Here is a 214,120-nt window from a genome sequence, read left to right as displayed (position 1 = left end):
TAAAAAGATCCAATGAAATCTAGAGAAAACCACTTCCTCTGCTGCTTAGAAGTGTGTGTATGTCTACTGTACGTGTGTGTGTGTGTGTGTGTGTGTGTGTGTGTGTGAATGACTGAGTGAGCATGCCTGCCTGCTCGTCTACCCGCAGTGCACATGGTTAGTATTCAAAGCCCAATTCAATAGGAACCACACAGCGAGCTCAGTATGGGCAGAGATGAGAGATTGAGTTCACAGCTGAATTAAACTGAACAGAAACATATGGAGTAGAGGAGAGGGCTACAGCCGTGCACTTCCCATTCCTCTCATTCTCCCCACCTCTCTCTCTCTCTCCATATTTAAATAACCACATAATATATATCTATTTAAGCCAACATGACAAGAACTGCAAATCATTCTCATCTAATTCACCATACTATGCATGTGTAACAGGCAAATATAACTGACTGAAATCCAGTAAATCATTTTATGTTCATATTTTCTTCGTTTCAGCAAATCTTCTTTATTTTATGAGAGTTTTGTTGAGGTTTGACACCTCCACCATCCGCATTTCAGTTTAATGTGTGAGAAAGTGTGCTAATATTTTGTATGTAGGGTTCCTCTTCTTGTTAGCTTTAATCTGCTTTATTTAAAATGTGTTTATATTAAATGTCTTTTCCTGACAAGGGAAAGCAATAGCAGTGTGTAATGTTAAGTGTGTTAAAGTGTGCTGTAATAATAATTATATTATAGAGAGAGACTGAGCCACATTTCCTTTACTTATGCCAGTGTAACCAGTAAGTCTCCATGTAATAAATTCAATCTGAATACCTTATTTTAGGACTATAATTTACTGCTGCTTTCTTTGCTATGTATAATAAGTGTGGTTCAAATTGTAATTTTCAAGTTGTAATAATTTTAATTTATTATCCATGTTACATTCACTATGTCATTTATATTCCTGTAGTTTTGTGATTATAATTCCTGAGATTGCCTGAAAAAAAAAGCTTTTCCTAGCTGGTAAGTGGGGATCTAAGCGTCATCTCACACACACACACACACACTCACAGAGAGAGAGAGAGAGAGAGAGAGAGAGAGAGAGAGAGAGAGAGAGAGAGAGAGAGAGAGAGAGGGAGAGAGAGAGAGAGAGAGAGAGAGAGAGAGAGAGAGAGAGAGAGAGAGAGAGAGAGAGAGAGAGAGAGAGAGAGAGAGCTGATGATTAATGTGCTCTGTGAATATCTTAAGCAGAGTGTTAGTAAATGGACCATAGAATCAACTGTGCCACACCACAACACAACGCAAATCTACAGCGGATGTGTTTCACACCAGTTACACATGCTAAATATGATTAGTGCAGCACAAGATCAGACTCATCCTTCGTGAACAGGCAGTTGGCTACTGCTGCAGATTATCTTGGACAGAGAGCCAGAGCATATCTGGGGAGCAGTCCAACTATTTACTCTAAGCACGCTTAGTCTGTAAATCCATATGCAGGCCAACAGTGTTTTTGGGACATTTGTGATTTTGTGGGTCAAGTGTCTTGTACAAAACACATCCAGATGTACTGGACATGCACTGTGTATAATGCATATGTGCAAGTCTGATTGCGTGTCTGTGGCTAATCCAATTTTAGTACATTTGTTATTGTAATTTAAACTTCAAATTACTGCTTACAAGAACACTGGCTGCGTTTGCGTGTGTGTGTGTGTGTGTAAAATGAAAGTTCCCATGTTTAGATACAGGACCTGGTCATGCCCCTGTGTGGCAATATGTGACGTGGGCAGAACAGATGAGTGCTGACAGATGAGACAAGAGAGGCAGGCTGATGTGGGTAGAGAGGTTGAAGTTGGCATTAGGACGAGTCTAGGGATGCACAGACATCACACAGCACTAAAGTGAAGCAGGGTATCAAAGTTGTGCATGAATTTAATTTGTACTTTTCCCAAGCATCATACACCTACATCAGTTTGAGACCACTGATTATAATGATTATAATTAAAAAAGGCTGCTTTTTCAGGAATGGCCTTTAAATCTCTTCTTAAGACTCTTAACGGCCGGTATTCCTGTAACTACTTAACCTTTTATCTTAACCACAGGGGTTTAATAATTTGCTATTTGTCATTTGTTTCTACATTGCACATTGTAACTTCATTTTTTTTTATTGTACAGTACTTTTTTTTAAAAAAAAAGCGCTATACAAATAAAGTTATTATTTTAACTCTGGGCAAGCTATCAAGTACTGCCTACTGTGGCTTTGTTTTGACCAAAATGTGTATCGCTGATCTATATCAGTGCTAAGTATAGAGTATATTAGGCTGCAAGTGCTATGACCTCCTCAATGCCTGGTTTTATACCTTGCTTTCTACAGAATATCAGGACACATTGTCATTCATCATTGCCCACATACACTTACAAGCCCACATGGACATGGTGGCCCTTTATATATACAGATATATATAGTCAGAGGGTTCAGACCAACACACAGAGTTCCGGGCAAAACAGTCCAAAATCATGACCAGACCAATGTTTCTCAAAAGAGGTTGACCAAACAAACCAAACTTAGATTGGAAAGCAGGAAGTATCTGATTGAGGTTGAGTCAAATCCTTTGAAAGGAAACAACAAATAATCCAAAACTAGAACAGTAACATGGAGGCCAGACTAAAATTTACAACAATAGGATGGAACAGATGTAGCTATGACAGGCTGGGAGGAGACAATTCAAAAACGACACAATAAACACTTTTACGCCACTTAAGGTTTAAAATAGCCAGAACATTTGTATGAGTGCGTGTGCGTGTCTGTGTGTATGTGTGTGAGTATATAAATATTTGTACAGCCTTGCTGAGCTTGTACAGTATATTGACCCACTAACAATACACGCAAGTCAAAACCACACATATCCACACATGTATACTTTGTATCTACAAATAAAAGCTCAGTTCTGGCCGTCAGGACACACTATGTTTTGAATCAGCTAATAGATAACTCAGAGATGATTAAGTCTTCATTTTTCAAATAGAATTTTCACAACTGCAATTCCACATTACAACACACACAGTGCAATTGAATGATGAGGCAATTAGGCTGAACAACATTCAACAGAGAGTAAATTTTGTTCAGAGTGATTAACAAAAACAGAAAATAATAGCCAGCACATCTTGATTTCTTCAGATTTAGGGTGAACAGCTCTTGAATTTCTGTCTGATTCAAACTAAAATACACAAAGAAACCACTGCCGCTCTCATTTTAGTCCATCAGCCTCAGCGACGAAGTTCAAGGGTTTTTGGGCAGCAGGTCTGTGCACAGGATTTAGCTGGCACGTCCTAATCATTTCCCATTAACACCCATTCAGATTCAGTCAATTTGTGAATAATAGGCCAGGCTGTCAATTGCAAACGATTCTGTAAAATGTTCATCCCTGGATGACCCAATTGGAACACATCAGGTCAAAACACAAAATACTGACTGATTTTTCTGCATGTGTCTGCAATCATTCCTGCCACCTTCCTCCTGCTACCATGTAATATAACTCAAAACATGCATAAACAAATCTTAAAGATGACTTTCCATGTGTTCTTTCTCAGCACAACAACACAAATGCACCTTCTGCCAGTGCCACGAAATGCAAGTTTCTCTCACACAGATTACACCAAGAAGCCTTTCAATTTAGACTTTCCATGGAAAAGATCCACACACTTGCAAAGCATTTTAGTCCAAGAGAGATTAAGTTGTATAATCTCAGGCTGACGAACCAGGCACACATTCAGGATCACCTGTGCACATACATACCATCATACGGGGAGCTTAATAGCACCCTTCACCCCCCCCCCCCCCAAAATAAGTCACCCTAGGGAGAGTGACCTTAGTATTTTTAGTACATATGTCCTTGAGGCATTAGGGATGTGAACCCACAAGGTCATGGTAGCTAGCTGATGCCACAGATGAGCTTGAGTCTAATGGGATTTGATGCAGTGGAGCTTTGATGGAACACAACATTTTACTTAAAGTGGGCATGGTACACGATGTTCTTATATGTCTCCTTCACACTCACACATGCAAAAATAAGCTACACGCAAACACATGGCATTCTGCTACAGCAGCTCTCCTCTTGCAAAACAGTTCACAGAGTTCAGGAGCTTCCCTAAGCATCAAAATCATTGTATCACACTTTCAGCTGGAATTCCATTTGATGTTGGACAAACAGGATTAAACTCGATCCTTTTTGTAATCACTGACATGACTGACAAGACACAAAGATGTGTGAGCAATTAGCGAATCACATGCACACTTTCTGCTTTGGAAGGAAACTCCCACTTGGTTCCCCCGTGACTGTTAGGTACAATGAGACCTACCTGAGGTTTGACCAGGGCCATCCAGTTTGGATTCACATTTTGCAAGAGAGCAATCTAAAAAGAGACAGAGATATCGAAAATTAAGATAATGTGATCAATAGAGGGATTAAACAATGAAAGGACTGTCCAAACTGTGACCATCTGAAGCTATATCTCAGCCTTCACTATGTTTTAGTGTCAGAAGTCAGAGCTTTGTGATTATAGAGTTACAAATTAGAGAGTGAGCAATTGTGGAGCAGCTCTTTGATCTAAGTATCTGGATATTCCCTCCCTTTGAGAAAACACCATTAGACATGCTGCACACAGGGGACACATGTGCACACATACACACACACACACACACAAATATTGTACATGCACTAAAATGTATAAATGCACATGTAATGTATGCTGTTGTAGAACATGTGCAGCAGCTATACATTCAACATCAGAGTCAAAGTTCCAATAGATCCAAACTAAACAGCAGTTGTGCTTTTTTTACTCTATGCTTTAACACACTCTCTCTCTCACACACTCACACAGAAGGAAACTCATGCATGACTCTCCACACACAAGCTGATAAGGAAATTAAATATTTTAATATAGCAGGTACTGTATATTTGTATATCCAATGCCAGAGGAATCATCTTGGGGGAGATTAAATGTTAAAAATATTCAAGCAGCCTGCGTGGTGTTGTTTTTTGAAGCTTGTAATAGAAGTGGATTCTGCATGAACTTCACTGCTGGAATAAGTCTGGTCAGTTTGAGCATCACAATCGATTCAGGATAGATTAACAAGCTGCTCAGTTTTTTATCTTTTTTTAGATAGAAAAATGAACCTCTAATAAGTGAGTGTTTCCTTTGAATTAGAAGTATTCCAAATCTATGACATTAATCCTGGAAATGAATAATAACTACAGCTAGACTCCAAAGCCACACTTAATACTTTATTTGGACTAGCACGCATCTTGTATCTGGCCACAGACTGACAAACTCTCTTTCTGGGTCACTCATCAGTAGCACACTATAGTGGTACGAGATAACTGAGAGGGAAGGCAGGCAATGAGGGGCAGGAGCAGCTTAGTTCTTCTCCACTCTGGCTTCTCCTGGCTGCTTCTCTGAAAAGAACAGCCTGGCATATGCTGCTGCCTAGCGAGGATTACAGTAAGCACCTGTTCACACACTGTATGCTTCATTTTATACAGTGTTGTGTGTTTGGTCTGATGAAGAGTGCTCATCCTGTAACAGAATTTCTGAGGCCTTACATGCGTTTGAAATTCGTTTGCATGTAAGGTTGGTTTGAATTGAAGCAGGAGTATGTGGAAGAGGTGTTTAATCACCTTTGCAGTCAGTTTGGTGGAATCTACAGATCTTGTCTAGCAAAATCATGGTCAGCAAGTGTTGCCAGGGTGGGATTAGGTGGCAGCATGGCCACACAGTCAGGGGGGAAGTCAGTGAAGGAGAGAAGAAAGATGTAATCTTCTAATAAAAGGATGATATTTTTATGTGCAAACATTCAGCATTTTATTGGCAACCAGCTTTAGCCTGACCTGTATATGTGAATGCAACAATGACAAAATAAACAAGAGTGAGCTGTAAGAGTGGAACAAATTGGCAGTGTTTCTACTAGAACAGTACCAATTTAACAGTAAGTACTTCTGCAAGCCGATACAGTAGGATGGGATGTTAAGTTTGATCCTCAACCTATTTTATCCGAAGCCAGAGAAGCCAAGCAGCAGTTTAGCCTTCCTAAGCCAGAGGAGCACTGGGTTGGCACTGTTCACGCGACAGGGATCAGAGCCTGCTGCTGTCTTCAAAGCAAGAGGGAATGCTAAAGTGTGTGTGTGTGTGTGTTTGAGAGAAAGGGCGACTACACAGTTCCTGTTGGACAGACTGAGCACAGCTGTTGACAGAAGACAAGCATTGTCAGGCAGCACAAGCTCGCACATGTATTGTACACACACACACACACACACACACACACATACATACACATACACACACACACACGCACACACACAGCTTTGATTTTATGAAAAACTAAGCCCATGTTTCTGTTATACATATTTTCCTTTCATACTGGCTTAAATAAGACTGCAGCTTTTCTGCTAAAACAGTAAAACACACCATTAGTGCAGGGAAGTGCATTGATCTAGTGTCTGAAGTCACAGGTACTACTACTGTGTGTGAGAGATCATGAATTATTGAGAGAAAGTTGCTACACCAACAGTCTCATACAAAATTGAATAACAAATAACCCTGAAAGAAGAGAAGAAGACAAAAGTATGAAACTATAGTACAATGAACGCTGCTGACTCTCTCTGATGCACTCGAAATGAAGGAGAGGGAGTGGGCTCAACATACAAAAAAAGAAAAAAAAAAGAAAGAAAAAAACACGGGCCCATTCACTAACCGATTTTATGAATGAAAAATCGGCAGATCTTGACACTGAAGCGGGTGGACAGTGCGTCTCTCTGAGAGCTTCGCGTGTGTCTCTCTTTGGAACTCAAAGGGGACATGACCTTTTGAGCCTGTGGCTGCTGTCTAAGTGCTATTCTCCAGAAAAAATGGAAGGGAAAAAAAAGCAGCACAGAGCGTCGTGGGAGGCTTCTGACTTCAGATACCAGATCCAGATGCTTCCTTGGTTTAAGCTGTGGGGAATGGGCGAGGAGATATGGGAGGAGCTGGGAAAGTGTGGGCATTGAGGATTGAGATATCTTCTACAGGGGCATTAGGAGACAGGAAAGAAAGGATTAAAAGGAGTAGTAATGTGGATGGATGCTAAATCAACTTACTACAACAATAAAGATTGTTTTTTTTCCCTTATAGGTGTCACTTAACTATGTTACTTTCAAAAGTAGCAATCAAGATATTATAAAACATAATCAGTATTTCAATATGACAACCCTGAGCAGAGGCAAGGTATGAGGTAATGATGGAAGGCTGTGTGGGAGAAGAGTGGAGGAGGTGATGAAAGGAATGAAAAAGGATAGAATGGGTGGGAGTCTGCAGTTGACTGATAGAGGTTTCTCTCTTATCAGATGGGGGATTTGCAGGAGACACACAGACCAGCCCACAGCCTATTTTTATGACCCTCAATCCTCCTATGCCTCCATCCCTCGTTCATTCACTCCATCCCCCTCTTCCTTGCTTGGAGGGCCCCCGGGCGACATGGGTGGGATGTAGTGATTTATACCTCTGTGCATGTGTGTGCATCGTGTGAGTGTGTGATGTAATGAAGCTGTCCCATAGGCTACATTTAGGGATCCTACAAACACATTACCAACCTATTGGAATTCCTGACTATCGACATAAGGCTGCCAGCCTATATTTTTATGTATAAAGTGGAGAATTCAATTGATTTCAACTATAATGGCTGGAAAAAAGGTCATTCTCAGTAATGACCATTTTACTACTATAGTTTCATACATAGTTAAGGGACCCTCTGTTTTACATGTTCTGCATGACTGCATGTGCATCACTTTAAATAAATGGAAGAAAATGTGTCTTACTGTAGAATACATACAAGAATTGAATACTAAGGAATTAGTCTGCATATTACACCATGGAGCTCTTGACCAATTTTCCTAGTGAGGTTGAGCTCAGGTATGACTTGGGATTTACTTCAAACTGTCCAGATGCAAGACAAAGCAAAAATATTTGACCATCTTAATTCAAGAAAAAAGAAAAAGAAAAAAGAAGCAAAATCTGCCATTTTTCCATTTTTTGAAAAAAAAATAGACCTTCTTTGACATGATCGATAATTTGGTGAGGGTAACATGACTGTAAAGTGTATTATCACTCCAAAAAGGTTGAGAGTCTCTGATGAAATCGATCAGCATAGTCTGGCTGTAAAACAGGTAATTGCCTCTAGCAGTGCTACCTTCGTGATTGTCTTCTACATAAAACTCTCCAATAAACACTAAGAAAGGAACAGGCTATAACAAGCATCCCAACATCTGGTCCTTATTGGTAGCATACAGTAGGCTTTTTATATAAACTCAGGAGAGGGAGAGAAAACAGACTCTTCTCGCTCACATACACTGGCCTAGCCTTACTCAGTTTTGTTTTATGCCACTAACTGCTTATTAACCATGTGACCATTTGCATGATTTCATGATTCTAAGACTGACAATAGTTTCCTTTACCTAAATTGATTATGTTATGTAATTGCTTACAGGTGTATCAATCTTTGATTTTTAATATCACTGGTTTGGGTGAGAGTGAATTTAGCCATTTTACAGTAATCGTATACTATCCTAATATAGCATTCTATATTTTGCTGGACCCTGTATTTTGAAGTGAGCACTCTTTATTTTGAATGGAGCCACTCCCTGGCTCTCAGCTATAGACACACGCACGCATGCACGCATGCACGCACGCACGCACGCACGCACGCACGCACGCACGCACGCACGCACGCACGCAGCTTTAATTTTGTTAACATATAACTGGAATGTTGCAAATCCTGCAGGTAAACTGGAAATACTGGATAACAGGCACATCTAGTTTGACTTTACAATGCAGAAGTTGCAATGCTAGAGATCATTGGTTTATATCTACCAAGCTGGTTACATTTTATCATAAACCTTGTGATTATTTGTTTTATAATAACTATAAACATCTGCTCATCTGAGCTGAATGAACACAGCTTAAATAAGGATGTTGAAGATAATGAAGGTATGCATGTTTGCAAACTATTGCCTCTTGACTTGAATACATGACAGACTGTGCATGCAGGCCCTGGCAATTCAGCAGTGCAGGCAATGCCAATCTACGCTTATAGTCCTTAACCCTGACCAACTGCCAATTAGGCTGCCCCTGGATGTAACCGTAAGGTTTCAGCATCATGGAGAGCAGAGTAGCCTACATTTTGCAGGGTGTGCTCCACCCAAGCTTCAGCTCTATAATTTGATGAGTGGAAGCTTGTTTGTCCCTATAAGTATGTCATGTCCCCGCTTTCACTCTCTTTTGCCTCTATCCTATGTTTTCAAGCAAGATCTCTGCTTGGGTATGCAAGATAACATTAGATCATAATGCTTTCATCAACTACGAGTGTGCTAGATGAAAATGAAGAATCACTGCTCAGTGATTTGGCTCCCATTACAGTCTGCGCTTGCACAGGTCACTAGGTTCATTTTGGGCACAGTGGAAAATGGCTCACTGTCTTGTCAATACTGACACTGCAATTGTTGATGCTGACATCTCTGTTCTACCTTCAATGAAAATTGCTCTGACAGACGAGCCATTAAATATAGCATGCATTAAGAGCTGCAACAAATGTTATTAGTGTTGATTTAGTTGTCGGTTTCTTTTTTTAATCTTTCAGTCTAATTAGAGTACAAGCTGTCCATGCAATATGTTTATAATCATTCTAAACAGAACTACAATGAGACAATAGAGGTACTGTCTTATGCTCCTGACTATAAATGCTACTCTTGGAATATAAAAATCTATTATTCAGCACTGCCAAATTACTCACATACAGTTGTAAGCCTGTCTGCAATATTGAAAATTGACTGAAAAAGACGCCAGTTTCACCCAGTAAATATTACATCTGCAATGTCTCATAATATACAGCACATATGGGTGTTATGACTGATGACCAGTGTCTTATGGCCAGTGCACTTATGAGTGAATGGGGATACGGCTTGTTGTTACGAAAGTTATTTAATCCAATTGAAGCATGCATCTGGTTGCTTTTATGTCAATTGAGTTTCATAGTGCAGTTCTGTACAATAATGCTATTGCACAGGCCCAGTAATTTCATTACACATCACTCAAGAGACTATCAATTAAATAATACCTTTAAAAATAGGCTATTGCACAAATGTTATTTTTGGTTTTGCCTAGATGGCTCTCTGCACAGGGCTTCAACATACTTAACAGGGCTTAGTCTAAAGATTTAATACATCACTAGTGATGGATAATTTTAGTTGATGGTGAGCTAATTGTGGAGAATTATGAATAGAAAGACTCTACTGCAGCTCCGTATTGGGACAATTTAAAGTACATCAAGTAATGCATCCTAGTCCAGCATTTTTCTAACCAGTCTTTCAACCTCTAATGGACAACAAGCTTTAGGAAAATTATCAGCAAATCACTGAATGGAATGGGTTGATCTGGATTTGTTGGCCTTGAAAAGTGTTCTAGATTTAGATCATAGTCAAGTTCTGCTCCATTTGTTTTAAAAATGGAGTGTGTAATCCACATTGCTGGTGACGCTATCTTAAAGTCATCAGGCACGTCCAACAAAAAGTATGGAAATGTACCTTATTTTTGTTGCCATTAGAAGGTGTCAGCAAAAGCCAATACCCTTATATTTGTGGGTCAAGCATACAAACAGCATACAGATGTATAAATTATGCCAGATAAAAGATGAAGCCAGGTGACAAAATTAATGCAGACCATACTTGCCTTATTGCAGGCTAGTATGGTAACTGTGTCTTTTAAAATAATGAATAATAAACTGAGACAAAACTCTAAAAACAAAAACTGAGCACATTTTTATTCCCATCTGATATTTAAAAGGGATATTTAAGCAGTTAGCAATCCAGACAGGTATATTACTCTTTTAGTGGCTGCTTCCACTGCTGCACCAACAGCTGAAATATACTTGACAACAACACACCATCTGCATGGAGGACAAGACTTGTATGCTCAAAGGCATGTCCTGACTGTGTGCTGGTTGCTTCAGCAACTTGCCCCAATTATAAATTACCCAATATTTCAAGTTCAGATGTTGCAAATCTTTTCGTGGGCCTCTCAGCAATCATCATGTATGATATTTGGGTGCATTTTGAAGGAGGCCTGACTGAAATCCAAACCCCTAATTCAAACAGGAAACAAAGGAGTACTATTATCAACTGTATTAAAAACAGAATGCAGAAATATTTCTGGTCTAAGAGTGAACTGATTGTGGTATTTAGGGGTGGTAAACAACTAAATATAGCCATGAAGAGATGTATTGTATTAAATGCTTTAAAATGTTTCTGTTGCAGCTGCTTACAAATCTGGAGTTATGTGCGCCTGGAGAGATAAGTATGATTGGATTAAAAAGGAAAAGGCTAAACAACTTAGTTTCTGTCTTCAAAATGTTCAAGAAAGCAGATGAATATTTCTCATCTTTGACCAGCTGTAACAATTTCGGGATTGGACTTTAAGTCACGGCATGAGCAACCTGGGAGAGTGAGTCAGCGGCTGAGCTGTGATCCACAGCAACAGTGTGGGACTCAGAGATGGAGCTCCATCTGCTCACTGAAAATAATCAAGCAGAGAGGAACATCAAGTATTTTCAAGGGCTGATGATAGTATTATCCATTCAGGTGAAACAAATTACAAACCAGTGCAAGATTTTTATAAAATAGCAGTCTGAAACACTAAGTGTTCTGATGTTAAACTTGCAAGGCAGCTGGATTCATGAGATCACAACAAACCATCTGGCGCATCTCAAATCTCAGTTCAATCACACAGTCAGTTATCCTTGCTGCAAACTCAGTTGCTCAGTCATTCAGTTAGACAGCCAGCCAGTGAGTTAGCCTCTTGCTAAGTCAGCCTTTCAGCCAACGATCGAGCCACCGGAGCAGCCGGTCAGTCACTTTAGATCAACTTGTTTAGTAGTATTCTGCTACATCCTAGCCCTGACTGGCTAAGTACATTGCAGCCAGGGCCCCAGAAAAAGTAAAACACACAAACACATACACAGAGGCCCAGAAATAAAGTGTTTGGGATCAACGAGGATGAGCAGCTGTGTGCCAAGATTTCAACATGCAACAAGCTGGCAGCAATTAGGGAGCCTGCTGGAGAGGCGATGGGGGGGCGTGACGTCCATTACTACTGCTCTCGCACAGCGGAACTATACGAATGATGGGGGAATACATTATATGCATGAATGATGCATGTATGATGAATGTATGAATGAAGGAATGGTGACATTTTACACCACACCTGGACAGATTACAGATGTGCAGTTGTGATTGATAGTATTACTTAAGACTGGATCAAGAAATATTAAAGAGAAAGGATTGTATTGATTACTCAATCAAAATGGTAAATGAAATGAATAAATGTATAGTTGTTTTTCTGTGTGCCATATCTAAAATGTTAGATTTATAAACTGAGTGTTTTTTGATGAATGACGTAATGTGATAAATAAATAAAAACATTACCTCAAGGTATGAGGCTACAGAAGAGGGAAGATATAGTCCAATTAACAGCACCTTAAGGGCTGTGAATGATTAAATTCACTGACATGTCTTGAATTCTGTTCATCTTTGCAGTATGTCCATTGTTGTGTGCCAGTAGAGTGGCATGAAAGGATAACACATTAATTAAACAAGATGAATGGGAGCTTTTAAAAGAAAACACTTTGATTTTGGCTGCCCACACATTGCTATTAGACGTTCTTCACTCAGCATTTGGTGCTATTCTCTGATTTAACAACCCGCAAACTTTTTTCCCCCCATACTTGCTCTTCATAATAGTCTCTTATAAAAGTTTCCTGAGGCCATAACCTATTTCTGTCTCCATCATGAATACTGTATGAACTGCGTTTGCTGCTATATAAACATCCAAGCAGTCCAACTTCACTGAGAGCCAACTTTCCAGCCTGATACAACGCAGCTATAGGAAAATACATTGGCAGGCGTCCAACCAACCGTAAGAGAGACTGTAGCATTTGAATACAATCCATTTTGACAACATTCCTAACCATCTGAGTGGCAGAGGCAATTTCTGGGAGAAAGTAGGCAGTTTACAGACTTTTTTTTTAAAGAATGAAGTGTATGTGTCTGTAAGCTGCTGCAGTTATTGAATCATATGCACTTAGGTGGATGTGTGCGAATGCTGTGTGTGTATGTGTGTGTGTGTGTGTGTGTGTGTGTGTGTGTGTGTGTGTGTGTGTGTGTGTGTGTGTGTGTCTGCGTGTGTGGAGATGGTGAACAGCAGACCCCAAGGCACCAGGTGTCACAGTGAGAAACAGCTGAGAGACAGCGAGACAGCTGCTTCTTCTGGTGTGTGTCAGTGGTGGTCCGGCTCTTAATGATGGTGACGTCTTTCACCACACTGGACTTTTGCCTTAAAATGTACCTTTAAAGCTGCAACTATACTCCCAGTCCTCCTAATGCATGTGTCAGATGAGGTTAAAAATCTATTTAATGAGATTAGAACAAGCGAGGGCTTGATTGTGGTTGATATCCAGGAGGGTGCAAGCTCGAGAAAGAAAAACATCATCGCAACACATGTCGAAAACTCCCCACTGTAAAAGTTAACATACAGTGTTTCTACACTTTTGGAGGTGTCTTTGTTACAAAGTTGTCAAAAAAGCTTAAATAAGCACATACACATCTTATGATACAGTATATCTCAGAAAATATACCAATATCACAGCACAAACGTACCTTCCAATAAGAATGGTATATCTCACATTGTAAGTCAGTATGCGACTATTCCTTGAAAAGAAACGTCATCATTACATTACAACATGCACCTACAATTATAAGTTAAGATAATGGTGTTTCTCACAAGCACTACTACAATAAAGTCTGTGACAGAGGTCCCCATGTGTTATTTGGCTGATGTCAGGCACCAGTGCAGGCCCACAGGACCCATAAAAGGTGTTTACGTTTTGGATACAGAGTGATAAGGTAGGCAGGCCTATCCTTATTTGTTATGATGATGCCATCACATCAAACAGGCCCTGTGCATAGAGTGCAACCTATTGCCCATATGTGCGTTCATGGCCTAGCCTCCATCCGTACATCGGATCTGGAGGGCCAGAGATAAAAGTGATTCATGGTGTAGCGTTGGTTCAATCTACAGCGTCAACAGACAGATTTAAAAAATGTTCTGCCCACATCCAAAGGGTTCGTGATGGATACAAGCTGCAACGTCGAAATAGTCGTACAGCCCGAAGAAACTGTGATCGAGCTGTAATCATCCACACCTTGTAGCCTGCTTGTTCAAAACCAAAATTGGGTCACTGGCTAATAATCAAGAGCACATATGTCGCGAGGTGTCAATCATGCTGTTGTCATCAAATGCTGTGCAATGACAAGTCAGTGGACTAAAATGTGGTAAATAACTACAAGCTGTGCGCATCTGTCCAGCATGTCCGACGCACAGTAGACTATATCTCGCCCATGAAATCAGTCAGTGGTTTTTGGTCATCTATGGCAACAATGTGGCAGACCACCAGTGATCACTGCGACAGCTCCACTGTGGCTCTCCCGGAGCCAGACTCGCCCCTTCCCGACTTACCGGATTTGAAAAACGCCGCTATGTCTGCAGCGTCCTTCGCAGCCTCATCTAGCCCCTCTCCTGCGCTCATGGCTGTGGTCGCTTCTGTGGTAATCGCGATAGGAAAATCCTCAAAGGGTTTTATTATAGCAATGATTATTTATCAGCAAAAGCGGATCCTAACGCCTTTCATTGAAGCAGATCCGGTCATACAGGCTGTGCTCCCTTCATTAAGCGAAAGACCTCCTCCTCCATTTTGGCCGAGAAGGGAAAATCCTAGCGACCGATCGGCGGCGCTCCGGAGTTGGGACGTGAGGGAGAAGAGGAGGGAGGAGGGGGGTGGTGATAGTGGGAGAAGGCGGAGGTAAAGAAAAAAAAAAAGAGGGGAGGAGGTTTAAGGGAGGAGGGCTATTCCTTTTCGAGGGGTGGGTGGGGGGTGGGATATCCTGGTATTCCGTTTCGGGGGGTTTTGGTGCATTGTGCGCCACCCAAATTTAGTGTGCGCCACAGCACATCAGCAGCCCTTAACGTCACTCACTGCGGTGCTGATGCGGGCTGCGTGGGAGTCATTCGGTTTAATAGCTCAAGCCCAGATGTTATGGGAGATGTCAGGACACCAAAACATCATGCATATTCCTGCTGCTTTCTCATGCAGGGAGGTGTAGGTATAGCCTATAGTCCTCCTCAGTCTGCCGTGCAGGCCTGCAGAACTGAACCCCTAAAGCGAGCCTAATAATCCCATGAGGTCATTGAGTTGTGCTTTTGCATTATTCAGCGTCCTAACAGTTATGACCTACTACATGATTGCAAATTGTTCATAAGGGTAATATTTCTTCTGCCTTCAGTGACTAATCACGTTCTATGGCGGATGAGAGGGTGAAAATGACGATTAGAGATAGAAGAATTGTTCATTTCTCTCTTCATCTCCTTGTGATGAAGATGATGCTACAGTATGAGGTCATTTGCCCCACAAATCTAACCCAGTTCTCTTTGACAGCTGCAACTCAGTGCTTTCAGTTTAAGACGGTGCACTGCTGCCATCTATGGGTTATCTTTAATTGACTGGCAGTGAGAACATCATACATTGATCATTACATTATCACCCATAAATACTGATTGGTATGACGTAATTGACTTATTTATTCAATTTCTTAGGCCTAAAAAGAGATAGACATAACAAAAGCTCAGTCATACAACACCTGGACTAAGCCCAACTGGAATAGGCTATCTGAAGTACCACACACAAATAATAATAATAATGCTCTATAATATGTTTTTTCTCTTATCTAACAGCTAGGCCTGTGACGTAGTTCGATACAATTAGCAATTAGGTGCACCAGGCAAAGATAACTGTTTTTCTCCCTCAATAACATCCAACTACCTGCTCCTGACAATGATAAAACCAAAAGCCTGCAACAACATGCCTCCCACTTGAATTTGTATCCATGTATTCGGTTATTTGCATATTGTAGGGTGGATTAGGGTAATGTGGGCCAACTTTTTCTAATCAGTTATTTTAAAGCTAACCAGTGTGCAAACTGTGTACGTTATATTGTTTAACATTACACATGTGAACATACACAAGACTGAGCTCTTCCTAAGTAACCTAAGAGGCTTGCCCGAAACATCTGCATGGTCCACACAGATGGTGATCCTGGGGTCGTGATGATGGGGCCCTTGAATATTGTTGCCAAGGGTACAGAAGTGTTAATCTGGCCCTGCACACAGGTCCAGGAATCACCAGTTGAAGAACAATGCGCAATAGCCAGTTTCCTTCAGGACCAGCCCACTGTCCCTTTGCCCCTTTCTGAGCTGCCCCGTTACCTTGGAAACCACTAACAACACACATATGACCACATCTGAGTAAAATCGTAGGTACTGCGGCAGCCACATAAACAAGTTTGGAGAACGCTGAAACCTAAAAAGACGGTTGTCTTAAAGCGAATAAAGTTGCGAACTGAGAGTGTTGTCGCCTTTCACTTTCTGTGAAGGAATGCTTGAGCCATGTCCTTCAGCTCTCGCCTCGCCAAAGTGAGCTACAGGAACAGACCCACCCAGCCCTCTGTCCCAGCGGAGTCATTCAAGGAGATGCAGGTTTGAGTCCAAATACTTTTAATAGCCTATATCAGCAGGGCAACGTGATATTTCTTTAGGGCTCTGAAGGGAATCGGCCTATTTATCCATTTGAATCACTGTAATACCATTAGCATTCACATTACTTAATTGGAATGGAAAAAGGCACGTGTCTTGAACATCAGAGTTTTACATTTGATCTTTGCCTGCCTTAAAACAAGCCACACAACTGGTGATGCTAGAAATTATAGCCTAAATTACTGTCATATTTAAAAATCAAGTGGCTGTTCTAATGCCACTTTCTCTTCTAGTACTTCACTTCTCAAACTTTCAAATTAATTAATTATTTTTTTTGTTATTTGTTATTTAACATTGGTACAGAAAAAAAAACGGGTACCTATTTTATTTAGCACAGGGAGGTGTAACTAACTCAGTGCAAGGTGATATGAGTTGGGAGAGTAAGACCTCGCATCCGAATTCCCTACTCTCTTGAGTAAAAAAGGTAATAATTGAATTAATCTGCACTTCATTTTCAAGTCAAGAATTCCCTGAGCCAGTGGCCTCTCATCAGTGTTCAAAAATAGCTTGTAGCTGTAGCATGTCTTTTAACTATATACTGGTTGTACTACGAGCCCCTGTCCACTAGATGGCAGTGTGTTCATATTGCTATAATGTGGATCTTGGTTACAGTATGGCTGGGGAGCTGTTGATGAAGGTTGATGAGCAAGCATCTTGGGATTAATTGCGTTTTATACCTAGTGTGCTTTATTAATGTTGAATTATGTCATCTTCAGAATGGTCATTGTTATCAGAAATGTCTTAGAGGGTAATTTGGTGGATTTAAAACCAAGAAATTCAACTTTTCTGCTTGAACATGTTTAAAGTCACCCAGTCACTTCAGAGTCACCAATTCTTCCTTCATAAAAGGTCAGGATTAAATGGGCGTAATTCACATAGTATATGCGTAATGAGTGTTGTTTATTTTTTAGGCTCTGGTTTTATATGTGTGTTATGTAATGTGGTGATGTGGAGGCTACAATGACAATGATCTCATTTTAAAATAAATATCCACCTGCAAATTACCTTTAAGTGCTCACAGAGTGTTTTGCTAACCATACCCATACATTTTAAACAGAAAATGATTGGTCAAATGGCAGCAAACACAACATCTAGATCTGGACACACAATCATTGACTGGATTTGTGACTAAAAATGAGCGGTCAGTCAGCTGTCAGTGTGAAAACATCGACATCTCAAAAGCCTCTGCTTAAGACTGAAGTGTTTTTCAGTAACTGGTGTTACACAGTGTAGTGGGAACATTGTGCCATCTTCTCTGTTAAATATGTGCAGATCTTCTTTTGATGACAGGTTAGGTGACAAGAAAAGGCTCTGTGTGAACTGTCATCCACACGAGATGAGCCCAGTTAGCACAGCAAATCTTGCACTGTGTGACTGTGTGTCCAATTTATTTCAGCTTAGTTACAGACTGTAGAGAAAGTTATATTGCCTCAGACAATAGAGGCAATATAAAAGCACGGTAATTTATTGGATTAGATGTTTTAATTGTACCCAGGAGTGGTTAAAACCGCTGAGACTGCCATAAAAAGAGAGATGCAGATGAAGTCCTTAGAGCTGTTTCGGCTGCTGAGGCCATATTGTGCTACAATATGATTGGAGTTTTAAAACAGATTTATTTAAACGATCCGTGTCAGTGTGAGGATCTTCTGGGATAACACCGGACCTTTCTTTGTCTTTCTCCCTCTCTATGTCTTTCTCTCTTGGATCTCTCTAGCCCCTCATTTATAATTTACAGTCACTCTCCTGTTTCACGGCAGCTCACAACCAGACAGTTCAATATAGAAAATCAGTCATGGCATAGTGAAAAATTGATGACCTAACTGCTTTTGAATGCAAAGCGTCACGATCATTTCTTCAATATCAAACCATCAACGCATCTTATCTGCAGGACGCCACAGTAAAAGCTAATGGAATTTAATATCAATCAGTGGGGGAGGTGTGTTTGTGTGTGTGTGGGCGCTCGTGTTTGTTCAGTTGGTGAATGATTAGGGACTCCCACTGGGTCTGCAACTATTTTCATTATTAACTAAGCTATCAAATTATCTGTTAACTAATCATTTATCTATAAAATGTAAAAATAAAAATACAGCCCTAGGTGTCATTCTCAAATTGCTAGTAATCAGTGTGCAATGATAAAACAGAGAAAAGCAGCTAATTCTTTCATTTAAGAGAGTTGAGCCAGCAAATGTTCTGTGCATTTTTGTACACACTATATAATTTAAGTTGTTTTCTCATAATGTATAGTTCATGCCTGCAACCATTTCTGCAATAAAGTCTTCATTTATTCTTGCTTAACCATTTTTCACATTCAATGAATAACTCTCAATATAAAAGTGAGATGAAATAAAATCAACCACTGATGCAATTATGACTTGTAACACAATACTTAGACCGCATTAGATTAAACAGTCTATAAAAAGCACAATGCTATTAGTTTGCTTTTAAATTGTTAACATTGTATTCTTACTGTGTTGTTGTCTTATGTAGGTCACAGATTACTGCCGGCACTGCGTAACTAGTTTCAGTCAGTTAGCATACAGTGGTAGTGCATACAATATACTAAAAGGGTGTTAACTGTGGGAAATCTGGTGCCCTTTAAAAGGTTGCCAAAAGTCATCACTGTTAACTGATAATACACAGTAACTGATGTGGTATATTTTATTTCTTTGTGTTCATGTGTGCATTTGTATGTGTGTGTGTTTTTTAAGAGGTTATGTCTGAAACTGTTACCTGCCCACACCGTATTCCAATGTATCAACATTTCTACACCCACCTGCTTTCCATCCCATTGTTGTAATAGACTTGTAACATGAGAGCAGGAGGATGACAATTACCTTGCAGACAGGTGGTCATCCAACACCGCATTATCTAGTGAGCAGTCCCCCTTTTAGGATGCTGATAATTTCAAGGCAGCAACCTTTCTCACATGGCAAATAAGAAGGCTGATTGCTCACGAACTATAGCAAAGCCACTTGTTCTGTGTTCGGAGGCTGTAATTCTCTAATGTCATGAATAGCAAAGGCAATTAAGAGGGTGGAATGACTTGAAAAGAAGTGTCAGGGCGACGACGATGCTGCATTTTAAACCAGACTATCAAAACAAGGTAAGGTGACCCAAGAGTTCTGAAGTTACAGACAACTTGGCTTCTTGGCCTCTTTGGCCAAATGTAATTTATCATTAATGTGACAGGATTCAGTAAACAGCTCATGTGCTTGTATCAAAATGTAGCTGGTAGAAAAGTTCAAGAAGGCAAAAGGAGGGAGTCTTAGAAAAATATGTTTTTATGTATGAAAGCCAGTTTGAAAATGTTGTGCTCAGGTTATGCAGGCCAAGGAGTACACAAGGGGTAATAATGACAGGTTTTATCAGCCTCAGTCTTATATATTTATCAGAGAAAGATGCAACACCTAAAAAAGAAGTTGCAACAAACTATGAGAGAAATTGCTGAAATCCCCTTTTTATATAGATAATTAAAGTGCAAGTTTGTGGATAAAAATAAATGGCTATATTTTGTAGTTACCAAAGTTCTGAAAGTATGTCCATGTCTTATACATTTGGACTAAACCTTTATTTTATATCACTGAGTTAAATTTGAATTTGGACATCTCTGTTACCATCCAAAAATAATTTTAACACAAAACAATTGGCCGAGTGAATACAGTTGCTATTGACAATTGTAGATTGAATCAGAGGTTTGCCATGAAATAACACTTGTTGTAGTTTTTTTTCCAAAAGTTTTCTAAAACCACAACACAACACAGACTTTTGTTGTTTTGACTTTGAGGTCAGACAATCTTTTATTATATAAATTAGTTTTACCAGCTATACGGTGAATTTCACTGCAGTGTGACTTTTATAATGTTTGCCAAGTCATAACTACTAATGAAATACTGACTACTATAAAATAAATGTAATGTCCTGTGGCTATTTTTGCATGATGTATGTGATCGGGGGAGAACATAGGAAAAAAGCTATAAATTCAGGGGCTGAGGCTAAAGACTGCACAGTTCAAATATAAATAAAAGTCTGGGTATGTGGAGTTACAAAGACGTGAGGTTACTAGCCCCCCGTAGTCTGCGCTACATCTCTGCTTGAGGCTAGAGGCCCGAGGTTACATTAACCGCTTCTAGCATAATAATCTCTGTGAATGTGTGGAATATAAAAAGATCATGCCTCTGATTCTACTACATCGATTTGTATCCTTTTTTTAAGCTGTCCCTCATGAGTTCAACAATGTTACATGAGTGCTCAATCTGTGGACTACTCTAAAAAGGGGCACACAAATGGCACAGTCTTTTTAAATAGTTGGTCACATGCATATTTGTACTGAAGTTAAATGCTTTGTTCTGGCTGTTTGCCACCCTATAGTGATATCTTAGATGTGTCCACATTGTGTGTGTGCGTGTGTGCTCATCCTGTATGTTAGTTTATGAGCACATGGTCTCCCTACGTATGTGCTTGTGTTGTGTAAATGAGTATTCATTCACACATGAATGTATGATGTACTAGTTGCAAATTGCTTGTGTTTTTTGTTCATTTTGAATAGTTCATAAGGGATTATATCTATCCTGACCGGAGCTGGCTGTGAAAATGCATACACTGTTGACAGGAATGGCCATTAAACATAAAGCAGGTATAGCTTCAGTTCAGCTGGCTGAGTGGTCACTACTGACAACTTGATAGGGCTAATCCCTTTGAGGGTGTGAGTATACAACTCCTCTGTGTACATGTAGAGAAAGTGATAGCAGATTATAGAGAAGATATAGAAGGGTTTGAGCTGGAGAGGTGAGGAGCTGTCATGTCTCAGATGTTTCGGAAACAGCTCTGGAAACAGACTGTTTCCAGGCTCATTCGGGTAAGAGAAATCATGCAGTGTTATTGGTGTTTTTGTTTTGGTGTCATTTCAAGGTTCTCTGCCATTTTAGCTTACCCATCCATGTAATTCTCATGTAAGTACTGGCTCTGATGGCATCTTTCATTTACCACACTGTGATTAGGAACTTAAATGGACAAAAATAGCTGCAAAACTTTATGTAACCAGGGTTGATTTGGCAGTGTTTGATATTTCTATTACCTAGAAGATTTGGATTATGATTGAATCCTATTCTGTGTTTATTTGAAGTTTGTCAAGGACCTGAGAACATCTTTCATTGCTTTTTAAAATTGTAGATAAATGATCAAACTATAATTCAGGCAAATTTGACCTGCTTCACTATCTTTCGCAGTTTTTTTCTCATTGATTGGTTTGCTTATTATTGGGATTTTCCGTCTCGCCATAGTTTATCTCAGGATGGGGTTTTGTCTATGAAAGCTATTAATGTTAGCTGTTATTACATGAGGCTGCCAGTGCTGGTACCTGTGTCTGTATTATGGGAATAACTAATCACGGATGTGTGTGTTTGTGTGTGCCTGTTATTGTCATATCTCAAGCATGTTATTGTTGATTAGTGTATTTTGAGTGTTTGTGTATTGCATTTAGTGGTGGATACATTGTGTGTCTTTGGGCTGAGATGGATGTTTAGGCAATTTGGAATAAACGAGAGAAGGGGTGAAACAGTTGGTCGCCCAGCAACTGTTGGCTTGGCTTGCTTTTTTTTCATGGTCGACCTGTGATGTGTTTGTGTGTGTTTATCTCCAGAGACTTTGACAAGGCTGATGTGATTCATTGTCACAGTTCTGTGGTAGATTATTTGAATTTATTTTAATTATGTGTGCAAATGTCTCTATTTTGTAATGTAAGATTGGTTGTTTTATTGAACAATCATGTTTAAAAATACAAAAACAAATAAAAAATACTAACAATACTTTTCAACAACAGGGCTGGAAACAATACAACTACCTGAAGTACACCTCAAGTCATATAGTTCATAGTGTAAGCCTATGTTCATCATGGTCAGCTGCAACTGTTTTCAGTCTCTGGTTTCTTTCTGTTTTCAAGTTTGGCTGTCTTAAGATATACCTTACAGGAGTGAACTATAACTGAGCACTGATATTACAAAGTCTTACATTTAGTATACAGTATATTATTTTTAATTTCATATGCGAGTTGACTGACTGAACTGTATGTAGCGAGACCAAATTTGCAGTGCTTAGGAGCCACATCTCTGTCGTGGTGACCTGTGCAAGGCTTTTCTTGCAAGGAGTTTGTTTGTGCTTGGCAAATGTTGCCATACTTTTTGAGAAAGTTAATAATTCAACATATTTTGTGAGTGGTGCACCTATTTGAGATCTTTCTTTTTTTCTTTTTTCTTTTAAATCTGAAAGGACTCAGCTGCCAATGGGCTAATGTGTTACTGCTCCGGCTAACCCTGTTGACACACACATTTTGCATGTGTCCTGTCCAGACTCGCATGCTCCACCTCACTCTAGCTTGCATGACCAAACCCCCAGGCCCTAACAAACAAAAATCAATACCTTGACTCTTAACCATCCTGAGTTGCAGAATATATTGAATTATCTCTTATCTCTCCATGTTCAGGTCCTTGCTCCTTGCTGTCTTTTTTCATTCTCAGGTACTATTACTTTTCTTCCTACCTTCATTTCTTCTTCCGTTCATTTTTCACTTTTTCCCATTTTTCCTCCCTTTGTTTTCCTTTTCTAAATTTCTTCCGCTCTGTGCACAGCTGCCCATCCAATACTTCAATCTCCTTTCCTTCATTTTTAAAGAGAAATTGTTTTTCCTCTTTTTTCTCAGCTCCCTCCTCCCATTGTATCTGTGTTTTTGACCATGTGTTCAGCCCTCCCCACCCTCTCTTCCTCCCTCAATCATTTCATGTCTATCTAATTTATCTTTTGGACTTGGCATCTTTTTTCCTTTTCATCTTTATGGTCCTCATAGCACTTTATTCAGGGATATATATGAACTACCTCTCAAAACATCACATTCTCCCATTTCTCCCATCTGATTCAAACTACAATTCAAGGGACACACAAAGACAACTTACATGTATGCCCTGTTCTCGATTTGTATTCCATGCACCTTCGCCAGTAAAGCAAGACATATAAAGAAAAGGTCAAGGAATTATTAGTACATGATCCACACAGATTTCTACTTAAAATCAAAAGAAAGTTATAGGAGAGAAAGGGAGAGCTGGATGACAGAGAAACTTGAGGAATAAAACGGAAGTTGGTGATCAGTTAATGTGTCGTTCTCATTGTTAAAGTTTAATCCTGTTATTGAACAGTGTCTAAACAGACTGGTATATAAAAGGGTTGGCTTTCAAGTGTTCTATTTTTGGCCTGGCCAGTCATAGCAGGATGTTTCCTGCTTTGTTGCAGAAGTGAACCTTTTAAAAGATAGTCTCACCAAAATGACGTCAATGCAAAAAGTATTTAAAGCTAAAAAGAGCTTTTCCTGTCAACCCCTGTTTCAATTCCAAGACAAAAGAAAGGGTAAATAAGAGAATTTAAATGCACCCTGCAGCCGACGAACCATGCAACACCAGGTTTCATGTAATTTATTGGCAGACCTTGTCCCTGTGTTACTAAGCAGCAGAACCTGGCAACACATTGTGGCTGATTTTACTGTCACCATCCTAAACCAGCTGTGTTGCTGTTTAATCCATTCAAAGAAAGCTTGGATAGCTGCTAAGAGAGTCATAAGAGAGACATGGAAGCACTGCTTAAAAGTAGCGAGATGAAAATGAAGATGTACTTTTGAAATTCTTGAAGGAACAGTGACTCACGTTTTGGATATTTTTTGTCATCTTGTGTGGATACAAAGTATGGAAGGATATTATGCATTTTATAATTTTTGACAAATCCTACTTGGTCATTCATTCATTGAATGGACTGTTATTTAAATGATGTCTGAGCCGATGTGTAAGACCACAGGAGAGCTTCAATCATCTGTCATTACCAACAGCCGCATCACTCCATACAACGTATGTGAAATAATATAAAATGGCTTTGTGCTCAGTTTGGTCATGTCATGAGCTGGGCTGAATTTAAAAGTAACTTGGCTATCTGTCCTGATATTGAAATTGTCCTCATGTTTTGTTTAGCAAAAGTTGAAGGAAGAGCGAGAAGCTAAGCGTGCACAGCTGGATGGAAGACATGACTACGTGCTCAGCATTGTGGCTTCATGCCTGGGACTGGAGAAGGCTGATGTGGAAGATGCCATACTGGAGGGGAATCAGGTTCTCAAATTTTCACACAGCATGTTTTTATTGTAGAGAAGACCATACATTTTCAAAATACTGTAGGTGTAGCAGCAATCCAATGCTTTTGGTCATTAAAATGACCAAAAGCATTGGATTGCATTTAGGAGACTGTTTTGTCCGACTGTGCTGAAAGTTTTCTTTTCATATCTTTCTTAGATTGACCGCATGGAGCAGTTCTTTGTGACTGAGGGGCTTGCACACCTCATGTTTTACTATCAGGACATTGAGCCACTAGAAGGAGGTAAATGAAATGTGAAAATGTATGCTTATAAAGAAATACAAATCGGTAGGCTATATCGAATTTGCAATATGATTTTTAGGTTTTGTCTGTGTCACATGATCTCTCTTAGTCACAGCACAGCTGCATTGTAACTGATGAGCCCCCCAAAATCAATCATTACTCAGTTCAAAAGAAATATATCCTAGCATCAATATCACAGAGAGAAGTTGTGATGATACCTTGTGTTGTTTTCTCTATCCACTTCTGTGCTCAGCAGCATCAGCATCAGCAGCAGCAGCTTCTGCTCCCTCTCAGCTTGTTGCCCAGCAGCCTGGTCGCAGCAAGAAGTGTAAAGTGTTTGTGACAGACGGGAGGGATGTGGCACTGACCGGAGTTTGTGTCTTCTTCACCAGAGCCAACACTTCCAAGGCAATCACCTCTGAGAACATACACAGAGTGAGTCAGTTTGCACCGTTTTGGGAAATGTAAGTCATGACTTTCAGGGTGACGTTGGTTGATCAAGGATACAGAATAAAGTGAACCTACTCAGACAGACATCAACCGTTATTAACTTAATTTTTTTTCCAATCATACTGTGTCTACATGTTAGAATAATATGAAGCATATGTATTTGATTCCTTTTGGAAGTGATTTCTCTTTGAGCCCTTTTGTGTTTTCAAAGGTTTTCCTTAACTAAAGCCAGCTCCTTTTCATCCAGACCTAGTGAGTGAGGTTTGGCTTCATCCCTCTGATACTGTAGGCAGTCCTGGCTATTGATTTTTGCTGATCACCTGTTGTCAGCAGCAAAACTAATCACCGCCACTGATAATAGGGCATGCTTGTTACCAGGCATTCTCAGCAAGTGGGAGAGGAGGAAGACATGTGTTTGTGTGTGTGACAGAAAGAGCTTGTGTTTACAGCACCACTGCATTAAGATAGATAAATCATAGTAATCATGATAAAATAAATAAGGTTAAATTTGAAATTGAATGTTCATCATCACGTATTGCTCTACTCATTGGTGGATTCAGTATTGGAGCTGAAACCCTTGAAAATGCATGCTTTGTTTGTCCAGTGTTGTTTATAGGCTACATTAATGTTTAGTACAAAAAAGAGCATCAAAAATAGGGATAACTAAACCAAAATTGTTCAATCTGTTGTTAATATGAACAGTGTAAATGGTAGCTGGAAAAACAAACAAACAGAAAGATATTTTCCTCAAGAGATGGACCTATACAGAACTAAAACGAGAGTGAGTACTGGACTTATTTGTTTGTGTGGTGGCTCACTCTAATCCACCATGTCAAGCATTTAGACCTTGTTAAGTTCTTTAATGGAGTAATGGTGAAAAGAGGACCTTACCGGAGGAAAGATAAACATCTCTACGACTCACCAGGAGATAAAAGCTTAAATCAGGTTAGTGTAAATGACTGAAAACACAAGTGAAATAGACAGAGGGCCGACTATTTGTTTTAGACAACTTTTGTGACTTTCTCCTGGTAGCTGAGAAATTCACCTTCATTCCAGTGAGTGCACATTTTCCCCATCATCTCTTCAAATTATCACTGAATTACTGAATGACTTTGTTGTTGTTGGAGGCTAACAATCACTGCTGTACTATTTACTTTGATAAAATGATGAGGTGCCCTAACTGTACCATCTAGTACAGATGTAGATGCTTAGATTAGAGACAGAAATACAACATGAACTAGACACATCACTTGTTGGTATGTCACACGCATGGTAATATTCACCCAATTCACCCTGCTTACCTAAACATGTTGATCTCATTTGCAGTCAACCACACCCAAACAATTAACATTAAAACAATAAACATTTGATTTGGAAATAGTTTATTTACTTTTAGCCTTACATTGTTAAAGTGAAGTGCACACATACATAATTTTCTTTCTTTGCATTTGAGTTACCTGGTTGTAGGGGGAGATCTCTGTCTAGTTCAAGCAAAAGTTGTGGTTCTTCTCCTACTTCTTCTTCTTGGATGTTTAATGGCAGCTTGCATCCAATATGTTGCACTACTGCCATCTTCTGGAATTTAACTGTTCCTACCACACCCCAGCTTTCATATTCTTGCCATCAGCCCATTTTCTTCCCATTCCACTGCTTCCATACTCCAATATATCTTTTAAACATGCCCCTCTTAGCCCTGCTCTTTCCATTCTTTCCATCATGTCCTTCCTTTCTGACACATATTTCCTGCAATTGACAAGTGCATGTTCTGTGGTTTCTGGTGCCTAGCAATACTCACAAAATCCAATATCCCACTACCCAATCCCAATACCCACTCTGTATTGTATTGAATGTAGATGCCTTACTTACATCATTGACCTTTTTCCATGTAATACACTTCCCTGTGTGCAGGAATCCAATTGAATGTAACCAAAGTGCCTTTTCTAATCAGTTGTGAATACTTTTCCGTGATCCCATATATCAGGTCCTGATGATTATTGGATATACTGAGCTTTAGGCTGTACATAGCAGATGCTGAGTCACTGCAGATCAAAACTCTCTTTTGTTAGGTTTCTTCAGCCCACTCCAAAGCTAAATAACATATACCTCAACTGTATATACACTCAAAAAATTTGACATGCGTTTACTTATTTCTACTTTGGCACTGTTGAACCTGTTTTTTCTGTTACCAGATCTTTCGATCCATCCATAAACCACCTTCAGCGGTTCAAGTACCCACATGGGGTTGCAGGCACATCACTGTTGGACAAAACTCCTCTCAATACACTCCCAACTCTCTTACTGATGCATCTGCTGTCTAGCCAAAGTTTTTTTAATGTTCCCTCTCTTTCCCAGCAAGCTTGTAACACCATTTTAGTTGGATGGTTATCTCTGTGCCCTCTCAAATTCATTCACTAAGTCGTTTCCTGCACAAAAACAACGGCATCTCTCCTGTCCCAACTTATAATGCACACACAGGTGATGTTCTCGTTGCTCCTAATCACCATTACTTTCTTTCTTAAACTCCCAGTTAACTTTCTCAAAAATCCACCTTCCTCCCCTGTCCACTTCCGTCACAGATGCATTCATGTTTATTGTGAATAAGACTGGATAATGTTCACTACCTATGGTCCCATGTTGGTACACACTCCAGTCACATATGAGAGCAATATTATTTGAAACCAATGTAAAATCCAGTGTCGATTTCTTTCCTGTGTTAACATTTATCCTTGTTTTACTCACATCATTTCAGCAGACTAAGTTCTTCTCATCGAACAAGTCTTCTATTACCTGGCCATTACTATCTGTTTTCTCACTTCCCCACAGTGTATTATGTGCATTGAAGTTCCCAAACCACACAATGCTTGCTCTACTTTGCCCCTCTATTTCTTCAAGCTTGATCAATTCCATTCTTTTGCTAGTATTATAGTAATTCATAACCACTAACTCCTTCTTTCCCACCCATATTTCCACCACTACATACTTCAGTTATTTTCCAATACCCAGCACTGTATAAGGAATCTCTTCTCTGATAAATGTAACAGTAACTGTATCTGCCCTATCTCGCCTAACTGACACATTTCCATTCAGAACAAATCTAAATTGGGTTTCAGAAAACTCCCTTTGATTGTCTATATATTGTTTAAAGTGTTTCCCATTAGCTATGAAACTCCTTGCATTCCACTGGAATATATGATTACTATTATCAACCAATACATGGAGATTCTTGACTTTCTTGCACACTGAGATTATCTCTCACCTCTTCCAAGACCCTCATATCTAGATGATGCGCTGCTGCTTTAACAATTATTTGAATCCTTTCGATCTTAGACTTGACTTGAACTGTTGCATTTATCACTACTGCTATGAAAGTCACCAACTTCTTCTTCTCTTCCCACATCTTCCTTTTATCATCCTGTTCTCTATTCACCACCCTTTGCCTGTTATTGTAGCCATGCTCCTTATCCAGCCTTTCCTGTCCAGCCATCTTAACTGCCTCTGCATAAATCACCTTTTCCTTCACCCTTATCTGCTGGACCTCTACTTCTCTTCTCAACACCTCACAACCCCAATAAGCAACACTGTGATTCCCTCCACAATTACAGCACTTAGGTCTCACTCCCTCTCCACACTTACCATCGTCTTGTTCCCCACCACACCTAGCACATATTTTCTTTCCTTTGCACACCTTAGCCACATGTCTAAATCCCTGGCTGTCAAAACATCACATTGGCTTTGGTATAAACTCCCTCACTCTATATTTCATAAACCCAAAGTATAACTCTTCTGACATAACTTTTGATTCAAAATCCAAAACTACCAAAATTGTCTCAGTTTCTCTTTTCTTTGCTCCCCTTGCCATTGTTTTAGCACTTGTGATCATCTTATTTCGCACCCTCAGATGCTCCACCAGTTCCTTCATAGTGAATGTATGAGGTATTCCCGTGGTTATCCCCTTGCAACCACTGACCAACTTCTCCCCCACTCTTACTACTTTGGATATGGATTTTTCTTTGCCTTCTCCATCTGCTCATCAGTATTACATCCTATAAGCAAGTTTCCATCTCCTAAAACTCTTGCATACTTCACCTCTCCGACCTATCCTCAGATTATTTTAATTAGCTTCAATGGATTGACTTTCTTTACTCCCCCCTCTCCTTCAAATCTCACTACTATATTCAGCAACCTTTCCTTCAGGGCCTTGTCCACAACCTCTCTACTGTCACTCTCCATACTACCTGAGAAATCTTCTCTGTTTTTCTTCTCCCTCCCACCACTTCTTCCCATTCAATCTCCCTCTTATCATCTCACTAAATTCCATGCTGGTGCTGTCTCTCTTCCTGCCATCCTGTCAGAGTTTCCGAGGAACAGTGCAACCGTTTTACCGGGCCTATACAGGCCGTCAGCCGATATCTCTACAAACTACTCCCATGACCCTCTATCCTAAGGCTACCAAGTCCCAATGTCCACAATTCCAAAACTCCAGAATTCAAACCTTCCACCCCTTCACCTGTGCTCAAAAGTTGTGGTTATGGGCTGAGGTCTCTTAAATCCTGGAATAAGCTCATCAGGCTGAACCATGTGTCATGGGGTGGGGGTGGGGGGATGGGGTTGAGTTTAGTTTGTTTGTTTTGCTTTTAGCTGTAGTTGGCGTCCATTTTGTTTACCCCATGCATGTTATTTGGTTTAGCCAAGCCAGTATATGTTCCCTCATGTAATTATGCCTAGATGGTTTTGTTAAGTTAACATCTCAGTTTCTTTGTTGTTATATTGATTATAGTTTGTTTGTGTTGACATCTTTTATAGGCCTAGTTATTAGCTTATTGGTTTTGTAGATTTTTTTAATTTTTTGGGTAAATAGAAACCCTGTTTTCACTTTATACTCCTGTCTCCTCATTGCTTCACTGTTTGATCCCAGTTCATTTAGAGTATAATTTAGTTCAATGTCAAAAAAGTTGCATTGATTTCTGCAGAATGAGAATATGTGCGCACTGTTGTCTATTTCTAGGATGTAAATTTTAATATGCTGGACACAACAGAGGTGGGCCTGTTGAAAAGTGTGGAACAGCTGCTCTCAGAGATCTTCATCCCCACGTTGAGGAAGATGAACCATGGCTGGGGAGAACTGGCCAGTACCCAAGCCCAGGCTGTCAAACAGGACTTCATATCATCATTGGAAAGCTTTGTGTCTGTTTTGGCTGGAGCACAGGAGAGCCTGCAAGAAAAGGTCAGCAACACACAATAAAACATGACGGTTTGATTCTTAATTCTGATTGGATGAGTGAGTCAGACGTAAAATACTGTGACTTGACTGTAGTATTATTGTATTATTTAATCAGAAACTGATTTAAATATTTGTGTTCTAACCTGATTTTATACCCATGCCAGTACTTTGGAATCTATATGTTACTCTGAAAAACACATAATACATACATGATTTGGATTAGTATAGGGGAATAAAGACTGTCGTCTGTCAACATTTTTTCATTACAGCAGTGTTAACTGTTTCATTTATGTCAGCAATAAACATCAATGTTTTATAGAGGACTTGCAGTTATATGTGTACATGTAATAAACATCCACAGACATTTTAGCATAATACAGTTCTTTTCAAGAAATAAACAGTAAACAGTATCACAAACTATCATCTGGGATGTTCATAGGCCATCCAGTCAGACAGCCTCTTCTTTTTGGATGAATTCTATGAAGCATAGACTTGTGTGAGCACACAGAGGCACATCCACAAACAAATAAATTACACACACCGCAGCAAAAATAAACCATGTCATGACTTGCCTCCAGGTTACCTTAAAAGAGTGTGACACATTTGACCTGCGGGTGCTGAAAGGTCCATCAGACTACATGGCAGCAGCCAACAGCACAGAGACAACAGAAAAGATAGAGGCCTGCATGAAAGTCTGGATTAAACAGATAGAACAGGTAAGAGGTGACTGTGTACTTAAACATATTCAAATATGTTACTGCTGTAATATTATATTCCTCTTTGTTGTACATTGCAGATTGTGGACAGATTTCAAATCAGAATTTAGAAACAGATTCAAGTTTATACATATTTATATGTTTAATTAAATGCGGCTTTTGTCAGGTGGAGTTGAGCAGGAACAGTGTACAACAAATAGCTATTTGATCCGATATGTTTTTGAGATGATTTAATGAAGCTGGAGCAACAAATGCTTAAAATGCATTTTCATCCTGAAAGGCATCAACAGTATCTTGACAGAGCAGCTGCAAAGTATATATCAATTTAAGGGTGCCCATGGGTGTTTTTAAAAGAAATATGGCTGTATAAAGTATTTTGGCAGCTTGTTTCCTTACCTTAACTTATACCTTTAAAATTTCATGTTAGTAGTTGTTTCTCACAACTCATACATTCAATGATTCAAATAACAGTTGAAAAGGGATGCAAAATGGTCACATAAAAAAATAATCACATGGAATCTGTGACACTGAGGATACAATGGATAAACTGTAGAGATGATGCTTAAACAGTGAGGAGATGCAGTACATCTTTTTTCTAGGTTCTAGCTGAGAGTGACCAGCTGAGGAAAGAGGCAGATGACCTTGGCCCTCGGGCTGAGCTGGACCACTGGAAGAAACGAATGTCACGCTTCAACTACCTTCTAGACCAGCTTAAGAGCCCTGATGTCAAGGCTGTTCTGGGTGTGCTCTTGATGGCCAAATCGAAAATCATCAAGGTCAGACATTCATATTAGTCACTGCTTGATAGTAGTGACTATATACAGTGGCGCAAAAAGTGGGTATGCACTATATGCGGCGCATAGGGGCGCCACAATGGAGGGGGCGCCAAAGCGATGGGGGTAAAATTATTTCGAGTCTGCATTTTCTGTATATAACAGCGTTTGTGCATGTGTAGTAAATGATATGATCAATAATAGAGGCACGTCACTGATTAGGCGCCCCTCCGCCTACCTCCCCTGCCCCTCCGATAATCGCCTCACCTCCGGGGAGAGAGGTGAAAGCACCGGAGCGCCTCTCCACACTATGCGCGCCGGCGCGCGCCCCCTCGAGCACGCGCTAGAGCAGGAGTGTTTTCATTCGAATCGTGTTGTCATTTGATGACAGGGACCTAATGACATGGAGAGACAGAAAATAAAGCTCTCAGGGGCACAACACAGAAAACGGAAGAGGGAGAAAGAGAAAGATTTTGCAGGGATGAAAAAAAGCTTTTCAAAGTGGTTGAAAGACAGTAGGTAAGTTATGTCAGTGTATCAAGAGGAGGCTTATAAACATTCAGGTTAGCTAAAGCTACTACTAGTAAAACAACAGGTTACTGTTGTCTGATCAGTATTTACAATATAACAGATCATGACAAGAAAAATAAAGGAACTGGTTTGTGGTTATTTTGTTGTTCAGACAGTTATCTTTTTTTTTTTTAACTAGATGGTGAATCATAAAACAGATAAATTATAGAACTTGGGAGTGATACACTTGAGTTTAATGTCTTCACTCGGATATAACACTACAGTGCTGTTGTGATGTATCTGATAAGTCAGATCAGATGCAGCGTCCAATCAGTAAATGATATCCAATAAGGATATCATTTACAATTAAAATTTCATATTTTTATATGTGGTTTGACTGCTGTATTTTTGAAACCTCCTTAACACAAAGTTCATGTCATTCAGGTGTGAGGATGGAGAGAAAGAATCAGGACACACATCTGAGCTCGCGACGCTCACTAGGGGCACTATCGTAAATCTCATGACTGTCTTAAAACTGTCATAATGTGATGTCGTCTTAACCCTTAACCCCTTATTTCGCTCAAATCATACAAATAATACAAACACAAATAATACTAATACAATAACATAAAGTGACTGAAATTACAGCTGGGTTACATAACCACTAAAAAAAAATTCAGGCGGGGGTGCCGGGTGGGGGGGCGCCTGCAATGTATCTGCATACCCCTCAGAAAGTAGGTAGTTGCGCCCCTGACTATATATACCAAATATACACATTATATGATTTTACAGTCTCACAGTACACTATTTTCAGTCTACAGAAATCTGTTGGATCTATCATTTTATCATTTTATTGTTGTTGTTTTTCTTATATAAATGTAAATATTCTGCTGTTCACTGTGATGCAACCAAACATAAAGGTCAGTAACCGTCTGTTCTCTCTAGTCATGGCGGGAACTGGACACCAGGATCACTGATGCAGCCAATGAGGCCAAAGACAATGTCAAGTACCTTTACAGCCTGGAGAAATTCTGTGACCCTCTTTACAACAGTGACCCTGTAAGACAAATGATTTATTCACTTTGAAGATGACGTGTTCTGCTGTCTTACCTCAATTTGTGAGAATGGTTTATTATACAAGTACTGCTCAATGTTATAAAATGATTTTGAACAGATCTACGTGTGCAAATACGTGTAGTTACATAGGTAAGATGTACCAATGCATTTTTAACAATTATATCTGTTTCGAACCAGGTATCAATGGTGGATGCAATCCCAGGTCTTATCAATGCCATCAGGATGATTCACAGTATCTCTCGCTACTACAACACATCTGAAAAGATAACATCACTCTTTGTCAAGGTAGTTGTGGCTTCTACACTGCACAGTGCCAGAGGATTGTATAAGAATAGGTTATTTTCCTAAACACTTGATATTATCTTCATTTGGATTTAGAGAACTGTTTAATGTTTTTATGGGTAAATAAAAGGAACTGGTTAATGTCACTATGCCTAGTAAGGGCATAGTGACATTAACCCAGACTGATGAACAATAATATCAGTAATCATACAGGATCATACAGTTTCCATTTCTAATATCCCAGTGTACAAATTACTGGAATGTAGAAAGAATAGATGTGAATAAAATAGGAATCACCTGGGTTTTTACAGTAACTATAATACAGCAAACAAAATTGCCTCTGTGACCTTTTTGTTATACATGCTCATGATATCATGTGCACTCCCATTTAGCTCCCAAGGTTGTTCATTTCAAGTTGTCTGGGTCCACCAATAATTCAGATGTATATGTTTCTCCATGCTCATCAATATCTCCAGGTGACAAACCAGATGATCACAGCCTGCAAAGCTTATATCACTAATAATGGCTCTAATTCAATATGGGACCAGCCTCAGCAAGTTGTAGCTGACAAAATCAGAGCTGCCATCCACCTAAACCAGGTACTGGATAATAGATTTGTGTGCACCTTCATTTTTAATGTAAATCACTTGTAGTTATTATCAGATGTGTTTTATCATTTATTTGCATAGTTTGATACAAACAATGTGTTTGTTTGCTTTGTATGTATGTGTCTTTCACATACATTTTATGTTACAATACTGTATGTCAGTTAGTGTTAGTCAGACACACAAGTTGTTTCAGAGACTAAATGAGGAAACTGCTATTTCTATGAAATAATGAATATAAGGATGAAAAGCAAACTTACCGCACCTTACTATCTTGATATGATGGATTAATAGAAATAAAATTAACCCGATTTGTGTCAAACTATGTCTTCCAGGAGTATCAGCGGTATTTCCATAAGACTAAGGAAAAGCTGGAACAGACTCCCACAGAGAGACAGTTTGACTTCAGTGAGATGTACATTTTTGGGAAGTTTGACACATTCCAGCGACGGCTCAACAAGATCCTGGAAATGTTCAGCACCATTTCCACCTACTCTGCCTTACAGGACTCAAAGATAGAGGGACTGGAGACCATGGCCACTAGATTTCAAGTGGGTATATTATTAGATCAGATTAATGTAAAACATTTTTATATAACAGAGAGGCATTCCATTACCTGATTAAATGTCACTGATAGCTGACTGAGCCTTGATTTCTTCTGCTTTTCAGTGACGTTGAAATATGTGCATGTAATTACTGTAGATGACAAATGAAGAACACATTTGAAAATGTGTTTATCAAACTGAAAAACTCAGGAAAAACTGTTACTGAATGTGACAAAGAAACATTTGAACGTTTCATTCTTTAAGTGGAATGGTCTGACCTGATTAGGTCAAATCCAGAGTTTCCTCAATCAATTGCATTAATTGACTTTCACAAATGCATATAATAAATAGGAGGAAATAGTGGAGGTTAAAGCATTTTTAAAAGTTGACATATTTGAGACACTAAAATATGTTTTACAGTATTACTTAAAACATGTCTTACTTGTAGATTTGAGTAGTTTTATCGCATTAATAAGAAGTTTGAGGCTGCTCATTACCAATATGATGGCAGTGTTTTCCCCTTGGTTTCTTGTTGTCAAAATCAGAATCAGATTAAAGGGGTCACAGAAATAACATACTGGGTTTGAATTGCACCATATTGTCTATAACTGGTGAGTAGATGTTACCCTTAATAATAACGTGAGCTATCTGTTTGTCTCTGCTTCCTTGGACATGCAGACTGCAGACATGCAGGGAAAATGGGAGGTAATGTCTCACTGTGGTCGTCAACTTTTAGTAATGCATGGCTCATTGTCATACTTAATAGCATGCTTTAAAATTCATACTTGTGAGCTTGTACTGAGTATATCATTAATAACAATATGACAAAACTAACAGCATGGAACATGAAAAGAGAACCAGTTCCAAAATGTGTTGTGCATATGAGTTTTTTCATTGGATTGTGTAGTTCATGCATGCTGTCCAGTTCACCTTCTGTAATTTCACCAGTCCTTTCATGGCCCAAGTAACCAGACTGAAGTGGACAAAAATAGATTGCAGACTTCCTTTTGTAGAGGTTGACAGTTAGCTCTACAGCATATACATATTTAATTTTTGGTCTTACATTTCATTCTGCACTGTGTTTAGCCTTTGGCTATTTTAAAACCCTAATTATCTCTCAGGCTGAGATTATGTGCTGCCAACATTAGTGTGTTGTCACTTGGAAGCCCTGATAAACAGCTGTAGTCAAGAAAATGGGATTAAAGAGTAATTAAAGCTTGAATATTTACCAGCTCAGGTTTGCCTATAGTTGAACAAGTGTGCTGTGTGTTTTTATGTTTATCTGTGTGATAGGCTATTGTGCTGAACATGAAGAAAAAACATTACAGTTTCCTGGACCAGAGAAGAACTGACTTTGATGTAGACTATGAAGAATTCTGCAAAAGCACTGCTGAGCTCCATGTAAGTTGAATAGTACAGACACAACTGATATGTTTCCTTTTTATTGCACTTCACAGTTAATGGACCTGCAGCCCACAGGAGTTTTCAGTTATTATGGTTGATTAGACCTCTGCTAAAGTTGACATTGGGTGGAGTATTACTGGCATTTATATGAGGTCATTTTATTGTGCGTCTAAGAATGGGTGTGCCTAACTGGCCACTGGGAGCCAGATGTGTGTGGTTTCAATTTAAATTCAATTCAGCACATAAAATGGCACATACCGACTAATTGTAGGGCAGCCAGTGATACATTTGGATGTTGTCCTGTGCTAACAACAAAACTAGAGAGAGTCAAGGAGAATAAGTGAAAACACCTGTGGCTTAGCTTGTTATACTAAAGGTATGACTCAGTATTAGACTTTTGGGAGGATTGGAGGGTGGTATATGAAAGCCTCTTTTGTAAATACTTTTGTTGTTGGTTTTTGTGCTTCCAGAATCAACTAAAGAGTTTCATGGATAGCACCTTTGAGAAAATTCAAAATACAGAACGAGCTCTAAGTGTGCTGAAGAAATTTGAAAGGTAACACCACTGTTCTTCTCTTCTTATCACCCCTTGCACATTATTGTACCTTAAGCAAATGTTTATCAGTCCTGTGTCTCTGCACAGACGCTAACTATTTCTCTATCCTAGCTGTTGATTACTTGCAATTAATTGCATTCACGTGGCATGCCAGACCAAAACCATTCCCTGATTCAAAAAATGCATCACACTTTATTCCCCCTCACATCTCATCAATTGTATTTGTTTAACATTGGTTTTCTTGTGCAACTACCTGTATCATCTGACTTTCAATGAACAGATTGTGCATCCCCGACCTTGGCATTGACGTGAAATACCAGCGCATTCTACAAAACTATGGTCGGGACATTGAAATGGTTTCCCGTATCTACATGAAGCAGAAACTAGATCCTCCCATTGGTCGGGACTTGCCCCCAGTGGCGGGCAGGATCATGTGGGCTCGGCAACTGTATAGCAGGATCCAGGGTCCCATGGATCTCTTTCAGCAGGTAATGCTGGATATATGACTTTCTACAGTGAAACTACATAGTGGTACAAAATTGAGGTGGTCCTTGCTTCATTGTTTTTGTTGATTTACAGTAAAATAAATGTATCAGTGTTTCTCTTCCTTCTAAATAATGCAATACTTTCATATTCCCTGTATAGCATCCAGGGGTTCTTTCCACATCAGAGGCTAAGAGGATCATCAAGAACTACAACAGAGTAGCAAGGGTCTTGCTGGAGTTTGAGATGCTTTACCATCACAATTGGATGAAAAAGGTAAAAAGAGAGAGGAAATATAATTGGAGAGAAGAAAGAGCCTGACATATTTGACATAGGAACAGGTATATAAAATGTATGATGTCCCTCTGTTGCCCTGCTAACCTAGGGGTTAAGAGGCTGACCACGAATCACAACATCCCCAGTTTTGAGTCTGGCCAGAGATCTTTGTTGCATGTTCTCTCTCTAACTGATGTACTGTAAACTGTCTCATCTGTCTACAATAAAGGCTTAAAATGCCTAATAAAAGTGATAGTCTCATCATATACAGCATGCTTATGTACTGTATACCTGAGTGTTTTCTATTGTCTTATTTACACTCACTGCCCTCTGTCTCTCACTAATTTTACTTTTCACTCTTTTTCTCTGCTTCACTTTCCCCATTATCCTCACTTCTTATTTCTCTCTTTTTTTTAAATCCCTCATTGAACTATCCTAACCCTCCTACCCAGATGGAGGATGCCAGGGTGGGCCTACAGGCTTCTCTGCTGGTCAGATCTCTGGAGACAGGGGAGCTGTTTGTGAACTTTGACCCAGAGATTCTGACCCAGATCAGGGAGGTAAACTGCATGACAAGGATAAACCTAGAGATCCCACCCTTTGCTGCTTTGCTGCAGCAGAAACAGGACACCCTCAAAAAGAACTACAACAAATTGCAGGTGGATATTTCACACAGTTGTACACATTTGCAACAACATGCAACTTACAGAAGCAGTACAAGGGCCCAAAGTTGATGGTGCATTTCCGCAGAAATATAAAACTATAGCTTTTGTCTAGTAAGTTGTGTGGTTTAGATTGAGATACAGTGCATAAAGCAGTATAAGAAAATAACACCTATTGTGAAACAAGGTAATTTATATATATACTTAGTAGTATTTTCCACTGAGCAAACCAGTTCAATACTGTTATGAGTGCATACACAAACTTTATTGTCTTTCTCCTTCCAGTTAATATTGAGTGAGAACACCAGAGTGCGAGCTAAGATCCAGAGTGCTTTTGAGCAGCTCGCCATGCCGCATGTAGCCAAGGTAAGACGTGGTTATGACGTAATTCATACAAGTTGTATTTAAAATATAGCCAATGTCCTGTGTTTTATTCATTATAACGATAAATGTTCATTCTAACTACATTAAAAATCTAAATAGTAATATTGGTTCATGTTTAAAAGCTATAATATAATTTATAGTGATATAGAGATTTAATTTGCAACATAATCTGTTGTTATTTTAATATTAAATGTGCTATTTAGTTATTTTAATTCAGTTTGGGGTACAGATGTGTGTACCTAGGGGCAGACACATGCACCGGCCCACACAGAGCTCTGCTGCAGCCTGCAGACACAGCAGAGGCCCATTGGCTTGTCTGTCCAAAGGATACCTGGTCCAATGGCCCTATGATAGGCTACAGAGGCCAGCAGTCCCACCCACGCATGTTCTAGCCCCCCCCCCCCCCCCCCCCCTCGTCCAATCACCTTTAATGACAAGCAGTCATAATGAGAGAGCGAGTGAGAGAAACAACAACATACCAGCATACGAAAAACAAAGCGGGAATTACAAAATGGAGAATGAGGGTAAAAAACGAAAAGGCGGAGCTGAAAAACGGAGAAAAGAAAGGAAAAGTTCTCGCGACCGACGCTGCTAAGAGCAATAAACTGTCAGAAATGTTTGCTGCTGCGGCCAACGTAGCCTGAGCTAGCAGCAGTGGTTCCTCTCAGCAGCAGGTGTGTCAGAGTGAGGCTCCCGCTGCCATGGTGGTGCAGCAGCAGTTTGAGGAAGACTCTCCACCATGTGGAAGTGGTGATACAGTCTTAAGTAGGTGTGTGCCTGCAGCATGGTGTGGATAAACACTCATTAAATGTTCAGAACGGGTACTTAACTGTTTATGAACTTTACTTGACATAATAAATAGCAAACTCTGCATAGTGTGGTGTGTTACAACTTGGCCTAAATCTAGTTATCTTAAGTATTGGAAAACAATAACCATATTCATATACTATCCTTATGAATTGATTAGTTTTAGCTTTTATTAACCACTTAACCACTATTTTCATCAAAGGATGCCACATAATTGCAAATCTGCAAGCTTACAACTCACATGTTGCAATGTGATGTGGTTTGAGCATGTAGATCTGCTACTTTCACAATTGTTGATCATTTCTACCTATAATGACTTCCCCCAAATCAGGTCACCAGAGTTAAAATGTTTTAAGTGTCAACATGCACCTTTCTTTGTGCCTATAGTCTAATTTGTACATGAAGGACATTGATCTAACAACATAACACATATGTAGCCTATGATGCTTTACATATTTTTTTCAGTCAGTGTTTATGGTTTATTGCTCATTCAACAGTTTCACATTATACAGTTAAAAATAATTCAAGCCTATTCAAGTCTCCAGAATATAAGGGATATTGTTCAGTATACTACTGTTATTAAGGGCTTGTGTGTTTAAATGTACATCAACTCAAGTTGGCACAGTATCTGCGTGCGGATTGTAGTGGGCCGGTCTGGACCAAAAAATCCAGGGCCGAATTTTTGTCCCAGTCTAGGCTCCTTAGGAGCCTGTTTCATATTGTTATTTTACATTACTGTACAAACTATAGCTCACTGTTTCAGAAAGCAGTTTTCCAATTCCAGTTTGGTCATTCACACAGACCACTCAACTCCACCATTAACATGTGACACAAGAATTTATGGCAAAATGCACAACAATCACTGTACAAAGTGCATCATCATACATCACTGACCTGACAGGTGGATGAGGCTATACAGCCGGGTTTGACTTCTCTCAACTGGACATCGCTGAACATAGACAAGTACCTCAGCTGCATCGACAAGGCTTTGGGTAAGCATAAAATCCAATGAGATCAATATTCCACATGCTGACACATGAAACATCCTGCAAGACAGCACTGGCAGCATCTGATACATTTTACATTAATGGATTTATTGTGAACTAGCTGTTCATGTCTCTGTGTATATGTGTGCTTGTGTATTTTTGTTTGTGTTCTCATAACTTTACTCCTCCACTTCTCTCTTCCCTCTGTTCTCTCCTTCTTTTTCCCCAATCTCATGTCTCTCCATTTCTGTCTGTGTGTGATCCTCTCTTTCTCCTCTTCTCTTGCCTCACCAGTGGACCTGGAGCTGTTGATGGACAGAGTAAATGACTTGGTAGAGTTCAGGATCGATGCAGTACTGCAGGAGATGAGCGGATCCACACTGTGTGTTCTTCCAGAGGATGAATCAGTCATTTGTGAGGAGTTTGTTCAGACTACCAGGGTAAATAAATACATTGTCTGAACCAACTAAAATAACAGTACTAGTTTGTAGCTCTACATTCTAGTTTTCTTAAGCCCACCTTCTCAATTATTCAACACCCACACATTCAGTATTTTAGTAGATGCTCGATACAATGCAAAATGCTTCATTAATCCCCCAGGGGGGAAACTGAGTGCCACCATACAAATAGAACAGCAGGTAAAACAGTAAACAACACCTAATAATAAAGAACAAGTGAAATAAACCACAGGTAACAATAAACAACAGGTAAAAAAAGCAATCAAATCTCAAGGCATTACAATATAGGAGGAGAGCACAGCACCATAATAAATAGTGTAAACATCAATGTGGCTGTTTGATACAACATCAACATATTCATGGACTCCAAAATTACCACAACCATCAGTATAGTCCTCAACATCAGACTATCCATAATGTCTGATAATTAACATCAGTGGCAGTCACAATAAACAACAGGTTAAGTAAACAAAAGAACTAATACCATCATTTTCTGAATATTACAAATTATTTGTTATAAGTGTGCATGTCAGTGTCTCTGTTGACTTGCTGTGGATTCTGAATTGTCTTTGAAAAAGATGCTTTTTAATGCCTAAAGTCTAAGATTCGAAAACTGATACATTGAGAATAATCATTGACTACAACAGTTTTCACTGGAATTGTCTTATTTTACATAAAAAATATGCCACCAAAATCATTTTGAAATTAAATTACATAAACATTATATGCATGCACTTTATAGTCCCCTTAATATAATTCACACCTAATTGATTAACGCACAGCATTTCTTTTTCCCTGCTGACAACAGTTTTTTTTCTTCCCTAAAGGCATTAATTGAATGTCTTTCCATTAATGATGAATCATTTACGCTACAACTGTAGTTTTTCAATGCCCTCAATTACGCAGACTGCTTATATTGTATACTTGTGATACTGTCTGGACTGTGGATGAGCACAAAGTGGTTCATTAGCAGTCAGTCAACATGTTTTTTTATCATGATTTATTAATGTGCTGCATATTTATATGAATAACACTCACTACAGACAGGCCGATATATTGTACATTACGGTGACATAAAGTGCACAATGAATCCTTACATAAGTCACTTAAGGTCCAACACTGTGTAGAAATCACTAACACTAATTGCAGCTGACATAATTTGTTTTTGTGCCCAGGTAACCTCATCACAGTTGTGTATGTAGACTGTAATTACATTTAATTGAAAAGAAAAAAAAAGATGTTGATGTAATTTTCATCTATGTAAAGAGTTTTATTATAGCTGAGTGGGCAGCTAATGCTACTATACATTGCAATTCTCTCCCCCTTTATGTCACATATACATTTTTCTACAGGACCTGTGTATAAGACAAGCCCAGAGTCTCCACACTAAGAGCTCACTAGTGGAGGAGGCTGCTAATGAACTGATCAACATGCTGCTGGAGTTTGACCACAATCAGAGAGAGGACATCGATAAGATTGAGGAAGAAAGCTACGCCGAGAGCAAGACCATAGACCAAATTGACAGTGAAGGTATACTTAGATTTTCCTTTTGAGATCAAACAGAATAGGACATGATAAGGTGCAATGAAATGCACTGAATGAGAGAAAGCTAATGTTAAATAGCACATCAGGATAGACACATGAAAGAATAAAAAGGGCATACCTAATAAGGCCATGCATTTCAGAATGTCTTGCTATCCATAAACACAATTACTTACGTAATGATTTAATTACTATTTTTTAAATTTTGGTACTCTGTAATCTCTGCATTTGCTATGTCAGATTTTGGGGTTAATGTTAATGTGTCATATCCTATATGTCAGGTGAGGACGAGGGTCGCTCAGAGGGCTGTCTCTTCTCTAGAAACACTTTGCTCCCTCCTGCCAGCGTTGGTCCCTCCTCTCCCTTGGTGAGGAGGAAGAAGAAGAGGGACCTGATGGAGGTGATGGAGGAGGAAGCCCAGGAACTTCTATCCTACTTCAACCACCGCAATGTAGATGCCTTACTCAGACTGACACGCAACACCCTGGAGATGCTACGCAAGCGCATCCACGCCTCCTCGCTCATGCACTTCTTAGGTGGGATTTGGGTTGGGGTTTTTGGGTTTTTATCTTAATGAAATGGGTTTTTATCTTAATGAAAAAAAGAGACAAACAACAAAATTGTGATATATTTTATTACTATTATAACAAAAACCTTTCCCTTCTATTGTCTATTTTCTGTGCCACTATCATATAGCCAGTAGTGCATTTTTCAACTGTAATAGTAGCTCTTAGGACTCTTTTATCCTGGCATGGTTTATGACCACATAGTCCATATGAGCTCTATCAAACCCCATATATTTTAGCTTGTGAGGTTGATTTTTGCCTTTTCTGTCTAGTGAGCTCATAAAATGTCCATCTTTGAGTCACACCAAATAGCATCAGAAAGCTGCTCTTCTCTCCTCCTGTAGCTGAGAGTGACTCACCCAGTCGTGGAAAGAGCAGTGGTCAGCAGGCAATCTTCAGAGTCAATGTGACCCTTGCCATACCTAACATCGCCATGGTTCCAGCTTTGGAGGAGGTCCAACAGGCTCTGAATCGGGCTGTAGAGTGTGTGGTCAGTGTTAGCAAGGGAGTTGGCCAGTGGAGCAAAGAAAGGATCTCAAAGGTGGGTTTGGTTTCTTTAATGCATGAAGCTATAACATGATCCCACAAGTGAGCATACTAGAAAAGAGTATATGTGTCCATCGACCTTTAGTGTTTGAACATGCCACACGTTCCTCTTCAAAGAGTCTTGGAAACCATTTATGTGTGGTAAAAATAGATTTTCCAAAGGTATTAGATCAGGGGTCTTCAACGTTTTCCAGACCAAGGACCCCCAAACTGATGGAGAGATGGAGCGGGGACCCCCTACATATTGTATAAAATTGTGTTTTATATTAAACTGGTCCTATAGTGCCATGTATAAATGTACCTTGTTATTGTGCATTCAATACTAAGATACTCAAATAATACCAGACATCCCAACCTGCAAAAAGTCATTTGGGGGTGGGGGGTAGGGTTCCTGTTACACTCGTTATCGGTCTGGGGTGGGGGTGTGGGGGGTTGCGGTAGATCGGTGCTGGTATGGGTGGGGTGGGGGTGCAATCGGTCTAATAAGCGGCAACACAGAGCTATACGGACGCTTTTATAGCATTTATAGACACACAAACACACACACACACACACACACACACACTGGCGCTGCATTTATAGACACGCGCGCAGAGTCACTCTTTAGTTTGCGCTCTTGCTCGCTCCAGATTCCGGGAGATTGAATCTCATCAACTGTATAATCATAGACTGTATAATCCGCTATCAATATGCGGGAGACTCACGGAACTTTTGGGAGAGTTGGGATGTCAGTAATACACACGTTGATACATTCATGTTTTTATTTAAACCACATGCGCGAGGTACGGCCTCGTGATTGGCACAGCAGCGATAGGGGCGGTCGGTCCTCCTCATTGGCGGGACAGGTGTTGTGAATGAACCGGTGCCCAGCTTGAAGAGCTCTTGTGTGTCGCTGAATGTGTACATTGCTGACTGAAAGACGTCTTCTGTTCACTATAGTGTGTTGGATTCATGTTAATGTGTATTTAAAGACATTTCAATTTGTGGTAAAAAGTGCAAGGGGGAATATAAAAATAATGTCTAATCAACCAAAACTTTCCCGACCCCCCTGCAGTACCTCCGCGGACCCCCGTTGAAGACCTCTGTATTAGATCATTCAAATGAACACGATAAGCTACATAATGGATTTTTATGGCTGAAGAAATCTTCACTTAACTTTATTTTTCTGGATAGAGGTTATTGTGTTATATAGTCTCATGAACAACATTTTGTGTGTTTTCTCCTTCACAGAGAAAAATGAATGAAAGACGGATGGCAGTTTTGAAACAGGACAGTTCTGAGAGTGAATCAGAGGATGGAGCAACAACATACAGGAGCCTGGCTGGTATGAGAGGACATGATACCCCTACCTAACTACATATGAAAACACTTGACCATTTTGTGTCAGGAGTGACTTATTCTTCGTGTTTCCAGCATGCAGACAGAACAGTGATCATTAACTACTGCGCTACAGTCACTAGATAATCATAATGTCTTATTTCACAGCTCAACAGAGCAAAGCTGCATCGACCAGGAGCAGATAGAGACATGCTGATGGAAATTACATGAATATGTCAGTGGCTTCGGGAAGAAGATTTTTAGCAGAAGACATTTTATTATCTCACAAGGCCTTTTTAGTCGTATTGTGCTCTGGCTAACATGTAGTTAACGTATTGCAACTGTGTGATAATGGAGGTGGCAATGTGATTCATTTGCTGACAGAAACTTAAGAGGTGGAAAGTTCAACAGTATGAATATGCTTTCTAAATGTAGATGACAAAACTTTTTTATAAAGACTTGTTATAACACTCCAACTCTTTCAGATTCCAAGCAAAAGCCAAGCTGTTTACAATGTTTAGACACATACTGTCCACTCAGTATCTTTACAATCACAAATGATGTCCTCCCAACTCTGTACCTTTCAGACGGCAGCACATCGGACACTTCAGCATCTGTGATCCAGGCCATTCCATTCCAAGCCAGAAACTACTACAAGAGTGTTTCTGAGAACAAGGAGATAGTCAAGCTGGTCTCTGTTCTCAGTACCTCCATTAGCTCCACCAAAAAGGTACACTGCCTTTGATTTCAACGGAGACATTAAGGAACATTTTCAATTTTCCGATCAAATCAAAATTCATATTGTGCTGTTTTTTTTTTATTTATTATATCCTACCAACTTAAATAATTTGCACACAAAACACATTAGTCCAATATAAAATAACATAAAAAGCATGCCAGACGTAATACAACATTTATATTGTCATCTTATCCAAAATGTGAATGTTTTTTTCTTCCTACATAACTCCTGTCTTGCATTATTGTGCAGGAAGTGATGACTGCTCTAGACCGTTTCAGTCGTTACCATCACATCTGGAGAAAGGACCGTGAAGACACTATGCAGCGGTATGATAAACTGAACGACTGATATCCACATGTTCTCACAAAACTGTTTTATTTAATGCCTATGAAAGCAGTACAAACCACTATGTCAATAGCTTTTTATTTAATTTTTTTCCAGGTTTATCCAAGGCAGTCCCTTGCTATCAGAGTTTGAGAGCCAGATTATTTACTATCGAGACCTGGAGCTGGAAATAAACTCTGAGCCAGAGTACATCACTGTCGGAGCTTTGGCTCTATTCACAGGTTACATTATGTTGCAATTCTCTACAGGATATTGTACCTAACTGCTGAGACGTTGAGTCATATTATTGAATTATGACTTACAAACTCAAAAAAATATAATGTTTGTTTTTAACACACAGGGATTTGTACATACTACTGTTACTGTCTGTGTTACTTTTATTTTCTCTCCTTGCTTTTATGAAATACATCACTGATTTTTAATTTTATTTTAACTTTTTAAATCCACCAGCGGATCTGAAGATGTCCCTCACTGCTGAAACCAAGAACTGGATGGTGGACTATGGACTGTACTGTAACAGGAAATATCGTTCAGAGATGGAGCAGATCTTTGCTTTTGTAGATGAAGCAGGAAAGAAACTAAATCGTCAGATCAAAGACCTCGATGACATTCGTATTGCCATGGCAGCACTCAAGGAGATCAGAGAGAACCAAATTTCTATTGATTTTCAAGTTGGTCCCATAGAGGTAGGTAGATCACAACATCATTTACTTCATACAATATGGTGGTTGCTGTTATCCTTTCCATACAGGCACAAATGCACACAGTGGGTAATGGACAAGATATTTTTAGCAGCATATATCAGTGCATTCCAGCAGTGTTTAGTGTGTGTATGAAGGTTACCTTAGTGTGTGTCAGCATGAAGCTTTTCCTTAGTGCTTGTAAAAGTGTTCAGATTGAATCCCTTTATCAACACCACAGAGTTGGAACAAATACTGTGTGGAAGAAAAGCAGGAAATGAGACCTTCATGTTCTGTGTCTCTGTTTGATTAATGGCCAGCATGTCAGACAGATGATTTAACATCCACTCCCTTCAAAAATGTTGTGCATCGTTTGTCTTCCTCACAGGAGTCGTATGCCATGCTCCACAAGTATGAGCTGTCAGTGGCAAAAGAGGAGGCAGATAAGGTGGATACACTGCGTTACACCTGGGAGAAGCTGCTGTCCCGGGGCACAGAGGTGCAGAATGAGTTGGTGACCCTGCAGCCAAACTTCAGAGGAGAACTGGTCAGCAATGTGGAGACCTTTGTGGAAGACTGTCGACACTTTTACAAGGACTATGAGAAGGTGAAAAGCAAAAATAAATGAATAAATAAGAGACACACAAAATGCAGTAATACCCAAGTGCACTACACTCAAAGAGTCAGACAGCCCTTCCAACCACCTGCAGTATTCCCATCAAACTATTTATTTTTATTACACTACATAACATAACATAGTTTTATTAAGATGCTACTCTTTGACATGCCTTTTTTCTCTCTGCTCCAGGATGGTCCAATGGTGGTGGGGCTAGCTCCTCAGGATGCTAGTGATAGACTCATTATGTTCCAGGTATGTTACTGAAGATCAGTGCTAGACATTAGGATTAAGTCTGTCACATGACATACATGATAACTATGTTCAAATGAAGGTGACTTTTTTCTATGCTGTCTTTTTTTTTTATCTTCTTTTTCACACAGATGTTGTACTCCAAATGTTCACTGAGTGAAAAAGTATCAATTATTTTTTGAACGAAAAATACAACTAAAATGAAATTTTTGTATATATTGTTGCCATTCTTCTCCTCTTCAGAATCGATTTGACAACCTGTTCAGGAAGTACATCACTTACACAGGTGGAGAGGAGCTGTTTGGACTTTCTGTTACCCAGCATCCTCAGCTGCTGGAAATTAGGAAGCAGTTGACTCTGCTGCAGAAGTTGTACGGCCTCTACAACAATGTCATCGAAACAGTTAATGGTTACTATGATATCCTGTGGGCTGACATCCACATTGAGAAGATCAATAACGAGTTGCTGGACTTTCAGACCAGGTTAGACCGTTTGTTTACTGTCTGTGACATCAGTCTTAATACATAATTTAAGTAAATTAAGCTGGACAGGAGTTGCACTGAGCAGGGAAAGAACAGTAAGACACTTTCAGGAAATGCACAAACAGGACTAATCAATGCCAAGCAGCTGTTGTACTGTATAAATTGAAAAAGTTAGACTGTCATGTTGCCACAGCAAGTGATTGACTGTCAAATTTGAAGACTATATTGAGACAATTTGAACAGTAACAAAGGAAAATGGAAAAACAAGGAGAAACAAATTAAATGATTTTTATTTGTCAGTTCCTCCCATGAGGATCACCTCATCCTTGGCCTGATATAAAGTTCTTTTCCCTGGAGTTATGCTATAACATACTTTTCATCAAGCATGGCATGAATGCTCTGGAGGATTTCAATTTCAACATTCCTATCCACGTTTATCTTAGCACTCTGTCCTCTACAAGGTCTTATTCCCTGTGCTTTCATCAAAGGGAAATGGAGGGAGGTGTAGGCTCAGAGAATGGAAGTTAAAGCACCTTATCTAAGGAAAAAATTGTTTTTAATATGTCTCCAGTTTTGTGTTCTCCTGATAGCCCAGAACTTTTGAATGTTGTAAGCAGTTGACGTTCACAAGGGCAGTATATGCTGACGTAAGAGTTAAAGAAGACAGGACTAGTCCCTCCTCTGGCAGAAATGCTTTCTATCAGTTTTAGAAGTGTTACTTTGGGTACATGATGCAATGTTGCACTGGTACAGAAAGGGCTTGTCCTTTTTAAGACAAACACATTTGGCCTTTAGAGGTGTGCTTCATGCTTAACTACTCTGTTATTTGAAGACAGTTTTGGGTGATATGACTATCACAATTGTTTTCACTACAAGGTGTCGCAAGCTTCCCCGTGCTCTGAAGGAATGGCAGGCCTTCCTGGATCTGAAGAAAACAATTGATGAATTCAGTGAGTGCTGCCCCTTGTTGGAGCTAATGACCAACAAGGCCATGATGACACGCCATTGGAAGAGAATTACCGAGGTCAGTGTAACAAAGCCACCAGCATAGTGCTGATACATTTACCAAAATAGGAAACCAAATTTCCACATTTTGACTAACAAAACTATCTGCTTTTGTGACCAGGTGACTGGACATACTTTTGAGGTGGAGACTGATACTTTTAAGCTACGCAACATTATGGAGGCTCCTCTGCTCAAGTTTAAAGAGGAGATTGAGGTAAGAATGAATAGCAGGATACCAGTGCATGCCAGAAAAGATAGAAAAGTGGCTTTTATTTTTACAGCATGTGGTGGACATTATAACTGTTTTACTGCTCATAGATGCATAGATGATTTTGAAATCATGTATGGCCAATGAATGCCACAAAACTGTTTGCAGGAAGTCAACAAGTTTTACCTTTGAATACTTTTTTCATTGCAATATTGAGACAAGTAATCATAAAGTAATACATTTTGATCAGTGACTGATCCTTGTTGACTCTTTGATTCAGAAATAACACAATGTTAAATGTACAAACAGACTAACAATATGCCTTTAAATCATCCTGACAATGCAATGAGCATTAATCTTGGTGCCAAATTGTTGTCTGTTTAAGCTCTTCCGTGCATTTTCACACAGGCCATTAAATCAGCTGTCAGCATATGAATAACAGTTTTGCTCTCTTAATAAAACTCGCACACATTTTTATGGAGAGCATGTTTGTATTGATTTATTGGACAGAATTTGAAGATTCACAATTTTGACAGCAGCAGCAATTATGTAAATGAAAATCGATCATGATAATTGGTGCTATTGCTTTTGTCGATTTTAAAAAAAGAAGAAAAAAGATTTAATACTTTTAAAAAATGAATTAATCTTCTCTTTGAGATTTTGTAAGAATCACCACCTACATTTTTCTTCCTTTTGATATATACAGTATAATTAATGTTCTGTTGCGGATGTTAAAACTGTATTTTTACTGTTTGTTTGCTTTAATATATGTTGTTTTTTCTAATGCAGGATATATGCATCAGTGCGGTGAAAGAGCGGGACATTGAGCAGAAACTGAAGCAAGTGATTGCAGAGTGGGACAACAAGACTTTCACATTTGCTAACTTTAAGACCCGTGGAGAGTTGCTACTGAGAGGAGACAGTACATCAGAGATTATTACAAGCATGGAGGACAGCCTGATGATTCTGGGATCTCTTATGAGCAACAGGTACAACAATGTTGATGGTTATAATTATTACTTTTAGGATTTTAGCAAGGACCATGAGAGTAAAATTGACTGAAGTCACAGAAAATGTATATGATCGTATTGTAATTCAACAGCAACCACAAAAACTGTCACTGTGTGTTGTATAATTTGAAACCTAAATGCCAATGAAACCTCTTCCCCAGGTATAACACTCCATTTAAAGCTCAGATTCAGAAGTGGGTTCAGAATCTTTCCAACACCACCGATATCATAGAAAACTGGATGACTGTCCAGAACCTCTGGATCTACCTGGAAGCGGTGTTCGTGGGTGGAGACATTGCAAAACAGCTGCCAAAGGTAGACTACACACAGTGACTTATAAACACTAGATTCTATAATCTCAAGGAGTAATTGAAATTATATAGTTATCAGACTTACACACAACTCACCATTTAAAGACAAAGAAGCTTACTCATGAATATAAGAGTTAATTCTAATACTTAATTTTAAATGGAAATTTTGATTTATTCTGAGCCTATCAGATGTTACATTTATTTAACTTTCTTTAGGAAGCAAAGCGATTCTCTAACATTGACAAGTCATGGGTGAAGATCATGATGCGGGCCCATGAGATGCCCAACGTGATACAGTCATGTGTTGGAGATGAGACCATGGGACAGCTTCTTCCTCACCTCCTCGAACAGCTGGAAATCTGCCAGAAATCACTCACAGGGTAAGTACAAAGTCCTATAATTATAAACAAGTCACACCGGAAAACAATGGCTATCATCTGTTTTACTACCATAACTTTTTAAAATTTTTTAAATGTTGCTATCAAACAGTTATTTGGAGAAGAAGCGTCTGCTGTTTCCTCGCTTCTTCTTTGTCTCCGACCCTGCACTGCTGGAGATCCTGGGCCAGGCCTCTGACTCTCACACCATCCAGGCCCACCTTCTCAATGTCTTTGACAACATCAAATGTGTCAGATTCCATGACAAGGTGAACTTTCATGGAACTATCATGGAGTGTTTTCTTCTTTTTTGTTGTTTTTCTTTGGACAGGACTTTGTCACAGATTAAAGACATTTTTCAATCCCTCTGACGGCACTAGTGTGTTTCCACCTTATCAGACAAAGCAATTTTGCCTTTCATTCACCTATTCTCAAACATACACTCACACACTGATGGCGGCAGAGCAGCCATGCTTGGCACTGGCCTGACCAACTTAGGGTTCAGTGTCTAGCTCACGGACATTCAGACACATGGACAGAAAGAGTCCAGGAATCAAACCACCATGAATGGTTAGAGGAAAACCCCTTTTATCTCCTGAGCTACAGCTGCTCCTTTTTGTTTTGCTGGACTGAAATGGTCTACAAAAAAGTTTCATGATGAAAACAGAATAAATTCAATACAGGTTTTTAAATGTAATAAGTTATTAAATAAAATAGAGGAGTAGTAGAGTTATCAATTTTTGATTGTAATAAATAAAACATGTCACCTTTCCCAGATATATGACCGTATCCTGGCTGTATCATCACGGGAGGGGGAGACAGTGGAGCTGGAGCGTCCTGTCACAGCAGAAGGAAATGTCGAAGTGTGGCTCAATGCTCTGCTGAAGGAATCCCAGAGGTCTTTGCACATGATAATCCGACAGGCAGCCCTGACCATCCAGGACTCTGGCTTCCAGCTAATCGATTTCCTCAACTCCTTTCCTGCTCAGGTAGGTCAAAGCCAGAGTCAAACAACTAATCCATGAACATTTTAAAACAAGGCCGACAGTTGCAGAAATCATTGCACTTACATTGGCCAAGGACTGTTTACTACATAGAAAAACAATTTAGAAATATGTTGTAATATCAATACTGTTGATAATTACACCAACATTGTACATTTAGTGAATTAACTTCTGTGATTTCTATCTCCGTTATGAACATCAATTTTCGTTGAACTCCAAGACCACTTTTCATTTATTATCTCCCACTCAGTTCCTGTAATTTTCAACTTTGATTTGGTATTCAGGAAAGAACATTTATGGTTTGCTCAACAAGGCAATAATTACAATTAACCATCACACTGTGATGTGATTATTACCAAATATTTACATCCTTGATCCAGGTGGGCTTGCTAGGTATCCAGATGATATGGACAAGGGACTCTGAGGAGGCCCTGACTAATGCGCGATATGATCGTCGCATTATGGCCAAAACCAACCAACTCTTTCTGGATCTGCTCAACACATTAATTGATATGACCACAAGAGACCTGAGTGCTGTGGAGAGGACCAAGTATGAGACTCTTATCACTATCCATGTTCACCAGAGGGACATATTTGATGACCTGGTGAGTACATTGTTGAACATTTAATAAAAAAAACAAAGAGACATGGGGATGTGAGGTCCACGACAAACAAGCTCGTTACAATTTCTCCTCAAGTGTATATCTAATCATCTGCCCAAGACAGCTATCCCTTTGTTAAACTGCATTTGATATTCAGACATCCAAAGGTTGGAGTGTCATACCAATACCAAACATAGTTTACTGCAACGATTCAATTTTATCTGACTATAGTCTTCAAAGCATTTTTCTGGCAGTCAAGTGATATTTAGACCTAGATAAAAGGCTGCTATTGAAGTCTCCCCTCCAGGCACAGTAAATTCCTTCGTCGGTCTCCAAGGAGAAAAGAAAAGAAAGTAACTTTATTTGGATGCGTTTTATTATTATTTAATCCTCATACATGTATTTATTTGTTCTCCCTGTCTTCTTTCGCCTGCAAATCTTTTTTTCTGCCGTCTTCTTTACCTCTCTTCTCCTCTCCTTTAATACATTCTGTTCTTTCATCATCTATCATCGTTCTACCATTCTCTCATCTACCTCTTCCTCCTATTTTCACTGTATTTAATGTACTTATTTTAATTGTCTCCTCTTCCCTGCCACCCTTCTTCCCTTACCTTTTACCTTCCTTTCACCTCATTTTCTTCTTATGGCCTCTAACCTCTTTTCTTTCATCCTTCCCTTACCTGCTTCTCACTGTCTTTCCACCTTCTTTAATGTAACCTTTCTGTCACTTTATACCCCCTCATACGTTTTGCCACCCTATCTCTCCTTCCCTTCTTTCTTCCTGCTTTTATCTCTCACCTCATGTCACCTCCTGAATAGTGCCCTTCGATTTCCTATTCTTCACTTGCCACCCCCCTCTCTCCTTCTCTCCCCCCCCTTCTCTTCCCCCCCTTTTCATTCTGCTCCCCTCCTTTCGCCCCTATCTCTCTCTTTGCCTCTTCTCTTCTATTATCTCTGCCTCTCGTCCTCACTCTCTCTTTTTTTAAAAAAAAACCTTTCTCCCTACAGTGCCGGCTGCATGTCAAAAGCCCCAACGACTTTGAGTGGCTGAAGCAGTGCCGTTTCTACTTCAATGAGGACTCAGACAAGATGATCATCAACATCACAGACGTGGGTTTTGTCTACCAGAATGAATTCTTGGGCTGCACTGAAAGGCTTGTCATTACGCCACTGACTGACAGGTAAAGGGCCATACATGAGGCCACACATACACTCTCATAAAACCCTCCTTTTAGCTGTGCGGGCCATCAAATACTCTAAACAGTAACACACACACACACACATGCAATAATTATACAAATACATAATTCTACAAATTGCATTATTTTATCCCAAAGTGATGACTGCCAATAACTGCAATAATGGAGCACCACTTTAGGGAGGGCTTTTTCATAGCCTCCCCATAATGTTGACTCCCATTCTCAATGTAGGGACAGTATCCAGATTGCCAACTGCATTCTTACCTAGGCTACAAGAGAGCATTCACCAAAAGGATAATGTTTTATTCATTCACTGGCCAAGAATGTGGTTCTCAGTCCAGTCACAAGCATTCAGATGCTATTTGAACATTATTCTGTGATGGTATGTGATTTCAGCATTCATTTAAAAGTAAAAATGTAATGATATCTGCTGATCGTGACCTGTACGAGCAATGTCTGCGTCTATTCAAAATATTGTCACTACATAAGAGCGGTGATTTTTCACTGATACATCAGAAAGTGAAAAGAAGTAAAAGCAGTTGCTCATTGAACAGTGCGTGAAATGCAATGTAGAGACCACAAAGTAACAAGTGAAACAAGCTCCAGCTGAAAGTGACCTTTCTAAAATAATCACTTATCCACAGCTAACATTGAAAACATTTTAAAGTTTTGTTAAAAAATGTGAAAACTCGAACTGTTTAGAAACACATCACCAATTGTATCCCAGTTTGACAGCACAAGTACAACACAACCAAGGAATATTTGCACATTCTCACATTCTCACTGTCTATCATGCCTCAATAATTTACAGCAACTCATGCACATAGCAGCCAATCAAAATGACTGACAGGAATTGCATAAGATTGTTGAGATGAGGATAACACACTTGTCATATGACCAAAAAGTTGGCACTACTCATTAGAGTTGTTCATAAGCTAAAGGAAACTAAAGGAAATTCTCACAGAAGCAACACAGTATTGAATCTAACTGCCCAAGATACATACTGATAACTTTTATCTCTAATGTAGTAGAAATGTTCACTACTGTACAAAATCAGTTCAAGTTTAATGGGTCACAGTTTCTATGGCTGACAATTGATTGAGCTTGAGGAGAGTAGAGTGACAGGGTAGAGACCAGTGAAAGTGGGAAGAGAAGAAATTAGAGGGGAGGAGTAGAAACACTCTCGCACAGTGGTCATCACTTCTGTCACTGAAAAAAGTACTTGCAGTAAGTGTGCAGGCGTTACCTTTCTTCGTTGATGCTGTTTTCTGATAGCCTTGCACCTATGTGATTTATGTGTAATTTCTCTCCTTAATGTCTTCACCTCTGTCACTGACAGAAGATATGACTGAGGAAGAGAATATGACTCTAGGGAGGGGGCCAGAAGTCCAGCAACAGTGTCAGACATGCAGACACAGGGAGAGAAATATGAGAAGAGACAGAGAGAAATAAGATGAGGAGAGACAAGGAGAAAGAGATGAGAAGAGACAGCAGCAGGGAGGGTGCTACCAGCAGATATCAGACAGCAACTCTCTAAAGAAGTGGCATGCTGGCCTTATGGCTGAAGGCACCAAGACAGCCCTGATCTCCCTACTGCTTTCTTTCCCTGCCTGAAACACTATCCACGTCCTCCTTTTCAGCCAGCTTTTATGGCCTCTGCTACTTTCCTTTTCTGTCACCCAATGTTTTTAGTCTCTCTTTTTCACATATTCTGAGTAAAACTGGAACTGATGTGAAAGGGACATTGATCATCAGAAGAGAATCACTTTTGGAGATACAGTTCAATATCAGTGGTCACATTTGTTCTACATTCTCTGAAAAACACAAAAATCTGTTGCAACCACATTCTCTATTATTTGACTAGAGGCCAACAAGGGAAAACAGTGCTCAGACACAGGGCCAGGGTCAGGTCCCGGTGTAAGTCACTCTCTCTGCTGAAGTGTCCTTGAGCAATGCACTAAATCCCTAACTAGCTTCAGGGGCAGTGCTCTCTAGCTGTGCCTGACCTCCAATGTCCCTGTGGAGGATCATATCACATTAGCTTGAATATGTGATAAATTGAATGCGAGGGAAAATGGAAGCTCCTACGTGAGGAAGCAAATTCTTAACCTTATTTATGCCAATGAAATGTAATTGTGTGTGTGTGTGTGTGTGTGTGTGTGTGTGTGTGTGTGTGTGTGTGTGTGTGTGTGTGTGTGTGTGTGTGTGTGTGTGTGTGTGTGTGTGTGTGTGTGTGCCTTGTCTTTTTGCTCAGATGCTACATCACCCTAGCCCAGGCTCTCTGTATGAGTATGGGTGGAGCCCCAGCTGGTCCTGCAGGAACAGGTACCTAAAAAAATACCTTGATCTATTTATGAAATATTCATTTTATCCAGTTTTTCAAAGCTGCTTTGGCAGGACTACTGACTGAAAGATACATAAAATGTGGCAGTAGGTAGTAAGCTATAGTGACATGAAGAAGAGGAATAGTGAGAAAAAAAATACATTGTTGTAGTCTTGTCTCACATACTGTAAGGTTAGATCTGAGTAACTTCAAGGGAGTCCCAAGATAAATATCAATGTTTGTGAATGTACAGTATATCATTGAATAGGCTGAAAAGAACAAAAACATTGTTCAGCAACACATTTATGTTCAACTGTTCAGATTTTTCCTCTCTTTGCTTTTTTCTTGTGAATGACTTGATAGGTTTACCATTTCAGACACAAAATATTCAAATGAAACATTTAGAAACATTAACAGTGCAAAATTCCTCTTTTGTGGAACTTCTCACAAGTCATATACCTATGCACTCTGTAAAGAGGCGTCGGCAGGTCAAGAAAATTAGTTTAGTAACTGGGAAAATGAGTCTTGTTTTTAGTCTGCAAATTCATGAACCTCAGTTTATGGTGCAAAAAATCTCTCCTTTTTTAGGTAAGACAGAGACTACAAAAGACATGGGTCGCTGTCTGGGAAAGTATGTTGTGGTCTTCAACTGTTCTGACCAGATGGACTTCAGAGGCCTTGGAAGAATATTTAAAGGTAAGAGACTGGAGAGACTCACTAAACAAATTGGTGCTATTATGCTATTGAAGCAGCATGAGAAGAGGTATCAATAGAGTCCAAAGAAGCCCAGCTTGAAGGATTTAGGCTAAGTGATAAGGACCATAAATAATGTTTTTCTGAGTATTGAATATGATATATATAATGTCTGCTTTAATTCATTTTTCAAGAGTGTGACTCAAAGTTGCATATATTTTCAGGTCTAGCTCAGTCTGGTTCGTGGGGCTGTTTTGACGAGTTCAACCGGATTGACCTCCCAGTTCTGTCAGTTGCCGCCCAGCAGATTGCCATTGTGCTCACCTGCAAGAAGGAACGACGCAAAAGTTTTATCTTTACTGATGGAGACAGTGTGGATATGAATCCGGAGTTTGGCATCTTCTTAACTATGGTCAGAGACACAACAGTACCTTTGGTGCAAAATTTAGATCTACTGATTTTTGACTGGTTCGAGGGGAACTCATTATCATAACATTAATGTCTGAGAACTGAAGAAAAACCACGTCCTGATTTGGTTGAACTGATATTAGTCACAATGTAATGCCATGCAGTGTTAGGTTGTCTAACACTGCATGTACAACATCTAGTCACGTTTTATTTAAAGAAAAAAAAAAGGTATTTAGAGAGCATTCAATAAATCACAAATAATGCAAGCAGTTATTTTAAAATTAAGTTTGTGTACAACATTGAACATGAAGGTGTGCTCTTATTGAACTTAATATAGTCTTTTTAACAGTAATACATACTGTTAGATCACTTCATTTCCTTGGCACATTGCTAAGTCATTACTGTTCGCAACAGAAAGCAGTGGAATAATTGTCCCATATGGTGAAAGGGGTCAAAGATCATTCTTTTTTTCTTTTTACCCTGTAAATGTGTGGGTGTATGTGTGTGTGTGCGCGAGCGCACATGCTTGTGTGGATGTGTGTGTAGACACGTGTGCAAAGACGATAATCAAAGGCAGGCTCCATGGAGAGGGGCGCCTGAGCTGTGTCCATAGGGATTTAAGTAGCTGAAGTGTAGTGCATGCTATGAACTCTAATGATGTTCCTGTATCAACTGAAGTCTGGCTGTATTTCTTGTGTATACTGTATAGCTATCATGAGTAAATGCTGAGAGAGAGAAAAATCTAATGGAGGGTGAAAGCAGTGCAAAATATGTTTTAATTATATATCAAGACTCAGTTTGAAGCATCACTTGACACATGTTCCACATGGCTTGCAGGTGTATGAAGTGATGTATAAATGCATAGCAAATCACAATTTCTTGCCTAGCAATCACAATTGTTTTTCCTATTTTCACATTATTAAAAAGTGCAATTTTCTTTTCAGAACCCAGGTTATGCAGGACGGCAGGAACTTCCTGAGAACCTAAAGATCAACTTTCGTTCCGTGGCCATGATGGTTCCTGACCGTCAAATTATTATCAGGGTAAAACTGGCCAGCTGCGGGTTTATAGACAATATGGAGCTGGCCCGCAAGTTCTTCACTCTCTACAAGCTGTGTGAGGAGCAACTCTCCAAGCAGGTAAGAAAAGCAAGAGATCTAATATATGAGAATATATAATACACTAATAATAATACATTGTCTCCTTTTAGTTTCACATCATTATAAAATATGTATTTCGAGATTTTGCTGATTTGTTATCAGACTAATTCAATAATGTTAGTGTCTCACTGCAGGCTTTGGTAACTTACAAGTATTTAATGATAAAGCAAATCTTTTCCTAACCTAACCTTAATCTTGGTAGTGCGGTAAGTGATGCAAATAAAACCTGACATCGGTCTGGTTCTCCATTACATCAAGTCCATCAGGCAGTAATACAATCTGAATTCAAATGATCTGATCTCAAATCTTAGATTCTAAACATTGGAAAATGTCTCCTTTGCTAAGATTTTATAGAGACAGTATTTCCTTTGACACTCTTTCATTCCAATGCTGTATAATTTTCACTGTTTTAAACAGGATGTTGATAGCTTGGTTCCTTTGGACCTAAGTGTGCAGAGTCTCATTTTATCCATAAGTCCTTTTTATTTATTTATTTCAAATAAATAATGCTAATATTTGAGTCAATATTAAAGTGGAATGTATCACAATGTAGTGTTCTCGGTGAGTCATTCATCAGGTCTAATGAGGTGATATCAAAGTGAATTTAAAATGCTGTGATTGTCCAGGTTCACTATGACTTCGGCCTACGGAACATCCTGTCAGTGCTGCGAACACTGGGAGCAGCCAAAAGAGCCAACCCCAGTGATACAGAGTCCACCATCGTCATGAGGGTCCTCAGGGACATGAACCTGTCTAAACTGGTCAGTCTGGAATAAATTATCTGCGTATTGCAAACAAAAATACAGGATGAAACATTTACTCCTTACCCTTCTGATCAATATTTATGAACCGGAAATTAGAATAAAGATTCACATGTTAAATCAATGACTAAAACTATAAAGTCAGTATCAAAGATTATAGCAAATGATTTATTGAAATGTAACCACAAACTAAATGATCACAACAGACAAACCAGAATAGTAAAGATGCATAAGATGAACAATTCTCCAATCCTCAGTAGTTTTGTGTGAAATGTTGCAAATATACAGCATTTGTATGAATATGTATTTTAGATCGATGAGGACGAGCCACTCTTCCTGAGCTTGATTGAGGACCTCTTCCCAGGCATCCAGCTTGATAAAGCAGGCTACCCTGAACTAGAGAATGCCATCGACAGACAGGTAGGAGGGAGTGAGGGATGAATTTTTGTATGATTGCAAGAGAAAGTGAAACAGCAGAGCAATACAGCAGGTCACACGGATGCAGAAATGAACGGAAACAGGAAGAATGACGGACAAGGATTAAAAATGAAGGGAGAAAGTGGGAAATGAAGGCACTGAGAGTAAATTCAAGCAGTATGTCTGACTCTGAGAATGCTGTATCTTTTCATCTTTTATGTCATTTACCATTGGTGAACAATTAACAACTAACTAACACTAAAATGTTTAATATATAAATTACAGTGTTGCTATTTGTGTTTTTGGTGCATTATCTCCATTCATTCTTATAGTAATTAATGCATGAACTTATACCTCTGCTTGATTTCTTTTTCAACCCTGTATGTGATTCTATCTGAGCAGTGTATTATGTTGTCCTAACCAACAGCTGATCTAGATGCTTAGACATTTACCATTAAAATAACCAGTAGCATCTAGCACGTCATAGTACTTCAAATACATGTATGCTGGAAAAATAGGAAAGCTGTAGGGTATATTTTATGCCTGTGACTGTTCTATCAGGTTGAAGATGCAGGTTTGATCAGCCACCCTCCCTGGAAGCTGAAGGTCATACAGCTGTTTGAGACTCAGAGGGTCCGACATGGCATGATGGCCCTGGGGCCCAGCGGCGCCGGAAAGACCACTTGTATACACACATTGATGCGAGCTATGACAGGTAGGACACAAACTTGTCAGTGATAAATTTACTCATGTTGAAAGTTGTGTCTGAGAATAATAGACAGATAGAAAATCATTTTTTTTCTTCTCAAGATTTAAGATCGCGCCTCACAAGTCAGTGTATGTTTGTTGAGTTTTACATTTGGTGTTCTAGGTTTGCTTACAAATCTAGGAGCTAATTTCTTTGTTAATCTCTTCTACCAGAGTGTGGTCAGCCTCACAGAGAGATGCGCATGAACCCCAAAGCCATCACCGCACCTCAGATGTTTGGCCGACTGGATGTGGCCACAAACGACTGGACTGACGGCATCTTCTCAACACTTTGGAGAAAAACACTGAGGGCAAAGAAAGGTCAGAAAAGTTGCTTAGTCAGCACTGGTTTCATACTAGGAGGTGAGATGAGTGGTCATTAATAAAGCTGCGGAGCGTTCTCTGCAGTAAGTACTAATTCAAATGTACTCATATTTTATGTAAATTAGAGAATATAAAATCTTTATAAGCTTTTTTTAAGCTCTTTGATTTATTGGCTAAAACCTAATATTGATAATTGAAGTATGCTTTGGGAGTAACTTTGATATGTTTAAATACTGCAGGTGTGGTCTATGAGAAGATGAGCACAAGCTGTAATTACTGTTTACGTGGCAACTAAGGGAGCATGATTTCATAAGTACATCCTCTCGGTTTAGTTAACATAAGAGCAAGAGAGAAAATATGAAAGGGATACCTGCTGGGTTCAGAAATGATTCCTCAAATGATTCATTACTAGTCCTGATAAGCTGTTTTTTTTCTCCTTTGGGAATACCAGTGTAAGTTGATATTATTACCTTGCAGAGAAGTTTAAATATCTTGGGACATCCTCGCATCCATATTTCAAAATAGCACCATCAGCTGTTTTATCTTTCGATGCAGTCTTAAGCTTACACACTTCATTAAAAATGTATGTGTGCATTGGTATGAATAAACATTACATTTGTTTGCTTTTATGTGACAAAATATACATCTGATGTATTCAGTATATATTCCCATGCTATTATGCATCCATAGTATACATATCTTTATGCATGTCTTTGAGCAGGATGCATTCCACATGTTTGTCAGTTGGATTTGTGCATCACTTGCTGTTCATGCTTTTCACTCATGCAGCTTGTTGCTTTGAGCAGATGGAATTTTAGTACAGAAAAAGCAGACAATGTAGAGTTGTGGATGGTCTGCAGGTTCCCAAGCTCCTGACTTGGTCCGAACTGTTAGATCACAGCATTCAGTGATCACACAGTAACATTAAACATTTTATCTACTTCAGTGAGAGTTGCGGTGCTACCTTTTCTATGCACTAAATGTATTTTCAGAGGCCCCTTCATCTTGACAAATAACTATTATCTATGAAAGCACTAGGTCATACTCTTGATCATTTACATTAAAAAAAAACACTGTTTTCTCTCCCAGGAGAGCACATCTGGATAGTCCTGGATGGACCAGTCGATGCCATCTGGATTGAGAACCTAAACTCAGTTTTGGACGACAACAGAACACTTACACTGGCAAATGGAGATCGTATACCCATGGCACCCAACTGTAAGGTGGTTTTTGAGCCACATAACATTGACAACGCTTCTCCAGCCACTGTCTCACGCAATGGCATGGTGTTCATGAGCTCCTCTGTGCTCAACTGGAGCCCTATATTGGAGGTGAATAAACTGAAGGAAAAGCTGATTTTGTTTTTTTCTTTCTTCACACAAACTTTGAAAATTGTTGTGCTTATGGTGTGGTGCTACAGTATTACTTGAATGTATTATTATGATGGATAGGATTAGCATCTCATTTTCAAGGGAGTCATAAAAACACAAAACACACACACACTACAAATACACAGATAGACAGCTCGCTCACTTTCACCCACTCACTCCCCCAACCCTCAGCAGTTGTACTAATATATACTGTACCATCTAAATAACATTTTTTACCATATAGTGAGTTTCCCAGCTAAGCATCTACATTACTGAATGCCAGTGAAGGCTGAAACTCTGTCCATGCTTGTTTAAATAAAAAATGTTGCAACTGAGCCCCAGTTTTGTTAATAGCACAAACAGGAACATGCATTTACTGTAAATCACTATGCTGTGTTGTTCGAAACTAATATTATTTCGATCAACTATAATGATGCGCTTGCTGTTATCAGGGGTGGTTGAAGAAACGCTCTCCCCAGGAGGCAGACGTGCTGAGGGAACTCTTCTCTTCCTCCTTCCCTGAGCTTTACCGCTTCAGTGTACAGTCACTTGAGTTCAAGATGGACCTGCTAGAGGCCTTTGTCATCATGCAGTGCATCAACATGCTGCAGGGACTCATACCACCAAAGGTAAGGTCTAAATTGTTCTGAATTCCCATCCATGGGACAGAATGTACTCAGACCGCATTTATATTTTAATGAAGGAATTCATTCATCTGCCAACCAAAATTGATTGCTGAAATAAAAGGAGAAATTTTAAATAGATAGGGGGTGTTTTGAATAATTTATTCCTCTAAAAAAAGCATTTTTATTAGACCATCCGTTTTAAGCTAATGGTGAGATTAGAGTAGTAGATCCGTAAATACTTCAAGTTGTGACACTTTAAAGGATATAGAAAAGAAATTTTCACGGGAAAATAGGGACAATTACTCTGTATTGTAGTATTGTAGGAAGATATAAAAGCCTTAATTATTCCCACAATTAGGGTGCAAAGTAAAAGCATTAACTAGCAGTAATCAATCATCTTTTTTTTTTTTACTCTTTTGCTCCTTTTTAGTGTCATTGGGGTCATAGCCATCATTACAATATCAATCATGCTGATTTGTTTGAGAGCCTGTGAAACTTTGTATTCAGCATTGAGATTATCTGTTAGGTCTCTATTGTGACCTTGTTAGATGTTTTATACACTTTGATATATGCTGTATAAGTTGAAACCATCATTGTTGGGTTTTTTTGTATTTAACCTTGTCTTCACATTTTACAAAGCTGCTCATTGATATCAAACGGGTACTACTCTACAGGAGCAGTGTGGTGACTTATCTAGAGATCACTTGGAGCGGCTGTATGTATTTGCTCTGATGTGGAGCACCGGGGCTATACTTGAACTGGACGACCGACGGAAAATGGAGATCTGGCTCAGAAGGAATGAAAGTATCCGTCTAAACTTGCCAGACATTCCTCTTGACAGTGAGGACACCATGTTTGACTACTATGTCACAGCAGATGGTAAGCATGCATGCATTTATAAACAGATGTTGACACTTGTGGATGAGATGCCAAGGCCTATCGAAGCTGTTCCTTGACAAGCAGAAACATTATGCCTCATGTTGCGCTTTATTTTGGCAGCAGGTGTACATTTATCAAAACATACAGAGACATGGAAATATTCCCACACTTGGACAGCTTACAAGCTGCACTGTCATATTTTGTGCTAATCTCTACACCAAGGTTAATGCATGTACATTTCTTTCAGGTCAGTGGGTCCACTGGAACACCAGAGTAGAGGAGTACACATATCCCTCTGACTTCACTCCAGAGTACAGCTCCATTTTGGTACCCAATGTGGACAATGTTAGAACAGACTTCCTAATTCAGACCATCGCCAAGCAGGGCAAGGTAAAGTTTGCTTAAATGTCTATGTATTAGATTGTGATAAGGGTCTCCTCTCTATGAAGTGTTTCAATTAATGTGTAGATTTATATAAATTGAGGTCCATGTGATCTGCCCTGATAGTTTTACTAAGGAAGATGATCACCAGTGAAATCAAGACCACCTCTAAGAAATTCTGGCATCCCTTTTGACCAATATTGGAACTTTGAACCTCACGTTACTAAACTCTTTCAGTCTTATTTCTTCCTGTTTAGATATATTGCAAAATCCAACCTCTACTATCAGCTAAAAAAACTTCTAGTGTATTCTTTAATCTTTTATCACTTAGACTACTCCTTAGATACAGTAAGTTCTAATTATGTGCATGGTAATGATTTATAGCAGTTTTTATTCTAGCTGTCAGCCATTCTGACGATCTGATCAAAACTAATTTCATTAACTCTCTGTTTGCTTTTAGTTTGCTTTATTTTGGTCATGATCATGGTCTTACTTGTTTTTTTGTGTATTTTATTTATTTGATATGTGAAGCACTTTTTAACTGTGTGTTTTATAAAGTGGTATTTTATTATAATGCTTTATATCTTCCTGTCCACAGCTGAGTAAGACACACCCACACACACACATCAAATCGATAATGTGGCAGTATGGCCGGATGCTGCTTTACTAAGAGACCAGATTAAAATACTGTGGTCAATACTCTGCTTAAAAGCCTATCAAATGATCCACCACGTGGCATACATCATAGCTCTTGTGTGTTTTTATTTGTGTGTGTATGCATGTGTGAGTCACTTATAGTCATGATGCCACTAAGGAGTGTGTGTATGTTGTTTGTATGTTAAGAGGTGGTTTGTAGGGGTGCATTTTTATTTACTTTCATTCATTTCAGATGCGCCTTCAGTTCCATTTACTCCAACTGGATAGATTTAATTTGCATTTTACAGATTCTGATGGATCTACATGATGAACTGTAATAAACTCCTTTGAAAAGAAGCTCATTAATTTAAGATGTGATCATGTATTATCAGCTGCTAAAATGGCTTGTATACAAACAATTTAACTGACTGACCAGATAGGAATGTTAATTTAAACTGAAAACTGATAAGAAATGTATGTATATTTTTAGGCTGTTTTGCTGATTGGAGAACAAGGAACAGCCAAGACTGTTATCATTAAAGGCTACATGTCAAAGTATGATCCTGAGACCCACATGGGAAAGAGTCTCAACTTTTCCTCTGCTACTACGCCACTCATGTTCCAGGTAAGGCAAAAAACATTTACTTTCCTCTTGATGGAGGTTAAACAGGTCACAGTCTCATTCTCTGCAGTTTTATTTCACCGTTGATGTTCCACATCTGTGTTAACTTGACATGGATTATCATAAACTTGTGAAGTAATATTGATCAGTGTCTGGTCTGGTCAATAATGTGCTGGCTGAAGGAAGGACCGCTGTCTTTTTCCTGTCTGTGGCTATGCTTCCATTGATTAAGCTGTCATGATGGATAATGTCCAATAGGATCTTGGAAGATTTGTCCTCTCTCTTTCTGTCTCCCTCATTGTTACACCTCTTTAGCCTCACCATATGCTCACCTTGTTTCTTTTTTAGAGGACAGTTGAGAGCTATGTGGATAAGAGGATGGGGACAACTTATGGACCCCCTGCCGGGAAGAAAATGTCCATTTTTATAGATGATATCAACATGCCTGTCATCAACGAGTGGGGAGACCAGGTCACTGAATAAAAACACTAAACATGTGCTAATATTTTAAATATATATCACAATTAATAATACAGTTGTAGTTTTGTTCATTTGTCTTGGAAATGTATATAATCATTAAATCACAAGCCTTATTCATTTTTGATTCCCTACATTACATTTCACACTGTAATGACCATAAATTGAATGAACTAATAACAGTAAATAAAATGCTGGCATGATCAAATAAACAACTTCTTAATCGAAACTTATCATCGTAGGTGACTAATGAGATTGTCCGGCAGCTGATGGAGCAGAATGGTTTCTTCAATCTAGAGAAACCAGGAGAGTTCACCAATATTGTGGATGTTCAGTTCCTGGCAGCTATGATCCATCCAGGAGGAGGCCGTAATGACATCCCACAGAGACTGAAAAGGCAGTTCTCCATCTTTAACTGTACCCTGCCCTCCAATGCTTCTATAGACAAGATATTTGGTGAGTAAAAACAGAGTAATCCTGCAATACAATCTATATTTATGCATTGAAACAATCTTACTACTGTGATAGTATCTGTTGATGCTATGATAATTATCACCATGAGGATAATTACAGTTTATGCTGGATCTAGCTTACGGCTGTGTCCCTTGCACTTTGGAGAACAGATACTGTACCACTGAAGCCACTTGACACAAAATTATTGCTATAATTAACTAGCCTGGGTAAACCCATGCTCTCATTCCAGCGAGATTCTACTTTGCTCAGAAAGTTAGCATGGCCACCAAGACAAAAATTTCGCCTGAGATAGGGAACCAATCACAGAACGGGGAGGCGGGCTCAAGGCAATGGCGACTGTAGAGCGACTCTGTTTACATCCAGCATGGCGGCCACAGAGGTGCAGCAACTGTTTGAAGCAGCGGTAGATTGTGTGCTAAATAAACTGGAAGGCAAGTTCTCTTTGAAAATAGAACAAAAACTTGCGCTACATGATTTTCTCTTCATAAAACGGATGTGTTCGCGCTGCTCCCTACACGCTCTGAATACGTCATTGTCTATCGTTGATATGATTGGCTGTAAGTTTATCCAGTAGCGTACAGAAGCATTTGATCGACATTCATTGATCCCGCCTCAAATATGAATGAACGGCTCCTCGCCAGACCCCTATGGCCAGACCCCTATGGCCAGACCCTACCCCAATCTCACATGAGATTGAGACACGGTCTGATGTTAGCCAGGCTAGTAATTAACTGTATCTTATACCTTTGATAATATGAAAGGCTTTGGTCACTTTCCCAACTTCAATTCCACAACTGACTCACACAGGTGTGATTGGTGAGGGCCACTTCTGTGCACGTCGTGGTTTTATCAATGATGTCCGGTGCACAGTGTCTCGTCTGGTGTCTCTGACCCGTCGGCTCTGGCAGTTGACCAAGGTCAAGATGCTTCCAACTCCCGCCAAGTTCCACTATATCTTCAACCTCAGGGATCTGTCCAGGGTCTGGCAAGGCATGCTCAATACCAACGCTGAGGTGGTCAGCTCTGTCCAGGTGAGAAGAATTGCAATTAACAGGATTAATGAATCAAATCAAAGCCTGCTATCAGGTCTAGATTTCTGCTCAGGCCTTATTTACAAAATTTCTTAAGGCTAATTGTAGCTTGTAACTGGCTGTGTGTCAGTCCTCAGTTTTTATGGGATGGCAGGAAATGTGACACGTGTCTTAACCCTTAAACCAAAATTCACTCCTCAGATCCACATTGGTTCATTATATTTAATATATTATAATTATAAGAATACATCATTAATTATTTTATAATTAATAAGAAATATGGTGTTGCGTGCATGAGCAAAGGATGGAGTAGTGTATAATAGTGTAGTGTGATGCAGAGTTCCATATTATTGAGACTAGTTTAAAAAGCCTGACAGGGAATGATCAAAAGTCTTAATTATGTATTAGAGCTATGACTACATGATATATTATGATCTAATATATTAATACTATAGAGAAGTGTTTTTCATTAGGGAAGAACAGAATAGAACATTTTCAGTATCTAATACCTCTGAAAATTGTGCCATGCAAGTTCAAAACTTACTGTATTGTTTAACTCCGTAATGGTTTACAGATCCACTGAATAATCGAATACAATGAAATATATCTTCTAGCTCAGGCTGCTTAGGGAAGATGTAAACATGCTCAACATTGCTGCTGAGGCTGCCATCTCAACACTCTAAGAGAATACAGAAATATAGAAATTAAATATGAATTTTTCCTAGGGTTTTATTTCATGATGAGGTGGCTGTATGTGCAGATTTCCTATAATCCTATAATAAATGCATTTAATCAATGCTTAAATGTGTTAAAGCAATTATTCATCCATTGCTTTTCTTCCTCATCATACAATGAATATATAAAAGGATAAAACTGTTCCTCCAAATCAATGCTATTTGTCATATTGGACATGCTGTCTGTAAATTCAAGAGTGCAGATTCTGAATTTCTCATTTTTTGTGCTCATAGACTGAAGAGAGATTTACAACAATAATACAAAACTCACAATTTTCCAGGTGCTGCTTGCCTTGTGGAAGCATGAGTGTAAACGTGTGATAGCTGACAGATTTACCATGCCTGAGGACGTGGAGTGGTTTGACCAGGCTTTGGTAAAACTGGTTGAAGAGGGGCTTGGTGAAGACCACAAGAACATAGTGGACTACGGAGTGGACAGATACTTTGTCGACTTTCTACGAGATGCACCAGAGGCTACAGGTACTTCTGCGGAAGATTAAAACAGTGTTACATCTGATTAAATTACAGGAATTCATTTTCCATGTCTTTCTTACTTTTGCATTGTGATAATGTTTAATATAAAATGCATCACAGGAGAGGAGCCAGAAGATTCAGACTTTGATTTACCCAAAGTCTACGAGCCCATTGAGTCATTTGAGAGTTTAAAAGATCGCCTAAACATGTTCCTGAGCCATTACAATGAGAGTATCAGAGGCACTGGCATGGACATGGTCTTCTTTCAAGATGCTATGATACATCTGGTCAAGGTAATGTATCCTTTAATGTAATGTGCCTTTATCATTTGGCCATAATAGTGTTAATTTAAGGAATAGTAATATTGGCAAGAATAGATGCCACAAGCTCTTTAATAACAAAAAATTAGGGTATGACCTTGAGGCAAAGTAATATGCTTGCTACACGGCCAGTAGCAACAGAACCACACCCCACTGGAGGTGTGTCTCTGGCCACCTGACAAATGTATGGTCCTTTTTTTATTCTCAAGACTCCAGCCATTTATTGATTGGTCAAGCTTCTTGTGTATAACTTGTTTAGCTGCTGATGTGCACTTGCAAGCCAATTCAAAGGATTGATATAGAGACTAATCCAGGTATTAATTGTCTAAAACAAAGTCACTAACAGGCTGATTTTTTTTTTTATTACTGTACTGTTTTGTCTACATTGCAGAGCTCCTCGACTCCTTTACATTAGTGTGTGAATATGAAACATTATTATTATTTGGACACACCTCTGTGAGTTACACAGGGTTAGAAAAAATACAGCTTCCCTAAACAAATCTGTTATCTATCTGCTCTCTTGCTTTATAAGCAAACAGTGTACATAACATTCTATCATCGGCAGATAGCAAGTATTACATTGGGTCTGATTCAAATCAGGGACAGAGAAACTTATTTGAGACACTCAAAAAAAATGTCCCACTCTATGTCCCATGTATGTTTATATGTATTTAGGTATCAAGGATAATCCGGACACCCAGTGGTAATGCCTTGTTGGTTGGTGTTGGGGGCTCAGGAAAGCAGAGCCTGACCAGACTGGCCTCATTTATCGCTGGATACAAGATCTTCCAAATCACTCTCACACGGTAATGCGTACATACATTATCCACAAACACACACACAAACACACACACACACACACACACACACACACACACACACACACACAGCATTTATTTCTTGTCCATGCACCTTTACCTCAGCAATCATATATTTACCTCAGTAATCATATCTTCATGATTTTTCCTTCATGTTGTGCTCTTAATTCTGACCTGAATTCTAAGATCAAGTCACCAGACTGCAAACTGCCCGCAAAAAAGCCCCCCACTCTGGGTGATGCCAGTTCACACTTCGTTTGCTCATTGTGCTCTGGCAAGGCATGTGTATTTGCTTAGTCAGTCATCATTTCATTTAGGCTGCAATAAGGATGACTGACAAGTGCTGTGTTTCACTCTGACATCAGCATGAACCCATCCTACAGAAATACTCCTCGCTGGGCTGTCACCAATCATTCTTTTGATTTTTCAAAGCAAAGAAACATTCCAGCTGCTCTGTAATCATCAACTTTTTTGTTAATCATGAATCAACATGAACTCTGAATATATTTGAGGCAATAAATAAATATTATAGTTAATTGGTGACTCATTATTCGTCTTTATTGCATTTACAACATACTGTATATTTAGTAGTTCACAGTCTAAGAATTGCACTTTATCATTTAAAACTTATCCTACGGTTTGCTGGGTCTGCTAGACCTAAATAGATTTTTGGGTAGATGTTTTCAGATGTAGGCTGGCTTTGCAAAGCTAATCCTAACTCTGTGCACCCTGTTATCACTGTACTTTCTCCTAAAGAATACAGTAGTAGTAACAAGCAGTGTTAACTGTTTTCTGTTCATATGAAGCCATTGAGTTATTAGCTAGCCATGTTTTTCCTAGATATATATCTTTTTCATGCATTCATTTCTCTCCCAGATTTTTGAACAGATTTATTCCACCCATTAATCTCACACTTTTACTCTCGTTTATTTTTCATCTCCTGCTCGACAATTCATTCACATTCACACACACACACACACACACACACACACACACACACACACACACACGCACAAAAACAGATGGAGACACATACAAAAACAAACAGACAGTCAGAAAAATAACACACTTACACATATACACAACTATATGGACAAATGGACATTTACACTGCTGTTTCTTTACCACTGTTAAAGCCAGAACTGAATCTTTTCACACTTTTTTTGCCACTTACACTAAAAAAAGCACCCCATCTTGAAACTCCAAATAACACCTTTCAGTGTTTACACACACACACACACACACACACACACACACACACACATACATATACATACTGTACACACACTCACAAACATGCACATGCACAGGTTCATTATAAGGCTGTCAGTGTGTCTCTCACTTTTTTGCCCTTTCACCATTTTCATTGTTACACATGATACAAAATATCTATATTCAAAGCCATGCAAGTTACTGTTCAAAAGAATTAAATCAAAGAGGATGTCAAGATGTCTTGACTACAAGTGCAAATAAGCTGCTGCGCTAACCCCCGTTCATTTACATTGATGCTGTTAAAATGTCGTTATTGATTAATGTGCCGTCTCCTATGAATAAATAAACAAATAAATAAATTACTGGCCACATGGGGTGCTAAACAATAGATTTACAATTACACACTGTAATGGTGCCCTGAGTTCAAACAACATCAATTGCATATTCAACAGTTACACATATACACACACAAGCACACACTTCACATGCTGTTTTCCTTTTTACATCTTTCCTACTTTCAAATTAGTTTGGAGTGATAAAAGCAGAAACTGCGGGGGGAAAAAAGAGAAAAAAAGGGCATGCATATTTATTTTTATGAATGCTATTCTTTTCCAGCTCATACAACACTGCCAACCTGATGGATGACCTGAAGGGTTTGTACAGGACAGCTGGCCAACATGGCAAAGGCATCAGCTTCATCTTTACCGACAACGAGATCAAAGATGAGTCCTTCCTCGAGTACATGAACAACGTTCTGTCATCTGGAGAGGTCAGGAGCATGTGGAAAAATGCACATACATTTAACTAAATATATAATATGAATTTACAGCTTAATTATGAAAGGTTCCTATAGAAAGTTAAAATACTAGTTTGTGTGTGTGTGTGTGTGTGTGTGTGTGTGTGTGTGTGTGTGTGTGTGTGTGTGTGTGTGTGTGTGTGTGTGTGTGTGTGTGTGTGTGTGTGTGTGTGTGTGTGTGTGTGTGTGCATGTGTGTGTGTGTGTGTATATATCTTAAATCTGCTAGTGGAGAAAGGGAACAAATGTTATATTATCTTGTCTCGCTGAATCAGCTAAAAAGCTTTGCAGATGCATTTTATGTTACAATTTGGATGTAATGAATTGAGCCAGGTATTCTCCTTTTTTGCATTACTCTGCATTACACCTACAGAATGGCTTTTTCCTGTATTGTTCTGTAACAGCAGTAATAGCAGCAGGTAGCTTCAAGGTCAAGTGCCACTGTTAGCATCAATCTCTACTGCAGTCCCCAGAATCATCCACTATACTGGGTATAGTGGATTTTGGGTAGCTACAGTAGCACTTTGCACTCCACTCTCTTGTTTCCTGTCCTCTTTGCCTGGCCTTTCTGTGCTCTCCTCCTCTACACCTACTCCTTAGTTTTGTGCGTCCCAGCCTTTTCCCGACTCATTTCCTTCCTTTTCTTTTCATCAAGTAATTTCTCTTTGTTCTCTTTCCTCAGTTTTCTGTTGTTGTCCTTCTCTTTTCCCCCTTCTCCATTCCTTCTCCTAATCTTCGTCATTGTCATCTTTGCCTCTTTAACTCTGTCTCCACCTCCATCACTCTTCCTTGGTTCTTCACAGGCCTCTAAGTTCTTCTCTCCTCATCCATCTTTCATTTAATCCTACGTTTGAGTTATCCCTCTCTCCTGTTTGTTTGGTCTTCTGTTCTCCTACTGCCCACATTTTCTTTTTGTTCTTCCCTTCAACCTTTTTTTTCTTCTGACTCCCTCACGCTCTTAAGGACATAAATATTCCTTTACTGTGTTGCTGTTTGTTTTGAAGTCCCTCCTGAGAAATCCTCCAGCACTCAGGAAATCATGTGCGCAACATTTCCGACAGTGGGAACAGCAGTGTTTCCAGCAAATTGTGGAACCATCAAAAGAGCCATGTCACACAAATGCGATGATAGTAATTGTTGCACAGAAACACATTCCAGCAATGACCACAACAACTGAAACAGAGACCTGACACTGGCAACTTTAAAGATGAAAAGAGTGCAAAGAGTGCTGAGCAGAGCGAGCTCATTCAGGTTACCATACCATGCCTGCAGTCTGTTGTTCACATTCACAAGTGAAGCCAGGGAGCAGTGCATGCACATACCAATGTTATATCAGGTTTGCTGGTAAGAAGACAAAAAAAGAAGTAACAGAAATCCAAGATTAATGTAGTACAGCTCTGACATTCTGACATTACGTAACTGAACCAATCAATCAATCAATCCATTTTTACACACCTAATGTCAAGCAATTTAAATACAATAACTCACTCATTTCTCCATCAGGCATCTCCGTGCTCACACAGGAGTGTCTCTGCTTTTTGCCCTCACTTGGATATTTATGTTCTTTCAGGGTGTAATGCAATTCTAATCAATACTAATGCATGTGTGGCAGCTGGCTGTAAAAACAGGGCTCAATTTTATAACCTAATAGTAGGCTTAAAACCCATCTCATAAATCTTCTCACATATTTCAAATAAAGATGTTCTTAGAAATCATAAATACATTTTAAGTTATGTACACATAAAAGATCAAGATCATTTTAAGAAGTTGGCATACTCTCTTTGCTCTCTTGTACATACTTTGATTTAGAATAAGACTATGCATGATATGGGGATATATGTTAATTATGATCTCAGTGTACGGTGGGAAATGTATTTTTAATCAATCTTATTACATATACCTTTTTAAAGAGAAGTATTAATTAAGCATTTTTTTAGTACTATGGGCAGCTCATATCTACGTATATTCAATGAATTAGACTCTCAGCCTATAAGATAATTTGATATTGGTAAACAGGGTCCTTATCTGCTTTGCCAAAATCAAACCTACTCTGTTACAAGTATTAATAACCCTGCTAAATCAATGAGTGGTTTAATGTGAATTGTTCTGACTTAAGTTTTTCCCCCTTGTTGTTTTCCTTCATCTACTTTGCCACTCTTTGTTTACTCCATCTTATCGACCCATTTCCTCTTCCTGCCTTCTGTTTACTGGTCTTCCTTAGTTTTGTTGCTCTCACCTCTCATGTCTGTCTCATCATGGTAGCGTCCCCGTCCTCCCTCCCCAGATAGCACATTAAGCAGCAGCTACTTTACCATGGGAGGTAAATAGAATGTGGGGACCAGGGAAGAGTGGTGTTTTGGCTTGCTGCTTGTGTGCAGGTGTGTATGTCGAGTTTTGTCTGTGATGGAAAGCGAGAGAAGTGTTTGTTAGGATTGTGTGAGACAGCAACAGAGGTGACAGAGAAACAAAGATGAAGAGCGAGCTGTTGGTGTGAGCTTGTTGTTTAGGTTGAAATAAGCCAGCAGATGGTTAGTGACATGCTTCTAACCACAACACCAGATGACCTTCCAAGACTTTCCTACTCTTTCTGCATTCCGTCTACCACTCTTAATCTTTTTCTCTGGGCAACCAGGGATTTACTGAAAAGGTGCAAAAAGCAGCATTAAGGATATTGTAACACCATCCTCTTCGTCAAACCTGAACAGAGTGGGAGTGTTAATCCAGAATGAAAAGACACTAGTTGTTTTTCTTTCCACAAGATGAGGCAAAGGCAGAGGATGAGCGAGGAATAAACTGTTAAAAATGTCCAAATGTCAAATTACATTAAATGTAACTAAATGAACATAAATAAACTCATCCTGCAGCTGCTACACAGTAAATGTCATACTGTAATTCATTTTCTTCACCAGATACTATCCACTCAGCAATCACTTAATTTAAAAAAATGTATATACTAATGTGATGAAGGGTCTAAGATGTCAAGACAAAATGTCAGGAGTAACAGACACATTAGAGAGAATCTGATATGGTGATAATGATGTAAACAAAAACACCATTTGAAGGATTAAATTATTATTATTATTATTGTTATTATTATTATTATTTATTATTAAATTATTATTAAATATGTAACTGTTGTTTTCACAGTCATTAACACAAAGTATTTTACATGACTAAACATTGTGGTTTCTGTTTTGTGTTGGAGAAGCTTTATTTCTGACTGTGCCTCTCTTACTTTCTGTTGTCTTGTCACTCCATCTAAAATCTAGACTAAACATGCTTTGAATGAGAAGTCTTTTACCTAATTCAACACTAATTTCCTATCCTAAACAGATCATTGTGAACAAATTGTGTTATGATCATCTGTATTTTAAGTTTAGAATACACACAGAGACTAGATAGATGGATGGATAGATAAAAGATACTGATAATATCATGACCTCAATTACATAAATGAAGTGTATGTTTCTGTCCTCAGGTATCCAACTTGTTTGCTCGTGATGAAATTGACGAGATCCTCAGCGATCTCATTCCTGTCATGAAGCGGGAGTTCCCCAGGCGACCTCCGACCAATGAAAACCTGTACGAGTACTTCATGTCACGGGTCCGACATAATCTCCATGTTGTTCTGTGCTTTTCACCTGTTGGGGAAAAGTTCCGCAACCGGGCGTTAAAGTTTCCAGCATTGATATCTGGCTGCACCATGGACTGGTTCAGTCGCTGGCCAAAAGACGCACTTGTCGCAGGTATATTTAGCAGGCAGTTTTAATTGTATATATATTATCTGTCTGTATGCATATATACCTTTAGTGTATCTTCCATACAGAGTGGCTGCTGTTATTTTTTGCAGAACTGGAAAGTCGGATGAAACCGGCATATTGCATCACTCATTTATAGCTCAGTCAGCTTGTTAATAATGTGTCCCTTGTGCTTTGTAAATGCTGAAAATCTGAACAAAAATAAGAACTTTATAAATTGCTTTTGTTAATTGAGGAAATGAAAACAGTAAAGCCTAGCAGTACATCTGCATTTTGTCATTAATCTTATCAGTGTTATTTCAGAATGTTGTTAAGAAACACGTTCCTTCAACTACACACTGATACGAATTGTAATTACATTTTTCAAAAAACATATAAATATAATATTAACTCTGTGTATCTTGTCGTGATACAACAATCTATTTCAGCACATCCATCGAAAAACCATTGGCTTTAGAAAATGATTTGTGTAAATGTCAATATTTTGCAATTATCCCCTGCTGTGTTTCCCTTTGTCTCTGAATGTACTGTCCATATTGTGTTAAATTAGTCTGAAGTATGACAGAGATGTAATGGATGTAGAAAATGCATAATACTAATAATAATCACACAGTCATTCCTGCTTGGAAAACAATCAACTCAACAAATAACCAACTTCTTAAAACCTGTCAGTGTGTTGAGCAGTAAGTAAGCTCGTCCTGTCTTTCAGTTTCAGAGCACTTCCTGTCTGTCTATGACATTGATTGCACTACCCAAGTCAAAACTGAGGTGGTTCAGTGCATGGGCTCTTTCCAGGATGGGGTGGCAGAGAAGTGTGTTGACTACTTCCAGAGGTATAGTATTTCATCACACACACTTTGTTTCTTTGGGTCACCTTGGAGCAACTATTCACCTAAGATTTCACCTCCAGCTGCAAAAAACTCAGTTGTTGTTTGTTAATATGACATATAATAACTCTGATTAAATCTTGTTTGAATCTAGATACAGACGCTCCACCCATGTTACACCCAAGTCCTACCTTTCCTTCATCCAGGGCTACAAGACCATCTATAAGGAAAAGAGGTCTGAAGTACAGACCCTTGCCACCAGGTAAACAGATTTTAAAAAAATAAGTGAATTAAATGTATTCAAAATTACAATGTTAACACATAGCCTCTTTTTAGCCACCATGGCCTACAATTCTTCATTTCCCATTTTAATAATTATGCATCTACTGGCAGAGCTGAGGGACTTTTTGATGCTTGTAAGCCAGCAGCTAAAAGGGGTTAGGAATCAATGCCTCTAATTGTGCATGTACTATATGCGAACTACAAAATCTACATCTGTTGAAATTAGGTTAGGGGTGTTCATGTAAGATTTGTGTGTAATGGAGAATATAGAATAATAGATACAGTAGTTGTATCTTAAGTCTGTGATCTAGTCTTCCTCTCTTACCAATTGTTTGTGGAACCGATAATTAGGCATGATTAGTGCATGGCACAGGTAAAGCTACGTGTAAGAACTATGTCACAGATGGACCCTAATGGTAATCAATAGTTATCGATTCCCTATTGGCACCAACAATGATGGATGACCAGGACGCATCCTAATGGAGAATGAAGAGGCCAATCCAGAACCATCAGCTATGAGTAATAAACATAAGTGCAGTATAAATGACACGATGAAAAGACACCCCAGATCTCGTATAGCATAACATTTCTCTCTTTTTTTAAATGATTTTGACCTTATGTCTGCTTATGAGCCTCCTGAGATTTATTAGAAGCTGTTGAAGGGATATCATGACATTTATATTTGTGACCTGTGTTATTTTTCTTCACCACACATCCTACAAGCTCACCAAGGATGAAAAGCTGTTTACCTGAAATAAAGTGCCAGTATTTCCACCACCTGATGTAGGGATGAACTCTGTCATAATGTCATGTAGTTCCACATTAACAGCCATAAACAACTAACAAGACCCCTGACACAGATATGCAAAGATGCCTCGCAGATAGTCTACTTCATAATAGCATGGTGCAAGATGCAAGCTGCGATTACAGGTAGATTTACTGATAATATGTACTATTTATCCTGTTTAGGATGAACACGGGTCTCCAGAAGCTCAAAGAGGCATCAGAGTCAGTAGCAGCACTCAGTAAGGAGCTGGAGGTGAAAGAGAAGGAGCTACAGGTTGCCAATGACAAGGCTGACATGGTATGTTTGTGTGTAAGATCAGTGTATCAGGAGTTAGGTATGCTCCTTAGAATAGCTTTTTTTTATCACTTTGTAGTTTCCGCACATTTTAAATTTAAATTTTAGTTTGGAGCAGCAACACAGTCCATAATGACTTGCGTCTGTGTACCTTCTGAATTTAGTTATATGTTGCTCTGTTTATTTTTGGTTATATTTCACTGTAGGTGTATGTGCAGGGACACATGAATGTACATGTAATGAACAGTGACTGCAGTCACATTAATGGAACCAGTGTGTGAGTAAGCGAATAAATGAATGGAAGTACATGACTGCACTAACCACGCAGCGCTATAGTGTTTCAGGGGTAAATACAAATTACATAGAGAGTGAGATCATTCTGTTCTATTCCCGGGAGGTTTCAGGTAGGTACTTAGGATCTATTATTGTGTACTTAAGTGATGAAGCTCCTGCAGTGGGTGAAATAAGGAAAATGATGTATAGTGGAGTCCAATATGTGCTTTTTTCCAATTATTATAATTAGTGTCCATGCTGACATTGTGTGTGTGCCTACATTTATGCTCATATATATCAAGTCAGTATGTGTTTGCTTTAAGTAAAGTAAGACTATGACTAATAGTCTACAGAAATGCTTTATCACAGTTCTTTTTTGTTTTGTTGATACTTAGCCTAAAGGTTTAGCCTGAAAGTTGAGATTGTAGTGAAGTGTAATGATCTTTTTCATTTGTTTTTCATGCGTGCAGGTGTTAAAGGAGGTGACTGTCAAAGCCCAGGCAGCAGAGCGAGTTAAGGTGGAAGTCCAGAAAGTGAAGGATAAGGCCCAGGCGATTGTAGACAGCATCTCAGCGGACAAAGCTATAGCTGAGGAGAAACTTGAAGTTGCCCGGCCTGCACTTGAGGAAGCTGAGGCTGCACTACAGGTAGGGAAACAGCAGTGTTGAACACATTATGGTACAGAGGTGTCTCTTTAACTCTGCTTCCCCTCAATGCCAACTGGACAGTATTCTTACCATGTGGTCTTATCTTGACTTAAATATCTATACTCTGATACCATTGAGACATCTTTATCTTACTTTCAGCCAAGCCTCTTGTTACCTCAATTCCTGCATCATTTTTCTGGATCTTAATTACTTTAAAATCCCACTTCATGTACAGAACACTACATGCTCTTGTTGCATGACATCCAGTCTGCACCAATATTCAGGATCCTCCCTCCCTATTTCTATGTTAAATAATATATTTTAAATGTGGGTTTTGGGTTGTTTCTTAGTAACTGCTGTTGAACGATATATGATGTTTTGTCTTAACTGTATGCATGCTGTTGGGAAAATAACTCTTTTCTTTGTTTTCTCCATCAGATATTGTGTCTGGTTGGATCACTATCCTCTAAAACATTTTGAATCAACTATGTTTTATTTCAAGCTTTTATTTAAAGTTTATCTTAATTAGTTTTTAATATTTGATGTGACCAGTTTCATTCAAGCCTGTCTTAGAGTGCCACTCTTCATGATGTTCTCTTCTACAACTGTATGCTAATTGTCTCAGCATAAATATGCCCTAAGAGATTGCCCAAGGGTTAAAAAATTGTCAGTAAAGTGTGTGTTGGAGCAGTCCATGTGCTCCCCTGTGTGGTGTAAAGCATCCAGCACTGATATTTGTCTTGCTGTCTCACTTAACGTTGCTTCAGGGTGCCACTTAAAGCCCCATGTAACTTGCTGTGTGTGGTGGTGTCTATAGTTAGCTTGGTGCTCTGAGCTATGTTGTAATTAAAACTGTCCTTCAGGGTAGATGGTTGCATACAGTGCTACTGTGGCAGGTCCCAGATTAGAATTTTTATCTTGCTGCTTCAGGTGGAAACCTTACATTTTTAAACTAGCAGCACTTCGACATTCTCTTTGGACTAATGCTCATGCAATATGATCATGCATATGATATTTCAAGTGCTACAGAGAGTTTTGATTACAGCTGTCACCTAATTTCACCTGATTTTTGCCACAAAAGAATTCTTAAGTCCAAGGCATTTTAATATGAACCTTTACTACCACCTGAAATGATTTTACCAATTTGACAATGCACAGCAGGATGGATGAGATGAATCTATGCAGACAGTGTACAAAATTGTTTAATGCTACTTTTCAACAGCTTACTCCTTTACTGCTAGTTTATATGATACAGTACGATACAAAATACTTTATTAATCCCCATAGCGGGTACCTGAGTACCATCATACAAATAGGCCAAACATTAGGTAGGACAATAAACAGGTAACGATAAATAAGTACAATGAACAACAGGTAAAAAAGGCATCTCAAGGCAGTACAGTATAGAAGGAGAGGAATGCTACATTGATGTAAACATCAATGTAGCTGTGTGACACATCAACATATCCCCCTATTCACCACCCTCCCCTCAGGCAGAGAACCCCCATCAGACGCACAAACAGGCTGCAGAACAGCTGTTTCTCCAGAGTTGTGGACAGACTGCAGTGATCACACACACATATACACACACAGAACTTCCACCCCAGACCCAGTGCAATAATGGACTTAGTACAATAATTGACTCTGTGCAATAATCAATCAATCTTTATTTACATAGTGCCAAATCACAACAAAAGTCATCTCCAGGCACTTCACACATAGAGCAGGTCTAGACCGTACTCTTAAACTATGTATAAGTGTAAAGTCTCATTGCCCCTTATTTATTTATATTTTAGAGTATTCAACACATATTTTAAAGTTTTTATGGATATGGTTATGAATATGTATGTGGTCATGGGTATGGGTGAGATGTGTTTGGTCTTGTGCGTGTGTGTAGTGTACCAGGCGGGGAGTTCTGGTCCTCTGAAATGAAGCCAACGCGGAAGTAACTTAGAACTGCATTCTATCAAAAGGCCACCAGGGGGTGACCATTTTGGTGTCAAATGGACTTCCGTCTCAAACTTCTCACTTGATTTCTAACCTCAGTAAATGTTTTCAAAATGTGTTTATGGTTTCAATCGCTAGTTTAAAGCCTTCTTCAATGCAGTATGATGTTCATTTGTGAAGTTTAGGCCTCCCTGATTTTATATTTGACAATAAAGCAAGGTATGCATTAGGGCGTGGCTACGTCATGATTGACAGGTTGATTGCACAATGTCCTCGAGATCCAGCCCTCGCAACCTATCGCAACCTCCCTGTTCTGCCCATGGCTCCGCCCATGGCCCCGCCTCATGCCCATATAAGTAGAATCCGTGTTTTTATTTTTCCCAGCATGCACCTTTCATTGTATACATACAATGACAATAAAGATCTATCTATCTATCTGTTAAAAAACGTCACCGCAGCAGTTTACAGTTTAGTTTAATTTGGGAGAACTTTATGTAAAGGAACCTGCGTAAGGCTGATTAGCCAATTGCGATCAAGTAAGAAGACCCGCAATAGAGCAATAGATTCTTGTTGTGTATCGAGGATATTGTGAAAACTTAATTGAAATTGTGAATTAGCAGTCATTTTATTGAGGAACTGTCATAGTCATAGATAGGAGACTAGTGGAGAGGAGAGGAGTGAAAGCCGAAGTAGATGACCAGACCAGACTGTCTGCTGCCTGACTCTCTGGTGGGAGATTCACACCAAACTTGGGCTAATAAAAACTGAGAGGAAATAGAGCAGAGAGGAGAGAGCGCGAACAAGGAGAGTGCAAAAAGGAGAAGAAAGAACAGGAGCGGGCAGGGGGCCTGACAAAGCAAGCCAAACAATCTCACTGGGACATTTCCTTTACTCTCCTGCTGTCTCTTTCATTTTAATCAATCCCTTGAGATAATTCCCTATCCCTCTCTGTCCAACTCTGCTTGTTCTGTTGGATTCTCTACCCTCTCTTCATGCTTTCTTTATTTCCCTCAATCTGTCCTTGTCAGTGCCTCTGGTCATGCTTCCACTGCATGTACATTGTTTATATGCTCAAACTGCAGCAATGTGTGAAATGTAGGTACTGTCATAAAAAGAGGAACATATTATTTTATTCTTGGCTCTCACCTCAGTTAATTCCCTATTCACTCACTTTACACTGTAGTGTCCCTGGTGTACATCTAGTTTGCTTGACTGTTAAATTCACCTCTTTTAATTGACCTTTTCCTCCCACACATTTCTTTTTCTCCCATGCGTACAAAGAGTAATTATAACACAAAACTAAGTTCCACATGACAACATAACACCTTGAATGACATCCTGACAATTGGTTTATTGTGCAAGATAAAAAGAAGGTTATAAAATCAGACTGTGTGAATGTTATAGCAGTATTATGACTGTAAGGCTGATGTAATCCATGGGGTCCCTTTTTTCATTTCACAACATCATTAAACATTGAGATGAAGTCAAATTTATTTCTGTCCCTCTGCCCACTCAGACAATCAAGCCATCAGACATTGCCACAGTACGAACACTTGGGCGTCCCCCCCACCTCATCATGCGGATCATGGACTGCGTCCTGCTACTCTTTCAGAGGCGGGTCAACACAGTGAAGATCGACCCAGAGAAGAACTGCAACACCCCATCCTGGCAGGAGTCCCTCAAACTCATGACAGCTGGAAACTTTCTGGGCAGCTTGCAGGTAGATTCACTAATATTACATTTGTACAGTAAAGATTGAAGGATGAATGGTGCAGAGGATCAGCTCCCACATTCCCTCAAACACATGATTTGGAAGATATTTAAGAGTCATTCACCATATTGGAAAAATTAGATTATTTATACATTATTGGAAGGACCAGGCTCAGCTCCAAGGAGTCATATAGAAAGGCTTATTCCTAAGTTTATAATGTTGTAAAATTTGATTTAAAAAAAACACAACGTAATACATAATCTTTTGTTATGTAAACCGTCCTGTTTTAATATGTTACAGGTACTGCCTGGGTGCATTTCAGTATGCAGCACAATCACTGCCTACAGCTTGAGTAATCAGTGATTGTTGTTCTCTATTATGATTAGCTGTTATTGTTATAGCTACATGTTCTGTTTAGGGAGGAAAGTTGGCCACAATGGAGTCTCAACCTCGCAGGCAGCAATCACACAGCATGTCACAGTACTTCATAATCATAATTGGTATTTATTGTTTGCAACAAGAAGGAGGAGATTCAGAGTGTGACAAGTGTGTGCTCTTGTATATTAAGCATAGGAGTTCAAAATCACAGGTTTGGGCCAATCAGCTTATGTACCTTGTTATTGATCAGTTAAACATTAATTTGTAGTAGTTGGAGTCCAGGTTGTTGTGATTAAATCAGGATAATGTGTGAAAGAGAAACAAGTCAGTGTGAGGACTTCTAGAGTCTGAGATTTAATTCTTTAGATTTCAATGCACATTGTTTTCTTGTGTTTTCCTCACCTTGTCCTACTTACATCTCATCGTTCCATTCCTTCCTCGATGCCTTTTTTGCTCCATCATTTCTGTTAGTCCTGACTGTTTTCTGTCATACAGCCTACCACCTCTATGCAAGCTCTTTTATCTTTGTACCTTGTTGCATCTCTGTATCTTGGAGCTTTTTGCTTTCTGGTCTTTTTCTGTCCATTTTTTTTCTTCCGCATCCACTCTCGCACAGCCTTTTTTCTCTTCTTTGTTGTGTTCCTCTTTGACTTCTCTGTCCCTCATTTCTGTTTCTGAGCTGCGCTACTGTGTCTTTTCCTTTCTCCCTCTTTCTCTCTGTAGGTAGGGTGGGAGAGTGAGACTATATATTTCCTTTTATTTCCTATCATTTCCTCTGCTACCTGCTCAGCTATCTGCTTTTTTTCTCTTTAAATCAACACAGGTCTGGGTATCTTTGTCATTCCTCTCCTGCCTTTTAACTAATTTTACGTTTTACATTCTTTGTGTTCAAATAACAGAGGCAACACACTTAAAAGGAACAGGGCTTACATTCATTTCTTTGAGTTGCATATATATATTGTCTTCATGTAGTGACTGAAAAAAATCTTGTTCCTTTAATTAAAATAATTCCTCCTCAATTCTCCTTACCCTTCTTCTTTTTTTTACCCCCCCTCTCTCCCTTGCAGCAATTCCCCAAAGACACCATTAATGAGGAAATGGTGGAGCTACTGCAGCCCTATTTTGACATGCCTGACTACAACATTGAAACAGCCAAAAGAGTTTGTGGCAATGTGGCTGGTCTTGCATCATGGACAAAAGCCATGGCCTCTTTCTTCTCCATCAACAAGGAGGTCCTACCCTTAAAGGTAACATAGTGTATCTTAAACAGTGGTTCTGTTTGTGTGACGTTTTTCTTAGTTGAGTAGACTCACACAGTTACAATAGTGGAAGACATAATGGCAGCCATTGCAGACGAATACAAACGTCAGTCTCTTCAATTGTATCTTAACACACACAGACACACATATATTGTGATTATTCTATTACCCAGCAGCTTCACCAATGACACAAACACACACACACACTTGCAAACACACTCTCTGGTCAAAGTCCCTTGTCTCCCACTCTTCCACACTGATGAATAAGGAACATGCACTGTGGAACAGAGCAGTTGTTTTTCTGCAGAAAAGCCCCAGGCTAGCGAGACATCACAGACTCTCTCTGATATAAAAAGGATTTATTTATATTCCCGCATTTTGGCATTTAGGCCTTTATCAAGTTAGGTTTTCAGGGCCAATTTGAATTTAATCCTTTTAGCATGAACCCAAAAATGGATCTACCCTGGCAGAAAACTTGGTCCTGATACTCATTGTAGCAGTCAAAGTCACAAAGTAGAGTGGGGCACTGAAAGATCAAATGCATGAGAACATACAATATTAATTACTATCTGGTGATAAAGATTGCTGTCTACACTGAACGAGTTTGGTCGCTGTGTATGAGTGAACATCAAAGGACTTATTTTAAGATCATATCTTACTCACATATTTGGTCAGTGTTTTGTATTATCATAAAAATGTATTATATGCTAATCTGTCTTTGGCATTAGAAATAGATAAAATCTCCCAAGTCACACCAGCATGACAATTTTAAATAAATGAACTTATAAATCTCTTCTGGCTTTCTGCTAAGAATGAGAGACGTAACTGACTGACGTATCCTTTATTACATTCAAGCAGCGCTAATGAATTGCTCCTTTGCACCATCACATCACTGCTTCTGTCAGTATTTATTTGTTTTTCCAAGGCATTATTAATTCCATATTCCACACAGAACTAATAACAGTGAAAGGGTGCAAAGCTGAACACTCCACACACAAAATCTTGGATAAATAAGGTGCACCACACAGATGCACAGTACTGGAATTCAGTTTAGAAAAACAACAGCATAAGCTATATTTCACCAAGTAATAGCTGTTTTCGCCTGCTTATGGTGATTTCACGCACATTTTTTTCTTAGTTTGTCTTGCTGTCAGTGCAGTCTATGGATGTCTGGTATATGACAATTATACAAATGCTTCAGCTGGAAGAATTCAGTCATTTCTTTGAACTGACTTCACCACAACCTAGCCTGATGTGATGATCACCACTGCTCTCACTTCTGTCAATGTGTTCTTAATTTTTACTTGACTTTCTTCCCCCCTTGCCACTAGGTTCATTTTTCTACTTATTTTGCCCTCTGCCACATTCAATATCCTCCATTTTCTCTGCACCTTTATGTGTCTGCTTACCCCTGTTTTTTATAATAACCCTTCTCTTCCCCTTTCCTTTCTGCCTTATCCTTTCTCTCTCTCTCTCTCTCTCTCTCTCTCTCTCTCTCTCTGTCTCTCTCTCTCCCTCCCCCTCCCTCTTACTCTCAAATATTCTCAATCTGTCTCTTTCACACACATGCACACTCACATGTTCTGTTTTCTCTTATTCTATACAACCTCCATGAGAACTCCCTGCCTCTCTTCTCTTTGATCCTGACCTTTTGCTTAACGTGGAACATAGCCTAGCAAATTGATTTTCTGGTTTCCAGCTCAGTGGTGGCCTCCCTTTAAACTGCCCTGCCAGACATCCAGACAGATAGACAGCTGCACAGACAAACAAGTAGAAAGATAGACAGGGATGTTCCTCTCCTCTCAGATGTCAATTAATATTAAATGAATGCTTCAGACTCCCTCCTCTCCAAGCCAGCCAAACTCACTCAGACACATGCACACTTAGACAGTTTGAAAATTGCTCTAGAAAAACATGTATTACCTTTTCACCTCTCCACTTTAACTATCTGGCATGACCTGGGGAAAAAAATGTCACAAACTATTTCTTTATTATTATTATTTCATTTCTTCTGTTTTCTTATGAAGAGTTGCTTAATGAAAGAAACACATCTTTTCCCATCCAAATAGGGACAAATGTCCTGGGATAACATTTCCAGCATTTGTCTGAATAAAACACATCTCTACAGTATTCACCTGTCTGACCCTCTCTGTCTCTCACCTCATTCAGGTTTCAGGCTTTAAGTTTTTCTCTTTCTCTTTCTTAAGCCATCCGCATAGAGAACTCATCATGACCCTGTAGGAGTTTTTTAAAATATATATGCAATAAAAGCATCACAGCTTGCACTCTGTCTCTCTCTCACTCTTACTTTCTTTTTCAGGCTAACTTGGCAGTGCAGCAGAATCGCCTCGCTATAGCTAACTTGGACCTTCAGAAGGCTCAAGCTGAACTGGATGCTAAACAAGCAGAGCTGGATGTGGTACAGGCAGAGTATGAGAAGGCCATGATGGAAAAACAGGTCAACAGCTTTACTAACTTCCACAACTCTAGATCATATGATATAAAACTGATAAGATCAGTTATTTAAGGTGTGGTGCTGTTGCTGCTATATCTTTTTTTCCATGATTTATTATTTGAAAAATGTAAAAAAAAAAGAAAAAAAACCCCAACAACAAATAAACAGAAAGAGAAATATATCATACAATACAGTAAGACATGAGGCACACTGCACAAACAGTGATAGTCTGTTAATTATTTCATCTTACACAACTATTACTTATTGTTACTTACATTACTGTTCATTTAATATGAATTCAGTTTAGCTAAGTTTTGTCAGCACACAGCAGGTACAACACTGGGTCCAGACTGGTGAATTGTTCCTTACATTTTTCATAATTCACTTTTTTGTTCCATGTTTTGGTTATGAATTCACAAGGCTGGTTTATTATGGTTTATTGATTCAACTCATAGCCTAGAACAAGGAGATTTTGTACACCATCTCACCTTACTCCTGCCCTTCATAATATGCAAACATTTGTTCTCTTGTGGCATTTTTCACATAACTACAGGCTAAAACATTATGTCTATGTAGAGTGAACATATGACCTTTTCAAAAAAGGGTGGTGGCCTTACATGAGCTAAATGTATCTTAATGTGCTCATTAAGAGAGACAAACATAGTTGAAAATTTCCTAAACTTATGTTGTCATGACAACAGTGTAATTTTAAACTATTTAGGACAGGTAGAACAGATCAGTTTAATTAAGGTTTAATTTGCTGTTGATGTTCTAACCACCACTATGATAATACAGGTGACACAGTGTTATATCACAGAGGCAAACACTGAACACTGCCTGAAGTCTTGTAACAACCTACAACAAAAAAAACATAGTGACTCACTAAGTCTCACTGACTCACAGAGTTACCCAATTATCACTTTTTAAATGAATGCAACTAACACAAGTGTGTGTGTGTGTGTGTGTGTGTGTGTGTGTGCGCGCGTGTGTGTGTGTGCGCGTGTGTGTGCGTGTGCGCATACGTGTGTGTCTACGGTGTTTGTTTTTCATCATCAGTACTCTCTGTTCTGTGATAAATAACAGCAAGTAAATGGAACAGTATGTGCATCGACATCAACTGGTTAGGAAATCTGGACAGCTCAAGTTGAGTCTTTTTATAATTTTGTGATTAAGACGCAGAGCTGTTCATCTCCGGGGGCCAAAAATGAGATTAAAGGGCTCACAGCAGAAGTGTTTGAGGCTCAGACAATGGCTGCTGACTTTGATATGCCTCTTAATTGTGTGGAAGCCCAAAGCAGACAGTCTTTATTGATGAAACAGACATTATTGCTACTGGGTAAACAACCTCATTACTGCCTGTGAGTAGTTGATAAAGAGATAGGTGTGATAAATGGCTTAAAGGTGCTGTTGACCTCTTTATATATTTTTAAAAGGAAAGCTATTGTAGACAGGCAGGATATACAGGCTGACTGAAAATGCAAGCACACCTGTCCAAGTTTGGGAGGCTATCTCAGCATTCACTGGGTGAATGGAGGTTAAGAGGAAACTAGAGGACCTGAAGGAAAATCACAGTGATGGAGAGAACATCAAAGTTTTTGAAATCATCTCTTTTATATAAGTGAGCCAGTGTTGATTGACCAAAACCTTGAGGTCAGGGGTTAAACACCATCTCAACTTACAAAAGACACAATTATTTCGATACTGATATGAAATGTACCATTTGTCCATTTACATTTACTTGTATAAATACACCCAAACAGACAGTTGGATGTATGGTTTGAAGAAGAGACAGCTGGACAGATGCTGAGGCCAAATAGACACATCAACCCACTGACCTGTTTATCTGCCCTCCCTTCTCTTTCAGACACTGCTGGAGGACGCTGAGCGCTGCAGACACAAGATGCAGACAGCTTCCAGTCTGATCAGCGGTTTAGCTGGCGAGAAGGAGAGATGGACAGAGCAGAGCAAAGAGTTTGCTGCCCAGACCAAGCGCCTTGTTGGTGGGTTACAAAGCGAGCTTTAAATATTATTCAAAAAGATGTGACCGCATAATAAGGCTCTATGATTAAAAACATGGATTTGCAAAACTTTTTTGAATAAAACTGACAAAAATACATCATCCCTGTTGATAAAATAAGGTGTACTAGTTTATGGTAGTTTATGGTGTATAATCCTGGGTGCTCTTTTCAAACAATGTAGTCAGATTAGAATGTCACTTGACTTGTGACTGATTAGCGATATCTGATTAGTTGTATGAATTTTAAGGATTTTTGTCTTTGCAACCTTGTACCAAAATAACCTGCCACTTCCAGTATGAGCTGTTTTCTGATTGTGTTGGCATTACTCAAGATCTAATTAGTTGTTACGGTTGAACATGACCTGTGTGTAGGGTGCGTGTGACTTGCACATGAACCAACAGCTTTGTCGTTTTGTTCCAGGTGATGTCCTTCTGGCCACAGCGTTCCTCTCTTACTCTGGCCCCTTCAATCAGGAGTTTCGTAATCTGCTGCTGAGTAACTGGCAGCGGGAGTTGAAGCTGCGTCGAATCCCATTTGGCAACAACCTTAATCTGACTGAGCTGCTCATTGATGCGCCCACCGTCAGCGAGTGGAACCTACAGGTCAGATATCTACGTCAGTAACTAACTGCATCAGCAGAGCGTTCAGTCAGTAAACTAAAGCTGAAAGGTATCCTCAGCAACTGTTTGGGTAATTGACACTCATATGAGTCATTTTCAACATTAAAAAATCTAACCTGGTGTCAATTTCTTAAATGTGATGATCTGCTGCTATTCTTTGTCTATATTGTTGTAAACAGAATATATTGAGTTTTAGACTGCCGGTCACGCAAAACAAGATATTTGTAGACATCAATTATGACAAATAAATGAATACTGAAAATAATCATTAGTTGCAGCTTCTGTGGATACTGTGAGTAGATACAGTATGTAATATTTCTACACTGTATGTTGTACTGAGCCTAGGAACTCAGTTAATTGGATTTTGTTTTTCACAGCAAGTCTATTTTGATCTCACAAAATAGATGAAATAACAGCATAACCAGCAGAGACACTTATAGAGAAACAAAATTACAACCTTTTCTTAGAACATAATATAACCTTTTGATATTATCACCCTTCTTTGTTAGATAAATGTATTCATAATTTAGTTGTTGTTTAGTTAGTTGCTACTGAGTCAAATACTGGGTAACAGACAAAAACTGGCTGAACTGAGTAAATGCTTAATATACAAATGAAATCACATTAGTTGAAACAAACAGTGGGAGTGAGACTCACTCGTCTTCTTTCTGTCTTTTTACAGGGGCTCCCCAATGATGACCTGTCCATTCAGAACGGCATTATTGTCACCAAAGCAGCACGCTTCCCTCTCCTTGTTGATCCCCAGACTCAGGGAAAAATCTGGATCAAGAACAAAGAGGCCAGAAATGAGCTTCAGGTATCTGTACCTTTGCTGCTTATGCATTATGTAATGTATGATAAATGTACAATAGTTAACATTATACAGGAACAGAAAAGACATTCTGTTGACTCAATGCCTTATTTTGAATAATTAGAAAGTCATTGGTCCATTGAGACCAAATGAATTTTACAGAATAAAATTAAAACAAAATGATGGTTCATACAAATACTGCATATAACTCAGCTACTCTAACTTAATTAAGTACTTCAGTGTTATTACTTTTTTGTCTTAATTTGTCTACATTTAACAGTTTTCTCATATTTATTTGTAACATGAGATTTAAAGATTTGTTCTCTATTTCTAAAAAGGTGTTTTGTTCTAAAATCTTTTTCCTTCTCCAACATGCCTTTCTTTTTGAACAGCCTCCTGGAAAAGTACTGCAGAATTCTGTAGGAGTAATAAGACCAGCCAAGGTTACTGGCCCTGTTAGGGGCAATCTCTGGGCCGAGTAAATGCATTCTGCAATCCTATTATGAGTGTCTTGAAGACACAGACACGGCTGCGGGTTTAAACTACTTTCACAAGTGACCTCATCAGACCAACTGTATTTATTTTTATAACATTTTCCAAAAATGGCTCATCTTAAAAAATGATATTTTATTAGCTTGACTAGTCACAATCCCCAGTCAGAGGTTTTGCTTTAAGGAGAGAGAGGTTAAATGGGCGTCTTCTTCATTTGAGTGAATCAGATGCTTCTCACGGTTTCTTATAAATGAGTCATTCTGTACGAAACAATGATTGCTACTGTCATCATGTGGTTACGTGGTCACTTGATAAAATCCAAACATTTTTTGCTCCCATTTAGTCCACATTAATGTCACTGATAAAATAAATAGAATACACATCTCCAATGTAGATCAATCTTCAAATTTTTCAACCTCTCAACTGCATTACATGTTGAGATAACAAAAGCAACATTTTTTAATAATAAATGTTTCTGTTTCTGTTCCCAGATTACCTCACTGAACCATAAATATTTTAAGAACCACCTGGAGGACAGCTTGTCTCTTGGGCGCCCCCTATTGATCGAGGATGTAGGGGAGGAGTTGGACCCTGCCCTTGACAACATTCTCGAGAAAAACTTCATCAAGACTGGCTCCACTTACAAAGTAATGTAGCAGAATAACCCTGTTGAGACCTTCTGGTTCCTGAGTTTTGCTTTCTTTTCTGTTACTTGGTTAAAAGAGTGTAAAATGGGCAGGTGTGTTAGTCAGCGCCGGCTGGAGGCATGATGGGACTTGGCCAGCTCCCCCCTGCCATGCCAACTGTCACACCTGTACTAACACAGGCTGATAAGCTCAAACAGGGGAAAACAATCCTGCTCACTGACAGAGTGTGACATGTGTAGAGGAGCTGCAAGTGCTGGCTGGAGGTGCAAAGGGTCTTTGGTTGTTGCCAGCTGGAGCACCTGTCCCGAATCAGGTTCATTGTCTTGGGACTGATTAAAGGGTCCTCAGTCACTGACTCATGGTCACTCATAGTGGATGTTTTACTATGTAAAGACTAAGTGACTGTCCAGAGGTCATTTCTCCCTGTTTGTCTGGAAAACCAAAAACTCTCACATGTTTTTATATGCTTTTGTTATGTTTTTTGTATTAATATCAAAGTCCTGCATCTCCAGCTCTTATAATAATACAATACAAAGTGGGCTCTCTTGACTCTATGTACTATAGGTACGCATAAATCTTTATAAGCTGCATTGACAAAACTGTACTCCTTCAGTCCGATTTTAAAACCTACCAGTAGCCAATGAACATATTTCACAAGGTAAACCTCAGACCATGGCCTAATGCACAAACACTTTTTATTACTGCTGTGCTATATTGGAAAAAAAATGGGCTTTGGGATTTCTCTGTTCAGGGAGGTGTTAATGATACTTTAGATCCAACATTTGAGACTCAGGGAATAACTTCTGTTTCTTACAATGAGAATGTAAAAAAATCTGACATTGTACAGCCAAATGAATTACAGTGACAGCTGTGGTATTAATAGGACATTAAATTGGTGCAGGTGATTTACGGATGAGGTGGGTATTTTTTTCAGGTTATTTCAGGTTTGTAGTATATTTCTGCGCTCTGGTCAAATAGCTGTGCTGTGTTAAGGAGAGAGAGAGCAAGAGAGTTATGAGAAAGATGAAAATTACATTTAAATACCCACAAAAAACTCCCAACAAATCATGTCTTAAATATCCACATTTAATTAGCACTTAATGTCGTTTCAAATTAAATTTATTTATTTCTAACAGCCTTGAATATGATTTCTACACTGGCTATTCTAATGAATGAGTTCATAGTGAGAGTGTGTCCCATAAATAAAATTACAGCACACTGCTACAGAGGGTCTCATCTCACTGGCTTCTACAAATTACATTTTCTGTTGATGGAAAGAGAAAGGCAACATTTTGCCTCTTCCCTGCTTGATATATTTGTTTTGCTCTTTTCATTTGGGGTTGGATGGTGAAAATTAGACCACTCTCATTGTCAGTATCCTAATTTCCTGTAATGTACTGTTGGAGTTAGATATTTTTAATTTGGAAAATTGCAGAGAGCGGTTTGAATGGTTCTCATTTTGTCAGCATTTTATTTAGCTAAAATTATAGCCCTGAAGCCAACTTTGGATGCGGATTTTGAGTATTACTAGAAATATAGGATTTTGCATGTAAAGAAAGCAGTCTAAATTGGTCTCTCTGCCAATAAATTGGTGTGAACTTTCCAAAAAGCATTTTTTATTGCACACATAAATGTGTTTTTGTGTCGTTTTTACAAATTTAAGCAATCATATCCACAAAACACAACTGGGAGGGTCAGTCAAAATGCATTCTGTTTGTGATCTTTTCTCATCTAGATAACCATCAATGTAAGTTGCTGCTCTGTACATCTCAGCAATGGATTTATGAATTAGTCATTGCAATATGTGACACACACACGTATACACATTTCGAACAGACTGTAAGAGCTTGTGAGAAAAAGGCAGAGTGAACGTCTGCTTGCAAGCATCTCTCTCTCTCTCATTATCACCTCTCAGCTCCTGGCTATGGCTGAGCTGGTTATTCAGCAGCTGACACCACAGCTGCCTCTCTCTATCTCACACATGCATCAAACAAACAAACTCGAATGTACACATACATATACACATGTGTGCACACACATACACACACACACATATACTGTACATATACATACAAAACTGCACCACTGCAGGAATACATGCACACACATTTTTACCCTATGGTGATTGCAAGTAAGCACGGGTTATATCCACGCAACACATTCAGCAAGAAGTCTCTTGGCTACCTAATGAGGGACCTGATTAGAGGTTTCTACACTCTACCTCATACCCCCTCTCTCTCTCCTGAAAAAGCTTTAATTTCTATTAATATCTTGGTATGAGGAGGAAGTGAAGGTGTCTGCAGACAGACAACTCCAGGGACAAACCAGCAGATGGATAATTACAAGTTTTGTTGCCATGAGTAATTAAATGATGATCAGTGCAAACACAAGTACACATGCATGTACATGCACTAACATGCATGCACAGTAAATGTTTCTTAGCAGCTGCATCAGCAAAGCATTTGTTTTACTGCCACCAGGACACCTTTTATCATGTTTGTCAGGATAGTCTATTTCATTTGTCAAGACTTTTGGTATCTGCTTGAATGAGCGCGACTGTCATAACAAATGTGTGTGTGAGCAGTTAAGGGCCCTAAACTGGAGTTTTTTTTTTACCTTTGGCACCTCTACATGTGTATAATAAAGTTTGTGATACCAACTTTGTGCCCTTATTTTGGTATTATACTGATAGTATGATTGACATGCTAACTCATAATGAAGATGTGTCTTTGCCTCTCTCTCTCCCTTCCTTTGCACAGGTGAAAATTGGTGACAAAGAGGTGGATGTGATGAAGGGCTTCAGGCTATATGTGACCACCAAGCTGCCTAACCCAGCCTATACCCCTGAGATCAGTGCCCGCACCTCCATCATCGACTTTACTGTCACCATGAGAGGACTAGAGGACCAGCTGCTGGGCAGAGTCATCCTCACAGAAAAACAGGTACATTTGTTCTCATATAGAAAGTAGCCAGTATAGATCCTGTATACATCATCTAGATATATATTTAAATGAAGTTATACTGTACCGTTAATTATTACTGGTTGCCAATTAGTTTGTTTCAATTTCACAAGGTGTTAGGTGGGGAAATGTAGCTGACTGAGTGCAAATTGACTAGACCTTTGCATATCTTTGAAAGGCCATTGGAGAGCATTAAATGCAGGCTCTTGACAACTCTCCCTACTGTGTAGCTCATTTTCCCTCACACAAATCATGTGACAATATAACTGGGCAGTTATTATCACCCTTTGACTATAGAACATGACAATTATTGCAGCCTTTAGACACAGACAGTGTGAAGAAACAACCCCACACCTAGAAAATAGTGCACATAGGCCTATGCACCAACACAAAATACAGCATGCACACAAAGGACTTGATTAATTCATTCTGGGTGATAGAAATGCTTTCTACATTCATCCAGTGCAGAGGACACATTGATTGGGTCTGTGAAAAGACTAGTGCTACTGTAGGCTGGCTATTCTCCTTCTAGTAATGGCTGACCCTGAGATAAAGAATGCCAGATGGGAAAAGTGGCTTGTTATCTGTGTACTAAATATGGATTTGATCATAATGGGAGCTGAAGCTTGTATATCAGCTATAAAACCTGCATCTTTGTAGTTCACACAGCATTCACAATCCCGGTAATAATAGTTCCTCTGTGGAGGCAACTTTCAGCTGCAACTTTTACATCTATTTTTGTAAGCTTTTGAAGTAATCCGCTTGTGAGTGCCCTGGTAGCCTATTGGTTAAGATGCACGCCATATAACCTGCTTCAATTCTGCTGTTGCATGTAATATGTATTTCCCTGCTCAGGATGCCTGGTCAATTAAAGACAAAGATGGCACAAAAAATGTATTTGAAATCATTTACTCTCAGGTATTTGAGTGACAGCACTTATATTCATAAGAAAAACCTAGAGAGCTTTGAGCCAAATTACTGCAAAAAATAAAAGAGAAGATGAATCTTTAGACCCCTACAATTTGTCTGGTAAGCTTCACAGTGGAAATGCTGAGGAACTGAAACCCAACACACTTATAAAGGCTTACATTTCCCAAGGGTTTACTGTGGGTGAGGGAGGTTTTGGATCATGCACGCTACAGGAGCAATACAGCGTCAGACTGACATTCAGGGCAGTGACATTTATTACTGCTGCTGTGTTTCACTTTGTCACCTGAGTGCTGAGGCAGTGTACAGTATTTTCTCTGCTTACCCAGGGCTCTCTGGTAAGTCATATTTATCATTTTATCTGCCATCTTTTCTTGAGCAAAGAAATGCCAAGAAGAGCTTATAAAACACCCAAACCAACATGATGGTTTAAACTGCATCAGTCAGTTTGACAGTAGGCATAGTAACTTGATAGTGACAACATGTAAAAGATTATGTCCAGGTGAGTGTGCACTAATGACCCGGGTGCTATTAACTTTGGTCTGGAAAAGAAAAATCTTACATGCAATTTACTTTCACCTCGATCACTCTGAGGCTAAGAAAAGATAGCATCACACAATACACATACTATCAGTGTCACAATGCACATGTACACATAGAACATAGATCATACATAAATTCAAGTTTAAACATGCTTAATATGTTTAAACATGCTTAAATTCACATGGTGAGAGAGACAGTACATATTTTGGATTATAATATACAATAATTTAAAAAGGAAAATATGGTAAAACCAAATAATAAATATTTAATCATTGTATCCTGTTTCATAAATAAAAATCATATTTCACAAATAAAAATCATACAGCACCATTAATGTAAATGCAATAAATCCACAATAGTCTCAAAAAGCCTAATAAAATCAAACCAAATAGTAAACAGTCAAAATACAAGAACGTGTGCTATTGAAGTAGGATGGAGTGACTGAGTACTTTTACCGGTTCAATCTGCATTTCAGGAATCTTAACCATCGGCCTGAAGGTAACACTTCAAATTCTGACTTCACGATGTGTGTTGGATCATCTGTGCCTTTCTGAGAGCAGAGGTGCCATATAAAGACTAAAGATAGTGTTCCTTTGCCTATAATCTACATGCCAGTTTGGACGTGCAAGCTTAGACTGAAAAAGTTCTGACAGGTTGCTGTACCATACTTATCAAAGTACACTTTCTAAAATCATTTGATTGTATAAAACAGTTAACATTGGCTTGAGCAGAGATTTTTAACATGAACATGCCAACTGGGGAACACCAAGACATTTACATGAGACAACCTGTTTGATGGGTGCATTCTGAATGATAATTGGACTATGATCACCAATTGACTTTGGATCAAATATCATCTCCTCCCTTTTCTTTTCATTCACAATCAATAAAAAGCAAACATGCATATGTTTTAGTCTCCTGCAAATGTCTAAGGACTAAGTGGGTGATACTGCTGACTGCTCCTTCTTTTTTTATAAGCAAACTGGCAATGGTTTAACTGTCTGGGCTTATCTACATTTTCAGTCAAGACAATATATTTTTCTATGGATTTCATCACAATTGAGGTCAATGCTACAGCCCTATAATCATTGCTCTCAACTGGACAAGATTTGTTTGGAACAGTTTTTTCCCCCCACAGTGCAGGGACAGTGTGGACAACAAGCTGGAGTAAATTCTTCAGCACAGGTTTTTAAGAAGTAGGCAGAAAGCCTGTCTTGGCTGAATGGTGACTGCATCTTGTAGCTATCGACCTCAGACTCAATGTTCGGGTCATCCCTGAGAGAGTCTAAAACCATATTGCACTGGATGGAAAAATGTGTCAACTTACCTATTAACTTAATATCTTATTATGTGAAAGAAATGTCTAAAAGCCATTTTACTAGCTGAACAAATTTATGTTCATGGGGATTAAATTGATAGATTTTTATGGTCCTATGTCCTTCCTTTAGTAACAACACAAACAAAGTTACAAAGTACTTTACAATCAAATCAGATAATACAAGTAAATAAGACCCAGATCATAAGATATAAACCAGATAAAATGATTCAAATAGTTGCAACAAATACCATCAATTAAGAAAAAGCTATAAGATAAAAATAAGTCTTCAGAAGAGAGCTTGCCAGACTGAAATTTCCAGGCAGGGAGTTCCACAACTCACAGTTAACACTTTTAACATGAGTCGAGATTTTGGAGCCATTGGTAGGGATCCTCTGGTGGATCTCAAGCAGTGATCAGGCTCATGGGGTTTTAGCAGCAGTGTTTTGTATCAACTGCACTTCTTTGTATGTTTCACCTCCTGATACCACAATAAAGTGCATTGCAATAGTCAAGTCTGGAGGAGATAAAAGCATGGATGACCTTTTCTAAGTCTGCAGAGGAAAGAATGAACTGATCTTGGTTAATGTCTCAGTTGAGCAGAAAAGACAACTCTGGTTCCAAAATAACACCCTGGTTGGAGGCCTCTTTACAAACATTATTAGATAAGTTGCCCAGACTAGAGAAGAGATGGTTAATTCTACAAATAATGGGGCTAGATGGGGTAATTATAATCACTTTTGATTTGGAGTCATTCAACAGCATAACACTTTTTTTACATCCAGTTATTATTTCAGCAAGGCAGGGCATAAAACAAGACACATCAGTGGTACCAAGCTTTAACGAAACATACAATTGGGTGTCATCTGCATAACAATGGAGATTACTGCACGTCCACAAATGATTTGCTCCAGGAGTAGCATGTAGAGGAGCACAAGAGGAGGAGGCACCTCCAAGCATTACAGAGAAGGACCTGTTCAACAGATTACAGAGCCAGATCACTGATGCCAACATTGTTCTTCAGACAGTTGACTAAAGACATTATGGTCCACTGTATCAAAGGCTGAGCTGAGGTCAAGTAGAATTAAAATGGAATACAGGCCTGTGTTAGCTGCAAGCAGTAAGTCATTGGTGACTTTGACCAGAGCAGTACTATGTAGGGAGCGAAAACCAGATCAAACAATTGATCGTTGTTCATAGAAGAGATCGCTTGATTGGAGACTTTTTTTTCTCTCTGAAATCTTCAATAAAAATGGCAGCTTGGAGATTGCTCTAAAATTACAAAAGGGTTTCATTTAGGGGTTTAACAGCATTCAAAATAGGAAGGGGAAAATACCTGTAGACAGAGAGTAGTTTATAATGGCTATAACATCTGGACCAACCATCTGAAAAACTCAAAAAACAAGTATGAATGAAGTCTGAAAGGCAGGTGGATGATTTTGAAAGTGCAACATTGCGAAATTTCACTGAAGTGGGTTAATGTCGAAGGTGGGCAGGGGTCAACATCAAGCTTTCTGAAGTGTTAAAATGCTGCTAAATCTCTACTATTTTATTACAAAAGTAATCAATAAATTCTTCCCATCTCTCTGGGGAAGATTCAACTGGCTGGCTAAGAGGGGGACCAATCACAGAATGTACAGTTTTGAAAAGGATTCTGGGATTATGATACTGTTTAGCAACCAGTTCTGAAAAAATAGATCTTCCTTTTTACTTTGATGGTAGACTAATAAAATCATGGCCAAGACTTTTTCAACTTTTTATATCTGAATGAAGCTACAAAATCTAAATATTTGTACAGGAGCTGTTAAAAATAAACTCTTGACAGGAGCAAGGAACAAAGAGTGAATTTAGTGTGAATCAGGATGGTAATATATATGTGTGTCTGTGTTTTCTGTGTTTTCATGAACCCAGGAGCTGGAGAAGGAGAGGACAGATCTCTTGGAAGATGTAACATCTAACAAGCGAAAGATGAAAGAATTAGAGGACAACCTCCTCTACAGACTGACCAGCACACAGGCAAGGAACCGCATGTCAAGCTGTGAAATATTGGAACATTTTGAAGTGATGAAAAACATTGTCTTCAACCAAATCAGGGGGCATGTGAAAAAAAATGCAGTAGCAGGCATTTTGCAACTTTTGTAGATTATTTTAATGTGTACATTCGGAAATAATCAGATTGAGAAAAAAGTATGAAAAATACATTTGGTTACATTTGCTGGCAAATATGCACATCTGGAGTACCTTAAAATGTTGACCATTACATTGGTTCCTAGGAAAGAAAGCATGAATGAGGTCACCCAATGGAAAAAGGAATAGGACAACATACATGTACATCTGTTACAGCTATGTCTCCAGTTCTGAATTGCCATGGTAATTGCATGGGTTATGTTTCCATTTTCATTCATTTTCTGACTTTCACTTGAAAATATGTCTCTTTGTAGGGTTCACTGGTGGATGATGAGAGTCTGATCGTTGTTCTTGGCAACACCAAGCGCACAGCTGAGGAGGTCACTCAGAAACTACAGATTGCTGCCGAAACCGAGGTCCAGATCAATGCTGCCAGGGAGGAGTACCGACCTGGTAAGTCATGACAGCTGGCTCAGAGTCACATTTTTGGTAATATTCTCTGTTTGGTTACAGTGTGCCAGCCAAGGTTCAATCCCACAAGACTAAAAGCTGATACATTCTCAGTTTGTGATTCAGCTCAAGAAATGAGTCACATGGATACTGTCCAAAAGGAAATTTCCTCACCACCCACATTTCTTTAAAACCGATTTTAGTTCATAATAAAATGCCTTGGTGCCAATCTATGCTACATACTTTAAGGTCAGGTTTCTATCACAACTTACTACAACTAACCTAATTTCAAGGTGTATGGAGCAGGAAAAAGAGTCTAAAAAGGTCAAACCTCCAGCAGCACTTAATGCATGCAGCGTAGTATATGGATAAAATAAGATTTCGGTGCGAAGCTTGCAGCCATATTTAGACCAACAAATTGAAGCTGCAGTGTTCATTATCATCAGGATAACCAATGCATTTTAGCTTGCAACCACAGTAAAGCTGTTCTGTATACTAGAGTTGTTACAGTTTTAACCTTTTTAGATATATTTTAAATTTCACAGACAATATTTCAACTTCATCATCATCAGTTTTAAAATATATATATTTATATATATTATTTGTATTGGCTTGTTCTACTTTTTCTTTTTTTAGTGGCCACCAGGGGCAGTATCTTGTACTTCCTGATCACAGAAATGAGTATGGTGAATGTCATGTACCAGACCTCCCTGAGACAGTTCCTGGGACTTTTTGACCTTTCTCTGGCGAGGTAAGAATCCTTTCTTACTGCTCTATAATTAATTGCTTTTTTTTAAAGTCTTGTTCCCAAAAATATAATGGCAACAAGTAATCCTGTGCAGCTCAATGTCAGCATTAGCTTTACAAACCCAGCCCATGAATTTTGTTCCTCTAATTATAATGTGCAAAAGCTCAGTGGGGGATTTGTTTGGTTTATTGCCACTGGCAGCTGGTGCACTTTTTAGGCGACTGAATTAGATTGCATCTGTGATGCTACAGTATGTCCTCCTTTCAAAAAATTATGATTTCCAAAAATGGAAAAATTATGTAACATTTAATTTCAGATAGCTCATCCCATACAGTTCGAGTGTTGAAGCAAGATTATTCTAAACTGGGGGCCAAAACTTAATATCTGCATCATTATTTCTCTGTTATCTTTGTTTGTTCCACAGTAGCAGCAAGAGAGACACCAACATCATATGCTGTCAGAAATGCGATAGTTGTACATGGAGCAGGTTTTAACAGCATGATGAAAATACAAAAGGGAAAGTCAGAGTGCACATATTAGCCAGGATGCCAAGATATCAAGTTTTAGGTTTATCAGGTTTGTTTGTGTGTTGTTTCATTTCTAATGCAACTCCACCATTGATTACAATCTTGTTTATTTTACAATGACATATTCTTGGCAACAGAAAGTCGTGTGCAATTTGCTACCTGAGTTACAGAAGAACAGGGTTTATTCTGTTGCTTCTGTCATATGTATCTAAATATGTGACAAGCTGTGTTATGCTTGTGGCATTTGTAATTTGAAGCTTTCAGGATGATGTGGAGAAGGTGGACAACTACATCTCTATAACACATTTGAGATTTGTGGTTGGAAATCTAGGTCATAATAAGATAAATGGTGACTCTTAACAGTAAAATGCAATTTAATATAACAATGTTACACAGATGACCTAAAGCATCATAGAATTGAATCAACAATCTCTTTGACACAACATCATACATTGTGTTCAATGTACAGATGAGGTAGTAAACACCCAATCCTAAATGTAAATGTCAAATACATCAAATACAATGATATTCCATTTTAACCAGCATGTCACTGATTTGCTTAAACTAATTTCATGTCAAAACATACAACTAATTGTCATCAATGTTAGTATGTCCTTAATGGTTCGAGGAAACTTTGATATAATTCATTGTAATTGCCAAACAGTCAATTGTGTTAATGCTCAGGTCAATAAATCAAATAATAGAATTATTTTTGCTCATTAAGTTAATCAGCTTAACCATGCTGTGATGTCTATATTTGATTGTGGAGAAGTTGTTAGTCTTAACATATGACATTGTTGCAGGAACTCTAAGGTGTTAATGAGCTGCATATTTGACAGGACTTATTCGTTTGTATCTGTCATGATATTCTCCTTAAACAGGTCCTCCAAAAGCCCCATCACCAGCAAACGCATTGCCAACATCATTGAGTTCATGACCTTTGAGGTGTATAAATATGCAGCACGTGGCCTGTACGAGGAGCACAAATTCCTTTTCACTTTGCTGCTTACGCTGAAGATCGACATGCAAAGCAACAGGGTCAAACACAAGGAGTTTCTCACACTTATTAAAGGTAAGAGGCATAATGACTTTTCTTTGACTGGCATGTTCATTTGTTTAAATGTGCAGTATACCTGCAATGAAAATAAGATTATATCACTGTTAGCAATATTGTGGTTTCATTTGTAAAAGTTCTATTATCTATGCTCACTACTTCAAATGAAAAAGCATGGATTGATTTTTGAAGTTTTCCATTATGGCGTGCTCATCTGCTGCTGGGATGCTGCAACACAAGGAAACTGGTTTCTGAAAGTGGCAGGAAATCATACTGAAAACAAAACAGCACATAGGCATGTTTGAAAAGAATATGACTTGGATAGTTTCATGCTTTAGAAAGAAAATGTATTTGACTCACCTTCAAAAAGAAATAAAAAACAACCGTCATGATCATTGTGACCTATTACTCAGGAAGTTTCAAAACACTGCAGGTTAACTTTTTGCGCATAAAAGAAAAAAAATCCATAATACAATAAATGTACATAACACATGTAGAATGTTGGAGATTTGGAAAAGTGAACAACAATAGTTAAATTGATTAAATAGATGCAAATGATTACCAGGACAGTAGCAAAACATGCAACTCCCTGATTTTGATATTGTGCCTAAAAGTGCCCTACATTTTTAAAATTCGTCTATGCTTGTTGTTGATACATTTTTAAAATCCTACATGAAGTGGTTAGTTTCAAACATCCACACTGAGTCAGTTTTACATTTCTGCTACTGAGAGGGATTTGTTGTGTTAGGAGTTGGAATGTACAATGGATCGGATTTGACCTTGTAGCCAAATAAAGATAGTGACTGGCCTCCCAGACAACTTGTCTCCACTGAGACTGCATTCAAATTCAGAATAAATTGAAGAGAAGCTACAAGTGTGTTTGTATAACTGTGACTCACCAACACCTGCAAGGTCTGTTGATCTACTTAAATATGAACTTGCCATCCATTTTCTGTATGCTTTTTTCTTTTTTTTTCTTTTTTAACTCTATTCATTATTTATTTAGTGGAGATGGATTTTTTTTAAGGCTCATCTCAAGGTTCAAGCACATTTCAAACAAACTGGCACTATAACTGTTCACTGAATCTGAGATATGGAGCGCTCCTCACAGCAGGGATAAAAGCCAGCTATGGCAACAGACAGTCTGCTACATCCATGCAGCTTCACCATCTGTCAGCTCCGACCTGCTGAACATGGACTCACAATGTGACTTTTGTGTATATTTGTGAAGGTTGTGTTGGCATGGCATGTTTATTTGTGTTTTTGCATTTAAACATATATTATGGCATCATGATTGAGTGACATAAGTTATATAATATAAGTCATATAAAAGAGTGTATAGAACAGATTGAATATAAAACTAGCTTATGGAAACCTTTTCACTTTCGTGTTTGTGTATGTGTGTGTGTGTGTGTGTGTGTGTGTGTGCGCATGTGCATATGTCTCATCCAGGAGGTGCATCACTGGACCTAAAGGCTTGTCCTCAAAAACCAGCTAAATGGATCCTTGACATGACCTGGCTAAACCTCGTAGAGCTCAGCAAACTCTGGCAGTTCTCTGATATACTGGATCAGGTACAACACACACACACACACACACACACACACACACACACACACACACACACACACACAATCATGCACAGCTTTATCAATTTAGGCATGCCTTGACAGATGTGATGAGGTGAGTTTTTACCCACAAGGACTTTTTTATCTGTTAGGTCTGCAGAAAACTGTTCATCTGTCATATGTTTCACAAACTCACACACCGGTAGTCTCTAGGTGCTTATTAAATATTTTTCACAGAACTCTCTTGCTCTAGTAAGCATGTCAATATCAGTCTCATCATGTCTCGCTTCATCTCACTCTTTTATACACCTCCACACACATTCATCACGACAGACTGTCACTCACACACAAATACACACACCCTTATGGGTGACTGACAAGCTGGTGGCTCCCATGGAGGGAAAAGCTCAGTGCTCTGTGAAATGAGCTTAGTTTGGAGAAACTTCCAATCAATTACTTTTAGCTGAGCATGTGCTGGCACACACACCCACACAAACACACACACAAATACACACACAAAATACTTATTATTATATTATTATATTCCTTCACATACACAAATACACATGTGTATTTTTGTCTATGTGATTAACAGGAAGAGGTGGATTAACAGTTCTTTGTTTAATGAAATCAGTCTTCCAAGGAGAACAAGGGGAGGACAGGATTGTGTTGTCAGTCCTCCCAACCCTCCCCATCCTCCCCCCAGAGAAAGAGACAAAACCATATTAGCCCCCTTGTGACTCTGTCTTCTCACTTCAAACACAATTGTAATACACATGTGACTCACACCTAAAACACACAAACATCATAATCGGGCATCCATTTTAGCTTTGTGGTTCAAAAACACCCCTCATTTCTCCAGACTGGCAGAAATCAGTTGTTGTATGTGTGTGTTACACTCCTGTCTATCAACAACTACTGTTAATGTGCTCTTCTGCTGAGCACTGAACCCCTTAAATTCTTAAGTGGAGCAGTTCAGTAGCTAATATACAAATACCAGCAGCTCTCAGCTGCTGATGTGTTGAACTGTGAATATAAAGCAGGTGGTGTTCCATTCCCCTGGATAAATACTGATTAATAATTCTATATGCATGTATAGTTGTATGACTTGTAGCTAAAATAAAGTAGGTATAGTACCTTCTGTGAGTCCGATGAAGATATACATTGTGGCCAAGTTGGCCACTCTCAGCTCTATGTAGTAACCTGTTTTCTTAAATGGCTTGTAAAGAGGAGACCTGCTTTATTTGATTGAAAAAGATTAAGATAAACCTGATTAACATGGCTATATTTCTGTTGGATCCAAAATATGGGTGGAGGAGATTACTTACCAGCTACATCTAAATACTATAGTTATACAGTTAATATGTTAAATGCAATCTCTGATATCCCGATTTAACCTCATTTCTCCCAGTAACCTGTGCTTATGTAAACACAGTGATTAACAGGCTTTGTAATGTCCCAGGATATTTGCATGTGTTGTGCTATCAAGTGTTCATAGCATGTCTTGGATGATGTGTAAAGTGTTTACATGAATTCAATATGATATGCTTTCCAGGCAATTAGCGCTAAGTGTAGATCATCAAGTGTCAAATCAGGACCTCATGTTTAAAATTATCTGAGTCACATGATGCGGATGTGTGTCAGCCTGTGAAATTATTCAATTCAATATCTAACTCGGTTTAAAAAGGAACGATAATTGAGACAATAATGCACCCACACAGAGAGCCACAACGTTGTCGCAGTCCTTAAAGGCCGTGTAAAGTGAATTCAGACTTTTTCTTCTAAACACATTAAATAGGTCATAAATGTATTTCTAAAAAATGTGTAAAAAGTATTTCAAACATTTAAATTTGAATTGTGGAGCTAGGCTTCACAAACTGTGTTTCAAGATTTCTGTGTTCAGGATTTAGTGAGCGGGTCTGAAAAGCACCGCCGTCTTGCGTAACGCACGGTGATTAGCATAAACCCGCCCCTGCTGCTGTAGAGGTATAAATACATTCAACGCACACTACTACTACTACAGTCTACCATTAGCCAGTTGGCTGAGTTAGCCGCCGAGCTAGCAGCCGAGTTAGCCGCTGAGCTAGCAGCCGAGCTAGCAGTTGAGTTAGCAGCAGAAGGCTCTGAGACATAGTGTCCATTCTGGTAGAAGTGGTGACTTTGATTGACAGGTGACACTTGGTAGGGGGCGGGATTTCAGCGAACTCAGAGGGCACTCCCACAGCGTTTGGTAGCAGAGAAAGAGGAGTTTTACACAACTTTGAAGCTTAATTTCATATATTTGGCGATTTTTTAAATCATTCAAATTTGGCAGGGTGGTTAACAACACACTTTTCTGTGGTATCTCAAACTCAGAACACATTTTTATTCTTACTTTACACGGACTTTAAGGACATTAGTACAATTTGGACAATTTCTGCTGCCTGTCTAGTAGAGTGCAGAGTGAAGACATTTCAATATTTAACAGCAACATAGGGTACACTTGATCTTTTCTCTCTTTTTTTTAGCTTTAGACTAGCAACAGATTTAATTCCAAGGTTGCTTTGACCCGCCGTATGCAACGAAATGCTTCTTACTGCATCATCTTCTGCCCAGAGGTTTGCACTACTGTGTGTCAGAGCTGTTTACACTTTTCTTGCAGATAAGTCGTAATGAGAAGCAGTGGAAGTCATGGTTTGATAAGGAAGCCCCAGAGGAGGAGGTGGTCCCAAACTCTTACGACCAGGCTCTTGACTGTTTCAGACGGCTGCTCCTCATACGCTGCTGGTGTCCCGACAGGACTATTGCACAGGTTAGCAATGACTATAAGCAACAGAATGCTCACTATGAATTAATTATTGATGTATGTTCATTTTAGATAATTACAGGCTTATTGAAAAACATCAAAGTTTAAATATACAATATTGTGTTAAATGTGATTAGATGACAATTACCATACATTATTGGTAATAAAAAACCAGTTACAACAGTAATTAGGTTGCATCATGGTCGATTTGCAGCAGTATGATGCAGTGGTTTTGTAACATATGTAGACTTCAGTTCAAATGAATGAGCTTCCATGAAATACATACAAAAAACAAAACATATTCTTAATTAAATGATGGGTTGAAGGGCTGAAAGTGAGTTGCCGCCATACTTCAAAACAACACTTATTTTAATAAGAGACATTTTCCACTTCAAAAAGAATCTGAAAATATCTAAATGTACATTAATATCTCCCTTGGTCAATGGTTTCCTTGAAGGTAAAAGTGGCATATATTTAGCATAACAGCTCTTTCAACAGCCTGAATATCTACAATGGTTAATGGTCATTCACTTTTTACTGATGGGTGTTTTTTTTGGTCTACAGCAGAGAAGCCTGAAGTGGAATTTATTTTGTTGCACTCACAAACAGTCCAGCAATTGTCCTTTCCCCCACAGCAGTCTTTATTGTTGACTTAAAAGAGTAAGCGTAAAAACTCCTTTGAGCTATTCACTCACTACCCAGCCCTTCACAAAGTAAATTTATGCCAATATTTAGTTTTAACTCAGCCTGCATTATGGAGCAGTAAACAAACATGTCGTCTTGCCTCATTTCTTTCACCTCCTCCTGTCCCTCCTCCTCTCCTCCAGGCCCGTAAATATATAATGGATGCAATGGGGGACAAGTACACTGAGGGGGTGATTCTTGATTTGGAGAAGACCTGGGAGGAGTCAGACCCGCGAACACCTCTCATCTGCTTCCTGTCAATGGGCTCAGATCCAACTGACTCCATCATCGCACTGGGAAAGAGGTTGAAGCTTGAGACCCGATATGTCTCCATGGGACAAGGACAAGAGGTCCATGCTCGCAAGCTCCTGCAGCAGACCATGGCTAATGTGAGTCAGTGTGAAGTTAATACAGTTTATGCATCATTTGATTCAGCAGCTGTAACAGTTGTTTAATGCAGTGTGTTGAACTTAAGGTCTCTAAAACTGTGTTCCTCTTTTAAACTCTTTTAAAAATGTATGAAATTTGATGCCTTATATGCCTCTTTTTGTGGATAACTTGACTACAGCATCACCTTACAGTCTTTGGTATAGATGATGACCCTCACTATCATTAATTGTCTGTAGGGTGGCTGGGCCTTACTCCAGAACTGCCACTTGGGTCTGGACTTCATGGATGAGCTAATGGACACGGTGACAGAGACAGACTTTGTCCACGATAGCTTCCGCCTGTGGATGACCACAGAGGTCCATAGACACTTCCCCATCACCCTTCTGCAGATGTCAATCAAGTTCACCAACGAACCACCACAGGGGCTCAAGGCAGGGCTTAAGAGGACCTATGGAGGTACATAAGGGCCAGTTTGGTTCAGTTTAGTTCACTTTAGAGTAAAACATAGTTAACCAGATTTCAGGATTTGCCAATTTACAGAGCAATATGAGAGTGGTGTGCTGGGAATGAAGATGCACACATCCTGTCCTCAATCAATACAATGCCCCAGTCTGAAAGCATTGCCAGACATAAATATGGAGGAAATGAAGTAAAATGTCAACATATTAATCCCTGTTTTATCATTACACAGGGATCAGAATTGTGTGTGTGTGTGTGTGTGTGTGTGTGTGTGTGTGCGTGTGCGTGTGCGTGTGCGTGTGAGGGGGAGAAAGAGGAAGTAACACAATGATGAGCATGCAGAATAGGGTGTCTTATTATTCTTAATGATGTATATAGGTGTAAACTCATTTGTGGATGTGCACACACAACACACTTACACAAATTCACATACTGAACTTTAGTCAGTCACACAATCAATGACTACAGTAGTGTGTATGTGTATGTGTTCCTAGGGGAAAATCAGCAAGAGAAAAGATGATAAACATCTGTTTGCTGCCTATTTCACTGTATTTACGTCTACGTACCAAAAGCCTGAAAAGTTGTTGAAATTTTAAACAAAATATATTATTCTGTGTGATTATTCAAAAAGAGGGAGAAAGAGAAGAACAGTTAATATGTATAAGCCAGCTGTCTCTCCCTGGCTCATATGGAAAAGAGATATGTAAGGTTCCTAAAGGGCAATTGAGAGTCTGGATACGTGCTAATCTTCAGCTCTTGAATCCGGCAGCAGTTGAAAATTGCATTTCTCCATGAGATTAGGAGTAATCACACATTTTGAACAGTGCACTCAGAATGTTCTCACATTCATATAAATTAGTTCTTGTTTTGTTAATGTTTTTCTGACTTTATCACATTTTCAATTAATATAATTTTTTAAAAATGTGGATTTTGGTCAAAATAGCTGGTGATATTTTCTCTTTAATTATTATGTAGATTAAAAGTTCTTACATGGAATTTTAAATCACTTCACCATACTCTTATCCTCCTGAGCCTGGCACAATTTCCCTAACTTCATTAGAGTTCAGCAAAGCTCTTTGGGACACTGTCTGTCAGATATTTCCCAAAAGAGAATTGCCAACTTGCACTATGCTAAGTTAAAAGTGTACCTACAGTATGTGTGTCATACCTGGAGATACAGAAATTGCTACACGTTCAAATATTTAAACCAATTTAATAAAATGGATTAACTCAGGAAATATGTAAGAAACCTTTCCTCACTTAGATCAAAAGCACCTTTCAAAGCTCTTTGATTTTGTTTTTGAAAAGGGAAACCTCACATGTATTGGTTCCAAATGTATTTATAGTGCACCCTCCAAGTCTGCAATAGTAACAGTAAGAAACCTTCTGTAGCTGCAATCATTTTCTTGTGATTGCACTCCTAGCCTCCAGCTGTAGAGGGCTGCTGATGTGTTCACCCATATTTTCCTTCACCAGGTATAAACCAGGACCTTTTGGACGTCAGCAACATGGTGCAGTGGAAGCCAATGCTGTATGGAGTCGCATTTCTCCATAGCTCTGTACAGGAGAGAAGAAAGTATGGCCCTCTGGGATGGAACATCCCCTATGAGTTCAACCAGGCAGACTTCAATGCCACTGTCCAGTTCGTTCAGAACCACCTTGATGACATGGACATCAAAAAGGTAAGGGACATCTAAGTGCTGAGCAGATTACAGTTTGCATCAGTGTGTTCTCCTACAGAGTAGGAAAGAAAAGGTGAAGATTCAGTTGAAGTAATTCTGAGTGTTGAGAGTTTCACTGTGAAGGTTTAAAATGCTGTTCAATAGACTTTTACTGGAGGAATAAGTGTGCAGCATGTTTTAATTATAGTGCTTTAATTAGAGTTTTCCCGAAGTTTTCTAGTTTCTTGTCAAGCTGAAAAAATGTGTGATTTAAAAATGATGTTCTGTGTATATTTACAGCTGTGTATATCCTGTGTATGTATGGTCTGATATAGTGTACTGGATCCTTTCGCAGTGTGTCAGCATGGCAAGATTTTATAAATTTAATATATGAGCATGAATGTCCCCAAAACTAGAGCTGACACGTATAACTAACACTTATCATCATAGTGTGTGTCATACAAAAAGTAAGTACAAATTTTCTAGGTGGTTGGTAGTTGTCATCTCATAAGCATGACATTTCTCTCATTCAGCATTTTATTAGTAGAAAATACCAATGAAAATGGTTGCATGGAACTTGTATAAACATGCCAAACAGAAACAGCGACTGCACTTTTAAACATTTGAGATTTGATATCATCCTGTATCACTGTTTCCTATCTCCTTAGGGTGTGTCATGGAACACAGTGCGATACATGATAGGAGAAATTCAATATGGTGGCCGTGTGACTGACGACTATGACAAGCGCCTCCTTAACACTTTTGCCAAGGTGTGGTTCAGTGAGGACATGTTTGGACCTGCCTTCAACTTCTATAAGGGCTACAGCATCCCCAAATGCTCCAATGTTGACCAGTACCTTACATACATTCAGGTGAGTCTCTCTCAGGTGGATGGTGGGGTACTTATAGTGAATCTGGCTTCTACAAATAATGCAGCAGGTTTAATGAGACATGGGAGAGTGAATACAGGGCTGTTAAAACGTCACTGTCAGATAAGGGCAGTTGTCATGAGGATTACATGTCTGCACACATGCTTCAGCCCTACAGTATCTTTCTACAGTTTTGTGACAAATCTACTCATATCGTGTTGTTACAGTTTTATTTCAGATTTTATTACACTGTCAGCTTTCAGTGACATCACAAACAAGCACAACTGAACATATGAGGTTTCTGCAGGATGCTGTCACACTGCTCTTGTCACATCAAGACACACGCTGCCATGTTTGATTTTTAGATAAATGCAAGCATGCTCATTTTATTACAGATTATGTATGATGTATTGGTGTGCATGTGTGATTAACTGGTGTGTTTGGGAAATGTGTGTGTGTGTGTGTGTGTGTGTGTGTACTCGGTATATGTCAGTGTGTATGTGTGTGTGCATGTGCGCTTGCTTGTGTATGTCTGGGGGCATTTCCTGAGCTAGTTTCATTAAAGCTAGTTTCATTATGATGGATGTTCAGGGCTGCCAGGCTCAGCAAGCTTATTCCTCTGCACCGCCTCTCAAATAGAGAATGACAAACACAGCCTTGGAGAACACACACAAACACACACATACACAGAAACACACACATATACCAAGTACACACAAATTTGCTAACAAGCCTTATTTCTCTTTCTGTCAGACACAAAGCCACACACATGTTCACACTTTCCTAGACAAAACGCAAGCGAACGCAATGTGTCTGTGCGTGTCCACACATTTGCATATTTAAATTAAATGCAGAGAGACAGGAACAAAGATAAAATTCCCCCGAGAGGAAACAAATGACCACAGCGACGGACAAAGGCTATTCTGTCCAGCACCCTGTGTTACTGTCCCTTCATCACCTCACATTTTCCTGGTTGTATTAGCCAGGCTCTCTATTGATGTTTGACTCTATTTGAATGCGCAGTGTGATTGATGATTCACGGATAAACTAGTCTGTGACAACATAAATCTCAAGTGTCTTTTTTTTCCTCCATGTGTGCTCTAAGCTGTTCTCTATCAACAAAGACACAAGCACAGAAGTAATCTGATGATACGTAAACGAAACACTCTGCTTCAGCCAAGGAGAAATAAAATTGTATTTGGCTAAAACGCGCTAAAATGCAAACGTGCCATTTTGTGTTCCGTCATCATGTTGATGTGCTAATTGCAGTTTCACACCTTTGCACCATTCTTGATGTGTTAAAGGTGATAAAAAGGTTCCCCTAAAATAAAACAAAGCATGTGACATATCACAAAGTGAATTTGTTCTGAATCTTCCAGTATTATGAGAAACATCATTAGTCACACTGCAGTAACAGATGGTCTGTCTTCCTGTCATCACTGAAAGACTCTCATTACAAAATGTCTTTGAACCAATTAAAGCAGCACAGTTTCAGCTCAGTGACTCTGATAGGCAGGTTTTTAACATCAGCTTTTTGAATTACTTTTAAAATTCAACCAACCCTATTCAAACAGCTTTGGCCCTGATTTATATTTGAAACCCTTTGAATGTTGTCAATGACAGACCTATTGTACATTACCCCTAATATTGAATATATATCAGCTGTACATTGTAAATATTCTATACTGGAAGGTCAGCATACATGCTCTGTATTCAGCCTTTTCACAGTGGATTTCTTTAAGCCATTTGATCATGAAAAAAGAATTGATCACATCACATTTAAGGCATACTAATTTGTTGTTCCTGTGATTCTGTGAGTTGTAAAATTGGTACTGACTGTTGCAGAGCTCGTGTTAGAGTCAGCAGGTGAAGTTCAACTTGTCTGCTTTCTGGAGAAAACATTAACAGAATTCTGGACAGTAGGATTTGCCCCACAGTGCACACAAAGATAAAAGAAGTGTGATAATTCTGAAGAAGAGCATGTAGCTTGAAACGTCACTGGTGGATGTCTCAATAAACTGCATCCAAGGGAGCTACAGTGTGCAAACCTTCATCTTTCTTTGTTACTTAAGAAATGAAATTGAAATCAAAAGGAAGGAACCCGTCCAAAAAAAAAGGCAGAACATAAAAATCAATTTCACATTGTTGGAGACTGTTTTCCCATAAACTCTGCCAGCCTGTTTCTGCCAGCCCAGTTTGAGGTGATAAGCTGCTCCATGGGTGCACTAGGGCCTCCTTGCAGCACTTGTTGTGATAGTACAGTGAATGCATCTTTGCCATTTCTTTCTAAAAATATGTTCACAAATGATCAGTGTGTTCTGAACAATTGACCTCCAGTTCAATGACTGTTGTTGTTTTATTTTTGCAGGGTCTGCCAGCCTATGACACCCCAGAGGTTTTTGGTCTCCACCCGAATGCAGACATAACCTACCAGAGTAAACTGGCTAAAGATGTTCTAGACACCATCCTCAGCATCCAGCCTAAAGATAGCTCGTCAGGTGGAGGGGAAACCAGAGAGGCTGTGGTGTCCAGGCTGGCTGACGACATGCTGGAGAAACTGCCTGCCAACTACGTACCTTTTGAAGTAAGCCTGCATGTGTGCCGTATGAACAGCTTGAGGTGACTATCTCAGTTGAGCAAAGGGACGTGTGGTGTACAGAGTGAAAGTGGTGGCACTGACAGAGAAGGTGGAGAGGTGATAGGGGTGTGTGTGTTAGTGTGTGTTTGACACAGTGATAGTCAAAAAGAAAAGACGACTAGAAATAGACTGAGGGGTGTTAATGTAGCAGATATTTATTTGGGTTTTTTCTCCTTTTTTAACACTCAAGAGACAGTGAGGTGAGAATGTGACTGTTCTTAGAGGTGCAAAGCTCGTCATGGAAAACTTTACACTGCACACCACATGCTGTGTAGCAGAATACAGATTCCCCACAGAATGAAAGCAAATACAGCAATGTAAACACAAATCACTGCATTTGGTTAAAAAAAAAGAAAATACCATAAATTCACAGAATCCATCATTCCTACTCACATCCTGTGCTCAGTTCGTACCTGAAGCATGTGAATGCTTTGTATGTATTCAGATGGAAAGAGAAAAGTTCATTTAACACTTCCACAGCTGCAAATGGAGCAAACCAATCTTTAATTTCAGAAGGTTATATAGACTAGAGGGCACAGGGAAGAAAATTAGACACATAATGGAACATGTGTCTGTTTCTCTATTAACACACCTTTCTGTATCTACACTACTCACAACTCTTATTCCCTGCATTATAAATCCCTTAGAAGATTCTTTAACATTTTATTTGATTTGATTGAATACAACTTTCTAGGTGAGAGAGCGTCTCCAGAAGATGGGCCCTTTCCAGCCAATGAACATTTTCCTGCGCCAGGAGATCGACCGGATGCAGAGGGTCATAGTTCTGGTCAGAAACACACTGACAGACCTCAAGCTGGCTATCGATGGAACCATCATCATGAGCGAGAACCTGCGGGACGCCCTGGACTGCATGTATGATGCACGCATTCCTGCACGCTGGAAGAAGGTGGGTTGAGAACGTTAAAAATCAGTGTTGTCAATTTCCAACATTTATGTATGGAGTATGGAGAAAATGGGCCTCACTAATAGGAATAGTAATCATTTAATTCTTCTGAAAGCTTTTAATGCCTATTACATTGAACAGCAAGCAATTTCATGGAACCTGAGGCACAATTTAATTATAATCTAAAAGATCTTTCTATTGCTACACAGGTATCATTGTTGTAATGTTATTTATGGTCTTCAAGTAAATCAAAAGATTACTCGTTTGTGTCCTATAACATCAGACATGTCATACGAGCCAAAAGGGAGCTCACCATCTTCAGTCAGCCACTAATTTCTTGCTTTAGTCCAACCTAAGCTCCTTATGTGTACTTTAGAATTGTATCCACAACACACACAAACCCATTTCTGTGATGAATGAAAAGTACTTCCTCTAACAAACTTAGTAAAAGAAAACCACAAAGAAATATGACTTGGTATGACTTTTCCCATATTTTACCTTTTAAATAATTCTCTTTGCATTCAGTTTGTGCTCTTACATTACATTACATCATTAGAATAATATGGATTTTGAATGGCTTCCTGTTTGAGATTCAGATATTTTCTACATGCAGTGCTTTTGGCCCATTTGCCTTCACTCTTTTGTGTTTTGTTGTAATCAAATCTTTTTTATTATATTGTGCTGAATTCCTTATAAATGCTACGTTTTTCTATTGCCACACAGTGATTCTTTTTTTTTTCTCCATGTCTCCCTGTTGTCTTCTCTGATCCGTCTAGATGACAGTTCTCAGTATTGTATTATAATGTTTTGTTCGTGCTGTTGTTTGTCTTTGTTTTTCAGGCATCGTGGGCCTCCAGCACCCTGGGGTTCTGGTTCACAGAGTTGCTTGAGCGGAACCGGCAGTTCCAAGCTTGGATCTTTGAAGGGCGGCCCAACTGCTTCTGGATGACAGGCTTCTTCAACCCGCAGGGCTTCTTGACAGCCATGAGACAGGTAGCCTACACACGGCATCAGGCTACCCACCTACTTACCCACCGCCGAGGGGGATAGCAGATGGCACACAGGGAGAGAGGCAGGCACAGGGCCACATTCACACATGCAAGCACGCAGCCACACGTGTGCATGTGCACTCACACTGTTTGAGGCAGACAAGCACATACACACCCTGCACTTTGTTTTCTAATGAATTCCAATTACTATTAAAGTAGATGGAGTGGATATTAAAGAGGAATGTAATCTGAGTGTTTAACTCTCCTTGATCCATGTCCTGTCCCTGATGTTAGGGCTCATTAATCTATATTAAAAATATCCAGAAAGGCATCTAGATATATATTAAATATTAAATATGAGTGAAATTTAGATTAAAGAGACCACACATTTCAGAGCAAGCACTCTGTAGATAAAAAAGAATATTATATAATGTATTTATACTGTCTTTTATTTTACTTCAAAGCTCTGCTAGCACTGTGCATTTTCTTTCCATTTTAGCAAAACATTTTCAGATTTTTTCTTTATTGCGAGGGCTTGTTATTGACAATAAACTACAGTGAAACACACTCACTGATCACTTTATTAGGGAAACCTGTGCAATCAAATACAACAGCTCTGCCATAAATTCTACTTTTACAAAGCTTATACATCCACTTTTGGTTGGCATTGTCAGAAGGTCATAATATGTGCTGGGGGTGTGCTGGTGTGGTCCTTATATTTTTTCCACTCCAGTAATATTCATGACACATTAACATTACACTCCATTAACATTCAGGTGAAACTAGTGTGACATGATCTGCTCCATATTGATCTGGGAGCTTTTGGTAACAGAGAGAAAAAAGAAGTTAAAAATAGAACCAAATGATCTTTAGTTTAAAAAGAAGAATAAAATACACACAACATGTCCTTTTATAAGATCTAAAAGGTTGTTTTGTTCAAAATGATGATGAGTTGTGTTACCCTTCCTACAACAGCATCTACTTAGCTAATGAAAGACTAAAGAGACTTTGATATATGTCACACATGGGATACATACATACATACATACATGTATGCTTCTAGTGTACTGTGCCTCCTGCTGAACCAATCATTTTTCCATCCACTTAAGTGGCACCACAGATCTTTTATTTCAAACAGAAGTGTATACTGTATTTTCATGGTGGTGGGTTTGCTGTGGAGCTCTTTTGCACTGGTTTGCTTTGAATTTCCTCCACAAGGTTTTGAGCATAACTCAATAAAACAATCTATAAAACAAACTATGATAAAGACCTAAGGTAGACCTAAGTAGTAGTAAGAATGGGGAATTATTACTCCTTGGTGCCATGTTTGCACCTCTGACTGCCTACTAGTTTATTTATTCCACTCTGGAGAAAAACCCCGGTTGCATGCCTAGAGAGGAAATATTGTGAATACAGATGCCTGTATTTTACTTAGAATAGATTTGTTAGACTATTGTATTAGTCCCCAAATATAGCAGTCACGTCCTTTCACCGAGTTGTATACAGCATTCTCAGGAGAGATTAGCTTTTGTTGGACCAGTGGCATCACAATTTGTCTGCAGAGTGCTCTGATGCTGTGTGCCTGAAATGACCAGCTTGTTTTTAAAGGATCTGTTGTGTATGTGTCTGTCCTTTTCACTTATATCTGTCCATTTTTGTCCAATAAACATTTCTGTCAGGTTTTTTTTGTTCAAGATGAGAAAAAAATGATGGAGGGATACAATACCCACATTTCATTTATTTATTGTGCACTCCACTCTTGCTCTTTGCTCTTTTTGAGTCATATTGGATTTATTTTCTTTCTGTTGGCATGGCATCTCAAACAATTCTGTCAATGGAGTGTACTTCTCTGCCCTATACAGTGTTTTTTCATTGTTCCTCTATTAAAGCCCTGTTATCAAAATAGATTTTTTTTGTGCAGAAACATTTGCCAAATGTCAGCTCTTTCATTCATGTTCACTGCCGTGTCATTCTGCCCATATGACAACCTGCGGATTTCATCCTGCACTCATAGGAGATTACTCGGGCCAATAAAGGCTGGGCCCTGGACCGCATGGTGCTGTGCAACGAGGTGACCAGGTGGATGAAGGACGACATCATCCAGCCTCCCACAGAGGGAGTGTACGTCTGGGGCCTCTACCTGGAGGGAGCCGGCTGGGACCGCCGGAGCTGCAAACTCATAGACTCCAAACCCAAAGTCCTCTTTGAGATGATGCCTGTGATCCGGATGTATGCTGAGAATAACGGTAAGATTAGGATAGCAGATTTGTCTGAATAGAAAACTCTGATGTGATAACACAAAAGTATTAACAATGTTTTTTTCTTTCAGGGTCAGTCTTTCCCATCCCTGTGATCTATCTCTTCTTTTCCTCTCAATATTCACATCCTACGCAGTCTCTCAGATGGATGTAACATTTAAATGTCAAGCAGACTAAGTGCTATTTATTTTGTCTGGGAATAGATTACCAGCAGTATGTGCCACAGTGTTTGTTCTGGATGAGACCAGACTGTATTCAAGCAGGCAGCAAAAAGTTGGGCCCCTGTGGACGCCTGCAAGCAAGGCTGCCTGGGAAATGAATTAATGATCCAATGATACGCGTAATGCAGTTTGTTTACACCATGTCCCCTCCCAGCTTTTCCCACAAGAAGGCTGCCTTTGAGTGCGTGTGCATACCAGTGTAACGGAGACTAGTGTTTCTGTACACAAGTGGTTGTCGGAGCATCAAGTGCGTGCTCCTATTATACCGTAAACACACACAGTGATGTGTATGAGTGTGTGTTTAAGTGTAGAGCCATCAAAACCCCTCTGCTTAATTGTGACTCCCTTCAGAGAGATTAGTTTTATCCCCAGCCATGAAGACTGACTCAACAAGGGCTGTTTGTTTTCTAGTGAATAGTGTTGTTGGTCTTTGTGTAGATGGGTGCTCAAGTAGCACTCCAGCCTGTTGAGACTGACAGATTATCAACCAACTGACCAACCAGTTTACAAGCTGCCTACCTAAAACTAAATTTGAAGTTATGTCATATACTTGATAACAGTGCAACATCATTGCCAGTAATTACATTCTTAGACTCAGAGCCAACTCAACTTTACATTAGTGTAATAAGGAAAAGACACAACACTTCTGCCATATCACGATATTACGATATCCAACTTCTAAGACGATATGTAATCTCTTATCACGATATCAATATAAAATTGATATATTGCCCAGCCCTAGTAAACAGTAGTTATTCTTACTGGCCAGTTGTGTGATGTAATGGCCCAGTCATTGGTATGTGTATGCCATTGTGTTCCTGTAGTATGTGTGCATGGTGTGTGTGCAAGTGACACAGTGTCAGCAGTTTAGTAGTCTGGTGGCAAAAATGAGTCATTAGGGAGTAGTGGTATATATCTATGTTCTCCTAACTTGAAATATTTGCATGATTCTGGCAGACATGGACACCACAGAAACAGGTGTTTTGTTGAACACAGCTGTGTCCCAGTGGTATCACTGCACTGATTTAAATGTTTCATTGTCTTTCAGTAATCCTATGTTGTAGATGGGTAATTATGACCTTAATTAAGAGACGCTTTTGCCAGCTGTTGGCTCAGTTTTCCATCAGTTTTCAATTTTCTTTTGTATCAAGGGACATGTTTGTGCTCATCTGTGTTGCAGGTGTGAAGGATTCTCGCCTATACTCCTGTCCAATCTACAAGAAGCCAGTTAGGACAGATATGAACTACATTGCAGCTGTAGACCTGAAGACTTCTCTTCCTCCAGAATACTGGATCCTACGCGGTGTGGCACTCCTCTGTGATGTCAAATGATAACTTATGGTCAGAAACATTACACGTAGCCACATTATCCTCTGTCACATGCCCAAACTTCAGGATAAACAGCTGTTACTATGGCTACCACTATAGCCATAGTAAGTTTGTCCACGTGATCTCATCAGATTTGTTTGTGCATGCCCACAAATGGCTGTCTATTCTGGAGCTTATGTTTCTAAGGTTGTTCTTAGGGGTGTTGCATTGTTCCCGCTTAGATTTTGGGTCTGATTAGAACATGTGCGGACACATTTAACAAGGTTGTATTTACAGTATAGTAAAAAATAAGTCAAATCTCCCGCTAATGTTTGTTTACGTCGCCTCCAGAGCTGGCGGAAGTCTGCTGAGGGGCAGCTTCCAGAAGCTAACTCAGCAGGAGGGGGGAGAGGAGCCAAATATGGCCTCTTTTAGACAGAGGCTGAACTGAGAGGCTGCATAAAGGGCCAGTATAAGATAAATAAGGCTTCTGAATGGCAAATAATGCAAATATAAATACACAGTAGACCTAGAAATGTACATGTTATGTAAAGTGTGTTATTGCAACAGAGTAGGGGTCACCTGTGGTAAAAGATTCAACTCCAAAAAACACTCTTTAGAATGAGCTTTAGCTGGAATCTACAGTAAGAGAAATTATTTTTAGATTGGGAAAATGTCCTGTTTTTTAAAAATGATGTCTTCTGAACACAAACACAACTGATGGATCATAATATCAGTGTATCCACAACATTTAAGTAGGTTAAGCCTACTGCAGTAATGTGATCATTGTCTCGATTGTTTCTACCCTAGTTGTATCTATTCATTTCAAAAGTGCACTGAAATTGAAAAATTGAAAAAAAGAAGACAAACTGTGCTGCTACCCTGAACTGACTCAACTTTGGCCCTGATAAGTCTAGACATATTGTATCCATTCATCTGCTCACCAGGGGCATCATCCAATGTCAAGTGTGAATCGTGTTCCAAAGACAAAAACATATTGACCCAAAGACGACTGATTGTAGTTGTGAGCCATGCATTGGGTTGATTCTGTTAGCTTATGTGATCATTGTAATTCCCCATATAGACTAGTTTAGGCTGATAAAGACAGTATCAGTCCTGTCACATTAATATGCAGTGAGCTTGTCATTTTCAATGGCCCTCCCAGGCAAATAAAAGCACTCCATAGGACTGAAATACATAGAAATTTTAATGAAGTTTTTACAAAAAACAATGGCATCATCAAAACATCAAAACACTTTTTTGGTAGTATTTTCTTTTCTTACAAAACCACAGTACCATACGCAGTCTAAAGCTACCCTGTACACACATCAGGCTCAGATTTCCCAAATTAAAATCCACACACTGAAATCATCTTTCATCCCTTTTGTTATCCAATTGTGTTACTCTAACCTGGCTTTAAATCTGTATGGCTCAGATCTGATCCTCAGCCTTGTCTGAACAGTAAATATTCCATTCCATTTGTGTAAACATTCAATGAAGATAAGATGATTTAAGTGAAATGACAATTTTGGGAAAAACAGCCCTGCATGAATATCATAATATATTCATAGATTTTCTTTTTTTTTTAAATGGTCCTAGACCTCCTGTAAAATATATCCAAGACTTGGTGCCTCTAACCATGTTGATGGAGTTATGTACACATATATGTGTCTCCTTGTTGGCTGTGTTTTTCAAACAGGACCAGCTCACTTTTGCAACAGTGGTCATGCAGTTTTCTCTTGTAACGTTTTTCCTTTGCTTTCATTTTCATGTCTCAGATCTGTGGCAATTCTCTGTCACTCCATAAGAAACTGGTTAATTTGGGGGCCCGCAAACCTTATATCCATCAGCATGTCATGGTTGTGTTATCATTGTTAATTCTGAAATTCTTGTCTTTTGTTTGCCATGCACATTGTTTCACTTCTTCTTGTACATCAGTTGTCATGTGTAAAGTGAACAGAATATAGATTTGTTTGTTAATTCACCTGAAAAAGAAGCTTATATGGCACAGTGACTGTCTGAAGCCTCAGAGAACTGAGTCAGAATACTCATTTAGATTACTTCTGACTCTTCTCTCTGAATGACCCATGCCACTTTGGCTTTTCTTGATCCAACAGTCAAATTACAATACATTCCAGGGGTTTATTACCTACTTGCTGTACATGCTACACTTACATAAGTGACAAAATGTATACTACAGCTGTGGCGTAGGTAACTCTCAATGCAACAGTAAAATCAGATTTTTCTCCTCCTTGCAGTGCAGATCTGATTCCTTCATGCCTCAGTTTGTCTCTGTTTCAGCAGCACAGAGAAGATCAAACCTCTCCCATCTGCAATAAAAGACTGTTCTTTGTGCCTGTGTCAATTCAGTTCATATTCTGAATTTTGAGTCTTACGGCATTACATTCCCCTGGGATAGTGAGCGGGTCATCTCTGTGTGCACAAAGTAGGTCTTGAGCTCTCCTTTGCCCTTAACGTTGATGATGCCTCTACAAGAGCACATATAGCCCAGGGTCAGAAGGATGCGACTCGTCTCCTCCGTCACCTGCAGACAGATCCAGATGGGTAATGTCCATTTTGCATTTTGCTATTCTGCCAAACCATTATTATTATTATTATTATTATTATTACTATTACTATTACTATTACTATTACTATTACTACTACTACTACTATTACTATTATTATTACTATTATTATTATTACTATTACTATTACTATTATTACTATTATTATTATTACTATTATTATTATTACTATTATTATTATTACTATTACTATTATTATTATTATTACTACTATTATTATTACTACTATTATTATTATTATTATTATTATTATTACTACTATTATTATTACTACTATTATTATTATTATTATTATTATTACTACTATTACTACTATTATTATTATTATTACTACTACTATTACTATTATTACTACTACTATTACTATTATTACTACTATTACTATTATTATTACTACTATTACTATTATTATTACTACTATTACTATTATTATTACTACTATTACTATTATTATTACTATTATTACTATTATTATTACTATTACTATTATTATTACTAGTATTACTATTATTATTACTACTACTACTAGTATTACTATTATTATTATTACTATTACTACTACTACAACATTGACTAGATCCTTGCTTGTGTTGTATTAACTCATGTGTACGTCACTTTGGATAAAAGCATCTTGCAAATGAAATTGTAACATTGCATTACAAGTGTTATTTAACTTTCAGATTAATTTCAAACATGATTGCAAAAACTGTGTCAAGTACAGCAACAATCACAGGGGACCCTACTGTATTTTCTAATCTTACCATAGAGGATTATATGAGATTAAGGGTACATCAAACATCAAAGCTTATGCATGAAATTCAATGTGTGTATACACACACACACACACACATACTTGACAAGACGTAACATACAACAAAAGTTAAGGAAATAAATCATTGGCATTGAATGATAATGTCCTCCATGGGTTTGAATAATAAAGAATATCAGTAAAACTAAAAGAGAATTATCCATGTGGAATAAATCAACATTTGTTGCCTCTGTATATCCTAAAATATCAACAGGCAATCTTGGAAAGAAATTGAAAGCACTGGAGTTGTGCAGCACTGTACAGTAGATGGCTCTATCAAATGTGTACAGGCTATGAAGTGTAATCCAGCCCTCTGAAGACTGAATGATTAGCACCGCCACATGCCATGCAGGTGGAAAACCATTATGTCTTATCAGTGCTCAGGCAGGGTGCGTGTAAGATCTTTAGATGTCACATAATGTGATGTCCTTGCTTCCATAAATAGCATATGTAGAGAGGGAATAAAAGTTTTATCTTTTGAACATCTAGACTGACATTTAAAATGGAGCACTGCTCGGAGAGAAACACAAAAGAACCGTCAACTTAAAACACAACGCTATGTTCGACTGAGAGTAAGAAACTCCAATCTGTAAATGCATCACAGAATCTTATCAAAGCTGGTGGGTTTCTATATTTTTCACAACAAATCCCAAAACCACCAATGTGTAAGTCCATCTCTCAACACTGGCTGACTTCCCTCCTCTAACCGAGGCACTGAGCCTGCTGGTTTCTACTGAGGGCATAAACCTTTAAAGACAAGCACAAATATACTGCTTCATCTTAAAATGAGGCTAAATAGTTTTTAGCAAAACAGGAGTAAATAGTGTATGGGGGATTGATTAGAAATAAACTACAGTGTGTATTGATGTGGCTCATTGAAGGGTTCTTAACAGAAGAATACATGGTATCACACAGGCAATACTTGTTAGAAGGACAAAGTTATTGCTGGTATTAAAGGACAATTACCTGTATTTTTCCAAGGACTCCAGTGCTGTCCATTCGGCTTGCTACATTCACTGTGTTCCCCCAGATATCATACTGTGGTTTCTGGGCTCCAATGACTCCAGCTATAACTGGACCATGGTTAATACCTAAAAAAGGAAACAAGTAGTAGGTAACCAAGTTTTTGACTTTTAATTCAACATTGTCTTTTCTGAACCTGTTGGTATTTCATGCACCTTTTAAAATGGTTTAAATATTTCAAAACTATTCATCAAAGAGGACATTTTGTTTTCACAATTCTGTTTAAGATATGTTAAAATCAATTTTTGATATCATTGATTAATTATTGAGTGTAGCCAGTGTGCAGCTCCAAAAGGCCTTCAGCAAGACCTGCTGCTTCCAGAATAAACAAACCTTTTCACAAGATTTCATCAGAACAAGAGATGAAGTGGAAGCTAAATGCAGCTGAACTCTCAATCCCCAGCACTCTCAACACCTCTGCTAAGCAGGCTCTGGAGCTTTTCACAGCACAGAGATGACACTGGGTCTCTCTTCACTCTGGCTTCTGAGTCAATTTCTAGATTGCTACAAACTGCAATGCGCACAAGTGCACAGGCACAGGCACAGGCTTTGTCCAGTCCCAGTGGGTGGGGACTTGTATCCCTCTCTGATGGAGCATTTTAGGCCCGTCTGGAAGCAGCAGGGATGTACAGTCACACACGCACACTGCTGAGTTAATGGAGCATCCCATGCTGGGATCTTTACAGACAGGTTGAAGGTATCGAGCTCTGGCTCTTATTGCATGCAGAGAGCTGGGACCTTTCTGCCTGCTTCCCTCTGCTGTTATGTTGCCATGACTATACATGTCTTGCAGTAAACATTTTATTTTTCTAGTTATTTATTCATGTAGGCATCTTTCTCTATTTCTGCCAAGATAATGAAATTACCCCTCTAACAAATCTCTAGGTTAGTGGAATAGACATTTCTTGGATACATAACGGCTGCATACATGTCCCTGTCAGTACAAAACATGTCAGTGGAGTTGTAGTCTACCTTCGGGCTTGTTCTTTTAAGTAAATCCAGTGCTACATGTCAAAAGTTCAGCTGTGTAATAACATATGATTGCTGCCAATACAAGAACAAGTCTGCAAAGGTTGCAACTCTTACCCAACAGCAGTGACATTGTTGTGTTCTCATGTTTCACTTGATTTATCTGCAGCATTTGATGTCTGACAGATGATAACAACCTCTTTTCCCAACTGCTGACTTCTATCAAAGTTGCTTGGTATTTCCCTTTCTTGCAATGGAACACTAACAATACCAACACTGACAGGTGAAAGTATGGTATATTTAGAGTGCAATAGAAGGGAAAAAAGGGAATAAATATTAATAATTATATAGCATTTTACTTAAAAATGTATATTTCTTGTGAAACTCACCAACTCTGAGTTTGAAGTCATTGAAGGAGTGTTTGTTGATAACATCCAGCTTTCCCACCAAAGCAAATGCAAACTCCACCATGGTCCCAATGTGCATGTACTGCCTGTCATGTTCCTAGTGAAAAACACAACCAATAACATTCATTTCTAGTCAGATGCTAATGACTTTGTGCCAGCTGGAAAAAGCAATGAGAGGTTTGTGTGTGATGAGTCTACCTGTGATGTGTACTCAGGCCCAGGTGATGCGTTTAGCCCAGTAGCAGCCATGTAAGTGCTGCCAATGGTCTTGATCTTTTCCACGCCGCTGAATTTAGGCTTGGACAGCAGCTATGCACACAAATACAAATAAACAAAAGCTAAAACATATAAGACATAGGTCATGCAGAACTACTGACTGTTAGTTCTAAATAGAAGGAGCATATATGCAGAAGATCTATGCAGTGTATGATTACATGACACTTGTTGAACTCCTTAAAAAGAAAGTAAACTGACCCAAAAGCAAGATCTTGTAGTTTGCAAGTGTGGCACACATCCAATCACATACTACAAGAAAACTCTTTCTGCACTGTGTAGGTTCCATCTAGTATGTTAAGCACAGGTAGAATGTTAAAAAAGGGTAATTTACCTCATCAAAATCAGCAATGATCTCATTGAGGAGCCTGAGGCACTCTAATCCCTCTTTGTTGACATCAGACTCAGTGTAGAACTCTTTAAAGTCTGGGATGGAGGCAAACATGACACACACCAGGTCATAGGACTGGTGGTACAGATCCTGTAGGAGACAAAATACAGATGTCAGCTACATAACAATGTACTGAAAGTACAGACGTTAATATAAAACCAAAGCTGCTGAAAGATTAACTGAGATTCTGACGTATTACTTCAAGATAATGATGTGGGGTGAACATCAGATTAGACTCCCAGGAGTTTTCTGTGGATTTGCAGGCTTAAAAATACTTGACTGATGTTTTTATTGAAGAATACTGTCATCAGTGGGACCACAGAGGCAGACATGACACAAATGATGAATGAGACAGACAAATGAAAGCAGGCAAAATCACCCTAACGACAAACAGTTGCTCTGAAATCCATTAGACCAGCAAGTTGCTTCTGGATGCTGTTCAAGTGCAGGAATAGAATCATTTGCTGACTCTTCATTCGGACTTTTTTGCAGCAGAAGCAGCATTTCTATTAAACTCGCATGACCTCTAAGATAGCATGTCCTCTAAACTTGCCAAGATCTTCTAAAACTTCACTTTTCACAGTTCACACAGTGAGAAGCGCTCAGGGAATGTAACATGATCCAGAATCAGACAGTCACACAGGCCGGTCTGCAAACTCACTTTAACTGTGTCTCCAAATGCTTTGTCGTCATTAAGAAGTCTACACTGAATATCTCTAAAACACCCCATCACTTTATTTACAGTACCGTCCATTCACCACACAGCACTAACTTTACAAAGCATACTTTTAATACTTACTATACTATACTACTCTATTGTACATTCTGTATTTGCATACTTCACACTGTGTGCATAGATTTATATGCAGATATACAGAATTATATACACGACTAAAAATAACACCTTGCAGAATGTCTGATACACTTGTGATTTTAAAGTGGATTAAAAATCAACATGATTACAGCAAATAAATATCAAATATGTACATAAATTGTTTCAAATCTATTGTATCGACTTGTATCATGGATTCTCTGCCGTGCCTCATCACAGCTAATGAATGGATGTAATGGATCTTGGCATATAGCCACTGATGCTGCAAGCCCTCTATGAAACCATTATACATCAGTCCTGCAGCAATTTGTCAAAACAAAATTTGCATGATCCAACATAACTGTAATGAAATGTAATCATGCGTTTACTCACCTCATTCTTCCAGTTGCGTGCCAGGAAGTGTTCGGCTACGTGTGCAGGAAGAACATTCTCCAGCAAAACCCGGTTGAGGTTCTCCATGGTTTCAATCTCCTCGCACTCCTTCTTGAATTTGTTCTTCCACAGAAAGTCTAACCTACAGTAATATTCATTCTGTTACAAGAGGACACAGAGGTGAAGAGACTGAAGGTACAGCTGTAAAGCTTGCTTCCATCAAGTCACAGAGAAAAATAGAAACAAGTAATAAGTGTGGATTTCACCAAATTGTAAGTCAGAAAGAAGTCACAATGAAAGAATGGACTTCTTTGTAAAATTTGCAAAAAAGACCATAAAGAAAGATTTATGCAGCTTTTGTTAAATTACAAGATATACACATCTACACAAAGCATGATCACATCACCTGTACATTATTAACACAGCCAGGAGTTAAAATGTTATAAGACAGGTGAGGAACCTCAGAGTGAGTATTGTGGGTGCAATGTATAATGTTTATGCTGTCATTTTTCTTCTGTGTGAAGTGCTCAGGTGGTTTATGACGATGACTCTATTTAAGCCTTTTCCCTGAGCTGCACATGATGAACAGATTTGATGAAGGGATGCATAAACCAAGGAGAAACGCATGATAGAAATTTCTAAGACGATCTGACTGGAAAAATAATTAAGGAAAAAGGAATTGACATGCTTCAATATTAAAAATATAATTACTTGCTCCAGTCAAAGAGAAAGAGATGAGGGTGGTGCCAATACAAAGTGCGTATATACAGACATCAGAGCACACATTAAATAAATAGCATCTGTTTTTTTGCAGTACACATGGTTGCACCTGGTGTCTTTTCATTGAGCTGGAGACATCAGTAATTTGTCTTCTACAAATGCATTTATTATCCACTCTAACTCCACCTGCTTAATATTCATGTGCATGGTTTTGACTCTGTATAGCAGCACTTGTTGCAGGGAGTTTCATTTCATATTTTCCACGTTTCATAGCTTTTGAGTTGAGTTTTCACAGGTAATCTCAATTATGCTCCGTGAGGAATTTAAAGTGCCACCAGCTGTGGACGGACATCCTTTGAAATCTATTTATATCTTATTAAATAATGCATACAACACATATGCCCTGTGTAATGTTATGCCAAATAAGTATCCCTGCAGTAATACTTCACTTAAAAATGTTCAATTAATTTATTTGAGGGTGATTGGTCAGTTAAGCAGTAGCACATGATGCATGTGGTAAAAGCTGTTGCTTTTGCTTGAGCCTGTACATCCTCTCGTAGTCATCATACTTTTTATTTACACCGTTGCCTCTGCCAAGAAAAAACGAATGGCAGCCATGTTCTTATTTCAGTACACAGTTGGGCCTGGGGGATCAGCTGCATCCTATTTAATGATAAGCTCAGATATGAAACAACAATTTTACTTTGCCCATGTCTTTTCCTACTGAAGGCTGTGGCTTCATCCTCCATTTAACACACTTATATTCCATATGTATAAAGTGTGTATTCACATACACACATGAATGCATATATTATATGATTTGCTTGTACTATTATCTTCTGCCATTTTCATTTTGCCACTGGCTGAAATTAGGGTTTAACTACCTGTATAATCAAAACGTTGATTGATTACTGGGACTTCAAATATGTGCAGTTGATTTGAGTAGCCAAGACTCCAGAGCACAATAATGCCTCCATTCTGGACCACTCCCAAGTACAGTAAGTACCCTGCCGTGTAGCATTATCCCAAAATAGCCATAGTAAGAAACACACAAATCTCCAGAATGACCACTCTCTGGTCTCTGCATCTCCTGGCTAGTAAATCTTCAGGTCTACCTGGGTAACTGCAGCCACCTGGCTCATATACATCTCTCACCTAGAGTGGCTGCAGGGAGACCACACAAACACAATACCTATGTTTTATAGTGTGGCATAGCATTTACATATAGAATGAGATAGGATATAGAAAGAGACAGAAACAAGCAGTGTCAGGTGTCCATTTTTGTCTGCATTCACATTAAACGTTTAAAGCTAGCACAAGTGGCTCAGAAGAGAAATACTCGTTTATAATCCCAATGACCTGAGCACAATTCCAAGCTGCATTGCCTGCGGCATGGAAGGGCGCTACATCCAAGCCAATTGTGTTCGTGGGTGGGATCTAGTGGAGGGATGTGAGGTGTAGATGGTTGGGTACAATTTTCACAGGCCAACAGACTTAGCAGTGACAAGGAGCATATTAGATGGAAAATTACAGGTTCCAAATTGAGAGAAAATGGGAGAAAAAATAAGCAATTTTGAAGTAACAATGTACAGAGGGTGATGAAGCAAATAAAATGTGAAAAACAGTACAATGGTGATATAAAAGCAAAGAAAAACTATTTTAGAGCCGTGAAGGTGAACGTGCATAGAAGACAGATGATAACATCATTCAAACTATTATAGTGTGGACTTACCTGTCTGGCAAGCACAAGCAGCGTGATGAAGAAGATAAAGAGAGAGATAGAGCCCATAGTCTTCAGGTCTTTGAGAACTCCTGGTCTTGAAGGGCAGAGGAAAAGAAGGGACATGTTTGCGTGTGGAGGAAAAAAAGAGAGGAGACAAAACAAAGACACAGATTAAGAATGAGAAGTGACAAAACAAAACAAAACCAAAAAAAGATAGAAAAGACAGAGGGATAAGAGGGTAAGAATATTTAAATCAAAAATCAGCTTGCAATCAGTAGTCTGTGACATGTGTCACATGATTCATTAACAGACCGTTGTATTCCAAGCTGTCACTCGATTTAGATTGTCACTTTTGCTTTACAGTGACTAGAGCTTGTTTACATTGCATTCCTGTGGCTGAATTTCCCCGCCACTGTGCAGTCACTAGAGACGTTTCACTAGGAGCAATAAATGAAATTGTGTTCTCACTCTGCAAAGATTCAGCACTATAAATACACTCTAAGCACAACCCTAAAAATAGACTACCTGTCCACGGCTGAACTCCGCAACCAAACAAACTTCAGCTATTGTGCATGTATGTATGTATGTATGTAATGCATAGACATCAAGGCAGAGACCATTAAAATTCTGTCACACACACTAAAAGTACAAACAATATACAAAAATATTAGAAATGCACTGATACAATCATTTAAATGTATAATTAAACAGATTTTTAATGGCAGTGAAGTCTAGCTGCCCTTGTTTAAGTTCTAAATGTGTGATAGCACTCAACCAGGAGTGTTGCATCCTAATTTCTGCAAGAACATTTTGCATATTAATGAACTCTTATTCTTATCTAGGCCAGAGCTCAGCAGACAACTAAGAAAACAGCCTTCAAGTTCTGCACTCGCCCGGTTCATTATCTAATCAATTCTCTACACAGAATGAATGGCAAGGATTGACGAGAGACAGAAGGTTAGGGAGGTTTCACACAAAGACTGATTTGGAAAGTGTACTTTTTTTTCCCTAACTTCCTAATAATGACATAGATGGGGGTTTTTTTACCTCCGGAAATGACCAAAACATTTCAATTTCTCCATTGTACAGTAAACATTTTCCCATGACATAGCCGATCAAAGCTGAGTGAGATTTACTGACTTAAGAGGAGTGAAATAACATAATGCTACTGCACTTGCTTTGGACAGAGAGTGCTGCCTTCCTCTGCTGGAAATCAGACAATGTAGATTCAAACTGATGATTTCATCCAGTGACACATTTTGGAGTTTGCCTACGAATTAGTGACCACATTTGTGTGCCAAAAGATCTTTGTTGTTGACTTTAAATTCACAAAGGCTTTTGTTGGAAAGCAGGGCTTTGAATGAATCACCGAATCTCCTCATTTTCCGGTCTGTAGAGAAGCTCTACTGCTCCAGGACTTGTTTGCAGATGATGTCATCATACAGCCTCTCTTGACTGCTCAGATTGAAGAGGGAGTTGTTCATATTACCAAAACGTCCAGCTGTGTCTCTCTCCACTGACACTATCTACATGTGTCATTCCATCACCTCTAAACTTATCTAGGTAGATATTGTGTTTATTAAACATATTCAGAAGTATAAATACAAAAAAAAACAGACATGGTATCTTTAAGAGCTGTTATGCTTTGGAGCTGTGTACAGGGTGTCATAACAGCATGCAGCATTTTAATTAAGTCTCACCCTGACAGCAGGGATGTTAGAAGTGGTGATGACTATCTCGCCAGCTAACAATATACAAGGTGTATTTAGGACTATATTGGAGTTAGGGGATGGCATTTTTTCACTTTTAATTAACCCTCATTTCCAGTCTTGGTGCTGAAGAAAAATAAACATGCCCCTGACCTATCTCAAAAAAAAAAAAAAAAGTAATATTGGACTTCCTCATCAGAATGCATACAATTGCAGCAAGGATATTTTCCATAATGTGTGACACGTCCTTAGTATGATGCAAATGACATAAATATATGAATTAATCTGAGTACACTACTGATCTATACACTATCTATATTACAGATTGCCAAATGAGCTGTGTTAATTGACTACTGTGTGAAAAGGTCAATTTTCTCTCCACCTAATTCCATATAAAATGCATAATTTAAGTTAGAGGACACGTGTACATATTTCAGGCATAGGATTGAAGGCGAACTGAGGTCTTTTTAAAGCAGAGGCTTATATGAGTGTGCTATAGATTTACAGTAACCAATGTAGGCCTGCTTTGTATGGCACCAAATTTCTAGCCTTACATCAACATTTTGTTTCAATAAACTTTTTTTCCCCACCACTCTACATCATCATGGTGTATCGTTGTCAACTGATGAAGCAACAAACTACATTGTTTATGTACTGCTTCCATTCAAGCATATGTCACAGTTTGGCTGTGCTTTGCTCCAAATAGCCATTAATGTGTAACATATCCATGTGTGTGATGTCTCTCTTTACTGTGGCTTAAATAAATTGTTTTCATTCCTTATTACCTCATTAGGCTGCTAATCCTCATTCAACAGTTATTTTTCTGGGGCTGCTAGCAATAAAAGGCTGTGGGAACGTTGTGTAGAATGTAAAATGAAGGGAATGAACTATGAACGGAGCACATTTGGATAAGTGTGTGTGAGTGACGGTACAACAACAGTAATATATAGGTCATACATATTCATGGGAGCTAATCTATATTTTGCTCCAGGCTTGAGCCTAGGTCAACATCCATGCTGGAACTGCACATCAGAGATGGAGACATGATTGTTTTGAATAGTGCACGTCAGTTGTCTGTTAATCCACTAATTTTGACATACTACTAATACGTTGATCTGATATTACAGTTGTTCACTAATTTATAATCAAAATATAAGAAACTACACAAGACCTTAAATAGCTGTTTAATACAACTGCTTTTAATCACCATAAAATATGTTTTGCCCCTTAGCCTAGTCTTAAAATGTTTATTGTATATTACAATTCATTTTAAATGAATACTGTGGCTCCAGCATGCCTTCATTAACTACTTATAAGAATATAATACGTCAGAAGTGACTTAACTAGATGGCCATACTGTTGTTAAATCTGGATCATTATAGTCTTGTACATAATTAGGACTAACTAACACTTGAGACTTCACTTGGACACATACTTGAGACCATAAGAACTGATTTAAACTATAACTGTCTTGGACTTGGAATTTGTAACTCAATTATCCAACTTGGGCAGACCTTATCATCATTCAGCAGAGAATCTGACAATCTGAAAAAATCCAATGACTTCATTAATGGAGATTATCTGACAGTGTAAGATCCATTTACATACTTTTCTTTACAGTTCACTGATGACCTTGCAATTGTAATTAGTATCGTAATTTGTTGGATTACTCCAACACAGTAACATAACCTGATTGTTTTTGATTACCCTATGGACCTAGGTACACATTACCCAGGTAATACATTACTGTATTTCAAATAGATTATAATCATTTATATTCTCAAGCTCACTTCAGTATGCTATTTCATTTAATATTCTTCTAGGTTATCCAAAAGCATTCATGAAAACTCTGCAACCAAGTTACATACAATCTGCTACCCAATATGTGTTGTACCATAGTCCTAATTATGAGCTAAAGAATATTTATGTATGTGCATAATTATGTATACAAATACATTTGCGTATATACGTATCATGCACATTTATATTTATACATAATCGGATCCTCTGAAGTTAACCTGCTCCGATGTTTTTTGTGTAAGGTGAAATTGTAGATGTTGATGTCTAAGCAAACTCTAAGCCTAAATTATTTCCAGCCTACAGAGCAACTACTGTCTTGTGAGAACCAGGGAGGGCTCTAAACTGTTAGGTAGAACTTTTATACTGAGGCAAAACCTGATTTGTACAAATGTGTTGAATGCAATGTTATTTGCTCAAATTGCAGCATGGTGGTATAAGACAACAAATATTCCATTTCATGTTTGCTCACAGGCTACAATCTAACAACTGAACAAAAACATCTACACTGAAGGAAGATGCTTAAATATACATTCAACACATTGTGTGTCTGAAGCAGGTTTGTATTAAGATGCACCAGGTTATCTGCAGATTGTTGATATATACTGCATGTTTTCAGTAGTTTCATCCATCTATAGGGGCTTCAGGTAGAAACATTGACATGGAGAGAAAGAGATTTTGGAGAGAAAGAAGTCTAGTGGTTTCCAGCAGCTGCTAGCGATGCCCCCTGAGTGCCTCCATTTAGAGCTATTTTTGACCCGACTGACCAGAGGGGGACCTCAAGGTTGACCTTCTTTCTCTCCTTTAACCTCTCCATTATTTTATCTCCTCATATTACCACAGGTTTGTATTCACTCAGAATCCTGCAGAATTTACAGCTCCACCAACTTATTTTTCTCATGCTACCTCACATTGTCTCTTTACCCACCATGACTCTTTACACACATTCTCGCGCTCCCTTGAACAACATTTTGACATCACTGTGAATACTGTACACCTACCTGTCCAGGCTCTCAGTTTTGTACAGGAATGTGCTGTATTCATCCAGTAGCGAAGCATGTGTTTGTAGAATAATGACGTTGTAAACCACCACAGCTGTCAGCATAATAATCATCTTCAGCTCGTAGTTTATCCTCAGGAATACCGAGCATGAGATTAGGCCCAGAATGCAACTGTAAATTAAATACTAGACAAACAGACAGAAGGTGAAAGAGACAGAGCTAGGTTGGCGAATATTTAGTCAAATGCAAATTACCAAAGACAATAGTACATTTACAGAGAAAAATTATAATAATAGCTTTACTTACAGGAAGGTAGAAATTGTTTTTGCCAGTGAAGGCCAGTAGTTGTCCATTAGGGTAAAACAGTGTTTCATTGGATGAATTGTAAAAAGGAACTGGAGGCGACACATTGTCTTCCAAAAAGAACTACAGCAAACAGAAAAAAACACAAAATCAACAAAAATTAAGCAATGACAAGTCATAAAATCTTTATTCACATGCAACACACTCTCTCTGTGTGCTTGCCTGTCACGTCTGCATGTGAAAGACAAACTAGTCTACATTGTACTTGCAGGAGGAAAATAGAATCTTGTTAGATAAGAGGCCAATAACGACAACCATTCAATAATGTCCTTTAAAGTGAACCTGCAGGATAAAATGAGAATTGGCTGCCCCACTGAGCAAAGTTAATTTGGTTCATGCGCCCTGAGCGACTGACCCACGTCAGGTGCAAAACAAGATTATAATCTCTGGAAACGATTTGTGTGAAGGTCTAAACCAGGGTCTTGACACCATGCTTTATCACGCAACTTCACAAAAAGCCTCAGGCTATTATTCCACCTTTACCTAAGCTTTTTTTTTCTTTTTCTCTGAACAGAAATAAACCTAAATCAGATAACCTGAAAATTGAAGAAGCGCAAAAATAACAATAAAAAATGCTCTATACAGTATTCCTTTATCTGTACATGCAAATGGTGTGTGCACTGTTATGCAGGGGAGCCATAATCTCAGATAGACTGCCTGGCAACAGAAAACAAAGAAGATGTTTTTCTGTAGTTGATTGTGTGGCGAAATATATCCAATATATCTGAGGCATAGTAAACAAAAGAAATGGAAAGCAGATAAATTGTACATTAAAATTCTGGCGCGTTCACAGACCCTAATTATGACTGAAACATTTTCACTGCTGAGGCACTACATCCTTTTTACTGTAGCAAGAAATAAAAAATGTAAATTAAGTACGTTCAGTACAGCAGTTCTGCTAAGTTTATTTGATGCTCAATGAATAGGATTCTGCTGTTTTTGTTTGTGTGACAATATGTTGCATTCCATTACCTTCTAATTACACTGCTGTTTAAAATAAGAGGGGTGCCATCTGATGGTTTGTGATACTTCGTTCCCAGTGGAGCCTAATTGGTGTTACCCCTCCTTCTCTGCAGTACCTAGCTACACATAAAAGCTTACCATGTTGAAGACTGCCATTATGAGTATTAAAGCTGTGGTTGTCATGGTGAGAGTGATGCGGGGCCATGGCTTGTTGGCAATAATGACAGATGACCTCAGCAGCCACATCCAAGAAGTGGGGACACTTTTACTGCAGTGCTGCAGGGACAAATAATACAGAAATGCATGACTAGAAATATATAAAATGACCTGGGAACACAAATACATATGAACAGACATATATTAATTATTTCTCCTGCTTAAGGACTATGAAATAAATGAAAAAATACACAACTAGTTCACACATTGAAGCACCTGTTACTGATTTACTCCCAATTGCTTCAACAGTGCCAATCAGCCACTGGAATTAAGTGGCAAACAATTATGAGAAGAAGGTCCTGTCAACCTATTCATGCATACTATAACACAGGTCAAACCACATGCAAAAACAGTGCTACAAAATGACCACAGAAAGTGATTTCATTATGTTTAAAATGATGCAAGCAATCAGTATATAGCTTCCAATAAGCCCTTCAGTTAGACTGCAGAGATAACGTTCTTGACTACAGGGGGGCTATTAAATAGCATCCACCTCGTGCTTCACTAATCAAATCATTATAACTGAGTGCAAGGTCAGTATGTTTTTTAAGAGCACTACACACTGTGCAATCATGTCCCTCATTTAAAACAGCAATGCTTAACCTGCAGCCATTCACAAAAGCCATTATCATTGTAATATATTTACGTACTGTTTATTACTCAGTTTTTGTACATGGACATGCAGGAATGAAATCTTCCCAGGCTTTAGTAGACATTTGCTGCACTAGTTACAGTCAATTGCTTTTTGCAGCATTGCCTTCAGCTGAATGTGTTTCATAGCGAGACAATGACAATGAAAGCCCAAATCATTTGCTGATCATCTCAGAGCAATATCTGAGCATCACTGGGGCTGAGTGGATGTGACATTTGAATAGCTCGGGGATATACATTACAATATAATAAACTAAGGATAGCAGACTGTATTGTGCACCCGAGGAATCACCAGAAACGTCAAGCCATTGTTTTGGAAACAGGGCATTTGCAATTCATACCTAAATTTTAAAAAATTAAAAAACCTCTAATAATATGAAATGAACAAGAATTGAAATACAAAGTACATTAATCTGCCAGGTCTAAATTAAGTAGAAGATGTCGAGTCAGAGAACCTGCAGAATATGCAAGTCAGTACATCACATAATCATGTTTTATCTTTTTAAGGTACTCAGGAGCATTCCCTCCTAAAACAGTGACAGGTTTCTGCAAGGAATGCTGAAAAACACAAAAACAACAAAAAAAACTAAGGACATGCATAATAAATCATGTTGGTGTTGTTGTGCTACAACTATGAAAAGTCAACTGACTGGGGTGGTTTTAAGATGGTGTCCAAACTAGTCTAAGAAAAAATATAAAACATATTATTTGGCTTTATTATCTTCCTGTCTTCAGCCTACAACGATAAAATCTAACAGGGATCAAATGGTTGATCTTAAAATGTATACAACCCTCATTTATGAAAAAATAACTGGATATGTCGGAGCTCAAAGATTTGAACACTCCAAACACAGCTAGCGTGTCTTCAGATTTTACAATGTCAGGCTGTGGATGATGTATGATCGCCCTGTGATAATTGGCTGGGACCAACAAACTGAATGTGATCTTGAAACTGTAAAATGTGTGTTTTCATTATGGAGTCTACTACTCCTATTTGCAAAGGTTTGATGAATTCCACATGAGGAATTATTTGACATAAAACCTGGAATAAGATTTCATGGGTGTCTGCAAATTCAACAAGTACACAATGACATGATGACATGAGCCCATCAATGCCAAATCAATTTGACAAAAGGCAGTGGGAGGCTTTTAAACTATTGTTGTGTTTAGCGTTGTTGTTTTTGAGCCTTGGGCAACATCCACAGAGAGCACAGTTCAGAGCCAAGCAGCAGATTCGAACTTGCAAAGAAAGAACAGACATTGGGTGAAATAGGTTGTATATCCCTGCGGCTTATAGAACTTTTAAAGTTCTTTCAATGTTTTAATACCCATTTCTTTGTTCTCTTCCCTTAAATTGCTGTACCTTTCTAGTCTTTCATTTATTTTTACTAGACAGTGAGTATCACGTAGCAGCGTTTAAAGCCCTAGATTATTTTCCAGTAGTTAGTTATATATAACTTCAGAGGCAATATCTTAAAACATGAGTGCCTGTGCTTTCTTTTCAAGCAAAAATATGTCAAGCTGCAGAGACAAAAATCGCAGGATACATACCAAAACATTTTAGTGCTCAAACCCAAGCAAACAAACAAAAAAAAAAAGACTAATCAACAAAGACAACGATAAAATGTTCTTAATATAACATTTTAACCTCTGGATCTATGCAAGTTTATATATCCTGAAAGTGTGAGAATACTCGTCTTCCAAAGTATCCAACAAAGCAGTGGTGTGCACAGACTCTAAGGAGTGAAGGGGTGGTGCACCTCTTTTATATACAGGGTCAGGGCTTTTACTACAAGGGCTCTTAAGGGGCTGTTAAGCTGATCAGAGGGGCATTTGGACCACTAAAGTGCCTTTGGTATGGCAATGGAAATTAAGTACAAAAGAGACCATTAGAGAACATACACGTGATCAGATAAAGGTTTCAATAGAAGATAAAGATGGCACTCACCAGGAAGTGTCCAATGAAACATATGAAGAGGATCAACGAAAGGATAAGAAAAGCCATTCCAAAGGATATTCCCAAGACCGTTGTCCTAAAAAATTGATAAAGCATCACGTTCACCAAGTTTAGTTCATGAAGTTTAACGTCATTGTGCAAACGTTTCTAGAAACACTGCCCTTTGCGCAAAATTATATCAAAGCACAGAGACATTAGCTCAGTCATTTCTATCATATAAGAATAAATGCACATGTTTTTTTTCCACATCAACACACAGTTAATTATGATAAAAGCAATGTTATTTCTAGCATAATGTTACATAGAGCATACATACTTTGGCAGGACGAGAATCTGCACAATGAAAATGCAGAAAAAGATCAAACAGGCGCAGGTGACATAGTATTTGAAGGCCGGCAAGATTGTTGCTCTGTACTAAAAGAATAAAAAGAGAGGTTTTCAGATTTCAACAAAAGGCATTTAGAACTGATATTCAAGCTACTTCAAAAAATGTTCAACTGCACACCCCACACCACAAATCCTCCTGCAAGTTACAAGATTTTAGACTAAGCTAAGTGTAGGCAAAAGAAAGCAGTAACAATATTTTCCATAATTCTCTTTGAAACAACTACTCCTGTATATACCCACTGGGGGTGAATGATGCCAATTTACTTGCACTGTCTCTTACCTCCTTCTCCAAGGATTTGTTGTGAAAGAACAACGATATTCTTTGGATGTCCTCGGACTTGAGCCACTGTCTGGAAGCATAGAGACCATTATAGTACAGATCAGAGGCGGGCCTTCCCTTTGGGGCTCCAAACAGTTTCAGGGGAGGCTCAGTGAATGGAAGTGAAAAAATATTACATTAGTAATTACATTATTTATCAAGAGGAGATCACATAAAATAGCCTAAATGTGTGTGATTTGGTTAAAGAGATAGTTCAGAGATACATTAGTAGAATTGCACTGTTTTTCACCCTTTCTCAGAGTAAAAACTAATAAATGTCTTTAAACAGTCCTTTTTTATGTATCTGCTATAGTGTGAAGTGTCAAACAACATTAACAGGCTGTCTTGGCTCAATTGTTGAGTGTCTGCGGGATCAAATAACGTAATCATGATTCCATAGAAATTAGGCAAAACTCAGCTAGTAAACTAATGTTGGGTCGGGGTGTAGGGGGGGTAGGAAGTGGGGGCTTTTTCCAAGCTTTGCCTTATGAAGGCCCACCGTCTCAGACTTTGGAAACCCCTGATTTAGATAAAAAAAGAGAATATAGGCATTGTTAAAATAAATAGGATGTGTAATCATATAGATCATATATTTGTGGAGAATGTTTAATTGACATATAAAATAAACTTCTCCTGATATTAAAAAGCATCATAACAAACCCCGAAAATCTTGTCTTATCATCTTGCTGTAGTGATGTAGTGGTGTACTAAAGGACCCAATGACATCACTGTTGGGTGCAGTTACAGCTGCAACAGAGCACGTTTCTCACACCAAACCACACCCACCAGTGATGATCAGAGGTTAAACAGGCTTTAAACGTTCAACCACAGACGGCAGCAGAAACACAGATTTCCATCCTGGTGTTACTCTTTGATGGGATACATACCGTAATTTGTCCTAACATTCACATTTCATTAGCTGCAATTTTTGACAAACAGCCTATCTTCTTAGCATTATCCAAACATTCTGAATATAGTTTACTTTTTGCCATAATAATATTAAATTCAATAACATGCCAAATAACCCTTACTTTTGTGAATTTATCCCATCAAAGGTTCTGATCATCCTCTCGTTAAGTTCCTCCTCAAACCGTTTCTTCTGAGACTTTGTCCTTTAATGGGAAAAAATGAGAGACATGATATTTTTCAATTTCGCACAATATTAGTCACACATATCAAAGCCTTCAACAGAAGTCTAGTCTTATTAAACATCTTGTCGACTGCCTCTCTACTGTTAAGATTCACAGGGATAATCCTGTTGAAGGAAATCGTGCAGGGGGCTGTAAAAACGAGCAGCTTGCCTTTCTGATCTCCTTTGGAAGTGATACTGCCCCATTGGCACATCCTAGACAGACACACGAAGGAAGACGAGAGAGACAGGTTACAAAACTGAGCTAAACCTACAGCTGAACACACCTGAAGCCACACTTCAAATCACATCATACAGTACATGTAGCAAACATTACACACAGCGGTGTTGATCTTCCCATTCTCATTAGTCATGCTGTCTCTGTGATGTAGGTTGGCAAAGGGCTTGGCTGCTCCCCAGGACTCCAGATAGCGGGTCATCCTGACTGATGCTCTCATCTTGGCTCCATCTAAGGTGTGTCTGGGACGGTAATGATGCTGTGGACTCCGACGTTCCACCTGAACAAACATGGAAACTTTGTCATTTATTGCATTTTATTTAATGTTAAAAAGATTTATTTTATTAAACCTAAGGTGCGTGCCTCTGTACCTTTGGGTTAATGACCAGATAAGTCATGACTCCATGTTCCTTCAGGTAGGGGTCTCTCTCCTGTCCATCCCCTTCTTCCACCTTATAGGCACTATTTAAGTGCTCCAGTGTTTCTGAGGTGATGTGGACTCGCCTAGCAATAAATAGTTGTGAATATTAACAAAAGATCTGGTTTTCTATGAATATTAATATAGGATCTTGTTATCTCTTTTGTACAAGTACAGACAGTAACACCCCAGACAAGAACAGTTTTAGATAATATATTGAAGATTAAAGGTGTCACAAAGCTGATAGAAACACCACAATCTCATGTAATGTCACCTTATGCAAACGGAAGAAGTGCTCCTATTTTACCTCCAGTTCACTCACCCTGGTACACCTCCGGCCTCCATATGGTTGGCCAGTGTGACATCATGTGACCAAACGTCATACTGCCATTTCTGAAGTCCAATCACACCACACAGGACATTTCCTGAATGCACGCCAACACGCATATTGATGTCAACCCCTGTGGCATCTCGCACTTTCCTGTCATGCATCAAAACCAAACTTATTAATGTGGTGCAACAGAAAAGTCATCCCCCCATACTACTATCTTGTAAGAAAAGACAGCCAGTAAGCTGGTTAAATGTTTGCAACAATCACACTCATGTATTAATCTGTAAACAGTCAAATTAGTAGCATGCACATGAAAACACTGTCTATTCTTTAGTTCTTTCACAGCAGCCTGCCCCTTTATATCAGACTTCAGACTGAAAAAAACACAACTCTACATCGGAGCTAATGGTTAACAAGTACTTGCAGTTCAAAAAGCACTGTGTTTAAAGGCATATCTTCACAATCTTTGAAATGCAGGTAGTCAAAAGTAGTATTTAAAATTTCCAGAAGCGTAATGAGACTCTTGAGAGCTTTCAGGACGTAGCCAAGTTAACAGATACAAGAATCAGCATGAAGCAAATTTTCTGCACCGTAAGATGCTTTGAATTTCTACATCATGTTTTAATGCATTACTACATATACTACATATGCAGTATAATGCTGCTGTGCATGTGTCATTCACTGAATCATCCACTGCATTTCAGGTCAGACATTTTAACATCAATGATAAAATCATTTTTGGTTTGATTAAGATGTACAGTAGCAAAGATGTATTTTTTTTTTTTTTTTTTAAAGGGACTGTTGCACTTTAATAGTACTGTTAAGTAACTGGGACTTACTTGATGGCTTCACACATGTCCAGACCCATTTTGACACAGTTCTTAGCATGGTTCGGCAGGGACTCTGGAAGGCCGGATACACAGTAGTAACAGTCACCAAGGATTTTTATCCGCATACATTCATTTTCCTGCATATAAAAGATGGGACACAGGCTCAGATAACTGTGAATAGAAGAAATCATAGTTGCTACATTTTCATTTATAGACCATTATTATTTAATTATTTAAATTACTGCAAATTAGTTATTATTACTTTTATTTAGTATATTATTGTTAGTCTTCCTTTCTTAAGAATGAAGTGATACTTTCCAATGCACCTGCATCTGAGAGGAATGAGATTAGTTCGATGTGTGAATATTTCTTTTGAAACTTATAGTGTAGAAACAGGGTCTTTGCTGATATAAAAGTTGATACAGTATGTTTATCAGTTATATTTATAAAAATATCCATGTTTGACCATGTGTTTGTATTAATAAGAAAATAAATAATGGAGGAAATAAAAGTGACTATTAAAACAGGATACACTACATCATGGAAACCTGGTTTATCACAATGTTAAAGGTCAATTTTATTAATCTAGAAAATGTTATTACAGATCACATGTACATCACCCACCCACCCACTAACTGTTTAATGGGCCTGAGAAAAACGTTTTCAGTTCACATGTGAATGTGGACAAAGGTGTCACAAATCTCAAGTAATCAGAAAGTTTGTTCCACAGAACAGGATCTAAGAAGCCGTCACCAAATCCAGATCTTATTGTAGGCACAGTTAGCAAACTATCACCTGGTTACCTAGGAGATGAAGTGTTAACAACCAAACTGAAAAGTTCAAAGCTCAAGTAGTCACCAAAAGAAGTGGTTTACAGCTTAACGTTATTATTTATAAAGCTGAAACCCTACATTTGACCTGTTGTCTTTTCAAAGAGGAGTCTTGTATGTAGTCATGCTAAATTTAGAATTACAAGGAAGGTGCTATTGTCAGTCTTGGGCAATGTAGACCTAATATGTAAATGACAGCTGGCAGGCCTATGAGACTTTAATATTGATTGTTAACTAATTGTTAACTAAATTCACATACATATCAGGATTCTTATCTTAATCGATTCACAAATCGATTGTTTTAAATAATGTTAAATAATAACAATATGTTGATAGAGAGAAAACGACTGTTCATGCCAACAGCAGAAGCAGGGCAGTGATGAGTAATAAACAGTTCAGCCAGAGTTAACTGCTACATGATGCACCATAGATGATCTGACCACAAGCACGCCAGGTGTTTTAGGAGGTCTGCTCCACTTAACGGGTCTGTTAGAACTCCTATAGGTGGCTGGTTGCTGGGAGGCCAAGTGAATCCCTTGGCTTGGCTGTTTAGATGCAGGTGGTGCCAACGAGGCAGCTGGCTTAACAGTGGGGCTGCTGTGATGGTTTGTGGTGATGGGAGCAACTCCAATAGGAGTGAGGCTCAAGAGGGGGGCCTGAGGATTGTTGGCAAACAGAACAGAAGCTGCTTGATCCAACACAGCCAAAGTCATGTAATCTTGTCAGAAGAAAGTATTTCTGCTGGAGCTCCTCAGAAACTCTTTGGGTACCTTCCTTGAGTTTGATACTACCTCCATTTTCCTTATGGAGCAGCAGATAGTCCAGAAGGGTCATATTGTCTGAAGTAATTGCAAGCTTTACTTAAAATTAAACCAACTAGTGCTAGCAACAGGCACTGCTTGCAATAGTGAAGTCTGTCTGTGTGTTTAACTCTAAAGACAGTAATCAGACAGTAAGACAAGTCAGGCAAACTGTTCAGTGTTTGGTAATCCAAAAAGCATGTGACAACAATCAGTGAACATATTTGATAGTAATTCAAAATGCAGTAAGTCAAAGAGATTTAGTGTTGCACAGTGTGTTTGTGTGTATTGTGGTCGATGTTTAAAGTAGATTCTTTTTTTTCTTTTCTTTTTAGGTGTGACACAGTTTAATGGAGTAGCCCATTAGCAATTAATGTGTCTTATAATGAGTTAGGACATCTGTTTTAGTCAGAAATCAATGCTATATGCACAGCAAATACGCTAAATATTCTTAAATGATTTATTATTACATTTTGAACAATAAACAAACATTCCCAAAATATGTATGTTTGCTTTGAACTTTAGTTAGGATGTGTTATTTAGTGACAGAGTCAAATAATGAGATATTTACCTTGGCAATTTGATCAAATTTGCCAAACAGTTCATTCAACATGTGCACCAGCTCTCCAGGTGAACAGTCACTGGCTAGCCGCGTGAATCCAACTATATCAGCATACAGTATACTAGAAATAGAAGAGATGGAATATAATAAATTATAATAGTACAAAACAGTTTGTCTCACATATGTGTAGACCAAAAGTACTGTTTGGTCACTGCTTGGTAAACACAAGTAAATAATACATGCCTGACATTAGTGTGTCTCTGGACATACAGATTGTGAAAATTGTTTGTGTTCTCCATTTGGCCGAAGTTTGGGCCCTTCAGTCTCTGGATGATCTCAGCTTTCATCACACGGGCAATGTGAGCTGGAAGCAGTGACAACAGGAGACGCTCCTGATGGCACAAAGAAGAAGAAGTCGTACAGGGATGATCTGTTGATGTAATCAAAAGGTAAACACCGGACCTTGACTTGTTCCTGCAAAATTTTTAAATTTTCTGCTAAATGATATTTAATTGAATTCTGTCTTAATTTAATTCTGAAGCATTAACCTTTGATGACTGGAGAAGACAAAAAGCTGCACTGGCCTCCATTATTGCTGAGTGGTAGTTAATTGGGCACTAGATCGTGTCAGGTTGACTTCCTGTAACTCAAAGTAATGATTAAATAAATAAAAAAAGAAAAAGTATGACGCTGCTCATTATTTTATTTCCAGCCACCAAAAGACAGACTCAACCCCTATTCGCTACACAACTTTTCTTTTATTTAGTGGTAGCATCTCTTTTAGGTTTTACTCTAATCTAACCTGTCCAGCAGTTAGCAAATAAAGCCCAGCTTGGGTGAGGAGAAATCCATTGTAGAAAACACTTAATTAAGTCCATGTCACCTCCTACTTGACATGTTTTCTGCTCCATTGATCATCTCTCTGCATTGCTAGGGAGGCTCACAGCTACATGAAGAAGAGGCCCATGATGGCTGCTAACAAACACTGCATGGGCTTTGGGGTTATGATGAATTCACATGGTTCCCCTTGGACCACTCATACCGAAAATGTATGCACTCACTCACTGTACTGCAGGGCACTTTGGATAAAAGCGTGCAGCAAACAGCATATATTATGAGTGCGCTGAACACCCAAGAGATATGTGTCTCTGCACAGTTACTACCATCTGTTGCAGGCAGCAGCAGCACTCCAGGGCTACTGCGAAATGCTCCACCCAAAGCATTTTCAGTTTTACTCACGGCAATAGTAACAACACAAGCTGGATTAACCATAGGGACAACTCCACCCCAAGCCTGGACTTTCACAATAACTGGATTTACCATCATCTGACTGAAAAGCATTAGCTGCTCAAAAGCTACAACTCCAGCAGCTCCAGTAAAAAGCCTACTACACCCAAGCTTCTCACAGCAGTAAGTCTTAACACCTTGCTAACTTCTTGCAGGAAGCCACGCTGCATGTAAGCAGCTGCACCAAAGACACCTGCATAAATTGTACTAACTAATGCAGCAGAGGAGAAAAGCACAGGCAGCATTCAAAAATTTCAGGAAAATAAGTTAGCTAAGAAACCTTTTTTAAATTAAAAATTAATAACAATATTTTTTTTAAAGCCCAACAGATTTATGTGAAAAGACAGGCAGGTTCAGTGGGACAAGAACTATATTTGTGTTTATCAATTGTGCACAGTAGGAAAAGAAAAGGAGAAGGTACCTTTCCTTTACTTATATTAAAATAAGACCCATCACTACCAAGAGTTTTGTGGAAATCATTTGTCCATTGTGAGATATTGTGTGTGACAACATTAACAAATGTTATAGCTTTACATCAGTCAATGTAATTTTGAAAAATTTACCAACGCATAATGTATACAGCTAGACTTGAGCAGATCCATATTCAGTTAGACTAGTTTTAAAAGAGTCCCTTTTTGTTGTAGTTGAAATTTTAGTTGCAGGTATTCCCATTTCTCATGAATCAACTGCAAAGGTTTCAACCAGCAGACACTGAATGCTAAACAGCTTCTACTACAGAGAGTTTAGCACATGTGGCATGCTCCAGGGACTTAACATAATCATCACACTAACTGAGGTCATTAACAATTGCCACAATTCTGTAAAAAGGCAACCCCTGACACCAATCCCTTGTGGACTCCTTCCCCTCCTAAACCACAGGAATCAAGCACAGACAGCTAAATGTAGGGCTGAATCGATTCCACCACTGACAAATTTTTGAGGTAAAATCCTACAAGTACAGGAAGAAGATACGGTATGAAGTACACGCCTGCAGATTGAACATTTAGCACCACCACAGTTAAGCACAATTGTATGTGACACATCTATACTGGTGATACAAAAATCTGCGTTAAAAATGCAAGAAGCTTTTTTATATTAAATATTATCACACTTTTAACATAAGATTGGGCTATAAAATGGATTTAATGGCTCATTCATTTGCTGCCTTACAGACATTGTCGTCATAATCATCATAATCATAATTATCATGACTGCTACACCCTCCTCATCTGTCTTGCATAATACATTCCTCATTCATGCACATTTTCACTAAACATGATTAATTACTGGAATCAACATCACGACTGTCCAATCACTCAATGCTTGCCTGACTTTCACTAGCATTCAGTTCATTTACACTTATTGATCACTTTACCTGTTGTCTCTTCTCAAACTCCAGTTTAATGGGGGACTTTATGCAGTTGCAGGTGTCGTGGTAAGTCTGTTTCAGTGCCAACTCCATCAGATGTTTGTGGTACGCCCCCGCCATGTTGCCACACATAAAAATAATAATATTGGCCAAAATCTGTATAGTAAGAGAGCACAGACAAAGGTAATATTTGATTAATACAAAAAAGTCACCTGGCATATATTTGAAAGAGAACAAAGAAAGCCATTAAAAGGAAATATGCTCTCCATTTACTGCCTATTGGTGTGTTAGCTAAAGTAGATGCCATTTTATCTCCAGTGGAAACAGTTTCAAAACAACTGTTCAGGTTTGATTATGAATCAAATGTTCACCTTCAAACATGTTCAAACTAAATTACAAATTGTAATATGCCTTAATGATTCTGAGTCCTGAGAAGTTAATGGATTTTCATGACATGGATTCAAAGCCAGAAATAGGACAAAAGCTTTTCCTCAAGGGTACGAGTCCCTGACAACTAAGATCCTGCTGTGACATTGACATCCAATGCTGCACGCTATATTGAAAGACAGAGGCAATGTGGCATCCATAAACAACACTGGCTAATTCATTTTTGTGAATCATTTATTGAATAGAGACAGTTTCCACACGTTCATCACCTCAGAGATAGAGGAATACAGTACAATGCTAAGAAGAAAAGAAATTGATGTATGTGACTCCTTTACTGTCCCTGCTCAGTTGTTTACTAGCTAAAATAGAATTATGTATTCCCCACATCTGCTTTACTGTGGCTGGATTGAACTTCTTCCCTATCCTTCTGAGGAAATAAGAAAAAAAATTGAGATGGAAAGTAGATCATTAATAAATCCAGTAGCTAATATGTGACCACAACTCTCAGCTATATAAATAGATTAGAATAGATACATTTCTCAAGTGTGATAACAGCAAAACCAAATCTCAATACAGGGTCAACTTCAATAAAGACCAGTGACAATATAGATAATCTTGAGTGCAACATATATCATTGTGTTACAGTGATTGAGTTGTAGTTGAAGTAATTTTAATGTCTCACAGTTTGCTACACCTTTGTTAATAAATCCAAACTCAATTTTGTAAAGAATATCAAGAGCTAAAGTTTAACATCTGAAACTTAACACGATGACCACTGCAAAAGTTTGATGAACTTCGTCATCTCCCAATTTTTAAGTCTAACTGAAACAATGATCCTCTTCTAGTTTTTGCCAATACAATCTTTTGTCTTGTGGCTGATATCTGTAAATCTTGGTGATGTCTATCAACAAGGCAGTGATATGTCCAGATTTATGTCTGTCACAAAATTCATATTATTTCAGTGTAAACAAGTGACACCAACAACATAAAATGTTGATAACTAATTAATTTATTTGAGTGATTTTTTCTTAAATACTAAAGTTCTCTTGTTGCAGCTCCTAAAATGTGAATATTTCTTTCTTATCTTTGGTCCTCTATGACATTAAACTTAATATTTTCAGGTTGGACCGTTGGTCAGGACAAAACAAGACGTTTTAGTAATTGTTTTTGCAAATGGTGATGAATGTTTTTCACAATTTCTAACATTTTATGGACCAAATAACTAATTGATTAATCAAGAAAATAACCAACAGATTAATCCATAATGAAAATAATCATTAATTGCAGCCTTAAACAGAATTAATACATACTGTACTACATACTGTCTGTCTTTATAGCAGTTGTTACAGGGTGTGACCTTAACTACAGGAGCTCCCTACAGTGATAAAAGATGGTTACAGTAGAGCTTCCAACTCAGGTTTCCAAGAGTAAGCAGTGAAGAGAACCCTAGTCTCACCTTGATCCTTCTGTGTATGTGTTTGTCAGTACTCAATAGTCTGTTATGTCTGCGTTATCTAGCACAAGGTTTGTAGGTTGCATGGCAGCCATGGCAACACAGACTACAACATCAAACAGCTATTGGATGGATTACTATTAATAATTTGTACAGACATTCATGGTCCCTAGTGCACGACTCTTGAAGATTTTGGAGGTCCTCGGGTTGTGCAGTCTAAGCTATATTTGAGCTTAATCTTCCCATAAAATGCTATCCAGCACACACCACAGAATTAGACACAAGTTCAGCATCCTGGCCCAAGCCACTTTGGGTGGAAACATTTTGACCTTGTTGTGACAACAGATTAAAACCCCCAAACCTCCCTTTACAACTCTTAAAGAGCATTGTGACTGTGCCTGTACAGTGTTGTGTTCTGGCTTATAACTGTTTGGGCAGTTGTCAAATTCAGCGGGGAAAGACGTTCAGCCATTTTCATCTGGTTGATATTCAGAAAAGGTTAAGAATCTACTAACTGGTAATCCAAATAATTGATTATTTTGAGATACTATAGTATTACATGCTGGTAGTTGACTGCAGTGTGTGTGTGTGTGTGTGTGTGTGTGTGTGTGTGTGTGTGTGTGTGTGTGTGTGTGTGTGTGTGTGTGTTTTTGGTATCTCCAGTACCAGGTGGGTTCAATCAGATCGGGTCTGAAAGGCACAGTTATGGTCCAGGTTTGGGTTTCAGTTTTAGGCCGAACTCTACAAAGAACTACATAAACAAAGAATTACATAAAAAGAACCAAATTCCACTTGCTCACATGCACTGTCTCTTAGTAGCTGATGAAAAGTGAGCCAAATCTGACAAAGTAAAGCTGAATCTGACACATCCTAAAAAGGCCCCTGTACACAGAATACACAGACTTTGGGAACTACAAGCTGTGAGAATCAACACCATTAGCAAAGATGTCCACATTATTTTAATTCATTCGACACTTTGCTGCTTTTTCAACAGCTTTTCAGCTTCTTATAGCCACAACACAGATGTATGTTGTGGCCAGATGTATGTCATGTTTTCAGATTGGCAATATTCACTACTTGGATTCCTCATTCAACAGATATCTCAATAAAAGAGGAATCACTGATACCTGTATGGCACACACTTAATGTGACGCTTACAATGCTGTATTGTATTCAGTGGTTCGATAGACTTGGGGATGGTACAGTACTAAAAGCTCAGAAGACATTCATAAAAGGTAAAAGCAATTGTATTGCTTCTGTGTGGGTGGAACTCATCTCTTACATTGCCCCCTTTTTTCAGTTACTGTCCAACTATAACAGCAGAGAATAGAAAACAACAAACTGTTGTGTTAAATATGGCACATAAAGATAAACGCCTTCTCTACCAAAGCTCTTCACTGTGCCCACAGAGTGCAAATTGCAATCTGTGAGAAATGCAGTCCATTCTGTTTATTTATTAATTTATTTTTTAGAACAGGGCTTTATGTTCATTTACATGCATCCCTTGTGGCAGCTCCACACAGGAAGCTCCATTAGAGGAACTACAATGATCGAATGTGGCCCAGTGCTGACAGGTGAATGTATAAAGACCCAGGAGCCCTGATAACCTTGAGCTCAATATTTTGCAATTTATAGCAAATGGACAATTTAATAGTCCCCTTCCCAATGTATTTTTAAAAAGGAATGTTATCTACCTCTACTTCACACTGTTTTGTGCAGTTTCCCATTCTCTCTTGCTTGCTGGCCTCATCTCATTCTCACCAATTTTCCTTTCACATCTCTTGTCTTTCTCTCCGGCATAATGGTGACCTTATTGTCACAGTGACCACTGGCAATTTGCTCTCTCTCTTATCTGACGTAAATGTGCTCAACAGATTTACATTACTGCACCTGGACAATAAGCCTGTGACCTTTTGAACACAGAACACATTTTTTATTTCAGCAAAATACTAAACAAAAGCACAACAGAAGTACAAAAAACTGCGCACATCATGTATTTTTCCTTTTCCCGGAAGCCTATAACATTTGGCTGAACTATCAGCCTATTGCCAGTAGACAACAAAGGTACACTGCTGTAAAAAAAGAAATAAATAATTCACTTGAATGAGAAAGTGCGTCTAAACGTTTGACTGTTACCTACATACATAATATAGCTAAACTAAACTAGGATTACTTCTCATAGAATGTCACAAACTGTTGCAAACACTGTCTTCTATATCTACTGGCAGTGTCAGCGCTAACATGGTTACCTTTCACTAACAGCAGAGACACAACACTTCCTGCTGCTCCATCTTGAATAACAAGACAGTGATTACTCATCAGCACAGCCCAATAAATGTTTCATAACTAGGACCTACAGTGTGCAGTAGCTACACAAACAAGACACAAACAATATAGTATCCTTGCTGAGAAAACTGATTTGTATGTCCAGACATACGCTGTTCTAAATATATATCAGATGAATGTATTAAATGCTGTGAATACACCAACCATGTACCTGTCTCCCCCTTTTTATTTGCCAAAAGCAAACAGCAAGGGCAGAGGCCATGTGCATGAGTGTGGTCTGCTGGCTGGCTTTATTTTCACATTTATTCACTGTATTTGGGACAGACATCGCTCTTGCTGGTGAGTGAATGTATTATCTCCTCTCTGAACAATTTCAAACACTGAAAGAAGACACACAAGTAGAATTATTTTGTCTACATTAAAGGCATTACATTTACAAGGCTGACTCAAAGTCTGACAAAACACTCAATCAGTGTGCTACAGAATAGCGTTCAGAGCACAGGGTCTAAACAAGCATACAATGACTGAAAGCAGGCACATAAGGATTGACTAGTGCCTTTGTATGTTGCTTTATAAAATGGTTTACAGAGGTCCATATATTGTGTACAATATTTTATAATCTCTTTAATTCAAACATAACTATATTTAACTGAAAAAAACTATCAGCTACCCTTTCATCCTGTCTTTGAGAGCCTGAAGCAGAACTGTTCTTGCACTAGACATCCCAAAAACATCTGCTATAAATACCCGTTTGCCATTTTGCAGTGCTCAAAAGGAACATGTGATGTCAGATGCAAATTATTACTTGGATGGAGATGGTGGAAAGGGGGGGGGGGGCTGTGGGTACACTTTAATTGTAGACTTTCCCTACTGGTTTTAAAAATCAAGTCCACACGAATTTGATTTGCTACTTCCTGTGTACAGAAAGATTTTTTACAATAATGGAGGATACAAAGATTTGTGGGGTGTACCCTTATTGCAGTTTCTTATTTATGCGGCAAAAACTGAAGTTTGATATTCAACATGCTGCAAAGCTCAACATATTAAACTTATTTGAATGTTTTGATAGACTCCTCATACAATGGGCCGTTAAATCACACCTTGTATCGTCTGCAGACACAGTGGAGGTTGCCTTCATGGATAAAGTATTTGAACTGCTTGACAGATGACATTCAGTTGAATATGGGTGTGTCTGTTGTAGCTGACATCTGTTAGACAGCATCAAGACCATCTCAAAGGTCATCTGTGTGAATTGACCGGCCATGCGAATCATCCGTACCTCATTGGTACCCTATTATAGATAACAGAAGGGTTAGGTGAGGATGGCCTCTACAGGGCTTTGAGCCATGCTTGTAAATTCTGGGATTATCAGTATCAGATACTAGCTAAGCCCTATGCAGGATATTATGCCTGTTATTATACCACCATATGCACAGAAAGACAACTCTCTAAGATCAGGGTGAAGGTGAATCTTATTTTAATGACTTGTTGGCAACAGGCATCCAGCAGACGGGGTTTAATGATCCCTACAATGGAAATTTACGCAAGCACAAATGACCACCAATCAATTTGCATTTTACAATTACAGCCTCTAATTTTAAAGATAAAAAATAACAAGAAACATCTGAGCAGTGATGCAAGCTATCAAACAACATGGGTAAAAAAAAAAAATCTCCAGAAAGAAATGCAAGTAGGAAACTTAATTCCTGGGTGACATTCAACTTGCACATAAAAAAGATGACATGAGTAACCAATAGAAGTTAAATATTCATTCAGCAAGGAATAAACCCAATTTGGATTAAAATAAAACCTCAGTTCCCTTCAAACAAGCAATACATGTAATATGCAACAGCTGATGCCACTGAGAGTCTATGTGAAATTCTATCAGATACAGCTTTTACAGAGTGCTGTGATGAATTATTGATGATTTGGCACTCAACAATTAATACCAAAGAATGCAAATGAAGGTTGCCTTTTAGGGAGGGGGTGGAGTGTGTGTGTGTGGGTGTGTGTGGGGGGATTCAATTCCGCTGTAAAGCAGAGTTATGTAGAAGTACGGAAAGAACAAATAAACACTTCCTGAGTAAAAATATGTATGTATGTACAGTTCCAGTCAAGTTTGGACACACTTTCTTATTCAAGAGAATGGGGGGCGGGGGGGTTTAATGAAGTAAACAAAATATTAGGAACATTTTTCATTTTAATGCACTCCAGTACACCACGACCTCCCACTGAGACCTCAATAAAACATACAAAGAAGAATTATGTTTGACAATGTCAACAAAAGACTTAAAATGCATATTGTAACCCAGATTAAATAGTTTTAACCCTCATAAAAGTTGAATTTATGGCAGAGTTGTTAGATTAGATTTTGCATTAAATTGCACAGGTGTTCTAATAAAGCACTCTGTGAGTGTATATTTACAATGACTTGCCAGATCATTCCTTACATCTTTTAGAAACAGATGAATATAGTGTTGAAAAAATACCAATAGGGTTGCAAAGGGGTGGAAAATTTCCGGTAAATTTCCATGGGAAGTTAAGCTGCGGAATTTTGAAAATATTCCAAATTGGAAACTTTCCATGGGAATTAAGGGAATTATGGGAATTTATGGGAATTAAATGGGAATTTATGGGAATTTTATGGGAATTTATGGCAACTGAGGGTCATTTAGTGGAAAGGTATCATCATTTGATTGATTAATTGGATAAAAAAATTCCACCCCTTCATTAAAAAACAGAACATTATTTTAAGTTGACGATGAAAAAAGGTGCACAATGTCGCTTGTTGTCCCCGAGCTGTTGAAGTTATATTAAATTATACAATAATTTATAATTTAATATTAAAAAAACAACTAAATGTTATTATTCTTAATGGTTTCACACACAACTCTGAAAAAATACAACAATGTGTCTGTGAAGCTACACATCAACGACAGGGATGTGTCCAATGTATCCTGGTGGAGATACAACTCATAAAATCCAAAATATACAAGATGTTTTTAAAACTATTAGTTACTGTTATTTACTTAGGTGCAAATGATATAACTAGTAACATCAAAGTTCCACTCCTGTCTGTTAAAGTGATATTTGCTGTATAAATTGTGGTTTATTTGGTTTTGACCAGTTTTATTTTTTCCACCATAAGGCTAAATATAGCACTTACACATAAAAATATCCCTAAATATATATTGCCATATAATGTCATCAAAACCACAGGCTCAAAAGTCTGGCTTCAAGTTGTGTGCTCTGGGCTCAAAAGTGTGGTCTAGAATTGTAGAAATCATCTGTGCATGTGATGGAGGAATGCACAGTGCATGTAGGGGGCGTGGTCTCAGATAGCATAGATATTCAACTGTACTGCATAATATCTGGTTGTTTTAGTCAGGATTATGCTAAAATATTATTTTACACAACTATATTTAAGTTCCCTAATAAGAACATACCTTCAGTTTAGTAAATTCCCGGTTTATTCCCGTTAATTCCCATTAATTCCCGTTAATTCCCGTTAATTCCCATGGAAAGTTTCCAAGTTTGAAAATTCCCGGAATTTTGCAACCCTAAATACCAATATAGAAAAGTGGCAGTAAAAAGTAACTGAAGAAACTGAATGTTTCTAAATGTTACATGTGCATAAATCTACACCCAGCAGGGGGCTTTCACCTCTGAAATAAATGAGCTGGTTCATTAAGGCTCCAATGAGCCAGCACTATAAAGTTTAATGGACTTGACAAAGTGAAGATGTCAGCATGGTTCCTTCTCACTTAATACCCCCTGGGGAATTTGTATGCACACTCCAACAATGCACAAGCGTGTTCACATTTAATGGCTGACATTTAAAAATCCCTGGTAGGATGAGCTTGTGTTTTTTCCCAAGATGCTGAGTGAGTCTGAATAATATAAATGATCTGAAACTAGAGTTAATTAAAAACCCCAGGTATCACTAATGTTGGACTAAATGCGTGTGATGTGTGTGCATCAGTGTCTGCCTGCATTTGCCCACTTAGTTTTTAAGTGCTTTCATAGCTGTACTTGGTAAAATGTAGTATTATCATGCAAGGCCCATGAGGGTTTTATTTTAGTGTTTTTAAGCCAAGCTGGTGAAAACATGTTTTGTTTGTCATTTGGGTGGTTAAAGATGATCTGAATCTGACTAGTATAATTTCAGTACAGTAATAGGCAGACCACAGTCCAGACCCAGACGCCGTCCTATTCAGATCCGGACCTGTAACTGATGAAATATTGAGGATTGTTAGATTTTGTCCAAGAGTTTCTATTTTAATGCGCGAAGCGTCTCCAGCTATTACGGTAAAAGTGGAGGGGCCCTCGGAAACTCACAGACCACTATGCATAGCCAATCTTCTCACATGACGCAATCAATCAAATCCGTGCATCCAGATACATGGAGAAACTCGACTGTCAGTGAGATACACATGTAGAAAAGAGTTAAGTGTGTTGAGATGTTTTGTTATAAAGTTATTAGATGTGAAATTAAGTTTATGTTTTAAGTTTGAGTTCATTATTATTTTTCTAAAACTAAGCACTTTATTTAATAAGCACAATCAAAAGTTGCTGTTTTTTTTTAAGGTTTTGTTGGCATAGACACCTTTATTTATCAGTAGACCGACAGGAAACATGGGAGAGAGAGGGGTGTGTGACATGCAGCAAAGGACCTCCGATCGGGATTCAAAGCAGTTGCTGCGTATATGGCATGCGGTCTAACCACTCGACCACCTGCACGCTAAAAGCTTTTTGTAATACACTTTATTTTAAAATGCCATCTTTATTTGATATAAGAAAAGAACATTTATCTTATTCTTTTTTTATTATATTTAATTAATCTAATTATTTATTTGAATCCCACAAGTTCAGTGTAAATTCTAATAAGTCTACAATCTACCCACTACACACAGATGCTGATGGAACTACAATGCTATTTCCAGGGACTGAAAAATAACACAGACATTATGATGTTCCAGACCTTCACTGAGGAAATGTTCACAAATTGGACCTCAGTGAATACTAAAAATAGTAAAATAGTAATAAAGCCAAATAGCATGTATGCTATATACGAGCTGATTGAACACCATGTTGAGTTTTTTTAGCCGCCGTGCCGTTGTTACCCCCTGACACATAAACCTTAGAGCATCCTGTCACCTAGCCTCACTTCTCTTATCTCAAAAGGAGTTTGTAAGCCTGAGCCTCTCCCATCACAAAGAGTTGGGTCGACATGTGCTTACTGCCAGAGAAACAAGACAAGGAAACACACACACACACACACACACAGTAAGCAAACAACATACACAACATTATACATCTGAAATGATAGAAAAACATGCACACAAGAAGTGAACACATACTTCATAACATGATAAAGTATAGCACATTAAATAAAAAAGAAATCATGGTATCTCATCACATTGATGTAAAAATAATTATAAAAAATAATATTAAAATAAAGCCGTTCTGCTCACTGATTAGCTACAATGTCCACAATGACCTAATGCATCTCTGAGGATAGACAAATGTATATTGTCCAATGTTACTGTGGATACATGGCTAATAACACAACTAATGTATATACTATTCTGTGCATTTAAAATTCATTCACAATGATCCTTAAACATAATGTACGCCTGTAGTGCATCTCACCAACTCACTAAAAATGGAGCACACACAATAGAAACACATTACACATCATTTCCTGGCTCCATTTCAACACACTATGAAAATGGCTCCTGATCAAATTTGGCCTACAACAAAATGGAAATTCAAGGCCTAATTTCAAGGAACAAATTAAATCAGGCAACATAAAAAAATTAGTGGTAGATTACTTTGATGCCTTTGTATATTAACTTGCATTACTGACCATAGTATTACAGTGTAGAGTATCACAGAGCCAGAGGGAGGTATCAACCTTTCAGAGCTGGAAATACAGAAATCATTTAATAATGACCTTTTATGCCTATTTTCTCAAGGGTGGTATTTCATCTTAGTGTTTGTGTAAAATTGTTAAAATAGTTGATTTTGCAGTAGATAACTTCAGCATTTATTTCGCTAATGTATTTGCATGGACAGCGTCACTTGCAGTAACGTTGTCTCCTAACACTTGTACAGTAACATGTTCATGCAGATGTGTTTTACATGCACCTACAGTATTTATATTACACTGCTGTGAAAGTTACACAGAGCAAAGGACAAAATATCTGGCTAACTAAGAGCAGACCTAAAACCTAAAAGTATAAAGTTGGATATCTGGGACAAGCGTGGTTTTAAAAGTGATATAGAAAATATGTGAAATAAGAAGATACATAGCGGTTTACTACAGACTATGGATATTGCATTTCAAATTGGTTTAGTTTCACTAAACAATATTAGGCACTGTAATACAAACAGGATAAGACATGTAAGAGTATGTAGAGTGAAGTCAAGTAATGAGCAACTGTGATAGGCAAAGTTACAAGTGAGTAGATAAAATTCTCCCTGATACTGCATTTGTCTAGCGTGCTTTAGCGTTCTAATTATGTTCATCCTATTCCTAGAATTTAATTGAACACTGTTGTTAATGATGTTAATGTGTAACAAAAACACTGCTGGTTCTCTGTCTCTATGGCTGCAGGATCTGAGATAGTTTGCAAAATGCTGTGCAATTGATTGTGATTTTGTTATATTAAGTGCAAGGCTATGTGAGTCAAAAAGGAGAATGAAGGCAGAAAGAAGAGGAAAATGATTACTTTCGATTCCACATGGTGATCTAAAAACACAATATAGCTACTGTCAGGACTGCAGAGCCAACACATCAGAAAAAAATCTAAATAACAATTTGTGATTCTGTCCCTTTCCTCCTGCCCCCCTCTCTTTATTGTTAGTAAATGTATATTGCACAAAAGGCTGCATGGCTGCTGCAAGGCTTTACAGTAAATGGGGTCTTCTTGCAAAAAGCACACCTCTAAATATGCTTCACATACTATAGAGTGAAGTATGGAGGTTCATTCTTGACCTTAGGAATACCTATCTGATAAAATATTCAAGACTTAACGTTCAGGTAGATTTTTCTGAAGTTTTTTTATTGTATCTCACAACCTGAAGCAAATGCCACTTGCTCAGAGGTCAATGTGTGAATTAAATATGGAACGTCTGTCTTGGAGTACAGTCCTGTCCTAAAACTGAAATAGTTTATTATCATTGGGTTTACAGTGTATGTATAATCTAGCTTGTTTAGTTGAATAGAAATTCTGAGTTACAAGTATCTTTAGCATCTGGTCCTTTTTGTGTGATGATCTAAACATTTTCAATTTCAAGTCCTAGCTACAGAAATCCACCTATATCTACCATGAACCTTTGCAAGCCTTTCATTTGATCTTTGCTATCAGCTGCTATGGGCAAATGTCACTCTTTAATGAGAACCAGCACCCCACTACTGCAAGAACTGAAGTGAGTGAGTCAAGTTATTGGATCCAATATTCCTCGGAAATAAGAACAGAGCACTTAGGGTGCTGTTTCCATGGCACGCTGAATGTACTTTTACATTATCACAGAACACACAGGGAGTTATGCAGCGCTGCTGACAGGTGTAAAAGAAGACCAAAAAAGAGTTTGTCAAAAATCATGTACAGAAGGCTGGTCAGGTATCATCACTGTCAAACTAGAGACTTGCAATTTATTGAGCTTTCAAATTTCACAAAATTATTATTTTTGAAACTGGTGTTTAAATGCCTTAATGTCTGACTCCTCAGTCTTTAACAAATACATTTACAAGCTGGAAACATCTGGGATGTCCATTAGTACAACTGCATAGCTGACAACTGTAACACCTCATTGTTCAAGACATTCATGGGACTGTCTTCCTCTTCCTTCAAAAAGGCACCATTAATGGAATATACACATTGTGAAGGCGCTGCTGCATTGAACTCCACAACCTTCACATACTGTATTTGTACCACAATAGATTATGACTTATCCTCTGCCATCACCACAACCACAATTACAGACTTGGCTCTAGAAAACTGATAGCAAACATCATCACTGTTATTGGCAACAAATACAAATACTGATAACAAAACATAAAGCAGCCAGGATTTGGCAGAGCTCGTGTTTACTAGTGGGCATTTTTCTGCTTGGCACTGTCATATCTAGCCCGGCATGCCATCTTGACTGCCGATTGAGCAGCAATCTGTCTCCCTCCATCAATGCTCTTGTAACTTGACACACACAGACGGCACAAAATATTAGGAACGCCTTCCTGACATGTATGGATCCGTCTTCTTTTACAGGCTAAGAGAATATCAACCAACAATTATATCGCTTCACCAAGAAGCAGATGAAGGGGACTCAGCCTTAATTAAGATTCAGTTTAATTTAAATGAGTGATGATTTCTCTTTTTCTCTGCTTGTCACTCACTCATAGTTCCCTCTATACATTTTTGCTGTAATTTTCCAAATACAATCTGACAATGGCCCTACACATGTATGGTAAATCTACACGTGTGTTCACTTATTATGCCTGATTAGACCTCTTCTATGTAGAGACTCCTTGATTGACATCTCCCTGAAGACTTTACACATGCTATACAATATTTTTCTCTTAAAAAGGACAGCTTGGTCTGGTAGATTTGCTACAGGATTTGTGCTGGCAGGCAAATTGACCTGATGAAGAAGACGAGCTGGCAGATAATGGCCATGTTGTATCAAGCCCCAGACTGCCCAGATGCCAGTGTGAACATGCTACATGCTACACGTGAGAGCGAAGAAGGCAGAAACCAAATAACAGACCATCACAAGAGAGTCCACAGAAGCAATAGGAGAATGACTACAAAGGTATAACAGCAGGGAAAGCAGAAAAAGATGAAGATGCAAGCAAAAGAATCATCATCGGGTCATAGGATACAACTCAGGTTGCACAAAAGGCCTAAATTGATTGTCATTATGTGCCTTATTTTGTAAGTCTATGTAGAATTTTTAAAAGAAAATTACAGTGTGATGTTTTCCTGTTGTCTGATACCTTTTGAATGTGAGACTATAAATAATATTTTTTACTTATTTTTCCACAGGGGTTATTGTCTTCATGCTTGGAGAGGCTTTATAAGCTGTTTGAAGCAGCCATTATTTCTGGAAAAAAGCTGGACTGCTGAACATAGGCTGTCAATGCTGTAGCAATACCTGAAAAGAAGGTATTAAGTTGAATAACCATTTATGATAAATTCCTTTTTGTGTAGCCACAATCCAGTCGGACTGTGATTGAACAACATGGTTGACAAACAGCAATACACACAGAAGGATGTAGAGAAAAGGGATGAACGTGTAGGAAGTCACTGATATAAATAAAATAATAATTATTAGGCCTATTTGTATGCTGGAAATGTTATGTGGATGCTTTTAAATGTTACATTTCATTCTGGTCTTTATAATCTATGATTATCAGTGTGCTTTTGTGACAAGTTTCTTAAATTAATGTTCTTTCTTTTATGCAGTAGCTGGAATAAACCCGAGGTGCATTGGCAATCACTGACTTCAATCAGGAATCAGGTTTGAATAAGCTCAAATTAATTAGCGTCTGCCTTTCCAAGATAATTGGTCTCCTGATATTGTTATTTCTTTGTCTTTCTCAGTATATGCCAACTGCAAACAGCAATACTGCTGGAAAGAGGGTGACCTTTTAATAAAGTAAAAAAAACACAGAAAAAACACACACATTAGAATTTCTATCGCTCACCTGCTATGTTAAATTAGGTTTAGTTTAAAGGTCATATTTGTTTGTCAAGAATGTTACAATTGCTACAAAAGCTAATTTCGTGAGCAGGATGGAAAGATGTATAATGTCTGGAAAGGAAACATAAATTATGTCTTCTGACACTATAAATGAGTAGTCATTTGGAGTGGATGCATGTAGAGTTTTTAAAAACTTTAGAAAACTTAACTTAAACTTTTAGAAATGTGTGTCCTTTCAGGGTGCATTGTAAAGCAGTGTTCTCTGGGAATTATGTTGAGGTTATGCTAGAAAAACTATGAAAATAATACCATGGTTGTATATTTCAAAAATTTGTATTCAAGCATTTTCCATGATTTAATTTTTCTTCTGAAGATAACAATACAGCCTGTTTAAATGTTAGTGAATGAAAACATGATTCTTACTTTACTCTCTGCATTCAGAAACACAGCTGCGTATTGAGTTTTTGCTACCATTTAAAAGATACTCCATCCACAGTATACACTGTACATAGCTCACACTTGTATTCCCCTGCAGACTACAGCTTAACTTAACATTTGGGAAATAATAAGCCCGAACAACCTCAAGTCCGTATAAACCATGTTAAAATACGCCCTGATTAATGCTGTCCAGTTTGTTGTGTTCCGTGACACCAAATTATTCACTAATTAAAACAGATTAATTGATTAACTGTATTTGTAATAACCAAAACACTGACCAGGCCTAAAATACCAAAATACACTTTTTTTTTTAAATAAATAAGCAATAGAAATAAAAGAAAACATTACACACACACACACACACAGTAATAAACAAAAGAATTGCAGCACAATAGAAGATGAAGTCAAGGTGTCAAGAGAAGAGGAGGATCTTTGGCAGCAACTTAAAAGTTTTTAGGGTCTGAGCAATTAATAGGTATAGGTAAGCTGCCAATAGCAAGTGGTTGGTCAACCTCAATGCTTTAACTGTATGATGATGCAGGAATTTGGCTAGATAAGGTGGTGCAAGCTCATTTAAAACCTTAAAAAGCAGCAATAAAATCTTACAATCATTGCTTAAACGGACAAAAAGCCAGTGGAGAGAGGCCAATACTGGTGTTATGTGATCACATTTTCTTTTACAAGTTAGAAGACAAATGGCTACATTCTGTACTATCTTCAGACAATAAAGAGGCAACTGTTCTACATTCACATACATAGAATTACAATAGTTTAACCGAGAGGTAACAAAAGCATGAATAACTCTCAAAACCTTTGGGAGAGAGATACACGTTTATCTTGGCTCACTGAAAATAGCTAGTTTTGAGAACTGAACTAATAAGAGGAGCTGTAAATATTCACAGCAATGTCGACTGTATTGGAATAAGTTTATGGGCCAAGAGTACGAGCAGAGTCACGTCATTGTTTGTATTATATTGTTAGGTCCAAACATAACAATATCCTTTCATTTCATTAAATTTAAGTTTTGATATTTTTAAGCAGTTCAGCTGAGACTGCAGTGAATCATCAGAATTACATATCATTAGAAAAACAATGAAAGGAAATATTATGTGTCTTAAAACTGAATCCCATAAGGCAGCATATACAATGAAGTGTCAAGTTGAGGTGTGTCATTTTTTCAGTAATTCAGTGCATGTGATATATCTTTGTTTCCACTTCAATTATAGGTGCTGTATCACTGGCACACACTGATGAATAAAATAAGACTTACCTGCCATACTACTGGTTCCATGTGATCAGCTGTGTTGGACAGGCAGACACTCAACACAATGGTGTGGGAGGTGGAGGTCAGGACACTGGCGATGATGGCATCCCGCATTGAGAACGGCAGCATGGTGTAAACCACAAACACAATGAACAGGAAGAATGACACCTGTGAAGAAAGAGACACACCTTTGACACACCTGCAGAGGAAAGTGAAAAAGAGAGCGAGAGAGATGGATGCACAAGAAAAGAAAATACAAATGAAAATATTAATATTGACAGAGTTGTGCAGGGAAGAAAGAACCTGACCCACCAGAACTGACCACAAACATTATTTATTTGATAAAATGAAGTTTATTTATGTGCATCTATTAAATGTCAAAGAAAAGACAAAGTTACATGAGGTAGAATTAGGAAATGATATACATTTGGGCCATTAAGCATATTTCAGTGTTGTGCACTTGTCGACCCGTTTTTGCATTCTTAGCTTCTTCGGCTTACATATGATTCCTTGATTGCAGGAAGCAGGAAAGGAGACAATCACCACTCACACCTCAAACCTGACACATCTAATGTAGTATGTGGAGCGCCCCTCCCTTTTTATTTTACACACACACACACACACACACACACACACACACACACACACACACACACACACACACACACACACACACACACACACACACACACACACACACACACACACACACACACACACACACTTCTTTAATATGCCTTCTGCTGCAGGGTTAAGGCAACTCATCTGCTGCTGTGCACGAAGAGAAAGAGGCCAGTGTTCTCACAGGCTGCAGCCAGGTGCCAGTTAACCTTTCCTGGGTTATTTTCAGGGCCAGTGGGAAAGCAGGGTTAGGGTGCAAGATAGCAAATGAGAGAGAGTGAGAGAGGGGAGTGGAGACTGAAAATGAGAAAAACAGGACCTCCTCTGTTTAAGCTTGAGTGACTAAAGGAGACTAAGGGCGCACTCACACTAGGCAATCGTACCCCCTAATAGTGTGAGTGCAAGTGTACCGTGCTTGAGTGTGGTACACTTCCCTGGCACAGTACGCTTGGAAGAGGTATGCTTGAGCACAGTACACTTGGTCACACATGGGCACTAGGGATTCATATTTTTCCTGAAAATAAGACATTTTAAATCCCGGGAAAAGAAGCCAATTTTCCAGGGAATCCCGGGAAATCGACGATTTTCAAAAGGCAACACTAGCTGAGCCCTGACTTACAGTACAAGCAAAGTTCAAAATTTAAAAATATGTACCTCATCAAGAGGAAAATGTTTTCATTATATAAAAATGAATTATATAACAATTAAGGCAATAAGATGAAGTAATAATAACAACATGGACAATTATGATCATGATCATCGTCATCTATTTTTGTCCTTAAAACCATTAACATGTTGACTAAAATAAATTATACTGTATATGGCATCATTCAAAAGGACTAACACTGACAGGTCGGCACTGTATGATCTTTTTCATAAAATGCTAACTAATAATAAAAATAATAATAAAAATAATAACTTATCAACCTCCTTTATTAAACTAAATTAACATGATCATCTACAGAATGATAAATCAGTTTTTGAACCAAGTATGCATATCAGTGAAGTATGCTACCAATAAATTTCACTAAAAAAAGGATTTAATTATTGCTCTTTGTTTCATAATAATAAAAAAAGAAATTCCCACAATAACGCTACCTGACATGTCATTCCACACAATGCTGCTCACCTCCTGCTAGTAGGGCAGAATTGCAAAGTCTGCGGTTTCCCTGTAGGATCGGGCTATTTTTAATGTATGGCAGAGGGTTCAATTTTTTGTCCACTGGTTGGAGCAGACCTATTTTGCATGCAAATTACATGAATAATATCTATGATTTAAAATATTTTAAATTAAATAATGTATTCATACCCAAATTCTACCAAACTGACTTCAGATCAGTACGCCAACACAACATACTGGAATGCTCTCCGCCATCCGGTGCCTGCCTCTCGATCCAAACTCTGGATAACTGCTTTCAATGCTGGGAAACTAAAAATGTATAGTGCTACTTTGCAGATATTACTATACATTTGGCATTTATAATGCTGTTGGACTTTACACTGTTTAAAATCAGTTTTTATGGTTTGACAGAGGCATATTTTGAGTTCTGGTACTGAGCTGGTGTTTGGGTTTGTATTAATTGGCAATCGTGCTGGTTTTGTTCCACAGACCTGGCAACCTGGAGTAGGGCTGATTCCTTGATCGGGGGATGGGGATAGGGAGACAGGGCTGCTGAGCATGAAGCTACGTCTGTTTGGCCAGCAACCAGGCAGCATCAGGGACAACTGATTTAGTATGAACAGCTTGTTAGAAATGTGCCTGTATTAATTAAATTGTCAACTAAAAATGAAGCAAATTTAAACACTATATTGTATGTACTGCACTTATACTTTATTTTATCTTATGTCTAGTAATATTGCTGGTTTTGCTTTCAATCTTGTGTATATTTATATGTTGTATGTTCATTTCATATCTTTTTTGATGTGAAAGTCCTTTACAAATAGAGTTATTAAATAAACATTGCTTTTTAAATTAAAAAATAACATTAACGTGTATATGGTCTTTTAAAATCACATTAAGCACAAAAGTTGTTTTTTATAATGCAACTAATGCATGCCACCCAAGCCTGTTCCAAATACCAAACACTCACAAAATCACCATCTGTGACTAACAAAGTATTTTAAATTATTTCCAACCTTAAAAAAAGGTATGTAAATATTCTCATGCCTAGGTGAGCAGCAGAAGCAGCAATGGTTGCTGCTATTATTTCCTGCAATGTTTACAGAGCACGAAACAATGTCAAATTGCTTATTAAAACTAAGACACTGTGGTAACAGCCATGGTACCAGTGACCTTGTTATTGCTATAGTCAATGTTAAAAGCCACAGTGCAGGATATATCATTTGTGTTTGTTTAATTTAAAGCAATATATATATCATACATAAATACTGTATATACTGTGGTCTACGTGTACTATCTGAAAAAGGAGTCACAAGCAGCAGTGCTGAGATGCCCAATAGTATTCTTATTTCTTCTTCTTTGTCATTGCTCATTCCTTCACACAAAAAGGTCACAATGACAAAAGGTTGCAAATAATTGCCAGAAATACATTTTTACACAAAATGGTAATTGCTATATTATACAACAAATACAGTTAGTGAGCAGAATCCAGATCTACGTAGGTTATGCCTCTCATACATTCTGCTTTCTCTGCATGCTTCCTGAATAGACTCTAAGTCCTTGTGACGATCAGGGGTGAAGATGTAAAAGCTTTAAGCTCATTGAGGACTGAGGAAGCTACTAATTGTGACTCAGAAGAACAGATCTTACTCAATATAGAGTTATGGAGCCAGACAGAAGGTCGACCAGAAGGTTACCTGAACACATTATAACCTGGACCTTTGTACAGTAAGCCCATGACTCATCATGAGTGTCTTTAATCCCAATGACAAATATGTGTAACATTTGTACGCTAAAAAAGTCTCACACAGTCACTGTATGAGACTATATGATAGATATCTATTTCACATAATGACAAAACGGTAAAATGTATGCAAATACTGTATTCCTACATAATTTAACTCATAACATATACTTATACACTGTCCTAGGAGACATCAAAGCTTTGACAGGTTTTTAATTTGTTTCAAAAGCCATGCATTAAATGGCATGTAGCCTGTGAAGTGTATAATTTGTTTCCTGCTCACAAGAAAGGAATGGCTTGCTTGGTGGTTCACCTGTAATGGCATTTTTCATTGCCACATCTATACCTCATTTTCTCTGTGGAACTACACTATTGATGAGACAGCCTGTGATTATAAAAGCCAACCACTCGACAAGAGGAGTGACCTCTGATGTCCCCTGACCCTGGGCAATGGCACATTATGATTAGGCAATGAACAGGATCCTGTCATAAGGTGTCAGCTTGAATATTTGACCATAGCAGGGGTGTTGTACCTTTTCTGGGAGTGTGCAAGATTCTAGCCCCATCTTACCCAAGTATCCAGCACCCGGAGTTGCTCAATATTAAGATAGTGGGTTTATTTACAAAATCAAATAATGCAGATAAAGCTTGATTTAACTTCAGGGTCTACAAAGGGCAATATAACAAACAAAACAAATCCTAACTGGGAAGTTATCAATATAACCAAGCAAAACAAAGAATCAAAGGAATAAGGTTCACCAAAACTGGCAGTCCAACCCTATTCATCCCAAAAGAAGGGAACAAATTATCGGGGTAGGAAGTGCAGCCGTCTGGGAGAGGAGAGAGACAGGAGATGCCCCATCTTGGCTCTTTAGCAGACTTCCTCTGGAAGCTGCTTCATCAATCACCTCATTGTCCCCACACTCACTCATTTACATAAATGTGCACACAGACATACACACCTGATACATATACACATCTAGTCTGATGAACTAAAACACCTTTTAACAAAAATCATGACCACAGTCATAACATCCCCTTTTCCAAGAATTAAACAGTCTCCTATAATGTTTAATTCAAGTGAAATTTAAGGAGATATGGAAAAAGCAAAAATCAAGTTACATTTTCTATGCCTTTCCTATGATAAATCTGCACTGAAGTGTTACTCCTACCAAACTACATGGTCCGTCAACAATGACCGCCAAACTACATGGTCAACCTTTGAAACATCTGTCTCTCTTTCACAATCAGTGAAGCTTATCTTTGTACATGTGCAATTTGACATTTCCAGTCTCCGTAATAATGTCTTGTGCATGAAAAAATATTTTGATTATTCAGAGAAAATCAAAACAGGGATTATGCAAAAGATTTAGTCCAACACAAATGGAACTGCACACAACTGCACTAAAACTAAAAGAACATTATGAGAGAACATTCGTGTTATAGTGAACTATTACTCAGAAAAGAACATTTATCATTTATCTGGACTCTTCGTGTGTGTTCCTGTGCCTTGGTCTCTGCATAATTGCAGCTACATCAACACAATCCAGAAAATAACTCCCCAATATCTCTGTATCACTGCCTGACCAAGCTTTAATGGGCAGTTTTATTTTATTCTCACAATGTCACAGTTCAATACTGCTGGCGACAGGAGTTAGGATCCCAAAGGTAAACAGGAGTACAGAGTTGAAATGCTTTTGAGGCAATTTACTGAGAAGTTTACTGAGAAGGAGTTTCACATTGGAGCAGAAAAGTAGGCAAAAATAGCTGAAATCTAGCAAATAAAGAAGGTGAACAGTCTCTTTATCATATGGAGCAAATGGCTAAACTTCAAACAGTCAGGGAGAAGTATGTCAGATCACTAGCTGAGGTAAGAAAACTAAACAAGGCTGAATAGTTACACACATTAAATAGGTCATAAATGTATTTCTAAAATAGGTGTAAAAGACATTTCAACCATTTAGATTTGAATTGTGGAGCCAGGCTTCACAAACTGTGTTTCAAGATTTCTGTGTTCAGGATTTAGTGGGCGGGTCTGAAAGTTGGCATAAACCCACCCCTGCTGCTGTAGAGGTATAAATACATTCAGTGCACACCGGTGGCAGCTGCTGGTGTTTTAAACAGGGGAAGCTCACTTTACGTCTTCATCATAAAACTTGTCATATCAAAACAAGGCAGTTACAAATAAAAGGAGTGTTTAATTGAGGCTGTTATATGCTTCATCTATGCCACAGAACCACAGCAACACATACCTGAAAAAGATATTCAAAACTAGCCACAATGAATGAACAAACAAACTAACGAAACTTGAACAGGTTACAAACTCAAAAAATCTATGATTGTGTTTTTTATCTACAGTGTGTTATGTACAAACGTGAAGGTGAACGTGTATGTGAAAATCGCCTGGAAAAGAATTTTGGCACTTTGGCATATGACTACTGTGGCATGCCACTATACTGACTGTTTAGTTGGCTGTTGAGCTGTCTATCAATGGCCCCTCCAAACATTTCCTCCAATCATCATACAGCAGCAGAGCGTCCGACCCGCTGCTCCATTGACCGCCAGAGACGCCCAGCGTCCAGGGGTGGGACGAGTTTGTCACATTATCCAATGAGCGTCTTATCCTGGCTTGTTCCGCCCTGGCCCAAAACAGCAGTTGGGAGAAGCCTCATTGAACACCCTTGAAGCTCTGAGTCTGCGGCGGACTGCCAGTGTGTGATAGTGAAATCACTTCGGCAAATAACAGCGTCAGCAATAAACAGGATGACATAGTTGTAAAATCAAACGCATTCAAGTGCAGATTAGATGTGATGTAAATTATAATTTTAGTGTGAATTTAATACGACAGTTCTGACAATTTATTTGATGAAATTTTAGGGGAAGGTGAGCTTCCCTTGTTGACTCAGAGCAATCGCCCCTGGCACACACTACTACTACTACTACAGTCTACAGTTAGCCAGTTAGCTGAGTTAGCCACCGAGTTAGCCGCCGAGCTAACAGCTGAATTATCCATGTTTCTGGTAGAGGTGGTGACTTTGATTGACAGGTGACACTTGGTAGGGGGCGGGGTTTCAGCGAACTCGGCGGACACAGCGTTTGGGAGCAGAGAAAGAGGCTGATTTTTCCACAACTTTGAAGCCTAATTTCATATATTTGGCCATTTTTTAAATCATTCATATTTGGCAGGGTGGTTAACAACACACTTTTCTGTGGTATGTCAAACTCAGAACACATATTTATTCTTACTTTACACAGACTTTAAGGGATGAAAGCCCAGACGAAGTACTGCTTGCAGTATTTCTGATTTGGGTCAACATAGCTATTCATTAGTAGAGTGGCTGAATGTTATTAGTCATTGCAGAGGCAGAAATGCTCTCAAACATGCAATAATTCTCTACCAGAGCCAATGAAATGGGCATCAACTCATTAAAATCCACCAAAGTGAGTTAATAGACTTTTTAAATTATGTAAGAAACTTTAACAATTTGTTAAACAATTCACAATTAAGCAAAATGTTATTTATTCCTTGGAAGAGGAATGCGAAACCATTTACTTGCTTTACAATACAAAAGAGAGCTGCTAATTGCTGCAAAAATATTACTTAGGAAAGAAACATAATTTTCTTAGAACACAGAATGCCTGAAAAGTCCAATGAATGCTGCTAACTGAATCCTGAAACTATACCGAAGATAATGCAGGGCTGCAGGGAGACAGACAACTGCTGAGTTCTCCTGCATACTTGACTTGATGTGGTAATACAACTATGAGGAGCTTCCTTCCATGTGGTAAAGGCAAGTGTATATGGACACTCTCTGACAATTAAGTGGACAAGGCTTTTTTGTGGTTCATCATGGTACATTCTACTTTCAGCCCCATGAATCAGTTCCTTGATAATGACAGTGAGGAGGGTTCATAAAACAAATTATAGAGATGCAGTGTCAGATTACATCAGGCTTTTAGTCTACAGTCTGTGGCAGAGATTAGTTTAAAGGCTAGATTTATAACATGAGCATGTGCTGTGTGTGTGTGTGTGTGTGTGTGTGTGTGTGTGTGCTTTTTTCATTTCTTGCTATAGAAACACTAAATCTGAGTCTTAGGAAAAAGGAAAAAGAGAGACTTGTTGATTTACTGTGAAGATGTATAATTATATGGTGTACAAAGGAAACATTCGGCCAAAGCGCTTGGTTTGAATGGATTTCCACAATCAGTCTGGGCAGGGTGTAGCCTGGCTAACGCCAGACCCTACCACAATTGAGGTAGGGTCTGGCGAGGAGCCATTCATTTCCTCGTATTTGAGGCGGGATCAACGAATGTCGATCAAATGCTTCTGTACGCTACTGGACAAACTTACAGCCAATCATATCAACGATAGACAATGACGTATTCAGAGCGTGTAGGGAGCAGCGCGAACACATCCTTTTTATGAAGGGAAAATCATGTACCGCAAGTTTTTGTTCTATTTTCAAAGTGAACTTGCCTTCCAGTTTATTTAGCACACAATCTACCGCTGTTTCAAACAGTTGCTGCACCTCTGTGGCCGCCATGCTGGATGTTTCCTAACTCAGGCGAATATTTTGTCTTGGTGGCCATGCTAACTTTCTGAGCGAAGTGGAGTGTTGCTGGAAAGAGCATGGGTTTACCCAGGCTCGGCACGGCGGCCATGCTCCCTGAGAAAAATGAATCTCATTTTACTAGCACAAAGCCTCTTATGTGATCCAAGAAGATAGTGCAATTATTCCTCTTCTTTACATATTGTCCTGCATCTCTGTTAGAGATTATCTCTCCGAGCTGATCTCTGCCTCCCTTGCTTGTATCACTCCGTCTATTTACCTTTTCCATCAGTTGTTCCTGTCCTATTTTTATCTATCCTCTTTTTTACTATTCCAATCTGGCAGGCCTTTTTCTAACACCCCATTTCCCACCTCTCCTGTCCCAAATTCTAATGATGCTGGCTCTGTACTCACAAAAGACAGAGTACGTGTGTGGATGTGTGTGAAAGAGCCAGCGAGGCATCGAGAAAGACTGAGAGAAGGAAGGGAAGAGATGAGGCAGGGTCCAGAAATCTCTAAGTGAGGGTAGAGGCTGGACCACACAGATAAGCCCTTCTCCCCACCGTCAGTAAACAGAGAGGGCTTTGAGGGGAGAGGATAAGCATCCAATTGATTTCAGGTTGGAAAATGAAGAGTGTACTATAAACAAACTAACTCTGGGAAAGTGAGCTGAACACAGCTGAAGGAATATTTGGAGCCTCGGTGCCATTTCTTTTACCTGTACAGTGTGCTGTTCTGACAGTGAAGTATGTAATGTAACCAGCTCTTCTTCTCATACGGTCTCACTGCCTCTCATTGATGTCAGCACAAATAATATAGTTATTTGACAGATGACTACGTCCTCTATGTGGGGAAGCTTCTTCATACCACTCAAGTTTTAAAAACAATTAAAAAAAACAAACATATAGGAGGACAAGAAACATTATACGTGCATTATACTCAAGCAGTTTGGATAAGCTACACAAGTCATGTTATTTCCTGCAGTGAAGAAGTCTAGGTAGCTTGTTAGAATGCAAGGGCTTTGTGGAAAATAATATGCAGTGACATAAATAGAACAAAAAGGAGGGGGATATTTCCAATAGAATGATGCTGCAGTAAAATTTCAGTTTGTCTAAGTAGGAGGTCCTCAGACAGTTATTTATCCTGTGCAGAGAACAGTAGAAGCTTGTATGTAAAAACAGGCAATGGTAGCATAAAAAACGCAAAAGGGAGTCATGAAGAATGCAGGATAGCCCATGCAGCACTGTGAATTTCAACAGTCTTACAGAGGAAAATGACAAGATGTAGAGATGATTAAAGCAACCCTGATCCCCTACATCACACTAAAGTACATATTATCAGACTCACTTTAAGTCACAAAATAGTATTACATATCAGGCCACACACAGTAAATGTAATGAAAAATGTATTACCTACATGTATTTTTTTTATTTCTCCATGAATGACTGGTTATCACTATGAGCTGCCACTGTAATCTAATCTGCAGACAAAAACATTGGACACTTAGACCTTTTAGATTCACCATCACGTACCACTTCACTACCACTATATCAATTACAGTGTAATCGAGACTTTAATATCTACAGTTGTGATTTCCCAACTGTATTGTGATCCCAACAGTGTTTCAGTGCTATTCCTCTTTCATATCATTGCCTCCCTCTTTCTCTCCACTGCCCTCCAACTGCAACTCATTTTCCAGCCTAATCTTCTTTAAATGTATGATACGATAACTCACTTGACACATTGCAAATATCCAACATTATGTTACATTTTCCAAGATAATTAACACATTTACTTTTCTCATGTTTTACTGAATGATTTACTCATAAACAATTTACTGATGTGTTGCATTTCAAATGGAAGGGAAGCAATTTGTATAAACAGTTTTTGTGCTTTTGTGGACTATACTGGAGGGCATTCATCAACAGTGAGTCAGAAGTCCCTGTAATCCTTAAAATGCAAGGCCCCCAAAACACAGAACAATATTGTACTTTAGTTATAAAAAAACAAAATGTTTTATTTAACTAAAGTAAAATAAAACAAAAAACAAGCTAATTAAAATGTTATTAAAATAATGACAGCACTGCTAGACTACATTTGAGATACAGTGTGAAAAACTGAGTAACTGGCTATGCCACAGACAAACTCATTCATCCTCAGTCATCAGTGGCTCAGTAAACTGTATGGTTATACAAAATAATGCACTACACTAATACTGAATGAGATTTCAGGTAATACTGACTTGACTCAATTCCATTAGATGACTGATAGTCGACAGAAAAACATGAATGGTACCAGAGTATAATTCCTGTGCAGTCACTGCAAATTGTAAACAGTCTAGAGTCTACAGGTGTTGAGTCTGTCAATTCATTTTTGATGTTACCCTTCTCTTAAGACCATCAGTTGACCTTGACTTGCACAGAGCAAAAAAGTAATGTTAAAAAACCTGACTATCAGTAGAGAAATAGAGCATATCATTTCTCATCTCCCAAAATCATAGATATGTAGCTATACAGTACAAGAAGCATAATAGTCACATCCTGCGCAGCAAAACACTATCATGATTGAAAAATGAAACTTTCAACACATTTTAAGAATCTGGACACTAATTATCATCTGCTATGTTTGTCATTATAATTCCTCCATTCTCCTGTCTTTATGTAATAAGAGGAAAAACTACATAGACACTACTGCCAGTTCAGGAGAAATCCTTGATAGGCATCTCAATACTGAATTTAAAAAAATGTTCATCACTTTGTATTCTATCAAATTCTGTCTCTATTTAATCCTACTGTCAATAAACATGGCCACTGTGGTCTGTTTTTTATGGTATTCGTGCCTAGCCACACCAACAAGCAAGCTTTATTGGCATCCCTCGCAAAACAGGTGGCACTAATAGGATATTAAAGGCTGTGTAAAGTGAATTCTTGAATTTCTTCTAAACACATTAAATAGGTCATAAATGTATTTCTAAAAAAGATGTAAAAAGCATTTCAACCATTTAGATTTAAACAAACTGTGTTTCAAGATTTCTGTGTTCAGGATTTAGTGAGCGGGTCTGAAAATCACTGCTGCATTACGCAACACGGTGATGATTGGCCCCCCTGCTGCTGTAGAGGTATAAATACATTCAGTGCACACTACTACTACTACAGTCTACCGTTAGCCAGTTAGCCGAGCTAGCCGCTGAGCTAGCCACCGGGCTGGCAGCTGAGTTAGCAGCAGAAAGCTCTCAGACATAGCGTCCATGTTTCTGATAGAGGTGGTGACTTTGATTGGACAGGTGACACTTGGTAGGGGGCGGGGTTTCAGCAAACTCAGCGGGCACTCCCACAGCATTTTGGAGCAGAGAAAGAGGCTGATTTTTACACAACTTTGAAGGCTACTTTCATATATTTGGCGATTTTTTAATCATTGAAATTTGGCAGGGTTGTTAACAACACACTTTTCTGTGGTATGTCAAACTCAGAACACATATTTATTCTTACTTTACACAGACTTTAAACAGTTCATTTTTCACAGAAAAATACTATTTGTATCTTTTACTCCTGTCTCATGATTGGCTGCAAACCTTCCACATATATTTTATAGAGCAATTTATACTCAGGCAGAGCAGGATTAAATAAAACCACAGATAGATGGAGAGACTGATAGATCAAGTAAAGGGAAATTGCAGTGTCACAGCAGCCACGTCACATGATGAATTATAATTAAAAGACCAAATAGAATAAAAATACTCTATTGACTCTATATGTATAATATATGAATAATTTACATTAATCGTTTACTCTATGAAATTAAATCATGGTTCTCACTGAACTTTCATGAACTCAGTGACAAAACTGAGGTCCTCCTCATTGGCACCAAATCTCCCTTAGCAACACCCAACTCTTTCTCCATGACCATCAACAATTCCACTGTTACTCCATCCCCTTAGGTAAAGAGCCTGGGTGTCATCCTGGACAGCACATTATTTTTTGAAGCCCACATGAATATTGTTACTTGGTCTGCATACTTCCATCTACACAACATCAAGCGTTTCCATCCCTCACTTTCACCAACCTGCACCGCTATCATTGTAAACACCCTGATTATATCCCATCTGGACTAATGTAAATCTGTTCTCTTCCTCGGAAATCTCTTCATAAACTCCAACTGGTCCAGAACGCAGCCCCTCGTATCATCACCAGAACTCCCTCTATTGAACACATCACTCCTGCCCTGCAGCAAATTCATTGGATCCTGCATTGATTTTAAGACTCTGCTCCTCACTTTCAAGATCCTTCACAACCACCATCATATATCTCTGAACTTATTCACATCAACACACAGTCCCGCACTCTCCGATCCTCTTCTGCCATCCAGGTCTCTGCTCCTCCTGTCAACTTAACCACCATGGGGTCAAGAGCCCCCCCCCCCCCCCCCACCCCCCCACCCTCCATTGGACCCGCCTTTGGAAATCTCTCCCACCAGATATTCACACTCTGTCCACACCTTTAAATCCCGCCTGAAAATGCACTTATTCCGAGCGGAATACTCTGCCTCACACTATCTATCTATACACATTCATATTTATTTATTTATTTATTTATCTTTGTACACACACACACACACACACACAGTTATTTTGAAGGTCTGAAGTACAAAAATAAACTGTCAGGATCGGAACGCTTACCAACAGATGAATCAGTAATATAGAATTTAATGAATAAATGTAAGAAATGTCCAGGCGAGCAGTCTGTCTTTGTTATATGGGGGAGTGAGATGAGACTTCATTGCCACAGGACTCCTCTGTTTCGACACAGATGAGATTCGTTGAACGGAGTAATGGCAGCTGGCAGGAATAACATGTGGCATTATTTGTCACAGTGAACAAAACAAGTCTCTTGCTGAAAGTGACACGCTGTTTGACCAGTAAGTTGTGGAGGAGATGAGAGACAGTTAGTGTACCGTACTCCTCTCCACAAACAACTTTGAGAGCTCCAGAGAGGTCCACATCACAGAACCAGTCATCCAGCTCAGTTTGTTTGTGTCACTGTCTCTGATGCTGCCCAGCAGACTACAGCCAAGAATACAACTTTTGCCACAAGAGACTGGGAAAAGATATTGCTGCACTCATGTTCCTTCTGTGTTGCACTTCCAATCCAGTCTGTCATCAAGGTTTTAGTTAAAGATGGAAATGGGGTTTGTTGTTGCCCTCTTCTTTATGAAATCCACCACCATATTCTTGCTCTTGGCCCCATTTAACAGTAAGTGGTTGCTCCAACACCACTCCACAACACAGCCCACCCAGGTCTCTGAGACCTGAAAACTTGCAGATGACAGGGCTCAGACTTGTGCTGAAAGTCAGAAAGTGTGCAGAGTGAAAAGGAAAAGGCGATAGGACAGTCCCCTGCAGTGTTCCTGTTCTACTCACATCCTGTTAAGACATACAGCCCCTTAGTGAACAGCAAGACGGTTGTGGAGGCGTCTATCTGCATCCTCTGGAACTGCTCTCGCAGCAGCAGGGGCTGGATTGTGTTCAAGTGGCTGTGTACTAGAGCAAGACAAATTGCTCCTGATGGTTACACCAGTGCCTTGCATGGTAGCTGCTGGTGTGTGTGTGTGTGTGTGTGTGTGTGTGTGTGTGTGTGTGTGTGTGTGTGTGTGTGTGTGTGCGTGTGTGAGAGAGAGAGTGTGTGAGGCAAAACGGTAAAGTGCTTTGTAAAAGCAGCCTATTTGAAAAGGCATTGGAGAAATCACAGTGCAGCCTAGCTTGTCCAGATGAGAGTATGCTCATTGTAGCAGGTGATGGCTTTGTCAGCTACAACCTGAGGGTGGTGGGCGAACAGCATGATGAGCTCTGAGGTAGCCCAAGACCAACCTCTCCATGACTTCCATCACATAGCGTGTGAAGACAACAGGCCTGTAGTCATTTAGGACATATGGAGATGCCCCTTTGGCATCACAATGAAGCAGGATGTCTTCCACAGCACCAGAGCCCCCTGATTTGGTAGAATTGCAACTAGCTGTTTAGCACAGACCTTCAGGACTCTGGGGTCGATGGCACAGTCTTTTGACATGGCTACTGGAATGATGGGGGATGATTTCCATGTTGTTTGTTGGAAGAAATGGGGGCGGTGGTGGGTGGGACACTCTGAGCCGCTAGTCATCACAAGGGAGGTGTGAGAAGGAAGTGAAGGTGGAGGCAAGGAGGGTGTGAGGTCAGTGTGGTTAAAGAAGGAGGGGATCTGGGGCTGAACCTAAATTTTAGTTTATTTTCTCTGTTAAGGGAGCTCACAAACTGAAAGTTAGCAGTGTGACAAATTCCCCCTGAAATGACTATGAATGCATTCAGCTTCACTTTGTAATCTCATGGAGTTTGGAGGCATTTGTAATCTCACGGTGACAGAGTGGATGACATTACTATGTCAACCACAGTTTAAGGCACAATGTACACAGTGACAACAATCATTTGACACACAATATGGTCAGTTTAATGCCCTGGCTAACACAGTAATTATCATGTGCCTTCCTTCTGCAGTCTCTGTTGGTCTCAACAGTCTGAGTTTAGAATATGTTCCTACAGCCATGTCTCTGTGAATCACATAATTCTGCCATCCAAATATTACCACTGGGTCTTGGTCAGTATATCGAGCTAGACCATTTTATTCGTCAGGGACCTCACATTCACCATTATGATGGAAGGAAGAAATCACATATACTTTCTCCTCCTTGATCTTGTCTGGCTCCTGCCCTGCGCCTCCTGCATTTTCAACTTGTTTGGGATTTGGGGCCTGACTCTGGGTAGTAATGCAGGTTTTAAGACTGTGATCAGCCGTTTTGTGAAATAAATGATAGCCCCGCTCGTGCTGGCATGGTTTTCTGGCACTAAGACTTCTAAAAGCACCAGTAAAACCAAAAGATATCTGCTCAGCCACACAATATCTTAGGATGAAAAGCCATATGAAAAAAAGAAGTACAAAAACAAATGGACTTTAAGAGGGGCTGCTGCAACAGGCTGCCCCTAGAGTGGCTCCATCTTGTATCTGGATGGTGAGATAAAGCTGATATTGTAGCCTCCTCCATTTCACCCCACCCCACTTCAAGACTGTGCAATATGTCCGCAGCACAAATTCACTCTTCCAAGTTACCCAAAGTTGAACTGAACACAAAAACACCATACACGTCATTAGTCACTTATTCTGTCTATTGCATAGCAAGCACTGACTATGACTAGGCAATTGTAAGTGTGTGCAAATATACATGTTTGCGGGTGTTAGAGCATAAAATTTAAATAAGAGGGAACCCAGACATTTTACACTCAATGTTACTCAAAGTACACTCTAGTAAAATAGTACACTACAACTAAACCACAAACCACTGTATATTAGCATGGAAGCAGTAAGAAAGAAATGCTCAGATACAAAGAGACCTTTAGATCTAAACATAATTTATGCATTCATCCTCTGTCTCCATATCTCTGTGTGTGTCTCATGTCTCTTTGGCTCTCTCCACTTAATATATTTCAAAACATTTTTTTCCAATTACTGTATATGCCAATATCTTAGCAACTCATCCACAAGTTCTTTAGTTACCATTGTATTTTTTATATAGCTGCACATACACACTCATTTTATTTTATTTTTTAAATTGTCTCTGCGGGCAGCAACACTTTTATCCGCTGACTAGCTACAGCAATACTGAATGAAAGACATGCGACAAAAGCCATCATCCCTAATGAGCTTAGAGCTATACATGACAGGTGAGGCAGTGGGAGAGTATGAAGCTCTCCCTCTAATCACTCTCTCATTCCCATACTTCTCATAGCTACCTCCTAGCTACAGCACAGAGAGCATTTAATTAACTGACTTTTACTTTGTCTCCCTCCATTTTTTGTCTGCAGCAGACATCCACTTAGCAACAGCACCGTAACACCAGGGTGACCACAGATTCAAAGACTTGGTTATTAATCTAATTGCCTGATAAGCAAATGCTCAGCATGCTTCACATGCTGGATTACAAGGAGAAGAACTTAAACAGTGAGGACAGCAATGCCTTCACAATTTGCTGAAGGTTTAGATCCTGAAGGGCCTTTCGGTTTTATTATGTTGGATCTTCATATGTCAAAAACACTGTCATGCATTCATATGCAAACTATAAAGTATAAAACATATTAATCTTATCAACCAAATTAAATCAATTAGAGCATTCACATGGTTAGCAATAACCTGATTGACCACAAAATACATTTACAGTTGAGTTGATAATGTGGTTAGGTCAAGCCAGATTCAAGTCATTGTGAAAATGATAGTTACAACATGACTAAAATGTCTAAAATATTGAAAAAGCAATTGGCCACTGTAATTGTTCCTCCAGACCGTGAAGATATCCCTTCTTAACACAATTTTTAACTCATTGCAAGAAATGAGAGACTAATTTTTTTCAAAGTTTAACTGGAGCTAATTCTGATCAAATCTTCTGAAGTGAGTCTTTTTAGTATAACAATTTGTGTAAATGTCCTTCCATCACAGCTCAGCAAGAAAAACGCAAGAATGCTCAGTTCCTTTGTAATGCAAAGAACTGCATTATAAAAGGCATATTTTCACAGCCAGAATGGATAAGAAAAAATGTTATAGTGACCAAATTATTATAGTACTGGCCTCAATAGCTTGACAGCTAAAGTGCCATACATTTTTCTGCCACCTCTCATATTCAACTGGAATCCTGGAATGATTTTTAGTCTTTTTAAAAAAGTAAGATAAACTTGAAGTGAATGGCAGCTCATTCATATGACTTTTTGATAGCCTTTGATGGTTTACAGATCAATCAGTATATTCAGACTGGGTTTCTACACTTTAATAATATAATTAAGCTATTTTGTTTAAACAAGGGAACAGCTCTAGGGGAAATTTGATCCTCCCTTGTCAGTCTGAGATAAGACAAACTTTTCCTTACTGTATGGTGATCAAGATGTCTCAAGGAAGACCTAAAAATACCCATGCAGGCTCTAGAACACTAATACTATTTTTCTATTTTCCTGGGTTATCGGTAAACAGCAAATAAACATTTAAAGCTTTTCATAATTGACTGCACGAGGATATGTGACTAAAATTAATTTCACTAATACTTAATACTTAATTTCCTTAAGCTATAATATGGCATCAAGCCCTTAAAAACACAAACGGGATGCAGTGCCATTCAACAATAATGTCTCTCCAGATAAGTGTTAATTAACATGACTAAGATGCAGCAGTCAGTGAGCAGAAATTGCATAATAGCCTGACATTTTCAGTGAGCAAAAGAAAGGAATGAATAGAGTGGTGTGTGAATCAGTGCATCTTTAGATACTGCTTTGTGAAAGACAAATTCGCACTAGCCATTCGTCATGCTTGCATACTGCTGAATGAATATTGCTTTCAAATGTGTTTCAATGAGTCAGGATGTATATGGCTGCTGCAATGAAGATGCTGCTGTTTGTTTGTCTTGGCACATCTAACTGTAGCTGTAATGTTACACAATATTGTAAAACAAATATAGGTATATAGATGCAGCTTCAAATATTCTTTAAACATAACTACATGTCTGTCATTTCTTGTACATGTATCTCATAAAGGTTAAAGTTCAATGTATATTTTACTTACACTGTAAAGCCTATCGCCTGAGCTTATGCTGCCGCACTCAAAAATAGTCAATATAAGCCTCATGGGCAAACTAGTCTCAGATGAACAGCGTTTCTTACGCATATTGACTCATACGGCTGCGTGGAATTGAGAGAACAACATGGGAAATAGTCAGCAAGCCCACAGAAGTGCCCTAAGAATCTTGATAAATGTATGCACAAAAATTATCTATTGATTTACACAAGCTGATTTACAACAGTTTCATTCAACACACCTGCCAGGCTTCCTTTATACCAGCTGATTGCACTCGTTCCCCGCTGTGACTGATGTATGATCTACCTTTGGCTCTCTAGTCAAAAGGTAAGAATATGCCATTTGGCTGTGTTGATGCTTCTGTGTTGACATCATGCAGTATGGCAACAAGTTATATTCCTTGTATCATTTTGGCAACTCACAAACACATACTGTCCTCAAACAGACTCTTTCTCTCCATTTTTCTACCATTAGTTGAATCCTTCTGTGAAGTGTAAATACAATATGACATCTAAAAACAACAGAAATCTCACAGCACTTTTGGGTACATAACATTCGGTTAACAATTTGCACAGCAGCACACCTACAATGTACACATCAGAGATACTGTAAATGAGTCCAGACAAAGTAACCTACAACTGTGACAAAGCACATTGCAGAAAAAGAAGCAGTTTATCTGTGAGACATTAGACATCCTCTCATTCAGTCCTGCAAATAGCCCAACCTTTCTCCTTGATTTACTACAATGTCTGCTGTTCTAAACCCTTGTGTCAGATATAAATCATTTGTTCTTCTTTTCTGACAGAAAGATGATTCAATTGTAACAGATTCAATGACTAGCTGGTAATTACTCAGTGACTGATCAGATATTTAGATTTTTCTCTAATTTTTTACAATATTGTGTAATGTGATTCTATGATGTATGGATTTGTTTGTTAAATCATGTCATACGATTGAGAAGAAAGCACTTAAATGCATCTGAATGATGGTCGGTCAAGGACATTTCAACCTCTTTACAACAAGATTTGAAAGGAAAGCATTATAACAGATGTTCACAATAACGTGAAGCGACAAAGTATAGATTGACAATAAACCAATAGTTTTTCAATAAAATAAATACATGGTTAATATTTTTAATGACCAGGTGTTGATATTATAACATTGTAAGCTGCTGCCATAGCTGGCAACTCATACTTAATTATGACATTTTTTTCATTTTGCTCTTTTAGTAACAGATGGCCAGACTTCAATAATACAATTTTGATCCCATCATTCAGATATAATCTATTGACTTTTTTAAGAAGAGCACATGTTATTTTTCTAGCACTCACTGAGCCCAAAGCACCAAATAAATACAATTTTAAAAAAAGACAAGAAAACATGATGAAATGTTCAGGCAGCATCGTGATCAATGCAAAAAGACCTGTTTTAAAACGTAGGTCAGAAAGCACAAGAGATGAAATGCAAGCTTAAGGAGATTTTTTCCAGGCCATCTGAATCTCCATGTCTTGTTTCACATTAATCTGTGTTCATTATAACTACACTCCACGCCAAAGACAGGAGATAGTCTACTCTCTAATCACAGACTTAAAAATAAATAAATAAATCACATTCAGTCTGGCAAGCAGCTGTTTATATTTAGGTATTAGGTAGAAGCCAACTCAAGCTGTACATAAAACAAGTGAATAAAAGCCAAGTAAAATTTCTAGATCCTCTTGGTACCAGATTTCATGCTGTTTTCTGGCAATCAGGGAAATGCCATATTTGTGGAACTTGTGAACAAATTAATATGATATCTGAGACTCTGACAAATGGAAATAATCAAGACCTGCAAATGTTTGGGGGTTCTCTGGCTGACTTTCACAAAATATGTACTTCTAAGGCCAAAACATTCATACAGACGTTCACTGAGATATCTCCTTGTTGATGTGCTTAGTTGTATTTGACCCATGATTGCTTCACTGGGATTCTATGAAGAATTTCATCTTTCAGAGATATGTAGAATGATGTTTTGTCTTAATTTACTTTTTAGACAAAGTCACCATTTACAATCTGTCGTACTGTCCTTGCCTCAAGCTACTAAATCTCTTCCAACAAATTCTCCTCTGAGCCAAACTATACAGTAAAATAGTAGAAACACATCAAAGAAAACATGGGTTGTACCACACTGTTCTTCCACAACAAAGAAATCCACCACAAAATACATCTCTTTGTCTTACCTGATCCCACGGACAGACGATCCCGCCAGAAAACATAAAAAGGTAACCCATGGCAACCAAGCAGGCCCAAATGACCAGGGAGAAAACACGTAGAAGCTTCTTGAAGATGGACTCAATGCAGACCAGTACAAACACAGCCAGGAAGATGGCCAACGCCGTGGGCACGGTGATTACAAAGGCCACATGGTCCTCAACGTTCTGGAAAAAGAATAACCAGGACAAAACAATAAAGAGCATAAGATAGTGTACAAATAATGAGACACATGGACAGGCTAAGAGTGAGGGGAAGAGATGATCATAGACAGGAGGAATAATTAATCAGAGAAAGAATTAGATTTGTCTAAGAGATATAAATAAATAAATGAATAAATAAAAAAGTAAATTTAGAAGACAGATATTTTGTGGGGGCCTTAAACAACCTAACTGTGCTATAAAAAGCTTCTTCTCTAACTCTGTCTTACCTCTTTAGTGTCCTGAAAATACAAACAATCAAGGCAGACGTGACTCACTGTTAATACACAATAAATCAGATTCTAATTTTTCACTTTTATAAAACACAACATGGTGTCAGTGCTAATTACTAGATGCAAGCTGAGGAAGACGTCATTGATAAGATGAAACAAATGCCCCTCTGCTCTGTATGTCCTTCATTACATTTGTATTTGAGCCACAAGGAATTGTGACTCATACCCAGAAGGATATGCTGGACTGACAAACACATTCACTGTGAAATATAATATGACCACAAAATATGTAAAAGGGTGAAAAAAAGCTTCAAAATGTGTCTTCTGAATCCCATGGATCAAATACAATAATGCTATTTATATAAGATATGCATGTCTAATTCCCAGTACCTGATGGCATCATTGTTCCTGTACCTTTAATACAGTGACATTGTCTTTTTACATGTTTATTTTGCAAACGGTGTACACATGAATGGCCAATGCATATGTAGTTTAACTCTATGAAGTACTTTGCCTACTGTCCAAGGAAAGAAAGAGCACAAGTCATCCTTTTTTTGTCTGAGGGGTTTTTACTTGAGCCCACAGAGTATACTGTGGCACTGCTCCTACAGTAGATGACTGAGTTGTTCATAGATATACACCTTTGTAGGGATAAAAATAAGACTGGCTAAACAGAAAAAGCCCTGTGTTAAAATTACCCTAACATTATGGCTCAATTTGCAAGCCAACAGCCAGCAATCCATATATTCTTTTCAAATTCAGAAATGTAAAGATACTATATACTGAGAAAACAGTGAGTGAGGAAAAACCCTAAAAAGCCACCAGTATTAACTGGAGGCAAGATTGAAGTCACATCCATAATGGATTTGATGCTGCCTTTCTGAAACACACTTAGATCTGAAAGTTGTAATAAAAATTTCAGGAGTTTCTTCAAGGTGGATGTAGGGGAATAGCATGGTGAAATGAGTCGTTTGTGCTGTCTGCCTTTGCATGGAAGCACAGATTCATCCCATCGCTGCTCTTCTAAACACTCCTGTGTCATATACTGGGTGGAGGGTGATTCCTTCAAATTTAGCACATTGTCAGGACTAATTTGCTGACTTGCTCACTTCAGGACCTCGCTGCTCATAGAGTCTGTGTCCTCTTCCATCCATAAAGAACAGCGCTTTACTTGGTCTCTTTTTTTTTCTCTTCTTCAAAAAAACACAGATAAGTGTCACTATCTAAATTAGAGCACACTGAGCAAATCAAAGACTGAATTTTCAATGTACTTATTTTTACTTTTGTTGTAAACATGTACACATTCATGCAAACTGTTAATTTCAAAAAGAAAAATGTGTTTTTATACACTGCAGAAGTGATCTAACCATCTATTTTTCTGCCAATCTTTCTCTCCTTCCATGCTGCTCATTGCATTTGTCCTCCTCTCAATCTCGCTCGTTCTCCTTCTTTGCCCCCACCCCCACCTTCCCTCTGTCTCTTTTTCATGCACGCAGTCAATGCAGTGGGACAGGAGAGGATGTGTGTGGCTGCAGAGAGCCACAGAGAGTTTGTCTCGCCCAGAGCAGAGCTCCAAAACAGCACAGGATTTAGGTCAGCCAGCTAGCAGGATGAAGGGATGATAGGATACAAATAAAAGAGGCAGAATATGAGGAGGTGAGAGATGACACAGGCATGAGAATGGAGAGAAATAGAGGATGATAGAGGACAAAAAAAAAAAAAAAAAAAAAAGCCATGCCTATCAAGCATAGCGATAGGGTGAAAAAAACAAAAAACGAGAAAGGATGTAGGGCAGATAGACTGAGCAGCAGCCTGACAGAAACAGACATTTACTGAGATGCTTGTTCATTTTGAGCCCAAAAAAACATTGTTACCAGAACTTGGTGTTTTATATTTTAGTGTCTGTTCTTAGGAATATATTTTCCCCAAAACTAAAGATATCAAAAGATTTTCTAAGCTCTGCAGCACCCATGTTTCTAAGTCTACATTAATACTTGATGCTTTAGCAGCATCCAATCCTTTTTGTTTTTTACTTTTACATTTTATCGAAGCTTTCACACAAATACCTGATATCAGACAGAATTGGCAACTTATTACACTCCATTTCCATCTTCAGTCTGACATTGCCTCCACTCTAACCGGGGGAGGGGGATTCAGTTCAATCACTACGGCTAGTGATGACGTGGTGGGTGACGTACTGCGAGTTGGGCAGTGCTTGGTTTCGGCTCATTCATTTTAATGTGTCAGCCAGGTCAGAAACTTTCTCATAATGCAGAGAGAAATAGATAATGCAGTAACAGAATCTTGATTCATATTTGATCAGCACTGCCAAGATTTACTCTTCCTTGGTTCTGGCGCATAGCTTGACAATGGTGTTAGTCTTGCCTGTGGCAGTGATTGGCTAATCAGCAGTTCGCCTGTGGCACTCATTGGATCGATAGCTTTTTTAACCAATAAACTGCTGTTTCATTTCACGGTACCAGTCAACTTGACTCAGTGGAGTGGGCAGATTCAAAGGTCTTCATCCAGGCAAACAAATGCTGCCAGCTGGATCAAATGATGAATCCACAATTAAAACATACATTATGTTATTCATTGGTACAAATACCAGTCATGGCTACAGTGATGAATCTCAAAAATGATGAATGCTGATTAACTGCATAAATATCTCCCCATGTGCTGGACTATAATAAAATCACTTGTGACCACTAGCTCATTCTGCAGGAGCTTTTTAAAATGCAATCAACAATTAAGCTGCCAGATTAAATATGATTCATTGAGAGATTGTTGTCTCCTCTACTTTTTTGATAAAAGGATCTAAATACTCCCTCATTAAATATAAGGGATTGTGTTGATTGCATGGAAAAGCATTCTCTGGCTCTCCAACCTGTTGTTACTGACTTCACCATCTGTCAGCTACATGTCATAGTGACTTTCCCATATGAGACAACTTTTGATTGGATTTTGTATGTTTAGATACAATACTGTACATCTATCAGAGGCTGCTATCGGGGACAACTTTCAGAATTAAGATCAGTAGGTTGGGGACAGCTTGTCCAATGGTGGTCTAAAGCCGTGTCTCAAATGGGAAAAAGCTGATTTTTGGGTTAGTGGTTAAGTTCAGGGTTAGGTTATGGTTAGGGTAAGTGTAAGGGTTGGAGTTAGTCAAGTACTGGTAATGGTTAGGTTGTGGTAAGTCAGCAGGAAATTAATGTAGGTCTATGTTATGTTCACGTAAGAGACCATGGTGTGATATGTGGGTGTGTGGTCGGTCATATGCTACTTTTTGGCACAAATCTCAGACTAAGGACCAGCTGCAGACAGCACGTCCAACTAGGGACAAAAGCCCTGTCTCCAATTGGGAAAAGGCAGATTTTTGGGTCAAGGGTTAGGGTCAGGAAAGCAGTGGTGATGGTTATGATTAGGGTAAGTCTCAAGGAAAGGATTGTAGGTCTATGTAATGTCCCCAAAAATGACCATTGTCTGTGTGTCTCTGTGTGTGTGTGTGTGCTCTCTATCTCTATCAGTGTGTTTTAGAGGAATTGCTTCTTAATAGCAGAATCAGCAGAGACTTGGAATGGGAGAGGTACTCTACTAATGCAAAAATATGATCTGCTATAATAAAAATTATACTGGTACATCTTTATATCCTCCTAAAATCAATCATTAAATTGTATTCATACATCACAGTGTTATTAAAATGTTTACATATATATGAATCAGGCAGGTTATTTAGGAGTTAAATCACAGCCAGTTAAAATGTGAGCTTCAAAATAATGTTTTGCTTTTTTTTTTTAACTGGAGTGCTTTGCCTTCACTGCACTCCACTGTTTTTCAGGTTTTTAGAGTGAAGATAACCCTGTCAAAATAGTGACGGAGGGAAACTGCTCTCCTTTCTGTAGTTCAGCCAACCATGAGCTCAGACAATAACTAAGCCCTTTATTCCCCCCTCACTTTTATCTCACCCTTCTCTTCACATTAGTGCTGCGATGAGGACCACATGCGGTAAGTGTGTGTGTGTGCATAGTATAGGTGTTGTACGAGCACAATGGTATGTGTGTGCACTGGTGTGTGTTGGTGTGTGTGTCTATGAGTCTAGTCTCAGTCTATGAGACATGGGGGAACTCATGTGTTGTGTCTGACAAGCAAGTATACTGTGTGTGTGCTTACAGAACATGTGTGTGTGTGCACACACGTGCAAAGATGTACCTGTCCACACAGAGTTTACACTTATAAAATTCCTATAGATATTATCAGCACAATTTACAGTTAGGTTACAAGGCTATATTCAACTTATCATGCTGGAATATGATGCCACCCATTCATTTTATGGTCCCTGATGTTTCTTTGTACTTTTTAAATTAGCATAATGCATCCATGTGTGTTTGTGTGTATTGTGCATGTTGTGAATGTGCAGCTTACCAGTCCTGAAGCAAAGAACACAGCCAGTAGAGCCAGGCAGGCTCCCATCACTATAAGCAGCAGAAACACAATGAGAGGATGCTGCTGGCTCATACAGTAGTAGGACTCATACAGCCAGTCCGGGGACCTATTCCTCCTACCCTGACCTCGTCCTCCTCCTCTATCCCCCTCACCAGACTCCCCTGTCCGGTCCAGGAGGTACCGCTTCCTCCTTATTGCCTCTTGCCACATGGATCTTGGAGCCGATAGGAGGGAAGAGGAGGGAGGGCAACCAGAGGAGACGGAGGAGGTGGTCACGGTATTAGTATTAGTATTAGTAGTTTCCACCACAGATGAGGAGCAGTTGCTCTGTTCCACTCTCCTGCTGTTGTTGTTCCTGTTGGGGACCCTGGCGTGAGAGCTCCTGATCTCCAGTGTATCCTTGGGTTCCTCCTCCACCTCCTCTCTTAAGTCCTTCAGGCGGAGACAACTGAAAGCTGAGGCTGTGTCTGAGTCAGAGGCAGCGTGCGCTGGCCGAAGAGGTGGCAAGAACGCACCGAGGGTAGAGCGCAGCATCCTCCTCTGCCTCCTCCTGCCAACATGTTGGAGCGGGAAATGAAGGGGAGCGCAGAGACTGAGTGCTCTTTAGAGTGAGAGAGAAAAGTGGGAGGGAAGTGAAGGGTAAGGGGAGGGAGAGGGGGCTAAGGGGGAGGGGAAGAAGAAAAAGAAGGTGCAGCAGCATTAGTGGGGAGAGAGAAGAAAATAAAAGAAAAAGAGAGGAGAAATTACCACAGTAACATTTATGCAGTATGCAGTTCATGCAATGTAATTATTTGGACTGAAAACTATGAAATGCAGGTTTTAAAAAAAACAACAAAGAAAACACCTAGATAAACTGTTGGATGTCTGCTCAGTCTCAGAGATGATGATGATTTTCATAACTGGGATAAAAGTGATTTGGCTAAATGCCAGATTTGTTCAAAGCTCTGTCTAGTCAAAGGTGAACTGGTGGCAGATGCATAAGAATAAAAGTAAAAGCAATGAAATACTGATCTACTACTTGATATAACTTCATTTTGCAGGCTTGACCGTGTGTCATGAATGAGTGGTTTCTATCAGATGACTCTTCCAATCTTCTGTGTGAATAAGCAGCTCGGAGAACAGAGCAATAAAAAATGACATTGCCCAAACACTACATGCAGTCACCCGCAAAGAAGCATGTGCACAGACCCTGCACGCACAGGGGTCAGCCAAAACATCATGAAAGTGCTTCTGGCCAAAGTGCTGCTTTTGAATAAATGCTGCTGCAAAGATGAATAAATGATGACTTCCAGATTCCTTTAATCCCCTCAAAACATGACCTAGCTCATTTGAGTGCCGAGTTTAATTCTGCATTATTACAGTACAATGCAAAAATGATAATGATGCATATTCATACACTATTTTCTGTGTGTTCTCATTTGTGAGTGTGTGTGTGTGTGTGTGTGTGTGTGTGTGTTCATGCTGGGCCAGTACATTTATTTTGCAACAGGCATTCACATAATAAAGTAGGTGGAAAGTCACCAACCAACATCACATCTATCCTGTGTGTCTGTGTCAGTATTGTTGAGGAGCTGAGCATAGTTTCGTTCCACTGCATCATATCATTCTCACTTTTTCTTAATTAAAAAAAAAAATGTGCATAACATTAATGCACTCACATACTACATGTTAAATATTTCTTACGAGTAAAATTCTTTAGAACCACAAAGTAAACCATGACAAAAATCTGGGCTTTCAACTGGTATGGGTCAAAAAGCAAAAAAGCATTCAAGTTCATACCAACTATAGCTACTATGTGTCATTAATAGAATACTGTTTGTTGATGTCATTCATATCACAATGAAATTGAACTCACCAACCATGAATTTGTGTGATGACAGGAATCTCAACTGGTGGACTTCTCACCAGTCAGAAGAACTGATAAAGTCACTTTCATTCTGTGGCTGTTCTGTAAAAAGCCTGCAACAATCACAAATTGAATCAACTGTATGTTATCTCAATGAATTCTGTTGTAATTATTTTGTCATCTTTCATACTTTCTATTTGATTTTGTCTTATCTATATTCTTTTTATGGATACTACAAAAGACCCAAATTCCCCAAGGCCATTCTAATGGCTCCATCTAATCTGATTTAATTAGAACAGCATTTATTTTGTAGATTTTAGTTCCCATTTAAAACTGAAGAAAATCCAAAATTAGAGCTCCATGTCATATTTAATAAAATAGGAAGGTAAAGTATAACACGGGAAAAAGCTTTGAAAAGGTTGATTCCTTTCAAATGGAGTTGATTAAGGCGATATTGGGAGTCATTGTGATATTGCAAGCACTGGTCGGCCAAGGTTAAATAAGGGACATCCCCCAACTCTTTTCTCCACTATCTGGTTCTTTCTTTCGCCATCTTCATCACTCCCTTCACTTTAACAAGCCCTTTCTTTCACCTCCTTTCCCTTATCTTTCTACTCCGCCTTCACCTCTTATTTCATCCTCACACAATACCCCCCTCATTTTCGCATGAGTTTCCACCAGCATCTTTCCTCTGCTCTTACATTAAAATCCACATATTCTCCCTCTAATCCTTACACCCTTTATTCTATCCCCATTCTCTAACATCCAATCCTTTACTTTCTCTCTTTCAGCACCTCCTACCTTCAACATCAGCCTCCTGCTCTTGAACTACTGTATCCCTTACCTCATCCAATATTTTCCCCTTACAACATTTTACACATCAGATTCCTTCTTCAAATGCCTTTCATTTTCCTTCCTCCCCCCACTTTTTTTTCTTCCCTCACACACCTTTTATCCTCCTGATTGGCAAGTTCTTTCCATACCGACCTACTTCCTATTCCTGTACTCCACCATCTTACACTCTTGCTTCTTTTTCACGTTTTTTCTGCCATCATATTGTTGATTAGGTTTAGATATGGTTGTAGGTAGTGATAAGGACGACTGCAGTGGTTGGCATAAGTTCTCCAATTAGTATCGTCGTGCAGACACATCTCATTAAAAAATTATAGCAAAAGGTTGACTAATGAGTAACAGCTAATTTCCTATAAAACACTATAATTAACTTAATTATTAAGTTAATATTAAACTAATATATAACTAATATACAATGGCATGTACGGTATAATATACTAATATCATCTCGCCCTGATGTTACTGGGAAACAATTCATAAAGTTAAATCCTCAAATGCAATACAGAAACAATCACAGAGCTCTGCAATTATTCAACCATAACAAATAGGGTAAGATTAAACCGGCTGTGACAATGCATGACTCATGAATGGAATACAACTAGCTAACAACTATTGTTTTATTTCACTGAATCCTTCTTATCTCTGCTCTCACTGTTGCCAACATAATCTGCTTTCTTGTCTGACATAATACAGTCTGGTTTTCATAACAGTATGGAAAATGGTTTAATGTCTTAACCTATAATAACAATATCTGGCTAATATGGTAAACACACTCAGAAATGCCATTTTTATAATATGCTTTACAAACACCAACCTACTGTATCACAGATACGTTTTTCATACTTTCGGGCGTGGTGTCTGATTCAGAGCTGGAATCAACAAAACACATTAGTCACAGATTGGTTTTCTGTCAATTGATTGTTGGACTAACTGTCTTAGCTCCAATTTTATTTTAGGACCTTGAACATTATAACTATTACTAATGCTACACAACTGTTTTTAAATTTGTTTGCTTTTTGCCTTGCCCCCACCATTTCTTACTAGTGCCTATACAATACAGTTTTGATATTCAAGCCATCATATTTGGTGTCTTGTAACCTCAATTTGAAGCCTTCCAACCCCAACAACCAACTGCACTTTTTCTTTTTAATTTTCATATTGAAAAGGAAAATTAGTGATTATGTTCATACAAACAAGATCCTTTCTAATCATAATGAGATTTTTTACTCAAATCACTCAGCCACAGAAACAGGTTAGTTAATATCAGACTGTTTGTTTTTGGAGGACTTCAATTATGAGAGATTCGTCACACACACACACACACACACACAGTCACTTGCGTTGACATTATCACATTTGTCTTAACCCAAGTCACATTCCATGATTGCTTATTACTTTTCAGAGAAGCATGATATAAAGATTTTAAAAAATATGTTCACTCCAGTGCTGAGGTGACAAGAGCAGTGTCAAAAATAGACTGCAAGGGAGGCATAATGGAGGTGAGATGAATGTAAAGACACTCACTCTCACTCTCTCTCTTTCTCACACACACACGCACACACGAGGTAGTGACGCAGCTGGCAGATATTGACCTAGTCAGGGTTAAGTGGAGGTCAAGTAAAAAACAAACACACAGAGACTCTCTCTGCATAGAGACTCAGTGTGTTTTTATGTACACCTCCCACACTAACTGTATTTATACACACACACTCACCTGCACACATATTTCAGCAGCACTTGCAATGATTTGCCCTGATTGATTGTCAAACAGGTTCCAGTTGTCAATACATCACCCACTTCTGATCAGTGTGATAAATCAGCAAGTAAGGTGAGCATATAAAAGATGAAGAAAATGTGGTTCCTATGAAATGTGTATTTCACTAAAAATCCAACTCAGTCCTGCGTGTTGAGTGCATTTTAACTTCTCTTCATCCTCCCAAAATATGGAAAAGAAGAAGCCAAAGGAACAGCTGTTTTCTCCACCGTCAAGACATTTTGTCCGCATTCTCCACAGGGACTCTTCACTTCAAGGAACCCATCCAGCAACAACATGTGATGCTGTTCTAATAGTTATCTCATTACCAAGACGCTACAGGGAACACTCGCCCTACCAAGAAAATCTCACAAGTCAGCAGTTGTTTATGGGCAGGGGAAATACAGTCAAGATAATTGGGAGGTTTTCAATTGTCAATTAATTGCCCCAGTCATATCCGTTTAACAGCCAAAATAAGAACTAGTAGAACAGGTACTTCAGTTCTCTTGGGAGCGACTGTGGCTCCGGAGGTAGAGCGGCTCGTCCGCTAATCAGAAGAATCAGCAGTTTGATCCCTGGCTCCTCTGGCCCATGTCGAAGCGTCCTTGGGCAAGATACTGAACCCCAAATTGCTCCCAATGTGAGTGTGTGAGAATGATTAGCACTCCTCCTGATAAGCAGGTTGGCACCTTGCATGGCAGCCTCTACCATCACTGTATGAATGTGTGTGAATGGGTGAATGTGACGTGTAGTGTAAAGTGCTTTGAGTGGTTGGAATATAGAAAGGTGTTATAAAAATGCAGTCAATTTTCTATGTACCATTCCCTTCCTAACTCCTTCGTTACAGATGCAGTTTATGTTGGTGACTTGATATAACATAACCACAATGATGGCTGTATATTAAGCTACTAATATTTTTCAACCAATGTCACCGTTTGCATATACTCATTAAATAGTCTTTTAACAGCAACGAATAATCTTCACTGTCCCACTTTTTCCATTCCAGACACTCTATTATAGCCTGTAAGAGACATAAGCAAGTCGATTTAACGGGCTTGTTTTGGATTACTGCAGATAAATTGATATCGACATTTACGATGACCGATAAGTAACAGGAAATTGAAGTAATGGAAAGTTATAGTTTGGAGAGCACAGAGATTCCACTGATGGCAACGCATTCATTCCTGAGAGTTCACGGCTGAGCTGACCACTGATTGAGTAAAATGGAGTGGCTCATTGTATGCCACAAAACTAGATATAATGCCACTGTAGTAGAGTGAAGATAGCTAATGAGTTGTTAAAATATTGCATTACACTCATTCTGCTTGGATGATATAATATAATGTTATATCATAATAATGTAGATACATGTGATTTTTATTAGAGGAATTATGCTGGCAGTTTGTCTGAAAAGCTGTGATATTACTACTAATCCCCTCAGCTAATGTCTGATTGTCACATTTCCAAATGACTAGGCTAGAACTGGTAATATTAGAATTATTAGGCCAAAATAGGCATGTGCACCTTGAGACAGGTAAATGACAGTGAAAGTTGATTCAGAGACTCTCTCCTCTCCTGCTTGATGTTTGTCTCCATTTTTGCAGTTCTATTTACCTTCAGTCACTGTATCAGTTTAATACACATTTTCAGTCTGTCACAAATAAAGGTTACTGTAGCTTGCATCATATACTGTAGATAGAAACTGGCAATCTGGATGAAAATTAAATAGTCACTGGTAACAGGCAATTGTGACCCAAATCAAGGTGCTGACACAGAAAAACATACATTTACAGTTACAGACAGAAAAATAAAGTTAATAAATTACAGCCCTTTTATAAGGAGGGCAAGGAAGGCAAGAGATGGGTTTTGAGTAGTTTTACAGATTTGGCTGATTTAACAGAGGGGGGAGGGACTGTTCCAGGGGGGACGGGCTCCCCTAACAGCAAACACACAATCACCCTTGAATTTGTAGAGAAAGCAGGGTATAAATAAGATGCCTAGGCTGGATGATCTGACTGGCCTAGAGGTGGAGTAAGGATGCAAAAGTTCGAAAATGTGTGAAAGTATGAGCCACAGAATGTTCATCTATCATCTGTTATTTCTCATAAACACAGCAGTCCAAGGGCTTCCTTTAATGCAGCGGCTATCAAACTTTTTCACATGAAGGATCCCCTAAACAGACACAAAGTACACCACGGACCCCCATTGCTTTTAGATGTTTTATAACAGAAAATGTATGAAACTTTTGCCCAAAATAGTCATACATTCAGTCACTGTGTTACTTATGGATGGAATTATAGAGAAAATAAATTATTCTGCTTTTAGCTGGAAATCTCCTGGAACCTCCACTTTGAGAACCATTGCTCTAATGCAGGCATGTCCAAACTGTTCCACAAAGGGCCATGTGGCTGCAGGTTTTTGTTCCAACATGATTCAACCAATCGACTGTCTGAAGGATGAGATCAATTGATTAAATGATTCAAGCCTGGTGTGTTCCTGACTGGTTGGAATGAAAACCTGCAGCCATATAAGGACATCCTGAGAATAAATTGTTGTTGAACTAACCACTTACTAAACGAAATAAAACAAGCCCATAGTTTTCTTTTCCCATCTGTATAACTTTCTTTCTTTCTGTCAACTTGTAATTTGCCCTGTTTGACTTCCCTTAGCATCAATCTAAACATGCACAGGTGTTAACACTTTACAAATCAACACGCACTTTGTCAGCAGAGACAGTCAGCAGCACGGTAGAATGTGAACACTGCTGGATATGAAATGTTTCCTCTTCTTTAAAACTAAATAACAGAGCTCGAGTAGATAGAGAAAGAAGAAAAACGACTTACCTTGACGAAGGTCGACCCCGTGTGGCTTTTCCGCTCATGACCATTAACTTAATACAACTATAAAACAATGCGCGTTTTTCCAGCGAATACTTTTTGCTAATGTACGGCTGGAGGTATTGTCAACAAAACTTAACAATGGGCTGTGGGCTTATTTTCTTCAGGAAGTAAATAAACAGTGGGACGTTTAAAGCCGGACTTTTCATCATAACTTCATAACTCTTCTTGCTCCACTTTTTCTCCTCTTGTCACCAGATTTGTCAGGACTGTCCTACAGAGGGCGCATGCGCCAAAGCACCAAGCAGTGATTGGCTGACCTCTGTGCTGTATGAGCACTTAAAAAGCGCTTATTTTAATGAGGTGTTGAATGTTTTGTCAACAACGGAAACGAAAAGAAAATTAAAAACTGGGTTCATCAGGCATTCTTACTTATAGATACAAGTACAATGTTTTTTATAAGTATGTTGGCTGCAAACAGGCTAGACTTCAATTTAGATTGGAGTTGTTTTTTTTAATTGTCTGCATTTGGTGAAATGGTTTGTCCTGTTTGTGAGGGTCCCCTATCTGATTATGCTATGGCAAAATATCCTTAATACAAATCCATTTTTAATTTAGAGATTAATTTATCTTCAAATAGGCAGCCAATAAATATTGTAGCAGCCTATCTGCTCCATCAACAAAAGCACTCAGAGGCTGCACTATGACATTGGGGAATTAACCTATAGTCATCATTTTAATTCACTCTGATGAGCTTTCACTTTGTCCAGCTTTTACACATAAAAGTGAAAGGCTCTCCAGTATCTCAGTTTAAGCTTACTAGTCCAAATTCTATAAAATAATTTTTTGATGGAGGGGAAAAGTATTGTAACGAACTGGGTATGTTACTGTTTGTGTTATTTTGTGTTTAAGCCAGTTCTGTGCTGTTCAGTGAAGTGCTGCTTTTCCGGAGTGTCCGTAAATGCGTCTTGGAGTGAGACGTACAGCTAGCTGCAGCGTTTTGTCGTTGTTGTTGCTAGCCTGTGGAAGAGGACGGCAGCACGTGTGTGGCTAGAGAGTTTCCTGCTAGTTTGTTTCTTTGGCGTTGGCTACGGCCCACAGTAGCCTGTGTATTAAAAGCAATAAAGAGCCATCTAAACCGGCTAACGTCTCGGTGGTTATTGAGGGTCGTCACATTGGTGTCAGAAGAAAAAAAAAAAAGACAAGAGACGTCGCCTTCAAAGTGTGGGCTCGCCGCCATCTCAACCACAACGAACAATAACGTGGTGAAAATGCTGCCGACGGTCCGTCCGAAATTGAAAGTGGAGAGTGCTGATGAGCTGGATCAGTACCCCGCTGCCGGGGCTTGGGGGGCACCCGACCACAGAGAGCGGGTGAGAGAAATGACTGTTAAAATGGCTGCTGAGGCGGGCTTTGGCCGGACTAGCCTTCCTGAGGAGGGACACAACACATATGGGAGTACGGTGGCAGCCGGGATAATACGTGTGGAGCCGCGTGGCGAGCTGGCGCTGCCCTCCATGAAGACCCCCAGGTATGATGGCAAGGCTGACTGGGAGGCTTTTCATGCCCAGTTTGAACTGCTAGCTCGGGCCAGCAAGTGGTCCACTGAAGTGAAAGCTCTCCAGCTAGCGATGTGCCTGACTGGTGATGCCCTGTCGAGCCTGCTGCTACTGAGTCCTGAGGATAGGAGTGATTACAACGCTTTAGTGGGAGCACTAAAAAGGCGCTTTGGACTTTGCACAGCGGCCAGCCTACTCCGCTCTGAACTGTGCAGCCGACAACGACGACCCGGGGAGCCGCTGAGGGATCTTGCCAACGACATTGAGGGGCTGGTTCACCGCACCTATGCCCACATGCCCCCTGCCATCCAAAGTGAATTAGCCCGGGACCACTTTCTCCGGGCGCTGCTGCCGGCCGACCTGCGCGTCCAGACACTGCTGGCTCACCCCAGGTCTCTTCTGGAGGCCTTGGAGCTAGCCTCAGAGAGGGAGATGCTGTGTGTTAGTCCCCTGGGGGCCACTATGGACAATTCCCCGAAGGTGAGGGCAGCAAGTGGGGCTGAAATGGACATGACAACACCTCCCTGGGCGGAAGAGCTGTCACAGCTAGTCCGCACGGTCTCACTGCAAGGAGGTCGGCAGTCTAGGCCACGCCCAAGGACCTGCTGGGGATGTGGACAGCCAGGCCACTTGATCCGGGAATGCCCCCATGCACCTGCAAACCAGGGAAAAGAGACGGGGACCGCATAATCGGGACGATGCGGATCCCTGGGACGGTGTCCCGACCCGACACAAGCGGGAATGCAGCGCCCCTCGGACAAACAGGGGCATCGGGGCAGGCAGCTGATGTGGACGGCCAGTTGGAGCGACTTGTGGTAGTGGGGCAAACCTGGGTAGAGGACTGCTGGTACGCTCCTATGACTGTGGACGGGACATGCTGTTCTGCACTGGTGGACACAGGCTCTTCAGCAACCCTGGTTAGACCTGATGTGGTGGGGAAGGGGACCACGGTTTTTCCCACCATGGTGAAACTACAGACTGTTACTGGAGAGCGGGCTCCCATGGTGGGTGAGACAGTAGTGACTCTGGGGTTGGGAAAAGAGAGGGTTCGCTGCCCAGTGTGGGTTGCAGATTTGGAAGACTGTATACTGGGGCTGGATGTCCTTAAGGCATTAGACTGTGTCATTGACACCAAGAGGGGTACACTCACCTTTCCAAATGGTCACATTGTCCAGATGTCCAAGCGGCCGACACAGCTGGGCTGCTCATCAGCCCACACCATTGCAGTACTGCCTGCAGAGACAACAACCAACATGACTGCCTGCCCCACCCCGCCTGACGGACCACCTACACCACTCCCCACCCCACCGGCCGTGGACTTACACTTTCATCCTGTGCCCCCAGCTGCCTGTTGCACCACCCCTAATGTACCCCCCACACCGCCCCTCCACCTGCCTGGCAAAGAGCCGCACCCACAGATTATGTTCCCTGCTGCCGGCTGCAGTACCAGGAATGAATCACTTACACTGCCCTCCACCCCGCCCAATGGACCACCTACACCTACCCCTTCAGCCGTTGCATTGCTTGACAGGAGACTTTTGGCGGTGAGGGAGGTCTGGCAGAAAAACTGTGATGGACTGACCCTCAGTGAACAGGATCTGTTGTGGCAGCTCCTACTGGAGTTCAGGGAATGTTTTTCGCTGTCAGAGGATGATGTGGGCCGAACAGATCTCATCCAACACCACATCGAAACTGGAGATGCACTGCCCATTAGGATGAGACCCCGGCGCCTCCCTCTGGCCAGGCAAGCAGCGGCAGACAAGGCCCTACAGGAGATGCAACAGGCAGGACTCATTGAACCTTCCACCAGCTCTTGGGCCTCCCCTGTCGTAATGGTCCCCAAGAAGACACAGGTTGACTGGCGGTTCTGTGTAGATTTCAGACCCCTCAACAAAGTGACCAAAAAGGACCCCTATCCCCTCCCACGTATTGACGAGGCCCTGGACACGGTGGCAGGGTCTTCCTGGTTCTCTTCACTGGATCTCCGCAGCGGATACTGGCAGGTTCCCCTTGCCCCAGACGCCAGACCTAAGACAGCCTTCATCACCAGCGGGGGCTTGTGGCAGTTCAAAGTCCTTCCGTTTGGCCTCTGCAATGCCCCCGCCACATTTGAGAGACTAATGGACAAGGTACTTGCTGGTATCCCCCGCCAAGAGTGTGTTGTGTACCTGGACGACATTCTGGTGCATGGGGGGTCCTTTGAGTCAGCCCTAGGGGCTCTCAGGCGGGTGTTGGAGAGGGTGGCGGCAGCGGGATTGAAACTGCATCCCCAGAAGTGCCACTTTATGAGACGGGAGGTCTCATTCCTGGGTCACAAACTTGGGGGAGGCGGGGTCAGCACCATGGATGACAAAGTGCAAGCTGTGAAGGACTGGCCCACCCCCAGCTCTGTGCGGGAGCTGAAGAGCTTTCTGGGACTGTCCTCCTATTACAGGAGGTTTGTGAAGGGGTTCTCCTGCATTGCTGCACCCCTGTTCCGGCTGCTGCAGAAAGGAGAGGACTTTGTGTGGACAGAGAAGTGCCAGGCAGCATTCATCTCACTGCAGAGGGCCCTCGTGGAAGCCCCGGTTCTCGCCCCACCTGACCTTGCCCTGCCTTTTGTCCTTGACACTGATGCCAGCAGTTTTGGCTCTGGGGCTGTGCTGTCACAGGTGACGCCTGGAGGGGAGAGAGTGTTGGCATATCACAGCAGGACATTCAACAGTGCTGAACGTCGCTACTGTGTCACCAGGCGGGAGTTACTCGCTGTGGTTAGCGCCATCCGACACTTCAAATATTACCTCGGGGGCCTCCACTTCACAGTCAGGACTGACCACTCGGCCTTGCAATGGCTAATGACCTTCAAAGAGCCAGAGGGCCAGCTAGCACGCTGGATTGAAGAGCTGCAGGCATATGACTTCACTGTGGTCCACAGACCAGGCGCTCAACATGGAAATGCAGATGCGCTTTCTCGCCGGCCCTGCATCGCTGATGGCTGCCACTACTGCAAGAAAAGGGAGACACAGGAGAGTGAGCGGCTACAACCTGAGGTGAAATGTGCAGCGGGGAGACCCGAGAGACCGTCTGCCGAGCGGGGAATGACAACTGTGGATACAGCTGAGTGGGGGCACAAGCAGGAGGAGGACAGCGACATCAGTGTGGTGCGTACATGGGTGGCGGCACAACTCAGACCCTCGTGGCAGGAAGTCGGCATGTGTTCTCGTGCCACCAAAGGACTCTGGTCAATGTTTGGAGCCCTGCGGCTGCAGGAAGGGGTGCTGCAGAGGGGTTGGAAAGAACCGGCTACTGGTGAGACACGGTGGCAGGTGGTGGTGCCGAAGACCCTGCGGGGGGTGGTGCTCCAGGCGGTGCACGGAGCTCCAGGATCGGGCCACTTCGGGGTCGGTAAGACGCTCCGCCGCCTCCGTCAGGGATTTTACTGGGGCCAACATAGGCGGGATGTGGAAGACTATTGCCGCCGCTGTGATAGCTGCACAGCGAAGAAGGGTCCCACTGACAGATCTCACGCTCAGCTTCAGCAGTTTCCGGTGGGGGGTCCCATGGAGAGAGTGGGAATTGATGTCCTTGGGCCGTTTCCCCGTACAGAGAGAGGGAACCGCTACATCCTCACTGCCATGGACTATTTCACCAAGTGGCCCGAGGCTTACTGTTTGCCGGACCAGGAGGCGGAAACCATAGTAGACGCACTGGTGGGGGGAATGTTCAGCAGATTTGGAGCAGCCGAAGTAATCCACACAGATCAGGGCAGGAACTTTGAGTCCCGGGTGTTTGCAGCCATGTGTGAAAAACTTGGCTCTCACAAGACCCGCACCACGCCCCTCCACCCTCAGAGTGATGGATTAGTGGAGAGATTTAACCGTACACTGGCACAACAGTTGGCAATAGTGACGGCTAAACATCAACAGGACTGGGATAACCACGTTCCCCTCGTTCTAATGGCATGCCGGTCTGCGGTACAAGACTCCACCTCCTGCTCTCCTGCCCTCCTCATGTTAGGCAGAGAGATCCGGACGCCAGCTGAGATGATGGTGGGCAAGCCACCTGACTTCCCTGTGGATCCTCCAGGACCCGATTATGCCAGAAAACTCCAGGACCGCTTGGAGTCCGCCCATGAGTTCGCCAGAGACCAGCTACGGAGTGCGGGGGCGAAACAAAAAAGGAACTATGACGTGCAGACCAAGGGACGGCACTTCATAGCCGGGGAGTTGGTCTGGGTTTACAACCCACAGAGAAAAAAAGGCAGGTGCCCAAAGCTGGACAGTGACTGGGTGGGACCCTGCAGGGTCCTGGAGAGACTGGGGGAAGTCGTATATCGGGTCCAGCTGCCGCCAAAAGGAAGGAAAGTTGCCTTGCATAGGGATAGGCTGGCACCCTACCGGGGGACGGCCACCTCGTCAGAGCCGGACTCTCGGACAGGTGGAGTACTGGACGTTGTGCCGAACCCCCCCCAGGGACCTCTTATGGACTCGAGTACCCTGTCCACCCCTCCCCACAATGGACTGTTGCCCCTTGACCCCTTGCCTGCCTCAGGCTCTGCCCTGGCCCCCCCTTCCCCTTCCCCAGGTCAGAGACGGCCCCGGAGAAACCGCAGGCCACCTAGACACTTGAGAGACTTTGTTTGCCCCCTCGGGGACGAGGGACTGTGAAAGGGGGGGGTAGTGTAACGAACTGGGTATGTTACTGTTTGTGTTATTTTGTGTTTAAGCCAGTTCTGTGCTGTTCAGTGAAGTGCTGCTTTTCCGGAGTGTCCGTAAATGCGTCTTGGAGTGAGACGTACAGCTAGCTGCAGCGTTTTGTCGTTGTTGTTGCTAGCCTGTGGAAGAGGACGGCAGCACGTGTGTGGCTAGAGAGTTTCCTGCTAGTTTGTTTCTTTGGCGTTGGCTACGGCCCACAGTAGCCTGTGTATTAAAAGCAATAAAGAGCCATCTAAACCGGCTAACGTCTCGGTGGTTATTGAGGGTCGTCACAGTATTTTCAATCATATTTCACCCATTGTCATAATAATTGTAATACTTCAATTGGAGGTTTGCATTCCACAACATGTGTGATCTACAGAGGCTTATCTTATTATTTCAGTCTCCAATTCTCATCTGGCATAACCTAGATCTTAAGATAGACTTGGATATTTTCAGTCACTACAGTATATCATTTTAACCCTTCATTATCTGTGAATACTCACAGACGTATTTCATCTTGATCTGTTAGTGTGTCTTACTGAGAATTTACTCAATTGTTTTTTTGGGGGTGGGGGGTTCGCCTTCATTGTCTCTGAGTATAGATTAAATTAATTTTAACCTATTATTTTTGATACATAATTGCTTTAGTCTATCATTATGAGTATAAAATTACAAATACCCAAAATGCTTTGTTAGCTGAGTGGTTACTGCACAAGCTGCATAATCGCAGCGTTGCTTGTTTGACAAGGCGAGGGACCTTTGCTGCATGTCATTCCCCTGTCTTTCTTCCTGTTTCCTGTCGGCCTCTATGCCATCTACTTACAAACAAAGGCAAACATGACCAAAACACAAAAAAAAGAATTACAAATATGCACACTAATGACATGAGTGAAAGGATGCATGGTTATTGTACTTATTTTCATTTTGTTTGATTAATCAAGAGGTTGCTAGGTTACCAGTCATTTTAGTTATGTTCCCCACACAGTGCAAAAACAGCCTCTAAACTAGCCCAAGGTGTATTTACAATATGAACAAAAATAAAACAGCTATATACATTCATGCACACACATACCCACATACACAGAGCTGCTCCTGACCTTTTCAATTCAGCCTCTACCCCTTTTAAATCAATGGGGCAAAAGCCAGACCCTACTGCTCTGAGCACAGAACCATCTCTGCCTATTGCTGCTAAGCACATACACATGTACCTCTAACTTGGGTGGACTCTCATTTTTGTAATACATTCTCCACCACAACTATATGGCTTTAAGTGTAGTTTAAATGCAAACGTCAGAAATTCAAACTGCAAATGTTAACCTTAATCCTAAAAAAGCTGTTCTTTACAAGGATATTCTCACTCTCAAGGTCAACTCAGATTAGTCCTCACAAAGACCACACACACAAACTCCTTATATTCTCTCACTACTCTGCTTTGACTTGAGTTGTGACTTGGTTACTCTTTTACTTCCTTATTCTTCCTCTGCATTTATCTTTCATCCATTACTGTTCCTTAGTGTGACAGAATATCTTGCATTGAGGTTGTTCAGCAGGAGCCAAGAGCCTTGTTAACACTGTAAATCTATGGTAAAAACAAACAACAAAAAATTGGTTTCCTAATGGTGTCAAACCAATTAAGTGTCTTGTTTTGTTATATCAATTGCAGATCTCTGAATGAGAGAAGAGAAGAGCATGTAATATCTAAATGACTATGTCTACTATGGGAACGATATGCAAGGTGTGAATATTTAAATTCAGAGCAGGGGGAAGAAAGAATAAAAAGAGCTTCGTTTTTTGCTGCTGCCATAATTTTCACACTTCTCCTCTTTGAAAATGACTTCAATTATTCACAGCTTCACCATGGCATCAGAGGGAAAAGGACCTCCATTCACAGTCACAAAGTGTGACATATTCTGCCTCAACCCTGATCTACCTTTTTTTATTCCCTAATTTACCCTTAACAACTAATTAGGGGGGATTTTTTTCCTTCATTTCAGTCCACCTGGAATTTTGATTACACTAGCTTGTGGCAAACCTTAGTATTGATATGAATCATAAAACACAAACTTGGAATATTAATGAAAATGAACAATAAATAGCAGGTGTGTGAAACAGAAGTTGAATCAGCTGGTGAATGTGAGCATTTCATTTTTTATCACTCTTTGAAATGGGGAGAAGGTGATGTGACAGCCTTGTGTACCTGCTCCACCGTGTGTGTGTGTGTGTGTGTGTGTGTGTGTGTGTGTGTGTGTGTTGCCATGACAGAATGAGAACAGTCAGAGTGTGGTCATGGGACATATTTCTCTTTCACTCCCACCATCTTCTTTTTGCTGCATTACATTACAGAAAGGGTGAGGCAATCAGCTGCTGCCGCCCTTTATTTTCCAACTAAACCAATATTTTGTAATGCTGTGCCTCTGTCACTCTCTTCCTCCATCACCAAAGCTTCTGTTTCTATCTTTCTGTCTTGGAACTTTTCTCACCTTTCAATTTTTCTTTCACTCTCTCTCAATTTCATCATTTTCCCTGTCCCTCTCCTTTTCTAATTTTCACTTATGTAACCCCCTTTGGTCACAGCCTGCCAGGAAATGCAAGTGCATCCACCTTGTTGGCTGAAAATGAGCCCCACAAGGAGCAACTCCCGTGGTGGTGGTGGTTGTGGTATTGCTAAAATGCCTATTTTTAATGGTACTAGAGCAGAGGTGTTTTTAATTTGCACTTTTTTGCAATATTAGATTTTCTGCTATCAGCAAGTATGTGTGCTTACAGTGAGAGTGTGCTTATGCAGTGAAGACACACATAGACATAGCTATATCTGCCTGTGTTTGGTTGCATATGCACTAAAGTCTATAATGACTCAACTATATATATTCTAGAGTTTGAGTGTCCCTTTGAACCTGGGAGCTGTGTTACCAAATAACCAAGAATGATTACACCTCATTGAAACAGATTCTTAGGTTTGTGGGAACCTTGCCTAGAAGAGGGACACCGGGGCACCCTACTGGAGTCTGGCTGAACACAAGACTGTTGGAGATCTCCTTGCGGAACGAGAGGGTTGTCTCTTTGTAACTACGTGTTTCCAGGAGGAAGACTGCTGTTTGTGCCAGGAGTAACCAGTCTTCTTGGAGTCTCTAGGTGGGGCACTGGGGTGGGGGTACAGCCATAATTCTGCTGGGAGACTTCAATGGTTATATGGCCAGTGACAGAGAAACCTGTAGGGGGATGACTGGGAGGAACAGCCTGCCTGTTCTGAAATTAATTGGCACATAATTATTGGACTTCTGTGTTAGCTATGGATTGGCCATAACAAACACCTTTGTTCCTAGTGTTCCTGGTAACATGACACCTTGGGCCAAAGATCAATGATCAACTTTGTACTTTTGTGGTCAGAAAACTCTTGGAAAGAAAGAAACAGAGCTGTCAGGGCGTGGAGATTGTCCGGGGACTCAGGATTGCTTCTGTGCTCTTTGCAAATGATGGGGTTCTGTTGGCTTCAGCACTCCATGACCTCCAGTAGGCATGGTAGGCAATGATTTTAACATCATATTTCTTGTTTCTGCTTCTGGGTGAAAAGGCTTAAGGCAGTGACTGCAACAACAATGTGTGCGTGTGCGGCTTCCAAAATTCTTGCAGCAATGGCAATGCAATGACCCCAAACCAAATGGGTTTGTGTGTGTATGTGTGTGTGTGTGTGTGTGTGTATGTGTATGTGTGTGTATGAATCCCTCTGGTAGAATGGTACTATTTCTGTGTGTCCACTGCATCTACAGTATTTAATAAAAAAGTATGATCTTCAACTTATTATCTCCACTCATTCTTCAGGGTGGCTTTGGCAAATTTCCTGTGAATGCCTGCTTTTCCTCCCTGACAGAGATGGTTGTTAGATGGTTGGACCCTTTCTGTTGAGGCATTGCTAGTTACCTTGACAACATTTATTTATAGTATTTCATGTTATTGTTACATGACCATCTTGAAGGGTAAGAAACACACGTGTCAAACAGGTGTAGGAAATCAAATGCCAGGTGTTTATATCTAAGACAATGAACAGAACTGAAGGTCTCTTGAGGGAGGTATAGTGGCAGATGGACAAAACATCATGAGAATCCCATAAACAATAATCACATTTTAAAGAAAAGCCAAAAACAAAAAAGACTGTCAAAATGCACAAAAGGCTTCTTTTCCATTACAGAGCTAAAGTATGTGAGGCAATTTAAAAATACGACTTGCGACTAATTTACCACCAAAAATGAGCCTCATGAGCCTTTTTTGGAAGTGTCAAAAGCTGAGTGAACAATCAGAGTCTTTGATATCTAGTGGCCTTACAATTTTCAAACTCCTGTTCAAACTCCTCATAATATCCAGCTAGTGCCCTCTGGAAAGAAAGGAAAAACTACTCTCAAGTAGCCTACCTCTCACATGCCCATGAGTATATCTACTTGTCACTCATGTAAGACTCTGCACACAAAAAAGTAGAACTAAAAAGTCAAGAAAGAAATCCAGTGTAAAAATAGGTAAGCACTCTCCATTATTGTTTCATAAAACTGTTTTATTGTTTGTGCAGGCTCTTTGTAAAAAACACTGCCTCAGTTGACAGTGCAGGACAGCAACATGTACAGGTGCATTTCATTTAGTAGCTAATTACAGTAAATATCTGCCTTTTTACTCTGCTTATAGACTGGACAATACAATTAACAGGTTACAGTTAGCAGCTTACCTAAATACACCGGTATACAGATACAGGTATATTAAAGTGAGTTGCTATCTGCACCGTTTATTGTCATAAATAGTACTGTTTTTGCTAGAATTATCCAGAAGAAAATTAAAGTTTCTCAGTTTTTCTCTGTGAATCTGTGTTTTAAAAATCCCCACATGTCCAATGATTACTTGTCTGAAGCCAAGCAATGTTCTTTCAGCGAGTTACATCATAACCATTTTTGAATTGTAAATCAGTTTAAACATCAAAACCATTAGAGTAGACAGAAGGGAAATGTAAATCAACACACTCTTCCATTAGCAACATTTTCCACATTTAATCTGCTCTGCAGGTTGACTAAAATATCAAATCTGCTATAATGCATGAGGCGTATTTTAACATTTTAAAAGTCACAAAAATTGTGGGTTTATTACCATAATACATTCTTTATGTCCACATTTTTTCATTTTAATACAATTCCTTTTTGTTATACTTAAACCTATATTAATTGATTTTTTTTTGCCACTTGAATGAAGTGTAACCATAGCTTAAACACAACACTGATACACATTGATACCACCTTAAAAAGCTGATACGTCGAATGTGGCAGCATGAAGATTTTTATGGACCTGTGTTTCTGCCCACCTGACAAACATAAGTCTAATGTAAGCCTACAGCTGAGGGGGGCAGTAAATTAAGGTAATAATAACCTCTCTCACATTATACATTTGAACCAGCTTTAAAGGGTGTAGCATTTTCATAGACATTACAATTGGATGATCAGATTTGAGCACCAGGCTACAAGCCAAGTCTCACAGACAAGAAAATAAGTTGCCTGCCATTAAGCTCTATTCAAACTTTTCACATTTCCCAGAAATAAGGCATTAAAATGTTGCTATGTTCCATATCATAAGTGAAAGGAAAGATGAAAGAGATTTGTGGGGACTAAGGCAACACACTTTTATGGCTTGTTTCCCACCATCAAACTCAAAGCACTTCTTGCAGTGTTAATTTGACAGTTTTGGACCAGTGCTTCCACAGCAAATCATTTTTACATTCTAAATTATCAGCTGCAACAAGAGTAGTGCTGTAGAAAATACCATTGAACATCTGTCTTCATAAGAACTCATGTGAAAAATGACCTCCAAAATGGTGCATTGACCAGATTCAAAACCTCAGCAGAGCAAAAACTTGGTGTAATAATCTTGCTAAGCCCCTGAGCTTCATTGTCCAGATGTCCTCCGCATGGACAATACACTTGAATGATATAAATTAGCAAGCAAGCTTGGCATAGTTTAGTTGTATAGGGCCCACAACTCTTTGTGCCCGCCGTCACTCTCATCAGCCTTCTGTAGGAGGACATTGCTCAGACAAGAAATATTAAACGGAAGAAATAACTACTTTGTCAGTCCAAGTTCAGACACATTAACTAGACAAACACTTCAGTGCATGTTAATGTGGTTACGCACCTTTCAAACATGGGCACCCTTTACACCCTTTACATAAGTTGAGAAAGTGCATAAATGTACAGTATAGCTCTAAATTTACAAAAGGATATAAAAGTGAAGTGGAAAAACATTCAAAGGCATAAGAGGGGAACTATTACAGCTACTGTATGTGTGTGTGTTTCTTCTTTCTTCAGTGACTGGTAGGATTGCAGCATACCTGCCTATGCCCCGTGGATCACAATAATTAAGAGAGTGTGACAGAACATTCTCTCTCTCTCTCTCTCTCTCTCTCTCTCTCTCTCTCTCTCTCTCTCTCTCTGTCTCCCTCTCTCTCACACACACACACACACACACACACACACACACATTCACACACAGTTCGACATATCCTAAAATACTGTACACAGCTGACTAGCTAGCATGTGAGGCAGAATGTGTTAATGAACACGGTCTGTAATTAAAGCCTCCTCATGATTAAAGGGGCACAGCTGCTTGGGTTATGGTGATAGACTTGACAACCAGTTTGAGGTCTTGGTGTTCAGAAAAAGCCTCTAGCCTTCATAGCAGCTTTAAACAGGGAGTGACATGGGAGGAAATGTGGATTTTAAAAGAGATTAGAGTCATCTGTTTGATCACCTTTTCATGCACCTATCCATCTAATCCTAGTTTTCAAAAGACTGATGTCAAACTGTTTGTCATCTGACTTCCATCATTTACAGGTATTTAACATGCTAAATTGTATCCACAGCAGGTATAACATCCATAGTAACCCATACATTTACTAATTTCCCTTAGAGTTGGAAAACTGTTACAAAACAACACAATTGCATTGGATTGGAGACGTTCCTAATGACATTTCCCCCTCCTATTCTCTAGACATCAAAAGCTGGTCTCTTGTCATCCACAGTCAGAGGTTTGATGAGCATTTATAGATCTTTTAATCTGTTGTCTTCTAGTGAGCTAGGCGGAAATGAAAATTAAGCAATTAAAAGTCATCCACTGCTGTCATAAAAAAAGTCTTTTCCAGTGACACTTGAGGAAGTGTGGATATTTGCCAGGAAAAATTAATCATCCAGCAGTCAATTCACCTGTCACTCTCCTCCAGTATCCCAACACTGCGAGCTATATTCAACCCAGTTGTCAAACTGAAATATTGTCGAAAAAAACTGCTTCTATTTCACACTGTGATGCATTTAATTTCATCCGAGACCTTGCATTTAGATGAGGCTGGATAGATGCAGTCAACAAATCTGGGTGTACTGTTTTGCTGTTTATGTGTACAACACCAACATAGGCCCAGAAGAACTCAACTCTAAAATATCCTAATTAAGATGATTGCAATAATTATTTCATCCCTTTAGTGTATAAATCCAGTTTTTTTGGGAACACATATCGCTGCACTGTACAACAATGTCAGTGTAAATTCCATTTTAAATGACATAATTGTATTCCCCTGCTTGTTGCTAACTTTGCCAGTTTTATGCTAAAAAGAACATAAATATGAGGGGAGCTGCAATGTTGTTTGATATTCACCCCTCCATATACTGTACACATAGTAACTTGATTCATTATTAATGTTAAAAAAGTGATAAGAGCAGCTTTTATTATGCCAATATAAATTCATATACACAGTCTCATGTCCAAAGAACCCAGCATATGTTCAGTTTTTTATATAATTTGTTCCTACTGCTGACTCTCAGCATGTCTAACCAGAAACATCTCTTTTGTGTCAGTTTCTATGACGACAAGTGGACTTTGACAAGTGGGGTGTCAGTGGAAGTCTGCTCCAGAGCTCAGTTGTAGCTTGTTACTGCATAAATAGACAACTCCCTATAGTACCTCATTTATGGCCGGCTTGTCACTGAGATAAGTCGATTGATATCAAGTGTCTATTTTTAGCTGGTCTGATGACGTCATCGTTGTAATCATGAATACTGAGTAATTTAATTAATTTCAATATGCCATTTAATATCAGTTGATAGATATGTCAGAATGTTGACTGATTTAAATAAAGTATTCAGCACCCTTGCACTTGTAATGCTGTCACCTTTCTGTGGTTATAGGGTGTGTGTTTTTCTCACTTCTGGTTTGGAAAAGTTTAATTTTAGTTTAATGCCACTGGAAATGCAGTGTTCCAAAAAAAGAGTAAAGAGTAATACACACATACAAATAGACACATTCAGTATGAAAGGGCAGTGCTGCTGATGATAAAGGTCCTTATGCTGTATATTTTATTACTGTTGAAAACGGCAGAGATTTGATTGAAAGAGAACACACACACACGGATTTCTGTATCTGTGCTGTTAAATCCATCCCTATAGATCCCAAAAGGTCATGGGAAAGGTGAAGGATTGTTTATGGAGGCCTGCACAAGAAAACTGTAAAGAGCCAACATCACAAAAAGACAAACACAAAACTAAAAATTACAAAATACCTTTTCCTTTGGCACCAATTACTTATGGTAGATAAGGTCAGATAAAGAAGTGCATTGGAATAACGTGTTGATTGCATCTTCCTTTATTTGTTGAGCCTCTTGTCAAAAGTAAGTCATATCACTGAGACTATCGGGTAGAATGTTAATTTTGAGATTCATTTACACATATGATCAATAAAAAGATATTGTTGAAATAGGAGTGAATTGAATTATATCCATATGTTCTCCATAATATGAACTAGTTTTTAAATGAATGACTTGTACTAAACTGAAGACATTTATTTGTGGAGGTTGTTAAAAGGTTGTTCATTAAAATGCAAACATATCTCATTTGCAATTGCGATTACATTTTTAACCTCACATCTGTGCAAATGTGTCATGAATAAGGTATATTTGGAATTTGGAAATGTTATTTTTATTGTTGTCCTTCTGGGTTATCAACATGCTTACTATTTCCTTCAATCCTTCAAGGTCACACTTTACTTGACATATTTAAACTATGTTATATTTATAAATACTTACAATATTAATATGCTGCTCAGTAAACCTTATTACTAGTCATTTGATCACCAATGCAAATTTACTATACTGATGGAAGCCATTGTATTTTAGAATCTGTAATGCTGCTTATTTCAAACTAAATGCACCAAAGATGGTATTCATCATCATTTAATCTTGCCTTAGGTGCACTTTCTAACTCTAAGTTTATTTTTAGATCCCCACTTCAAGAAAAAACATTTTTCCTTCTGTGTGAATACAAGATCAATATATTTGAAAATGTATTCATACAAACTGAATTCCCCCTGCTGTTTATTTGTTTTGTCAGGTATCAGGGACTGTTGTGGAATTGTTGGTGAGATGCGAATTGTGTTTCCACACACAAGATATTGCATACGAGTACCTGCATGTGATGTGTTATCAGTAGCTGAAGTCATGCATATTTGTCATATCCACATCAAATGCAGCTGGGGGGAAAGGGCTTCTAAAGACTCAAAGAAGACAAGGAGCTGGAATGAATAAATATTTACTGATGCGTCTGATTTGAATCAAGAAAAAAACAAAAGAAAAAAACAAAAAACACAAGTGTCTATAGTGTATAATGGAATAGCTCAGTTTCTCTAACACCATAGCAACTTTATAAGGTAATGTGATAATATGACAATGTTGCATGTACAGCTTGTTCTGCTGCCTCCAAGTGGAAAAATTTCAGTTTAATTTTATTACAGCATGCAAAAGTCATGACACTGAAGAAAATGTTCCAATGTGCATATGTAAATAATGTCATGGCTGATGGTAAAAAGTCATGATTAGGCTGATGGTCATAATATTTATGCAGGGTAAAACTAACTGGATTAATAATGTAATTGCAGCCTCTGTGGTTGATTTATTGTGCATATTACAATAAGAAGGATATTATGTTTATTGATTAATAATCTGGTTCAACAACTGCAGATTTTAAAAAAACAAACAAGAACATATATATTTATATTTGAAAATGAAATTCTACCAGATCTGTGCAAGATTTTCAAGGGTAACAGCCCCAGAACATTCTTGAGTAATATCCATTAACAAGCATGATTAGCTTGTTCCTTGTTGATGAAGGTCATGTCTCAGTTTTTTTTCCGCTCATGCAATATTTGTTGACGCCCATGACATTCATTTTCCCCCAGTGATAGATGAAAAATGAACACTGTCCACCACCAAGTTCAGCAGAAGAAATATCAAATATGGAAGTAATGAGCTGTAAATACAAGGTATAAGGTCTGCTCCATTCTGCTTTAACAATATTTAGAGGCAAAGTATGTTTCTTACGCCTGCTGAAAAAAATAGGGCCCATTATTCAGAGCAAAATAGGTTGTGTGTGAAGCCCCTGAATAGTAGTGTCTACAGATCATTAGTGACCTTTATACCTGAGAAAGGCTGAATGGAGCTATTTTACCAGGTAGAATACAGAGTACAGAATCCATCCGGCCTGTTTTAGCTAGAGAAGAAAGGATGTCTCAAGAGGATATGGATTTCAGCTTGCAAAGTGATATGCTTTAACTTCAGAAACAAATAAGGTAGAAAACCCATTTAATATCCGCAATGTGAATGAAACATTAGTGAAGCTCTGGTGTCCTAAAAACTCATCTCCTGCACAAACACACACATCAATGGTCTATACTAAACTAACCCAAACTACCCAGTAATAGGGAAAACTGCCCGTTTACTTCTATTAGAAGTGTGCAAGGGCTACTGCACAATGTGTTGATATGTCCTCTGAGGAGTAGACCCCCGTAGGCATTACTGATTGACTGAAGGACATGGAGTGAATCAGAGATAATGATAATCTCTCCATCTGAGTGTTGCGTCTCTGTATAAGATTATATACTTTGATAATGCGAAATAAGGAGATACATGTTATGTGACAAGTACTATACATCATTTGTGTGCCAGGTATATTCTTATGAGGCACAGAGGTAAGAAAGACCAAATAATAAGTGAAGTATGACAGATGTTGTAGATGCATTCATTATTTTACTGGACTAGATGTTACCAGTAATACTATATTCATATTCATATCAGTCATGATTGTGTATTAGCAGATATGTCAGAATAATGTTCCATGCAGTGTATAACATAGAGGATCCACAAGAATAGAATAACATAATGACATAATGTGTTTGTTTGTATATGTTTTTCTTTTATTTCTCATCTTTCTTAGATTGTCTTATATGCATATAATTGTATATACTTTTCTTCTTTTTCTACTTATTATCTGTTTCTAGATGACTTGATGCTAGCATAATAGTCGAAATGTATCTTCCAAACATCTTGAGAGCACAACAAACAGAGCCTGTCAGTAGTTAAGGTGGAGCCTTTGATCAGGTTTCTCTCTCTCTGTATTTCAGAAAGATACAAAGGGGGAGCAAGGGAAATGGCCAGACCTAAAAGGGTAATTGACAGGAAAAAAGGAACGGCCTGTCAATGTTTGATATTAAAAAAACACTTTTCTTAATCTGGGCTGAGCTGCTTGATCATGAAATTGAGTGGAAACACATACCACTTATGACAAAGTCCATTTTAATGTGCAATGAAAATAAAAAAGGGCCTACTAATTTATGGATTCTGGATACAATGTTATGTTAATCTATAAATACATAAAACATCTCTTATAGAATGAGATGTGCATCAGAGTATGCTACTCAAAGAGCAGGTGACTTGCTCATAGATAGACTTAAGAGTTGACCTTTAACTTATTTGTATTGATATTAGGTTTGACTTGGATTCATCCATAATGCCATGATCAATAGAGCTTTTCAAAATTGCAGCATGGTCCTCCAACAGCAGTCAGATGTCAGGGGTGTTAGTTAGGCTCAGTACCTTGTTCAAATAGTTCCTTGCTGTGTTTACTTTTGCCTCTCAGCAATTGATGATATTGCTAGGTTAAACTAAAGTATGCAATTAAAAAACATAATGTGAAATATATATAACATTGTTGACATATAATGACTTACTTGTGTAAAGCCTCATTGCTGCAAACTGCATGCTGAAGTTTCCGTACCTAACTGCAGGGTCAAAGAATTCAACAGATGAAAAGCATTAAAATTTATTCAACACAAATACTGTTTCAAAATCAATAAAAAAAATAAGTGAAAAAAACAAATAAAAAAAAACAAATACTGTTTCAACTATAAAAATCAAAACAAAAAAACATTAAATCTACTCTTATCAATAATTTAAGAATTACAGTGAATAAATGACTGTGAGATGTGAAAGGAGAATCTTAGTGACATTAGTATTATCACCCCACTCTACAGTTCTTCTAAGCTCTATGCATTCTAACATCATTAAGCTCAATGTTTTGGTTTCTTAGCCTGAAAACTTTGTTTATTCTAACCACTTTCTTAAAATCTTTTGGCCACAGAATGCAGTTTTTTTGTTTTGTTTTTAGAGTAATGACTACCATGAACACCTGGCTTCACTGTCAATAAGACCCGAAATTAATTCTATATGCAGATGACTCTATGCTGTTGCCTCCACATTCACAGAACTAACAGCGGTGTATTGCAGAAAATAAATTATTTAATCATATCTGGGTCTGATGAAGAAACCGAGAACTGAGAAATCACATTTATTTACAAGAATATCTGTCAGTTGGAATACATCTATGGAGTCTCTCAACAACATAACCTCAGACTTAACTGACATCTCTTTTGTCCTTGCATTCCCTGAATGCCACTCAAAAAATATTGTTTGCAAACACTAATTACATCCACATACTGATTCACATGGCATTGTGGAGGGCGTGTGCGTGGGACTTGAATAGAAATGAGATGCAGATGTTCTACTGTCAAGACACTGACAGCCACAAACAGCCTGAAGATATAACTATTGACCTTTTCATCTAAGAACTTTTCTTTTTTTTCTGCCATTGGGATTTGAAAGGAAGTTATTCTAAATAACGTTCTCTGTTTATTTCAGTATGCCTGGTTTTCACACATTTATATTTATTGATTGGCATGGAAAAAGTTGCAAAAAGTTGATCTAACTGCAACTAGGTCAGGGGGGATATATTGCAGCACACTAAAGTTCTGGTAACACTTGATAGCACTTGGAGGCAGCTTCTTTACTCCCTGAGGATTGTGTGTGATTCATCCAGTGAAGCTGGGTGCACATGTGAATAGACCATGCAGCAGCACTTAAGATTGTAAAGAAAGCTGTTGTGTGCAGTGGAAACAGGATTTCTCATCTTTACATTGACAAGACTGGTATCCAGGTCGAGGACTATGTGTGTATGTGTGTGTCTGTGTGTATGTCACATGTGCATTTGTGTCTGCAGATTTTCAATACAGGATCAATGCAGCCCTGTTGGTATAATCTGGTTAATATGTCCCTCAGGAACAAAGAGCCAGCTTTTAACAATATTATGAAATATAGCCTGTGCCAAAGTATCACTACTATTTAATCATCAATGAAGACAGATCCAAGAAAGTGGATGACGACATGGAAGCAAGATCTAATTTCCGGGTGCCTTAGTCAGCTAGTTTGAGTCAAGAAAGGCTAAAAGGGGTTTCAATAATGGCACTCTTTTCCCTTGGTTTTAATTGAAATAAAATGACAACAGTTCCATCACTAACCTTTCAGTGATTAAACCTTAAGAGAAGTGATTTTGTTGAACTCCTCCTCCCTGTCATGTTCTACTTCCTCTTCACCCCGCTGACAGTATAAAAGGTAATGGATTAGATCCAGCTAAACCAAGCAATGATCCAATAGTGCCCCCATCAGGTAACATGGGGACCTTCAGTACATCAGATGTGTGGCTGTGCATATAGTGCTCTCAACATGTTGAGAATCATTTGGGAGACCAACACTGAGGCATATTATCTGTTGATTATTTTCCCAATTGTTTTATTAGAAGAAGGGATTTGTAGCACAATTTTACCTGCTTCCAAAGTGGCATTGAGTAGGAAAAAGGTCTAATAAGGGTAAAAACACCAGCAACACATTGCTAGCAAAATTATCTGTCATGTATTGTATGATGTATGACCCTGAAATTGGCCACAGTCCGACACTCCTCTTCCAGCATTGTTCTTTACATTATAAGTTTTGACATATTTGGTTGATCAAAATCTAACACCACAAGGTGATGTCACATGTCTGTTTTTTTCTGACTAACAGAATAAAACCCAACAATATGATGCTGGAATAACATTAATTGCAGTTATGCTTGACAAATGATTAGTCAAAATAGTTATTTTTCATGCTTCAACAGCTATTTTAAGGTTCTTCAAATGTTCTTTCAGTGTTAGTGATGGGGGAAAAATCTTTTGTGCAAAAATGCATATATGAGGCCTCAAAAGTCTGATTTATTCAACTGGATATCTTCCACATTGTAGTCTTTAGCATATAATTCTTTGTTTTCCCCCCATTGAGCTGCAGTGTGGAAGTATAGTAATAAAAAGGAGGGACTTTGGCATTAAAAAAAAAAACACTGTAATGTTGAAAGATATCTACTTGATTTGACTCCTAGTAGGAGTACCCCCCCCCCCCCCATCACTTACATTTTAAATGCTTTAAGAA

General features: G+C 39.1%; 2 protein-coding genes across 4 annotated transcripts; one reads left to right on the top strand and one right to left on the bottom strand.

Annotated features, from left to right (window-relative positions):
* The first annotated feature begins 16,548 nt into the window (after positions 1-16,548).
* Positions 16,549-118,391, top strand: dnah5 (dynein, axonemal, heavy chain 5). 3 transcript variants are annotated; one of them, XM_053327431.1, is made up of 88 exons: positions 16,549-16,638; positions 24,699-24,833; positions 25,014-25,098; positions 25,367-25,533; positions 30,554-30,772; positions 31,348-31,485; positions 32,085-32,261; positions 33,714-33,827; positions 34,023-34,130; positions 34,604-34,726; positions 35,068-35,283; positions 35,956-35,982; positions 36,571-36,678; positions 37,152-37,237; positions 37,518-37,725; positions 37,883-37,996; positions 38,449-38,655; positions 38,944-39,024; positions 40,751-40,841; positions 41,130-41,275; positions 42,646-42,817; positions 43,117-43,371; positions 43,746-43,942; positions 45,178-45,271; positions 45,852-45,994; positions 46,253-46,329; positions 46,445-46,569; positions 46,799-47,034; positions 47,417-47,635; positions 47,837-47,899; positions 48,140-48,378; positions 49,255-49,402; positions 49,505-49,597; positions 50,381-50,580; positions 50,763-50,916; positions 51,129-51,292; positions 51,402-51,558; positions 52,066-52,278; positions 52,674-52,898; positions 53,904-54,076; positions 56,349-56,419; positions 57,006-57,113; positions 57,335-57,522; positions 58,463-58,657; positions 59,305-59,439; positions 59,752-59,859; positions 60,418-60,571; positions 60,778-60,924; positions 62,017-62,258; positions 62,750-62,926; positions 63,598-63,802; positions 64,050-64,192; positions 65,310-65,444; positions 65,790-65,912; positions 66,161-66,374; positions 67,200-67,423; positions 68,439-68,637; positions 68,752-68,924; positions 69,627-69,757; positions 71,597-71,750; positions 75,255-75,522; positions 76,244-76,367; positions 76,516-76,623; positions 77,613-77,727; positions 78,468-78,644; positions 82,108-82,311; positions 83,748-83,927; positions 86,260-86,397; positions 88,259-88,394; positions 88,833-89,014; positions 89,715-89,849; positions 90,827-90,982; positions 93,742-93,924; positions 98,639-98,743; positions 99,169-99,307; positions 99,941-100,055; positions 101,461-101,651; positions 103,086-103,207; positions 105,843-105,992; positions 106,814-107,059; positions 107,297-107,516; positions 108,996-109,201; positions 109,849-110,052; positions 112,418-112,633; positions 113,382-113,594; positions 114,432-114,584; positions 116,595-116,826; positions 118,240-118,391. In XM_053327431.1, exons 1-88 carry the CDS (start codon positions 16,549-16,551, stop codon positions 118,389-118,391), a joined length of 13,983 nt encoding a protein of 4,660 aa, XP_053183406.1. The 3 variants fall into 3 exon arrangements, with proteins under 3 accessions (XP_053183406.1, XP_053183404.1, XP_053183407.1); XM_053327429.1 differs by having other exon boundaries at positions 25,352-25,533; positions 42,646-42,823; XM_053327432.1 differs by lacking the exons at positions 16,549-16,638; positions 35,956-35,982 and adding an exon at positions 21,494-21,550 and having other exon boundaries at positions 25,373-25,533; positions 42,646-42,799; positions 43,108-43,371; positions 45,876-45,994.
* Positions 118,392-120,759: 2,368 nt separating this feature from the next.
* Positions 120,760-186,389, bottom strand: adcy2a (adenylate cyclase 2a). Its single transcript, XM_053326611.1, has 25 exons — positions 185,942-186,389; positions 181,056-181,253; positions 161,173-161,334; positions 145,637-145,786; positions 143,218-143,366; positions 142,984-143,095; positions 140,792-140,919; positions 139,944-140,102; positions 139,575-139,707; positions 139,307-139,483; positions 139,138-139,181; positions 138,868-138,948; positions 137,798-137,867; positions 137,447-137,544; positions 137,122-137,206; positions 134,445-134,582; positions 133,287-133,406; positions 132,981-133,165; positions 128,483-128,567; positions 126,031-126,189; positions 124,770-124,916; positions 124,361-124,471; positions 124,145-124,259; positions 122,730-122,854; positions 120,760-120,912 (listed from the first exon to the last, which is right to left on the bottom strand). The coding sequence occupies exons 1-25, from the start codon at positions 186,170-186,172 to the stop codon at positions 120,760-120,762; spliced, it is 3,315 nt and encodes a 1,104-aa protein (XP_053182586.1). The 5' UTR covers positions 186,173-186,389.
* Between the last annotated feature and the right edge of the window lie 27,731 nt (positions 186,390-214,120).

This window comes from Scomber japonicus, chromosome 10 (assembly GCF_027409825.1).
Source record: "Scomber japonicus isolate fScoJap1 chromosome 10, fScoJap1.pri, whole genome shotgun sequence".
In the NCBI taxonomy this organism is placed as follows: domain Eukaryota; kingdom Metazoa; phylum Chordata; class Actinopteri; order Scombriformes; family Scombridae; genus Scomber; species Scomber japonicus.
Note: the sequence above shows the minus strand (reverse complement) of the source record. Positions and strands in the feature narration are given on the sequence as shown.

Coding starts and splice junctions, on each gene's coding strand:
- adcy2a (XM_053326611.1), bottom strand. CDS start 186,172: ATGTGGCAAGAGGCAATAAGGAGGAAGCGGTACCTCCTGGACCGGACA. Junction 124,472..124,769: donor TCATTGCTGATTTTGATGAG/GTAAATTACCCT, acceptor TTGTGTGCATAG/CTGCTGTCCAAGCCTAAATT. Junction 124,260..124,360: donor GGCCTGAGTACACATCACAG/GTAGACTCATCA, acceptor GTTTTTCACTAG/GAACATGACAGGCAGTACAT.
- dnah5 (XM_053327429.1), top strand. CDS start 16,549: ATGTCCTTCAGCTCTCGCCTCGCCAAAGTGAGCTACAGGAACAGACCC. Junction 51,293..51,401: donor TGCCAGAAATCACTCACAGG/GTAAGTACAAAG, acceptor GCTATCAAACAG/TTATTTGGAGAAGAAGCGTC. Junction 76,624..77,612: donor GTACAGACCCTTGCCACCAG/GTAAACAGATTT, acceptor TATCCTGTTTAG/GATGAACACGGGTCTCCAGA.